Source organism: Scyliorhinus torazame, chromosome 3 (genome assembly GCF_047496885.1).
Source record: "Scyliorhinus torazame isolate Kashiwa2021f chromosome 3, sScyTor2.1, whole genome shotgun sequence".
NCBI classification, from domain to species: Eukaryota; Metazoa; Chordata; class Chondrichthyes; order Carcharhiniformes; family Scyliorhinidae; genus Scyliorhinus; species Scyliorhinus torazame.
The window spans coordinates 77,598,530-77,886,887 of record NC_092709.1 but is presented as its reverse complement, the minus strand read 5'-3'; the positions used below and the strand labels follow the sequence as shown (position 1 = coordinate 77,886,887).

At 48.6% G+C, this 288,358-nt stretch overlaps 2 long non-coding RNA genes across 5 annotated transcripts; one reads left to right on the top strand and one right to left on the bottom strand.

The window, feature by feature from the left end:
• Window positions 1–93,917: 93,917 nt before the first annotated feature.
• Window positions 93,918–112,122, bottom strand: LOC140409506 (uncharacterized). Its single transcript, XR_011940362.1, has 4 exons — window positions 111,951–112,122; window positions 98,946–98,999; window positions 96,274–96,391; window positions 93,918–94,249 (listed from the first exon to the last, which is right to left on the bottom strand). It is a non-coding gene; the product is annotated as an uncharacterized lncRNA (long non-coding RNA).
• Window positions 112,123–143,049: 30,927 nt separating this feature from the next.
• Window positions 143,050–252,869, top strand: LOC140408530 (uncharacterized). Of its 4 annotated transcripts, XR_011940127.1 has the most exons (7): window positions 143,050–143,257; window positions 186,458–186,739; window positions 221,311–221,411; window positions 234,738–234,788; window positions 237,292–237,482; window positions 245,852–246,026; window positions 249,371–252,869. It is a non-coding gene; the product is annotated as an uncharacterized lncRNA (long non-coding RNA). The 4 variants fall into 4 exon arrangements; XR_011940125.1 differs by lacking the exons at window positions 186,458–186,739; window positions 237,292–237,482 and adding an exon at window positions 243,076–243,332; XR_011940124.1 differs by lacking the exon at window positions 186,458–186,739.
• Window positions 252,870–288,358: the final 35,489 nt, after the last annotated feature.

Sequence of the window (288,358 nt, the reverse complement as noted above, 5' to 3'; positions counted from 1 at the left end):
TGATGAGCTTCTACCTCTGGCTCTCTTAGCCGGTCAACACTGCAACCACCAACCTGTGACTCCCAGCCAGCAGCCAAAGCCACAAAAGATGCTGCGACCTGGTAGCAGCCATCCATTGTTGACAGCAAAACACAGAGTGAATTTACCGCGAAACCTCATTCTAGTCATAGAAATGCTCATCCTCCGCCACAGAGGACATTAAGATGGCCCACAGCGAAAGAAATGACAAGGAGACGAGCAAAATGCTCGTCCACTCCAAAGGAAATGAGTTAGGATAGCAAGCATCAATCAGAGCAACAGCTGATCCAATGAAATGCACTTCAGCTCGAAAGAATGGAGCAAAAGGATGAAAGCATGTGCAGGTGCTCGATCAACCGCGAAACCTACGGGAAGAATGAGCAGCAACAGCACCTGCCACACCCGCGACAGTACTGCAGACCAGATATGGAAGGGTTATAAGGTGACCAGACTGCCTGAATCTTTAAATTCAAGGACTTGAAGGAGAAAGATGGGATAGTGATAATGCTGTATTGACAATGTAAATGTCTGATAGTAGTAACAATGTAAGACATAAGTGGCACGATTTAATGGGAAAAAATAATTTCCATTTTGGTGCATTGAGCAGGGTGTTTCACGGCGGCCGTAGCATCAAAAACAACCCCGCTATTAAACGGGACTCTTTTATTTTGGGCCTCGGCGTTAAAAGCCCCACTGAAGTGGCACGGCCCGGATCTCTCAGCTCCCCCCCACTCCCCCCCGCCCACCGTGGCCTCCTGACCCACCCCCCCCCCCCCCCCCCCCCCACCCCCCCCCCACCAAAGTCCCAACTTACCGATTAGGGGTCCCCGAACCCCACCTCATAAGGGCAGGGCACCCCCGGGCCCGATCCCCGACACGGGAAAACTGACACCTGGGCACCTTGCCGCTGCCAGCCTGATACACTGTTAGTGCATCTGCCAGACAGACAGTGACAACTGGCCACCCTGGCAGAGTCGGGTGGCACTGCCATGGTGCCCAGATGACATCGGGGGGTGCCAGGGTACCACCCTGCCCAGAGCCCAGCCAACTGGGGGCCTCCAATCGCCAAGTTCCATTACGCCTAGTCCATGTTTGTGGAAGCTATTGCTAAATGGCGCCACGGCAAGGACTCCGAGGCATTCGATCCCAAGCCTTGGGATACTCTGGGTGGGATTCGCCGACGCGACGCCGGCTGGCGTGAATCCCGCCCCCGCCGTGTTCCGAAGTCTCCCCCACCAGAGATTCGGCGGGGGCGGGAATCGCGCCGCGCCGGTCGGTGGGCCCACCCTCGGCGATTCTCCGGCCCGCGATGGGCCGAAGTCCTGCTGCTGGAATGCCTGTCCCGCCAGCGTGGCTTAAACCACCTTTTGAACGGCAGGACAAGGCGGCGCGGGCAAGCTCCGGGGTCCTGGGGAGGGCGCGGGACGATCTGGCCCTGGGGGGGGGGGGGCGGGCCTGTGCCATGGGGGCACTCTTTTTCTTACGCCTTCGCCATGGTCTTCACTATGGCAGAGGCGGAAGAGACCCCCTCCCTTGCGCATGCATGGGGATGATGTCCAGCCACTGACGCTCCCGCGCATGAGCGACCCGCGTCGCCCGGCGTAGACCTTTCGGCCCCAGCTGGCGTGGCGCCAAAGGCCTTTCCCACCAGCCAGTGGAGCGCAAACCACTCCGGCGCGGGCCTAGCCCCTCAAGGTGAGGGCTTGGTCCCTAAAGGTGCGGAGACTTCCGCACCTTTGGGGCGGCCCGACGCCGGAATGGTTCCCGCCATTCCATTACGCCGGAACCCCCCGCCCCACCGGTAGGGGAGAATCCCGCCCTCTATCGCAGACATATTCATGTGAGCCTAACTGCTAACTTGAATATGCAAATCTGGATCCCGCCCAGTGTGGGCGAGGTCCAGATCGCAACATTTCTGATGAATCTCACTAGAGGTTTAACGACTTTGTCACATCACCGAGTTGGGCGCAAAGAGGCCATTCGATCACGCCCAAGGTGAACTATAATCAACTAAAATGCATTGAATAAAAGCTTGGGAAAAGTGTCTTGCACAAACAGGGTTAATATGGGACTGAGTATGGTGCTGCCCACACAGCGATGTAAGAGAACACATGACCTGCACCCAGGGTCAGTCTAGTGTTGGATAAAGCCATGTGCTCCAGAAAGCAGAGAGACAGCTCCAAGCTTGCATCATTTACTTTATGTTTGTAAAAGTGCTTTTTTTAACTATAAATTTAGGGTAACCAATTCATTTTTTCCAATTAAGAGGCAATTTACCGTGGCCAATCCACCTAGCCTGCACATCTTTGGGTTGTGGGGGCAAAACCCATGCAAACACAGAGAGAATGTGCAAACTCCACACGGACAGTGACCCAAGGCCGGACCGAACCTGGGACCTCGGTGCCATGAGGCAGCAGGGTTAACCCACTGGTAAATAGTTTTTAAGAGTCAATAAAGACTTGGTTAATCTATATATGACTGTAAAGACTTTTCCGGACTCACCTAATTGTATTCAACACCCTCTGACAGTAAAGCACCCTTTGGGTGAGGTAAGGCACTCTTTAGGATTGCTAAAAGTAAACAGGATTGTGCATAAACAGTGCATCAACTAATTGAAACTGCCAAAGCTGTCAAATGATACTAGGTGAGTTGGCATAGAGGGGGTAAGGGCAAGAGGCACCATGGATTGACATGAGTTGCATTAAGTTGACGGAGGGGCTATGAGAGGATAGTGGAGGGACATGGGTTGGCATAGGGGGTATGACGAACCATCGAGTTGGGTGGCATGATGCAGCATAGGTTGGCATGAATGGAGTCTGAGAAGTGTGAGGTAGGTGAGGGCTGGAATGCTGTTTCTTATTTTACGTTGCCTTAATCTCAGCCTACGCCCCCAACAGCCTTGCCTGGGGCGGCGGGCCTGACTTCAAATGAAGCCCATCACCCTGCCCCCAGCCCCACCGTCGGGAATTCACCTGTCTCTTCGCACCAGACCTGAGAGCAGAAAAATTGCACCTGTCTGTTTCCTTTTACTGTTCATTCGTAGGCAATTTATTTATAATTAAATGCTTAGTGCTGTATCCTTGCCTGTGCAATTCAATAGAACATAGAACATACAGTGCAGAAGGAGGCCATTCGGCCCATCGAGTCTGCACCAACCCACTTAAGCCCTCACTTCCACCCTATCCCCGTAACACAATAACCCCTCCTAACCTTTTTTGGTCACTAAGGTCAATTTATCATGGCCAATCCACCAAACCTGCACGTCTGGGAGGAAACCGGTGCACCCGGAGGAAACCCACGCAGACACTGGGAGAACGTGCAGACTCCGCACAGACAGTGACCCAGCGGGGAATCGAACCTGGGGCCCTGGCGCTGTGAAGCCACAGTGCTAACCACTTGTGCTACCGTGCTGCCCACTGTGCTACCGTGCTGCCCACAGTTTGGTTTTATATATATTATAGTGGACTGACTCATAGTTTTTGAGTTATCCATCCAAGCCAGTACTTGTTTGGTGATATGGCCCAAACCTTTGTTGGTGCCATGGGAGCTCTATCAAATATTACTTTATTGTAATGTAGGAAATATTTTTCATAACTTCCAGTGAAAGAAAACTATATTTTGTTCAGCTCTAAAATGTCCTATATGAGTCATGCCTTCTGGTTTTACTAAGCCCATTATTTTTCAGTTCCAAATATATTTTCAATACTTTCCTCATGTAGTTTTCCGTTGATGGTTGTGCTGCAAACTCTCCATTAACAAGTCCTGTGGCCCTGAGCTTGTGAGCTTCTGGGTTTCCTTTTTCGGCACCATGTCGGGGATTCTGGGTATTCAGCTGGAGTCGTGCCCAGTGGTGGCTATTTTTGGTGTATCGGACTCGGCGGTGCTGCAGACAGCGGTGAAGGCGGATATCCTCACCTTCGCCTCGTTAATAGCCCAGAGGTGAGTTCTACTGGGGTCGAGATCCCCAGTACCACCCGGTGCCTCGGCCTGGTTAGTGATCTGATGGAATCTTTGTATCTTGAGAAGGTCACGTATACCTTGAGGGCGTCGGTGGATGGGTTTTACTCGAGGTGACAGCCTTTCATCTCCTTTTTGGGGGAATTGGTCACCATCAGTTGCTCAGGGGGGTTTTGTTTGTTTGTTTGTTATGGGGGGTGGGGTTGGGGGGTGTAGATGGCGGTGGGTTTATTTTGCAATGGTGTTTGCTATATGTTATTGTTTTTCTTTACCTTGTTTTAATGAAAAACCTTTCTGAACAAAATATTTTTTTTAAAAGAAGTCATGTGCTGGTCCAAACATTGCCCAAGTAAGTTTTCACCATTAACACAGATAGTTTGCCATTATTTACCATCAAATTATTGTTGATTGCCATCCAAAGGTGTATTTTATTTAAAATAATGTGAGACATCAGTATTGAGAGGGACAGAATTCTCACAAATTCATTCTATATCCTACAGATCTACACCAAAAGTTTGATTTATATAGCACCTTTTAATGTAGCAAAATGCCCCAAGTTTATTTGAGACAAAAGCAGACATACTCGGATGTTGCCTGGTATGGAGGGCATTAACTATGAGGAGAGGTAACGTATGAATGGTAGGTCTAACATATGATGAACGTCTGAGGATCCTGGGATTATATTCATTGGAGTTTAGGAGGTTGAGGGGAGATCTAATAGAAACTTACAAGATAATGAATGGCTTAGATAGGGTGGAAGTAGGGAAGTTGTTTCCATTAGCAGGGGAGACTAGGACCCAGGGGCACAGCCTTAGAATAAAAGGGAGTCACTTTAGAACAGAGATGAGGAGAAATTTCTTCAGCCAGAGAGTGGTGGGTCTGTGGAATTCATTGCCACAGAGGGCGGTGGAGGCCGGGACGTTGAGTGTCTTTAAGACAGAAGTTGATAAATTCTTGATTTCTCTTGGAATTAAGGGCTATGGAGAGAGAGTGGGTAAATGGAGTTGAAATCAGCCATGATTGAATGGTGGAATGGACTCGATGGGCCGAACGGCCTTACTTCCGCTCCTATGTCTTATGGTCTTATGGTCTTAAGGTTGGATAAACTCGGTCTGTTCTCACTGGAACGACGGGTTGCGAGGCGCCCTGATAGAGGTCTGCAAGATTATGAGTGGCATGGACAAGGGGACATAGGTTTAAAGTGCGTGGGGAAAAGTTTAGAACAGATGTGCGAGGCAAGTTTTTTACGCAGAGGGTGGTAAATATATGAAACACACTGCCTGGGGAGGTGTTGGGAGCAGGTACGATAGTGGCATTTAAGGAACATCTAGCCAAATATATGAATAGGGTGGGAATGGAAGGATACGGACTCCGTAAGTGTAGATGGTTTTAGTTTAGGCAGGTACCATGGTTGGCACAGGCTTGGAGGGCCGAAGGGCCTGTTCCTGTGCAGTTTTGTTCTTTATTCTCTGACTGCTTAGTCCTCTTGGTGGCATTGTTATCATACCCTTGGCGCGTGTGCGGTAAATTCCAGCCACACTTGACCCAGAGCCACAACACAATTGAAATTAACAGATAATTCTTTAAAAATACCTGAAGGTTTTGCTCTATGGCTGCCCAATAACTACAGTCACCAGTTTTCAATTTAAACACGATTAATTTTTGTTAATAACAAGAACTAATTAAATGCAACTGGTTAACTATTATCTAATTCCTAACTCCTCCCTATTCAACTCGTCCCCACCCTCTATACGCACACACAAGACAGACAAACAAACACAAAAAAGAAAGAGGGGATGTAAAAATAATAATGAAAATAAAAGGATAAGAGTCTTTGTTTCAGATGATTGTCTTCCAGTACACCTTTCTTCAGTCAAACCTTTCAGTTCGAGGTCTTTTCCTTTCAGTCTGTAATGGTTTTCACTGTAGATTCATCCAGGTTCTCTGCAGGTTCAGAAACCAGCAGATAGGCAGTGTTTCTGGAGAGAGAGCGAGAGAGACACACACACACAGCAGCTCTTCTCAGCATCCAGGTCCGACTGTCCCTTCCTTGATTCTCTAAAAACCATCCACATCGGTAGACCCAATCACCGCCTGTCGCCGGACTGAATACGGCCTTTTACCAATTCATTAGCCACCGGCCAACAATCGAACCAAATCCTTCTGATCTCTCGTGTGCCTAAAGGTCTGAGTTCTGCCATTCAAAAGTGATATTTCCAATTGCACGGCGTACTATTTTGCAACTCTTGAGATCCTCACTTCCTCTCCTCGACTTATATGTCCATTAAATGTCCATTAAACATCCATGAATAAAAATTATAACCACAAGTAAAAGAAATAGGAAATAAGAAAATCAACAGGAAGGGCCCTTTTCACATCACAAATGATGGATGCAAAAGATCTCTTCTAGCTGGCACCAAAATTAAATTAATGGTAGAAAATAAAGAACTCGCACAACAGAGTTCACTGGATCTTTGTGGTCAGCAACAAAAGGCATCAGTTTACCACAACCGCAAAATCCAGGCCATTGTCAGTCTCATTTAACACAGTCATCAACCCATTCAAACCATTTGAGTGAAGGACTGTTGTGGTAATGCAAACAGAAACTTAACCTAAATGGATTGACCATTGCACCAAAAGTGGCTTAAAAGTGTATATGGTTAATTTTACAAAATCACACGCCCAGCGGGAAGTCTCGGGCACCTGGTTTGCAGAGGAGTTATCTTAATGTGCTCTAAATCTCCTGCCTTCTAATCTGTGCGTCAGCAAACATGTGCGCTGGTACATTTCTCCCTAAGTTTTGCATCATTCAGGGCAGATAATTGCCCAGAAATGAAAATTTGATATGTCAGAAGTGGAGAAACAAAAGAAACCCATATTTCAGAACATCAAAATTAAGTGCAATGTTCAGGACACTTTTTCAAGGAAGGAAACACAAGATAAGTTACTCATACAGGTCTAAAATTTACTGCAAATCCTGCCTCATAAAGCACCGCTGCTTAACATTCACTCAATCCTACAACAAAGGAGACAGAACGCAACAACTTTGTTCAGGGTAGCTGTATCTTGTTGCCGTTTGAACTGTCCATAGAACCAGCACAATTTAACAACACAGGATCAAAAAGCATACACTGAAAGGGTACACAGACACCAATATCTGTTTAGACTGTCATTTGGATATTATATACTCCTGCAGACAAAAAAAATCACTAAGTAATGGATGTAAAGTTTCAAGTGAGCTCTGTTTCCGGGTTTAAAACCATGCAAACTGCCATCAGGACCTCTTCACTGTATAAATGTTTACCAGACTACAGGCCACAGGAGTAGATAGACATGCTTCACTTGTGACCTTTATGTAAACCTAAGTCGAAGATAGAGTGAAGAACAGAATGCTTGAATGTTTTTTGTGTCAAGAGACTGCTAGGCCCCCAGACATGAAAGGATATGACTTACTTAAAGGAATATTTATGGAAAGCAAACAGTAAAACAAAATTTATAATCATTACCATCTTCAGTATCAACACACCTGCTCTGGTCACTTGTGTGACGATTAGTTTAGTGCAGATTTCCATGGCAATGCTTTGGCATTTGCCATAATGCTTCAGTTCAAATAACACCACTTGCTGTGCTGAACTGCAAACACCACACCATTCAGGTCAGTAGACTCTGTGGCCCCAGTTCCATTGGGCTGACATAATTAATTTTCGGCACATCAGAATATGTATTGTTGACTAATACTACAGTCTTTTTTTAATTCTGATTTTTAAAAATTCATTTTTTGCAAAGTTCACACATAAAAGAATGTGCTTTAGGAGTGCAGCAATGCAATTTGAATGGTAACCACCTTATCTTTTCATGATCGACAGCATTTTTCAATATACATGCAACTGTTTTATTGTTTATTTTTCCAGCATATATCTTGCATCACATGAATGGTTTGTGACAACTCAAATGTTTGGAGCCTCCCTGTCCACAATGTATTTACTATGCTTCAGCACTTGACTGAATCCTCGCCCGTATATTCCACGGACTGCAAGTTTCCACTGTAGTGCAAATAGTATGTTCACAAATGTCATAATTATGTACTTCAGCTCATAAGTCACTGCAATGTGAAAGGCACTTAGTTTGTGTATTGGGGAGTAAAATGGTTTCTATTGAGACCTGATTCATGAATTCATTTCCTAATTTTTAAAAATATTTTTTTATTGGAGTTTTTCCATTTTTACAAGTAATGCAACAAACCCTCAAAACTGGCACAATGCAGCATAAATGCTTCTGCGCCCATGAGTACAGAAAACTACTGGGGAACACCAACACATTTGGTTCACCTTAATCATTAATACTTGATGCCTCAGATTATACAATGAGAAATGGCCAGGTAAGCTAGAGCAGTGTTTTACAAACATTTTTTTCCCGCGACCCACTTTTGCCGATCTTCGGGACCCACGCCACATTTGCTTACCCAGTCTATCCTGAGGCAAGGCAGTCTTTGTAACACTAAAGTTTTCTTGCCCAGGTAAGGGAGAGAAAGAAAATTATTTTGTTTCCCTGTGCTGGCTGGCGTCTCTCGCCCTGTGCTGACAAAGGATCGGCGTGTGACGTTGAAGGAAAAAGGTAAACTAAGTAACTATTCTGGTACTCCACCGCTAAAGAAACTTCCACCTGTGTCTCAGGCTGATTCAGTTATTCTCATCTCCCAAGTGTGCTGGTCTAACAACCAATGCTCAGCTCCATGATGGCCTTTTGAAAAAGGGACCTAGTCATTTACCAGTTGGGGTTTTCTCAGGTTAACAGGATCTGCAAGGAAGATCTACACTCCCTTACCATCCTTTCTCCTATTACAAACCAAACTCCCAGAAAGACATTTTTCCATTCCTTGTTGCGATCCATTTTGGGGAAAAAGCCCATTGCAAAACTCTAAGGATGAAAAACAAAACATGAATCAGAAATGTTGGAATTGCACGAGGCAGCTGAACCTGAAACTAGCGAGGAGCAGCACCTGGATTCACCCGCATATTCACCATTTCTCCACCTTAAGGCAGCACAAGACAGTGGAAGCTTCTCATTTGAATTAACACAGTCAGTGTTCACCTCTGGGAATTATAAAGCAGTGATGTGTCCAGCATCAGAGAAAACAAATCATTTTTACTAAACACACAGGGACAGCAGGAGGTGAAGGTGCCTCTCACTTTTAAACTTACTCCCCCAGAAGTGTGAGAAAGAACAAGCTTTTATCTGTGTCAAAGAAAGTCTTGGTCCCGCATAGCTAACTGAATCTCTGACACAATCAAATTGCCTCTCGCAAGGGCAGCACGGTGGCACATTTTTTAAATTTAAATTGCCTCTCGCCTCTCTGGAGGCGAACTTCTAAAAGCAGGCTAAAACCCAGGTTTTGCAGATGTGTTTTCCGGATCGGCTTACCCCCGCGGGATGGGACTTGAATTTTTTTCAGCTTTGTCTCTAACACAGTTTCAGTGATGTTAGCAAAAGTAAAGGATTACCACTGATGCATGACCCCATAAATGTTGCTCGTTAAAAAAATCCTTGAAATACACAAAAAAATGCAAGTGCCTGGCAGCTGCTCTCCTTCCAGTCCCTGCTTTCCTGCTCTCCGCTGCCAGGCCTGCACTCACCGAAATATTCTAGTAGCAGACTGGGGATGTCATAATATACACCAGTATATCATGGTGCAGACACACACTGATGGACACACTGTGGGACTAATCAACACACACAACACCGCAGCCAATCAACAGTGAGAGCACACGTCCACATCCATCTTCCGGATGGTAGCTGGTCTGCAACCGCTGTGGTTCTTCGGCAGGTTTCTCCCCGCTCGTTCCTTGTTCGTCTACCGGATGGCTCCATTCTGCGCCGCAATCAACGTGCCCTTCATCTAGTTCCGTGCTCGCTATGTGATCTCCACCATTTCCACGCCCTCATGTTGACCCTGACCTGGACTATGAAGAGATTCCGGTCACTCTGCATCCTCCTCATTCTGGCGCAGTCCAGCCCGCTCCTCAGCCGGCGGCTCCCGACCCACCCTTGATGCGGTCAACCAGAATTGGTTGCCCACCTCAGAGACTTAATTTGTGAATTTTGTGGACTTATGAACTTTCTGATTTGTTCTGTTCTTCCGTTTAATCGTTCAAGTGGTTTGTATATAGTGTTGATCTCGTTATTCTTGTGACACACTGTTTTTCTGCACCAGGCACCTTCCCATGTAAATAGCTTAGTTTTAATGTACATAGTCCTGTAAATATTTTGCTCACATGTAGTCAGGAACATTCACCATACACTATTTGTTGCCATGCAGGTACATTTTTTATAAAAAGGGGGATGTCATAATATACACCAGTATATCATGGTGCAGACACACACTGATGGACACACAATGAGACCAATCAACACACACAACACCACAGCCAATCACCAGTGAGAGCACACGCACTATAAAGACAGGGGGCATCAAGAGTTCCCGCTCACTCGAGTTGCAGCTAGCTAGGAGGACAGAGCTCACAGCCTGTAACACAGACATTCACCATGTGCTGAGTGCATCGACTGGTTAGGACAAGGCAAAGGTCTTTAGTTAAAGCTAGTATCATATTAACCCACAGTCTGAGTATGTTTAAACAGTTAATGATTCAATAAAATAGTGTTGCACTATTTCAAGTGTTGGTGACCTGTGATCCAGAACACCCAACACATCAGGGGACACTTTCAAACTTCCCACGGTTGGGAACCACTGCAACAGGACATCGACATTTAAGGCAGGATTTACCCTGCACACTTCTGAATGCTGCCATTGGGAAACTGCATTATAGGCTGATGTGCGCAGAACACCGCAACCTTTTTGACACCCCCCCACGGGTCGCGACCTGCACTTTGAAAAACCCTGAGCTAGAGGATGGGGGAGAAGAAGATAAAGCCATGAAAGCATGATAATATGATGCATCACGTGTAGCAGTTCAAGGTGGTGCTATATGACTTATGGGGAACCTTAATCTTTATTGTCACAAGTAGGCTTACATTAAGACGGAAATGAAGTTAGAGTGAAAAGCCCCTAGTCGCCACATTCGGCACCTGTTCGAGTACACAGAGGGAGAATTCAGAATGTCCAATTCACCTAACAGCACATCTTTCGGGACTTGTGGGAGGAAACCGGAGCACCCGGGGGAAACCCACACAGACACGGTGAGAACGTGCAGACTCCGCACAGGCAGTGACACAAGCCGGGAATCGAACCTGGGACCCTGCTGCTGTGAAGCAACAGTGCTAACCTCTGTGCTACCATGCAGCCTGGAGAAAGTCAGATGTAACAGAAACTATAAATTTGGGATAGGGGTCCCGTACTTTTCGAAATGCATCCGATTGAGAACAAAGTATGCAAGTTCGGAACTCCATAGGGATACATTCCATTACAATTTTGAATTGAAGGATATTTATCATTAATCCAGGAGCAAGGAATGTTCTCCCATGCTGCAAAAGTTAGGATATTATACAGCAATTTTTTGTTCTCGTTAACAATTCTTCAGACTGGTCGACTTTGATTCACCAAGGCATTGCCCTGGGGAATGAACCATGAGGGAATGACTGGTCCCTAAACCTTTGTTTCGATGAAAAAGGCGCAAAGTGTGGACATGTTCCTTCCATCTGCAAAGGGCAGGAGTATGAATACATGTGGCTTCTCGTTGATTTAAATGAGCCATACTGCAAGCCCGACTGATAATCTTAAAATGGTTTTCAGTGTAACTTTTAGCACAATTAGGATTGTTTAGCAAGTGCTGTCCAATTGCAGCAAATTGCAATAAATTATTGTTCCCCCGTTACAGTTTGGTCATTTCTTGTCAGCTATCCTGCTGACTGCAAGAACACAAGTTTAGATAGCATGTCTTTTTTTCCAGCATGTTCTGTACTACCAAATAATAATACTAATCTTTATTATTGTCACAAGTGTCTCTTTTTTCATTCATGGTAACAGGGAACAAAGACATCTATGAAACATTTTCACAAGAATAATACTCAATGTAACGTCTAGCTCTCGACATTTTGGTTTATTTCTGAGCCAGATTTCCAAGCTTAGAGACTGGGCATCATGACCCAATTCCATCTCCATGTTACTCCTAAACCAGCCACTGTAAGTGGTTCTAGACAGTGTTGTGAAATCACTTACTCACTGACATTCCATCTCGCCACATTCCAAATTTTTCAGATGATATATTCAACCGAGGCCCAGCCTAGCCCTTCAGTGGACATAAAAAATGCCTTGGCATCATTTTGCAATAAGCAGGGGAGTTCCCCTTGGTTTCCTGGCCAATTTATTCCTCAGCCAACGACACCATGACAAAAACTATCTGGTCGTTTAATCATTGCTGTTTGCAAGAACTTTCTTTGCATAGATTGCCCTTCATGTTCTTAAAATGATAGAAATTAGGAGCAGGAGGAGGCCTTCCGTCCCCTCGTGCCTGCTGTGCCATTTGATAACATCATGGCTGGTCTGATTGCGGTCTCTACTTTCCGATCTACTCCCTGTGCCCTTTGAGTCCCTTGCCAGTCAAGAATTTATTTAACTCAACCTTAAAAATATTCAATGACCCTGCCTCCACTCCTCCCTGTGGAAGAGAATTCCACAGACTAACGACCCACTGAGTGAAACAAATTCTACTCATCTCTGTCTTAAATATGAGTCTTATTTTTAAACTGTCTCCTCGTTCCAGTCTCTCCCATAAAGGAAAACACCCTTTCAGCATCCACCCTCTCTATTCCCCTGAGGATCTTGCATGTTTCAAACGTGCTGCTGTTGTGGGCAGTGCTATATAAATACAAGTCTTTTTTTACGTTCTGGTCACATCATTGGTGTTAATAAAGGTGAGAATTTGATGGCAATAATGTAGCAATAAATTCTCTGATGACAATCCAGAAGCACTGCTCAGCTATATATACGTTGTTCCGTTCTCCAAAAATATTTTGCAAAATCAACAGGCCAATAAAAGCAATAACACAAATGCTGGCAGCTGTGCGAAGGGAAACATTCAAAAAAACAAAGATAAAAGCAAACTATGCAGATGCTGGAATCTAAAACAAAAACAGAAAATGCTGGACAATCTCAGCAGGTCTGACAGCATCTGTGGAGAGAATACGGAGCTAATGGGTACGATGTCCCATTCTGGGCACATAACCCACTATGACCCCGTGACCAAACAAGATTCTGGTGTTGTTTTCTGGCCTCAGCCTGGAATCCCCCCCCCCCCCCCCCCCCCCCCGAGACCTCACTTTCCTCATTTCCTGACAAGCTCAAAATGAGGCATTTAAATCGTGCACAAAAGCTTTATTCAAGGCAAGAAAGAAATCTCATGGAAAAAAGAGGCGGTACAGTCCAGTTCATACCATGAAAAGATTGTAGAGTACTTACCCCCAAACAGTGAAAAGGAGAAAATAGCGCAGTGGACGTCATTGTTCAGTATTCTCGTTGTGGCAGGAAATGGCTACATTGGTGCGAAGAATGCTGGGCAAAAAACTGGATTCTTCGTGGCCCTCACAAAACTGGTGACGAGGGTTAAAGTGAATAGCTGTCGACACTGTTGAAACCATCTCCCTAGATTTTTGTTGGATACAGGTTGGAAGTTGTTTACTATTACACCATGCCTCTGTATGGATGTTTGGACGTTTTTGACGCTGCGCTGGAAAGCTGGAACCAGTACGCAGAAGGGGTGCGTTACTATTTCCGGGCAAACAGCATCACCGAAAACGAGTGCCTGGTGGTCATATTGCTCACCACCTGCGGCCCGCATACGTTTGGGGTGTTTAGGAGCCTTACGTACCCAGCTGCGCGGGACACCAAAACGTTTGATGAACTTGTGAATTTATTGTGGCAACATTTTGACGCAACCCCATCCATGATAATCCAGCGTTACCAGTTTAATACTGCTGAGAGGACCACAGGAGAATCCCTTGCCAATTTTCTATCCAGGCTACGCAGGATTGTGGAGTGCTGTGACTATGGTGAGATCTTGTCAGAAATGTGACTCGACCGTTTGGTTTGCGGTATTAACAATGCAGCCACCCAGCGAAAGATGTTAGCTGAACCAACATTGACTTTTCAGCAGACCATTCAAATAGTATTGTCCTTAGAGAGCGCAGAATGGGGAGTGCAGGAGCTACAGGGAATGGAGGTGCATGCCTTGGGGCACAACCCCTTCCGTCCGAAAACGTCCCCCCGCACTCCTGCGGTACCATGGGCGAGGCGACGTCCGGATCGATGCCAGTTGCCATCGGACATTCCTCCCCGAAGGGAGCCTTCTCCAGAACCAATGGATGAGGAGCCATGTCCGTGTCAGACTTGTGGGCGTCGACCCCATCGCGGACACCGGTCCTGGGGGCGCGAGAGGCGCCGTCGTTCCGACAGAAACTGGGGCCAGCCCAGGGGCAGTGCCTTCAATTTGGATGAACCTGCGGCGACTACAACCGAGGACGTGGAGACGGAGGCCAACTGCCTGCAGCTGCATTGTGTGGCAGCTCCCCATGTGGCCCCCATTAAGGTGACAGTACGGGTCAATGGTCACCTGCTTGAGATGGAGTTGGACACTGGCGCAGCGGTCTCCGTGATCGGCCAGTGGACATTCGACCACATCAAGCAGGGTATACAGACCCTTACAATAACCAACACACAGGCCAGGTTGACCACCTATATGGGGGAACCATTGGACATTACAGGAACTACGATGACCACTGTTTTTATGGAAGCCAGGAGGGGCTTATCGTGGTGCGCAGCCACGGGCCCAGCCTGTTGAATTGGGACTGGTTGCACCATTTGCGGCTGCAGTGACAGCACATCCTCCAAACAGTTTCTGGAGGATTGACTGATGTGCTAGGACGGTACCCAGATGTGTTCCAGCCCGGTTTGGGGAAACTAAAAGGGGCCGTAGCCCGTATCCAAATCGAACCAGGAGCCACGCCGCGCTATTTCCGGGCACGCCCGGTGCCTAACGCTTTGCTCGAGAAGGTAGAAGGGAAGCTCATTCGTTTGGAGACTTTGGGTATTATCAGGCCTGTCCGTTTCGCTGACTGGGCAACACCAATTGTACCTGTAATGAAGCCAGATGCCACAGTTCGCTTGTGCGGCGACTATAAACTTACAGTGAATATGGCTTCCCAACTTGACCGATATCCAATGCCTCGCATAGAGGATCTCTACGCGAAGCTTGCAGGCGGACTCTCACTTACGAAATTAGATATGAGTCACGCCTACCGACAGTTGGAGCTGGACCCTGCCTCCCATCCATATGTAACGATTAATACACACCGGGGCCTGTATGAATATACATGGTTGCCCTTTGGGGTATCCTCTGCCTGCACTATTTTTCAATGCATCATGGAGGGCATTTTGAGAGGTTTACCGCGTGTTGCTGTCTACTTAGACGACGTTTTGATTACAGGGACGTCAGAGCAGGAACATTTGGAAAATTTGGAGGCTGTCCTTAGACGCTTTTCTGAGGCTGGAGTCCGTTTACGTTGCACAATGTGCGTCTTTCATGCGAAGGAAGTAGTCTACCTGGGTTATCGGGCGGACCGCGAAGGTTTGTACCCCGTCGCAGACAAGGTGCGCGCAATTCAACATGCCCCCGCCCCGATTGACTCTTCACATCTTCGTTCTTTTCTCAGCCACGTAAGCTATTACGGGAAGTTCCTCCCCAATCTGGCAACTACACTGGCCCCGTTGCACCTTCTGCTAAAGAAGAATCACACCTAGGTTTGGGGTCAGCCGCAAGAAACCGCTTTCTGGCAGGTAAAACAACAATTGTCATCGTCTGGGTTACTAACCCACTATGATCCTGGAAAGCTTTTGCTCATCTCATGTGATGCATCCCCCCTGTGGTATTGGGGCCGTCCTGTCCCACAAGATGGAGAATGGGGCGGAGCGGCCGATAGCTTTCGCCTCCCGCTCATTGACTGCAGCGGAAAAGAAATACGCGCAGATCGAGTAGGAGGGCCTGGTGGTGGTCTTTGCGGTGAAATGCTTCCACCAGTACGTGTATGGCCGCCACTTCACTATTGTGACTGATCATGAGCCTCTGCTGGGACTTTTCCGAGAGGATAAGCCAATACCGCCCATTGCTTCCGCACGGTTCCAGCGCTGGGCTTTGTTGCTCGCTGCCTACGAGTATTCTCTGGAGCACAAACCAGGAACCAGATAGCGAATGCCGACGCACTGAGCTGATTGCCTTTGTCGGCCGGCCCCGTGTCGACCCCCACAACCGGTGAGGTGGTTGCAACCCTAAATTTTATGGACTCCTTGCCTGTCACGGCATCACAGATCCGTGAGTGGACCCAGATGGAGCCAGTACTGTCAAAGATTCAGCACATAGTCCTGTATGGTGGGCAGTATAGACAGCTCCCAGGTGAGTTGAAATGAAATGAAATGAAATGAAAATCGCTTATTGTCACATGTAGGCTTCAAATGAAGTTACTGTGAAAAGCCCCTAGTCGCCACATTCCGGCGCCTGATCGGGGAGATTGGTACGGGAATTGAACCGTGCTGCTGGCCTGCCTTGGTCTGCTTTCAAAGCCAGCGATGTAGCCCAGTGCTAAACCAGCCCCAATTGCGGGTATTGCAGGTATTTTCCTCCAAGCTGTCAGAATTTAGCGTGGAAGACAGTATCCTCTTGTGGGGAACGCGTGTGATTGTCCCGGAAAAAGGACAGGAGCTCATACTAAGAGACTTGCACAATGGGCATCCGGGTGTGACCAAAATGAAAATGTTGGCCCGGAGTTATGTCTGGTGACCAGGCCTCGACACCGACATTGAGAAGGTGGCCCAAAACTGCTCCATTTGCCAGGAGCATCAGAAGCTTCCAGGGGCAGCACGGTAGCATTGTGGATAGCACAATTGCTTCACAGCTCCAGGGTCCCAGGTTCGATTCCGGCTTGGGTCACTATCTGTGCGGAGTCTGCACATTCTCCCCATGTGTGCGTGGGTTTCCTCCGGGTGCTCCGGTTTCCTCCCACAGACCAAAGATGTGCAGGTTAGGTGGATTGGCCATGATAAATTGCCCTTAGTGTCCAAAGTTGCCCTTAGTGTTGGGTGGGGTTACTGGGTTATGGGGATAGGGTGGAGGTGTTGACCTTGGGTAGGGTGCTCTTTCCAAGAGCCAGTGCAGACTCGATGGGCCGAATGGCCTCCTTCTGCACTGTAAATTCTATGAAATTCCGCCGACCGTGCCCCTTCATCACTGGGAATGGCCAGGGCGGCCTTGGGCGCGCTTGCATGTGGATTTTGCCGGCCCTTTTCAAGGATCCATGTTCCTTCTATTAATCGTGCCCAGTCTTTATGGTTAGAGGTGCATAAGATGGTAGGCACAACGTCCTGCGCAACAATCGAGAAGATGCGTTTGTCTTTCAGTACGCATGGCCTCCCTGATGTGCTGGTCAAGGACAACGGCACTCCGTTCACAAGTGAGAAGTTTGCGAGGTTCATGAAGGTGAAGGGCATATCCGCACCGCTCCATATCACCCAGCTTCCAATGGGTTGGCGGAGCGCGCAGTGCTGACATTCAAATGAGGCCTAAAGAAGCAGTCTTCCGGGTCGATGGACACGAGATTGGCTTGTTTTTTGTTTTCGTATAGGACCACCCCACATGCAGTGACTGGGGTAGCACCCGCGGAACTCCTAATGGGCCGGAGACTTCGCACCCGCCTTAGCATGGTTTTCCCAGACATTGCCGCAAAAGTACACTGCACTCAAGAACGGCAGGGACATGGTTTTTCTCAGCATCGGCCGATTCGGCAGTTTGCGCCCGGTGACCCAGTGCTCGTTCGGAATTTTGCTGGTGGTGCCAAGTGGTCCCTGGCGTAATCTTTCGCAAAACGGGCCCAATCGCTTACCAGGTGCAAGCCCAGGGTCGTCTCCAGCGCAGGCATGTAGACCACGTTCGGTCCAGAAGACCATCCCTTCCAAAGATTCCCCGCCCCCGGAGCTCATTTCTACAGCCACAGAGACCAGACACAATGGAAGGTATTCCTTACAATCTACCTCTGGTGCCGCACTCAAAGCCTGCGTAGGTTGCTGCAGAACCGCGTGGAGATATAGACGCCGAGACGACGGAGGCAGCGGACTCCGACTCCGAGATGGAAACACAAGACGCCTCAGAGGGGGAATCCTCGGGCCGACGGGCCGTGGATGTACAACCGTTACACCGTTCATCACGAAAGTGCCGTTCTCCGTCTCGTTACACGCCGCCCGATCCAGCGCTTCGTGCAAATGGTGTCCGGCCTACGTCAAAACGAGTCCGACGCCCTCCTTCGCCAGGGTATTCGGTGGATTCCTTGGACTTTGGGGAGGAGGGATGTTATAACCTGCCTGCTTACCACTGGCTGGGGACTAATGGCAATCCCACAATCCTTTGGGAGTATGGGCTTCCCCAATGAGGGGGGCGGAGAAATCATTTGCAGATTACCTGCATAAATAAAGCTGGCCAGTTTGGAACCGGCTAGTGGAGTGTGAGCAGCAAGGAGTTGCTGCTGCTGTTGTGTATATATATGTTATTGTAAATAAATGTTATTTCTTTCTATCCTTCAACCCGTGCTGGATTCTTCGTGGCCCTCACAAAAGGCCCCCAAAAAAACAGAGTGCCGCTAGATAGCGATGTAATTCCAGACGGTGCTGCAAGCGTCTGGAACAACCCCGCTAAACACGCCCAGAACAGACTCTGGGTTTTATTTTGGTTAGATCTTGCTCCTAAATAATAAATTGTAGAAGTAAATTCAACAAGGACAAATCATCAATTAAAAGCTAATGTACTTCGTGCATGAGCAGTATTTACTAAGTACTGTGTAAAATACAGGAAAAGGAATTCCTGATGGATCAGAGCAGTTAGTTGTATATCAAATTAAATACCAAGACCGATGAACAACTGGAAGTTTGAAGTGAAAAGAGCAATGTAATTTGAAGAACAAAAAGGAAGGGGTATCATGAAAATCAGACAAAGAATTACAGCCAAGAGCAAATACCATTTTGACCCAGGGAACATCATAGAATGGGATGAAGACAGAGAATGCAGGAGGAGATGTAGGATCATGTAAATAGTAATTATTGAGTCAGAGACTTGGGAAGAAACGTGGTATAAAGTGTTCATATTGAATATGCAAATATTAGGTTTAATTCGTCAGTGAAGTAACATCACATATTGGAGCATGGAGAAAAAGCTCCATATAGGAATAATGTAGAGACTACCATTATAATAGTTAGCATCATGGTAAGTAAAAGATAGTCTGCTCATAATATTGCCTCCAGCTTTATCTGCAAGTCTAGAACCATGGGCGGGATTCTCCAATCCCGCGGCAGAGTGTCCACGCCATCTTAACCTCCGACGCGTTTTACGACGGCGTAAACAGGCCGCTCCCATGACTAATTCTGGCCCCTTCAGGGGGCCAGAACGACGCTGGAGCGGTTCGCGCCGCTCCAGCTGCAGATCCCAGCGTGAATTGTGCGCCGCGGGATCCGCGCAATGGCAGTTGCGCCGGCGCCAACGTGGACATGCGCAGTGGCACCGACGCCAATGTGCGCATGCACAGTGGCCTCCTTCAACGCGCCGGCCCCGACGCAACATAGCGCAGGACTACAGGGGCCGCCCCATAGGAAAGGAGGCCCCCAGCCATAGAGGCCTCCCTCCCGCCCCCCCAGAGGCCGCCACCCGACCCTTACACACCGAGGTCTCACCGGCCCAGAGCAGGTTAGAACGGCGCCAGTGGGACTCGGCTCTTTTCTTATGGCCGCGCGGCCCATCCGGGCCGGAGAATCGGTGGGTCAGCCGCGTAGAGCGGCCCGCGTCCGGCGGCGGGGCAACCACGCTGACGCCAATGGCGCAGCGGAGAATCGGGTGCCGGCATCGGGCGGCGTGGCGCGATTCGCGTGGCCCGCCGGCGATTCTCCGACCCGGCGCGGGGTCGGAGAATCCCGCCCCATGACTACCACATACCAGCAACCATCACCACCAGATTATGCAAATTACCTATCAACCGCTGATGTCATCGCTTTATTTTAAGAAAGTACACCAAGCCAGCAATATTTGATCCCAAAGCAAGCTTCTGGATAGCTTCTGGACAATCAGTGGTGCCCCTCTATGACCAGGTCTCGTGATATCTTTGGTTTGATACCACCATGATACCAAGGGCTCCAGCTGAAAATTGATATTGTGAGGTGCATACATCTACTAAACTGGAGTACACCTTTGGTGTTTTGAAGCACTGTTGGATATTTGAATAGGTCAAGGGTCAGCATGCAATACGAGCCTGCCACATTGTCATGGATTATGGTATTTGTAGTGCATGCTATATAACCAACTGGCAAAGAAGCATCCTTCTGGTCTACCTTTTGCTTTTCTCCTTCAGCAGTTTCCTTTGGGGTTCTGGGATGATCTCTTATAGAGATGGCTTCCTTCTATAGTGTGGTTTCCACCTGAAAAATTTGAAATGGTCTCATATGACCCTGGAATTGAACCCCGCCCTGCAGTGGGTGTGAGCTCCCAGCCAAATGCAGGTACCACATTGGCCACCATAGAAACAGATTGTGGGGTATCCATTGCTTGAGTTCTCACTCTGATGAAGACATGGTGAGCAGAACATTCTACCCTCAGGGTTAGCATACGAAAGATCAGACAAATGTTCCTTCCACACAATGCTTTAGGATGCCTACTCTATTGCACTATTGGGTAAAGCACTTCCAGTTATTCATTTTCACTCATTGTGATTTTAGTTTTAGTGATTGTTTGATCTCATCCAGTGCCTTGGTGCACAAAAACATGCATCTGTTACAGCGCTGCAATTAGCATCAGACTTGCGGCAAAGCAAGGTCAGCTCTGCCGCAAGTCTGATGCTAATTGCAGCCAGACTGGAAGCAGTGTGCTACAATTGACCTCAGTATCTTTGGTTAAGGAAGGAAATACAGGGGCATGTTCTTATCATCCTTCTACAGAATCTCCATTGGAAAGCATTCATGTTGAATGGCGACGGGATTGAGCTTCATTGTGATGCTTGTACAGTTTAACAGCCTGCAAAATCCCACCGCACAGGTCTGTATGTGACAGCGGCCACCATTGTATTTTATTGTAAGGTGCTGTGCTCCAGCATACTATTAACAGGTTCTGGACACTGTCAGGAAACAAGAGGAGAGTGCTGGATGGAATGAGAGAGAAAATTAGAGGTGACAGCCAAAGCCTGATGGAGCTGATATAGCAAATATTCTCAATTCAGTTAACCCGAGTAGCTGGCATGTGAGTTTGTTTAAACAGAGCAAGTCGGAAAATTTTACAATGAGAAAGGAACATTTGATTAAAAAACGGTGGTCAGTTTTATAAGTTGACTGTTTAACAACCATCCTTTTGAAGAAAACAAAATCTTTACGATTGCTGCTCCTAGCTTGTGGAGAAGTCTACACAGTGACTGAATCCAAAACTACACCTTACCAATTCCTTAACATCCCTCCAAATTCGCTGAAGTAACTTATGGCAGAAATCACACTTTTACAAACTGTGAAGAAATTTTACTTCAGCAAATGATTAATTTAATCCAATACGGCAATCTTGTAATAGGTTCGCAACTCTGTTCACATTTGGTTTAAGACTTGCTTTTTTGAATTGCTTTGACAAAGAGTCATCCAGAGATCAAATGGCCTCGTCGTGCCTGACTCGGTGACGTGACAAGGCCATTAAATCTCGCGAGAGACCACTTGCAAGATTTGTAACGCTCGGAACGCCTCATTAGATCTAACGAGATCTTGCAAGACAGCGCAATCTGAATCTCGCCCTTGCTGAGTGAGATCCAAATTTACATATTTAGGTGAGCCATTAGGCTAATTTAAATATGTCAACACCCAATTCTCCCGGAGCATGAGAACGAGCGCCCGCACCAGGGAGACCAAACGTAGACCAGGCATACGGCACCTGGGCGGTCTCCCAGGCCATTGGAGGCCCCTGGGTGGTTGGACTCTTAGCAACATGGCACCCTGGCACTCCCACTGCCACACGGTCACTTTGGCACTGCCACCCCAGCATCTTGGCACTGCCCTGGCACCTTGGCACCACCAGCCAGTCACCCTGGCAGTGCAAGTTGCCCAGGTGGCACTTCCAGGCTGGCAGGGGCAATGCCAGGGTGCCAGACTGGCAGTGCCATGGTGCCCAGGTGCCAGGTTGCCTGTGCCAGGGATCAAGACTGGGGTGCCCTGCCCTTAAAAGGTGGGGTGAGGGGGAGCTTGAGTACCCCTGAAAAGTAAGTTGGGGCAGTGGAGGGGTATGAGAAACCGTGGTGGGATCAAGAGATTGGGTGGCATTTAAGAATGGTGCCCTGATCCACAAGTACTCTTCCTACACCGGTCAGCTGAGCTCGTCAGTTCAGGAAATGAGGTAAGTGCAGCCTCGGCGGGGCGTTCCTTGCCGAGGCCAAAAGAAAACCCGGCAGAGTCCCATTAGATGGCAGGGTTGTTCTCAGTGCTACAGGCACCAGGAAATGCCCCATTAAAAACGCCAAAAATGGGACTCCGTTTTTTCATGTTAAATCGCGCCCTCTGTTTTGCTTTCCCTCTTCTGTTTGTCTCACTAGCTATACTGCTTTTGATGGAGCCAAGTCTTCCCATGACTCAAAATTTTGGAGAATGTCTCTTTTAAGGCTCCCACAACAATGTGATCTCTAAATTAGCTCACTATATTCACATATTTCTGCTAATCAATATAGCTTATTAATAAAGAAATCTATGCTCTCTCCGGGTCTTTGGGTGCCCTGTGAAGTTTCGCCCACTCAATAGCGGTGTTTTTAATGACTTCTTCATATAATGCCGTGTATTTGTTTATACCCTGTCTGAGCAAAAGGTTGTCTGCACGACAGCGAATGACATATAGTAAGGTACTGCCCTGTTCTTTGCTAGTCTTTTCTGCCAGTCCTGATACTGTTTTGTCGCTTGTGAACCTGCCAGTTCTGCCACTCTTAGGCTTGATCTGGAACTTCCATGTAGTCAAAGCACTGTGCAGAGTTGGGACATTTTCCATCTCTTCTTTTTACTGTTACTTTCCCGGGAGAATGGTTGAGGATTTTGCCACACTGTTCTTTTCCTGCAATTGCTTCTCTCACTGCTCCTTCCAGTCTCTGGGCTCTTTACTTGTTGTTCCTTGCGTCAGGTTCAACCTTTGCCATCGTTTGTTATTATTGTTTTTGGTCTGGTATGTGGTAGTCATGATCCTCAACTTATTGATAAAGATGGAGGTGATACTATTAGCAAACTCTATCTTTTGGTTAACATTTTGCTAACTATTTAGAAGGCAGTCTATACATAATGCTCTACATGGAACTATCACTCTCTGCCTTCTGTTATCATGTGTTGTTGTGTCATTGATTAAGTAGATTATGGGCGCGATTCTCTGACCCTCAACCGGGTCGGAGAATCGCCGGGGGCCGGCGTGAATCCCCCCCCCCCGCCGTGTCGCGAATTCTCCGCCACCGGAGATTCGGCGGGGGTGGGAATCGTGCCCGCCGGTCGGCGGAAATCCCCCGGCGATTCTCCGGCCCGCGATGGGCCAAAGTCCCGCCGCTGTAAACCCACGCCAGCCTGCATGGATGGAACCACCTTTCGAACGGCGGGACAAGGCGGCGCGGGTGGGCTCTGGGGTCCTGGGGGGGGGGGCGCGGGGTGATCTGGCCCTGGGGGGTGCCCCCACGGTGGCCTGGTCCACGATCGGGGCCCACCGATCCGCGGGCGTGCCTGTGCCGTGGGGGCACTCTTTTCCTTCCGCCTTCGCCATGATCTCCACTGCGCATGCGCGGGGATGCCGTGAGCGGCCGCTGACCCTCCCGCGCATGCGCTGCACGGCAAAGTAATTTCCGCGCCAGCTAACGGGACACCAAAGGCCTTTCCCGCCAGCTGGCGGGGCGGAAATCAGTCCGGCGCGGGCCTAACCCCTCAAGGTTAGGGCTCGGCCCCTCAAGATGCGGAGAATTCTGCACCTTTGGGGCGGCACGATGCCGGACTGATTCGCACCGTTTTTGGCGCCGGTCAGCGGATATCGCGCCGGTTGCGGAGAGTCCCGCCCTATATAATTATGTTCTTTTCTTCCCTTTTAAGAAAAATAAATTTAGAGGTCCCAATTATTTTTTTTTCCAATTAAAGGACAATTTAGTGTGGCCAGTCCACCTAACCTGCACATCTTTGGGTTGTGGGGGTGAAACCGGCGCAGACACGCGGAAAATGTGCAAACTCCACACAGACAGTGACCCAGGGCCGGGATCGAACCCAGGTCCTCAGCGCCGTATTTACGCATTCAATATTAAGCCTTTACCCTAGGTACAGAACTATTGGGATCTTTTAGGAATCCTATCATTCTGCAATCTCATGCTGCTGACAGTTCTCCATAGCAAAGGAGAAGGAATTGCTTATTCACAGAAACATGACATTTGTCAATCTATGTACAGTTGATATCCCCAGTGGGAATATAAAACTGTCTCTGATGCAGCCTAACATTCCAGCTATCCCTCCATTGGTTCTCCTACTACTTCCTTCAAAAACAAATAACAAATAAAAACAAATTCCTGTGCAAATATATTGTTCCTATTGGGCATGAATAGCAGTTCCTCAACAATTGTTGCAGCTAAATAGGTAGAGTGGAACAAACAAAATAAATCCCACAAAATTATTCTATCGATGTTCAACTAGTGATGTTTAACTTGAGGGTAGATGGGAAATGGGGAACACAACACAAACGGATCAGCCATGATATAATATTAATAATCGCTTATTGTCACAAGTAGGGGCTAGTTTAGCACAGTGGGCTAAACAGCTGGCTTGTATTGCAGAACACTGTCAGCAGCGTGGGTTCAATTCCCGTACGAGCCTCCCCGAACAGGCACCAGAATGTGGCGACTAAGGGCTTTTCACAGTAACTTCATTGAAGCCTACTTATGACAATAAGTGATTATTATTATTAAGTAGGCTTCAATGAAGTTACTGTGAAAAGTCCCTAGTCGCCACATTCTGCCACCTTTTCGGGAAGGCCGGTACGGGAGTTGAACCCACGCTGCTGGCATTGTTCTGCATTACAAGCCAGCTGCTTAACGATCTTAACGAATGGCAGAGCAGGCTCGAGGGGCCAAATGTCCTACACCTGTTCCTATTTTGCATGTTCCTTAAAACCACTCCCATTCATTAAGCACCAAAAACCCTGAACGTGTATTGAATAGGGAAGCATTGGTGAATCAGCTATGTTGCTACAGCAACACATGGTTAGTTAAATGGGAATACTGTTTGATTACTTGGTAATTAAGGTAAAATTTAGTGTCAAAACAATATACCTTGTTTGAATGACTTTTTCTTTCTTATACAGCTTCTATAAACACACAAAGATTCAGGTTACATTCAGCTGATGATGACAAAGATTAATATCTCTGTGATAGCTGCTGACTGTATCAAAAATCTTCCTGATTAATGAGCTGGTCAAGCACTAATGCTGGAAGACATTTTTAAAAATGGAGTATTTACATTTATGTTGCATTACGTGAGTAGCTCTGTCTCTGTAAATGTCAGCAGCTGGGGGGAAAAAACACTGGGATTGAATTTCCATTATGTTCCTGTGATTGTAAGCAGTGCGTCAGTGGAAGATCAGTGGAAACCCTAGAGGGACAACAGAAATGCCATTTAATTTATTTCAGTTGGGGATTTTTAACCTGTTTATAAATATATTGTAGACTACTAATGATTATTGGTGATCTTAACAGACAGGAATCCACATACAGCATCACCTTGCCAAGTACTTTAATGGAGGCTTGAGCACATTTAAAAAGAAGTAGGCCTGCATTAATAGAAGGTAAAGGAATGTCACATGAATATTAATAATAATGATCGCTTATTGTCACAAGTAGGCTTCAATGAAGTTATTGTGAAAAGCCCCGAGTCACCACATTCCGGCGCCTGTTTGGGGAGGCTGGTACGGGAATTGAACCCACGCTGCTGCCTTGTTCTACATTACAAGCCAGCTATTTAGCCCACTGTGCCAAACCACAGTCAATTGCTAGCATCATTTACATGATAATAACCTTAAAAAAGAAATTGGATATAGACTTGAAAAGGAAACATTTGCAGAGATATTGGATTGGATTTGTTTATTGTCACGTGTACCGAGGTACAGTGAAAAGTATTTTTCTGCGAGCAGCTCAACAGATCATTAAGTACATGAAAAGAAAAGGAAATAAAAGAAAATACGTAAAAGAAAACACACAATAGGGCAATACAAGGTACACAATGTAACTACGTAAGCACCGGCATCGGATGAAGCATAGAGGGGTGCAGTGTTAATGAGGTCAGTCCATAAGAGGGTCGTTTAGGAGTCTGGTAACAGCGCCGGGGAAGAAGCTGTTTTTGAGATATGGGAAAGATGGGGACTGAGACTAATAGGATAACTCCAGCCAGCACAGGCAGAATAGGACAAATGGGCCTACTTCTGTGCTGTAAAATATCATTGTATAATAATACATGTGCGGGACAAGAAAGTGTGCAATATAGATTTACCAGAGTGAAAGTAGTGAACAGAATCTATTGTTGTGGCAAGAGGTTTCAGAAAGAGGGAATATTTTCCCTGGATCAAACAAAACTAGTAGATTTTACTGAGATTTTGAATACCGTGAAGACTTCTGATAGGGTGACTATGAAAAACTATTTTCCCTGGCATGGTAAAGGGTCCCAAAAGTAAAATCGTCACACAGACTGAGAAGATAGGAAGTATGCTTTTATTCAACAATTTGCATTTATGGAGCATTTTTAACACATTAAAATGCCCCACAGCACTACACAGAGGCCTCACCAAATGAAATTTTACACCAAGCCATATCAGGAGGTATAGATAGCAAAAGCTTGGTCAAAGTGATAACGTTTTACAGCAGGAATTCCAAAGCTTCGAATCAAAGCAGCTGAAGGCACGGCCACAAATTAAAATACAGGCTTCACAATAAGTGAGGAGCGCAAAGAACTGAGATGGCTATAGGGCTGGAGGAGGTTTAATAAATTGGGAGAGGCAGGCCATGGAGAGATTTGAAAACAAGGATGACATTTTCAAATAATCAGAGAGTTGTTGGAGCATTGAATGCAATTTGCATAGGAAGTGGATTTGGAGGTGGGGGAGGGGGCCAATTAGCTCAGTTGGTTAAATGGCTAATTTGTTGTCCAGAGTATAATAATAATCTTTATTGTCACAAGTAGGCTTACATTAGCACTGCAATGAAGTTACTGTGAAAAGCCCCTAGTCGCCACATTCCGGTGCCTGTTCCGGTACACGGAGAAGGGAATTCAGAATGTCCAAATTACCTTAACAGCACGTCTTTCGGGATTCGTGGGAGGAGGGCACAGGGTTCAATTCCCACTCTGGCTGAGGTCAACTTGAGGCCTGCCTCCTCACACCTGGGAAATCATTTATCACTCAAATGTTCACTGTATTTTTCTCTTATCAAAGCTTTTTTTTTGTATTTTCTGCTTTATTTCAGATTTTCAGTACTTCTCTGTCCTTTTCTAATCTTTGTGTAATGGTAGGAATGTGGTTTAATAAAGGCCTCCACGCATGAAATGCCCACAAACACATCTAACTTTAATGGCTGTGAAATACTTGGTTGACCGCACTGCTGGTGGGTGTGTCAGAACAGAATGCTGTTATTTACAAATCCTCTGACTGTTTATGCTTGGATCTCATTTATAGGCTTATTTTCTGGTGTGACAATTTTGTTACAATTTTCAATTTTTGAAACTTGATTAAACAATTCAATATTGCTGTGCCTATTTTTTTGACTGTTAAGTCAACAAGGGTTAGGGGAGGAGCAAATTTGTGATCATATCCTGTGCGTGATCACCCCAGAAGTGTATCAAACTGGAAACTGAGGACTATAAGTTGGGCACACTTCCCAGCCTAAATAAGCATTGGCTGCTTTGCAGATGAAAATCATCTTCTCAAAACCTCTTAGAGTTCCCCTGCAATGGGATGTCCACGACAGAGTGATACAGGCTTGCACAACCTAAGGTCCAGGACGACATACTGAGGGATGCCCTAAAGCAGTCATTTTCAAACCCAGGGTGGCGACTCATAGGTGCGTCACGGCGTTCCCAACCACGGGAAGTAGTGCCCAACTTTTAAAAATGCTGGCTGCGACTGCCTTTCAGAATGCTTGTCGTTCCGCGCATGCGTGCCCCTTCAGCGGTGCACAGGCCCGGAGTCCAGCCGGGCTGAACGCCTCCTCCTGACGTCAGCGCGCTGACCCAGGAACAGATTTTATTTGTTTAATTGTTGGAGTCTTCCTGCCTGGAACGGTGGCAGAGAGCAGGTCACATGCCCCGTATGCTGACGTCATGTGTTCTGGGCGCAGGAGCGATTCTTCCGCTTGTGAAGTGCTGGTGCAAACTCCAGGGCCTCTGGTGAACAACCCATGAAGAAGAAGCTAAAAACAGGAACAAAGCAGCAGAAAGATGATTACTTGAGGTATGAGTTTATTAATTGCGCCATTGCAAATCAGGATTCAAAGTTCATGTGTGTTATGTGCAGGCAAGCACTGGCAAATGATAGATTAAAACCCTCAAAACTTCAAAAACATTTGAAGACTAAACATAGCGAGTTCGAGGACAAACACCTTGATTTTTGTCAATGGATTCAGTGAGATCTTAAATCATCAGCTGAAGTCATTATCAGAAATGTAACATTGAATAACAAAGCAAGTGAGATCGTGAGGAACAAGCAGGCTCACCTGGCACATTAAAGTGGGTCGTGACGGTTGGCCGTCGTGGGTCCCAAAGGATGGCCAGTTGGTAAAAATGGGTTCCAGGCAAAAAAGTTTGAAAAACACTGCCTCAAAAGCTCAATGAGGAAAAGTCACCAAGGCCCTCCTGCATACAGTACACCAAGGGGTTGGAATCTATGCAAATCCCCTTAGGCTATATGCCTGACATGAAACGTATCTTGTAAATATAACTTCCTCCCACTACTTTTACAGCATGCCACATGCTTCAATGATAGAAATTAAACAATACTTCTTTTCATACAGTGTCAAATTTGAACTGTTATGTAATATACTTTTACAAATTTTATAACTTACATATATTTAACGTAGTTTCATTTCTACAAAACCAGGAGGAGTGCCTTTCCAGACTCCACATTGATGCCATGAACAGTGCTATAAAAATGCAAGCCTCTCTTTTTCACATAATGAACAGTTCTTCATTATGTAGTCTGTTGGGTAGTGAGGCAGTGTTCCATGGACCCAACTGTAATGATATTCAAGTGAACATCACAGCACATACACACATACATAGTGATGGACAGATCAACGGACCAATTAGCACACACAACACGACAGCCAATCACAGACAAGAGCATACACAGTACAAAACAAGGAACATGACACTTCCTGGACAGTCCAGCAGGAGACGGCTCAGGGCAAGGCCCTCCAAACCAGACACTCAGACAGTCACCATGTGCTGAGTACCAGAGTTTGTTATATAAATAGTTAAAAGAAATAAAACTGCGTTGTACCAATCGCAACCGTGTTGGTTCGTCTATGTCTCAGAGTACCCAACACTTCATGGTACCAGAAGTGATTTAAAACCTACCCACAAATCTGCCATCCTGCGCCATGGACACCGTCAACACACCCCAGCCGTTGCAAGTCGCTGGGAACCTTGGCGTAAATTGGACGCTGTTCAAACAGCGCTTCAAACTCTTTTTGGAAGCCAACGAAAAACTGAGCGCCTCAGACAAAAGAAAGATCGCCATCCTCCTCACCACCGCAGGTCAGCACGCCATCCATGTCTACAACTCCCTGGTGTTCGGGAAGGCGAGGACAAATCTAAATACGACACGGTCCTCCTCAAGCTCGACCAACACTTCAACGTTGAGGTCACCGAGAGCTTTGAGAGGTATGTCTTCCAGCAGAGCCTGCAAGGTAAGGATGAGCTCATTCAGTCATTCCTGACGCATCTCCGCATACTCGCGCAGTCCTGCGGTTACGACACCACCTCAGAGTCCATGATCCGGGACCAGATCGTTTTTGGGGTTGCCACGGGCAGCCTACGCCAGCAGCTTTTAAAAGTAAAAGGCCTGACCTTAGCATCTGCAGTTGAAGCCTGTGTCCTGCACGAGAACGCGACTAGCCGCTATGCCCAATTTCAGGCGACCGAATCGGCGCGGAAGGTGTCCTACGCGACCGGATTGGCGAGCCAGGTGCCCCACGAGGCCGAACGGGTCCAGGCGATCGAGTTTCTCCCGGCCCGCGGCCCGGACAAGGGCGGCCCTTTCACGCGCTTTTCGAGGCCTCCCGCGCGTGTGCGCGCCAAAACCTACGGCAACACTGAGGGACATGATGCGCAGGTGCGCTCGGCGCAAGACTGAACTGCGCATGCGCAGTGGTGCAACGAACGCCATGACATCACGACGTGCGGCAACTGTGGAGCTGCACATTTAAAAGGGCAATATCCCGCAAAAACCCGACAATGCCTACGCTGTGGCAAGGTGGGCCACTATGCTGCTTACTGGCGAGCAGCTCAACCTGTCGATCTTCCACATCTCCGACAACCTCGCAGGAATGTGCGGACCATTCAGCCTCCACATTACGACATCCAGACCGATGACACAGATGACCGAGACGCCTTCCGGGTTGCGGTCATTGATGGGAACCGGATCAACACAATCAATCCGTGTGATGAATGGTGTGCCACCCTGACGGTCAACCCGAATTCGTCACCCACCTACTAGACTGGACTTATGAGACTGTTTACACGTTGAACTCATGCAACCACTGTTTTAACATGTTTATGTTCTTATCGTTACAGGAATTTGTTTTATCGTTCCACATTTCCACGTTCTTTGTTATGGTACAACCTCGTTATTATGTCACACCCGACATCACCCCTTGTATATAGTTAAGCCCCATGTACATGCTGTAAATATTACACACACACACATTTAGCTGCACTCAGTACACATCTCTATTTATAACCACGTAGGCACATAATATTGTAAAAAAAGGGGGGATGTCATGATATTCAAGTGAACATCACAGCACATACATACATACATAGTGATGGACAGATCAACGGACCAATTAGCACACACAACACGACAGCCAATCACAGACAAGAGCATACACAGTACAAAACAAGGAACACGACACTTCCTGGGCAGTCCAGCAGGAGACGGCTCAGGGCAAGGTCCTCCAAGCCAAACACTCAGACATTCACCATGTGCTGAGTACCAGAGTTTGTTCTATAAATAGTTAAAAGAAATAAAACTGCGTTGTACCAATCGCAACCGTGTTGGTTCATCTGTGTCTCAGAGTACCCAACACTTCACCAACAAAATGTTTTAAGAAGCAGCATAACTTTTAACATCAAAAAAAAAACTAGTGATTTGGAATAGTGAGCTCAACTTCGCATTGCACCCACAGTCAAGACGCACAAACATCTTTTGAAATAATTAGGCACTCGATGCACCACTTTAAAAGGAACCAGTTTTAACTTTGAATGAGAAAGAGAACAGATTACCCTGTCAGCACTTTACAAAAATTGAAATTTCACCAGTGGCCAGCGGCAGTATAAATTCAGTTGACCACTCTCGATTCACTGGGAACGCTTCCGAGATTGAACACTTGCAGCATAATAGAGCACTTAACATAGTAACTTCAGATAAACAATAATTGTGTGCCTTCCAAGTCTTGCGTGCGAGCACGTGTTCTGTGCAAACTTGCAAATGCTGCCTTTTGAAGTTTGCTGTCGTTTCGCCGTGCTTACTGTGTTAAATCAATTGCATGAGAAACATTTTTGCTCAGAAATTTTATTCATAAATTCCTGTCTCTCCAGAGGTCTGCACTAACATCTCCATAGGCTTATTACTCATTCAGACAGATAGGAGGCACTTTAACTGATGACAGAAGCAAAGGTTTTTCTGGCAATCGGACTAGCTCTGACAGACATTTCCCAGAGCAGGCTGATAGCACTTATATTTTCAAGTAACTTTGGAGTTTGAATCCAAGTTTCCCCTCCCCGTGTACTTCCCCAGCCCCAGTGAAAAAAACAGACTGCAGCAGCGTCCTTTATCTATGGCTTTCCCGCAATATGTTAGGATTACTGTTTACATTAGGGGCTGAAGAGCCCAGAAGCAGCCTGGCAGGGGAGAGCTCTTCTGGTATAACTGGAAGATCTCATGGGGTCACCCGGGTGTGAAGGCAACATTACGGTGTGCCAGGAATACACATTATTATCAGAGAGACAGACGGAGTCTGTGGAAGACTGTAGAGTCGACCATTTGTACAGTGTCTGGTCACACCTTGGTGCTTTAGTTATAACAAGCTACAGACAATCTTTTTTTCAGATAATGTTCAAAGTACAACTAACTTTAGCGAAATCTGTTATTGTTTATTACATTTGCAGTCCCTCCTCTAATTTTGTCCCTTTCCACGAATCAGGAATTCTCAAACGCAAGTAAACAGTTTAAGGTGAGAAAATAAGCAATCGTTCTGTCAACTTAAAGAACTTTGGGTTCAATACACATTTTAGCTGATACATATGCCCTTCTACTCTATATGGTGTAGCCCACGCTAGGCGTTAACACCATTAGTAGCTGTAGTGGCAGCAACTCTGAAGGCTGTGAAATGGAAGACTGATGTTTTGCACTGAAGAACCACAGAGAATCATCATCATAGAATTTACAATGCAGAGGAGGCCATTCGACCCATCAGGTCCGCACCGGCCCTTGGAAAGAGCACCCAACTTAAGCCCACACCTCCACCCTATCCCCATAACCCACTAACCCCATCTCACCATTTGGGACACTAAGGGCAATTTATCATGGCCAATTCACCTACCCTGCACATCTTTGGACTGTGGGAGGAAACTGGAGCACCCGGAAGAAACCCATGCAGACACGGGGAGAACGTGCAGGTTCCGCACAGACAGTGACCCAAGCCGGGAATCGAATCTGGGACCCTGGTGCTGTGAAGCAACAGTGCGAACCACTGTGCCAAAGTGCCGCCCACAATCCTACTGCAAGTAACTCGCCTCCTGAGCCCCCAAAACTGTCCACCATCTACAAGGCACAAGTCAGGGGTGTAATGGAATACTCTCCACTTGCCTGGATCAGTGCAGCTTTTAAAACACTCAAGAAGCTCGACACCATCCAGGACAAAGTAGCCCGCTTGATTGCTCCCCCTTCCACAAACAGTCAAACCCTCCACCACCGATGAATAGAGTCAGCCGTGCGTACCACCTACGAGATGCACTGCAGTAACACACCAAGGTTCCTTAGAGAGCACCTTCCAAACCCACGACCAGCACCATCTAGAAGAACAAGAGCAGCGGATAACTAAAACCCCACCACCTGGAGGTTCCCCTCGAAGTCACTCACCACCCTGACTTGGAAATATATCGCCATTCCGTCACTGTCGCTGGGGCAACATCCTGGAACTCCCTCCCTAACAGCACAGTGGGCGTACCTACACCTCAAGGATTGCAGCGGTTCAAGAAGGCAACTCACCACCACCTTCTGAAGGGCAACTAGGCATGCTGGTCTAACCAGCGACACCCATATCCCATAAATGAATTTTTAAAAGCCCACATGCCACGGCCTGACCAACAAGGTAGCGGCACAGGCTTTTGCAGTGCGTGCAACAGAAGCATGTAGTGTGAGTGAATCAAGGATCTGCCATTTTGGACTGTGTATTCAGCTGCACAAAGAGCCCCCCACCTCCTTCCCCACGAGCATAATTTAAAGAGCTAACTATCTAACTTCCAGGTGAGGTGCTTTTGACTTTCTATCGTTGGCTTAGTGTTTGAGGAAGCACTGAGTTGAGTTTTTAAAGGGAGTGGTACTGGATCTTGACAGGAAAATTGGAGAAGTTGGCTGGCCTGTCTGGAGAAAGCCTGCCTTCCAAATGGGGCCTATTGTTGCAGTCCTCTTGAGGTTGCACATAACTAGGAAATTAAGCATAAGCAGCAGATGAAGGCTCTCAGTAGAATTTGCCTTACCATAGGTTCTTAGGGAGGACTTTTGCTACCTTCACCTCAGCCAGAAGCAGTGTCTTAAGTGCCTGTACTTCAGAAAGGTCACCTCCTGCAATCAGACTTGTAGCTTCACAGGAGGATGGTGGTGATGATGCCAGTAACCATCCAGGCTCCCATTGCACCAACATTCTACACCTCTGGATGCATCCAGGTGTCCGCCCACATGATATCAGCAGCATCTCACAGTTCCCTGCCCATTGTTCTATAAGGAGAGGTGACAAGAACTCCTACAGAAGCAATTGCTTTTCTATTGTCTTTACCATGGCCAGAGGGAAACATGAGGAGAGAACATGAGAATTTGCCAGGCTAGTGGGATTCCCAGTGGCGCATAGTGCAAATGGCTGCATGCATGTAGCTCTCTAAGCTCCCCACGTTAATAGAGAGATCTCTCCTAACAGCAAGTGCTGGTACTCTGTCAATGTCCAATTGATATGCAACCTTGATCAGAAGATTCTATCAGTCAATGCCTGTGATGCACGATCAATAACTCCAGAAGCGAGATTGGAGACAATTGAAGGCTTTAATACGCTAGATGTTTCCCCCAGCAGCGCAGGTACAGAAGAAAGCTGCTGGGGCGGCATGGGCTCTTATACCCCTCCTTGCAGGGCGGAGCTAACATACAGGCTTAACCAATGGGAACAAGTACATTCTCCACCAATGGTATTCCGGCATTACCAGGTACCGTAATCCTTCTAACACAGACTACCACAGCCTGCTATCCTGGCAGCAGTCAAGATGCCTTTGTTCTTCCCCAGTCAGCCATGCCCATGGGCTTTGGTCCAGGCTGAGTTTTTCCAGTATTTTCTGTTTTTATTTCAGATTTCCAGCATCCACAGTATTTTACCTAATCTTTTAAACTAATGGTGTGACCTGTGGAGTAATGGGACTAGATAAAATGCACATTCCTCCCATCTTGGTCGTTACACCATTATCCTGAATATTCTTTGCAATGCTCCATGCAACGGCCTCAGTAACCAGCAGCTTTATTATGAGGAGAACCGTCTCCTCCAGAGGGCTCGGGAGACGCAGGCATGCCTATATCCCTCCTGTCTTGTGCCACCTTGTCCTGTCAGGGAGAAGGAAGTACATCACTGTGCGTAGGTGACGCACCTTCTGTAATTGAATAGCTGGAGGTATGTGGAAACAGTCAAGGTGGGTGTGAGAATGATGGCTTTGGTAAGTGTGACAGAGTGAGGTGGAGGCTCTGGATGTTATGCCAAAGTCCTGTGTGCCAGTTAGGTGAATGATGGGGGTATGGTGCATTGAGCAGGCTGGGAGCTTTTTCATCTAGTGGGTAACAGATGTCATGTGAAGACGCATTCACTGATCTTAACCATCCTGTGAGGTCATTGACTTTCTTTCAGAACAGTTGTAAGATCCTCGGGGACTTGACGATCCTAGCAATCTGCCCTAATTTTCTTCTCAGATTTTACATTGGGGGGCCTCCTGGCTTGCTAACCTTACATCTCTCCTCTTTTCTACCATCTGCACTAATTCATCTAACACCACATCAGTAATCGTGGGAGCCCTGCCTTTTGCCTGTTGCCCCATGATCTATATTTCTGCTTCTATCCAAGTCTTCCAAAGACGATTTACAATATTTTCTTAAGAGGTATAGGCTGTCTTTATGCAGCCCCAGTTAGCCATGCATGGTGCAAACCACGGACACTGCTGGATACCACAGCAATCATGCAGCCCGTTCTGCATTGGCCTATATTATTGAAATGAATGAGATGAGACGACAGCATATCATGGCCTCCGTGCCAAATAATAGACATTGACAAATTTGACTCCAAAGGCTATTGGGTAGAAATCACACCTGTTCTGCAGGTATAAAATGGATGTGAAGCATACCGCATTAACAATGTGATGGCCTGTAACCAATCTATACAGTAATGCAGCTTGCTTTCAAATTTGTGTGAACATTTTTTAGACGTCACATGTGGATGCCTAAAACAGGCATAAAAGTTCCTTGAATATTTAAATTGGGGAATGACCCCTTTAAGGGACTCCTTTGGCGTATCGGTCACTTCAAGAGATTCTTCAGTAAATCCTACAGCCACCAAAACCAAAGGTTTTGAATGCTTTATCAGAAAGACTGTCTTTTGGAACCAAGGAGGAACAGAAGTGCTCTCCCCCAATTCCATATGACAAATGACCTGCTCAAATCCATTGATGGGCCGAATGGCCTCCTTCTGCGCTTTAAATTCTAGAATTCTAGAATGGTCTCCAGGGGCTAAGCAGAGAATCACTGTAAATGAGGCAGGTGACCCAAAATTGATTTCTCCTGTTGGTCAAGTTGGAGACATGACCAGTGGCAACAGTTCATCCTATGTATACAGATGGGAAGCAAGGACCAACTCTTATTGATCCTCAGCCCTCTTTCTTCAGGCAAACTTCCTCCACAGTGCCAAACCTGGGTCCAAAAATAGGCCCGGACCAATTTAGGTCTGATCCTATCTGTTTTTGATGCTGATCCTGGGTGTGAGGGTTTCTATATCATATGATATTCAGCCTGTCAGTAATTGGATAATTTGACCATCAGACAGAGTGGAAAATGGTTGTTCATCCAAGCTGACGACAAAAGATATATAATTTGAGGTATCAACTGGCAGGCCCCTACCCAAGGATTCATCAGATCAAGGATTTCCTCTGTAGTGCAACAACACATCTGGGGCGAAATTCTCCGACCTCCCCGCCGGGTCGGAGAATCGCCTGGGGCTGGCGTGAATCCCGCCCCCGCCGGTTGCCGAAGTCTCCGGCACCGGATATTTGGCGGGGGCGGGAATCGCGCCGCGCCGGTTGGCGGGCCCCCCCGCTCGATTCTCCGGCCCGGATGGGCCGAAGTCCTGCCGCTAAAATACCTGTCCCGCCGGCGTAAATTAAACTACCTAACTTACCGGCGGGACAAGGCGGCGCGGGCGGGCTCCGGGGTCCTGGGGGGGGGGGCGCGGGGCGATCTGGCCCTGGGGGGTGCCCCCACGGTGGCCTGGCACGCGATCGAGGCCCACCGATCCGCGGGCGGGCCTGTGCCGTGGGGGCACTCTTTCCCTTCCGCCTCCGCCACGGTCTCCACCATGGCAGAGGCAGAAGAGACTCCCTCCACTGCGCATGCGCGGGAATGCCGTCAGCGGCCGCTGCCGCGCATGCGCCGCCCGGAGATGTCATTTCCACGGCAGCTGGCGAGGCACCAAAGGCCTTTTCCGCCAGCTGGCGGGGCGGAAATTCGTCCGGCGCTGACCTAGCCCCTCAATGTTGGTGCTCGGCCCCCAAACATGCGGAGCATTCCGCACCTTTGGGGCGGCGTGATGCCCGTCTGATTTGCGCCGTTTTGGGCGCCAGTCGGCGGACATCGCGCCATTTCCGGAGAATTTCACCCTTGGAACCATACAGTCTCTCTAACTGAGCTATTCTTGACCATCTGCCCAGTTCTAGGAGCTCATCAGCACCAAACTATTCAACAGTTATCTCAACATTCTCCCTTGTGCCAATGGGATCAAAGCCAACTCAATCGTTCCTTGTAGTGTCTGCATCAAGTCTAGCAGTTTCTGTGTCAAAACGTGACTAGTTGATTGAAACCTTTGCTGCTATAATCCTCAATGCTATGGATGTCATTGCCAAGAACTATGCTATTAATGGTATTAAACAATTCAACAGGAACAAGTCTCCTCAACACATCCATTTATTCCCTCTCAACTCCCTGTCATTGATCATGACACAGAAGGAAGAGGCAGACCAAATTAAACACAGATAAAACACTCTGTGCAATTGATGCCTGCTTTATGTAAGTCAGTGACTTAGGGCACGATTTAACTCCCGTTTTCGGTGTGTATAGCCTGCAGCTCTGAGAACATCGAACATACAGTGCAGAGGGAGGCCATTTGGCGCATCGAGTCTGCACCAATCCACTTAAGCCCTCACCTCCACCCTATCCCCGTAACCCAATAACCCCTCAAAGAACAGAGAAGAAAGAACAAAGAAATGTACAGCACAGGAACAGGCCCTTCGGCCCTCCAAGCCCGTGCCGACCATGCTGCCCGACTAAACTACAATCTTCTACACTTCCTGGGTCCATATCCCTCTATTCCCATCCTATTCATGTATTTGTCAAGATGCCCCTTAAATGTCCCTATCGTCCCTGCTTCCACCACCTCCTCCGGTAGCGAGTTCCAGGCACCCACTACCCTCTGTGTAAAAAACTTGCCTCGTACATCTACTCTAAACCTTGCCCCTCTCACCTTAAACCTATGCCCCCTAGTAATTGACCCCTCTACCCCAGGGAAAAGCCTCTGACTATCCACTCTGTCTATGCCCCTCATAATTTTGTATGAGGGGTCGCCCCTCAACCTCCTTCGTTCCAGTGAGAACAAACCGAGTTTATTCAACCGCTCCTCATAGCTAATGCCCTCCATACCAGGCAACATTCTGGTAAATCTCTTCTGCACTCTCTCTAAAGCCTCCACATCCTTCTCGTACCTCCTAACCTTTTTGGTCACTAAGGGCAATTTATCATGGCCAATCCACCTAACCTGCACACCTTTGGACTGTGGGAGGAAACTGGAGCACCCAGAGGAAACCCACGCAGACACAGGGAGAACATGCAGACTCAGCACAGACAGTGACCCAGCGGGGAATCGAACCTGGGACCCTGGCACTGTGAAGCCACAGTGCTATCCACTTGTGCTACTGTGCTGCCCCCGGGAGAATGACCCCGCTATCTAACGGGACTGTACTATTTATTTTGGCCGAGGAGAGGAACGCCCAGCTGAAACCGCACTTACCTCACTTCCTGCATTGACGAGCTCAGCTTACCAGTGCAGGAAGAGATCGGGGAGTCATTTTTAAATGCTGCCCTGACCTTCGCATTTCTTGGAATCCCCACCACTGCCTCCGGACCCCTTCCCCCCACTGCCCCAACTTTCCTCTTAATGGGTCCTCCAGCACCCACCACGCATGCGCAGTTGGCGCAGCCCAATCCTGCGCATGCACAGTTGGGCCGCGCCATCCTGCGCATGCGTGGGGAACGTCTTACACACGCGGCCCCTCACCAACATGGAGCCGGAGTTCTGGTGCCGCGCGCGGAAGGAGGTAGCCCCGGGGGAGGGAGAGGCCGGCCCGCCGATCGGTGGGCCCCGATTGCGAGCCAGACCCAGTGGAGGCCACCCCGGTGAAGGAGCCCCCCTCCCCCTCCACAGGCTGCCCCCCCCCAACGTTCCCGCAGAGTTTCCGCCGGCAGCGACCAGGGATGGACGGCGCCGGCGGGAACCTTTAGTGTCGTAGCGGCCGCTCGGCCCATCCAGCCGGAGAATCGCCGCTCGTCGGTTCTCCGAGCGGCCCGGTGCGAATCACGCGCCACTGGTTTCCAGGGGGTGGGAGAATCGCGTGCGGGGGGTCTGGGCGGTGTGGCGCGATTCGCACGGTGCCCCGGCGATTCTCCCAACCGGCATGGGGGGGGGGAGAATAGCGCCCGGGGTTTCCCATTGTGGGTAGCTCCACGCAGTCAGGAAATTCCTGGGGTGCCGGCACAACGGAGAATCCCGGCAGTGGAGAATCCAGCCCAGAATTGTTTTGCGGCTGGAACAGACAGATATTAAGGCGCATGATATAGGGAGGGGCAGGAAAAAGTGTTAAAGACAAAGTTCAGCCATGATCATGTTAATGGTTGAGCAGGCCCAATGGGCTGTATGGTCTACTCCTACTTCTTGTCCTTTTGTGATGTTGTGTAATAATGTTTGCCCCAAAACTAATGGGGACAAATTTATCTTCCTTCACATTCGAATCACTGAACTACAGCCTTGTAATTCACTGCCAGTTGTCAATTATTGTATGAAATATTTGTGTTCATCAAGAAAGGTTAAATATATGCACATAAATGCCTCAATTAATGTAAAATGTGCAGAGGCAATAATACCAGACTAAACTATTATTAAGTATGTGCAAAGATATTAGTTCAGCTAAGTTGATAAATAAATGGACTTAACTCATAATAAATTCAAAGACAACTTGGAAATTACAGAAAGCCTGGGCTATTTCTACAGCAACCAAAAAAAGAACCACTCTTGGGAATTGCTAATACCCATGTAAGGTGAATGAATGAGGCTATAAGCTGGTGTATCAGCGAATTGCTATATCTCCGTTGGAAACCATGTTAAACCAGGCCTATTAATATATCAAGTTGTACCTCAGTGGGATGCCACCAAGATTGGATTAATCCTGCAGAAAACACCCACTGGGACACGCAGCAGGAAAACTGACCTTCCAAGAGGTTATGGCTGTCTCAGAAACTCTGAGTCATGAACCCAATAAAAAACCCCGAGGCACACAATGTTGCGAATAAACAAAAATATTGGATTTGTGGGACACTCAACCTGATTTTCAAGATTGTCAACATATGCGGCAACATTTCCCAAAACCTGACAAAGGCACTGCATTGTGGCCAAAGACAGCAATGGCATTGGTCTCTGGAAATGGTTTAATGAAGGATCCAATTCTCAGAGATCAGAGACTAGAGACAGCGGCTGCACTTATTTTTGGAAAAACGCTTCTTTTTCCTCCAGCTATGAATAAAAAAAAACCCACAAGTGAATGCTGCGGGTACAGTGTAAGGTTTATTTTAGGTCTGGAGAAATTTGGGAACATTTAACACAAGTTACACATGGAGACTCTTGAAATCTGTTTCTGTTTATATTCCGTATTAAAGCTTCAATATATTCCATTCTGCTCATGTTGGAAAATGCTCAGAAATTATACTGGACAGTAAGCGTGAAGGCAAAGGTCAGTAAATTAAGTTTCATTGTAGTTCAATACTCTTCATTCAGAAACACGTAATTGTAAAAAAACTGAGCATAATTATACATTCGATGTGAATTGGATATTAAACTGTGGGCTTCTGTCACAATATATGTGTCACTTGGCAGTTTTCCCGAGCTATGATTTTACCAAAAGGGTAAACTGAACAATACAGGGGAAATGTAAGTGACTTCAATTTCATGATAATATAAATCAGCATAATCTTAATTCCAGGTCGCATATCGTGCAAAACAAAACAAAATTAGATGGCAGCATTTTTTTAAAAATTGCAGCAAATAATTTTATATTCCTTTGATGAATTTTATTAAGCCGTGAGCGTGCTTTAAAAAAAATTTCCATGTTAAGCAATATAATCTAGATTGGCACCATATGACTCCTTTGTGGAGTTAGCAGCATTTTAATTTGCTGTATTGAACATGGATTTGACAATAGAAAACAGTGTTTAAAGTTTGGTTTGGGGCAGTGACTTGCAGTGGCCAGTTTGGATTGGTTTCAATTCCTATTTTTTCATTTATGTTTTTTTAACGTTTATAGGGACTACCACAAAAATTAAATGAAACATTGGGCTCGATTCAACAGAAACATTTTTTTTTTTTTAAATATTTTTTATTCTCCTCCTTTTTCACATTTTCTCCCAAATTTACACCCACCAACAATAAACAATAATCAGTAACAAATATGTCAATCCCCATATCAATAACAACGATCCCATCCTCCCACCAAACCCCAAACATTAGCCCGCATGTTCACACAAACAAATGACAAAAAGGAATTAGGGATCACCCATAGTCGCCATTAACACGCACAGCCCCCTCCCCCCCCAACCCTCCCACCCACACGCCCCAACTAATGTTCGATGTTATCCAGTTCTTGAAAGTGCATAATGAATAATGCCCATGAATTGTAGAACCCCTCCATCCTTCCCCTCAGTTCAAACTTAACCTTCTCAAGAGTCAAGAATTCCAACAGGTACCCCCGCCACGCCAGGGCACAGGGTGGAGAGGTTGCTCTCCAACCTATCAGGATCCGCTTTTGGGCGATCAACGAGGCGAAGGCTACAACATCTGCCTCCGCACCAGTTTCCAACCCTGGCTTGTCCGACACCCCGAATGTGGCCACCCGGGGGCCCGGGTCCAATTTCACGTGCACCACTTTAGAAATTACCCTAAAAACCTCCTTCCAGTAATCCTCTTGCTTTGGACAGGACCAAAACATATGAACGTGATTAGCCCCCCCCCCCCCCCCCGCAACGTTCACAAAGATCTTCTACTCCTTCAACAAATCAGCTCATCCTCGCCCTCGTGAGGTGTGCTCTGTATACCACCTTCAGCTGTATCAGCCCCAGCCTCGCGCACGAAGTGGAGGCATTCACTCTCTGGAGCACCCCACACCAGAACCTCTCCTCCATATCCTCTCCCAACTCTTCCTCCCATTTTGCTTTGATCCCTTCCAGTGGTGCCTTATCCTCTTCCAAAATAGCTCCGTAAACTGCCGACACTACCCCCTTCTCCAGTCCCCCTGTCGTCAGCACCTCCTCCAGCAATGTGGAGGCCAGCTCCACCGGGAAGCTCTGTATCTCCTTTCTGGCAAAATCTCGAACCTGCATGTATCTAAACATTTCCCCCTGCTCCAGCCCATACTTCGCTTCCAAATCCTTCAATCCTGCAAACCGACTCCGAAGAAACAAATCTTTTAGTGTCTTCATCCCCTTCTCCTCCCATTCTACAGAAACATTTTTAAGTGTCATTTTTGGTGCGTTTGGCGGGGTGTTTCTTGACTGCCGCGTTGGCGAGATCATGGTCTGTATTCAACGGCACTTACTGCTGAAAATGAGCCCCCATGAGATTCCCGTCATTGCTGTCTTCTCGCCGGTAACAAGAGGGAGCTGCTATTAAACGCTCCCTCACCAATCACTCCCAGTCAAAACACAAGCATGGCAGTGCCCAGAGCCGCTCCTCGCATTGGGGGTGCCAACCTGGCCAGGCTTCTCGACGCTTTGAATGAGAGGAGGGACATCCTGTTCCCCCGAGGGGGTCGGTGGACCAGCTGCAGGGTCAACAATGCCAGCTGGGAGGCAGTGGCATTGGTTGTCAGTGCGGGCAGCATGACCAGGACGACTGCCGTCAAATGTCGGAAGACCAACGACCTCCACTGAGCTGCAAGGGTAAGTTACCACCTCTCTCCTGCCATCAGTTCCGCCTGCCACCTTTCAAATTCCCAAACTTCCCCGCCGCCCCCCTCCTCCCACAGACCACTGGCTGACACATTGCAACCCCCCCCCCCCCCCACAGACGATCCTCATGCTGTTCCTCAGAATCCCTGGCACAACCCCTTCATGTCCAGGTCCAGTGTCCACACATGCCACCTGCTATAGAAACCCCTGACCCATCAAGCGTACGGCTTGCAATGCCCTCTCTTTGTCCCATAGGAGAATATAGCCCATAATAAGTGGGAAAGGGCCAGGACAGGGGGTGGTGGAGTCCCAGAGATGCGAGTCCTCACCCCCTATGAGGTAAGAACCCAGGAGACCACGGGGTGGACCAAGGAGAGAGCAGTCACCAGCAGCGAGGTTGGCATTTTAAAAAATTATTTCATGGGATGTGGGTGTCCCTGGCTGGGCCAGCCTTTGTTGTCCATTCCTGAGGGCATTTAAGAGTCAACCACATTGCTGTGGATCTGCAGTCACATGTAAGCCACGCCAGGTAAGTGAGGTACCCTCAATAATGATGCTTAGAGATTAAACTGTAAAGAAGGCTTTATTAGGCTAATAACTATGCTACAGATTTGGACGAGAGCTGACTGCTATACAGACCATGAGGCAGGCCTTTATGTATGGCTCCCAGATGGGCGGAGCCAGAGGCGGAGTCCCCAGGGTTCCAAGCCTGGTCTTAAAGGGGACATCACCTTACATGATGATAAGGCAGTAACCGTTCATCACAGTAAGGATGACAGATTCCCTTCCCTAAAGGATATTAGTGAACCAGATGAGCTTTTAGACAATCGGCAATGATTTCATGGTCATCATTCGACTTTTAATTTCAGATTTTAAAAAAAATAAAATTCAAATTTCATGATCTGTCCTGGCAGGGTTCGAACCCAGTCCCCCGAGCATTACCCTTGGTCTCTGGATTACTAATCCAACAACAGTACCACTATGCCACTGCCTCTGTGCCACAGAGTTGAGGATCCACTGCCCCTTCACCCAGATGACCTGCCGCAAGCCGCAAGTGAGTAGTTCATGTCAGACGAAAATATTCTTCCCTTTCACTGACCACGTGTACATTGTCTCGCAGGATCTCCATCTGATGGGGCCGGGCCACCGGAATTATCCCCCCCCCCCCACACCCCCTTCCGCCCCCACCACCACCCACGAGAACAGCTCAGAGGAGAGCTCTGAGGAGACCGCCAGCGAGGCGTCACAGCTATCACCCCCACCTTCCACCAGCACAGAAACACACACCTTGAAAACCTGGAGCACGACGTCCATATCTTGTGCACAGTGCCAAAACAGACCGATCACCCTGGGGTGATGTTACACAGACCGTTGGAGGGTGGAACAGTGTGGTTGGAGAGGGGGGCAGTGTAGTGGGGGGGATTGGGGGGAAGAAGGGAAATGGGGGGGGAAGGATGGGAATGAGGGAGGCAGGAATTGGGGAGAGGGAGGAAAATTGAGAGTGGGGGATTGAGCTGCTGAACATAGCCTCGTCCTATGAGAATCTGATGAGGATGTGGGTCTCCCTGGTCCTCCGGGCCTATCAGACACTAGCCACCACCTGTCCTCCATCCTCCGGCCCCTCCTCCCTGCTCCTGGCCGGGCTGGCCCTCCAACCCCTCCTGGTCTGCCTCCTCTTCTTCCTCAGATGAGGTTGCATGTCCCTCCTCCTCCTGCTCCAGCATGTTGCCTCGCTGCTGTGCCATGTTGTGACATATTGTGGCACAGCGAGAGACCAGCTGGAGGGCGTACTGTGGTGCGCTAGCAAAGAGCCAGGCATCCGAACCACAGTTTGAGCAGTCGGATGCACCGCTCAGTGACAGCACGGGTGGCAACATGGGCCTCATTATAACGGGTCTCAGCATCAGTCTCTGATCTCCGCAACGGTATCATCAGCCAGGACCTCAAGAGTATCCGTGTGCCCGAAGTGCCAACCCGTCACCCTGGGGTGGTTCTTGAAGATGCCAGGGATCTTCGAGTGCCCCAGGAAGTACCAGTCATGCACGCTCCCTGGGTAGCGGGCACACAGGTGCATGATACGGAGGTGGTCGTCACACATAATCTGAACATTCATGGAGTGGAATCCTTTCCTGTTAATAAACTTACTCACTGATGCCCCGGTGTGTGCAGGGTGAAATGCATTTCACCTATTGCCCCTGAATCTGGGCATCCCAGTGATGGTGGAGAATCTTGCAGCCCGGGCATCTTGTTGGGACTGGAAGGTGATAAAGTCTGATGCCTGGGTATGCAGAGCATCTGTGACATCCCGGATCCTCCTGAGGCCTGTAAATTGAGAAATGCCGCACAGGTCCCCGCTCGAGTCCTGGAATGAACCGGTGACATAAACGTTCAGGGCTGTGGTGACGTTTACGGCCACTGGGAGCGGGTGTCTTCCTCCTTCACAGGGCGCCATGTCCGTGAAGACGTGGCACAGGTGCCGCACTGTCTCACTCCCAAGATGACATCTTCGGCGACACATGTCTGTCATCTCATTGAAAGACCAGCGACGCCTGTACACCCTGAACCGTCGCTGGCCTTCCCCAATGGGTTCCTCCTCAGCCTGATGGGCGGCCGGGTCTTCAGGGTGTGCAGTGGCTCCCTGCACATGGGTCGTTGCTGCTGTCGCCTTCTCCGGCATCTGCCTGCTTCGGCTGCCACCCGCAACGCGAGGACAGCCGCTGTGGAACCGACACCATCAGCCATTTTGGTATGTGTAAGGAATTTGAGAAGTAGAGAGACCAGCAATCAATTTGAGCATCCACCCCAGATCCCTCAAACCCTACAAGCACCCCCGCCCGCCCACCCCCACCCCTCCCCCACCATTACCATGACTGTGCCGCCTTCTCTCATAGTGCCATCCAGCAAACCAGTTGTGCTGGCAAACCGTGCTCACCCACTGGCCACAGCAAGAGCTCCTAGACCCCAGACCACTGCCGGGAACATTAGGGAGACTATGCTCAGGTGCCCTCCCCTTAACCATACACGTGCCTTTTGGTCACAAGAGGATCCCCAATGCTGATGCCCTGCCCTTTAGAGTTTAATTGTTGGCAGCTGCCTCTATGGTGCTGACGTTCCTAGAGTTCAGGCCCACTGTTCAGGCTTCAAAATTTCCTTGAAATACTATATACTAATCATCCACCGAAGCATCGATCATGTACCCTGGAGGAGGCACTTGAGAGTTGAGAATATTTTGTTCATTAAATGGTTAACAGTAACAAAGATTTGAAAATCAACTACGTAACATTCCATACTAACCATTAAAAAACAAGGAAATGTCACCGTTCCACATTGGTACCAATACAAAGCTATATCAGCTCATTTTCACAGCAAAACCCAAACACACGGTATCACCCCTCGCAGGTTCCTCAACACTAATGGAGGAGAAGCCTGAGAATGTGTTATCATGTCCAGAACTTTGTCATAGAAATGATCTGTCCATCAATGCGTAACTTGTTACACATATCAGTGCCATTCTCCATCCAGGAGCCACAGCTGTGCAGGCCCTCCCACATGGCCCAATCTCACTGGAACCAAATCCTGGTATCCACATATTCCATTAGTTCTCAATGTGCAGTTAACTTCTGGTGTGATTAACCTTGGTGACATGCCAGTTACATGCAGAACTCACCACACCAGCAACAAAAGCATCAGCAATCTGCAAAAGCATTTCTTCAATGGCATTAGCACGTGGCCCATTTGGATTAATGTCACACACCAGGTCCCGCAGCATCTTCTTGCCCCAAACCGGAATGTCTACTGGACTCATACGTTCCCCTGAACCCGGTGTTCCAGGATGCAGGTATCTTAGCAAAAATTGTCCTTCTTTCCAGCTCCAGAAAAGGAAGGAGACAGCAGCAGCAGCCTCCAGGCATTTGCAGTCACCAGCAGGAGCAAGCAGCAAACACAACCGGCAAATATTTTAATGTATTGACAGCATCAAAAATACAAAAGACAATACAAAGAGGACACCAATCACTTGGCACCCAGCAAGCATAAAATACAAATGGGTCATCGTACAAAACCACAAAACAAAAAGAGAACGAGTAGTAAAAAAACGGTCGGAAGACAAACCTGCCACATCAACTGGCGAAAACATAAATTGCAATAACATGGTACCTATCATACAATCCCCCCACCCCCCACCCCCTTGCAAACATAGGCCAAACAGAGTACAGAAGGGAAATAATGAACACCAGCGACCTGTGCAGCTCCAAGAACGGGAGTAGCAGATGGCAACTGAACACAAAAAGTCACTGGTAGTCCATGAAATTGTCCCGATGCAACCTCCGGACTGTGCAGTCAAACCGGGCCGCCACTCCTCCTCTCCTGCAGTATCGGCATCAGATCTTCCGCTGCCACCCAGTCCTGGGACCGGGCTACAGGAACACAGGGGGTATTAATAGGTGACCCAGAGATTCAAATCAGAATATACAGTCAAAGGTCAATCCGTAAAACAGGCCTTCAAAGACATCTACAAACTGCTTGAGCAAGCCTTCCTTCATCCTCAGCCCAGTGGCAGGCCTTCCAATATCACCCCCCCCGCCTCATTCCAGGTAAAAGAGGATGAAAGGCAGTTGCCTTCTTCCTTCCTTCCTTTCATCTGGAAAGAAGCAGGCAAGCCCAAGGGGAAGAGACAGCAGGCAAACAGAAGAAAAGCAGCAAGTACACAGAAGAACAGCAACAGCAGCCTCCAGGCATCTGTAGCCACCAGCAGGAGCAGCAGCAAACACAACCTGCAGCTGTGAAGTGCTCTCACAATTAACTAGGCTAATTCTTGAGTAGCAACAGCCTTCAGCTGTGAACCTGTATTTGCCCATATTATGGTGTTATGGATATCCACAATGCCTTTGAGCTGCAAGCCGGAAAATGGAAACGGCTACTCACCTCCTCAGTTCCCCTCAGAAGCCATTGTGCCCAACTCCATGTTTTTAAAAAGGAGTATGAAACGATGCCCGTGTGATTTCTCACTGGTGAGCCAGATAATTCCCGGGAGGCTGCTGTATTCCACTTCAATCTCACCAGTGAGATTGAAATGAATGCAAATTAGAGTTAATGATATGATCACCATTTTGGGGCGAGATCCGGAACCCGCAATCGGGAGCGGGCCGGGTGACTTGCAAACCTGAATTGCGCACATTATCATTTAAAAATATCCCTAGAAAGAAGAATAAAACAAGTAAGTAAAAAAGATGATCGTGATACATTTATGAGAAAAAGCGTTCAAAAAGTTTACTGAGATAGAAAAAGTAGTCACACTCAATAAAAAATGGTAAAGGAAGAAAGAATCAAGACAAATGTGGTAAGCTGAGTGCTTGTTTTTTTAATTAATTATTTTATTTAAATGACATTTGAGTTTGCTTTGAGTTGATATGACTGTATTGTAGTGATCTGTATCTCTGAATGAATGTAAAGGGTTAACATCCATAAGCAAGTGCTAGATAACCACTAGATGGCAACACCAGATATAGGTATAAAAGGTAAACTCAGAGAGAGTTCCCGCCTCTTCGTGTTTGGAGTGACTAGTGAACAGAGTTAGAGAGAAATAGCTTAGTGTGCAGGTGTCGCTAATCATAGTTAACATATATTTAGTCTTGTTAATTTAATCTATAGTTTAGTTGTTGAAGAGAGAACAAACTCACAGTTAAATTGCTATGGTTACTCAATGTACAGTATTTGCTTTATTTGAAGACTTTGAGTGTTAATGAATATCGAGTGTATGACCATCTTGGCAGAAAGCAAATGAGTAATAAGATATTACACAACGTAATATAACATGCTATCAGGAGTAGCAATGTAATGCAACATGCTACCAGGAGTAGTAATGTAATAAAACATGCTACCAAGAGCAGTAATGTAATATAACATGCTACCAAGAGCAGTAATGTAATATAACATGTATAACTAAGTTATTTCAGTTTAACAGCAAAAGACACTGATGAGTCGAGAGAAACAACCATTCCGTTGGATGGATTTCTTTGGAGGAATGATTGACCACAAAACAGGTAAGGAGGCAGCCATTTACCCTCTCCTCACATGATTATGTTCAGGGCTTTACTACCCATGGATTGCATAAATTGATGGAATTCGTTTTTGCATTTACTTATTCTCCCTTTATTGTACTGATTATCGAGCCTTTGCACTTGGCAGTTTATAACTGTGAATTTGCATGTTTTCCATAGGTGAATGCAAAGTGAACATCCACTGAGACTATGCAGTGCTCTCGGGTTATGAGATCAATCAGCACGCACACTGATTTGGAGCCAGTTATGAAGCTCAGTTCTCCAGCTAACACTTCCTCTTTACCTTCGACACACATCGAGCAGCAAGAAGGACCAGCAAGTCAGCATTATTTAAAGGGATTATTGACTATTTACATGTTAACTGCTGGTTGAGTTCTTCTGGCTGTTGCAACAATTCTAAAATTTCCAGTGCTTTCTACGATTGTTTCCAGTTGCAAATGTCTCCAACGGGTGATGTGGCAGGTGCTCAAGGATTTTCTGTTGACTTTAAAGTGTCTGTGTCAAATAGTTGTTCCTGGACATGGGTGTAGTAGTAAGCATTCCCTATGGAATACACAATGATTTGATGAAGGAATAGAGGCTATGCACAACAGGAGGAGGAGGAGAAGGAGGGTCTCTCAATAGGAAACCATGGGCTGGATTCACCATTGGCCAACGCCAAAATCGCGAAACGCGATTCGGCGGTACATAGCCTCACATGCAAAGATTGCGGTAGGCGCTTGTTTGACGCAAATTCGATATCCTCCGGCACCCCGAAAATGGTGTAAATGCGTCGCCCGCCGAGCGGCATTTAAGTACCATTGGCATATCATTAGCGGGCATAACCCTCTATTTTCCGGGGCCTCTGCGATTCACTGCCGCCAATGGCCTGAGTTCCCGGTGGCGTGGTTCACTTGTGGTCTCAGCGGTTGAGAACCCGGCGTGAGGCTGCGGACTGTGTAGAGTGCCGCCACAGTTGGTGGGAGCCGTGCTGCTGTTGGGGGGGGGGGTTACGCGAGGGCTGGGGGGACTGGTGGGGGGTGGCCAGAGAGTGACCAGGTGGGCAGTATTTGTCAGGTTAGGTCTGCGCACGGTCGACGCCATGTTTTACAGCGCGAACACTGCAGGTCACTGCCATGCGTATGCACGGCCACGGACCCGGCCATTCTCCAGCCGTTTTTGTTGTGGGAGCCGGGCGTTTTACGCGGCACGGCTGCCAGCCCCTCACCGGTTGCAGGATGGGTGAGGGATCGGCGCTGAGTTTTCCGTCGTAAAACGCCACAGTTGCTCCGCTGGAGTCAACACTTAGCCTCAAAAATGGTGAACTAGCCCCATATCCCCACTGGCCATCCCGTCGATCACCCTCTGGACCTGGGGCATCCCGTCGTTGACGGCAAACCCGGGTATCCTGGTGGGCTCGGTCCACAGTGAAGTGAATGTATTGAGCTGCCAGGGCATGTAGGGCCTCCGTGACGGCACTGATGCACCTGTACACCAAGGTCTGTGAGATCCCGGACAGGTACCTACACGGTGCCTGGAAGGACCCCGTGGCGTAGAAGTTCAGGGTGACCGTCACTTTGATGGCCACAGGGAGCGGGTGTCCTCCCCCACACCCCTGTGATTCCAGGTGTGCTAGCATCTGGCAGATATGTCGCACTCTCTCTCTCCTCATCCGGAGCCTCCGATGGCATGCCCGGTCCAGCACCTCCTCGGATGACAGGCGGAGCAGGTACACATAAGACCTCATGCGGCACCTCCTTGGCACCTCCTCCTCCTCAGCCGATTGGGCGGCTCACTCTCCATACTGGGTGGCTGCCTCCTGTCCTTCTGGGGCACGCGCCAATGCTGCCCACTCCGTTGATGCACGCTCTGTGGCTGCAGCTTCCTCCTCCCCCTTGAGCAGCGCCCACTCGTACAGCCTCAGGGCATCCCCAGGCTACGGCGACGAGCAGAGAGGCCACCATTGCTCATTGAATTCCAATATCCTATGTCTTCAGGGTGTTAAAGGCCGACATGTTAGCATGGTGCATACCCCCGTGCCCAATCATGTTCATCGGGCTGCATGGTGGCTACGGTTGGCACTGTGGGTCCTGCCCCGACATGTCCCTCCCCGAATCCCTGGCCCGTTGGTACCAGCACCATGGGGGCATCTGGCCCTGGCGTCCGTCCCTGATGCCAGGGGTACCTTTGGCTGGAGCTGCCCTCACCAGGGATATGGACCACGGCCGCTGTAGGAGCTACTGTGAGTGAGGCCCTGGGTGGGCCGCCGCTGAGTGGGGTATGGGGTCGGGTTGGGGGGTTTGTGTGTGGAAGAGCTGCGTGGATGGGGATGTGGGGTGGTGGAGGTGGGGCACAGGGGTGGGGGCACCCACCCATCTGGTGTCACTCTGCAGAACCAGGGGCCGTGGTGGGTGGTCAGTGGGGTGCCCAGCAAGATGGCCACGGTAATGGCGGTCCATGCCCGGGGACCGCCCCAGTTTAGTGGGGGTCACCTCGGCCGCCCGATCTGTGCGACCGTCACCTTCCCCTCCCCTGACCCTGGCAGTACCACCCCACGCGGCCAGCCCGGCCAGTGTCCGGCCTCGCAGCCCACAGTCACTTCTCTCTGTGTCCTACCTCCTCTCTCTCCCTCATCAGCCACAATGCTGGTTTCACGATTTTTAAAACCACAAGTCGGGAACTCGGCCCATCGGAGGAGGAGAATCACAAAGGCCCTGGAGAATACAGGGTCAGGGCCGCGAATGACATGAAACAATGTTTACTGTACGTGCGTTCCATATGCATTGACGCTGCTGTCAAGGTGACAGAGAATCACGATTAGGCGTCAAATCGGCATCAGCCGCCATTTTGGCATTGGAACCTATTCTCCAAGTCCTCAACAATCCGCAGATTAAAGCAAGAAATGACATGACAGTTGTGAAATGCTGTATTTTTGGACCTTCAAAAATTTAACATCAGCAAACTGGGCTGACAAACATGTGGCTAAGCAGCGAAAACTTGTCACCAGAATAAAATGAAGCTGGATTTTCACCAGCCACGTCCTTGTTTGTTCTGCCTATGCTGATTCACAGACATTGCAGGTACATGCACATGATGGATAACCAAACCCTATTAATTTTAACCTAAATGTATGCGTCCTCTGTCGATTGGTTTGAACTCGCTATGTGGTCTGAACTGAGCCAAAGAATATCTGAGCGCCTCATTGCGTCGATACTTCTTCAGAGACTGGTTGAAACCATGCATTTCAAAGAGTATCAGTATCTTAGTGGTGTTATATAAACAAGTTAAACTTGCACGAGTTGCTTGAATTATTCTGCTGAGCACCACAAGCCAGAGCACAGCTTGCGTGCACAGCGGAGAAAAGGTGAGAGACACAGTGGGCTGGATTCTCCGATTTGAAGACTATGGGCTGGATTCTACAATTTGGAGTATGTACCCACGCTGGCGTGGGAACGGTGGCGTTTTACACCAGAAAAACTGGTGCAAAACGGATACTGGTTCCCTGTTTTGCTGGGGGCTAGCAGGACGGCAGCGTAGAGTACCTGGCTCTAGCTGCTGATATGCCCCGGAGAATTGCCGGATCCATGCACACAGCAGCGGCCTGCAGCGGCTGAGTCGTGGTCCATGGCGGATGCCGCCCACGAAATAGTCCCCTCCTTCGGCTGGCTTGTGCGCTCACTTTGATTTTAAAACTCTAATTCATGTTCTCACATCCCCTAATGGTCTCAGCCATCCCTATTTCTGTAACTTCCTCCAGCTTTGCAAGCCTTCTAGATCTCTCCAGTCCTCTGGCCTCTGGCATAGCTGTGATTTTATTCCCCCGCACCATTGATAACTGTGCTTTCCGCTGTTAAGGCCGGTTAATTAAAATTGCTATCCAAACCTACTCCTCCTCACTATCTCTCCCTCTTCCTTTACGTTACTCTTTAAAGCCTATCTCTCACCTGTCCTACAATCTCTCTTGGCTTGCTGTCAAATGTTCTTTGATAATGTTGCTGTGAAGCATATTAGGACATTTTACCATGATAAGCCAATGGGAGTCGAGGGAAAAGTCTCCGCCTATTGGAGTCATACCTGGCTCAAAGGAAGATGGTTGGGGTGGTTGGAGGTCAGTCATCTCAACTCCAGGACATCAATGCAGGAGTTCCTCAGGATTGTGTCCTAGGCCCACCCATCTTCAGCTGCTTCATCAATGACCTGCCTTCCATCATAAGGTTAGAAGTGGGGATGTTTGCAGATGACTGCACAATGTTCAGCACCATTTGCGACTCCTCAGATAATGAAGCAGTCAATGTCCAAATGCAGCAAGACCTGGACAATATCAGGCTTGGGCTTACAAGTGGCAAGTTACATTCGCGCCACACAAATACCAGGCAATGACCATCTTCTACAAGGTAGAATGTAATCATTCTTGACATTCAATGGCATTATTATCGCTGAATCCCACAATTAACAATCTAGGGGTTACCATTGGTCAGAAACTGAACTGGACTTGCCACATTAATACTGTGGTTACCAGGGAAGGTCAAAGGCTAGGAATCCTATGGCAAGTAAATCCTCCAGACGCCCCAAAGCCTGTCCACCATCTGCAAGACACAAGCAAGGAGTGTAATGGAACACTCTCCACTTCCCTTGTTGAGTGCAGCTCCAACAATACTCAAGAAGCTCAACACCATCCAGGACAAAGCAGCCCACTTGATTGCTCCCCCTTCCACAAACATTCAAACCCTCCACCACTGACAAACAGCGGCAGCCGTGTGTACCATCTAGAAGATGCACTGCAGTAACTCACCAAGGTTCCTTAGACAGCACCTTCTAAATCCACGCCCACTACCATCTAGAAGGACAAGAGCAGCAGGTACCTGGGAACCCCACCACCTGGAGGTTCCCCTCCAAGTCACTCAACACCATGACTTGGAAATATATCGCCGTTCCTTCACTGTTGCTGGGTCAAAATCCTGGAACTCCCTCCCTAACAGCACTGTGGGTGGACCTACACCTCAGGGACTGCAGCGGTTCAAGAAGGCAGCTCACCGCCACCTTCTGAAGGGCAACTAGGGATGGGCAATGTGGTAAACCACTGTTAGTGTATTATATGTATTGTGGTAAACTGTTACTGTACTACATATATTGTGGTAAACCACTGCCTGATGGCTCCGCCTCCCCTCGGGCCCTGTATAAAGGTGGCTGACCTCCGACCCTGCCCCAGTTCGGGATCAGTGGCCAGGAGGCTTTCTGTTTAGCTTATCAAAGCCGAAGTTTCGTTCACTACTCATCTTGTGTTAATTGATGGCACATCAATTTAATAAGCTAAACCTTTAAGATGAATTCATCACTCAAGCCTGATCGCCTGGAGCTGGACCCACAAGCAGCTGACGCCACTGTGACATTCAAGCACTGGCTAAGCTGCTTCGAAGCTTACCTTGGATCCTCCAGCGATGACTTCACCGACCTCCAAAAGCTTCAAATACTCAATGCACGGGCGAGCCCGCAAGTTTTCCTTCTTATCAGAGACGCCCCCTTGTATACGGAGGTGATAATGCTGCTGAAGGGACAGTGCATAAAGACAGTAAACAAATTACCTCCTTGCCAGGAGGGGACAACGCCCCGGAGAATCACAAGCCAAATTCCTGCATGCCTTGCGGGTACTCGACCGGAACTGTGCTTGCCAGGCGGTATCGGCTGTCCAACACACGGAGCTGCTGATCAGGGACGCCTATGTCGCGGGCATGAAATCCAATTACATCCGCCAGCGCTTGCGAGAAGGGGGTACACTCAGCCTCCCAGAGACAGTGCAGCTCTCAAACTCGCTGGAAGTAGCTTTCCAGAGCATGGAGGCCTACACCTCCGACCACGCGGCACCCTCGTGTTCGTCGTGGGCGCCGCCATCACCCGACTCGAGTGTGGCGCAAGCCTGTGCTGCGCAGCAGCCCGCCAACGCCGGAAGCCCAAAATGCTACTTTTGCGGCCAGGGTAAGCACCCCAGACAACACTGCCCTGCACGGAACGCGATTTGCAACGGGTGTGGGAGGAAGGGCCGCTTCGCCAAAGTCTGCCAGGCCCGACCTGTCCCTAAATATCCGAGGCCCAGCAGCGCTGCCTGTTGTCTGTCGGGACCGCCCCCATCTGCCGCGCCACCCGCCATGTGCGACCCGTGGGTGCCGACACCTTCAATGCCACCCACCACGCGTGACCCATGGGGGCCACCATTTTGGAACCACTCCGCCGCCTGCCGGGACGCCTGCTCATCCAGTCATATGCTGGCCACTGCTACCTCCGACCGGCCCACCCACCACCTTCCAAAGCTCACCTCCATCACACTTGACCAGTCTCAAACTCATCATCTCATGAAATCTACGATGACCGTCCAGATCAATGGGCACGAGACGGCCTGCCTCTTCGACTCCGGGAGCACAGACAGCTTTATCCGCCCAGATATGGTAAGGCGCTGCTCCCTCCCAATTTTACCCGCGACCCAGAAAATCTCCCTGGCTTCCGGATCACATTCCATAGAAATCCGGGGGTACAGTGTCGCAACCCTTTCGGTACAAGGCGTAGGATACACTAACTTGAAGCTCTACATCCTCCCCCATCTCTGCGCTGCCCTATTACTGGGGCTCGACATTCAGTGCCACCTCCAAAGCCTTACCTTAAAGTTTGGTGGACCCCTGCCCCCTCTCACCGTCTGTAGCTTCGCGACCCTTAAGGTCGCCCTACCCTCGCTCTTCGCTAACCTCACCCTGGACTGTAAGCCCGTCGCCACTAGGAGCAGACGATACAGTGCCCGGGACAGGGCCTTTATCAGGTCGGAGGTCCAGCGACTCCTACGAGAGGGGATTATTGAGGCTAGTACCAGCCCCAGGAGGGCCGAAGTGGTGGTCGTCAAGACTGGGGAAAAGCACCGGATGGTCATCAACTACAGTCAGACGATCAACCGGTACACGCAGCTCGATGCGTACCTCCTCCCCTGCATATCTGACATGGTCAATCAGATTGCGCAGTATTGAGTCTTCTCCACAGTTGACTTGAAGTCCGCATACCACCAGCTCCCAATCCGCCCGGAAGACCGCCAATACACTGCCTTCGAGGCAGATGGCCGCCTCTACCACTTCCTCAGGGGGGCAATAAATACGGGCCTCGCCAGCGATGCCGACATCCCGTAAATGTATTTTAAAAATGTACTGCATTGATTCAAGTTGTTGTTGTTGTTTTAAATGTAATTAGATGTAAAAAATACCGTGAGAGACAAATTACTTTAGAGAGAAATAAGAGCAAATACGTGAGACTTCACTTCCAATAGAAAATCTCAGATAGATTGCAAAATGCCCATAAACTCTAAGTGCGGAGAATTGATCGGAGCTCCGCTGGAAGCAGTGTTTTACAGCATTTCGCCAATATAGTCACAGATACAAACTGGCTGTGTAACTCCAGTATTTTATATAAAGTAGAGCATTGATAGTAAACCTGATCACTTGTTTGACAGAAATCATATTGGAAGCTAAAGCAGGATGAAGCTGGGGGATCATTTAGCATTACAACAGCAGGAGTATTGGGCGAAATTCTCCCGAAACGGCGTGATGTCCGCCGACTGGCGCCCAAAACGGCGGCAATCAGATGGGCATCACGCCGCCCCAAAGGTGTGGAATGCTCCGCATCTTTGGGGGCCGAGCCCCAACATTGAGGGGCTAGGCCGACGCCGGAGGAATTTCCGCCCCGCCAGCTGGCGGAAACGGCCTTTGTTGCCCCGCCAGCTGGCGCGGAAATGACATCCCTGGGCGGCACATGCGCGGGAGCGTCAGCAGCCGCTGACAGCTTCCCATGCATGCGCAGTGGAGGGAGTCTCTTCCGCCTCCGCCATGGTGGAGACCGTGGTGGAGGCGGAAGGGAAAGAGTGCCCCCACGGCACAGGCCCGCCCGCGGATCGGTGGGCCACGATCGTGGGCCAGGCCACCGTGGGGGCACCCCCCGGGGCCAGATCGCCCCGCGCCCCCCCCCAGGACCCCGGAGCCCGCCCACGCCGCCTTGTCCCGCCGTTCAAAAGGTGGTTTAATCCACGCCGGCGGGACAGGCAATTTATCGGCGGGACTTCGGCCCATCCGGTCCGGAGAATCGAGCGGGGGGGCCCGCCAACCGGCGTGGCCCGATTCCCGCCCCCGCCGAATATCCGGTGCCGGAGACTTCAGCAACCGGCGGGGGCGGGATTCACGGCAGCCCCCGGCGAGTCTCCAACCCGGCGGGGGGTCGGAGACTGACGCCCAGAATGTGTACCTACCAAATATATTGGTTGAAAGTAGCTGAATAGATATTATGCGTGTCCACACAAAGAAATATGATCCTAAGACAAAGGAGACGGACCATTTCAATAGTTCACACAGTGTTTTTAATAGTAATCTCATAATTCCTCTGTACTAACATTGAAATTCTTAAGTATGATCTCCAAGTCCTCAATAATCCACAGATTAAAGAAAGAAATAACATGACAGTTGTGAAATGCTGTATTTTTGGACCTTCAAAAATTTACCATCAACAAACTGGGCTGACAAACATGTGGCTATGCAGCGAAAACTTGTCACCAGAATAAAATGAAGCTGGATTTTCTCCAGCCACGTCCTTGTTTGTTCAGCCGATGCTGATTCACAGACATTGCAGGTACATGCACATGATGGATAAGCAAACCCTATTAATTTTAACCTGAATGTATGAGTCCTCTGTAGATTGGTTTGAACTCGCTATGTGGACTGACCTGAGCCAAAGAATATCTGAGCGCCTCATTGCGCCGATACTTCTTCAGAGACTGGTTGAAACCATGCATTTCAAAGAGTATCAATATCTTAGTAGTGTTATATAAACAAGTTAAACTTGCACGAGTTGCTGGAATTATTCTGCTGAGCACCACAAGCCAGAGCACAGCTTGCGTGCACAGCGGAGAAAAGGTGAGATACACAGCGGGCTGGATTCTCCGAAAATGGGGCTAAGTGTTGACGCCGTTTTGAAACCGGGAGTTTCACAACACCGTTCTCGGGTGGAGCTGTTCAACGGCCCACAAGGGGCTAGCACGGGCGGAACGTGAAGCGCCCAAGGGAGCGGCCGCCGATACGCAGGTTGTATCATTGACATAACGCCGCGGCTCCTCATAAACATCCCCCCCCCACCCCCCACCCCCCACACACACTCAGCATCACAGGCAAGATGGCTACCAGACGAACAGCCCCGCGATTTAGGGACAGCGAGTTGGACACCCTCCTGGACATCGTGGAGAAGAGGAGGCTGGTGTTGTACCCCGGACCGGGACACAGGACATCTGGCATCATTGTTCGCCGTGCTTGGGCGGAGGTGGCCGAGTCCATCAGTGCCGTCACGCCGATGGCTAGGTCCGCATACCATTGCAGAAAAAAGCTGCACGACCTCCTCAGGGCAGCCAGGGTGAGTACCCAGCACTGTGCCCCTCACCCCACCCTCCCTCACCCCATCCCCCTCACCCCACCCCCTCACCACATCATGCCTCGCCCCCGTCTGTCTGTCTAACCATACATGCTGTCTTGTGTCTTGCAGGACCAGCCGGCGATGGTCCCGGCCCATCCGGCATCCCCGCCCCCAGCTAGTGCCAGGGCCGGTGCTCCCCAGGGACTAAAGCACCGACTGGGCAGGCAGCTGCAACAACAGCCCTCCAGGTGAGACAGGGGACGGACATCCAGCACACCACGACCCAGGGGACGGAAACACAGTGGACAGACACACAGCACACCGCGACCCGGGGGTCCAACACACAGGGGACAGACATACAGCACACCACGACCCAGGGGACGGAAACACAGTGGACAGACACACAGCACACCGCGACCCGGGGGTCCAACACATAGGGGACGGACATACAGCACACCACGACCCAGGGGTCGGAAACACAGTGGACAGACAGACAGCACACCTCGACCCTGGGGACCTACACACAGGGGACCGACGCATAGGAAACCAACACACAGGGGACAGACACACAGCACAACACGACACAGGATGCCCCGCACTTCGGGTCCGATGAGGACATAGATTTTCCATCACTGCTGTCTCCTACACCCTCCACCATCTCAGAGACTATCACCTTGGCTGGGCACTTTAGTGAGGAGGTTTCTGGGACACTTACTGGTGCACCCCACACAGCCGCTCTGGTACAGCAGGTGGAGGTAGGAGTAGACAAGGGGCCAGATGGTCAGAGGGCAGCCCCGCCCCAGCAACCAGCTGCCGCTCAGACGAGTCCCGGGTGTCATAATATACACCAGTATATCATGGTGCAGGCACACACACTGATGGACACACAGCAAGACCAATCAACACACACAACACTGCAGCCAATCACCAGTTAGAGCACACTCACTATAAAGACAGAGGGCATCAGTTTTCCCGCTCATTCGGGATGCAGCCTCTTAGAAGGACAGAGCTTACAGCTTACAGCACAGATCTTCACCATGTGCTGAGTGCATAGACTGGTTCGGACAGGCATAGGTCTTTAGTTTAATCTAACATCGTGTTAACCCACAGTGAAAGTATGTTCAACAGTTTCTAACTTAATAAAATAGTGTTGTACTATTTTAAGTGTTGGTGGCCTGTATGTGTTCTACGGATCCAGAGCACCCAACACATCATGATACCAGTAGTTGAGGGATGTTAGAACTTCTTAGACCTACCTGCAAGTGATCTGCCTTCCACCAGCATACAGCCATCATGCAAAATGGACAGCGTCTGCCTGCCGCCGCTGCTCCGTATCACCGGTAACCTAGGGGCCAACTGGAAGATATTCCAGCTCTACCTTGAAGCCACAGACCAGGAAGCTGCCTCAGACACCAGGAAGATCGCTCTCTTCCTATCCACGGCCGGGGAACATGCCATTCACATTTTCAATTCTCTCACCTTTGCTGATGGTGAAGATAAATCAAAATTCAAGACGGTCCTCCTTAAGTTTGACGGTCACTGCAACATCGAGGTGAATGAAAGTTTCGAGCGCTATGTATTCCAACAGCGTTTGCAGGGTAAGGATGAACCTTTCCAGTCCTTTCTCACCCACCTCCGCATCCTTGCGCAGTCCTGTAATTACGGGCCCACATCCGACTCCATGATACGCAACCAGATCATTTTACGTGTTCAGTCGGACCCCCTACGTCAGTAGCTCCTCAAGGTAAAGCAGCTCACCCTAGCGATTGCCATTGAGACCTGCGTGCTACAGGAACACGCCACTAGTCGGTATTCCCACATCCAAGCGGCTGAAACGGCACGGCAAGGTCCCCATGAGGCAGAACGGGTCCAAGCAATCGAGCAACTCCAGGGCCTCAGCCAGGATGAGGGCGGCCATTTTGCGCGCTTTTCGCGGACTCCCGCGCTTGTGTGCACCGAACGAGGGGACGGCGACAGCGACGTCGACAAACGTACTGCGCAGGCGCGCACCACGTATGACCGCACCGCGCATGCGCAGTGGCGCAGCAAACGTACTGATGTTACAACGTGCGGCAACTGTGGCTCTGCCCACTTAAGGCGGCAATGCCGTGCCAAATCCCGACGGTGCCTGAGATGTGGCAAACTTGGCCACTATGCTGCTTTATGCAGATCAGCCCAGCCTGCCAACTCTTGTCGCTCCAGTCAGTCTCGCAGGAATATCCGGGCCATTCAACCCACGGTCACCGAGTCCGATTCGGACCTGCTACCCGATATTGACACCGAGGACCCAAAGGCGCCTTTTCGAGTTGGTATCGTTACAAAAAACAGGGTGTCCCTGAAGCAAAGAATCCAGCCTCTATCGGTATACAGCATCGATCCATACGATGAGTGGTGTGCCACCCTTATGGTCAACCAGTCCCAAATACGATTCCGCCTGGACACTGATACCGCCGCCAATCTCATTGCGCGGTCTGACCTCCAAAGTCTTTGTGTCAAACCAGCCATCCTCCCATCAGCCTGCCAGCTATTAGATTATAATGGCAATGCCATTGCTGCCAGCGGCTCATGCCAACATGAAGTGATGCACCGGTCACGCAAAGCCACCCTTCCCTTTGAAATCGTGGGCTCCTCGAAAGCCTCCCTGCTCGGTGCGCAGGCATGCAAGCTGTTTCATAGAATTTACAGTGCAGCAGGAGGCCATTCGGCCCATCGAGTCTGCAACGGCTCTTGGAGAGAGCACCCTACCCAAGGTCAACACCTTCACCCTATCCCCATAACCCAGTAACCCCACCCAACACTAAGGGCAATTTTGGACACGAAGGGCAATTTTGGACACTAAGGGCAATTTTGGACACTAAGGGCAATTTATCATGGCCAATCCACCTAACCCGCACATCTTTGGACTGTGGGAGGAAATCGGAGCACCCGGAGGAAACCCACGTACGCACGGGGAGGATGTGCAGACTCCGCACAGACAGCGACCCAAGCCGGAATCGAACCTGGGACCCTGGAGCTGTGAAGCAATTGTGCTATCCACAATGCTACCATGCTGCCCTAGTTCAGAACCTAGTTCAGAGAGTTCACTCTCTCTCTCCTGCTGATGCGTCCGCCTTTCAGGACACCGACTTCAGGGCGCAGCTCGATGCCATTATCAACCAGTACCACGACGTCTTCGAGGGCATGGGCACGCTCCTGTACACCTACAAGATTTTATTAAAACCGAATGCCACGCCTGTGGTGCACGCACCTCGCAGGGTCCCAGCTCCCCTTAAGGACCGCCTCAAGCAGCAGCTGCAGGACCTCCAGAACCAAGGAGTGATTTCCAAAGTCACGGAACCGACCGACTGGGTCAGTACCATGGTATGTGTAATAAAGCCTTCCGGCGAATTGAGAATTTGCATTGATCCCAAGGATCTAATTCGCAATATTATGAGGGAGCACTATCCAATTCCCAAGCACGAAGAGCTCACATGTGAGATGGCTGGCGCTAAGCTCTTCACCAAACTCGACACCTCATTAGGATTCTGGCAAATCCAGCTCAATAAATCCAGCAGGAAACTCTGCACATTTAACACCCCCTTTGGCGGATATTGTTACAACAGGATGCCGTTTGGGATCATATCTGCACCAGACGTGTTCCATAGGATTATGGAACAAATGATTGAAGACATTGAAGGTGATCGCGTCTATGTCAATGACATAATCATTTGGACCACCACCCCGCAGGAGCATGTTAGTCGCCTCCAGCGCGTATTCAGACATTTACATGAGCATGGCCTCCGCCTCAACAGTGCCAAATGCTCTTTTGGTCAGACGGAACTCAAGTTACTCGGAGACCACATCTCCCAATTGGGTGTGCAGCCGGATGCGGACAAGGTAGCTGCCATTCAATCCGGCATTGGGGCAGTGCTCCTTCAACGTGATGAGGCCTCATCATGGGCCCCCGTTGCATATGTGTCACGTGCGATGACCCCCACGGAGCAGCGCTACGCGCAGATAGAAAAGGAGTGCCTGGGCCTTCTGACCAGTGTGGTTAAGTTTCCCGAGTATGTCTACGGATTTCCTCAATTCACCGTCGAGACCGACCTTCGCCCGCTGGTCAATACAATACAGAAAGACTTGAATGATATGACGCCTCGCCTCCAGCGTATTCTTCTCAAGCTCCAGCGATACGACTTCCAGCTGGTATACACCCCAGGCAAAGACCTCATCATTGCTGACGCTCTCTCCAGGGCAGTCAACAGTCCATGTGACCCAGCGGGATTTGCCTGCCAGGTTGACGCCCATGTGGCATTCGCGGCCTCCAATCTACCTGCCACGGATGAACTCCTCGTCCAAATTTGCCGCGAGGCGGCGGCTGACCCCTTGCAACAGCGTGTCATGCGCCACCTAACGGACGGGTGGCTCAAGGGCCAATGCCCTCAATTCTATAATGTCAGAGATGATCAGGCGGTAGTAGACGGGGTTCTTCTAAAACTGGACCACATTGTCATCCCGCATAGCATGCGCCAGCTTGTCCTGGAACAACTTCACGTGGGCCACCTTGGTGTGGAAAAGTGCCGCCGACGGGCCCGAGAGGCAGTGTACCGGCCCGGCATTAATGAGGACATAGCCAACATAGTGCTCATCTGTTCCACTTGTCAGCGCTTCCAGCTGGCCCAACAACGTGAGACCCTGCAGCCCCATGAGTTGGTCACGTCACCATGGACCAAGGTGGGCATCGACCTGTTCCACGCGATGGGTAGAGACTATGTCCTGATCGTGGACTACTTTTTGAATTACCCGGAGATGATACGGTTGCACAACCTCACCTCGTCTGCAGTCATTCGTGCATGTAAAGAAACCTTTGCTCGACACGGCATCCCGCTCACGGTTATGTCGGACAATGGCCCCTGCTTCGCCAGCCAAGAATGGTCCAACTTTGCCAGGTGGTACAATTTTGCCCATGTGACGTCCAGTCCTCTGTACCCCCAATCCAACGGCAAAGCGGAGAAGGGAGTACATATAGTCAAACGGCTCCTATGCAAGGCTGCCGATGCTGGGTCCGATTTCTACCTTGCCTTGCTGACCTATCGCTCCGCCCCGCTGTCCACTGGCCTGTCGCCAGCCCAGTTACTCATGGGTCGCAACCTGAGGACGGCGGTGCTGTCCATTTATGTCCCAGACCTCGACCACGTTCCGGTCCTTCGCCGGATGCAGCTGTCTCGTGCACAGCACAAGGCGGCTCATGACTCCCATGCAACTGATCTCCCTGCTCTGGCTCCAGATGACAACGTCTGCATCCATCGGATGGTGTCTGGTCTGCAACCGCTGTTGTCCTTCGGCAGGTGGCCCCCCGCTCGTTCCTGGTTCGTCTACCGAATGGCTCTATTTTGCGCCGCAAACGACGCGCCCTTCGTCTCGTTCCACACTCGCCACGTGATCCTCCAGTGTTGCCTCGCCCTCCTGCTGACCCTGCCACGGACTATGCAGAGCTCCCTGTCACTCTGCATCCCCCTGACTTTGACGCAGTCCAGCCCAATCCTGAACTGACGGCTCTCGACCCACCCTTGAAGCGGTCAACCAGAATTCGTCGCCCATCTCAGAGACTAAATTTATGAACTTTGTGAACTTATGGACTCTCTGAATTGTTCCGTTGCTTTGTTTGATCATTTCCCTGGTTCGTATATAGTGTTACTTTTCGTTACTTTTGTTGCATACTGCTTCTCTGCACCAGGCACCTTCCCATGTAAATAGCTTAGTTCTCATGTACGTAGTCCAGTAAATATGTCTTCGCACCCCACACGTCGTTCGGAACATTCTCACCATACACTATTTATTGCCACACACATACATTTTTTTATAAAAGGGAGGGATGTCATAATATACAGTATATCATGGTGCAGACACACACACTGATGGACACATAGCAAGACCAATCAACACACACAACACCGCAGCCAATCACCAGTTAGAGCACACTCACTATAAAGACAGGGGGCATCAGAGTTCCCGCTCATTCGGGATGCAGCCTCTCAGAAGGACAGAGCTTACAGCTTACAGCACAGATCCTCACCATGTGCTGAGTGCATAGACTGGTTAGGACAGGCATAGGTCTTTAGTTTAATCTAACATCGTGTTTACCCACAGTGAAAGTCTGTTCAACAGTTTCTAACTTAATAAAATAGTGTTGCACTATTTTAAGTGTTGGTGGCCTGTATGTCTTCCATGGATCCAGAGCACCCAACACATCACCGGGTTCCTGGGATATTCACTCCCACCCATAGTTCATGCACAGTCAGAGGCCCAGGGACCAGAGAAGGGGATGACGGCAGCTTCCAGCACCTGCAGACGCAGGTGGAGGAGTTCAACCGCCTGCAGGAGCATGGAATGGTGCTGGTCATGTGAGCCACCCAGGCCAAAACCGCACGGGTGGCATCCGCGATGGAGGCACTGGGGGTGAAGTTGTCGAACATGAGTCAGGTTATGCAAGGCCTGGGGCTATCTGTGCAGGTGTGGGCCATGGCCCAGGACATGGCTGCCCACCCAGAGGCAGCCACGTTCCAGAGCCAGCTGCAGATTTCAGCGGCGCTCCTCAGTGTGGCCCAGTCTCAGCAGGCCATGGCTGAGAGCATCTGCGCCATTACCCAGGTGCTGCCGGCGTTGCCCAGAGACAGACAGTGATGGCCAACTCCCTGAGCTCCATGGCCGCTAATGTTCAGACCATGGTCGATATCAGAGAGGGCCTCCAGGACTGGCAACGCCAGGTGGCCGGGGGGCCTCGGGGGATGGCTCCACTCGCACCCCGTCCCATGGAGAAGCCCGGGGGCCATCGGGCAGCCTGAGGGTGGGGGAAGTGCTGGGGCCTGTGCCGGTGACTTCTGCAGGGGAGGTGCCGGAACAGCGCCGCACCTTGGTCTCCCCCCCCCCCCCCCCCTCCTGTCCCTGGTGCATCTGGTGGACAGCGGGTAGGACAGGGTTGCACCACACCAGCTGGGACGCCCGAGGAACAGCCTGGCCCATACAGGCCGGGCCGCCCCAGGAAACATGCGCCAACAGGGACCTTCGTCGTGGGGCAGGAGTGACCTCCTGCTGTACCGTCTGGGGAACCACCCAGGCGTAATGATAGGGCCCGTAAGGCCAGAAAGATAGACACCAGTTATGTTTGCACGAGTGCAGTGCACAGTTTAGTTATAGGGGCTAGGGCACAGACTGTGTATAACTCTTCACATTAAACACATGTTATCACCGATGAAAGCTGCCTCTGTGCTCTGACTAATGGGTGCAAAGGTGGGGCGGTTAGTGCTGGCCACTGTGAGTGAGGGGAGGTGGAAGAGTGAGGCCCAGTGGGTGCGCCGTGCAGCCCCCACCCCCCGGACGTCCCCATCACCCAGTCCCCAGCGATACGACAGGGCCATGTGATGGACTGGCCAGCTTGCATGCAGGGATCACCCAGGTGGATCACCAGGCTACTGTGGGCATGAGTCAGACATTGTCTAACGATGTGGAGTTCGGAGATCATCGCAGAGCGGGCTGTCACCATCCTCCATCCCATGGACGGAACCCGCTGTCACTGCCAACCCAGTGCCCCCAGCACGTTGTGCCACAGTTGTACATATAATGGAGGGGTGGTGTGAATGTGGGTGGGTGGTTCGGTGGTGGGGGAGGTGAGTGTGTTCAGTGGTGGGGTAGGTGAGTTTGTCCGGTGGTGTGGGAGGTGAGGGTGGTCATTGGTGCGGGGGGGTGGTATTGTGGTGTCCGTGCCCCTCCCAACAACCCCCCCCCCCCTAGTTGGTGAAATGTGCGCGACCAAGGCGTCCCGCGCTCGCTGGCCCTGCCAGTGGAGTGGTGCAGTGTGCCGTGCCTGGCCAGGCTCCATGTCCCACCCATTGACCCCCTCCCCCTCATCCTCCTCATCTGATGAGTCTTGCCTTGTTCCACATCCTCCTCCAGCACATCGCCCCTCTGCTGCGATGTTGTGAAGGACGCAGCAGACCAATTGCGTCAATTGAGGACAATTGCGCCAAGATAAACGAGTCATGCACAATGCCGAGGTATCGGGCGCAGTCGTGCAGGATCCTCATCTGTGGTCACAGACCACCTGTACGCTCATGGAATGGTAATCCTTCCTGTTCGTGAACATCGGCCTCTCATCCACCGGTGACCGTAGGGCGACGTGCACCCCTTCAATGACCCCCTGGACCAGGGGCATCCTGGCGATGGCAGCAAACCCCACTGCCCGGGCATCCTGGTGGGCGCGGTCCACAGGGACCTGAATGTACCAGTCCATAAGGGCATAGAGAGCATCCGTTATGGCGCGGATGCACCTGTGCACCGATGCCAGTGAGATGCCGTAAAGGTCCCCACTCGGCGACTGGAACAACCCCTGGTGTAGAAGTTAGGGAAGACCATCACCTTGACGGCCACCGGTAGCTGGTGTCCTCCCCCACTCCCACGCGGTGCCAGGTGTGCCATCATGTGGCAGATATGAGTCACGGTTTCCCGGCTCATCCGCAGTTTCCTCCTGCATGCCCAGTCCGGGAGGTCCTCAAGGACAAGTGGCAGCGGTACACGCGGAGCCTCAACAGGCGCCTCCTTGGCACCACCACCACCTCCTCCCTCTCCTCCTCATCCTCTTCCTCCTCCTCCTTCTCCTGCTCCTCCTCCTTGGCCTGTCGGACGTGCGGCCTTCCAGTCTGGGCTGCTGGCACCTGCCCCCCTGCAGCCCGCTCCTCTGCTGCGGCCTCCGCCTCTTTTCTGAGCTGCATGCACTCACGCTGCCACAGGGCTGCATACAGGGCAGTGGCCCCCGCCACGGCGGCCAACATCACTGGATGGTTCCCAAACATTATGATCTGCAGGTGGTGAGGGGACACAATGTTACCATGGCGCATTGACCCGTGCACAACCAGGTACCATGGGCTACATGGTGGCCCCGGTTGACACCGCGCGCCACGGCCACACATGTATCCCACCCCTGCCCCTTTGGTGCCCCTGTCCCTGCTCCCAGGGCCACTGTTTGATGGCACTGCCCTCATTGGGGGCTGTGTGGCCCTGGGTGGTCTCCCAGTCGGTGTCGCCAGTTTGGTGGGGTGGCCGGGGAGGGGGTCAGCACCCACCCACACACCCGTTAATCCTGCGTAAGCACAGCGCCCGGCGCAGTGGCCAACTAGATGGCCGCCGTAATAGCGCCCGTTCTGTGACCACCGCCCTTTCATGCCGGGGGCTCCCCGACTGCTCGGCCTGTCCCTCCCCCGACCTTGTCAGCCTCCTCCCCCCCCCCCCCCGCAGACAGCACGGCCATTTTAAGGCGGCAGACCCCCACGCCAACCCCTACCACCTCCTGCAGCTGCCTCAGCCAGCACGCCAGTATCACGATTTTGATATCGGCGGGTGGAACCACACCGTCGGGACTTCGTCCCATCCGGGCCTCAGAATCGCTCAGGCCCGGAGAATCAGTCGTCAGGGCACCTGATGCGATTCTCCGGGCCGTGCGCCGCAATTCTGTCGTGTTGGGGGGACCAGAGAATCGGAAAACGACACGAAACCGGCAGCAAAGCCGATTTCGGCATCGGAACCGATTTTCCGGCCGATCTCGTTTCCTGATTGTGCCGCAGAGCTGCGGAGAACACAGCCCAGTGAGTCTACCAGGCCGAGTCTCTTCAGCTGGAAGAGTTGGTCGAAGGGGGGACTATTTCACGGGCAGGGTCCGCGAGCGGCGTCCACCATGAAGCACGGCGCAGCCGCTGCAGGCCACGGCCGTGCGCATGTGCGCCCACGGACCCAGCCATTCTCTGGGGCTGGTCGGGAGATAGAGCCGGATGCTCTATGCTGCCATCCTGCTAGCCCCCAGCAAAACAGGGAATCGGTGGCCGTTTTGCACCAGTTTTCCTGGTGTAAAACGCCACTCTTCCCGCGCTAGCGTGAGGACATGTTCCAAAGCGGCGTATCCAGCCCATAGTCTCCAAATCGGAGAATCCAGCCCACTGTGTCCCTCACTGTTTCTCCGCTGTGCACGCAAGCTGTGCTCTGGCTTGTGGTGCTCAGCAGAATAATTCAAGCAACTCGTGAAGGTTTAACTTGTTTATATAACACCACTAAGGTACTGATACTCTTTGAAATGCATGGTTTCAACCAGTCTCTGAAGAAGTATCGGCGCAATGAGGCTCTCAGATATTCTTTGGCTCAGTTCAATCCACATTGCGAGTTCAAACCAATCGACAGAGGACTCATACATTTAGGTTACAATTAATAGGGTTTGGTTATCCATCATGTGCATGTACCTGCAATGTCTGTGAATCAGCACTGCATCATCGGCTGAGCAAACAAGGACGTGGCGAGAGAAAATCCAGCTTCATTTTATTCTGGTGACAAGTTTTCGCTGCATAGCCACATGTTTGTCAGCCCAGTTTGCTGATGTCAAATTTTTGAAGGTCCAAAAATACAGCATTTCACAACTGTCATGTCATTTCTTGCTTTAATCTGTGGATTATTGAGGACTTGGAGATCATACTTAAGAATTTCAATGTTAGTACAGAAGAATTATGAGATTACTATTAAAAACACTGTGTGAACTATTGAAATGGTCCGTCTCCTTTGTCTTTGGATCAATCATATTTCTTTGTGTGGACACGCATAATATCTATTCAGCTACTTTCAACCAATATATTTGGTAGGTACACATAATACTCCTGCTGTTGTAATGTTAAATGATCCCCCAACTTCATCCTGCTTTTGCTTCCAATATGCTTTCTGTCAAACAAGTGATCAGGTTTACTATCAATGCTCTACTTTATATAAAATACTGGAGTTACACAGCCAGTTTGTATCTGTGACTATATTGGCGAAATGCTGTAAAACACTGCTTCCAGCGGAGCTCCGATCAATTCTCCGCACTGAGAGTTTTTGGTCATTTTGCAATCTATCTGAGATTTTCTATTGGAAGTGAAGTCTCACGTATTTGCCCTTATTTCTCTCTAATGCAAGTTGTCTCTCACGGTATTTTACATCTAATTTAAAATAACAACAACAACTTGAATCAATACATTCCTTTTTTAAAATTAATTTCCGGGATGTGGGCGTCGCTGGTTAGGCCCATCCCTAATTGCCCTTTAGAAGATGGCGGTGAGCTGCTTTCTTGAACCGCTGAAGTGCCTAAGGTGTAGGTACACCCACAGTGCTGTAGGGAGGGAGTTCCAGGATTTTGACCCAGCAACAGTGAAGGAACGGCGATATATTTCCAAGTCATGGTGTTGAGTGACTTGGAGGGGAACCTCCAGGTGGTGGGGTTCCCAGGTATCTGCTGCTCTTGTCCTTCTAGTTGGTAGTGGTCGTGGATTTGAAAGGTGTTGTCTGAGGAACCTTGGTGAGTTCCTGCAGTGCATCTTGTACATGGTACACACGGCTGCCGCTGTTTGTCGGTGGTGGAGGGATTGAATGTTTGTGGAAGGGGGAACAATCAAGCGGGCTGCTTTGTCCTAGATGTTGTCGAGCTTCTTGAGTGTTGTTGGAGCTGCACTCATCCAGGCAAGTGGAGAGTATTCCATTACACACCTGACTTGTGTCTTGTAGATGGTGGACAGGCTTTGGGGCGTCTGGAGGAGTTACTTGACGTAGGATTCCTAGCCTTTGACCTGCCCTGGTAACCACAGTATTAATGTGGCTAGTCCAGTTCAGTTTCTGACCAATGGTAACCCCTAGAGTATTAATTGTGGGATTCAGCGATAATAATGCCATTGAATGTCAAGAATGATTACATTCTACCTTGTAAAAGATGGTCATTGCCTGGTACTTGTGTGGCGCGAATGTAACTTGCCACTTGTCAGCCCAAGCCTGATATTGTCCAGGTCTTGCTGCATTTGGACATTGACTGCTTCATTATCTGAGGAGTCACAAATGGTGCTGAACATTGTGCAGTCATCTGCAAACATCCCCACTTCTAACCTTATGATGGAAGGTAGGTCATTGATGAAGCAGCTGAAGATGGGTGGGCCTAGGACACTATCCTGAGGAACTCCTGCAATGATGTCCTGGAGTTGAGATGACTGACCTCCAACCACCCCAACCATCTTCCTTTGAGCCAGGTATGACTCCAATAGGCGGAGACTTTTCCCTCGACTCCCATTGACTTATCATGGTAAAATGTCCTAATGTGCTTCACAGCAACATTATCAAAGAACATTTGACAGCAAGCCAAGAGAGATTGTAGGACAGGTGAGAGATAAGTTTTAAAGAGTAACGTAAAGGAAGAGGGAGAGATAGTGAGGAGTAGGTTAGGATAGCAATTTCAGGTTTCCTGGCCTGAACAGCTGAAGGCACAGTTATCAATGGTGCGGGGGAATAAAATCACAGCTATGCCAGAGGCCAGAGGACTGGAGAGATCTAGAAGGCTTGCAAAGCTGGAGGAAGTTACAGAAATAGGGATGGGTGAGACCATGAGGGGATGTGAGAACATGAATGAGAATTTTAAATTCAAAGGAAGCGCAGGGTCAAACTCAGTGGTAGTGTCTACCATTGACAAATTGTCTGCTGATATTCATTGTTTTGGCTTCCATGTGAAGGGAGAGCCAATATGGGAGAGTGATAAGAAGCAGGAACGCTAGTTGATTTCTACCTTTCTTAGCGAGGCAAGTGTTACATAAGAATATAAGGACTAGGAATATGAGTAGCGAATTCAGCCCCTCAAGCCTGTTCCACCATTCAATATGATAATTTTGGCCTCAACTCCACTTTCCTGCCTGTTCTCCATAACCCTTCAACCCATTACTAATTAGAAACCTGTTTATCGCCTCCTTAAATTTACTCAATCTCCCGGCATCCACTGCACTCACGGGTAGCGAATTCTACAGATTCACGACACTTTAAGAGAAATGACTTCACTTCATCTCTGTTATAAATCTGCTACCCCTTCGAGCGCGATTCTCCGTTTGCCAACGCTGAAATCGTGAAACGAGATTGGGCGGAGAATAGGTTCTGACAGTAAAATCGCGCCGGAGGCCGATTTGTCGCCAAATCGTGATTCTCCATCACCTCAACAGCAGCGTCAATGCGTACCGGAAGGCACATACAGTAAGCACTGTTTCCATATCAATTTTTAAAAATAAATTTAGTGTACCCAATTCATTTTTTCCAATTAAGGGGCAATTTAGTGTGGCCAATCCGCCTAACCTGCACATCTTTGGGTTGTGGGGGCGAAACCCATGCAAACATGGGGAGAATGCGCAAACCCCACACGGATACTGACCCAGAGCCGGGATCGAACCTGGGACCTCGATGCCATGAGGCTGCAGGACTAACCCACTGCGCCACCGTGCTACCCCTGCATATCATGAATGGGCCTGACCCTGTAGTCTCCGGGGTCTCTGTGATTCTCCTGCTCCAATGGGCCGAGTTCCTGACTTGGTGCTTTTAAAAATCATGAAACCGGCATCGTGGCGGTTGGGGGATAGAGAGGAGGTAGGACACAGAGAGAAGTGACTGTGAGCTGCCAGGCCGGACACTGGCCGGGTTAGCCTGCGTGGGGGTGGGGGGGGGGGGGGCACTGCCAGGGCCAGGGGAGGGGGAGGTGACGGTCGCCCAGATCGAGTGACGAGACCCTGTACACAGGGTGCAGGCATTTAATGGACTTTCTCTCCAACCAGAGAGAGGTAGAAGGATTAGGCATCTGGCTTTGCCAGGCTAGTGGCATTCTCGATGGTTCAGGGAGCAACCACCTGCGAACATGAGTGTCTGCGAGCTCCAGTGGTAAAAACGGGAAAGCTGCATCGGAAGCTCAAATGTTGCCACTCCCTCAACATGCAGAGCATCATATTGGTGAATTCCTGCTTTCCTGGAGGCAGCCATGATGCTTTTATCCTGCACCGTCAGTCCGCCGTTCTTGTAATATCGGAACCACCATGACAAATCAGAGGGGGGCCGGTTGATGACAAGGGCTGTCGTACCACAGACAGCCCATGGTTCCCCTTCGCCAGCCTACCACGTCAGAACATCAGGCCTTGAACAAGAACCATGTTGCCACTGGGGTCAGGGGGACTCACTGGGCTGGATTCCCCGGTCGCCGATGCCAAAGCCGCGTTCAGTGATGTGCCGGAGAATGCAAATTCCCGACAGAATCGGGGGCGGCGCCCCTTTCGCGATGCTCCGTCCCCTCCAAAGCGGCGTACCCTCTGAATACGCCACGCCACGTATCCGCGGCCTCAGGTCATTGCTGACGCCCGCCCCCGATGCTCCACCCCCGACCGGCCGAGTTCCCGACGGCGTGGGTCTCTCATGGTCTCATCCATCGGGAACTCAACGCGGCGGCTGCGGACTCAGTCCAGCGCCACCACAGTCAGGAGAGGCCGAGGGGGGAGGACATTATTCGGTGCTGATTGGCCAAATTGCCACCTGTAAGGATGCGGGTGTTGGAAATTGAGAGCCGCAGTGAGCATGATAATTATTAGCAGCCATGTCCTCATCCTGCGTTGCAGCTGCAGATCCAGTTGGAGGATGTGGAAGTGTTCACTCACCACCTCCTTGGCAAATCATAGCTGAGCAAGCTTTCTGCTCAGAGGACTTCAAACTCCACGGAATTGCATGAAACCTTGAGGACCACTTCCTTATAACTCTAACAATTACTGACAACACGATCGGCAACATGGCACACAATACTTCCACAAACTTTGTCGCAGCACCAAAAAGTCCCATGTTGATGCCCTTACATAAAGTGAGGAGTGTGGGGCAGGGCGGTGCTTCATTCAGCTCAAAATATGTTCAGCTCAGAGTGTTTAAGAGAGAATTAATCGGATCAAAATGGCAGGTGCCAAATACCAGATTGTGGTACCCTCAATAACGAGTGTCAACGGTAAAGAAGGCTTTAATAAACTAAGAACAAGACTAGAGCTGAGACGTGTGCTAACTGCTGCACTGCCCACAAGGCGACTCCTTATATATGGCTCCCAGATGGGCGGAGCCGGAGGCGGAGTTCCCCAGGGTTCCAAGCCCGGTCTTAAAGGGGACATCACCTCACATGATGACAAGGGTACAGTGTAACAGTAACCGTTCATCACACAGATCATGTGCCAAATCGCTATTAGGCACTGTCTGTTGCCACAATCTACCCATTCTGGAAATTTCTGGAACACACACAGCACACCTTTGCTATCACCATTCCAAAAATGATGCAGTGTGCATGCCACACTAAAAGTGATTGGGCACTATCTTTGAGTCCCCCAATGGCGACCTCAGCAGCATTATAGGGTCCACCTTTCTGGCCTCTATATCACTCTTAAATTAACATTCAACCAATTTGAACCCGTGCCCCCTTGTTTGCCCTTGCATTTAAATAAAAAGTAATATTCTGAATATTCCTTTCCCATACCTCTTGTTTGTCTTGTATACCACTAGCTGATCAGCTTTCCTTCCAAGGCTGAATACTCACAGGATTAAATTCAACTTCAATTGGGGCACACAGCAGAACTGAACATTCAAGCCAATGAAGTGGAAAATTCAGCAGGATGTACCAGTTGTTACATCCTGCTGAATGTTAGCTATCCCTTGATGATGGGATGCCCTGTACTCAGGATTATGTTATTCTCTAAGTCTGAATAAAGATTGTAGACTTCCAGTTAACACAAATACTTTATTTGGTGGGTTCATTCTGTTTCCAGAGCTTAACTAGATATAATCCAGTCAAGAGGTATGACCAGTGAAGTTAAGGTAAACTGCCTATGCTGAGCTGTCTCTGTCTGCTGCTGCTCACTAGCCCTGTGCTTTTGAAAGAGGCGGATCCTCCCTTGGACTGGACCCTTTATACCCGTCTCTGATGCTGCCTTCTGCTGATGCTGTGGCAGTTACATCTGTGCTGTAGTGCCTGGTGTATGTGCAGATGTATGTACAGATGTACAGATCACTACAAGGATCATGATGTTCTGCCAATGGACTTCAATGGGACTGCAGCAGGCTGATTCTCGACCCACAGATCTTTGGTCAAACGGGGCAGGATGTTGCACCAGCGAATAGGATCTGAAGTGCAATACTTGCTTCCTTTTCGTGCCTTGTCAGCTACTGCTCTACCTCGCCATTAAGACGTCGTGACTCAAAGCACGACGTTGCTTGACAGGTAAATTTTGAACATTTGGCAACAAGCTCCTCCAATGAGTCATTCATGCCAATTCTACTCCACTTCAAAGAGAGCTTCTGAATGTTTTTGAAGCATTTTCTTTCTCTTTCGCTGGAACGCTGATCATTTGAGTGTTGAGAGAAAAGGACTTGGCTGGGGAGGCAGTTTCCAGAATCTGGACACAATGTCTAGTCCGTCAAAATTGATTTTGCAGGACTTCTGAATTCTTGTTGAGCTGGTATCGAAAAGGACACTATCGTTTGTTTGGCAGTCTTCCCATTGAATCCAGAGGAATTTATCTTGTGCTCTTATGTGTCGCTGATGCACAGTCCAGGGTCGAAATTCTCCCCCAACGGCGCGATGTCCGCCGACTGGCGCCAAAAACGGAATACTCCGCATCTTTGGGGGCCGAGCCCCAACATTGAGGGGCTAGGCCGGCGCCGGAGGGATTTCCGCCCCGCCAGCTGGCGGAAATGGCATTTGTTGCCCCGCCAGCTGGCGGAAATGGCGTTTGGTGCCCCGCCAGCTGGCGCGGAAATGCGGTGCATGCGCGGGAGCGTCAGCGGCCGCCGATAGTTTCCCGCGCATGCGCAGTGGGGAGAGTCTCTTCCGCCTCCGCCATGGTGGAGGCTGTGGCGGAGGCGGAAGGGAAAGAGTGCCCCCACGGCACAGGCCCGCCCGCGGATCGCTGGGCCCCGATCGTGGGCCAGGCCACCGTGGGGGCACCCCCCGGGGTCAGATCGCCCGCGCCCCCCCTCAGGACCCCGGAGCCCGCCCACGCCGCCTGGTCCCGCCGGTAAATACCAGCTTTGATTTACGCCGGCGGGACAGGCAATTTCTGGGCGGGACTTCGGCCCATCCGGGCCGGAGAATTGAGCAGGGGGTCCCGCCAACCGGCGCGGCCCGATTCCCGCCTCCGCCCAATCTCCGGTACCGGAGACTTCGGCGGGGGCGGGGGCGGGATTCACGGCGGCCAACGGCCATTCTCCGACCCGGCGGGGGGTCGGAGAATGACGCCCCAGGTCTCACTGCAGTACAGCAGTGTGCTGATGACAACTGTTCTGTATAACATGACTTTTGTCAACTTGCAGAAGGTTTTGTTGTCAAGAAGGCTGGGCTGACAAAGCTCGTTATGGGAGAGGTGGTTGCCAAGATATGGGTATTGCTCAACATATTCCAGAGTTTGTCCTTCAACATATATGGAAGATGGAATATTTGGCTAACCAGTCTGGGTTGACATGGGTTTTGTTTTGGCAATTTCAAGGACAGGCTGAGTTTCTTGCTTGCAAAATCAAAGAGGCAAAAAATGGCTTAAATATCTGGTGCAGAGTGGGCAAAACTGCCGTCATTAACAAACTGTAGATCAAGTATGTTTTTTTTTAATTTAGAGTACCGCATTGTTTTTTTTATCCAATTAAGGGGCAATTTAGCCTGGCCAGTTCGCCTACCCTACACACCTTTTGGGTTGTGGGTGTGAGACCCACTCAGACACGGGGAGAATGTGCAAACTCCACACGGACAGTGACCCGGGACCGGGATTGAACCCTGGTCCTCGGCACCTTGAGGCAGCGGTGCTGACCACTACGCCACTGTGATGCCCTGGAGTATGTATCTACTCACACCAGCAGCCAGTTGATCTTTTTTATAAATGTTTTTTATTGGGTTTTTGAACAAGGTATATTTACCGTTATGTACACAGAATAAAATATATATATATATATATACACATATAGAAGAGAAGGGAACATGCACAAAATACAAAACAAAACAAAAAAAAAATTAGAATAAAATAACTGGTCGGGTATTATGCGTTAGCTCAACAACAGCAACTCTGTACAATTGGGAATATTATTTTTAGCACATAAGTAGGCATCTGTTTGTGGGGGAGGGGGGAACTGGGGGGGGTACATATACATTTGGGTGCCGGAGAAACAATTACAGAACAATTACAGAGGGCAATACGCGAATGGATCTGGTGTTTTGAGTTGTCGCTTGCTTCTCCCGGACGGGTTTCGCTGCCGTTGTCGTCTCGCGGTCCCCTCCGCTTCCGCCGTTCATCTCGTCTTTCGCCCGTATTTTCCATGTTCTCTGCTCCTGTAGATGCCAAGTTTGTTATCATTTCTTGTGCCCTCCTTCCGGCTGTCATTCCTAGCCTCCCCCCACCTCTCTGGTTCCCCTCTATTGTTCCCTGTCTCCTCCCTCTTCCCCCCCCCTCCCCCCCTTCTGCCCCCTTCCCTCCCCCTCCCCTTCTCCTGTGGTTTGCCTTTCTTTTCCCTTAGGTTTATCTGTTCCCCCCACCCCGGTCTTTCCCTCCCTCCCCCGCCTCAGCTACTTTCCCCTGATTCTTGGCTACCTGGCTATTCTTCTGCTTGTTCTTTGGCCACAATCAGGTCCCTGGACAATTGGGTGAATGGCTCCCATGTTCTGTGGAGGCCGTCGTCTGACCCTCGGATGGCAAACTTGATTTTCTCCAATTGGAGAGATTCCGAGAGGTCAGACAGCCAGTCTGCAGCTTTGGGTGGTGCTGCTGACTGCCAGCCGAACAGGATTCTACGGCGGGCGATCAGGGAGGCAAAGGAAAGGGCGTTCGCCCTCCTCCCCAGGAATAGATCTGGCTGGTCTGATACCCCGAAGACCGCCACTTTCGGGCATGGCTCCACCCTCACCCCCACCACTTTGGATGTTGCCTCGAAGAAGGCTGTCCAGTACCCCGCAAGTCTGGGGCAAGACCAGAATATGTGGGCGTGGTTGGCCGGGCTCCTTGGCACCGTTCGCATCAATCCTCCACCTCCGGGAAGAACCTACTCATACGGGTTCTTGTTAAGTGGGCTGTATGTACCACTTTTAGTTGCGCACGTGGAGGTGGAATTGACCCTATGCAGTGCTTCTCTCCAGAGTCCCCACCCTATTTCAATCCCCAGGTCTTTCTCCCATTTCTTTCTTGTTGCATCCAGTACGGTGTTGGCCCTTTCTACCAGTCGGTCATACATGTCGCTACAGTTCTCTTTATCTAGAATGCTTGTGTCCCATAACTCTTCCAGTAATGTCTGTCGTGGCGGTTGCGGGTACGTCCTTGTCTCCTTTCGTAGGAAGTTTTTGAGTTGCAGGTACCTTAGCTCGTTCCCCCTGGCTAACTGGAATTTCTCTGTCAGTTCGTCCAGTGTTGCGATCCTGCCGTCCGTGTATAGGTCCCTGACTGTCAGTGTCCCTCCGTCCTGTCCCCACTTTTTAAAGGTGATGTCAGTCAGCGCTGGTGGAACCTATGGTTGTTGCAGATTGGGAGCTTTGTCCGACATTTTGGTCAGGCCAAATTGCTGCCGTAGTTGGTTCCAGGACTAGAGGATGACTATCACCACCGGACTGCTGGAGTGTTTTTTGGGTGGGAATGGGAGTGGGACCGTGGTGGGGGCCCGGAGGGAGGTCCCCTTGCAGGAGGCCTCTTCAGCACGCACCCATTCGGCTTCTGGCTCCTTGATCCATCCCCTTATTCGCTCAGCCGTCGCCATCCAGTGGTAGAATTATAGGTTTGGGAGGGATAGCACCCCCTGGATTTTGTTTTTTGGAGGACATTCTTTGGGATCCTAGCATTCTTCCTCCCCCCCCCCCCCAATACGAACGCCATGATTAGTTTGTCTAGTGCTTTGAAAAAGGCCTTGGGAATGTAGATCGGGATAGATCTAAGTAGGAAGAGGTACCTGGACAGCACGTTCATTTTGATCGTCTGGACTCTCCTCGCGAGGGAGAGTGGGAGTGTGTTCAATCTGTGTAGGTCCTCTTTTACTTCCTCTGTCAGACTGGTGAGGTTCCATTTGTGGATCTCTTTCCAGTCATGGGCTATTTGGATCCCCAGGTAGCGGAATTTGTGTCGGGCTTGTTTAAACGGCAGTCCCGTTAGTGCTGCCCCACCTACTTGTGGGTGTACTGGGAAGATCTCGTTTTGCTCATGGTGAGTTTGTAGCCCAAGAAGGCGCCAACCTCTTTCAGGAGCGCGATGATTACGTCCATGCTGCTTTGTGGGTCCGAAATGTAGAGGAGCAGGTCATCTTCATTGAGATGAGACTCTGTGCTCTCTGCCGCCCCTTCGGATCCCCCTCCAGCTTTTTGCTGCTCTGAGAGCAACTGCTAATGGCTCGATCGCTAGAGCGAACAGCAGCGGGGACAGTGGGCATCCTTGTCTGGTGCCCCTGTGCAGCTGGAAGTATCGGGAGTTGGTGTTGTTGGTCTGTAATTTTGCCATAGCAGCATTGTATATTTTACCCAGGAGATGAACCCTGTTCCAAACCCGAACCACTCCAGTACCTCTATGAGGTATTTCCATTCGGCCCTGTCGAAGGCCTTTTCTGCGTCTAGGGAGACGATCATCTCTGGTACTCTTTCCCCAGAGGGAGCCATTATCACGTTCAGCAGGCGCCTGATGTTCGAGGTTAGCTGCCTACCTTTGACAAAACCTGTCTGGTCCTCTGCGGCCACCTCTGGCACGCAGTCTTCTGGCCTTTTGGCTAGGACTTTGGCCAGTATTTTGGCATCTGCGTTCAGCAGTGAGATGGGTCTATATGAGGCAGTTGATCTTTGATAAGATTAATAGCCACTGTTGGGTAGATAGTGAATAGTATGGGGTTTATCACACAGCCTTGCTTGACAACAGTCTAGATTTTGAAGGGATCTGTTCCTGATCTCCCACTCAAGACAGTTGCAGCCATATCATCATGAAGCGCTTGCAGGAATTCTCATGAATTTTCTTGGACATCCAAATATTTGGAGGACAATCCACAGAGCCTCATGATTTACTGAGTCAAACGCTTTGGTCAGGTGAATGAATGCAATGAAGAATTTCTGGTGTTGTTCTCAACATTTCTCTTGGATTTGTCTGGCAACAAAGACCATGGGTGGGATGCTCCGCCCCGCCCGCACCTCATTTCTGCCTCACCATGCTGGCGGGATGCTCCGTTACACCGGCCGGTTAATGGGGTTTCCCATTGTGGGGCAGCCCCACGCCGTCGGGAAACCCCTGGGCATTGGAAAAATGGAGCATCCTGCCGGAGGAGAATCCCGCCCCATGTCAGAGGCTCCTCTTGAAGATCTAAATCAACACGATGTCTCTGAGAGGATTTCCACAGCCGTAGGAAGTAGGCAATTCAGGAGAATACAGGTCAGGATTTTCACAGCTATGGACAAGGGGGATAATATCTCAAAGTTCCCACAGCATTATTTATATCCCTTCTTGAAGATATTTACTTGAAGATCTCAACTGGAATACCATCAGGGCCGCAGGCGTTGTTATGTCTCATAGATTGATTGCTTGTTGCAGCTCTCCTATCGATGATGATTCACCCATGGATTCTACCACAGGGCACTGGGGGATAGCCTGGATATCATAAGCTACCACAGAGGATTCATGGTTGAAGAGTTGTTCAAAATTATCTTTCCAACATGGGTAGCACTGTCACCCTTACGAAGAGAAACATCATCCTGTGAGTGAAGGAGATTTTTCCCATTTGCCCTTCTTCTATATCTGGCCGGGGGCATTCAAAAAAGCTTTGCATGCCATGATGGTCAGTATATTATTGGAACTTTCAGGCTTTCTCTTCCACCACTTATCCTTTATCTTCTCAATTTGACCTTGGCTGTCAATCTTGAGCTGTTGGGATGCTTCCATCTTGACTCACAACCTTGGATTGTTTTGCCAGACAATGAAGGCTGCTGTTTTTTTGTTCTAGGAGGTCACATATTTTAGTTTTCATCAAACGGGTTGTGAGCACAATGCTCAAACCAAATGGTCTGGTCGCAGGAGTCTAGTGGACCTGACATCTGAACCCACTGTTCTGCAACTGAGTCGGATGTGTGAAAGTTTTCGAGATTGATCATGAGCTGCACTTGGAATTCCTCTCTTCAGTGGGCTGCTTTCTGGCTGAGACACTGATCTTCTTCCTCTTAGGCCTTTGGCCCTTTTATTTTATATTATATTTGGCATCACTGATTGAACAAGTCTATGATCTGTCCAGCAGACATCAGTCCCCTGCGATCGAGTGATACAGAAATCACTGAAAATAGATCTTTGATCCAAACAATGACAGAATCTAGGAGGCACTAGTGCTTTGATCTAGGATTCCATGACGTGGTTTTGTTTTTCTTTCATCTGGTGAAAGAGGGTGTTTGTTATAATGAGGCCATGCCGAGCACACTCTATCAGGAGGAGGACACTGTTTGTGTTGACATTTCCAATCCTGTTTTTCCCAATGGTTCCACTCCAAAACAAGTCACAGCCAACCCTGGCATTAAAGTCCCCCAGGAGGATTATATTTTCTTTTTTTGGGGATGGCAGTGAAGGCTTCATTAATTCTGGAATAGAACCTTTCCTCAATATCTTCATCAGAGTCAAGGGTCGGGTCATAAGCCCTGATGGTGATAGGCTATTGGTTATGATTGAGCTAAAGGTGAAGTGTGATGAGCCTTTCATTCATACAATCGGGAAGTTCTAGCAATACATCCAAGATGTTATTCCAGAGGCAAAACTGAATCTATGGACACAGGGATCACTATCAGCCTTCCCTATCCAGTAGCAAGTGTATCCCCCCCGCTTGTTCCCTCAGCTGCCCCTCCCAGGAGTGTGGACCTCACTGAGGCTAGCGATGTCAATTGGAGTTTTGATGGTTTGCATGATATGATTACAGTTCTTTCAGGATAGGTCACTCTTGAGTGTCCATGAGTGTTCTAATATTCCAAGTTGCAAAATGCAAAGTTTTCTTTCTTTGACCACAAAGTTGATGATGCTGCATGGTGGTGTTCCCCTGCCAGGACAAAGTGGGGCTGTCTATTTTTAGAACACCTTCTGCCCCCCTCCCCTTTGGTGTGAGCAGAGGTTATTCTGAAGAGGACTGCTCAGTCACAGACAAGGCTGCTCAAAGATACCTCTGTCCCAGCACAAATGTCCAATGACTTCCATGCATCTGTCAACTGTTTGTAGATTCTTGACGAGGGCTTCCCAGGTTCACAGCCCTGTTCCCGTTACCAATTCCCCATAACCACAGGACTTGGAAAATAGACCCTGAAGAAGCCCATGAGGGACTTTGTTTAGTGTGGGAACCTTGGGCCATCATCATTGCCCACATGATTTTGACGGGTTGGTATTCCGATTTTGGTGACATATCAAGCAACTGTAACCGGAGCCATCTTGCTGCTGCAACATTCTTCTGCCTTCACCGCAGGCGTAACGCACGGTTTTCCTTCTCGCCATTGTGGACTTTTTGGACCACACTTTGCCTGACCTTGCCACCATGGGCAGCTATACTTGGAGCAAGGAACTCCCAAAAGCAGCACTCAATGGAACACACAAGCCTAAACACCACATCAAGGTGGCCATCGAGAATGAAGTACAGCATGCACAACAGGCAGCTGATAAAATATTTGCAATACACGCAACCATTAAGGATGAACTTTCCTCAAGTCAAAAGCAAAATAATGCAGGTGCTGGAAATGTGAAATAACGCAGGACAAGCAGGTTAACATTTTGAGTTGATGATCTTGCATCAGAACTGAAGTCTGTTTCTCTTTCCACAGATCTTGCCTGACCTGCTGAATGTTTTCCAGCTGTTCCTGTTTTGATTTTATGGATGTTATCCCCACAATTTCGCCAGTTTTTCTTCATAAATCTGACCTTTTACCACGAGAGATCAATACTGAAGCTGCTATTTGCACTGTATCTACCAATTGACTGCCTAATTTGCTCGAGGAAGTAATGGTCAAACTGTCCTGCTCACAACGTCCTGTTGTCTCTGTTGAGTACTGTGCTGCAATGGTTGGACATGTTTAGCACTGAATTTACGAAGGCTCCTTTCAAATTCATCATTAGCTATTGCACACTCTTCCTGGAATGCGTAGCTCACTTATTTTGCTTTCATATGTAAAATAAAATGGGTGGGATTCTCCGTCCCGCCAGCCCCAAATTTCCGACGTGGCACATCCCCGCCGGCAGCGGGATTCTCCGTTCCCAGAGTTGGCCAAAAGGTTTCCCATTGTGGCCATCCCATGCCATCGGGAAACCCGCGGGTGTGCCTGCGCTGCCGGCGAAGCGGACGATCCCGCTGACGGAGAATCCCGCAGATTGTATTTGTATTGTATTGGGGGCCGGTTTAGATCAATTGGCTGGACAGCTGGTTCATGATGCCGAGCAAAGTCAACAGCAGGGGTTCAATTCCTGTACTAGCTGAGGTTATTCATGAAGGCTCTGCCTTCTCAACCTCGCCCCTCACTCGTGGTGTGGTGATCCTCAGGTTAAACCAACACCAGTCAACTCAAAGGGAAAAACAGCCGATGGTCATCTAGGACAAATACGACTTTACTTTTATTTTATATTATATTTGACAACTTTAAGTTTCAACTGTATTATTGTGCTGATATATTTGTCCAACTTATTCTTTTTTGTGTTTTTTTAATCAGTTTTACTTTCCTAGTTGCTCCCTCACCTCCATAAATTCTCTAATTATTTATTATTATGAATAATTATGAATAATTATTCATTATTCACACATATTCACTGGGCCGCAACCTCCTCACACATCAGGGGCGAAATTCTCCGTTATCGGCGGAACGTCCGCCGATCGGCGCAAAAAACGGCGCAAATCCGACTTGCGTCACGTCGGAAAAATGGGTCTATAGTCTCCGGCCCGAAATGGGCTAGCAGCGACGTAACGGGATCCGCGCTTGCGCAGTGGTTCACGCCGTGCAGCGTCATACGCGCTGCACGGCGTGACGGCTCATAAGGCCGCGCTGCTCCCCCCCACCCGACCGGAACACCCGGCCGCAACACCCGACTGGATGGCTGGCCGTCGCTCAGCCCCGAGGTTCGAGTCACGCGATGTGGAGGCGCTCCTGGATGCGGTGGAGCAGAGGAGGGACGCCCTGTATCCCGGGCACGGCCGCAGAGTTTCCCCACGCCACAGCCGGCGTCTGTGGAGGGAAGTGGCAGAGGCCGTCACCGCTGTGGCCCTGACACCACGGACAGGCACCCAGTGCCACAAGAAGGTGAACGACCTCGTCAGAGCAGGCAGGGTGAGCCTCCCCCATATCCCCCCCTCCCCATATCCCCCCTCCCCCATATATCCCCTCCCCCATATCCCCCCTCCCCCATATCCCCCAATTCCCCCCTCCCCATATCCCCCCTCCCCATATCCCCCATATCCCCCCTCCCCCATATCCCCCCCTCCCCATATCCCCCCTCCCCCATATCCCCCTGCCCCATATCCCCCCTCCCCATATCCCCCCCCCATATCCCCCCTCCCCCATATCCCCCCTCCCCCATATCCCCCATATCCCCCCCCCTCCCCCATATCCCCCCCTCCCCCATATCCCCAAGTGAATCCAGCCCTAACCTTAACCTCTGCAATGCACGCGCAACCGATGGCGTGCATTCATATACCTGCCTAACACTGTTGCCTTTTACCCCTGCCCCCCACCCCCCCACAGGAGAAGCGCGCACACAACAATAGGGAGCATGTGAGGACTGGAGGAGGGCCCGCTGATGAGAGGCCACTGACCGTACACGAGGAAAGGGCCCTGGAACTGGCTGGCGGACCTGAGGACCGGGAGGTTGCTGATGCAGAGGTCAGGGGTGTACTAGCGAGTGAGCCACCGACAGCCCGTCCCCATATCCCCCCTCCCCTATATCCCCCTCCCCGTATCACCTGATCACTGCCTGATGTCTAACCATGCATGCTTCATTGTGTATCGCAGGACCAAACGTCCAGGCACCCATCCCCGCAGATGCAGACCGCCCGCAGGATGCCCCTCGGAGACCACAGGAGACGGAGAGACCCGCACCCTCCAGCATGCGACGCCCGCAGGATGCCCCTCGGAGACCACGGGAGACGGAGAGACCCGCATCCTCCAGCATGCGACGCCCGCAGGATGCCCCTCAGAGACCACAGGAGATGGAGAGACCCGCACCCTACAGCATGCGACGCCCGCAGGATGCCCCTCGGAGACCACAGGAGACGGAGAGACCCGCACCCTCCAGCATGCGACGCCCGCAGGATGCCCCTCGCACACCACGGGAGACGGAGAGACCTGGAGCAACAGGGAGACGACACCCCCGTCACGTGCCGGAGCGACCACCCAGCGATGAGGGGGGCAGACACAGGCCCCCGTCACATCTGAGCCAGGACACCACTACCCAGGACACCACTACCCAGGACACCACTACCCAGGACACCACTACCCAGGACACCACTACCCAGGACAGCACTACCCAGGAAGACGAAATACCGGACAGTGACTCAGAGTGGATGGGTGGAGACGAACCCCCACCCCAAAGTGCCATGGACTCAGAGTGGGACGAAGAGCACGACACAACGCCACTGCTGTCACCAACACCCTCCACCATCGCAGAAACACTCACCACGGTTGGGCACTTTAGTGATGAGGCGTCTGGTACACTCACTGGTGCGCACAACACAGCCGTCCCGGTACAGCAGGTGGAGGTAGGAGCAGCAGAGGGACCGGGCGGTCGGAGGGCAGCCCAGCCCAAGCGAACATCTGCCGCCCAGATGGATCCCGGGTTCCTGCAGTTACCACACCCACACACAGATCCGATGCAACCACCGACCCGGAGACGAGCGAAGAGGGTGACGGGCGGCTTGCGGCGGCTGCGGTCGCAGGTGGAGGAGTCCACCCGCGTCCAGGAGCTGGGAGTGGTGCCGGTCATGCGTGCCACCCAGGCTGACACCGCACGGGTGGCGTCCGCGGTGGAGGCAATGGGTGCGACGGTGTCAGACATGGGGAACGGTTTGCGAGGCCTGGGGCCTTCCGTGCAGGCGGCGTCTGTGGCCCAGGAAATGGCTGCCCTCTCACAGGAGGCCATGAGCCAGTGCCAGCGCCAGATGGCAGAGGCGCTCAACGCCATAGCCCAGTCTCTGCAGGCCATGGCCCAGTCTCAGCAGGCCATGGCCCAGTCTCTGCAGGCCATCGCTGAGGGCATCGGCGCCAGTGGCCATGTGCGAGCCGGCGTCGCACTGTCACAGACAGGGTTTGCAACACCCTGGGCTCCATGGCTGCAAACCTGCAGACCCCTGTCGATACCAGCACGGGCCTCCAGGACTGGCAGCGCCAGATGTCGGGGGGGCGTCGGATGGCCAGTCCGTTCGCATCCCCCACCCATGTAGAGGCCTGGGGGACATCGGGCACCCCGAGGGAGGAGGAGGTGGTGTGGTCCGTCCCGGCTCCCTCTGTAGGGGAGGTCACGGTACACCGCGACACCTCGGACTCCACCCCTTCCGTCCCAGGTGCATCGGGTGGGCAACGGGCAGGACAGGCTGGCAGCTCGCCATCCCAGTCGCCCGGGCCGCAGCCTGGCCCATCTAGGCCAGGACGCCCCAGGAAACGGCCGCCAAAGGGATCCAATGACAGAGGGCAGGAATCACAGGAGTCCACCTCCAGTTCTGCTGTACCGTCTGGGGAACCACGTAGACGTAGTCAAAGGGCCCGTAAGGCCAAACAATTAGACACTGAGTAAGTTGGCACGGGTGCAGGGCACAGATGAGTTTTAGGGGCTAGGGCACGTGCATGAACTCCTTTGGTTATTAAAGTCAATGTTACACCTACTGAAGCTGCCTTTGTGCTCTGTCCAAAGTGTGCGGGGGTGTCATGTACGTTGAGCGCAAGTGTGTGTGTGAGGGGTGGTCTTACCTCAGCCCCAGGTCAGTCTGCCCCCTTCCCCCTGGGCCGCCATCAACATCCCCCGGGCAGAGGACGGGACCGTGCGCTGCAGTGTCACAGCCGCATGCAGGGATGGTCCGGGTGGATGGTGGTACTGTGGCCATGGGTCAGACATAGTCCAACGATGTAGAGCCAGGAGCTCATCGCAGGGCGGGTTGTCATCATCCTCCATGGCCTGCGAATGACACGCGTCCACCCGCAACTGTGTGAGCCCGGCCCGTTGTGCCGCAGGTGGATCGGCAATGGGGGGGGGGGGTGGGGGGGGGGGGTGTGCATGCGGATGGGGTGGGTGGGGTTGGGGAGGGTGGTGAGGGTGCTGGGTGGGTGGATGGGTGGGGGGTGTGGGTGGTCGGCTGTTGCCATGGTGTGCGGTCTGTGGCCATACTACCCGATTCCCACGCCCATCTAGTCAGTGAAGCGGGCGTCAATCAGTCTGTCCCGTGCCCGCTGGGCCAGCCGGTAACGGTGGACAGCCACCCGCCTGTGTCTACCCCGTCTGCCCTGACCATTGCCCCCATCCCCCTCATCTGGGGAGGACTGGGCCTCTTCCTGCTGCTCCTCCACTCCGCCCTCCTCTGCCTGCGGCACATCGCCCCTCTGCTGGGCTATGTTGTGCAGGACGCAGCACACCACAATGATGCGGCCGACCCTATCTGACCGATACTGGAGGGCGCCCCCAGAGAGGTCCAGGCACCTGAAACGCATCTTCAGCACGCCAAAGCACCTCTCGATCACTCCCCTTGTCGCTACATGGGCATCATTGTAGCGGTTCTCCGCCTCATTGCATGGCCTCCGTATAGGCGTCATCAGCCACGATCGCAATGGGTAGCCCCTGTCGCCCAGCAACCAGCCCCTCAGCCGGGGATGGCGTCGCTCGTACATGCCGGGGATGGATGACCGCGACAACACGAATGAGTCGTGTACACTGCCTGGGTGACGGGCGCAGACGTGCAGGATCATCATGCGGTGGTCGCAAACCACCTGTACGTTCATCGAATAGGTCCCCTTCCTATTAGTGAACACGGCCCTGCTATCTGCAGGTGGCCGCACGGCGACGTGCATCCCATCGATCGCGCCCTGGACCATGGGGAACCCGGCAACGGCAGAGAAGCACACGGCCCGGGCATCTTGGCTGGCCCGGTCCACGGGGAAGCGGATGTAGCGGTGCGCCATGGCATATAGGGCATCTGTCACTGCCCGGATGCACCGATGCACCGATGTCTGAGATATGCCGGACAGGTCCCCACTCGGTGCCTGGAATGACCCCGTTGCATAAAAGTTCAGGGCCACCGTAGCCTTGACGGACACGGGGAGAGGGTGTCCCCCGCCAGTGCCACGCGGTGACAGGTGTGCCAGCAGGTGGCAGATGTGTGCCATGGTTTCCCGGCTCATCCGGAGTCTCCTCCTGCATTCCCGGTCCGTGAGGTCCTGGTATGACTGCCGGGGCCGGTACACACGGGGCGCCCTCGGGTGCCTCCGTTGCCGTGGGGCCGCGACGTCCTCCTCCCCCTCCTCGGCCTGTCGGTCAGGTGTCCCTCCAGCCTGGGCGGCTGCCGCCTCCCCTCTGCAGCAGCCTGCGCCGCCTCTCTGGCACGCTCCTCCTCCTCCTCCTCCTCATCCAGGGCAACATAGACATGAGCTGCTGCCGCCACGGCGGCCAACATCGCTGGATGGTCTGAAAACATGACGGCCTGGTGGGGGGGAGGGGAACGGCGACATGTCATCATTGCCCATATTCCCTCCTCCCCCCAGCCAGGTGGCATGGACCGCATGGGTCCAACTGTTGGAGGCTGGCACCTGGCCAGGTGGACCAACTCACTTGCCCTCCCATCCCCCTCCTCGGCACGGACCCCCCCCCCCAACCCCCAACCTCCACCCCGGCACAGACCCCCCCACAACCCCCAACCTCCACCCCAGCACGGACCCCCCCCCAACCTCCACCCCAGCACGGACCCCCCCCCAACCTCCACCCCGGCACGGCACGGACCCCCCCCCAACCTCCACCCCAGCACGGACCCCCCCCCAACCTCCACCCCAGCACGGACCCCCCCCCCAACTTCCACCCCGGCACGGACCCCCCCCAACCTCCACCCCAGCACGAACCCCCCCCCCCCAACCGCCACCCCAGCACGGACCCCCCCCAACCCACAACCTCCACCCCGGCACGGACCCCCCCCAACCCCCAACCTCCACCCCAGCACGGATCCCCCCCAACCTCCACCCCGGCACAGCACGGACCCCCCCAACCTCCACCCCAGCACGGACCCCCCCCCCAACCTCCACCCCAGCACGGACCCCCCCCAACCCCCAACCTCCACCCCAGCACGGACCCCCCCCCAACCTCCACCCCAGCACGGACCCCCCCCAACCCCCAACCTCCACCCCGGCATGGACCCCCCCCCAACCCCCAACCTCCACCCCAGCACGGACGCCCCCCAACCTCCACCCCGGCACGGCATGGACCACCCCCAACCTCCACCCCAGCACGGACCCCCCCCCCCAACCTCCACCCCAGCACGGACCCCCCCCCCAACCCCCAACCTCCACCCCAGCACGGACACCCCCCCAACCTCCACCCCAGCACGGACCCCCCCCCCAACCCCCAGCCTCCACCCCGGCACGGCACGGACCCCCCCCCCAACCTCCACCCCAGCACGGACCCCCCCGCAACCTCCACCCCGGCACGGACCCCCTCCCGGCACTCCCCCGGAGCCCAGCCTACTCTAACCCCCCCCCCCCGTCGCACACACACACACACACAACCCGAGACACACCTCTCCTCACGCAATCAGACTGCGGCCACGCCATTGCCTGCCCAGAGCCAACCCCCCAGGCCGTCACTCACCTCCACGCTGGTCGGCGTGAGCCTGGAGCACCGGGTCACGCTGATGAAAAGGAGGTTTGATTCACGCGACGTGAACGGTCATCACGTCGACGGGACTTCGGCCCATCCGGAAGGGAGAATATCGGCAGGCCGAAAATCGGCTGCCTTGCGCAGACCCGTGACATTCTCCGCGGCAGCGGCGCCATTAACGCCCCGCCGACTTTTCTCCCTTCGGAGACTTCGGCGGGGGCGGGATTCACGGCGGCCAACGGCCATTCTCCGCCCCTCTGGAGGGGCGGAGAATGATGCCCCATATCCGCCGTCCCAGGAATCAGTCTGGCAAACCTTCTCTGCGTTCCCTCTATGGCAATAACGTCCTTCCTCAGATAAGGAGACCAAAACTGCACACAATATTCCAGGTGTGGCCTCACCAAGGGCCTGTATAATTGCAGCAAGACACCTTGCTCCTGTACTCGAATCCTCTCGCTATGAAGGCCCACATATCATTTGCCTTCCTTACTGCCTGCTGCATCTGCATTCTTACCTTCAGTGACTGGTGTACGAGGACACCCAGGCCTCGTTGCACATTCCCCTCTCCTAATTTATGGGCATTCAGATAATAATCTGCCTTCCCGTTTTTACTACCAAAGTGTATAATCTCACATGTGTCTAAATTATACTTCATCTGCCATTCATTTGCCCACTCACTCAGCTTGTCAAACTCACAGTGAAGCATCTCTGCATTTAACTCACAAATCACTCTCCCACCCAGCTTTTGACATCTACAAATTTGGAAATATTACATTTAGTTCCCTCATCTAAATCATTAATATATATACGTGAATAGCTGGGGTCCCAGCACCGATCCTTGTGGTATCCCATTAGTCACTGCCTGGCATTTGGGGAAAAACCTGTTTATTACTACTCTTGTTTCCTGTCTGCCAACCAGTATCCATCTCAATACACTACCCTTAATCCCATGCACTTTAATTTTACACGCTAATCTCTTATGCGGGACTTTGTCAAAAGCTTTCCGACAGTCCAAATTTAATTAAGTATTTGCTTGAGATTTAGGATTATCTGAAGCTCAAAATGCCCAAAGTTCACATGATTTGCATGAGGGGAGGCAGTGGCATAATTGTCTTGTCACTGGACTGGTGATCTGGAGACCCAGCGTAATTTCTGGGGACACAGGTTTGAATCCCACCACAGTGGAAACTGATTCCAATACAAATTTGGAATGAAAAGTCTAACGATCCATTGGCGATCGTCATAAAAAACACAGCTGGTTTAGGGAAAGAAATCTATACTCCTCACCTGGTCTGGCTTACATGTGACTCCAGATCCGCAGGTACAACAATTTCAAACCACTCAGGTATATCAAACCATTACAAAGTCAATAAAAAGGAACGAAACCAAACAACCACCCGGCCAATTACCACCCTATCAGTCTTTAGTGCTATCAAGAGGCTCATACTTAGCAATAACCGGCTCAAAGAGACTCATTTTGGGTTCCGCCCAGGTCACTCAGCTCCTGACTTTGTCTTGGTTCAAACATTAGAGTGACTGCCCTTGACATCAAGGTAGTGTTTGATCGAGGAGCCCTAGCAAAACTGGAGTCAATGGGAATCAAGGGGAAAACTCTCCACTGGTTGGAGTCATACCAAACACAAAGGAAGATGGTGGTTGGAGGTCAGTCATCTCAGTCCCAGGACATCACTGCAGGAGTTCCTCAGGGTCATGTCCCAGGCCCAATCATCTTCACCTGCTTCATCAATGACCTCCCTTCCACCATAAGGTCAGATGTGGTAATATTCACTGATGATTGCACGATGATCAGCACCATTCATGGCAATGGCCGTCTCCAATAAAAGAGAATCAAGCCATCTTGACATTCAATGGCATTACCATCACTGAATCCCGCATTATCAGCATCATGGGGATTACCATTGACCACAAACTGAACTGGACTAGCCATATAAATACTGTGGTAAGCATTCAGTCTGTCAACTATTGGTGCACTGTGGCAGCTCTGTGTGCCATCTACAAGATGCAATATAAGAACTCACCAAGGCTCCTTAGGCAGCACCTTCCAAACCCATGACCACTACCAGCTAGAAGGACAAGGGCAGCAGACACATGGGAACACCACCACCTGGAAGTTCCCCTCCAAGTCATTCACCATCCTGTATTGGAAATATATTGCCGTTCCGTCGCTGTCACTGCGTCAAAATCCTGGACCACCTTCTCTAGCAGCACAGTGGGTGTACCTACACCACATGGACTGTAAAGTTTCAAGAATGCTGCTCACCATCACCTTCTCAAGGGCAATTAGGGATGAGCAACAAATGCTGGCCTAACGAGCGAAGCCTATATCTGACAAATATTTAATTTAAAAAAAACTATTTTCATAGTCTGCGCGTATAAAATATATTGATAGAAAGTTCATGATACATTGGGGCATGACAAATGTGATCTCATTAACAACATCGATACTGTGTAGGCTAAGTGCAAAATCAGTATCTGCCAAGAGTGACATCAAAGTGTGTTGGATGTAGAGCTGATTAGGCTTTAAAATGTATAAATTAACCAGGCAGACTTTGACGATGAGTCAAATAATGATCCTGATCCTGAAATTATGATGTGGGATAATGGTGTGTTACCCTACATATGCTTAATATATTTATCTTACATTCCCTGTCCCATTATATTTAGCAGAAGAATTCAGCCATTTGAAAGTCATGAGTTAGATAGTAAATGTAGGAATTTTAAATAAAATTACACACTGGTACCTCAAAGTAAAATTAAAGGGCCCATGTTTTGACACATACATCATTCATAATGAGTTCACTGTAAATAGTTAATATGCTTGTTATGTGCTGGAATTTGCAGAGGACTGCTCAGTCATAGATATTGCTGCTCAAAGATACTTCTGTCCCAACACAAGTCTTGGAGAGGGCAATGTATTTCACTATAGCAGGCTCCCCACATGTAGTGGGAAACTGATTTAAAATTAACAGTTGCTATGGCTCAGGAAATCAGACACTAGCTGGAGACAGGAGCAGTTGCTTGCAGAAAGTGAAGCGCTAATTACAACACTCTGGGGTGGCAAGAACAGCAAGAGTACCCAGATGATTTCCGCCTGGCTCCTTAAGCAAACCTTCTGCTGAATGTGGCTTTTCCCTCATGGCCATGGCCAACTGATGTTGTCTTCCTCCATCCTGGCTACAGCCCCTGATCTCGGGCCTCCTGCCTCTTGATCTGGATATGGAAGGAGAGATCAGCCATTGGGGTTGAAGGGAGAGAGGGGCCACAATCAGCAGGCTGAGACCAAAGACTTTCTTGAGTAACCTGAGGAGAACATTGCTGTTCCATTGCCAGGGCTTTCAAACCAATCGTCCTTCCCCACCCCGCACAGCTACAGTAGTAGTAAGTTTTAACTCAGGCTCCTAATTGGACTGCAGGAACCTGATTTCATTATGGTAGCACGCACCTGCCTTTCCACAATGAGACACTCGAATACCAGAACATCCATTGCTATGAAGTTACTGGTGGTCACATGCACACCATGTTGAAAGCACATCTCCCATATTTAAATCTTTAAGCTCCACCAACCCTTCCCCACCAACTATCATGATACTCTACCTCTGCATTATGGGAGGGTGGGGAAGGAGGGCAAAATGTCAAAGTCAAAGGGAAGAATTGTAACTTCCAAGGTGGAAGGAAGGTAGTTTTAGTCCAGAGTTCTGGCTTTTCCTAAGTTGTGTGAGACTTGCTGGGTATAACCAGGAGGGTTCACTGTGCTTAAGTGAAACTGATAGGTTGGGAAACCTTTAAACAGTGAAACTGAAGAGCTGTAGCCACTCTTAGGTGAGAGGATTCTGCTCTCACTACTTCGTCTGAGAGAGAGTGCTTTCACTTTTAAGACAGGTAATTTCCAACTCCTTGGAAGACAGTTCACCTGTCTTGTACTTCACTGACTTTGATCTGCTCTTCCCCGCTGTCAGTCTTCACCATGGTATGGGAGCAGCATATTCAGTTATGCTTTCAACCTCTGCTGAAGAAAAAGAGGAACAGCATTACCTAAAGCAGCAGCAGGACCAACACGAACAAGAGTAGCAGCTGCCTTCTCTGGCAACTGCAGTCTCTGCCAAAATTCCATTCCGTTTTCAGTATCAATGTTCTGGGCACATTTCAGCCTGAGCACTCACCTACATACCTACCAGAGCTTACCAAATGCCCTAGGTGATGAGCATGGTCATCTTCACCTCAAAGGATGGATAAGATTAGGATTAGGCTTTTGGTCATCACTTAGTATTTAAAGCTGAGGAATGGTGAAACAAGCTATTAATATTGCTTCATGACACTGGAACACGAGCAATAACCCAAGATTGTGCATGGGATCTTCATGTTATTTTATGATGGTAAATTGCAGAAATATTGAATAATGCATGTGTTGCATAGAAAAATTAGAAAAGAAATGCAATAATAGAACATATATTTTGACTTTGTGGAAACCTGGGACACTATTGTTTCAAATGTCATAATTAGGAATTCTATTTAAGTCGCCAAAGAATTTGTATCTTATTACAATGTCTTTGACCGAAGACTTGACTTATGTGCAATGTTTTTTTATATGAAAGTCTTCACACAAATACTGAAATTAACCAATTACAGATGGTATATCTGCTATTCACTCGATGCTGAAATATGTGTTGCATTGATATTACAATGGGTTTCAAGAACTCCACTTTGCCTTGCTCAATCAGAATGAAAATAGATTATTCATGACAAACATCTTGAATTGATTATTACATAACTTTCTTTTTAATCGAACCAGATTTACTGCTACAGTACCATAAAATATAGTATTTGTAGACTCTTTTCAAATGGAGGTCAAACACAAAGCAAAATGCCAGAGTTGGAATGTACCGCTAGAAACTGGTAGAAATAAAAACATCTGTACACTTTAATAGCTTCCAAATACTTGTCGATTAATCATTTATTTTATTTACAGAAGCTGTAAGAAACAAGCAAAGGTTATGACTGATGCAGGAAAGCTTGATGTGTTCCACTGCACTGGCCTTTGAAGAGCATGTTCTTGTTGGCTCTGCATATCTTCCGATGAATTGATTACCAAACTGAAAAATACACAAGTTGCCTGAAGCAGAGAAAATGCAGCAGACACATAATATAGCAAGCTGTTAGATGTTTGGTCTGCTCAGAGTACTGTCTTTCAGATTTATACAATAGATTATGCTAATGTGATGAAATTACTTGGCTTTGCCCTCCTGTCCTTCAACCTAGTTCTTGTCACAAATTGCAATAAACATGTAACAATGCATACTGTACCCCATTTATGAAGTGGCACTCGCGATTCTCAAAAGAAAAATCAGCAACCAAATTATCCTGCCCTCCATACTACCTGAGGAGAAATTGTTGGATTGGAAAGTCCACAGGAGACAGAAAGGGGGAAGGGATGGGAGTGGATAAAAAGAGATGGATTATTTAGCTCCATCAAGTGTTCATTAGTGTGTTCAGCAATGCAATAGATAAAGATCAGCCAACAGTTTACGGGCAGCACGGTAGCATTGTGGATAGCACAATTGCTTCACAGCTCCAGGGTCCCAGGTTCGATTCCGGCCTGGGTTACTGTCTGTGCGGAGTCTGCACATCCTCCCTGTGTGTGCGTGGGTTTCCTCCGGGTGCTCCGGTTTCCTCCCACAGTCCAAAGATGTGCAGGTTAGGTGGATTGGCCATGATAAATTGCCCTTAAGTGTCCAAAATTGCCCTTAGTGTTGGGTGGGGTTACTGGGTTATGGGGATAGGGTGGAGGTGTTGACCTTGGGTAGGGTGCTCTTTCCAAGAGCCGGTGCAGACTCGATGGGCCAAATGGCCTCCTTCTGCACTGTAAATTCTATGAGATCATCAAACTAAATTTTAACTCAGACATAATGAGCTTGACTTTTGTTCATGCATCGGGATCCTGATGTCAGGACCAAATGGCCATTTGTGCAATCTTCTGGTAGCCGATTTCCCAATTGACCTCTTCTACACTCACTGTCGTATTAAGGATGGTGGGAAGAGTCCGATGCTGCTAGCCCAATTAGAGAGCCAGCATCTCTAAAGCCTTGGCAGCCTCCACTTTGAGAGCTGCGGGTCGGGAACTGCCAGGGCACTTTAACATGAAACTGCCCTTGGAGACATGGATCCACGTCAGGCATTATGAGGGGCAGAGCTGGCAGGCCACTCGGAGTGGAGAGAAAACCCCTCTGGGTGAATCATTGGGACATGCAACCTCTGAATCCAGTGGACCCCTGGCTGCAGGATAGAGGTTCCTCCATTGAGCTGGCCACCTCGCATGCAGTTAAAATGCGAGTGATGCTGCAAAATGGCCCCTAATTGGGGCCTTAAACAGCACAATTGACTGCCCAGCTTCCATGGAGTGGGCAGCCAATCTAATCGCAGCCTTCCCTGGGAAATCTGCCCAATGGTGGCAGTGTATTAGCAGTCATCCAAACGTATCTAATCTTATTTTCCCCACTGCCTCCCTCCCATCCCCCCATCCCCACCCCTACCCACTCCAATCCCGTCACCAAGGAGTTGGAAAAATTCCACCCAATGCAACTGACAGTTCTCAGCATTTTCCAGACAGGCATACCAGAAGTGGAAAGATTGCTCACTCTTGCATAAATCCCTCAAGTCACTAGCAGAAATGAAGCAGTTTTAGAAAAGTACAGTGGTGTCCAACTGGATTGTTACATTCAAACAAAATGAAGAGAATGAAAGGGTTTCTGTCAAAACCGTGGGGTTAACATCAGCCTTCTGCGGTTTATGTTTAGTTAATGCAGAAATGGGGAATGTCTGGAATCTTTTAACTCTACACTGCTAATGATTCACTTAATAGCTGATACGGCGACCTTCACGTGGCACTGATGAATCACACCTTCCCGCCTGGACCAAACTTTATATAAACAGATCAATTAGAACAACCCCTGCATGAGATTATCACTATGGCTTTTATATTGTTAAGGGATTAGTACTTTTCAGACTCTTGCCAAATGCATCCATACACATAGCTGTTAGCATGTTCGATAGTTTGTTATTGTAGTATAAATGGTATTTCATTCATGCTCATATCACAAAATCAGATTACTTTAGTTGACTTTAAGATTAGAGGCTTACTTGCAGATCTCTGTTTATAGCCGCTGTTAGTAGCTGGCGATTGGAGGCTGAAGTAGGAGTAAACACTCTGTAATCATCAAGCTAATATTGGGCCTCTTATTCAGTCACTCCTCACCTACTGATGTCAAGATAAGAAATGCTAACATTGTTATAATTCATTCTTAAAGCAGCCAACATGATGGAGGATGGAAAGGCGTGTGATAAATGAAACATAAAAATGTTTGCAAAGTGCAGAGGAGTTGCCACTCTGCTAATCAGCGTGTCAGTCACACAGTGACTCACCCAGTGATAGCAGGCGCTAGTGATTTGTTACAAGTGATTTGTTATCACTGAGGAACTGCCATTTTCACTACCTCTGGGACATTTTGTATAAAATTGCAGTGGTGGGGCAGGAAAATGTAGAAGCTCTCACAGAATTTGTTTTGGGATATTGCGCAACCCAAATCACTTACCTTTAAGGTACCGTGACTTTTTAATAAATTGACAAAACATTAGACAGGCTCCTTTCCAGACATGGCATCCTCCAAGCAGAATTTCCTGTATGCACAAAACCCAGAACTAAACCATATTTTCCATTACTTAATGCTGCACAATAGTGATGTAATGCATGTGTATATAAAAATGCAAAAAACGTACCTCATTAGTGGTGTTCTCAAAGCGAGCTAAAAAAAATTCCTCCGTCAAAAAATCCAAAATTTGTGGGTTTTTTTGAAGGGATAAAGGTGAAACATGACAAATCCTTATATCTCTGGGCATTAATGGTGTTGTTAAATATTAAATACAATTTCAAGACAAATACTTGCTTTAGGTTTACTTATACTACAGAAACAGGTCTCAGACTGGTAAATAAGGGGCGTCATTCACCGACACCCGCCGGGTCGGAGAATCGCCGGGGGCTGGCGTGAATCCCGCCCCCGCCGGTTGCCGAAGTCTCCGGCACCGGATATTCGGCGGGGGCGGGAATTGGGCCGCGCCGGTTGGCGGGCCCCCCCACTCGATTCTCCGGCCCGGATGGGCCGAAGTCCCGCCGATAAATTGCCTGTCCCGCCGGCGTGGATTAAACCACATTTTGAACGGCGGGACAAGGCGGCGTGGGCGGGCTCCGGGGTCCTGGGGGGGGGGGCGATCTGGCCCCGGGGGGTGCCCCCACGGTGGTCTGGCCCGCGATCGGGGCCCACCGATCCACGGGCGGGCCTGTGCCGTGGGGGCACTCTTTCCCTTCCGCCTCCGCCACGGTCTCCACCATGGCGGAGGCGGAAGAGACTCCCTCCACTGCGCATGCGTGGGAAACTGTCAGCGGCCGCTGACGCTCCCACGCATGCGCCGCCCGGAGATGTCATTTCCGCGCCAGCTGGCGGTGCAACAAAGGCCATTTCCGCCAGCTGGCGGGGCGGAAATTCCTCCGGCACCGGCCTAGCCCCTCAATATTGGGGCTCGGCCCCCAAATATGCGGAGCATTCCGCACCTATGTGCGGCGCGATGCCCGTCTGATTGGCGCCATTTTGGGCGCCAGTCGGCGGACATCGTGCCGTTTCGGGAGAATTTCCACTGCCAGCAGCATGCTGTTGCTGCTTATGAACAAAAGATACAAGAATACATTTCCACTCACCAGCACCTAAACATAAGGTAAGGAGAAGGGAGCGATAGGACCACCTCCTCTAACATTAAAAACATCCAAGTTCAACTTTTGAAGACTAGAATCAAAGTTAAGCCTCAGATTTAAAAAAAAATGTTTTCTGCTGGTCACTAATTTTGCAGGTTCTGTGTTCCAGTGGTATGTCATAATCTTTATTGTCACAAGTAGGCTTACATTAACACTGCAATTAAGTTACTGTGAAAAGCCCCTAGTCGCCGCATTCCGGCTCCTGTTCGGGTACACAGAGGGAGAATTCAAAATGTTCAAATTACCTAACAGCACGTCTTTCGGAACTTGTGGGAGGAAACCAGAGCACCTGGAGAAAACCCACACAGACACAGGGAGAACGTGTAGACTCCACACAGAGAGTGACCCAAGCCAGGAATCGAACCTGGGATCCTGGCGCTGTGAAGCCATAGTGCTAACCACTTTGCTACCGTGCTGCCCATCACTATGTGTGGGTGCGAGAGAGACTACCTAGTGGTTTCAGGAGCTGCTTTACCAACTTAACCCCTGAGCGATACAAAGCCAGAAGTGTTAATTACGTTTCCACATCAGTATTACGCTCTTGCCCATGGTAAAGATAATATGAAGCTACATCTAAGAGGGTGCTTAATATTTCAGCCACTTACTGGAAACTTTTTAAAGTTGCTACGCACTAGATGAAGTTAAACTTCAGCTAGTGTGAAGCTGAAACAACATGAGTCTTCAGCCTGGTTTTGAGGCGATTCACCATTATGGGGCAAGTAGGGTGAGAAACAAGCGGAAGGTGAAGCTCGGATATGTATTTTAACTTCTAACAATCCTCAAGAAAGACTGGGATCAACTCCCACTTCAGCTCAACAGACAGGGGAGGTGCGAAAATAGCAGAGGCCTGCGGCAGGGACCGATAGGAATAGCTGCTGGCAATTAAGTAAATAATTGGTGACGTGGGGGGAAACTTGGTCAAGGAAGGCTGGGGGAGGGGCGTTGGTTGGTGGTCCAAAGAGTAGGAAAGATTCACATTTAAAACAGCAAGGAGAATTGGAAGTCTTACCTTTCTGGAACTCTTCTGTGCTTTTTGTGACTGGTATTCCTGGTGAGGCTGACACTGGGTACCAAAAGTGCAACAATAAGTTAAAATAATGTTGGGGTCTAAATGGTCTCATCGGGCAATGGTTTTGGAATCTGAGAGGCTCTTGCCAACAGGAGGCTCACACCCTGCCCAAAATGCACTTGTTAAAATGTTATTTGGTCGACAAACAAGAAGGTCAGGAGAGGTGTATAATGAGAGAACGAGCCAATACCACACATTTTATATTATACCTAAAGGTTATAGTCACCCATGGAATTATATAGAGGAGTGCAGAACCTGAGTATTGCTGAAAAAAAGCGATATGCTGTTGAAGCTTTTCATTTTCTACTCAACGGGACAAACACAAAGGAAGATCAATTTATACTGCATTAAAAAAGGGTGCTGATTGAATGGAAAGTCGGCTCTGACTGGTCAACACATTGCCATGGCAAATGCACCAGGGAGCTATTTTCCTCATGCTTTTGTTCGTTCAGAAAAGCTGTAATGTCTGGACGTATTCCTTTTGCCTGCAGACGACAGGTCCCTGTGTATGAATACATGTAGCTTCAGCAAGCGTAAAGCCCGTTCGCCACTGAAAATTGACATTCTTGCATCTATCCGGGCGACTGAAGTGAGAAAAGCTTTGATAGTGTGCCTCTTTTCTCGGCAAGACACAGTTCAAATTGTTCATGAGGTATTATAGGCCCTTGAAAAATTGTTAAGCAGGGTCTGGGGTAAATTACTTGCCTGCTGCACCATAGCTTGTTTTTGCATTATGTTCATTCACATATTTGATCGTAGTGTTGATGTTTCACATTATTGGATTTAAATAGTGGATGTCTGCATTGTCTACTTTCCTTTCCCCAAAAGATCCCATTTCCAACATTTTAAGTGCCGAGTTGAAGCTATAAAATATCACCAACCATCCACTTTCTAATAGTCGGCTTCATAGGTTACATCTCTGTGATTGGGATAGTTCTCTATTCTTGATAGAATGTACATGATCACACCTCAAATTTATTCAAATAATCAGCTTAATTAATTGGTGGAAAGGGAGTAACTAATCTCTAATTGATTTCTAATTGCATATTATTCATCAGATTTCAATGACTAATGCAATTAGGATTCAATTACTCTGGTGTTGCATGAAATGATGGAAATGCAATAGAGCAGAACCTCCATAAGCTTCTGTGCCCTTCAACAATGAAGCAGATTGAAAGAAAGTTAATTCAATTCATGCCGAATAAAGTCAGTGGGCGCAATCTAACCAAATTCATTCTAAGTGTGGTAGGGAATCGAATCGCCAGGTGTCTCCCGACGCCTGACCCGGTATCTAATGTTAATTAGGGCACTTAAGGAAGCCCCATGGGCTTCAAACCGCAAATGACTGTCCCGCTGGCTGATTTTCCGGGACCGTGCCCGGCAGCTTCCCGCTAACGAGGGGGCGTAGCACTTAAACCAATCCCACAAAGCAAACCCCAGACAGCACGCAGCCTTGCCACCACGCAGACCAGTTCCACGATTTGGGATGCTGACCAGGCCAGACTGATGGATGTACTTGGGATATCCTGGGCGGGATTCTCCGACCACCCGCCGGGTCGGAGAATCGGCGGGGGCTGGCATGAATCCCGCCCCCGCCGGTTGCCGAATTCTCCAGCACCAGATATTCGGCGGGGGCGGGAATCGCGCCGGTTGGCGGGCCGAATGGGCCGAAGACCCGCTGCTGGAATGCCTGTCCCGCCGGCGTGGATTAAACCATCTCTCTTACCGGCGGGACAAGGCGGTGCGGGCGGGCTCCGGGGTGCTAGGGGGGGGCGCGGGGCGATCTGGCCCCAGGGGTGCCCCCACGGTGGCCTGGCCCGCGATCGGGGCCCACCGATCCGCGGGCGGCCTGTGCCGTGGGGGCACTCTTTTCCTTCCGCCTTCGCCATGGTCTCCACTATGGCGGAGGCGGAAGAGACCCCCTCCACTGTGCATGCGTGGGGATGCCGTGAGCGGCCAGTTTCGCGCCAGCTGGCGGGGCACCAAAGGCTTTTCCCGCCAGCTGGCGGGACGGAAATCAGTCCGGCGCGGGCCTAGCCCCTCAAGGTTATGGCTCGGCTGCTCAAGATACGGAGGATTGCGCACCTTTGGGGCGGCGCGATGCTGGACTGATTCGCGCCATTTTTGGCGCCGGTCTGCGGACATCGCGCCGATTGCGGAGAATTCCGCCCCCTGTTCCTCCGTGTCAGCGGCTGTCAGCTCGGGGAGTGTCACCAGGCTCCAGGCGTCTTTCCTCTCTGAGACCACATGTCCATTCTCTCGCAGGATCGTCATCTGATCGCGACGGCCTATCCAGGGTGGCTCCCACCCCTTGCTGTCCAAGAGAACACCTCGGAGGAGAGCTCCGAGAATGCCACCATCGATGCGCTACAGCTCTCATCCCCACTCTCCACCAGCACAGAGACACACACCTCGGTGAGCAAAAGCAGTGCATAGGCTTCTGGGACACATTCTGGTGAGCACCACACAGTTGCAGATGAACATCAGGTAGAGGCAGGAACAGGGGAGACAGTAGTCGGAGGTCTGTTGGATCTCAGGACCTAGCTGGGGCCCAGTCAGCTGAGCCCGATACAGTCGTTAGGTGCGGCCAGTAGGTGCGGCCGTGAGATTCAGAGGGGGATGTCAGAGACACTCCAGTGGGTCCATAGCCGATTAGAGAATCCCAAAGGCTACAGGCACAGGACACTGCGCCAGCAATGCGTGGCACCGAGGGCAACACTGCTAGGGTGGTGAGCACAGTGGAGAGCCTGGAGCATTATGTCAGTAACACAAGGTTCCTGGCATTAAATGATGGGATGGAGAAGATCGCGTCCTATATTTACATCAACCTGAAATGTGACTAAGGCCTTCTTGCAATATATTCCGCTCCTGTTGCCAAACCCGCCCGACACAAATTGGAGCAGAAAATCCCAGCCAATGTTTCCGGTCTGTGACCTTTTTGTCTGACCACCCTACTTCACCTAACCTTATCAACACGTCCTATGTCTCTCTCCCTCACGTACTTTTTGAGCTTCCCTTTAAATACATCAACACCATTTATCTCAACTACTCCATCTAGTAGAAATCTCCACATTCTAACCATACTCCATGTAAAGCATATTCCCCTGAATTATATAAATGACTATTTTATTTATGTCCCCTAGTTTGGGGGCCCCTTGCAAATGGAAGCATCTTCACAATGTATACTTTACCAAACCACTTTGAAACTTTAAAGACAATTATTAGGCCACATCCTAGCATCCCCTATTCTATAGAGAGGAGATCCAGCCTGTTGGGAGTATCTTGGAGAAGGTTACAGAGACAGCGAGGAGTGAAACCCTGGAGTGAGGATTTGAATACAAAGATGAGAATTTTCAATTCAAGTTGTTGTTTAATCGGAAACCAATGTAGGTCAGGCTTCATTGAGGTTGTGGATGAAGTTATCTTGGTGCAAGTTAAGAAATAGGCAGCTAATGGCTGATCTCTTGTTTACACTGAATGGAGGTTTCGAGGCCACACAGCAGGAAATCAGAAGAAATGTCTGACCACTCCAATGTGCCACTTGCCGGACTTCTTGGGTTGAGCAGAAACCCAGTGGATCCAAGTTCTCCTCCCCACCCCACAACCACCACAATTATGCCCATAATGCACCTCTCCATTAAACAGTTTTTGTGGGTTGATGTATCTTACACTGCTTTAAACAAAGATTTTGCCAAGTGCTTTTTTCATGACGACTACCTCTTCAAAAGGAGTCCAAAACCTTCAATTTGTACAGCAGCTTATCGCGTCTCAGATATTTTTCACATAGAATTATTTCAAAATATAGTACCGCAAGCCAACAGCCCCCAGAATCAAACACCTTGGGCGAAATTCTCTGAAAATGGGGCTATGTCCCCATGCCCACGAGAAAACAGGCGCAAATCACTCTGGACTTTCCTGGAGAAAGTGATTCTCTGTTTTGAAGGAGGCTAGCAGGATCCCGGAGTAGTCCACGCAGCTCCGGCTGCCAATACGGGGCCCTGCACTTTTAGTCGCGGGTCCACGCAACATGGCAGATCCACACAGGGGGCAGTCCCCGTAAATATAGGTCCCCCCAGATCGCGCGCTCCAGCCGATCGGTGGCCCCTGATCGCGAGCCTGGCCGTACTGGAGCCCCCGCTGTGTGACGGATAACCCCCACCAGGGCGGCCACGGACTGGGTCCGCAGCCGCCATTCTGAGCTCCCGCTGGATGGAAGCATGAGTGAACCACGCCAGTGGGAACTCGGCCATCTGCCGGCGGAGAATCGCCGTGCGGGCCTCTTTCAATGGCCTCCGACCGGTGCCGCGTCGACCGAGCACACGCGCACGACTGGCGCGATTCTCCGGTCCGCAGAGAATCGCGGGATGCATTGGACCCGATCGCGGGTCTGACAACCCATTCTACACCCCCGCACCGAGTGCAATTTTGGCACGGAGGCTCGGAGAATCCCGTCCCTATTTTTCCACCTACAATACTTTACTGATAAACTGTTCAAAGAAAATGAAAGGAAAACATTTATTTTATCATCTCTGATATTTCTCCAATTTCTCCCAATCTTAAATTTGTTGAGATCCCTGGACAATACTTGAAGAGACAGTAGCTATTTTGAGCTAGCATGATCCCACAAACTGTATTTTGGGCTTTTAATATAGAGTTATAGAGGTTTACAGCATGTAAACAGGCCCTTCGGCCCAACTTGTTCATGCCGCCCAGTTTTTACCTCTAAGCTAGTCCCAACTGGCCCATAATCCTCCATACCCAGCTTTCCCATACAACTGCCCAAATGCTTTTTAAAAGACAAAATTGTACCCGCCTTTACTACTACTAATAATAATAATCGCTTATTGTCACAAGTAGGCGTCAATGAAGTTACTGTGAAAAGCCCCTAGTCGCCACATTCCACTGCCTGTTTGGGGAGGCCGGTACGGGAATTAAACCCGTGCTGCTGGCCTTGTTCTGCATTACAAGCCAACTGTTTAGCCCACTGTGCTGAACCAGCCCCTACTACCTCTGGCAGCATGTACCAGACACTCACCACCCTCTGTGTGAAAGAATTGCCTTTCCGGACTCTTTTGTATCGCTCCCCTCTCACGTTAAACCTGTGCCCTCTAGTTTTAGATTCCCCTACCTTTGGGTAAAGATGTTGACCATCTACCGCACCTATGCCCTTCATTATTTTACAGACCTCTATAACATCACCCCTAAGCCTCCTACGCTCCAGGGAAAAATGTCCCAGTCTATCCAACCTCTTCATCTAACTCAAACCAACAAGTCCCAGTAGCATCCTCGTAAATCTTTTCTGCATTCTTTCTAGTATAATTATATCCTTTCTATAATAGAGTGACCAGAATTGTACACAGTATGCCAAGTGTGGCCTTGCTAATGTCTTGTACAACTTCAGCAAGATGTCCCAACTCAAGTATTCAATGCTCTGCCCAATCAAACCAAGCATGCCGAATGCCTTCTTCAGCACCCTGTCCACCTGTGATTCCACATTCAAGGAGCTATGAATCTGTACTCCTAGATCTCATTGTTCTATAGCTCTCCCCAACTCCCTACCATTAACTGAATAGGTCCTGCCTCGATTCGATCTGCTAAAATGCATCACCTCACATTTATCTAAATCAAACTCCATCTGCCATTCATCGGCCCTCTGGTCCAATTGATCAAGATCCCATTGCAATCCCAGATAACCTTCTTCACTGTCCACTAAGCCACCAATCTTGGTGTCATCTGCAAACTTACTCACGATGCCTCCTAAATTCTCATCCAAATCATTAAAATGCATAACAAATAACAGTGGACCCAGCACTGATCCTTGAGGCACATCACTGGTCACAGGCCTCCAGTTTGAAAAACAACCCTGTACAACCACCCTTTTTTTCTGTTGTCAAGCCAATTTTGTATCCAATTGGCTACCTCACCCTAGATCTAGTGAGATTTAACCTTATGCAACAACCTACCATGAGGTACCTTGGTAAAGGCCTTGCTAAAGTCCATGTAGACAATGGCGACTGCACTGCCCTCATCTACCTTCTTGGTTACCTCTTCAAAATCTCAATCAAATTCGTGAGACATGATTTTCCACTCACAAAGCCATTCTGGCTGTCCCTAATCAGTCCTTGCCTCTCTAAATGTCTGCAGATCCTGCCTCTCAGAATACTTCGAACAACTTACTCACCACAGACGTTAGGTTCACCGGTCTTTAGTTCCCAGGCCTTTCCTTACGGCCCTTCTTAAACAAAGGCACAACATTTGCTATCCTCCAATCTTCAGGCACCTTACCTGTGGCTGTCAACGATTCAAATGTCTCCGCTAGGAGACCCGCAATTTCCTCCCTTGCCCCCCACAACATCCTTGGATACCTTTCATCATGGCCCAGGGACTTATCCATTTTGATGCGCTTTAAGACTTCCAGCACCTCCTTCTCTGTAATATGTACACTACAAGCCATCACTATTTATTTCCCCAAGTTCCCTAACATCTAAGCCTTTCTCAATAGTAAATACCGATGAGAAATATGAAGCACTTCCCAGTACTATTTAGATTATTGGCTGAAGACCTGGAGTTGCACATAGAATCCCTAGTGCAGTAGGAGGTCATTCGGCCCATTGATTCTGCACCAACCCTCTGAAAGAGCCCACTCTGCCTAAGCCCACTTCCCTGCCCTATCCCAATAGCCCCTTGACCTAACCTACACATCCCTGAACACAAAAGGGGCAATTTAGCATGGCCAATCCACCTTACCTGCCATCTTTGGACTGTGGGAGGTAACCGGACAACCGGAGGACACAAGCTAACCTGGGGAGAAAGTGCAAACTCCACACAGACAGTCACCCAAAGCCGGAATTGAACCCGAGTCTCTGGCGCTGTGAGGCCACTGCTAACCACTGTGCTACCACAGCTACAGATTTTCAGTTCAGAGGTAAGAAGTCTATCAACTGAATCAAACAAATTCCTACATCAACTCAAACTCTTTATTTGATATAAATGTTCTCCTTAATACTTGAATCACAGACAGCAAATTTAAGTTTGGTGTTAAAAGTACAATACTGCAATGTTGTTTTTATTTGTGAGGCAGTAACCATCCCTAACTTTATGCTGGGAATTGAGGTAGGGGTGTGTGAAGTTACAGGGATGCTGCTGTATGTTTGAAACAATGTCTGATTTCCTAGCATTAGATTTTATACATAGCATTTTGCAACATTACCCTTGCAAAGGTTGCAAAGGAAAGAAAAGGGTCTGTTCTGATAGCACAGAGGTTGTTTTACGCCTTCGCCCCCCCACCCCCGCCCCCATTCCCCGCCCCCCCACCCCCGCCCCCATTCCCCCCCCCCCCACCCCCCGCCGTGTTTCATTCTTCCTTGCTTCTCTGATGCTTTTGATCTTTGGTGACTTTTTGCAACTCTAATCCTTCCCAAACCGCTGTTGATAGCAATTCTATTGTGTTTTTAGAAGTAATTGCCTGTTGTTAGACTCTAAATCACGACTTGGTAAATAAAAAAACAATTTAGAAGGTTATATTATTTTGAAAGTCCTATTTGCCAAGTGAAGGAGTTAAGAATAAAGGAAAAGGTAAATGTTCCAGCACTGATTTAAATGTTATTGATGTTTAGGTTTTCATGATTCCCAAAGAATATTTTGCTTCCAAGGACTAAGTGGCAGCAAGCTTGTCCACAGTCCAACAAAGGTTCAATATTGCACTGTGAGTCAGTGACCATATTTAAGCATAGCCTTGCTAATCTGCTTTTGTGAATTGCACATAGATCTTATAATGTTGTATCTTGCCTCTGACCTAGGAGTTATTCCAGGGTACAATAGATGCATAAATTCATGCAGGACTCTGCAAACTAATGCATGTTAATATTTGTTTCAGCAGGAAACACAAATTGAATTAGTTTTAATTAAAGATACTGAATCTCATCACTTACGATTTAGTTTGCACTAGACAAGGTGGGGCGGTATTCTCTGATCCTGGGGCTAAGTGTTGACGACGTCGTAAACGCCGGAGGGGTTTGCGGCGGCGCAACAGGCCTCTAGGATCAGCGATCCTGTGCCGCACAGGGGGCCAGCAGGGCACTGGAAAGCCTCACGCTGCTCCAGCTGCCGATCCAGGGCATCAGAACGGGTGCCGCGGGTCCACGCTTGCGTGCTACGGCCGGCGCGAGCTCACGCATGCGCGCTACGTCAGCTCAGGTTCGCGCTTGCGCAAGGTTGCCTTCTCCGCACCGGTCCCGAGGCAACATGGCGGAGAGCTACAGGGGCCCGGCGCGGTGGAACATAGGCCCCCACCAGGATAGGTCAGGAGGCCCTCCCCCCCCCGGTGTCGGATCCCCCCTCCCCCCACCAGGCCGCCTCCTGCAACATGAACGCCAAGGTCCTGCCGGGACGACGCTGGCGGGTCTTGGCCTAACCCGGCGGGCACTCAGCCCATCACGTGCAGAGAATCACCGGGGGGGGGGGGCGCGTAGAGCAGCCCCCGACCGGTGCCGAACCCGCCGACGCCAATGGCGGCGATTCTCCGGTCACCTTCGTGGGGTCGGAGAATCCTGCCCGTGGAATTAAAACTAGCTCCCAAATCTAAAATTGAAGGTTTGTGCACAAGTTGATGTGGGAAATTTGATGCGGGAAACTATACTTTCAAGGGTAGTTTTCCGGCATAAAATGTAGCATTGGTGGAAAATTAGTCCTGGTCCCAAAATCATAGTGGCGTAGCTGTGTAAATACTGAAGGTATGCAGCATTGTCAGAGATGCCACCTTTCAGATTGTCACAACCCCCTGGGCTGGTGTGCGATCAATTCCAGCCCCACTTGACCCAGAGTGCCACCCAAGTGAAATTAGATATTATTTTAAAATATGTGAGGACCTTGGCTGAGTCCAATAAACTGTGATCACCAGGTTTGTAAATTGAACACAAGTAACCTTTTTATTCTGTACAGTATTATAATTAAACTGACAAAAACGTAACTGACAAGTTTTCTCAACCCTCCCCTTTCTAAGTATCCCAGCGATCTACACACACACACACACACACACACACACACAACACAGAGGGAAAAGGGTGGTTGAGAGTTAATGAAAATATCAATAAAAATAAAAGCATAAAGGATCCTTGATGCACTAGGACGGCTTCCAGTTATTGTCTTTCTGGAGTTCAAGCTTTCGTTTCGGTACTTCTTCCTTCAAGGATTGAGATGGTTTTCTCTGGCAAGCTTGTCTATTTTCCCTACAGATTCAAGATCATTTCAATTTTATAGTAAAGATGTGCTAGGCACTCACTGGTTTTAGAACAATAGAGCAGTTCTTTACTTCAGCAGCGAGAGAAAGAGAGTCGCTTTCACTTTCAAGGTCGGAATACTTCTGCAGGAGTAGATCGCAAAAAGCATCACGCAGGAAGCAATTAGCGACTGTTGTCGGCAGAACACTGTCCTGTGGCCAACCCACAGGTTGCCTGCCAGCCAGCCAGCCCATTGAACCAACTTCCTCCACAACCAGTTCCTAATATTCACGCAGCGCCAAAGAGTCTGTTTCCTCCTCCGCAAAAATCTAAATCTGGAACGCACTGTCCTGACTAGCAGGCTGCTTCAACTTGAGTCGCCTGCTTAAAGGCACATTCCGATTATGGGTCCATGGACCAAAAATAATAAAATAAAGAAAATAAATGGGAACAAAGGAAATAACAGGAAGAGGCAGCTCACCAATGGCAGCTGGCGGGATCTTCTGGTCCTGCCAAAGTCAATGGTCATTTGCGTTGCTCGCCAGCCGTGCTGCCGGAGAACTCACGCCAGGGGGTCACCTTCGACCAGACCGGAAGATCCCGTTGGCTGGATGGGCTGGAAAATCCTGCCCCAGGAATGGAAGCGGGAGTAGACCTGTCGAGCCTGCTCCATCATTCAATACAATCATGGCTGATATTATTAGGCCTCAACTCCACTTCCCTACCCATTCCCCAAATCATTTGATTCGTTAAGAGACCAAAAGTCTATCAAATATATTCGATGATGGCGCATCCTTGGCCATTTCAGGCAGAGAATTCCAAAGGTTCACAGCCCTTTGAATGAATTAATTTCCCTTGATCTCAGTGCTAAATGATTGGCTCTTATCCTGAAATTGTGCCCCTGTATTTTAGATTCCCTGACCAACGGAACCAATCTCTCAGCATCTACCCGATCAAACCCCTTCAAAATCCAGGAGGTTACAGTAAAATCGCCACTCATTCTACTAAACTCCACAGAAAATAGACCCAATTTGCTCAGCCTTTCATCATAGAACAATCCCCTCATCCCAGGTACCATTCTAGTGAACCTTCGCTGTACCGCCTCCAATGCATATATAATTCTCTTAAATTTCGAGACCAACACAGCACACAGTACTTAATCATATTGCTGTTTGTGGGAGTTTGCTTTGTGCAGCTTACTGTGTGAAAAGTAGCTGTCATATTTCCTACCTTGCAACAGTGACAACCATTCAAAGGCACTTCATTGGCTGTGAAGTGCTTTGAGATAGCCGCTGACTGTGAAAAGCACAATGTGAATACAAGTCTTTCTTTACCCTGTTGAGGGGAGATCAATCCGGCTTTGGGTGATGAGGTGTGATCAAAGAGGAGAATCCAGACTAAAACATTATAGGACAAAAGATTGTGATTCAGACTGACCCCATCTCATCCACTGGATTCTCGCTCAGGCTGAACAATATTGTGTCATCCTTTTTCAAACTATACACATCACCACAGAACAGCATTGTCCACCTCCAAACCTACTTCAGACCCTCCATCACTGAAACCCTTATCAACTGCCTTTGTTACCTCAAAGGAGCATGGGCAGGGAAGAGCTTCACTGCAGGACTCTCCCAAGAGCAATCATACATTGTCATTAGTCTTACACTGTATTGTGAGTTAAATAATGGTCGGAATTCTGCGGCCATTGCGATTCATTTTTCCCACTAACAGCACATCCCCGCCCTCGGGTTTCCCGACTGCATGGAAATGCAACAGGGAAATCCCATTAACAAGCGGCGGGAGTCTAGCCGCCAAGAAACACGTGGCTGGGATAACGGGCGTATCCAGCCCAATATTTCAGCTTTGGCATCATCTGGGGCTCCTGTGAGAAAACTTCAATTACCCTACAATCAAGAATACACCCATACTGTCTAATAATTAATTAAACAGTTACATGGCCAGAGATTATCATAGAATTTACAGAGCAGAAGGAGGCCTTTCTGCCCATCGAGTCTGCACCGGCTCTTGAAAAGAGCACCCTACCCAAGGTCAACACATCCACACCCTATCCCCATAACCCAGTAACTCCATCCAACACTAAGGGCAATTTTGGACACTAAGGGCAATTTATCATGGCCAATCCACCTAACCTGCACATCTTTGGACTGTGGGAGGAAACCGGAGCACCCGGAGGAAACCCACGCACACATGGGGAGGGTGTGCAGACTCCGCACAGACAGTGACCCAAGCCGGAATCGAACCTGGGAGCCTGGAGCTGTGAAGCAATTGTGCTTTCCACAATGCTACTGTGCTGCCCAGATGGTAACATACAACACTCACTTGTGTAATGGCTATCGTGATCAAACACGTGTCGCCATATATTTTCTCTAGGCTTTATAGAAGGCAGACAGAGTACAGTTTTCACAGTGCAACCCAACAGTTTATCATTATTCCTTGCTCCACAGGCAACTCTGCAATATTCCTGACACAAAACGCACTTGTTTCAAGTTCGTTCCGTGTATTCTGGCTACAAGCAGCTGAAATTTGTTTCAGCATGCGCATATCCATGACAGAGAAAGATCTCAACGGCCTAAAGTCTGTGTCTGTCCTTTGGGTAGTTTATAATTGAAATAATCTACAATGTGTGTCTTATAAACATTGATTGAAAACAAAGGAAGTTTATTTTATTAATGGTTCCAAGTGCTCCAAGAGGCCACTCGATCATACAGTCTCAGCTGACCCATGGTGATATTAATTTCCAGGTTACTACCTCTGTATAAATAGCAAAGAGGAATTTGATATGAGCCTGTAGTTATATAGCAACATCGCTTACAATGTTTTATTCACTTAAAGAGGATGAAGAAAGTTTTTTAAAAAGCTTTTAGTGTAACACTTTTTTAATAGCACAATAATTATATTCTCACCACTCACTGCTTCAACATTTTCCTAAAAGTATCTATTTTTTTGTGACTTTTGAAACCCCTGCCAAGCCACTCCAGTGACATTTGTTACATGGTGTAAAATTTACATTCCCAACTATTGCTGTAGTTCCCGAGGATAGCTCAAGAATGTCTAGAAGGGTATTAAAGTTGGACCTTGTGTGTTCTCCAGTAGGAGATGCTTCAGACCCTCCCTATAATTTGTGAAACATCAGAGTGGTCTTGGAGGGGGAGACCATGGGTGGAATTTTACACCAGTGAGATTTTACGTTCCCACCAAAGACTTTTCAATAGTTGCCCCCATTTTACAGCCCAATGCCCACCACCATAAAACTCTGCCTCATATTCTAGGATTCCCATAATGATGATGAGATTGGATTTTGTTTAAAATGACGCATCAATTGCTGAGAGTTTAAGTTTCTTCTGTAAAAAGAAAGATTATTTTAAGCACCACAAACTCCCCTTGTACTTTTATTTCCATTCCGTCTATTGGCCAGTTTAAAGCTTAGTTCAAATATGACTAATACACATATGCCTTGTTGGCTTTGTAACACCAGAAGACGCAGCATTATCTGTTGTTCATTGGATTTGTCCCCAATAATTAGCTCAATGCCAGTCCTTAGTTACCTGATGGTTAATGATTATCACAAAATTGCACCCGTGCTGACAAATCACCATCTGCATGAGTAATTAATGGGAAGTCTATATTATTTTCCATTTGATAGCAAGTCAATGTAAAATCATTGTTAAAAAAAAAGCCCTCATACAATCTGAATATAATCACCTACCTTATTCTGCTTTTTTGCTAAATTGTTGAGTGGAATCTTTAGACTGTAATCCCAAAATTGTCAGCAAGAAATTTGTCTCCCTCACACATTATCTTCTTCGGTGCCACTTAGCACCCGAACAAGACTAGCTCATGAATGGCAGGTGAATGAGTTGTAGCTGTTAAAGCTTAGCCTACAGTCTGTGCACTTAAGAAGGTTTATGAAGCATTTGCTAAAGGAATCAGGAGAGCTGTTTATCTGTCTAAGTACAGTGAACAGTTCTAAGGTTAAAGTGCATCAGGGTAAGAAGTTCACAAATACAATACCAGACATATTTTCAAAGGGTGACGAAGGTGATTGTAGATTTGTTTTAAATATATGGCATATATGCATCAATATCGGCAAATCCCATTGTTTTCAAACAAGTAATATTAATAACGTAGTGGATCATGCTTCCTGCATTCCTGGAACAAATCACGAGGAATGCATTAGCTTTCAAATCTTGTTCATGTTACCTCTTGAGTACTCACTATCATAGAGTCGAATTCCAACCCTCAAATATATATATGCACAAGCCATTATTTTAAAATATAAGATTAATTCATCATATTCTGAATAAAAGAGCACAGGCTGGCATTTAGAGATATGACTAAAATATTTTTTTTACATGCTCTCCATGTTTAGCCACAATGCGAACAGATTTTGTGTTCCTGCTTAAAATAATTCTAATTTAAAATAATGTTACTGTTATATTTTCTAAACGTTGTGTGTGGTCAGGAGTTTAGCGTTCTCAACTCATTGATGTCAAATAATATGGGCATCAATTGTAAAGTCATTGAAAAGACACATGGACCAAGATTGTCCTCAGCGATAATCCTGCTCTGTACTGTAGCTTCCACAGAATTACAGCGGAAACTCCATTTTGCACATCCAGCCAGCTTTCTGTCACATTTTCAATGAGGTAATGATGATGGGGCAGGGACGTGTCTGAGGCAGATCTCGTCATCAGCTCAATGGGAGTAACTTTGACTTTGGGGAACAGTGTAAAATGGACAATATTAATTCAACCGCCCATTATACTTTTCTCCCACTTGCTCATGGAAATTGGAAGAGATCTATGATAGAAAGCTGAATCGACAGGCAAAATTCTCCGCCTCGATATGACACAAACAGTGATCAGGTGGAGAATTGGGCGTCCATTGGGCGCCATGCTGCGGTCCCTCGCTGGTGACAATAAGAAGGTTTGCACCCCGCACCAGCCGTGGCATGCAAAACCGTCAATTTCATGCCTTTAAATGTGATTAGCGGTTGGACACAGTATGCTCCGCCCTTCTGCAATGCTCCATTCCTCTCAGGCAGACGTCTCGCGGGCGTGAATTACTGCAAGTATTTACATATGGGGACTGGGTGCCATGACTGCTGAGGGGGAGCGGGAGGCTCCAAAAACACTGAAAAACCCATTGAAAACTATTGAGCTTGCTGGGGGTGGCTTCGCGGGCCGAGGGCAGTATCAGGTAGTGACTTACTGCCAAGTCCGTGGACTTAGGATGTTGCCATCAGGGTGGCCAGGCTCAGACCACCCCATTGCTGCAGTCTGTCTTTAAAACACACCCCTATAATGCTCCTTACAGGCTCCTGGCTGCTCACACTGCCGCACACCCTGACGTCCCGGCCCCTGCACCGGGTGGCCATGAACGTCACCGCACTCCAGGGCACGAGCGGGGACTTGTATGATATTTCCCAAGCTAAAGCCCGCAAATGGATCCATGAGGTCATGGATGCCCTGTATGCCCGCGCATCAGGCTTTATCAAATTGGAGCTGGACCAAGCCCACCAAGATACATGGACTGCAGGATTCACCACCAGTGCCAGGATGCCCGCAGCCCAGGGAGTAATTGATGGCATGCATGTCAGCTTGTGCACACCGGGGCTTCAAGTAGTGCCCTTCATTAACAGGTAGGGGTTCCACTCGCTGCATGTTCAACTCATGTGCGACGACCACCTCCGGATCATGCATGTGTGAGCATGCTTCCCAGCGAGTGTGCATGACAGCTACATCCTGGGACATTCGGAGATCCCCTGCGTCTTCTCGGACCACCCCAGGATGACGGGTTGACTCTTGGGGGATAAGGTTCAGATTGATGCTGCCAGTGCGGAGACCCAATGCAATGAGGCTCATGTTGCCAACCGTGCTGTAATTGGACTGCTCAAAATACCCAATGCCTGGGTCTCTCTGATGGTGCAACCCTCCCTCCCCCTAGATGGTCTCCTGCTTTGTGGGGATCCACTGCCCTTCACATCCTGGCACAGCAGTGGGGCGAAATACTGGATGAGGAGGAGGAACATGTGTCCTTGTCTGAGGAGGAGGAGGCAGACCAGGAGGGGATGGAGGATGAGCCCGGGGAGGACCAGGGAGAAGCCCGAGGATGGAAGACAGCATGCCAGGAGGATCAGGGCGGCCCTCATCCTCACCCGATTCTCAAAGGACAAGGCTTCGTTCATCAGCTCCACCCCTCCGCCCCATTCTGTCCTCCCCCCCCCATACATCTCCTACCTCCCCCCATAACCCTCCTTCCTCCACCCCTATTCGCTGACCCTCCCAGCATTCCCCCATTTCGTGAAACCAATCCCCCTCCTCCCCTGCCCCGACTACCCTGTTCCACCTTCCCAGGGTCTGTGTATCATCAATCCAGTGTGATGGACCTCTGTTAGCTCTGTCAAGGGGTCAATATACAAGGCAAGAGAGTGATGGTATCTCGCTGTGAGGTAAACTCTGGTGTTCCTCAGTTTATGCCAAAGTCTGACTGCTGTCTTCCTGCTGCCAGCGCACTCATACCCATCACCTGAAAGAGGTCTGGACCACTGTGCTTGGAGGAGGCGGGGGGTGGGGGGAGGGGAGGTCAACAGTAGCTGAGGGTGCAGGCAGGCTCGCTGTGGAGTCTTCACATGTATCAGGTGTAACATGTTTTAATTGTGAACATTTGACATTTCAATTCCCCCTAGCTACAGCTAGTGATCCCTCTCCCCACACCCTCGCATTGTCCAGTGAGCCTCACTCTTCTTGATCTACTGTTACATTTCGGTATGCCCCCAGGATGCACACCAGGGTTGGAGGCAGCCTTCTGCTTTTAATACCCTGTGGCCTTTGATGCCCTTGTGGACGTCCTCTGCAGGGCCTGCAGCTGGTGGGCCCCACCTGACTTACCGTTGTCACTGGCTTCGCTGTGCTACTCTGTTCTGCCCACTGCCCTTGAAATGTGCGATGTCAGAAGGGGGGATTCAGAAGGACTAGGGACCGCCGTTGTCTCCTTGGTGGCAGCCCCGGGTTAGCCTCCAGTGTTTCCTCCTCCCTGATGGTGCCCATATGGCTCGCGGGGTTCCCATGGGATGGAGGGACAGCTGGAGTGATCTCCGGAGGCCTCTGTGTCATCCGGCTCTTCCAGTCCCGGAGGTTCCCCATTGTCTGGGCCATGCTGTCAACGCCCTCAGTGATGCTCCTCAGTGACTGGGCCACACTCTGCAGTGCCTCGGCAATGTCCACCTGCGTCTGGGACACGTCCCCAGAAACTGGGACGTGCTCTGGAGTGCCGCAACAATGTCTACCTGCACATGGGACATGTCCCTTATGTGATGATATGCATAAGCAATCATGAAAATAGTGATGTAAATGGCCTCCAACCAGCAGGTGGCAATGTAAATCTACCACACGACTCTGTACCTCGAGGAGTCTGGAGATAGTCGTATAAGTGGATAGTCATACTTGCAGTAGCTCTAGGATAATTTATCATAATTGGTAGTTTGTTATTTCTCATAGTTATCTGAACCACACATTAATTTTATAATAAAACATTTTAACTAGGCAAGAGCTAGACATTCTATTGTGCATAATTCCTACCTGGCCAAGTGCCAGAACTTAACACCTCTGTGTTTGGCACATGAAGTCGAGGCCCTCAGCCATGGTCGTCACAGACTGAACCATGCTTTGGACACCACCACCTCGTGCTGCGGGCTTTCCACTGCGGTTTCCACCTTGGCAGTGTTATCCTCGCATTGTCAGCATCACCTCGTGACCCATAGCCTTTGGATTCCTCCAATCAGCTATAGGGTCACTGGAATGTCGCTGACATCCCTTCCTGAATCTCACAGCCATGTCCTAGCATCTGCATCAGCTCTGGGATAACCTTGTCCAGAGCCTCGGCATCTGACTGGGACTCAGCTGAGGCCTGGGATCCAGTAAACCTCCGACTGCTGACTTCCTTGGATGTTCCTGCCTTCACCTGAAGTACATCAGCAACTGTGCGGTGCTCACCAGATTGTGCCCCAGAAGCTTGTCTACTAATGTTGCCCACCGAGGTGTGTGTCTCAGTGCTGGTGGAAGGTGGGGATGACAGTTGTGATGCCTCAATTATGTTTCCTGGGGTGTTTATTTGCTGTAACCTGTTTTGATACGTATTTGTAATAAAATACATTTTTTTTAAAACTGTGATGCCTCGATGGTTTTCTACTTGGGGCTCGCCTCCGAGCTGGTCTCTTGGGTGGCGGGGGGGGGGGGGGGGGGGGGGGGGGGGGGGGGCGGGGGGGGGGGGGGGGGCGGGGGGACGACTCCAGATAGCCCGGCCCCATCAGATGGACATCCTGCGAGATAATGGATATGTGGCCAGTGAGAGGGAAGGATCATTTTGTCTGACATGGACAAATCACTTGAGACGGGCCATCTGGGTGAAGGGGCAGTGGATCCTCACCTCGCTATTGGTGACCGCTCTCTCCTTGGACAATCCCATGATTTCCAGCGCCCATTCCTCATAGGGGATGAGGACGCAGATCGCTGGGACTCCGCATCCCGTCTTGGCCCTTTCCCGCTTATTATGGTCTATCTTCTCCTGCGGGGACCGAGGGAGAGAGTGCATTGTGAGCCGCTCACTTGATGGTTCAGGGGGATCTATTGCAGTTGGCATGTGTGGGCACTGCAATTGGACATGAAGTTGGTTGCTGGGGGTGCAGAGGAACAAGTGCAAAGATCGGATGTCAGGAGGGTGCGAGGTATCAGCCAATAATTTGAGTGGGGGTGGGGTTGGGAATTCGAAGGGTAGCAGGCAGAACTGACGCCAGGAAAGAGGTGGTAATTTACCCTTGCAGCTCAATGGAGATCGTTGGTCTTCTTCCGACATTCGATGCTAGTCCACCTGGTAATGCTGCCCGCAGTGACAGCTGCTGCCACTGCATCTCAGGTGGTATTGGTGGCCCTGCTGCTGGCCCTACGACCCCCTCGGGGAAACAGGATGTCCCTTTTCTCATTCACAGCATCGAGAAGCCCAGCTAGGTCAGCATCCCCAAAGCGAGGAGCAGGTCTGTGCGCTGCCATGCTTGTGTGTTGACTGGGAGTGAGTGGAGTGGTATGGGAGTGTTTAAAAGCAGCGTGCCTTGTGAATCAGACGGCAAGACAGCCAATAATGGCGAGAAGAGCGTGAGGGCTCATTTTCGGCACTAAGTGCCATTAAATCCAGGCCGCATTCTCGCCAACGCGACCATAGAGAAACTCCGCCAATAGCTCAGAAAATGATGCTTAGCTGCTGCCTCATGGCGCCGAGGGCCAGGGTTCGACCCCGGGTTACTGTCCGTGTGGAGTTTGCCATTCTCCCCGTGTCTGTATGGGTCTTAACCCCACAAACAAAAGGTGTGCAGGGTAGCGGATTAAAATGTTTTTGGAAAACAAAATGACGCTTAGGGCGAGATTTCACGGAAACATTTCTATGTTTGCCAAATGGAGAATTTTGCCCAATATCACGCATTTTACTCAATCATCAGATTTAGCCCAGTCAATTTTAGATTGTAATAATAAATTTATAATTTCTCAGTGGTTCTTTCATACTCTAGTCGCAATCACTTTCTTCCATTCTGAGCAAAGTTGGTGGTACCAGAAAGTTATTAATACTTTATAGTATTACAAATAAAAAATAAATATATATAATTAATAGGATAAAATAACATGACAGATAAGCAAGACTTATATTTCAGAATCACCGTCAAAAAGGCCAGGCCAACATTTTGCTCTTAAATTTCCTGCTGGCTTTCCCTAATTGTGTTCCTCTCAGTTTTACCTTTGACTACATGTTATGCTTTTATAACAAAATTATTTGTTTTCAAAATAAAGCAATGTATGACAGTCATGTAAAAATGCCAAGTGTCATTACAGTACAAATTACAGAGATAAAAGTCACACTCATGCAATTCGGTATAAATGCTAACTGGACATTTTACTTTAAAGCAAAATGGAGTTGAGAGGCCAGGTAGCTTTTCCTTTCCAGACAGTGCACATGGAATGACAAGACCTTCAGGATAATCTTCATGATTGGACAAGTCATTAAAATGCAAAAGATATTTTGGGACATTCATTTGTGAAGTAATTGAAATGCAAAAGTCCTTTCGTGTGGTTAATGTCTGCCCTGCTCAAATAATTAAAGAGATTTCACGGTACTGCTTTCAGACTCTTTGGGCTGAATTTCCGCCGTCGGAATTCTCCGTTTTGCCGGCAGCTCCGGGGTTTCCCGACGGCATGGGGCTGCCTCACAATGGCAAACGCCCTTTGACCAGCCAGCGGAATGGAGAATCTTGATGGCGTGCCGCACCAGAAATCTGGGGAATGGTGTGTAGGAGTGGTGGTGGTGGTAGAGCGGGGGCGTGGGGGTGGTGTGGGGTTTGTGGGTGGTGTGGGGGTGGTGGTGAATGTGCGGGTGGTATGGGTGTGGTGGTGGTGGAGGGGGGGGTCAGAGACACGCGTGCCACGGGGAACTGCAACTCAGCAGTGTCTTACTTCCTCGCCGGATGATGACCTCCACCCCAGCGACTGCCCTTTCCTTGGGCCCGCCCACCACATCCAGTGCCCTCTGCTCTGCTCTTCTGTGGTTTGGGACTGCAGTTCTAGCGGTTGCCTTCCAGTCTTCTCCTGGCGGTTATGAGCGGCCTTCTCCTGCGGGTGAGGGGGATTAGCAGAAAACGCACAGTGTTAGACTGTCCGATGCATGGTGCACAGGGGGTGGGTAGCTGGTGGCTTCAGTGGCCATGCCACCTAGCCATGGCAACCAGTATGGGTGCCGGCATGCAATGCAAGATAGGGGTTCGGCTGCCGCTCCGGTGGAGTGGGTAAGGTAATGGGTATGTGGGATGGGGGTTGGTCCAGGGGCACAGTGCTGCCTACTCACCCTGGCCACCCTAAGGAGGCCGCGCCATTTCTTCCAGTACTTCAGGCCTGACTGGATGGTGTTGCCCACGGCGCCGACCACCTCTGCCAGCTGACAGCTTCCTTCCAGCCCCAGGTACAGGGTTGCTCGCTTCTCCCCCACAGTGTGTAGAAAGGTACCAGTTCTGTGTTGGTGAATCACGGGGCTGTGCGTCCTGCTGCCATCTTGTTGGCTGGGATGGTGTGTGTGGGGAGTGCAGTGTGCATATGCAGCTTCAGCTTGTTAGCCTCCTGAGTGCCAATCCCAGACCCGGGAAATCTAGCACCATTTCCCATTGGAATCAAATGTGTTCCATATGGCGCCGATGCTAGCCCCTCAACAGTCGTTGAATCGGTCAGGTACGGTGCCAGTTTTGCTGTGGAAGTCCACGAGTCCTGCTCCGGCGTCATCACTTAGTCTCAGGAACAGAGAATCTGGCCACATGTATCTTTCTTGTGGGAACGCCGATCAGGTATCTGGGGCCGGATTCTCCCCTAACCGGCGGGGCGGGCCGTACCGACGCCAAGGAGTGTCGTGAACCACTCTGGCGTCGGGCCGCCCGGAAGGTGTGGAATCCGCCGCACCTTCAGGGGCAAGGCTGGCGCTGGGCGCCACGCCAATTGGCGCCGAAGGGCCTCCGCCGGCCGACACGAGTTGGCGCATGTGCGGGAGCGCCAGCATGTGCTGCCGTGATCCCAGCGCATTCGCAGGGGGTTTCATCTCCGCACCGGCCATGGCGGACCGTTACAGCAGCTGGCGCGGAGAGAAAGAGTGCCCCACGGCACAGGCCCGACCGCGGATCGGTGGGCCCCGATCGCGGGCCAGGCCACCATGGGGGCAGCCCCCCGGGGCCAGGTCCTCTGCCCCCCCCCCCGCCCCCCCCACCCCCCCCCCCCCCCCCACCCCCCCCCCCAGGACTCAGCAGTCTATTCGCAGAGCCAGGTCCGGTCGGTACAGACCTTGTCTGATTTACGCCGGCGGGACTGGCCGAAGACGGGCAGCCGCTCGGCCCATTGAGGGCCGGAGAACCGCCGGGGGGGGGGGGTGGGGCGCTGCCAGCGGCCACCGACCGGCGCGGCGCAATTCCCGCCCCGCCAAAACCTTGGCGCCGGAGACGTCGGCAGCCGGCGTCGTGGCGGTATTCACCCCGCCCCCTGCAATTCTCCGACCCGACGGGGGGTCGGAGAATCCCGCCCCTGATCTTGACAGTTACAGCACTCAGGGAATGAAAACACGTTTCCTTTAAAACACTTGTGTCTTCAGTCAGTCGTAGGGTAGGAAAGAACAACAAAGAACAGTACAGCACAGGAACAGGCCCTGCGGCCCTTCGTGCCTGCACTGATCATGATGCCTGTCTAAACTAAAACCTTCTGCAGTTCCGGGGTCCGTATCCCTCTATTCCAGTCCTTTTCATGTATTTGTCAAGATGCCTCTTAAACATTGCTATCGTATCTGCTTCCACCACCTCACCCATCAGCAAGTTCCAGGCACTCACCATCCAAGTGTGGCCCAACTAAGGTTCTGTACAGCTGCAGAATGGCTTGCCAATTTTCATATTCAATGCCCCGACCGATGAAGGCAAGCATGCCGTATGCCTACTTGACTACCTTCTCCACCTGCTTTGCCACTTTCAATGATCCATGGACCTATATGCCCAGATCTCTCTGTCTGTCAATAATCCCAAGGAGTCTGCCATTTACTGTATACTTCTCACCCTATTAGGCCTTCCAAAATGTATTACCTCACATTTGTCCAGATTAAACTCCATCTGCCATTTCTCTACCATAGTCTCCAACTGATCTATATCCTGCTTGTATCCTGACAATCCTCTACACTATCCGCAATTCTACCAAGTGTTGTGTTGTTCTCAAAATTACTAATCAGACCAGTTACATTTTCTTCCAAATTATTTATATATACTACAAACAGCAAAGGTCCGAGCACTGATCCCTATGGAACATTACTAGTCACAGCCCTCCATTCAGAAAAGCACCCTTCCACTGCCACCCTCTGTCGTCTATGAGCCAGCCAGTTCTGTATCCATCTTGCTGGGTCACCTCTGATCCCGTGTGACCTCACCTTTTGTACCAGTCCGCCATGAGGGACCTAGTCAAAAGCCTTACTGAAGTCCATGTAGACAACATCCACTGCCCTGCCTTCATCAATCATCTTCGTCACTTCCTTAAAAAACCTGATCAAGTCTGTGAGATGTGACCACCAAACCATGTTGCCTATCGCTAAAAAGTCCACTTGTTTCCAAATGGGAGTAAATCCTGTCCCGAAGAATCCTCTCCAATAATTTTCCTACCACTGATGTAAGGCTCACCGGCCTGTCATTTCCTGGATTATCCTTGCTACCCTTCTTAAAAGAGGAACAACATTAGCTATTCTCCAGTCCTGTAGCTCACCTGTACCTAATGAGGATTTCTGTCAAGGCCCATGAAATTTCTTCCCTTGCCTCCCTCAATGTTCTGGTGTAGATCCCATCAGGCCCTGGGGTCTTATCTACCTTAATGTTACATGACCCATAATATCTACACACCCTTCCTAGACTCATCAGCCACCAAGTCCTTCTCTTTGATGAATATTGATGCTAAGTACTCATTTAATACCTCACCCATTTCCTCTTGCTCCACACAAAAATTCCGTCCTCTGTCCTTGAGAGGGCCAACCCTTTCCCTGGCTACCCTCTTTCTCTTTATACTTGTATAAAAAGCCTTGGGATTCTCCTTGATGCGCGATCAATTACACTCAAGACAAAGTGATTTCATAACTGAAGGGTTTAATCTACTAGAACTTGTTCCCCAGCAGCTTCGGTACAGAAAGTGAAGGCTGCTGGGTCGGCACCGTTTCTTATACTCCTCCGCCTGTCAGGACGGAGCTACGTAACAACAGCCAATGGTAGGCTCCTGGGTCTAACCAATGGTCATCAGCCTCTTAGGTACCGCAATACCTGGTACTACCACATTCACCCCCTGTTAAAAAAGAGTCCGGCGGGGGTGGTGGCCAGTGGTAACAGTCGCCTTTAGCATGGTATGATCAGGTATGGAGGTACCGTGCAGTCGAGGATATTTACAAAGTGTTCGTTCACAGTTAAAGTCACAGCGAAGCAATCAGTCGATCGGGTGGCCTGGTCGTCCTTCTGGAGCGCCTGGGCTTCGGTGGTGATTCTGGTGGGGGTCCTGTTGGTTGCGACTCCGGGAACGTGGTTTCGGCCTCCCTGGCAGCTTCGTCACCCCTAGGCGGCGCTGTTGGGGCAAACGGTTGACACGGGGGGGGGGGCTCCTGTAGGGGGCGTCGGTGTGTGGGCGGGCCTAGGGAGGAGTGGCGGGAGTACTGACCCCACCCACTGCTGTGGGGGGGGGTGGTTGTGGGGGTAATGGTTCGGCAGTGTGTGGGGTTCCGGCGGGCACCAGGTCCCGAAGAGAGTCTGTATCTTGCCGGCCATCAGGGAACGCCACTGTGGTGATACACCACTGTACTTCCCTAGCATTGTACATAGATATATAATAGTTGTGTGTAACGTGGCCTTGTAATCCTGTGTATTGTACTGTGTATTGTACTTTAGCTCTGTAGAGGTCCGGTCACCTGTATGTATCCTGACCTGGCCACGGAGAACTCCGCCTTGGCCACTCCCCTGGGAATTAGGTCTTTGACCCAGCTTCTGAGACCTGACCCATTTTGTCTGGGGTGGTCTGTGTCGGGTAAGCTTCCTATGTAGTGTATTAAAGCCTTGGTTAAAGTCTCACATGTCTTTGTGGTTCTTGACGCTTAGTGCATCAATTTAATACACTACAGTTATAATGGAGGCTGCTCTGAAACCCGACAAGCTCTCGCTCGACCTCCACGCGCGGATCACCTTTTCAACTGCTGGCTCCGGTGTTTCGAGGCCTACCTGGAAGCATCCTCCGCCTTCGCCAAAACGGACGCTGACCGACTCAACCTCCTGTGCTCACGGCTCGACTACGGGCTTTTCGACCTCATCACGGGAACAACGACCTACGCCGATGCCATCGTGAAGCTCAAAAGCCGGTATGCACGAACTGTTAATTCTATTTACGCCCGCCACCGCCTCGCCTCCCGGCACCAGCTGCCGGGTGAACCCCTATCCGTGTTCGTTCGGGACCTCCGTGCCCTCGCGCTCACCTGCAACGCGCCAGCAGTCTCCGCTGAGCAGAACACTGAGGCCCTGGCGCTCGATGCTTTGGTAGCCGGCATCGCTTCCGTCCCAATTCGCCAACTCCTACTGGCACAAACTTCCCTGACTCTGGGCACGACAGTCACTATGGCAGAGGCCCAACAGGCAGCCTATGACAATAATGCGTCCTACACGCCTGCCCAAACTTCCTATGCGCCTGCCCACGTTCCCTACGTGGCCGCTACCTCCCTGCCGCCCGCCCAGCAACAACCCCTGCAAGTCACGGCCCACCCAGACACACCGGCAGTAAAAATAAGGCCTGGGCTCCAGTGTTACTTTTGTGGCCAGGCAAAACACTCCAGGAAACGCTGCCCTACTAGAGATGCTACCTGTTCAGCCTGTGGCAAGAAAGGCCATTTTGCAAACGTCTGCCGCTCCACCGCTGCCTCGGGGTCCAACACCGCGGCCTGCTACTCCTGGGTGCCGCCATCCTCCGTTCCCGGCTCGCTATTCGACACGTGCGACGCATGGGCGCCGCCATCTTTGATTATCCCCGGCCCAGCTTCCTTCACTTCCGGTCCACCGCATGTCACTTCCGGTCCGCCGCCGATCGTCGCTTCCGGGTCCGCCCCGGCGCCGCCCGGAACCCCGACTTACGTCACTTCTGGCCCACCGCCGATCGTCACTTCCAGTCCTGCGCACTCGACCGAAATGCTGCAAACAACTGAGATGCAGCCAACGACAGCAACCTGGCCTCCAACAGCAGCCTACGACGCCTGGGCGCCGCCACCTTCTTCCGCAGGCCGCTCCCCGGATCCGGCACCCTTCTCCAACAGCTCCACCATCGCATCCATCGTCCTCGACCAGGACCGACCGCATCAGCTCGCCAGATCCACCATGGAGGTTCAGGTAAATTGTTTCACTGTTACCTGCCTCTTCGACAGCAGCAGCACGGAGAGCTTCCTCCACCCGGACACCGTGCGCCGCTGCTCCCTCAAGGTACTACCCACGCGCAGGCATATTTCCATGGCCTCCAACTCCCAGTCGGCCGAGGTTTCGGGCTACTGTGTCGTCACCCTCTCAGTGAACGGTGCGGTGTTCCAGGATTTCAAATTCATGGTCCTCCCTCACCTCTGCGCCGCCGCGATCCTCGGCCTAGACTTACAATGCCACCTGCGCAGCCTCACCTTGCATTTTAACGGCCCCCTCCCCCCCCTCATGGTCTCCAACCCCCAGTTCTTCCCTGATCCCCCCCCCCCGGGTCCCACATGTAGTCTCTCCACGCTCAGGATCCCCCCCCCTTCACTGTTTGCTAATCTCACCCCCGACTGCAAGCCCGTGGCTACCAAAAGTCGGCGTTACAGTTTCGGGGACCGCCAAGTCATTCGAGCGGAGATTAAGCGCCTTCTCTCGGAAAAGATCATTGCTCACAGCACCAGCCCCTGGCGAGCCCAAGTGGTGGTAGTCAAGTCTAGCGAGAAACACCGCATGGTCATTGACTACAGGCAGACCATCAACCGTACACGCTGCTTGATGCGTTTCCCCTCCCCCGCATATCTGACATGGTCAACCGGATTGCACAGTACCGGGTGTTCTCCACCATAGACTTGAAATCTGCCGACCACCAGCTCCCTATCCGCCCGGAGGACCGTAACTTCACGGCCTTCGAGGCGGACGGCCGCCTCTACCGCTTTCTTAGGGTACCCTTTGGCATCACCAATGGAGTCTCGGTCTTCCAGCGGGAGATGGACCGAATGGTGGACCAGAACAGACTGCGGGCTACCTTCCCGTATTTGGACAACGTCACCATCTGCGGCCACAACCAGCAGGACCATGACATCAACCTCACTAAATTCCTCCAAACTGCCAAACGCCTCAATCTCACGTACAACGAGGCAAAATGTGTTTTCGGCACCACCCGCCTCGCCATACTCGGCTACGTGGTGGAGAACGGTGTCCTCGATCCCGACCGTCTGCACCCCCTTCTCGAACTCCCCATTCCCACCTGCCCCAAAGAAGTGAGGCGATGCCTCGGGTTCTTTGCCTACTATGCCCAGTGGGTGCCCAAGTACGCTGACAAGGCCCGACCCCTCCTCCGTTCCCCCTCATTCCCCCTCCCGCCCGAGGCCTTCCACCTCCTAAAAACCGCTATCGCCAAAGCCGCCATGCATGCGGTAGACGAGTCTGCACCATTCCAAGTCGAGAGCAATGCCTCCGACTTTGCCCTGGGTGCCACCCTCAACCAGGCGGGCAGGCCCAGCGCCTTCTTTTCCCGCACACTCCAAGGCCCCGAGATCCGCCACTCCTCTGTTGAGAAGGAGGCACAGGCCATAGTGGAAGCCGTCCGGCACTGGAGGCACTACCTGGCCGGAAAACCATTTACCCCCGTTACTGACCAACGATCAGTTGCGTTCATGTTCGACAACAAACAACGAGGTAAAATCAAAAATGATAAGATATTACGGTGGAGGATCGAACTCTCCATCTACAATTATAGTATCTTATACCGGCCAGGTAAGCTCAATGATCCTCCTGATGCCCTGTCCCGTAGTACTTGTGCCAACGCACAGGATGACCGACTGCGGGCACTACATAATGACCTCTGTCACCCGGGCGTCAGGCGGTTCTACCACTACACCAAGGGCCACAACCTGCCCTTCTCAGTCGAGGAGGTCAAGGCCATGACTAGGGACTGCCAAGTCTGTGCGGAGTGCAAGCCGCAATTCTACAAGCCAGACAAGGCGCACCTAATCAAGGCTACCCGCCCCTTTGAACGTCTCAGCATTGACTTCAAAGGGCCCCTCCCCACCCACAACCGCAACACGTACTTCCTCAATGTCATCGACGAGTACTCGCGGTTCCCCTTCGCCATTCCCTGCCCCGACACGACCACCGCCACTGTCATCAAAGCGTTGCACGACCTCTTCATGCTGTTCGGTTATCCCAATTACATTCACAGTGACCGGGGCTCCTCCTTCATGAGTGAGGAGCTGCGTCGGTACCTGCTCGCCAGGGGCGTTGCCTCGAGCAGGATGACCAGTTACAACCCCCGGGGGAACGGGCAGGTGGAGAGGGAGAACGCGACAGTTTGGAAGGCCGTGCTGCTAGCCCTCAAGTCCAAAGGCCTACCAGTCTCCCGTTGGCAGGAGGCCCTCCTTGCCGCACTCCACTCCATCCGGTCCCTTTTGTGTACTGCAACGAATGCTACCCCTCATGAGCGGATGTTTCTCTTCTCCAGGAGATCGGCATCTGTGACATCGCTTCCGTCCTGGCTCCTGTCCCCGGGAGACGTCCTGCTCCGCAAGCACGTGCGGACCTCTAAGGCGGAGCCCCTGGTGGAGAGAGTCCGTCTCCTCCACGCCAACCCACAGTACGCGTACATAGCGTACCCCGACGGGCGTGAGGAGACCATCTCCATCAAGGACCTGGCCCCCTCTGGGGCCCCTGCCGCCCCCCCCCCCCCCCCCGCCCCCCGCAACCTCCACCCCGCTCCCTCTCTGTTCCCGTCGATCCCTCGGCCTGTTACTACTCCGTGCCAGCTGCTGTCATCCCACAGTTTCGCCTCGAGCCAGCCGAAGTGGTGGGGGACGTCATGCCGCCTCGCGACCCAGCACCACCAACCGCACGGATACCGCCGGACACTACCACAGCGCCGCAGCTCCGACGTTCAAAGAGATCGACCAAACCCATCGTTCGTCTCGACCTCTGATGACACGGAAACTCCTGATGGACTCTGTTTGTTACTCCCTGTTTGTTCACTGTGTTTGCTATTCCATATTTTCACCCCGTACTTCCTTCTAAACAAGGGGTGAATGTGGTGATACACCACTGTACTTCCCTAGCATTGTACATAGTTATATAATAGTTGTGTGTAACATGGCCCTGTAATCCTGTGTATTGTACTGTGTATTGTACTGTAGCTCTGTAGAGGTCCAGTCACCTGTATATAACCTGACCTGGCCACGGAGAGCTCCGCCTTGGCCACTCCCCCGGGAATTAGGTATAAGACCCAGCTTCTGAGGCCTGACCCATTTTGCCTGGGGTCGTCTGTGTCGGGTAAGCTTCCTATGTTGTGTATTAAAGCCTTGGTTAAAGTCTCACATGTCTTTGTGGTTCTTGACGCTTAGTGCATCAGCCACGTCGGCGTACTGGGGGTTAGCGTGCAGCAGGTGGACCCTCTCGAGCAACGGGTCCGACTTGTGCGCCCGCACGTGCTTCCGAAGCAGGATGGGTCCGGGTGTCACTAGCCAGGTGTGGAGCCAGGTCCCGAAGGAGGACTTCCTGGGGAAAACAAGGAGACGTTCATGGGGTGTCTGATTTGTGTTTGTACAGAGCAGCGACCAGATGGCGTGGAGGGCCACCGAGAGGACTTCTTGCCAGCGGGAGACTGGGAGATTCCTAGACCGTAGGGCCAGTAGAACAGTCTTCCAGACCGTTCCGTTCTCCCTCTCCACCGGTCCGTTTCCCCGGGGGTTGTAACTGGTTTTCCTGCTCGAGGCGATGCCCTTGCTGAGCAGGAATTGACGCAGTTCGTCGTTCATAAAGGAGGACCCCCAATCACTGTGTATGTACGTGGGGAAACCGAACAGTGTAAAGATACCCTGGAGGGCCTTGATGACGGTGGTTGTGGTCATGTCTGGGCAGGGGATGGCGAATGGGAACCGAGAGTACTCGTCAATCACGTTCAGGAAATACGTGTTGCGGTTGGTGGAGGGGAGGGGGCCTTTGAAATCCATGCTGAGGCGCTGAAAGGGACGGGAAGCCTTTATCAGGTGCGCCCGCTCTGGCCGGTAGAAGTGCGGTTTGCACTCCGCGCAGATTTGGCAGTCCCTGGTGACTGTCTTGACCTCCTCGATGGAGTAGGGCAGGTTGCGGGTCTTGATGAAGTGGAAGAAACGAGTGACCCCCAGGTGGCAGAGGTCCTCGTGGAGGGCACGGAGGCAGTCCACTTGTGCAGTGGCACAAGTGCCGCGTGACAGGGCATCAGCAGGCTCATTTAGCTTCCCCGGATGATACAAGATCTCGTAGTTGAAGGTGGAGAGTTCTATCCTCCACCGCAAGATCTTGTCGTTTTTAATCTTGCCCCACTGTGCATTATCGAACATGAAGGCAACCGACCGTTGGTCCGTGAGGAGAGTGAATCTCCTGCCTGTCAGGTAATGCCTCCAATGTCTCACAGCTTCTACTATGGCTTGTGCCTCTTTTTCGACCGAGGAATGGCGAATTTCGGATGCATGGAGGGTACGGGAGAAGAAAGCCACGCTTGGTCGAGGGTGGCCGCCAGAGCTACGTCGGACGCATCGCTCTCGACCTGGAAAGAGAGGGACTCGTTGATGTCGCGCATCGTGGCCTTTGCAATCTCTGCTTTGATGCGGCTGAAGGCCTGGTGGGCCTCCGTCGACAGGGGGAAGGTTGTGGACTGGATTAGGGGTCGGGCTTTGTCTGCGTAGTTGGGGACCCAGTGTGCGTAATAGCTGACAAACCCGAGGCAGCGCTTCAGGGCCTTGGGGAAGTGAGGGAGGGGGAACTCCATAAGGGGGCGCATGCGTTCAGGGTCGGGGCCTATTACTCCATTTCGCACTACGTAGCCTAGAATGGCTAGACGATCGGTGCTAAACACGCATTTATCCTTACTGTCATGATATTCAAACACACACATCATGATGGACACACTAACAGGCAAATCAGAGTACACAACACCACAACCAATCACAGACAAGAACACCAACCACATAAAAAGCACGAGCACGACACCTGGAGGTCAGTAGGTCTGGGGAGAAGGAAGCATGAAAGAGCTGTTGAAACACCACAAGCAGGGAGCCCCCCACGTGCAGAGTGCAAAGACCAAGTTGTAAATAGTGAGTTTAAATAAACAAGTGTTGTACCATATGCAACTGTGTTGGCTCTTCTGTGTGTTAGAACACCCAACACCACATGGTACAGGAGTGGATCGATACCTGCCTACCAACCTGCCATTCTGGACATGGACCACACCGGCAAACCGCAGCCGATGCAAGTCACGGGGAACCTAGGCACCAACTGGAAGCTCTACAGGCAGCGATTTGACCTGTACATCCGTGCCACCGAAAAACAGAATGTCTCGGATGATTCGAAGATTGCAATGCTCCTCTTCTACGCAGGCCCCCACCCAAATGATGTCTTTAATTCACTGGTGTTCGAGGAAGGCGAAAACCAGGCCAAATATGACACGGTCATCCTCAAAATGGACCAGCACTTTCAAACTGAAGTAAACGAAACTTTCGAAAGATACATCTTTCAGCAACGCCTGCAAGGTAAGGAGGAGCTTTTTCAACCCTTTTTGACGCACCTCCGGATTCTAGCGCAGTCCTGCGGTTACGGCACCACCACAGAGTCCATGATCAGGGACCAGATTGTTTTTGGCGTTGCCTCCAGTGGCCTACGCCAGCAGCTTCTTAAAATAAAGAGCCTCACCTTAGCGTCTGCTGTGGAAGCCTGTGTCCTCCATGAAAATGCGACCTGCCGTTTTGCCCGATTTCAGGCGTCCGAGTTGGCACGGAGGGGGTCCCCAGCCGTCGAATCGGCAAGCCAGGCCGCCCACGACGTCGAACGCATCCAGGCCGTCGATTTCTTCCCGCCCCACGGCCCGGACGACAGCGGCCGCTTCCCGCGCTTTTCGCGGTCTCCCGCGCAGGTGCGCGCCAAGAATAACGGCCACAACGAGGGACGCACTGCGCAGGCGCGCCCACCGCAAGATCGCACTGCGCATGCGCAGTGGCGCAACGAACGCCGTGACGTCATGACGTGCAGCAAGTGTGGAGGTCTACACTTAAAAGGGCAATGTCCTGCAAAATACCAACAGTGCAACAGATGTGCCATGATAGGCCACTACGCAGCCCGCTGTCGTGCGGCTCAACCCATGGATCCGGCGCATCCTCGACAACCTCGCACACGAGTCAGGACCGTCCAGCCCACGCATCAAGACTTCCAGTTAAGTGATGCAGATGACCAGGATGACTTCAGAGTTGCCGTCATTGATGTCAACAAGGTCAATGCCATCAATCCAGACGATGAGTGGTGTGCCACCCTGACGGTCAACCGATCGCGCGTCGCCTTCCGTCTGGACACCGGCGCATCCGCCAACCTGATTGCTTACTCTGCAGTCCAGGCCATGAAGGTCAAACCACTCATCACACCATCCCGGCTTAAGATGGTTGACTATAACGGGAACGTTATCCCGTCCGTAGGATCTTGCCAGCTACAGGTGACTCACAAGAGGTACACGGCCACACTCCCCTTCGAAGTTGTGGGCTCATCAAAGGACTCGTTACTGGGCGCACAAGCGTGTAAGGTCCTTCACCTGGTACAGCGCATCATGTCTCTCTCTCCAGATGAGATATCCGACTTCCCGGATGCTGAGTTCCACGCGAATCTCCATTCCCTCCTCGCTCACAACCAGGAGGTTTTTGAAGGCATGGGGACATTGCCACACACGTACAAGATTCGACTCAGACCGGACGCCATCCCTGTCGTTCACGCACCTCGCAGGGTTCCTGCGCCTCTCAAAGACCGCCTCAAGGCACAACTGCAGATTCTTCAGGACCAAGGGGTCCTATCCAAGGTCACGGAGCCCACGCCATGGGTCAGCTCCATGGTCTGTGTAAAGAAGCCCTCTGGCGAGCTCCGTATATGTATAGATCCAAAAGATCTGAACAACAACATCATGCGGGAACACTATCCCATCCCAAAACGAGAAGACCTCACCAGCGAGATGGCGCGAGCCAACATATTCACTAAATTGGATGCGTCCAAAGGATTCTGGCAGATCCAACTGGACCCGGCCAGCCGAAGACTATGCACATTCAACACCCCTTTTGGCAGATTCTGCTACAACCGGATGCCATTCGGCATCATTTCGGCATCTGAAGTATTCCACCGCATTATGGAGCAGATGATGGAAGGCATCGAAGGGGTACGTGTATATGTGGACGATATCATCATTTGGTCCACCACTCCGCAGGAACACATGCATCGTCTTCGACGTGTCTTCACCCGCATACGGCAAAATGGCCTGCGTCTCAACCGTGCGAAGTGTGCTTTCGGCCAGACGGAGCTGAAATTCCTCGGGGACCACATCTCAAGGTCCGGGGTCCGTCCCGATGCAGACAAGGTTAGCGCCATCACAGCCATGCCACGACCGGCTGACAAGAAGGCTGTCTTAAGATTCCTGGGCATGGTCAACTTCCTTGGGAAGTTCATTCCCAACCTGGCTTCTCATACAACAAACATGCGCCATCTCGTAAAAAAATCGACGGAATTCAACTGGCACCAGTCGCATCAGCAGGAATGGGAGGAGCTCAAGCACAAACTGGTCACGGCACCAGTGCTGGCCTTCTTTGACGCGACTCGCCCTACAAAGATCTCAACAGACGCCAGCCAATCTGGTATTGGAGCGGTACTCCTGCAAAAAGACAGCACGTCATCATGGGCCCCGGTTGCGTATGCCTCACGAGCCATGACCCCTACCGAACAGCGCTACGCGCAAATCGAAAAAGAATGCCTGGGCTTGTTAACTGGACTGGACAAGTTCCACGACTATGTGTATGGCCTGCCACGATTCACGGTCGAAACTGACCACCGCCCCCTGGTCAACATCATTAACAAAGACCTGAACGACATGACTCCTCGCCTCCAGCGCATCTTACTCAAACTCAGGAGGTACGATTTTGAACTGATCTACACTCCGGGGAAGGAACTCATAGTGGCGGACACTCTTTCCCGAGCAGTGAGCACACCACCAGATGCGGAGGGGTTCGTGCGTCAAATTGAGGCACACGTGACTCTGACAGCAGCAAATATGCCAGCTGATGATCCTTGTCTGGCCCACATACGCGCAGAGACGGCGACTGACCCTCTGCTGCAGCGAGTGATGCGCCACATGACGGAAGGGTGGCTAAAAGGGCAGTGCCCCCAGTTTTACAATGTGCGAGATGATCTCACCAATATAGACGGGGTCCTTATGAAATCGCATAGGATCGTCATTCCACACAGTGTGCGCCAGATGATTCTTCGTCAACTACACGAAGGCCACTTGGGTGTCGAAAAATGCAGACGAAGGGCCCGGGCGGCGGTATATTGGCCGGGTATTAATGAAGACATAGCCAACATGGTGCTCAACTGCACAACCTGTCAGAGGTTTCAGCCGGCGCAACCTCCGGAAACACTTCTACCACACGAGATGGTGACGTCCCCCTGGGCGAAGGTGGGTGTTGACCTATTTCACGCGCTCGGCAGAGATTACATTGTTATTATAGACTACTTCTCAAACTACCCGGAAGTCATGCCTCTCCATGATCTGACGTCGTCCGCAGTCATTGGGGCCTGCAAGGAAACGTTTGCTCGCCATGGCATTCCAAGGACTGTCATGTCAGACAATGGACCTTGTTTTGCCAGCCGTGAATGGTCGTCCTTTGCCGCAGCATATGGTTTCACTCATGTGACATCCAGCCCTCTGCATCCACAATCGAACGGGAAGGCTGAAAAGGGTGTCCACATCGCAAAGCGGCTCCTGTGCAAGGCGGCTGATGCCGGATCGGACTTTAACCTTGCCTTGCTGGCCTATCGATCGGCCCCGTTATCCACGGGCCTCTCGCCAGCGCAGCTACTAATGGGTCGCTCCCTCAGGACGACGGTACCTTCCGTCCTGGCACCGACAACAGACCATGAGGCGGTTCTTCGGGACATGCAACTGCAGCGTGATCGCCAGAAAGGTCGGTACGACACACGAGCGACGGACCTGCCCCCCCTGTCCTCCGGAGACAAAGTACGCGTCCATCAACCGTATGGTGGCTGGTCAGCACCGGCCGAAGTCCTCCGACAAGTGGCTCCCCGCTCGTTCCTGGTTCGCATGCCGGATGGTTCCGTGCGTCGCCGCAATCGGCGCGCCCTTCGCCGACTTCCACGTTCACAGCCACACAACACGCCAGATCCTCAACAGGCTTCCGAGGATGACTTTGTGGAGCTGCCGCACATCACGCCCTTTCCATCGCCACCCATGGCCATGCCTGCACAGCAGCCGGTGGTTCTTGATCCACCCTTAAGGCGGTCAACCCGAATTCGTCGCAAACCCATTAGAATGGACTTATAATACAGTTCATATGTTTAATAAGTTGGACAATTTTACATGATAACCTGTTGTTGTTTATCGTTCCAGATGTCGTCTGACTGGACAACTGTTCAAAATTTTTTTTCTTCTTCTCTCGTTCGCATTTCTGTTATGTTATGGTACAACTGGATTCATGTGACGCACTCGACATCGCCCCATGTACATAGTTCCGTCATAGACACATGCTGCACACGACACACACACACTCTTAGATGCACTCACGTCACGATCATATTTATTACCACGTAGGCACATATCTTTGTAAAAAGGGGGGATGTCATGATATTCAAACACACACATCATGATGGACACACTAACAGGCAAATCAGAGTACACAACACCACAACCAATCACAGACAAGAACACCAACCACATAAAAAGCACGAGCACGACACCTGGAGGTCAGTAGGTCTGGGGAGAAGGAAGCATGAAAGAGCTGTTGAAACACCACAAGCAGGGAGCCCCCCACGTGCAGAGTGCAAAGACCAAGTTGTAAATAGTGAGTTTAAATAAACAAGTGTTGTACCATATGCAACTGTGTTGGCTCTTCTGTGTGTTAGAACACCCAACACCACACTTACTGTGTTCAGGTTAAGGATTTTTGCGGTCTGGAGGAATTTGCGGAGGTTGGTGTCATGGTCCTGCTGGTCATGGCCGCAGATGGTGCCGTTATCCAGATATGGGAACGTTGTGCGTAAGCCGTACCGGTCAACCATTCGGTCATCTCTCGCTGGAAGACCGAGACCCCATTAGTGACACCAAAGGGAACCCTTATAAATTGATAGAGCCGCCCATATGCTTCGAAGGCAGTGTACTTGCGGTCACTATTACGGAGGGGTAGCTGGTGGTAGGCAGACTTGAGATCCACCGTGGAGAAGACCTTGTATTGTGCGATCCTGTTTACCAGGTCGGCTATACGGGGGAGAGGGTACACGTCCAGCTGCGTAAACCTGTTGATGGTCTAGCTGTAGTCAATGACCATCCTATGCTTCTCCCCGGTCTTTACTACCACTACTTGAGCTCTCCAGGGACTGTTGCTCGCTTCGATGACCCCTTCCCCCAGCAGCCTCTGGACCTCTGACCTGATGAAGGTCCGGTCCTGGGCACTGTACCGCCTGCTCCTGGTGGTGACAGGTTTGCAATCCGGGGTGAGGTTCGTAAACAGGGAAGGCGGGTCGACCTTAAGGGTCGCGAGGCCGCAGACACGAGGGGAGGTATAGGGCCGCCGAATTTAAATGTCAGGCTTTGCAAGTGGCATTGGAAGTCCAGCCCCAGGAGGGTAGCCACGCAGCGGTGCGGCAGGACATACAGGCAGAAATTGTTGAATTTCCTGCCTTGGACAGTGAGGTTCGCTGGGCAGAACCCCTTTATCTCCACCGAGTGTGACCCGGAGGCCAGGGAGATCCTTTGGTTTACAGGGTGGGTTACAAGTGAACAGCGCCTTACCGTGTCGGGGTGAACAAAGCTTTCCGTGCTCGCAGAGTCAATCAGGCAAGACATCTCGTGGCCGTTGATGAAGACCGTCATTGTAGCTGTTGCGAGTGTCCGGGGTCGACTTTGGTCCAGTGTCACCGAGGCCAGATGAAGCAGTTGCGAGTTCTGATCGGGCAGCGTGTAGTCGGCCGTGCTGGGGGCCTGGGGCCCCATCCAAGATGGCGTCACCCATGGGTCGCACATGGTGTCCGGGAATGAACAAGATGGCGGCGGCAATGGACAAAATGGCGACACCCACCCGTCCAGCGTGGTGTCCGGGGGGCAAGATGGCCGCGCCCATGGGTCGCACGTGGCCCTTGGATAGGGGGGTGGCGGTGAGCGCTGGCAGGTCGGGGCCTGAAGGGGGGGTTGCCGCGGCGGTCCGGAGTTGCTGGAAACTGCAGCCACGGCGCGGGCCTGGCAGACCCCCACAAAGTGGCCCTTCTTGCCGCACCCTTTGCAGGTGGCGGTGCGGGCTGGGCCGCGCGGGCGGGGATGATTCACCTGCCCGCAGAAGAAACAGCGGGGCCCGGCGGCGTTAGCGGGTCGTCTCGTAGCGCAGGCCTGCGGGGTCAGGGGGAAGGTCTGTAGGGCTGCCGCTGCGGGGTGCCACTGCGCAGTCGGGCAAATAGGACTGCGCGTTTTTGTAGGCAATGTCCATGGACTCTGCCAGGGCCCGTGCCTTCTAAGTCCCAGGGTGTCCCTTTCTAGGAGTCTTCGGCGGATATCTGAGGAGTTCATACCTGCTACGAAAGCATCCCTGATTAAAAGTTCCATGTGCTCGCTCCCCAAAACGTGTGGGCAGCCATAGTTTCGGCCCAGCACCAGTAGCGCCCGGTAGAAATCTTCCAACGATACCCCGGGGCTTTGCCGTCTAGTAGCAAGCAGGTGACATGCGTAGACCTGATTTACAGGGCGGATATAATGTCCTTCCAACAGTTCGATCGCGGCATCATAGTTCTCCGCCTCCTCGATAAGGGTGTAGATCCCAGGGCTGACACTTGAGCACAGGAGATGCATTTTTTGTCCTTCTGAGGGGGTGCCTCCTGCCGTCTCGAGGTAGCCTTTAAAGCACGCCAGCCAGTGTTTAAATATTGCAGCTGAGTTCTCCGCGTAGGGGCTGAGTTGAAGGCACTCCGGTTTGATTCGGAGATCTATCCCTCCAGCTTAATTCTAGTAGATTGAATTGATGCACGATCAATTACACTCAAGACAAAGTGATTTCATAACTGAAGGCTTTAATCTACTAGAACTTGTTCCCCAGCAGCTTCGGTGCAGAAAGTGAAGGCTGCTGGGACGGCACCATCTCTTATACTCCGCCTGTCAGGGCGGAGCTACGTAACAACAGCCAATGGTAGACTCCTGGGTCTAACCAATGGTCATCAGCCTCTTAGGTACCGCAATACCTGGTACTACCACACTCCTTAACCCTGTTTGCCAATGACTTTTCATGACCCATTTTAGCCCTCCTGACTCTTTGCTTAAGTTCCTTCCTACTTTCTTTATATTCCTCTCGGGCTTCGTCTGCTCACAGCCCTCAAGTGGAACCATCCTTATCTTACCATTTATATCTTGTAGGTAACAGGTTAGAGGCTCAGGTCTAGGATTTAACACATTTGATCAAACATGTCAATTGGGAATGGGAGGTAAATCAGTTGTTGATATTGTTTTTGAAAATCAGGTAATTTTACCATGATATGCACTTAAGACATGGCTACATTCGACACAAAAGCATTTGCAGAACAGAAAGGGTTGTCTTGGGCTACTTTGAATGCATTAACGTTTGTGGAATGGAAAACTGCAGCTAACCAGGTGGGAGTAACTTTAAAGCCAGAAGCAACAAAACCCAAGATCCTTAAAACTTTAGCTCATCGATTTGACATTGAGCCAGTAGCAGAATAAAGAGGCATGGAACCAGATTGACAAAGCTGCTTTAGCTGGAATTCAAACAGGCAGAGACATTGCCGTGCGATAGATGGCTCAGGAAGCTCCACTGGAGAAAGCCCAACCAATAATTCAGACAGATGATCCAGATTTCTGGCTGGCCAAAACCTTTTTTGGTGAATCTAAATGAGAAGGAGGTGTCCAGCAGATCTTACTTTATTGAGGCTCAATGGGCAGGACCTGACCTAAAAAGAATAGCCTTGATTATCTTGATCTCGGGCAGAAGCAAAAGAGGTCCTCAAAAGCTATTGCTTTAAAAATGGGGCAGTGAGGAAGTGGAGACCTCCTCGGTGACCTGCAGAAGAGGAGTGGACAGTAGTCCATGAAGTTGGAGTTCCTCCCAGCTATCAAAGGGAAAGATTGAGGATTGACCATGAAATGCCAATGGCTGGGGAAGTGGGTATCCTAAAAGCCCAGGATGGGTAAGCCACCATTAGCCTCATCTCCAAAAAGATGCGGTTGAATTTTGAGGGACCTACGATACTTGTCAGGCTGTTGTGAAAGCACAACCTGGAATCAAGCCTGCCCCACTAATATCTAGACCTGCTTTTAAAGAACCCTTTAGCAGATTTCTTATAGATTGTATGGAACATTTTCCCAGAACTAGGATGGGCTTTTAAAACCTTGCAAATATCATGGACAAGGCTGCCCTATCCCCATATGCCATATCCCTATGAAGAATCACAGCAAAAGCCTTGGTTAAGGAACTGATCCAGTTTTGCACCTGCTACGAACTGCCTAAAGAGATCCAAATGGATTAGGGATCAAATTTCCTGTGTATTCCAGGAGGTTTTTCACAGCCTCAGCAGCAAACAGGTAAAATCCTTGAAATACCACCCACAGTCAAAGGGGTCTCTGGAACAGAATCACTGAACCTGAAAACCAGAATCAGAAACTATTCCTGTGGCAGCCATGGAGTGAGTGGTCGCACATTTGGTGGCTCCCATTTGGGGTGAAATTGTTTGGTCCTTTTCACCCGATATAGTGGGTGTTTGCTGGTACAAAGTGAATGAACAGTGAGGTGGTGCCGGTTTATGGCTTGTCAGACGAGGAGTGTAATGAGCAGTCTGGCCGGGAGAACTTTTGAAGTGCATCAGAGGGAAAGATGGCAGATGGCTCTGGGGTGTTGTTGGCTGCCCAGTGGTCTACCGAGCAATTGGTGGATTGTTTGAATGGCAGGTTCCATCAGCAGAGGCAAGAGGCCTCGGAGGATCTGGCTACGGTGGCAGAGATGATCAAGGTGGCTATTGAGAGAGTGGAGCAGTGGCTGGAGGTGCAGAGTTCGGCCCTCCAGAAGGTGGAGGAGCAAGTGGTGGATCATGAGGACCGATTGGCTTCATTGGAGGCAAAGATGGTGCTTGGGGCAGAGGGACAGAAGCGGTTGTGGGAGAAGGTGGAGGACCTGGAGAATCACTCCAGGAGGCAGAATCTCCAGATTGTGGGGCTGCCTGAGGGGATTGAAAGAATGCAGGCCACAAAGTAGAGGTGAAGATGATTGAGAAGCTGATGGGGGAGGGAGGCTTTGACAACCTCCCGAGTGGATTGAGGGCGATGGTGGTGTGGTTAATTGTTTTCTGGACAAAGAGAAAATTCTGCGGCGGGCGAGGGAGATGGGAGAACATACCGGGGAAAGAAACGTGGTGTGTATTTACCAGGACTTGCATATGGAGTTGGCCAATAATAATAATAATCTTTTATTGTCACAGGTATGAAGTTACTGTGAAAAGCCCCCGCTAGTCGCCACATTCCGGCACCTGTTCGGGTATGCTGGTACGGAAATTGAATCCACGCTGCTAGCCTTGTTCTGCACTACAAACCAGCTGTATAGCCCACTGAGCTTTCAACAGGATACAAGAAAGGAGTGAAGTTTGGAGTGCTGTATCCTGCTCATCTCTGGGTCACGTACCAGAATCATGAATTTATTTCGATATGCCAGAGGAGCCGAGTAATTTTATGAGAGACCATGGACTGGGAGGCTTGTGAGGGCTCTGAACTTTAGAGATGCCAGTATGGGGAATGCGGGTGGGTATGCCGGGCGGATTGTTGTATTTACTATGTGGGGGTACGGATTAGGTAAGTGTGTTCAACTGTTTTTTGTGGAATTGCGGGTGAGCATTGTTGATGGGATGACCGTTAATTCTCTTTTGGTCTTTTAGTTTTGTTGTATTTGGAATGTATGGGTGATGTTTGCGTTTGTATGTTGAAGGGGATGCTGTTTGGGGGACTGATATTGTATTTGTTAATGTTGGTTATCTTTCGTGGAAAATGAGAATAAACTAAAGATTAGAAAATGAATTGTGGGTGAATAGTGGTAGAGGAAGGCGTGGTAGACGGTTTCCTCAAGTGGGGGCCACCATGCTAGCAGGCAGGTTAGTTAACAGGAAAGCTGTGGGGGGACGATCCATGGAGGATGTGAGGGAGGGGGGGTGGCGTGTTTTTTTTTTTGTTTCATTGTTTATGGGGGGAGGGAGTTAGGAGAGGCGGGGATGCAGATGTGGGCGGAGTTGGTGTGACGCAGTTGGTTAAGGAGAGACAGCGGACGTCTTGGGGAGGCCCAGAGGGTGAGCGAGGCATGGACTTGAGGGAGTTGGGTAAAGAGAGGCTATGGCTGATCGGGGAGAGGGGAGTGAGAAGCCCCCACCTGACCCAGTTGATCACGTCGAACGTTTGGGGGTGGAATGGGCCGGTTAATAGGTCTCATGTTTTTGCTAATTTAAGGGGTTTGAAGGCTGACGTGGTGTTCCTTCAGGAGACGTATTTGAAGGTAGGGGGCCAGGTGAGGTTGAGAAAGGGTTGGGTGGGGCAGGTATTCCATTCGAGTTTAGCACTGTTGCTTCACAGCGTCAGGGACCTGGGTTCGATTCCCGGCTTGGATCACTGTCAGTGTGGAGTCTGCACGTTTTCTCCGTGTCTGCGTGGGTTTCCTCCGGGTGCTCCGGTTTCCTCCCACAAGTCCCGAAAGACGTGCTGTTCGGTAAATTGACATTCTGAATTCTCCCTCCGTGTACCCAAACAGGTGCCGGAATGTGGCAACTAGGGGATTTTCACAGTAACTTTGTTGCAGTGTTAATGTAAGCCTACTTGTGACAATAAAGATTATTATTATGGGCATTCTGCATGGCATTAACAATTCACATGTGACAGGTCATCTGGGTGGGGGCCGGTGGACCTTTACCTCTGCGCTGTACGACGGCCGCTACGTTGGTGATAGATATGTACTTGGCCACCCCCGCGACCTCCAGTGCCTATTCCTCGTAGGAGATGAGATCTCTGATGTCTGGTGCCCCGCCGCACATTTGGGCTCTATCCCGTCTGTTGTGGGCCAATTTCTGCAGGGACACAGAAGGGACATTATAGCCGCAAGTGTTATTCACCGCAGGTGTGAGGGGGCACGGGGGTGGGGGTAGTTTCAGCGGGCCGGGGTTTGGGAGATGGGTGGCATAGCAGAGGGGGTTGGGGAATATGGGAGATGAAATGGGGAGTGTGGGAGGGAGAATGGGGGGGGAGGAAGGGGAGTATGGGGGGGAAATGCAGATTATGAGAAGTAGTGGGGAGTATTGGGTGGGGTCGGCATGGGCAGCACTGCTGCCCATGGGTGGGCCAGGGCATTGAATGGTGCCTGGTTGGGTGTTGAGGGGGAGGGATGGCAGGCGCATTCCCATCTGGGGTGGGGGTTCAGGGGTGCGGTGTCAACCCACCCATGCGGCCCTGTGTCGAGGTTGTTTATCTTCTAACACCACTGGGTGCCGGTCTTCCTGGTCACGCTCCCCTAGCTGACGGCCGCTGGCACTTCCTCCCAGGCAGCACTGACTGTCCTATGGCTGGCTCTCCGAGACACTCGGGAGAACAGGTCATCCCGTCTGGCCTCGACCACATCAAGTAGTCTGCCCAGGTTGGCATACCCGAATCATGGGGCTGGTCTTCTCGGGGGCAGGGCTGTGAACTGAGTGGGGTTGGCTGTGCTGGAGCAGTTTAATTGCTGCTCTCCCTTGTTAACAGGTGGCTTACGAGCGCGGTCCCGGTGAATCAGCCGGCGGCGGAACCATCATTTGTGACGTGAAGCCCGTGGATCCCCATTAAGTGTGCCAATTAATGTTTTATCATGGTGATGGCCTCACCGGGCCAACCATCGGGATGCTCTTGGCAGTTCCCTCTCGCTACCACACGAAGAAACCTTTCCGTTAGATCGTGCCCAAGGCCACCCATTTAAAGGTGTGCCACAACAGCCCCCTCGTAAAGAAAGGTCACTGCCTCTATAATGTTGTTTGCGTTCTTTGGGGGTTCAGATCAGTACTAAAGTATGGATCCATCACAGGGCACCACCTCTAGTATATATCCTTTCACCTAACCTCTTGACTGCCAAATAGATCTCAGGCCAGGCAGAGCAAAGTCCAAGCCTACGAGTTCTGCTCCCCTGAGCCACACCTTCCCTAATTCAAAGAGACCATGTTTAGGTCCAACAAAGTTCCTGCCATATGGAAATAAACAGCAGGGTCTGGTGTGTTGGCTTCCAGCCTCATTTTTGCATTTCCCACCTTACTCCCATCCAATTTGTGGAGGGAACACAACAAAAGGGGCCAATGTGTTTTTGACAGACGCACACCAATAAGTCTAAAAGATTGTTGTTTTTTACGGGATGGGCAGAAAATGCTGTTCTAGCTAGTGACACCCCACCCCATGAATGAATGAATAAAAAGAAACATTTAGCCTATACCATTTGGAATATTTCTTTTTCAGATGTTTCTTTGGCACATGTTTGAAACATTCTATTAGAATATGTCAATCGGTTGGCGATTTAGTTGAAAAAAACCTTATTCATTGAAGTTTAGAGCTTGAATAGTAAAGACAGATAATTACCCTCTCACCCCCACAGTGCCACTAATATAGCTTTAATGGCTGATTAAAGGGGAATTCTGCCCTCTTGTTAGCTTCAAGGACCTGAATAATAAATTAAAATGTTGGGAGGCTCCCAGTGTAATTGCTCCTGCCTGATTTATATTGGAGAAGATGGGAGCATGTGTTTTCTTTATGAGCTTGTTAAAAATTTGCTTGGATGTGTGGTTCGATGTTGTAAAATTAGTTTCACTCTTGATATTTTGGTTTTTGGAAAATGGTTTTGTCCTTGACTTGCTTTTAATCTTCAGCAAAGTTTTATCTTCTCATCTGTTAAAGAAATTGCTATCCATTGTTGTAAGTGTGCTCACATATAAAATCTATTTAATTCGCCTGACCCAATGTCCATATTTACAAAATTGTTGATCCTGTAGAACTTTATTTTTGCTGTGCTCAATTTAGAAAGGCATTATAAAATATTTGCTTCTTGCAGTAACATTATAATTTGCATACTTACAAATTTCCAAAGCCAAATGTGCACTATGTTAAAATACTATCAAGCAATTAGACAGTGCAGCAACCGGCTGACATATAATGTCATTTAAATGAGCAGCATCAACACAATTGTGGCTCATTATTGCCAAACAGAATATAATGTAAAATTGTGCACCCTCTCAATATTATGAAGGGGCATGAAGTTAAAAATTGGAAAGAGTGCAGTCAATCTTACTATTAATTAAAATTAATATTTGATCTTTTTAACACAATAAGAAGATTAACTGGAATCATTCTCCAGTAAATAAAATGCATATGTTTATGCAGCTAAATTATTGCAAGGAGCAAATCTTTCCTATCCCCTATTTGAAATCAGAACACAAAAAGCTGAAGTTCTATGGTGATAATAATTTTGAAATCATTCACACTAAGTTGGAGTTGTTAGATTTCATATGTGGTGGTATTTTATATTTCTGCTATGACTAGGTAAACTCAATTTATGTAACAACTTATATCAGCTCATTTTGAAAAAACTTAACGGTGAAATTGAGATAAATACCCAAACCCATTTGAAATTTATTCGCAAAATTCACGGAAAATCCAGAAGACAAAATTCTAATCTCCTCAACAATTATCCAGATTTCAAAGAGTTTGAAGAAGCTAAACTGCTTACCAAGCTCTCAACAAAATGAAAAGAGGAAAAGTATTTTTTTTAATAAGGACTACAATAAATTATCTTATCAGGACTACATTATAGACCATCCCATTGTGTTCTGACAGTCTTCAATTCCTCCCTATGGGTTCCTTTTTTACATGCCCCTGCCCTCCCCCCAACCACCCACCCTCCAACAGCAGATACTAAATTGGACACGATGCCTTCTAACTTTAAAATAAAGAGAGTTAGAAGAGGAGCAGGCTTTTTATTACATTACTCATGTGGAGGGCTCAACTGGGTTTAAAGCATATCCAAGCATGTCGTGCTCATGCAAGTTATCATTTTCCTTGGCAGCTTTTTAAGCTGTTAAATCAGATTGGATGATGTGCCTAGAATCACAACAAAGTGGACTTGCACGCCGACTGAAAAGTGAGTATTTTTGTGGCATTGAATATACCTTTAACAAGGACTCTACAATAAATTCTAAATTCACACTTTTCAGCAGGAATGTATTTTCCACGTCATTGAATCAAGTTAAAAGTTTTTTCCAGTGATTGTTTGAAAGGGATTAAGCTCTGTCTGTGTGACTAGTTTATTTGCCAGTTCTGATGTGCTTATCATTTGCTGTTGTGCCTATCAGTCAGTAGCTGCGAGGTACAAATCTCTAGTTCTTAAGATGGTGTATGAAGCAGATTTTACAGCTCTTGTCCTGATTAGTGCAGTTAGCCTATAAAGACCAGGGATGTTTACAGGGGATGTTTTAAGGGAAGTAGGGGTTAATTCCCCAGGTCTCTCTCTCTTTCCCAAGGGGCTAGCCTGGCAGCCTGCTTTGCACACACAGGAGGTCTGACAGGTAGCTGGATTTGTGTAAGCAGTTTGCATGAGAGCCAACAAGAAAACTGAACGTTGTGGATTAGTTTTGGATTATCCTGTCAAAGTGAAGCCTGACGGACAAACTGCAGGAGAAATAATGCAATCTGTTAAGGGAGAATGCTGCCGCGCATCCCCGGAACAGAAAGCTGTCATTTTGCAGAAAATTGACAAGTAAAGTCATTAATAATTTATGAGCATTTTTATTCATTAAACTTTCACTTTTGTTCTTTGGAACAATAAAATACCTCCAATGCTTTATACCTCTTCGCTTGAGAGTTTATGTCTTCTTGTTGATTGCATTGGTAGGTTTGAAAAAGATTGACAAATTTAAAATTGAAGTATTATACTTCAGCTAGAAAAACAGCAAGCATTTTATTAATCTCATTTGTCACTAGGGTGGTATTTAAGCATGTAATTAAGTGATCGGCAATTGGAGAATAATTGCATCCATTGTCCAAAAATAGAGCACATTTGCTTTTGTTTACCCTAGTGGTATTCAAATTAGGATTTTCTATTTGAAATTTCGTGTGGCAAAAATAGACCTGATTGAACATTGTTTGGACACTCGTAATACTGTGCATCAAATATATAGACCGCTGTTAGCTTAAAATTAACTTTAACTGCATGAAATTACTCAATTCTATTTTATAACATTCACAGGCAGTCCTGTTTGAAATACCTTGAAATCAATTTAGGAACAGCTCTAAAATAGTCAGAAGTTTCAGGTCCATAATAGAAAATCTACAATAAATTAGAGGTGAAAATAAGTGACACTGAAGCAATTTAATAATGAAAAAAATAGAACTATTGAAATTAAGCTAAATGACAAGTTCTGCAAGTTCCACGTTAAATATTTATTGTTGCAACTTCACCATCTCGGGTTAAATAATGCCAATTGCTACTTTTGTACTAAGCTGTTTGGCAAAAAAATGAAAGGATACCACAGTTACATGCAGACCTGCATACTATTGCCTGATCCAAGAGCTCAATCCAGTAATGATAAGTCGAGAGGGGGATGAGACACCCGAGTATCAACCACGTCTTTGTGCTTCTGAAGTCAGAGGGAGGCACTAAGTTGCATTGCATTGCAAGGGAGAAGGAGAGGCTTCTTTCCACATGTAGGAGTCCCCTCCGGATGCTCCGAGTGTGAACAGCAGCTCCTCAGACCATCTGCATTATCACCTTGAGTAGCTGCATTGGCAGAGGAGGGTCCTGCACTTGTGCAGCAGCCCCTCAGCATGATAGGCCCTCCAGGCTTGAGGCAACCAGATGATGGTTGCCTAGGTCATCCCAGGCCATGGGGCAGGAAGGTCAGCCGCCTGCAAGCTCAGAGGAAGCACCTCATAAAAGCACGTGTAAGAAATTAAGAAGCCCATCTAGTTTCAATTGGCATTCACACTCTGAAGTGCACCCCCCCCCTCCCCCCCTCCGCTCCCCCCGCCCCACCCCTGTGCCCGTGCGCCATCAGTAAAACCGTCAATGTGCAAAGCCCATTCTCCATATCGGCTGCCATAAGTAAAATGCAGAAACGTCGGACTTCCGGTTCAACGTGTTTTTTTTGGATTTTATAGGAACCTCACTGTCCACTTCTAACGCATTCCAAGCAGCCCTGTAAAATTCAGCGCAGTATTTTAGCTAAACTGAAATACAACTGCAAAGTCGTACCTTGGCTGTCAGTTTTGAATCTGTATTTGAATCCAGGATCCACCTAGACTAAAGGGCAATTCAGGGAAAAGCTTAGAAATGTAACTTTAAAAAAAAGATGATTGTCAATTTGGGGAAGTACAGTGAAGGCTCATGGGTAATTTCACATCACTTTGTTTTGTTGACATTTCATAATGCAATTATGTTTTCAATGTAAATTATATCATTGTTTTTCATGTTTGCAAAACAGTTCAAAAAGCTTTTTGAGCTTCTTTTGTGGGCAACGATATATATTAGCCACGAGCCACATGTGTCTAATTTGAATCAAGGTACGACTGATCAGTAAATAAAAATAAAATGTGTAATAGGCACTTTTGTTGGGTGTGTGAGCTCTTTACTCACACATGCAGAGTTTACGCATGTATACTTTGACCTTTTTGTGCGTTTGTTGGTAAAATAGCAAGATGAAAAGCAGATTATGCAAGTGTTTTTTGATCATTGTGAGTGCTTTATTTCCTTGGTTAATGAATGGTGCTATATGTTTGTTAAGTAAATATGTACATGTGAATTACACTTACCTGCATTGTGAGAGTATCTCCAAGGCGTTTTCCACTAAAATTAATGCATGCAGCTAAAATTGTGTTGCCACAGCTACACCTGTGGCTGGTCAGCAGTTTGGATTAGACAACACAAGACTGGAACATTGGCATTTTAAACAATCTCAAAGATGATTTTTTGTTGTGTTAAATGAGTTTTAATGCAACACTTCTTTTCTTGTACCGGTTCTCAATTTTATAGAATTACATGCTGTCTGGCCAAGTGAAATGAAAAGTAACAACTCACATTTCCTGCTGTCTATTGTATTTGTACGTATATGATTAATTCATGTTTTAAATTTGACTGCATATTTGTTTACTTTTGACTGCAATATTGGTGCATATTCCATAAAGTATTTTCTGTAAGAATAACGGGAAGTAATTTAATCAGAATATTTTAGTGAAATCCATATTGCTACGGACGGGAGATTAATTTAAACAGCCTGGATTTCTTCTCTCACTACCCATCCATAAGCAGAAAGGTGATTATTGATTTTCAATTTCCCCCTTTTATAAATGATGGTTTATTTTGCCCAGCTGTTAAATTTGGGGTTTTCCAATATTCTATGAATAACTTGCACAGGTAAGGAGCTCATTCACGGGTGGCGGGATTCTATCTTCCCACTGCTTGTCAATGGGATTTCCCATTGAAACCACCTCATGCCACACCGTACCATAGTGGTTAGCACAGTTGCTTCACAGCTCCATGGTCCCAGGTTCGATTCCCGGCTTGGGTCACTGTCTGTGTGGAGTCTGCACGTTCTCCCCGTGTGTGTGTGGGTTTCCTCCAGGTGCTCCGGTTTCCTCCCACAGTCCATAGATGTGCAGATTAGGTGGATTGGCCATTCTAAATTACCCTTAGTCCAAAAAGGTTGGTTGGGTTACGGGGATAAAGGGGATAGGGTGGAGGCGTGGGACTTAAATAGGGTGCTCTTTCCAAGGCCCGATGCAGACTCGATGGGCTGAATGGCCTCCTTCTGCACTGTAAATTCTATGCCACCATGAAACCTGCTGGCAGGGGTGCGCTGCCAGTGGGAAAAGTGAATTCTGACAACCAGAGAATTCCAGCCAAGATAAAATAAAGGGGGTGCTTTATTTCACACACACAAAATGCAGAGAGGGGTGTGGCAATGTATGCCCCTTTTGCACTCGTACAATACAAAAAGTATCAGGGAAAGGAAGATGGCTCAGGGCCAATGCCCTCGACACCCTCAGATCCATTGTAACTGGGCCAGCACTGCTGCAAAGTCCTTGTTGCTCTGGTATATGGCTGCCTTTGACATGGCCGCCCTGTCCTGTGCCTTGGCCACTGCCTGCACAGAATGTCCCAGGCGGTAGATATCCTGAACCATGGCCGATTCTTTCACACCCAAGGCCTCCACCGTGGATGACACCCATGCGGTGTTGGCCTGGGTGGCAGGCATGGTCGGCACAGCCTCCTGCACCTGCAGGCCCTGGATGATTGCTGACACCCCGTTGTGTAGTCACCGGCTCTGCATCTGCATCGCCAACATTGATGGGACCGTCCTTTCCAGAAGCACAAGACCGTCTAGATGGCAGCTAGTCCCTGGGGTTGGGCCGCCATCCAACCACCTCGGGGGTTCCTACCTCCACCTGATGCACCACTGCATGTGTGTGGTGCACACCAGATAGTGCCCCAAGAACCTCTTCACTAAAGTGCCCAGCTGAGGTGAGTGTATCTGGAATGGTAGAGGGTGCTGGTGACAGCAGTGCCAAAAAGTCAGTGTCGTCCCCGGACTCCGGGGTGTCGCAGGGTTGCAGCGGGAGATGAGGGACCCCAGATGGACCCGTCTCATTGCCAGGTGATTCTGCAAGACATAAGACACGACGCATGGTTCAGTCCCTGAAATGGCGAATGCAGCCCATTGTATGTTTTAGAAGAATTTAGATACAGCTCTTTGGCTCATGGGAACAAAGGATATGGGGGGAAAGTGGGAACAGGTTACTGAGTTGGATGATCACACATGATCGTAATGAATGGCGGAGCAGGCTCGAAGAGCTGAATGGCGTACTTCTGCTCCGATTTTCTATGTTTCTAGTACAAGGGCCAATTTACTTTGGGCTCAAATGACAATCTGAACACAAATTATGCTCAAAATTGCAAAAGTTTTGCAAAGTGAATTTTTTCCTCCAAACTTAGTTGTTTCCTCCAAACTTAATTGCATATTGCCAAACAAAATTTTTCCATGAATAGTTACAAGTGCAGTATGTCCGCATTTCAGAATATAATTTAAGAATACAATAATTTTTTAATACAAATATTCCCTGATCTATTTTGAGAGAGGTAACTTGGTGCAGTTTTATTCATGTAAATGGATTTAGCACAAAAAAGTAGCTTTTCAAAATTAGTGCTCAGTCCATCACCTATGGGCAGCAAGATTTTTTTTAAAATATCATTAAGGAACTATCGAGAACCATTTACTAGTTTAATTGTTGTAGAGTAGTCAAATTATTATTAAATTAAAATATGTAAAAGCCTTTAGAGAGAAGATGTTGAGGCGTGGCGGTAGCATCCTTAACTCTGGATCAGAAACTCCAAGGTCAAGTCTCGCTTCAGGTCTTTTTTAAAAATCAATTTAAAGTACCCAATTATTTTTTTTCCTATGAAGGGGCAATTTAGCTTGGCCAATCCACCTACCCGGTACATCTTTGGGTTGTGGGGCTGAGACCCACGCAGACACGGGGAGAATGTGCAAGCTCCACACGGACAGTGACCCGGAGCCAGGATCAAAATCGGGTCCTCGGTGCCATGAGGCAGCAGTACTAACCACTTTGCCACCCTTTCGCTTCAGGACTTGGTGGCCATGGAAGATGTGTGCATACCATGGCCAAACAGGCTATTTATCAGACTGTAAGTCCTTACTATACACCTGATGGCAGGTAAATGCAGGTGGGTATCCTGGTCAGCCATGCTGTAGAAGGCTATGCTCAACCACTGCAGTACTTGGCCAAGCATGATCATGGACAAATCTAATGGAAATCCTGGTCACCAATGTCCTTTTGGGGCATGGTACCTGAAGGAGGAGGAGGAGGAGGAAAAGTCTTTGAAACGTACCATGTACCTAATAAACAAGTTAACCACCTGAACCCCTTTGAAGGCCTGCAACTAGAGATTAATTTGATCGGAGAGCGTGGCAAGGTTTGTGGGTGAACAGATGTTTTTAAAGTAGCACAAGAGATTGTTGGAAGAAATTTTTACTTGAAATTACTTAATTCTCTGCAGTGTTTCAGTTGATTATGGGTGAATTCCACTGTAATTCGCAGCACGGTAGCACAGTGGTTAGCACTGTTGCTTCACAGCATCGGGTCCTAGGTTCGATTCCTGGCTTGGGACACTGTCTGCGCAGAGTCTGCACGTTCTCCCTGTGTCTGCATGGGTTTCCTCCGGGTGCTCCGATTTCCTGCCACAAGTCCCAAAAGACGTGCTGTTAAGTAATTTGGACATTCTGAATTCTCCCTCTTGTGTAATATTTTGATTTATTAACAACTCAACAGTTACATATCAAAAAAAGTCTCAAGGCACAAAGCCCCAACACACTTCAACAGTTACACCCCGAACAGGCGCCAGAATGTGGCAACTAGGGGCTGTTCCCAGTAACTTCATTGCAGTATTAATGTAAGCCTACTTGTGACAATACTAAAGATTATTATTATATTATAATCCAGTGCAGCTAACCAGAAATTCCAGGTCAGTATATTTTTAAGGAAAATTAAACCGATCCATTAAATATAATTCATCATTAACTTAAAAATCATGGAGTCTCTTTTGATGCAGAGCAGATTAGAGGAAAAGAACACCCATTCACGTTTGCTTTTATAGACTTAGGTGACTTCATAGATTTCTGTGTGTATTTTTCCCATTCATTAAACATCTTACGAGTAAATTAGAAACCATTTGGTTGCAGCAGACCTAAATAATTTATGATGACCTTGGATCTTTAGTAAGGCCAATTAATAAAGTTTTAACAGCAAGTAATAGAATATGTATTTTCTCTTGTGGATAAACAGTGGTCGATCATTTTGTCACATTGGGGTATGAGTGCCTGAGAACTTACTGGTCCCATGCAGTGCAATCTCTCCTGTGCAGTTTTATGAGTTTGCTGGACTTTAGTGGCTTTACACAAGCCACTAAAAATGTAAAAGAAGCAGAATCTGTAAATGTTGAAGAATTCCTCAAAAGCTCACCAGATAAGTACACGGGAATGTAATACTGAGCCAGAAAACTCCCACACGCTCAGCGAACAATATTTACATTTATCCCATCAGAATGTGCTGCGATTGGTCTCATTGTTCTTGGATCGTGACATAAAATAATCAGCCGTGAATCTAGCTCCTGATTGCAATCTAGTTCCCATTGCTACAAAGTGGACTTTTGTGACAACTCAGGTACAGTTGTGGTCAACTAGCTTGCTGGCTCTATCCTGGGTGGGTAACAACATTTGCATTTATATAACATTTGCATTTATATAATGCTGACAATGTAGAAAACGTTTCCAATGAATAATTGAGACAAAAAGATAAAATGGATGCTGAGTCAAAACAGAGTTAGTCAAAAATGGTGAGTTTTAAGGAGCATCCCAGGAAAGGGAGATGGCAAATCAGAGAAATTTAGGTCGAGAATTCCAGAGCATGGGATCTAGCTAGCTGACTATAGGCACTGGCGCCAACTCGGAATGGGTGATTGGTAAGCATGATTTGGTTTTCCCAGGATATGGGTAGCAGAGTTTTGAATATGATATAAAAATAAGAACAGGGAAGTTACATTTCAATTGAAAGAAGGTGGCTGTGGTTGTTGGCAGCCAAACATCTCAGCCCTAGGACATTGCTGCAGGATTTCCTCCGGGTAGCTTTCCTCTTCACAGTTGTTGGCTGGAGAAAAACTTGTGGCTTATGAAACATATTGGACTTTGCTCACTTTGTCGGAGTTTGGAGGCCTGCAGTTTGATTTTAGAGTTCACCTATGTAAACAGAAGAGGATGTTATATGAACCCTATTAACCAGAAATCAGCAGAGCAAATAAATTTTAATGTGGTGCTATTCTGGAGCAAATATGATGACATGAATAACTGATAGAAAGATAAAAGATTGTTAAGTGCTCGTTGTTGTAATTAAATCCATTTATTTTGCTTTCCTCCCTATACCTGTAACTTCCTCTGGCTTGCCATCCAATCTCTGAACTCTCATTCTTCACCATTGATGGCCATACTTTCAATAACCTAGTCCTTGTAATTTGGGGCTGTGTTAAGCCCCCTCTCCCATCCTGTACTAAACTCCACCATATCTAGCCATACCTTCAGCTGTTGAAGCACAAATCTCTGGGGTGCGATTCACCGATCGCGGGACGAAGTGTCCTCGCCGTCGTGAACGGCGTCACGATTCACGACGGCGCGAAGCGGGCACGGGCAGTAGGGATTATGGCCCCCATAGGGGGCCAGCATGGCACTGGAGCGGTTCACGCCACTCCAGCCTTACATCCTGGCACGGACTGGGGGCAGCGCCAACCCGCACATGCGCAGTGACGAAGCGCAAACCGACGCATGCGCGGTAGACTCATGGAACGCTGCGGCCCCGACGCAACATGGCGCGGGGGTTCTGGGGCCGGATGCGCAACAAAGTAGGCCCGGGGGGGGGAAGAGGCCGGCCCGCCGATCGGTGAGCCCCCCCCCATGAAGGAGCGCTTTTCCCCACCCCACAGGCCGCCCCCGACCCTTGGCGCAGCGTTCCTGCCGGCAGCGACCAGGGGTGAATGGTGCCGGCGGGACTCTGCCATTCCCACGCCGCCGCTCAGCCCTTCCGGGCCAGAGAATCGGCGGCCCGGCCGCAGACAGCGGCCTGCGACCGGCGCCGTGCCAAACGGCCGGCGCAAATGGCGACAATTCTCCACACCTCAGAGAATCTCACGCCAGCGTCGGGGCGCGTGGCGCAGTTGCGGTGATTCTCCGTCCCGGCGCGGGACTGGGTGAATCACACCCCTGGTCTTCCCACATAAACATATCTACCTTTCTTCTTCTCTCTGTCTCTTTAAGATGCTTCTTAAAACCTACCCAACTCCTGTCCTAATATCTCCTTCTCTATCTTGGTGTCACTTCTGTAATGATATTAACTAAAGGGTTAATTATAACATCTAGCTGAAACACTACCATTAGAGGGCACCACTAGATCCCACTATAAGTATCAGCTCCCAGAGGATCTTGGGTCTCTTTCAGCCCAGGAGTGATGCAGTAGTGTATGATAGATAGATCACAGCATAGTTAGCACGTGTAGTTTTGAATCAGTTAATACATTAATATTTAATTACTTGATTTCTGGTGATAGTTCTATAGACTGTCGAACTCAAATATAATTGATCGTTACTTGAATAAATTAGTTTTCTTTAAGTTGAAGACACGTAGTTTCTTTAAGATCACACCATTAGACTTTCTGGAAATACATCAACTAGTAACGATACATATTACTGAACCCAGTAATATAACAACTTCTTGTTTATAGCTCCTGTGAAGTACCTTGGGACATTTTACTACATTAATGGTGCGATATAGAATGAAACTTGTTGCGGAAACCATCCTATAAAACACAAGCTCCTGATCACCCACTTAGTTTTTTCTTCTGTGTGACTTCCAGGCATCCCATTTTTCCTAATATATCTATAAAGCACCTTTGGACATTTTGTCTATGTTAAAGGATCTGGATCAATGCAATGTGTTGCTGTGTCAACCGTTGAGCTCAGCAAAGTCTCCATCACTTCTCTGGCCCACCCGTTCTGCAGCCTCAAGCCCTAGGATGTCACACTTGGAAATTTTAAACTGTGTTCTTGGCCCACCATTTCATCAACCAGGGTCAGAATATTGGTTCCGTTCTATTTGTTCATGATTTACAGTATTACCTGGTTAATGAAGACTCATATCTACCAGTTATATGGGAGTGCACTTCAATTCAATTTGTGCTCATAGTGGCTGTGTAAAATTATGTTGAAAAGTTCTCAGTCCAACATCATGGGTGAAATTCTCCCCCAACGGCGCGATGTCCGCCCACTGGCGCCAAAGACGGCGCCAATCAGACAGGCATCGCGCCGGCCCAAAGGTGCGGAATGCTCCGCATCTTTGGCGGCCTAGCCCCAACATTGAGGGGCTAGGCCAACGCCGGAGGGATTTCCGCCCCGCCAGCTGGCGGAAATGGCGTTTGTTTCCCCGCCAGCTGGCACGGAAATGCGGCGCATGCGCGGGAGCGTCAGCGGCCGCTGACAGTTTCCCGGCGCATGCGCGGGAGCGTCAGCGGCCGCTGAAAGTTTCCCGCGCATGCGCAGTGGGGAGAGTCTCTTCCGCCTCCGCCATGGTGGAGGCCGTAGCGGAGGCGGAAGGGAAAGAGTGCCCCCACGGCACAGGCCCGCCCGCGGATCGGTGGGCCCCGATCATGGGCCAGGCCACCGTGGGGGCACCCCCCGGGGTCAGATCGCCCCGCGCCCCCCCCCAGGACCCCGGAGCCTGCCCACGCCGCCTGGTCCCGCCGGTAAATACCAGGTTTGATTTACGCCGGCGGGACAGGCAATTTCTGGGCGGGACTTCGGCCCATCCGGGCCGGAGAATTGAACGGGGGGTCCCGCCAACCGGCGCGGCCCGATTCCCGCCCCCGCCCAATCTCCGGTACCGGAGACTTCGGCGGGGACGGGATTCACGGCGGCCAACGGCCATTCTCCGATCCGGCGGGGGGTCGGAGAATGACGCCCCATGAAACGAAAGTAATGAATTGTCCAAATTGAACTTGATGATTCAATCAGTGAAAGAAGCAGATTAATCTAAATTTAAAGCAAAAACACCTATGGAGGAAAAGAAAATACTTGCAGGATCAAAATTAGTGACCTTATTTCAGCAAAACTTCTAACTTGCTCAAAAATACAGATTAGCACCTTCATTAAAATCACAAAATAAGTGCGCTCAAACAAACATATTGGGCACGATTCTCCCAAAAGACAACAAAGTCCCCTAGCGAGCGCGTGTAGCCGCGTGCTTCCTGTGCTCACTGTACAGAGAAACACAGGGCTATTCAACGCGACTCACATTGTATAAGGGGCCTGAACAGGGAATGCACAGCCGAGGCCGCACATAGGCCCGTTTTGTACAGTGGGGAGCTCGGCTTGCCGGAACTCTCCATTGAAGTGAGAGATCAGGCCGCCATTTTTAACTGATCTCTCATCCTGTTCTTCGAGGCTGCACCCCCCCCCCCCCCCCCCCCAAGCTGGAAAGCACTACAAGAAGGTCTCGTCCCCTATACCACCCCACAACACCCACTCCGGGCACCCCAGTTCCAGTCGTGCATGTGAAAAAAATGCCAGTGTGGCACCTTAGCAGTCCCAACATGGCCACCCTGGCAGTACCCATGACAGCTGGCAGTGCCACCTGGGCACATTGGCAGTTCCAGTTTGGCACCCAGGCAGCACTGCAGGGTGCCAAGCAGGCACTGCCAGATTGCCCAGGTGGCACCAGCTATGCCAGGCACCACTCTGCCCAAAAGGCATGCAGCTGGGGGCCTCCAATCCCGTGGAACACCCCAACGAGTGCCATTCCATCTGGTCCCCATTTGAGGGCACCAGTGCTGGACGGCGCTCACCGGAAGTCTCTGATGCAAAGGGGTGAGTCCCAAATCCTCAGGTACCTCGGAAATCTGCAATTAGAATGAGGCTAAATGCCTCACTCTCATATGCATATTTGGCAAAAAATGATCCCGCCCACAATGGGCAGGATTTACATCGCAATATCTCACGAGATCAGGTTGGATCTCGTGGGGCACGCTGAGCCGGTAGATCCCAGGAGCGGGGTCTCCCAGTCATCATAAGACATAGGAGTGGAAGTAAGACCATTCGGCCCATCGAGTCCACTCCACCATTCAATCATGGCTGATTTCAACTCCATTTACCTACTCTCTCTCCATAGCCCTTAATTCCTCGAGAAATCAAGAATTTATCAACTTCTGTCTTAAAGACACACAACGATCCGGCCTCCACCGCCCTCTGTGGCAATGAATTCCACAGACCCACCACTCTCTGGCTGAAGAAATTTAACCTCAGCTCTGTTCTAAAGTGACTCCCTTTTATTCTAAGGCTGTGCCCCTGGGTCCTAGTCTCCCCTGCTAATGGAAATAACTTCCCTACGTCCACCCTATCTAAGCCATTCATTATCTTGTAAGTTTCTATTAGATCTCCCCTCAACTTCCTAAACTCCAATGAATATAATCCTAGGATCCTCAGGCGTTCATCGTATGTTAGGCCTACCATTCCTGGGATCATCCGTGTGAATCTCCGCTGGACCCGCTCCAGTGCCAGTATGTCCTTCCTGAGGTGTGGGGCCCAAAACTGCTCACAGTATTCTAAATGGGGCCTAACTAGTGCTTTATAAAGCTTCAGAAGTACATCCTTGCTTTTATATTCCAAGCATCTTGAGATAAATAACAACATTGCATTTGCTTTCTTAATTGCGGACTCAACCTGCAAGTTTACCTTTAGAGAATCCTGGACTAGGACTCCCAAGTCCCTTTGCACTTCAGCATTATGAATTTTGTCTCCGTTTAGAAAATAGTCCATGCCTCTATTCTTTATTCCAAAGTGCAAGATCTCGCACTTGCCCACGTTGAATTTCATCAGCCATTTCTTGGACCACTCTCCTAAACTGTCTAAATCTTTCTGCAGCCTCCCCACCTCCTCAATACTACCTGCCCCTCCACCTATCTTTGTATCATCGGAAAATTTAGTCAGAATGCCCCCAGTCCCGTCATCTAGATCGTTAATATATAAAGAGAACAGCTGTGGTCCCAACACTGAACCTTGCGGGACACCACGCGTCACTGGTTGCCATTCCGAAAAAGAACCTTTTATCCCAACTCTCTGCCTTCTGCCTGACAGCCAATCGTCAATCCATGTTAGTACCTTGCCTTGAATACCATGGGCCCTTATTTTACTCAGCAGTCTCCCGTGAGGCACCTTATCAAAGGCCTTTTGGAAGTCAAGATAGATAACATCCATTGGCTCTCCTTGGTCTAACCTATTTGTTATCTCTTCAAAGAACTCTAACCGGTTTGTCAGGCCGACCTCCCCTTACTAAATCCATGCTGACTTGTCCTAATCTGACCCTGCACTTCCAAGAATTTAGAAATCTCATCCTTAATGATGGATTCTAGAATCTTGCCAACAACTGAGGTTAGGCTAAATGGCCTATAATTTTCCATCTTTTTTCTTGTTCTCTTCTTGAACAGGGGGGTTACAACAGCGATTTTCCAATCCTCTGGGACTTTCCCTGAATCCAGTGACTTTTGAAAGATCATAACTAACTATTTCCTCCACTATTTCTTCAGCTATCTCCTTTAGAACTCTAGGATGTAGCCCATCTGGGCCCGGAGATTTATCAATTTTTAGACCTCTTAGTTTCTCGAGCACTTTCTCCTTTGTGATGGCTACCATATTCAACTCTGCCCCCTGACTCTCCTGAATTGTTGGGATATTACTCATGTTTTCTACTGTGAAGACTGACGCAAAGTACTTATTTAGTTCCTCAGCTTTTTCCTTGTCTCCCATCACTAGATTACCAGCGTCATTTTGGAGCGGTCCAATGTGAACTTTTGCCTCCCGTTTGTTTTTAATGTATTGAAAGAAACTTTTACTATCATTCCTAATGTTACTGGCTAGCCTACCTTCATATTTGATCCTCGCTTTCCTTATTTCTCTCTTTGTTATCCTCTGTTTGTTTTTGTAGCCTTCCCAATCTTCTGACTTCCCACTACACTTTGCCACATTATAGGTTTTCTCTTTTGCTTTGATGCATTCCCTGGCTTCCTTTGTCAGCCATGGCTGCCTAATACCCCTCTGGTAACCTTTCTTTTCTTTGGGATGAACCTCTGTACTGTGTCCTCAATTACTCCCAGAAACTCCTGCCATTGCTGTTCTACTGTCTTTCCCACTAGGCTCTGCTCCCAGTCGATTTTCGTCAGTTCCTCCCTCATGCCCCTGTAGTTACCTTTATTTAACTGTAACACCTTTACATCTGATTCTACCTTCTTTCTTTCAAATTGCAGACTGAATTCTATCATATTATGATCACTGCCTCCTAAGTGTTCCCTTACTTTAAGATCATTTATCAAGTCTGGCTCATTACATAACACTAAGTCCAGAATGGCCTGTTCCCTCGTGGGCTCCATCACAAGCTGTTCCAAAAAGCCCTCCTGTAAACATTCAATGAATTCCCTTTCTTTGGGTCCACTGGCAACATTATTTACCCAGTCCACCTGCATATTGAAGTCCCCCATGATCACTGTGACCTTGCCTTTCTGACATGCCCTTTCTATTTCGTGGTGCATTTTGTGCCCCCGGTCCTGACACTGTTAGGAGGCCTGTACATAACTCCCATTGTGGTTTTTTTGCCTTTGTGGTTCCTCAACTCTACCCACACAGGCTCCACATCATCTGACCCTATGTCGTTTAGTGCTATTGATTTAATTTCATTCCTAATTAACAAGGCAACCCCACCCCCTCTGCCCACCTCTCTGTCTTTTCGATAGGTTGTGAATCCCTGGACGTTTAAATGCCAGTCCTGAACCCCCTGCAACCACGTCTCTGTGATGCCTACCACATCATACCTGCCAGTCACAATCTGGGCCACAAGCTCATCTACCTTGTTCCGTACACTGCGCGCATTTAAATATAGCACCTTTAATTCTCTATTGACCGTCCCTTTTTGTTTTCTTAGTTTGGTGGACCTTGGTTTACTGAGCCTTTCCATACACTGTGTCATATTTTGTGAGATGGGGACTATCGTAACCTCTCCTGAGTTCTGTCTTTTTGTGCTTTTTTGTATTCCTAAGCAGCTACGCTTCCCCCTGATTACTTCACCTCTTGGTTCCCTGACTTTCCCTTCCCCCCCCCCCCAATCTCTATTTTAAAGTCCTATTGACCACCCTATTTACTCTTTTCGCCAGAACACTGGTCCCAGCTTGGTTCAGGTGGACACCATCCCAACGGTATAGGTCCCCCCTGTCCCAAAACTGATGCCAGTGTCCCATGAAAAGGAACCCCTCTTTCCCACACCACTCTTTCAGCCACATGTTAACTTCCCTTATTCTTGCCTCCCTATGCCAATTTGCACGTGGCAGTAATCCGGAGATTATGACCCTCGAGGACCTGTTTTTTATTTGAATCCTAGCTCTTTATAATCTCTAAACAGGCCCTCTTTCCTAGACTTGCCTATGTTATTGGTACCGACATGGACCACAACAACTAGATCCTCCCCCTCCCTCTCCAGTATCCTTTCAAGCCGGTCAGAGATGTCCCGCACCCTAGCACCGGGCAGGCAACATACCATGCGGGACTCTTTATCCTGCTCACAAAGGATACTATCTATCCCCCTGATAATAGAATCCCCTACAACTACAACTTGCCTATTTACTCCCTCCCCTTGAATGGCCTGCTGAACCATGGTGCCTTGGTCAGCTGACTCATCCTTCCTGCAGCCCTGTTCGCCATCCACACAGGGAGCAAGTGCCTCATACCTGTCGGACAGGGTCAAGGGCTGAGGCTCCTGAGTTCCTGACTGCTGGTTCCCTTTACCTGCCTGATTTGCAGTCACACCCTGCTGTCCCTGGCCACTGGCAGGATTTAAACTACTTACTCTGACAGGTGTGACTGCCTCCTGAAACACAGTGTCCAGGTAAGTCTCCCCCTCCCGGATGTGCCTCAGTGTTTGAAGCTCAGACTCCAGCTCATCAAATCTGAGCCGGAGCTCTTCGAGCAGCCAACAATTACTGCAGATGTGGTCGCTGCAGCTCGCAATGGGATCTGCCAGCTCCCACATCAAGCAGCTCAAGCACAACACCTGACCAGCCATCTCTAATTAATTAATTAGTTTAATTTAAGTTTCTGAGTTTAGCTGTGTTTTTTTTTAATTTGTTGCAGATTTGCTATCAACCAATCAGATCACAGCTTCCCTCTGACGTCACTTTTGGGGAAAAAAAGTGGAAAACAGGAAGTTACCGTTAGGTTTTTATACTCACAGAGACTGCTCCTCCTCCTCCGAACGGCTCCCGAAATTAGGCCCGAAGAAAGAGAGAGAACAAAACAGTAGGGAAAAGCACCTTCTCCCACTCTGCACCGAATTACCTCACTGCACCAAATTACCAAGTTTCAAATTCCCCACTCTGGATGTGTCTCACTCACTCAGCTGTGTCTCTTTGACCTGCGCAACGCTTACTGAGTGCGCTTTCTGTCTGTCTTTTATACAGACTTCAGGATGACTCACACTAAAACTTCAAAGAGAAGAATACAATGTGTACCTTTGTGCCCCTAAACAGGCCTCAGGTGACTGCCAGATAACTGCCTCTCAGCAATTAGGGTGGGGGCAGCTTCAGCCAATCAGATACTAATCTACACTGCACTTTTAACTGAAAAACAGCACAATTAGATTAACCACTTACCTTTCCTTGTTACCTCACTGCACCAAATTATCAAGTTTCAAATGCCCCACTCTGGATGTGTCTCACTCAGGCTGTGTCTCCTTGACCTGCGCCATGCTTTTCCACGGCGAGCTGCTTTTCAGGCGCAGCATGGCCGTTGGATTGCGCCCATTGTATTTATTGACTAACCTTGCCACAAGTAAAATACAATTAGTCTTATGATCCCGGTGCGGAAATTGTAAACCAAAAAGAACCCAATTTACGAATGACCCTCAAATTAAGAAATTACCAACCAGATTCCACATTGTATAGCTTTCACTTTAACGTGAATCAGAACCAATTGCAGATTAATTAACGGGCAAAATATGCTTAATTATTTTACTTCAAATTTTTGATACAACAAAGTTATCTTTTGCACAACTACAAGCATTTGCATCACTCCCCACACAAATATGGCACTACATAGCTGCACAGTTCCACAATTTCTTTACCCATACAGGATAGGTTAGAAATCCGATCTGACAACAGTCCTCACCTTCAGGTTTCACTGGCATGATTATTATCAGCAAGGTACACTCTGTTAAACCAACAATCCCTTAGATCACAGCTTTCCAGAGTTCCTTTAAAACTGGCCAATCAATAACACCCCACTTCATGGGTTGGCCACTTCAAGGAAACAATAATTCTTTATCATCTCTCAACTATTCACACAGATTTCCAGGTTTTAGAATTTGTAGTGACTGTGCTCAGCTCCTGTCTCCTTTTCTAACAAATAGCAAAAATGCCCACTTTCTGAGTGTCATTTATTTCTTCTCCTCATAATGAATTCTCTGTGTTCCTCTTTCTGTCTCATGTTGCTTTCTCTTTGGTCTGTACTGCGTGTTGATCACCTTCATCCTCCAGCTCCTCTGCTTGCGGTTCTCCTTTGTATTTGCAGCTCTCTTTTATGTCTGTCAGCTACACAGCTTCTTTCTTAATCTTCTTCGTTTGCTACTATTTCCAGGTCCAGGGTTGCCAGTTCACATGGACCAGTATTTCTTATTATCCAAGAAAGTGCAATTGATCCCTTTATAATTGATTCAAACTTTAAAAGTCCATTTCAAACATGCTTATAAACAACTAGAGGTTCCTCAAATCTATTAAGGAAACTACACATTTTTCTTATGGTACTTCTTCCAGCTCAACTGGTGTCACATTAGTCTAATTTTAATTCTGAAATCTACATTGCAACATCCACAAGGATGCACAGCTTGTTCTTGGTAGCGACTGTCATTTGACAGCTGGATCCTGATGATTAGTGCTGAGGTGTGTACTGAAGAATTTCTCACTGATGTTTTTTCATAGTTGGGGCTAAAATCAGATGGGTGAGTTAATCACCACTAATTAATCAGCACACTAGATTAACTCGACAAAGGTGTTGAACTGCATTGGGATTAAAAGATTACCACTAACATTTTAGCTGATAGCTCAAACAGGCTTCACAATTGACAAGGACCACAATAGACACAAACAACTGTGCCACTGATTTAGTGATACCATCATTACCTATTCATGTTCCAGTGTTTTTCTTTTGGCCCAATGCAACTCCTGCAGGGTTTACTTGTCCATTCTTTAGCCTCCCACTTAATTTTTTTCCCCAATTAAAACTAATGTGGCAGTATTTATTGTGTATCTGTGTCACACTTGTCACATAACTTGAATGGGTTTGAATTCATATTCTCACGAAACATAAATGCCCAATGCCATCAAAAAGTTAGTATTGTTTATTTTAACAGCATATTTGCATGAAATAAGATCAAAGGTGGTAAGTTTATTGATGAATAATTACTTTTGAAATGCCATGGGGGCTCTTCATAAAACCGCAGTTGTATCTATAGAGATTATGGGCGTTGGGGGATGAAGAGCGTGATCTAACGGGAGAAGCACCAAGTGAAGTTGCGAGCGAGAATTACTGGGTGCATTCCGATGGCCGCGAGACACCGACCGGAATCTCATGCCAATCTTACCCCACGGGCTTCACAGCAGAAATGGAATACCCGCCAGCTGATTTTCCTGGGCTGTTCCCAGCAGCTCCCAGCTAACGAAGGGGAGCAGCTCTTAAACCGCTCCCTCCGAGCAAACCCCGGACAGCTCGCAGCTATGCCACCGCCCAGACCAGCTCCATGATTCGGAGATGCTGACGTGGCCTGGCAGTTGGACACGGTGGAGGCGCGACGAGGCACCCTGCTCCCCAGGGGGTCGGAGAGTCTGCCATAGGTCAGCCAGTGTCACCTGAGAGGTAGTGGCAGCGGCCGTCAGTGTGGGGAGTATCACAAGGAGGACCGCCAACCAGTGGCATAGGTAGCTCAACGACCTCCATCAGGGCGCATGGGTGAGTTGGCATTGGTCCCCGGCACCAGTCCGGCCTGCCACCCCAAAGACCCAGCAGTTGGCACCATGCCCTCCCTTCCCCTCCAGCACGATACTGCACCTGTGCCCAAACACACCCTGGCACCCTCCAGCACAACCCACCTATGCCCAACAGCGGTGCCCACACCTGTCCACCGCTAGAGCCCTCCCCGTGATGCATGAGTGTGTGGCTCGCAATGCCCTCTCTCTGGCGGTCACCAGCTCTCCCCAAGTCCCCCCTCCTGACAACGGTGCCTCTCGGGGTCAGTGGGCGGAACCGGGTGTCACGTTGAGACATGTGCCACCGGCAAGGAGGCCGGGGCCCTCCGGCCCCAGGGCCCCAGACAGTACGCTGCAGGGAAATCGAAGGCAACAAGGCGCGGTAACCCAGCACGCTGCTGCCACCTCAGATGTGCATCCCGGGGCACACCTAGACATAGCAGCAGAGCACGGAGGCTAAGCAGTTCAAGGATCAGTGAGAGGGTGCTGGGAGGGAGAGGGTGCAGTATCATCGGTAGCTAGGGACAGTGAGGGTCACGACTGTACACTATTAAAACACATTACACCCAAGATAAGTGAAACCTCTATCAAGTTATTCTACACTATTGGCCAGCCTGCACCCGCAACCCCTCCGTGCACCCCCGGCCCCAACCCCCCCTGGCTCAGTGGTCCTAGATATTCCCCCAGCCCCCTCCCCGAGGCAAGAAGGGAGTTGGGTGGTCAGGAGGGGATGTTAGGGGGGTTCAAGGGGGAGTCTGGCGATAAAGGGGCAGTGGTTGTTGGGTGGCCAAGGGGGAGACAAGTGTCACTGTGCGTGATTAGGGGTCAATTGTGTTGGGATGGGGATTAATCTGTCTAACATCTGGAAAGAAATCCAGGTAAGTTCAACTCCGAGTTGGAGAATTTTTCGGAGGGTTGCATCAAATCAATGAATTCCGCATCGGAGGTTGAAACTTTCCAGGCAATTCCAACAGATGTCAATGCGTCAGGATGTCTGTGGGATCCCGATATCCATCTTGGATTAAATATTCAGTATCTGGCGATTCACAGACCAGAAGATTTGAGCTTATGCTTAGACTGTAAATTACTAATCATTCCAAATCAGTACTACCACCTCTTTCCATCCAATTTTTCCACCCAGTTCTTATCCTGATGGTTCAAGTGAAGGGTTAAATGAATAGGAAGAACCTTATGCCTAACCGTGTTAACCATAATTGGCCTCAGCACCAATCTCAAATATATGTTCCTTCTCAGATTGTGGGCATTGATGACAAGACTGGCATTTATTGCTTATTCTCCATTGCTCCAAGAAGATGGTGTAAGGCCTTCTCTTTGAAGTGTCAATATCAGTTTGATACAACTGAATGGCTTACTATGCCATCTCATGGGGTAGTTGAGAGCCAGTCACTTTACTGTGGGGCTGAAGTCATGTTTAGGCCAGACAAGGAAAGCATGTTTCCTTCCCGAAAGGAAATTTGTTATTTTATTCAACAACAATCTGGACGGTGGCACTGTGATTAGCACTGCTGCCTCACAGTGCCAGGGATCCGGGTTCAATTCTGGCCTTGGGTGTCTGTCTGTGTGGAGTTTGTACTTTCTCTCCATGTCTGCGTGGGTTTCCTCCCACAGACCAAAGATGTGCGGGTCAGGTGGATTGGCCATGCTAAGTTGCCCCTTAGTGTCCAAAAGGGTAGGTAGGGTTACTGGGCTATGGCCTGACCCGAGGTAGTGTGCTTTTTCAGAGGTCGGTGCAGACCTCAAATGAGCTGAATGGCCTCCTTCTGCACTGTAGGGCTTCTATGATCTAATGTTCTATGGCCGATCTGTTGCTTTGGGGTGGTATGGTGGCACAGTTGTTAGCACTGCTGCATCTCGGCGCCAGGGACCCGGGTTCAATTCTGGTCTTGGATGACTGTCTGTGTGGAATTTGCACTATCTCCCCGTGTTTACGTGGGTTTGCTCCGAGTGCTCCAGGTGGATCGGTCATGCTAAAAGTGCCCCTTAGTGTTCAGAGATGTGCAGGTTCGGTGGGATTATGGGAATATGGTGGCGGGGTGAGCCTAGGTCGGGTGCCCTTTCAGAGGTCCAGTGCAGACTCTATGGGCCGAATGGCTTCCTTCTGCCATTTAGGAATTCTATAGTTCATGAGCACTTTCACTGATATTAGTGTCATATTTCCAGATTGTTCGTTTCAACTGAATTCAATTTCTCAATCTGTCACGTGGCAGGATTGGAGCTCACATTCGCAGGGTCATTATTCACTTTGGTGGGGGAACAAGTCATTAAGGGGGGGATGAGAAAATGATCAACATTCAGCTATAAAGTTTCCAGGGATTAAGATGACACAAAAAAACAGCAGCTTGAGCAGGGGATTTGAAACAAAATCAGTGGAAATTAAAATTGGACTGTTTGTGTAGTGAGTACCCACCCTGAGCTCTCACTTTTGGGTTGAAATAGTGGGTTGAAATTCTAGCTCTGAAAGGCCACTACTAGTTTTGTTTTGTGATCAGCACGGGCTCTTAAAGCTCAATTTTGAACAATTCAAAGCTCACCCGCTGGCACAGTTAAAATTGGGCCCTTGCTTTCAGTTGTTAAAGGAACTTCACTGAATTAAACACAATAAATGCAATTTTCAGCCCTCTCAGAACAGCTAGAAAGATGTTGACACAAACATTTGACATTAATTTCCTTCTGTCTTTTCTTGTGTTTGGCTAGTTAAAAAGTTCAAACTTATGTGGATTAAAGCCAAGAATAACTGGATAAATGTTCGGAGTGATACTCCAAACCAGCGGTTTCCACCGGGTGCTCTGGTTTCCTCCCACAGTCCAAAGATGTGTAGGTTAGGTGGATTGGCCATGCTAAATTGCCCCTTAGTTTCAGAAGGTTAGGTGGAGTTACTGGGCTACAGCGATGGGTGGAGGCATGGGCTTAGGTGGGGTGCTCTTTCCAAGGGCAGGTGCAGACTCAATGGGCTGAATGGCCTCCTTCTGCACTGTAAATCCTATGATTGTCGCCAGTATGAGTGATGTAGCGCACAGACCCGATCTAATATTGTCAATTAACACTGATGCCGATCATAATATGTAGTGATTCGAAATAAAAGTAAGTGTTGGCTCCTGTGATAGGGACACTGTAGGTTTCTTCTGGATGGATGAGCTAAGACAGGAAATTCCCCTTCTTTACTATCTATTTGGTGATTACATAGTTGCCTCTTGTAACAAGCGACACAGGTATAAGCTCGAGTCCTGCAGTGATGTTATAGCAGAATGGCAGCATGTTATAGGAGAAGGCTTTACACCAAGCAAATGTGAGCTCGAGTTCCCACCTCATCTGAACCTTGAACCCAGCTGTTCATCTCGGCTAAATTTGGGGACTATCTGTGCAGTTGGGCTAAGTGGAGGCCGTTTTACAGAAGAGGTCCACTTTCCTGACGAAAGGAGGAAATGCGGTTATTAATTACAACAGTGAGACAAAAGACAAAAAAAGTGAACCCTAGACACCAGAAGTCACCACCCAGCTGACTTTGCAGTATTTATTTTTAAGTGGGTGAAAGACCATTGTTAGGAGTGCTGATTATGCAAAGATGGAAAACAAAAGGGTTGAAAGTTTATTTAATTTTGACAAAAGACACCAGAAATATTTTCAACAACGGATAATAAAACTGACTGATGGGGTCGCTGATAAACTAGAAATTATGGTAACTGCATGGAATAAAGAGCACATGAAAAGCCCATGGATGATCATCAGCATTGATCCGGCTGATGTACTTGCTACATCAGTTTCCAGCCATCTGCTTTCCAGTTTCACACCAGTCCCTTATGTTTCGAGTCAACCAACTGAAAATCTTTGGGTCCTGCTGTTCACTCAGAGTATGGGCTCTTAAAATAATAGACCAAATAGCTGCAGGAAATCAGAAAAAAGACGGAACATGATTTTTGCATCTTCACATTTTGGATAGAGGTCCAACCAAAGGAGATGCTGCAATTTATTTTCCACTCAATTATTTTTCTTTTGCTTTCCTGAAAGCGTTGGCTTGTCCAGAAGTCTTCTACCACATGCGCCATCAGCTCTCTAGATTTTACCATTGAATCAATAGACAGTGAGTCTCTATCAGCTTTTCAACTCTGGAGAGCATTACAGCTAAGCCTAATCTAGCCATTACCCAATGCCCACATACCTGTTTCTATGAAGGGCTACTGGATAATAATTACGGGTGGAAACCCTTAATGACGTTTTCTTTCCTAATCCAGACATTTTGTGGGAATTTGTACCACCCTGTAGTACTACCTAACAGTCAGTTAGCTCAGCGGCTGTTGCAGAAAATACAGAGGCTGGGGATTGAGGGTGATTTAGAGATGTGGATCAGAAATTGGCTGGCTGAAAGAAGACAGAGGGTGGTGGTTGATGGGAAATGTTCAGAATGGAGTTCAGTTACAAGTGGAGTACCACAAGGATCTGTTCTGGGGCCGTTGCTGTTTGTCATTTGTATCAATGACCTAGAGGAAGGCGCAGAAGGGTGGGTGAGTAAATTTGCAGACGATACTAAAGTCGGTGGTGTTGTCGATAGTGTGGAAGGATGTAGCAGGTTACAGAGGGATATAGATAAGCTGCAGAGCTGGGCTGAGAGGTGGCAAATGGAGTTTAATGTAGAGAACTGTGAGGTGATTCACTTTGGAAGGAATAACAGGAATGCGGAATATTTGGCTAATGGTAAAGTTCTTGGAAGTGTGGATGAGCAGAGGGATCTAGGTGTCCATGTACATAGATCCCTGAAAGTTGCCACCCAGGTTGATAGGGTTGTGAAGAAGGCCTATAGAGTGTTGGCCTTTATTGGTAGAGGGATTGAGTTCCGGAGTCAGAAGGTCATGTTGCAGCTGTACAGAACTCTGGTACGGCCGCATTTGGAGTATTGCGTACAGTTCTGGTCACCGCATTATAGGAAGGACGTGGAGGCTTTGGAGCGGGTGCAGAGGAGATTTACCAGGATGTTGCCTGGTATGGAGGGAAAATCTTATGAGGAAAGGCTGATGGACTTGAGGTTGTTTTCGTTGGAGAGAAGAAGGTTAAGAGGAGACTTAATAGAGGCATACAAAATGATCAGGGGGTTAGATAGGGTGGACAGTGAGAGCCTTCTCCCGCGGATGGAAATGGCTGGCACGAGGGGACATAGCTTTAAACTGAAGGGTAATAGATATAGGACAGAGGTCAGAGGTAGGTTCTTTATGCAAAGAGTAGTGAGGCCGTGGAATGCCCTACCTGCTACAGTAGTGAACTCACCAACATTGAGGGCATTTAAAAGTTTATTGGATAAACATATGGATGATAATGGCATAGTGTAGGTTAGATGGCTTTTGTTTCGGTGCAACATCGTGGGCCGAAGGGCCTGTACTGCGCTGTATCGTTCTATGTTCTATGTTCAACACAGACTGGGAATCAAAACTTCAGAAATACTGCGCACCTTACAAGAATCTGAAATAGTTCTACTTGTGAGGTTACGCGGGGCTATATTCCCTTTGAGGCAACAAATTGTGCACTGTGAGAAATGATACACAGATTGTCCATGCTTGTGCTATTTACCACTTTAATTTGTTTTCACAAATGCAAACAATTTTCTCCCTGGTACACAAGCCTTGAATAGGCCAGTCCTTAGCTGTCAAAGCAGAGAACCTGCTAAGTAAAGGCAAGCTGACAGGCCATTTGTGTCCTGTCACTGCAGCTTGACATCCAGCACAAGGTTTTACTGACTGTTTTCTGACATTTGCATTCTGTCAATGGAGAAGAAATGCACAAGCCCTTGTCATTACTTTTATTCTATGATGTTCCATTGGATAAATGCAGTTTAGAATTATACACAAAATATATGAGCATGTTGAAAACTATGGTCGGAATGTTTTCCCGTCCTTCTACAGCAGGGGCCGGTGAGTCACTGGAATCTCCCTTCACATCGGCGTGACCGGAAGACATACGGGCTTGAAGGGCTGGAAAATCCCCATCAATAAATAAACCCCATTCCATGGGCATCCTGTCATTATTTCAATTCAGTCAGATATGCTGCTTATAAGACAAGATAAGGTACCTCATATTGTAATTACGCAGACAAAGGTATTTTGTGTGCTATATTCTAGAATATGATGGTACAGTATTTGTTGTTTCTATTCTTATGGATTTTGTATTTATAAAGTGCAAGAATTCTATTTTATCCAGATTTCAGTTTCTTGAACATCCACTGTACCACAGTTTTCTTTTCATTACAGGCAGGTGGTATGTTGCTTCTTGGGCAAAGATTGTTGTATATTGGCAATGTGAGCGAATTGTACGCACAATTTTCCAACATGTCCCACTTTCCTTAATCACACACAGTCCTAACAATAACAAGCTGACCAAACTTTCTACATGTCTTTAGCAGCACAGAACACTGAAGTTATAGCTTCTCAACATGTGCGAAGCAGTGTTCTGAGCTACACCACATGACTGACTGTGCCGATTGTATACTTTTTTATGTAAAGTGAAATATCCTTTTCTCTAAAGGAAGACATTTCGGGGTATATCTTATGAAATAATGCCATCAGCTTGGAGTTTCAGCAGCTGGGAGCCACAAATGGGAAAATGATGGGAATTGTGCCCACAATTTCCCTGAAACACAGAACTTCCCACTTGAGATTGCATTCATAAAAATATCCCTAGAAGGTTGTTATGTCGGTTGAAGGAATGTTCTATTCATAACTTCAAACACAGACTCGATTCATGTGAAAGCTTCCAGAACTGTCTTTAATTTTTTTCAAATGAACACTAACAAGGTGGCTTAGTTGGCTCCCAAGGGTCAAATGACTTTTGAAAATACAGTCTCGGATCATGTCGGGATCCTTAAGGGGGAAGGGGAGCAGCCCCAAGTCGTGGTCCACATAGGCACCAATGACATAGGTAGGAAAAGGGATGGTGATGTAAGGCAGGTATTCAGGGAGCTAGGGTGGAATCTTAGAGCTAGGACAAATAGAGTTATCATCTCTGGGTTGTTACCCATGCCACGTGCTAGCGAGACAAGGAATAGGGAGAGAGAGCAGTTGAACACGTGGCTACAGGGATGTTGCAGGAGGGAGGGATTCAGATACCTGGATAATTGGGGCTCATTCTGGGGTAGGTGGGACCTCTACAAACGGGATGGTCTACACCTGAACTAGAGGGGTACCAATATCCTGGGGGGGAAATTTGCGACTGCTCTTTGTGAGAGTTTAAACTAATTCAGCAGGGGGATGGGAACCTGAATTGTAGCTCCAGTGTACAGGAGGTTGAGAGTAGTGAGTTCATGAGTACGGTTTCAAGGTCGCGGGAGTGTACCGGCAGGCAGGAAGGTGGTTTGAAGTGTGTCTACTTCAACGCCAGGAGCATCCGGAATAAGGTGGGCGAACCTGCAGCATGGGTTGGTACCTGGGACTTCGATGTTATGGCCATTTCGGAGACATGGATAGAGCAGGGACAGGAATGGTTGTTGCAGGTTCCGGGGTTTAGATGTTTCAGTAAGCTCAGGGAAGGTGGTAAAAGAGGGGGAGGTGTGGCATTGTTAGTCAAGGACAGTATTACGGTGGCAGAAAGGACATTTGATGAGGAATTGTCTACTGAGGTAGTTTGGGCTCAGGTTAGATACAGGAAAGGAGAGGTCACCCTGTTGGGAGTTTTCTATAGGCCTCTGAAAAGTTCCAGAGATGTAGAGGAAAGGATTGCAAAGATGATTCTGGATAGGAGTGAAAGTAACAGGGTAGTTGTTATGGGGGACTTTAACTTTCCAAATATTGACTGGAAACGCAATAGTTCGAGTACTTTAGGTGGGTCAGTTTTTGTCCAATGTGTGCAGGAGGGTTTCCTGACACAGGATGTAGATAGGCCAACGAGAGGCGAGGCCACATTGGATTTGGTACTGGGTAATGAACCAGGCCAGGTGTTAGCTTTTGAGGTAGGTGAGCACTTTGGTGATAGTGACCACAATTCGGTTACGTTTACTTTAGCAATGGAAAAGGATAGGTATATATCGCAGGGCAAGAGTTATTGCTGGGGGAAAGGCAATTATGATGCGATTAGGCAGGACTTAGGATGCATAGGATGGGGAAGGAAACTGCAGGGGATGGGCACAATTGAAATGTGGAGCTTGTTCAAGGAACAGCTACTGCGTGTCCTTGATAAGTATGTACCTGTCAGGCAGGGAGGAAGTGGTCGAGCGAGGGAACCGTGGTTTACTAAAGTAGTTGAATCACTTGTCAAGAGGAAGAAGAAGGCTTATGTAAAGATGAGACATGAAGGTTCAGTTAGGGCGCTTGAGAGTTACAAGTTAGCCAGGAAAGACCTAAAGAGAGAGCTAAGAAGAGCCAGGAGGGAACATGAGAAGTCCTTGGCAGGTAGGATCAAGGAAAACCCTAAAGCTTTCTATAGGGATGTCAGGAAAAAAAGAATGACTAGGGTAAGAGTAGTGCCATTCAAGGACAGTAGTGGGAAGTTGTGCGTGGAGTCCGAGGAGATAGGAGAGGCGCTAAATGAATATTTTTCATCAGTATTCACACAGGAAAAAGAAAATGTTGTCGAGGAGAATACTGAGATACAGGCTACTAGACTAGACGGGATTGAGGTTCATAAGGAGGAGGTGTTAGCAATTCTGGAAAGTGTGAAAATAGATAAGTCCCCTGGGCCATATGGGATTTATCCTAGGATTCTCTGGGAAGCTAGGGAGGAGATTGCAGAGCTTTTGGCTTTGATCTTTATGGCATCATTGTCTGCAGGAATAGTGCCAGAAGACTGGAGGATAGCAAATGTTGTCCCCTTGTTCATGAAGGGGAGTAGAGACAACCCCGGTAACTATAGACCAGTGAGCCTTACTTCTGTTGTGGGCAAAGTCTTGGAAAGGATTATAAGAGATAGGATTTATAATCATCTAGAAAGGAATAATTTGATTAGGGATAGTCAACACGGTTTTGTGAAGGGTAGGTCGTGCCTCACAAACCTTATTGAGTTCTTTGAGAAGATGACCAAACAGGTAGATGAGGGTAAAGCAGTTGATGTGGTGTATATGGATTTCAATGAAGCGTTTGATAAGGTTCCCTGCGGTAGGCTATTGCAGAAAATACTGAGGCATGGGATTCAGGGTGATTTAGCAGTTTGGATCAGAAATTGGCTAGCTGGAAGAAGACAAAGGGTGGTGGTTGATGGGAAATGTTCAGCCTGGCAATTACTAGTGGTGTACCGCAAGGATCTGTTTTGGGGCCACTGCTGTTTGTCATTTTTATAAATGACCTGGAGGAGGACGTAGAAGGATGGGTGAGTAAATTTGCAGATGACACTAAAGTCGGTGGAGTTGTGGACAGTGCGGAAGGATGTTACAAGTTACAGAGGGACATAGATAAGCTGCAGCGCTGGGCTGAGAGGTGGCAAATGGAGTTTAATGCAGAAAAGTGTGAGGTGATTCATTTAGGAAGGAATAACAGGAAGACAGAGTACTGGGCTAATGGTAAGATTCTTGGTAGTGTGGATGAGCAGAGAGATCTTGGTGTCCATGTACATAGATCCCTGAAAGGTCCCACCCAGGTTGATAGGGTTGTTAAGAAGGCATACAGTGTGTTAGCTTTTATTGGTAGAGGGATTGAGTTTCGGAGCCATGAGGTCATGTTGCATAAAACTCTGGTGCGGCCGAATTTGGAGTATTGCGTGCAGTTCTGGTCGCCGCATTATAGGAAGGATGTGGAAACATTGGAAAGGGTGCAGAGGATATTTACCAGGATGTTGCCTGGTATGGAGGGAGGATCTTATGAGGAAAGGCTGAGGGACTTGAGGCTGTTTTCATTAGAGGGAAGAAGGTTAAGACGTGTCTCAACAGAGGCATACAAGATGATCAGAGGATTAGATAGGGTGGACAGTGAGACCCTTTTTCCTCGGATGGTGATGGCTAGCACGAGGCAACATAGCTTCAAATTGAGGGGAGATAGATATAGGACAGATGTCCGAGGTAGGTTCTTTACTCAGAGAGTAGTAAGGGCGTGGAATGCCCTGCCTGCAACAGTAGTGGACTCGCCAACATTAAGGGCATTTAAATGGTCATTGGGTAAACATATGGATGATAATGGAATAGTGTAGATGGGCTCTAGATTGGTTTCACAGGTCGGCGCAACATTGAGGGCCGAAGGGCCTGTACTGCGCTGTAATGTACTATGTTCTATAGCACAGACGATCTCCAGCTTCCAGAAAGTTTCTAATTGAATCACCCTGGTTGGGGAATTGACATACCCAGGCAGAGCCCCTTGGTGTAATTTATGCCTGCCATTACTGATGGGTTACTTCAAACTCAAAATCAATGGACTTAAAGACTTTTTTGGAGTGAAAAGCCTCTTTACCAGGCCTTCAATGACTATCTGCTTTAATGGGCCAAAAACATGGGGCTGGATTCTCCGATTCTGGGACTGTGTCCCCATGCCAGCGTAGGAATGGTGTGGCGTGGGGACACAAAATGGTGATTCCTCATTTTGCTGGGGGCTAGCAGGAAGGCAATGAACAGCACCCGGCTCTAGCTACTGATATGGCCCGGAGAATTGCCAGGTCCGTGGCTGCGCACGCGCACAGCGGCGGCCTGCAACGGTCGCGCTGTGCAACATGGCGGTGCCACCCGCGGACCCGGTCCGTGAAATAGTCCCCCCCCTTCAACCGGCTCGCGTGCCCCGATCTACCCCCCACTGTGCCGCCAGCCCCTGATAAAGTCCCCCCTGCCCGCTGGTCGGCCCACCCCGACTGTGGCGGCGCTGGACTAAGTCCGCAGTTCCCGAAGGATGAGTCGGGGGCGAAGAATCGGGGCCTGAGGCCATCGATACGTGGCATGGCGTACTCTGCAAGCTCGCTTCTTTGGAGGGGGCAAAGCATCGTGAAAGTGACGCTGTCCCCGATTTGGTCGGGAACCTTTATTCTCCGGCCGATCACCGAACGCGATTTTGGCGTCGGCAACCGGAGAATCCAGCTCATGCACTATGAACTATTCTTTTGTTCATGGCTTATAAAAGACTGCTACTTTCTTTCACTTAATCTTGCTCAAGTGTATGAGTGATGTAGGAATTTAACTCTCTGGCTGAATGTGTGAGTAAGTAACTCTCCTTATTTAAACTGACGAAAACCTGCTGCCGTTATCCAAATTGACTACACACCCCAGAGCTAAGATACACCCATACATCCTCCTTTCCTAAAAGCACACTGATCATGGACAGTAAGGTAAAGGGTTCTCTCCTGGCCCTGTTCATAACAAACGTAAGCTTGGGCCAGCCCCTGACATTCAAAACGTTGGCAGGGGACACATCCACACCGACGCTAACAGGCACAATGCCATTTCACACTCTAATCAGCATAACTGGCATAAGGCGAGACTTCCACTTGTTACCGGGAGAAAGTCCCACATTGGATGGGCCAGCATCTCTCCAGTCCCCCCAGGAACAGTGCTGCAGTGGTTGGATGAAGCACCGCAGGTAGTTGCCTGGAACGAAGTCCTGAGAACTTGAGGAGAGGTAATTGGCAGGGGCCACAGGGCAGGGAGATCCAGAGGTTGCCCAGCCTTAAGTGAAGGGTACCCCAGTCAGAAGGGGCTTCTGATGGGGGCGACCCCACCACCCCTTGACTTCCCACCCAAGATCGAATTCTGTTCATTTTCAAGTTTGCCGCCCAATCTGCATCCGCCTGCCAGCCTAAAAGAACAAAGAAAAGTACAGCACAGGATCAGGCCCTTCGGCCCTCCAAGCCTGCGCCGACCAAACTAAAATCTTGTACACTTCCAGGGTCCGTATCCCTCTATTCCCATCCTATTCATGTATTTGTCAAGATGCCCCTTAAACTTCACTGTCGTCCCTGCTTCCACCACTTCCTCCGGCAGCGAGTTCCAGGCACCCACTACCCTCTGTGTAAAAATCTTGCCTCGTACATCTCTAAACCTTGCCCCTCGCGCCTTAAACCTATGCCCCCTAGTAATTGACCCCTCTACCCTGGGGAAAAGTCCCTGACTATCCACTCTGCCTATGCCCCTCATAATTTTGTTGACCTCTACCAGGTAGTCCCTCAACCTCCTTTATTCCAGTGAGAACAAACTAAGTTTATTCAACCTCTCCTCATAGCTAATGCCCTCCATACCAGGCAACATCCTGGTAAATCTCTTCTGCACCCTCTCTAATGCCTCCATATCATTCTGGTAGTGCGACGACCTGAACACCTATACTCTAAGTGTGGCCTAACTAAGGTTCTATACAGCTGCAACATGACTTGCCAATTTTTATACTCAATGCCCCGACCAATGAAGGCAAGCATGCCGAATGCCTTCTCGATTACCTTCTCCACCTGTGTTGCCCCTTTCAGTGACCTGTGGACCTGTACACCTAGATCTCTCTAACTTTCAATACTCTTGAGGGTTCTACCATGCACTGTATATTCCCTACCTGTATTAGACCTTCCAAAATGCATTACCTCACATTTGTCCGGATTAAACTCCATCTGCCATCTCTCCGCCCAAGTCTCCAAACGATCTAAATCCTGCTGTATCCTCTGACAGTCTCTCATCGCTATCCGCAATTCCACCAACCTTTGTGTCGTCCGCAAACTTACTAATCAGGCCAGTTACATTTTCCTCCAAATCATTTATATATACTACAAACAGCAAAGGTCCCAGCACTGAATCCCACTAGTCACAGTCCTTCAATCAGAAAAGCACCCTTCCATTGCTACTCTCTGCCTTCTATGACCTAGCCAGTTGTGTATCCATCTTGCCAGCTCACCTCTGATCCTGTGTAACTTCACCTTTTGTACCAGTCTGCCATGAGGGACCTTGTCAAAGGCCTTACTGAAGTCCATATAGACAACATCCATTGCCCTACCTGCATCAATCATCTTTGTGACCTCCTCGAAAAACTCTATCAAGTTAGTGAGACACAACCTCCCCTTTACAAAACCGTGCTGCCTCTCGCTAATACGTCCACTTGCTTCCAAATGGGAGTAGATCCTGTCTCGAAGAATTCTCTCCAGTAATTTCCCTACCACTTGCGTAAGGTTCACCCTTCTTAAACAGAGGAACAACATTGGCTATTCGCCAGTCCTCCGGAACATCATCTGAAGACAGTGAGGATCCAAAGATTTCTGTCAAGGCCTCAGCAATTTCCTCTCTTGCCTCCTTCAGTATTCTGTGGTAGATCCCATCAGGCCCTGGGGACTTATCCACCTTAATATTTTTCAAGACGCCCAACACCTCATCTTTTGGGATCTCAATGTGACCCAGGCTATCTACACACCCTTCTCCAGACACAACATCCACCAATTCCTTCTCTTTGGTGAATACTGATGCAAAGTATTTATTTCGTACCTCGCCCATTTCCTCTGGCGCCACACATAGATTCCCTCCCCTGTCTTTCAGTGGTCCACCCCTTTCCCTGGCTACCCTCTTGCTTTTTATGTACTTGTAAAAAGCCTTGGGATTTTCCTTAACCCTATTTGGTAATGACTTTTCGAGTTGAGATTGGATGGTAAACGGCGCTTAAGTGATCATTAAGTCGCCACTAAGGGCCTTAATTGGGATATGGGGGGCTTCCTGTCTGAGGCCCTGCCTGCCCCAGGGTAAAATCGCAGCAGGTCAGGGCGAGTGTGATCCCAGAGGGAATCCCGATCATGTAATTCCACATCCCCACTCCCTGTCGCCACACCTATCTCAGAACCTGCCTGCGGGGAAGCTTAACACTCTGGCCTTGGAATCTTAACTTTATTGTGTTAAGATTAAAGGCTAAAAAGAAGAGTGGCACAGTGTCGCAATGGTTGGCACTGCTGCCTCACAGCGCTGAGGACCCGAGTTCGATCCCAGCCCCGGGTCACTATCCATGTGGAGTTTACACATTCAAAGAACAAAGAACAATACAGCATAGGAACAGGCCCTTCGGCCCTCCAAGCCTGTGCCGCCCACGGTACCTGCCTAAACTAAAACCATATGCACTTACGGAGTCGTAGCCTTCCATTCCCACCCTATTCATATATTGGTCTAGATGTCCCTTAAATGCCACTATTGTACCTGTTCCCACCACCTCCCCGGGCAGCACGTTCCATATATTTGCCACCCTCTGTGTAAAAAACATGCCTCGCACATCTGTTCTAAACTTTTCCCCATGCATTTTAAAACTATGTCCCCCTAGTACTTTACTTTCCTACCCTAAATCTATGTCCCCGAGTACTTTACTTTCCTACCCCAGGAAAGAGTATCTGGCTATCTACTCTGTTCATACCATTCATAATTTTATAGACCTCTATCAGGTCGCCTCTCAACCTCTGTCGTTCCAGTGAGAACAGACCAAGTTTATCTAACCTCTCCTCATAGCTAATGCCCTCCATACCAGGCAACATCCGAGTAAACCTCTCCAAAGCATCCACATACTTCTGGTGGTGTGGCGACCAGAATTGTACGCCTAATGAAGCCTAACTAAAGTCCTGTAGAGCTGGAACATGACTTGCCAATTATTATATTCAATACCCTGACCGATGAAGGCCAGAATGCCGTATGCCTTCTTGACCACCTTATCCACATGCGCTGCCACTTTCAGTGATCGGTGGACATGCACACCCAGATCTCTCTGCCTGTCAATACTCGCAAGAGTTCTAACATTTATTGTGTAATTCCTACATGCATTGGACCTTCCAAAGTGCATTACCTCACACTTGTCCAGATTAAACTCTATCTGCCATTTCTCCATCCAAGACTCCAACCAGTTTATATCTTGCTGTATCCTCTGACAATCCTCTTCACTATCCACAACTCCACCAATTTTTGTGTCGTCTGTGAATGTACTAATCAGACCAGCTACATTTACTTCCAAATCATTTATATACACTACGAATAACAAAGGTCTCGGGCGCGATTCTCCGCACCCGCGACTAAGTGCCCACGCCGTCGTGAACACCGTCGAGGTTCACAACGGCGCAAAACGGCCCCGTTCTCAACCGATTCAGGGCCCGAAAATGGATTAGGATCGGGGCCGCGAGAAACCCGGGGGGGGCGTGTCGCGAAAGCAGCATCGTCAGCGTGCGCTGGGCATTGGCGCCGCATAAAAGCGGCGCCACGTCACCCGCGCATGCGCGGGTTGGCCGGCGCCAGCTGGCGCCAACCCGCGCATGCGTGGTTGCCATCCTCCCCGAGGCCGCCCCGCAAGAAGATGTCGGATGGATCTTGCGGGGTGCGGAGGAAAGGAGGTCCTCCTTCAGAGAGGCCGGCCCGCCGATCGGTGGGCACCGATCGCGGGCCAGACCCCTTTTGAGTCCTACCTCGGTGAAAGAACCCCCCTCGACCCCCACAGGCCGCCCCCCCAGCGTTCCCGCGCTGTTCCCGCCGGCAGCGACCAGGTGTGGATGGCGCTGGCGGGAAGCCGTCGTTTTGGGCAGGCTTCTTGGCCCATCCGGGCCGGAGAATAGCGGGTGTAGCGGAGAATCGCTATTTTGGGTGGACGGGCGATTCTCCAGCCTGCGCCGCGCAGAACTCGACGGGGCCGTTCTCGCCGCTTGGGTGAATCGCGGGAGGGCGTCAGACTGGCATCGCGGGGAAAAATGGCGCGCCAGCCGATTCTCCCAACCGGCGCGGGAGTGGAGAATCGCGCCCTCCATGTCCGCGTGGGTCTCACCCCACAACCCAAAAGATGTGCATGGCAGGTGGAATAGTCATGCTAAATTGTCCCTTAATTGGAAAAAAAAATAATTGGGTACTCTAAATTTACATTAAAAAACGATTTAAAAGAAAGTAATTTTAGCTTATAAACACTACATGCATTGCAACAATGTCACTCTATCATTGTTTTAACTGAGGCATTGGTGTTACCTGTACAGCTGCAAGGGACTGGATTTTATTGCACCCCTGAGAGCAGATTTGGCAGGCTAGGATGGGGGTAAAATTGGGTGCCATGTCATTGGTGCCATTCCCAGAATCTACCAGCCCTCCCTTGCCCCACCCTACCTCACTGCAGTTTTGCCAGCGGCAGTGGAGCATTGGGAAACCTGCCCACCTGTGGGCAAAGTGAGGCCCTTAAGTAATGGCTGGGATTTTACCCTGGAAGGAGAAGCCTGCATGGAGTGTGCATCCCTGCAGATTTTACTGGTCAGGCTGGTGGCCAATCAAGGGGCGAGGGATGAATCCTTTACTGCCCTCCTGTGCCCAAAAGCTCTTCCAAACCCTGTGTTTCTCCTCCGCACCATCCCCTCAACCGCCCCCTCACCTTCTCCTACTCAGTCCACCTTTGTCCTCCTTCCTGGTCACCCATCACCCCCCTCTCATACTGGGGCTTGCCAGTCTGGCCCTGGTGTAGACCCCAGACTTACTCGCCCTCTTCAGGACTGGTTGCAGTTCCAGCAGAGATCAACACTCCTGATGACACTGCTTGGACTTGAGAGCTGCCAGCCCGTTGACTGGCTAGCAGCCATCAGGAGGTGGGATTGCTCCCCTTATAGGGCTGGCTAAGCATGGGCGTGCTGCCCCCTGACTTTTGCTTTGACCCCCACCTTCCCCCATAAAATCCAGCAGCGTGAGTAACATTAAGGCTGGAGAGCAACTTAAAGACATTGGACAGGTTTCTCCATCCCGCCGCGCCAGGTTTCTGGTTCAGCACACCGTCGGGCTTCTCCGTTTCGCCGGCTGGTCAATGGGGTATCCCATTGTGGGGCAGCCCCACTCTGTCAGCAAACCCCCTGGATGCCGGCAAAACGGAGCATCCTGACAGCAGAGAATTCAGCCCACTGTTGGCTAAGGAGACAAAATGTCAGTCAAGGTTTCTCTCCTAATTGGTTTCCAATACGTTTACTGGAACAGCGAAAGTATATGCCAAGTTGCACATATGAATGAAAATCTAACTCCATTTAAAAATGCAGAGTACTGTATCTTTCACAACACCACTTCTGGCAGTTTTGTGGTGAAGAATGGTGTGAAACAGGCTATGTCCTTGTCCCCAATTCATTTGCTAACTTCTTCTCCATTACTTTTACCTTCCCTGCAGACATGGAAGAAGTTTACCTATATACCAGAAACGCTCTACAATCTATTCAGATTGGAAGTGAATATAAAAATACAACACATCTTGATCATAGAACTCCTCTACACTGATGATGCCATGCTTGTTTCTCACCCAGAAACTCAGCTACAAAGTCTCATGGATTGTCTCATAGAATCATAGAATTTACAATGCAGAAGGAGGCCATTCGGCCCATCGAGTCTGCACCGGCTCTTGGAAAGAGCACCCTTCTTCAGCCCACGCTTCCACCCTATCCCCGTAACCCAGTAACCCCACCTAACCTTTTTGGACTCTAAGGGCAATGTATCATGACCAATCCACCTACCCTGCACATCTTTGGACTGTGGGAAGTGTTATGGGCCAGGGTTTAGAGAACCCCAAAGTATATCACGGAGTTCACCTGACCCACAACTTTTAATAGATTGTGGTATGGAAAGCAAACGGCCCACTACAGGTGTAGTACAGCAGAAATGGAAAAGTATTTTTTAAAGCAAAACAATGTTTATTCTATGAACTCAAGTTAACCTTTTTAAAACAAATAGTGAACATCTTAGCAACCATTAATTCAAATACAACCCCCAATGAGTACAACACTAAGTAACGCTTACGCTGTCCTTTTAACATCCAGAAGACTTACAAAAAAACATAACCTTTAACAGAAGCACATCAGGTTAAAGTCACTACTGAAAACATTTATAATTCTGAATTCACCAAATGATCAAGAGATAGTCTTTTCATTGCAGAGAGAACAGCAGTACAGCTGCTGTGTCTGACTTCAGCTCCAACACTGAAAATGAAACTAAAACACACCCTGCAGCCTGCTCAAAAATGAAAGTAAAAAGCGGAGAGTCAGCCCAGCTCCACCCACTCTGTGACATCACTGCAGTAGTAAACACCCATTTCTTATGGTACTCTCACTACAGATATTTAGATACACATCCATTTATAAACACCCATTTCGTAAAGGCACTCTCACATGACAGAGGAAACCGGAGCACCCGGAGGAAACCCACGCAGACACGGGGAGAGTGTGCAGACTCCGCACAGACAGTGACCCAAGCCGGAATTGAAGCTGGGACCCTGGAGCTGTGAAGCAACTGTGCTAACCATTGTGCTACCATGTCTCTCCCATACCTTTAACTAGTTCTCACTGTATGCATCAGTAAAACCATGACCATGGACAGATGTCACGGGTGAAATGCTCCCCCAACGGTGCGATGTCCGCTGACTGGCGCCAAAAAGGGCGCCAATCAGACGGGCATCGCGCCGGCCCAAAGGTGCGGAATGCTCCGCATCTTTGGGGGCCGAGCCCCAACATTGAGGGGCTAGGCCGGCGCCGGAGGGATTTCCGCCCCGCCAGCTGGCGGAAATGGCGTTTGTTGCCCTGCCAGCCGGCGGAAATGGCGTTTGTTGCCCAGCCAGCTGGCGCGGAAATGCGGCGCATGCGCGGGAGCGTCAGCGGCCGCCGACAGTTTCCCGCGCATGCGCAGCGGGGAGAGTCTCTTCCGCCTCCGCCATGGTGGCGGCCGTGGCGGAGGCGGAAGAGAAAGAGTGCCCCACGGCACAGGCCCGCCCGTGGATCGGTGGGCCCCGATCGCGGGCCAGGCCACCGTGGGGCACCCCCCGGGTCAGATCGCCCCGCGCCCCCCCAGGACCCCGGAGCCCGCCCACGCCGCCTGGTCCCGCCGGTAAATACCAGCTTTGATTTACGCCGGTGGGACAGGCAATTTCTGAGCGGGAAATCGGCCCATCCGGGCCGGAGAATTGAGCGGGGGTCCCGCCAACCAGCGCAGCCCGATTCCCGCCCCCGCCCAATCTCCGGTACCGGAGACTTCGGCGGGGGCGGGATTCACGGCGGCCAACGGCCATTCTCCGACCCGGCGGGGGGTCGGAGAATGACGCCCCTCATCTCCACTCTTGATTCCGCTAAATTCACAACACTCCACTGGAAATAATTAGGAAACTCTAATGTCTTGCATCCGCAGATGATCTGATTATGGATGCAGAACCTGGCACATGCATATGGACAGCAGCTTTTGGCTGATTCACAAAATGTGTATGGGAAAAACAACATGTTGACATAGGACTAAGGTGCTGGTTTATGAGGTATGAAAGATGGTTAACTTAAGAATGTTCAACGATTTTCAACTTTTGCACAATTTAGGCATCTCAGTGAAGGACAAAATTATGAATACGACAGTCCTTTCCAAGGTGGATCTTCGAATTATGCTCGCACTCATCAAGCATAGATAACTGCTGGCTTGGGAACATTAGCAGGATGGAAAATGGACACATTCCTAAGGTTAATGAGGGAGGTAACCCGAATCTGGAGACAAGTAGGGTGCCCAAAGATCCATTTCTGCAAGTGTAACATGAAGGCCCTCAACATCAACTTTCACATGTGGGAGAATTAATCCAACAATAATGTGGCAACATTACCGGCACGATCTAATGGTCTGGTCGCGCCCGCCTCGGTGATGCAACGAGGCCATTAAATCTCGCGAGATTTACGATGCTCGGAACGCCTCGCGAGATCTAATGAGACATTGCAATTCGGATATCCCCCTCACTGGGTATTATCCAGATTAACATATATAAATGAGCCATTCAGCAGTCCCAAGCTACCCAGGTGCCAGGTTGCCCATGCCAGAGATCGGGTTTGGGGGTGCCTTTCCCTTAAGAGGTGGGGCTCGAGGACCCCCTAAGAGGTAAGTTCGGTAGTAGGGGGGTCTGGAGGCCGCAGGAGTGAAACAGAGGAAGGTCGTAAAATTGGGGCAGCATTTATAAATGGCACCCCGATCCGTAAATCATCGTCCTGCACAGGAAATGAGGTAAGTGCGGCCTTGGCTGGGCATTCTTGACCGAAGCCAAAAAAATCGGTAGAGTCCCATTAGATCGGGGCTGGTTTAGCACAGGGCTAAATCGCTGGCTTTGAAAGCAGACCAAGGCAGGTCAGTAGCACGGTTCAATTCCCGTACCAGCCTCCCCGAACAGGCGCCGGAATGTGCCGATTAGGGACTTTTCACAGTAACTTCATTTGAAGCCCTAGGGGCTTTTCACAGTAACTTCACTTGAAGCCTACTTGTGACAATAAGCGATTTTCATTTCATTTTTCATTTTTCAGATAGCGGGATCATTCTCGGCACTGCAGAAAAAATAAATCTTATTTTTAGGATGTTCATTTTGAATTTTTACTAGCATGGAAGTAAGAAGAACATATTGGGCATGATTCTCCCAAAAGGAGCAAAGTCCCCTAGTGAGCACGTTTAGCCACATGTTCCCTGGCGCTTGCAATGCCGAGAAACAAATGGCTATCCAACGCGAGTCGTGTTGTATAAGGGGCCTGAACGGGAATGCATGGGCGAGGCCGCACATAGCCCCGTTTTGTATAATGGCGAGCTCCATTCGCCGGAACTCCCAGTGTAGCGAGAGATCGGGATGCCATTTTTGAATGGTGTCCCGATCTCCAAGGCCCTGAAGGTGGCAATGTCAGGGTGTCAGGCTGGCACTGCCAACATGTCCAGGTGGCACCAGCAGTGCCAGCGTGCCATAGTTCCCAAACGGCATGCAGCTGTAGGCCTCTGATTCCCTGGGAGACCCCCTATATGTGCCATTCTGTCTGGTCCCCAAGGTCTCTGAGGCAAAGGGGATAAATCCCAAAGCCTCGGGTATCTCGGGAATCAGCATATTAGAGTGAGGCTTACTGCTTCGCTCTAATATGTAGATTTGCCAAAAAGTGATCAGGTCCACAATGGGTGGGATTTACATCGCAACGTCTCACGAGGTCCCGTTAGATCTCACAAGTTGTGGCGAGCCGGGTAGATCTCGGGAGCGGGGTCTCCTGGCTTTCATCGGCCACAATGCGCCGTGGCAAGCTGCTTTTCTGGTGCAGCGTGGCTATTGGATCGCGCCCCGAATGTGATACAATGGCCATGCAAAAGTAAATCTCATTTGCTTAATTGAAAAAGTTGAACAAGATAAAATGACAATAGCCAAATCAAAAATTCCACATGAAGTAATTAGCACATTTGAGAAGAAGATAGGGGGCGAAATTTTCCGGAAACGGCGCGATGTCCGCCGACTGGCGCCCAAAATGGCACAAATCAGACGGGCATCGCGCCGCCCCAAAGGTGCGGAATATTCCGCCCCACCAGCTGGCGGAAAAGGCCTTTGGTGCCCCGCCAGCTGGCGCGGAAATGACATCTCCGGGCGGCGCATGCGCGGGAGCGTCAGCGGCCGCTGACAGCATTCCCGCGCATGCGCCGTGGAGGGAGTCTCTTCCACCTCCGCCATGGTGGAGACCGTGGTGAAGGCGGAAGGGAAAGAGGGCCCCCACGGCACAGGCCCGCCCGCGGATCGGTGGGCCCCGATCGCGGGCCAGGCCACCGTGGGGGCACCCCCCGGGGCCAGATCGCCCCGCGCCCCCCCCCAGTACCCCGGAGCCTGCCCGCACCGCCTTGTCCTGCCGGTAAGGTAGGTGATTTAATTTACGCCGGCGGGACAGGCATTTTAGCGGCGGGACTTCGGCCCATCCGGGCCGGAGAATCGAGCAGGGGGGCCTGCCAATCGGCGCGATTCCCGCCCCCGCCAAATAGGCTGGGGCGGGATTCATGCCAGCCCCCAGCGATTCTCCGACCTGCATATCTCCATATTAAAACACACAGAGGAACCCATCACCATTCATAAAAATCTCCAACACAAACTGCTGAGAAATCCACATAGTTCACGTGTTAATATGAAGCGCATTGTATCTCCCTGTAGAGACTTACTCAAGTCCAAATGCCTTGGCCTATAGGCAAAGGCCGAACAAGACTAGTTATGCACAGGGTTAAATCAGAAATGCTCTGCAGCTGACCAGCAAACAATACTTTCCAGTGTATGTCCAGTCAAGGTTATTTAGAGGCAAGAAAGAATCTCAACTTCCATTGATAAGTCTATCTCTCCAGGTTTGATAAGTCTACCTCTCCAGGTTTTGTTAACAGGCCAGATCATCATGTAAATTATCAACAGCACTCAAGGGTACAGCAGGCCTTCCCTGTCTCACGTACAAGGTTATTGTTATATTTTAAATAATAATTTATCTAAAATCTATATATTACTCTTGAATCCACCAGGATATAAAATGACCAATAGTCAATAGATGAAAAGAAACAGAAAGAATAGATGATCTCTTTCTAATGTTCTATGTGCTCACTATTAGTCCCATTAAACACAACAGAGCAGCAGTCACGGATGTCCGTGAGGGGAGAAAAAGAAAAATAGCTCTTCCATAAGTTCCGGGTTGTGGATTGGTGGGGACAATTTTCAGCTTTATTTATCGAATTGCATTGAGAAATATGTCAGGAAAAGACTGGCATCCCAAGACCCAGGGGGTTTGTGCAGTTCGAAAAACACCCCTTAAAATTATTAAGTAGTTCCAAGTGGACGACGTAGTCTTTGTTTCGAGTATTTCATACTGGAATTCCACTCTATATCTCAGTAATTTTAAATGGTCAGATTAATTTTAGCTGCTGGACCTGTAGACTAGGAATTTGCTTTGCCATTTGCCTTCCAAAAGGACCCCGTGGGACTTTGCATAACTTTGCTTGATTCTCTAATGGCAGTGGGATAAAGAAGTAGAATTGGAAGCTAAGGTTAAAGAAAAAGAAGTCACCTTCCCCTATGTAGTGCCTTTGTTGTTCAAGGGTTACTAATTATGGCTCAATGATGCCATGATATCATAATGGGAAATGGAGAAGAAGTAAGCTCCAAAAAACCACCTCAGCCGATACAAGGATTGAGCTATTGACATTTCACATTCTAACCATCTGAGCTAACTGGCCCTACTCAAAAGAGTCATCAGAAATTATTAAGATTATGAGAGGCATATGAAATTATTTAAATTCCTCCATTGAATTTCTGACGTGTAATTCATTCTTACGTCCTTATTTTACTATTTTAAATATATCAATCCATTTGTTTAATTTTTAGATGTATCATGTGACACTTTGCTTCATTATCTGCTGGTACATCATCTTGAGCTGCTTGCTATTACTTTTCACTTTCATGGACAGGGAGAGGTGCCAGTTTCCAAATCTGCGTCAGCTGGAACAAGTCTCAAATCCACACTGTTGACACAATACTAAACCACACGCTAGCCTGCTAGCCCGCTAGTCAACTGAGCTAACTGGCATCCATTAAATAGTGTGCATGTAGAATCTCAGTCTGATGTACACATTTCACTTTCTGGTCTCCTCAATCCACTGTGAATTGCGGTTGGTTAATAATATTGTGTATCTGTTCTGTTCATATATATGTACATATAATGGGCTAGATTCTCCAAAAATGGGGCGGGCTATGTCCCCTTGCCGGCGTAAAAACGCTTGCATTTCACTCCCCAGTTTCCTGGAAGAAATAAAGAGCTATTCACTTACCTGCAGAGGGCTAGCAAGGACCCGTTGTGAAGCTCGAAGCTTTGGCTGCGGATACGGGCCCCCGCACTTCCGGTTGCAAGTCCACGCATGCGCACTGCAGCGGACTCCCGCGGCCGCGCCAAGCGCCACGGCGGACTCGGACTGCGGACCATCATCAAGAAAGAAGGTCCCCCCGATCGGCCCCGTGCCCCTCCATCGGACTGGCTCAATCGCTGACCCGACCGCCCATACATAGTGAACAATGTTGGGACTGAGGAAATACTCACAAGGGAAAAAGGCCAGTTAGTTCATAACTGATGTGAGTGGATTATCTTCAGCTCATGATATTAATTATAGTACTACTAGCTATGATCTACCCCTTACTTCTATTATTTATTTTAATTAAAATTTTTATTGGTTTTTTAAGTTAATGACAGGTAGATCTTTTGAAAACTACATTCAGCATAAGAGTTAGAACATGCATTCAGTGTTGAAATAGAATCTTATATTACACTTTAATTAACCTAGTGTATTATTTATTAAGACAGACTGTTAAAGTGAATTCTATTCTCTGTTGACCAGATCTCTAACTATCCTTAAAACATATATGAACCCCTCAGAATTGCAGCCATTGGCACATTATTTAACCATACACTAAACCAAGTGCTCGCTGTATCCTTCCTTCCTGACCCGATAGCACCAGTCTTGTCCACTCCAGCTAAATGAAGGATTTCTTTTATAAATGTTTGCACAATCTTCACAGAAGATGAAGGATCCTCACCTCATAGCCACAGCATGTACATAGGGATAAACAAACCATTGAGCATAAGATAAACCCTATTCTATGTTATCAGCTGCGAAAGGGGTAGCCTGGCATTATACATCGCTTCTAGAAGCGACCCAATTAAATGCTTCCACCTATCAGAATTATCCTCACGTACAAAGGTCATTGATCTGGCTTTCATTGACATGCCATTCATTTGGCTAACTATAACAATACATTTTCCTGCGAATTTGAGATCCTCTTTCCTTAGCTCACAAAATTCCTCGCACTTTGTTTTTACTTCAGATTTTCAATATTTTAAAATTTTATTTAAAAACATGTATTTTCGTAGATTGCGAACCAGAGCCTTCCCAATGTGTGATTTCATGTGGAACTATTTTATTATAATTACTTACCTTTGGCACTGCCCCTTACTGATAGAAGTTTCCTGTTGGGATGCAAATGTCCAATATTAAACATGGATTTTTCTCCTTCAGTCCAAGAGAGCCAAAGTCCAACTTTATACAGTACTGTGAATCAAACAGGGTTCTGTGTTGGCACAGCTTGGTTACGGGGACACTTTGTGCTTCCATAAATAACTGGAGAAGACGATAAGAATTGAAAATCTCAAGTAAAAGCAGAAATTGTTGGAGACAGGCAACAGATTATCAGCATCTAAGAAAGAAAACTGCTAACATTTCCAATGGAGAATCATCATCAGCCCTCATCACCAGAGCCACAGCAGTTTTTAATCGTGCAACTTTCCAGCTATTTCTAAAGTGAGTATTTCTATTTCTGAATAGGGAATCATCTGAAATTGCTCTGAATTGTGGAAGTATGATTTGTAATTTCCCATGGATATTTTTCAAAAAAAAAAGCAAAAGTTTTGTTTCATCTGGTGTAGCTTATATAATGCAATGACAATACTATCACCTGATTAAATTGCATCATGATGTTGCAATGTAAAATCAGCATCAGGTTCTGAGATACTATCATCCGATATGTTCCAATTGCTAAAAAAGACAATTCAGTAAAGAGGTGTCAGAATGCTATGGATTGAAATTAGACATTGATTTTTCCATTTCTTGGTACGAAATTGAAGCAAAAAGGTACATTTTTTTCAATAGCCTGGGTAAACGGTGTCTGAAATGCATCTGACGTCATATTATCTTGAACTATTCGGGGGTTCCAGGCACCACCTTTCGCAGACATAAGGCCACTTGCATATGCTCATTAAGGACCGAAGGGATGTCTGAGACCCAGCTCATAAATTGGTCAAAAACTAATCCAACTAGTTTGTCAGGCTATACTGCAGCCTAACCAACAATTATTAAAGAAACCTCTGGATCTGGCGAAGACACAATATGTAAATTTTTATCACTTACCTTCATGTGGGGGAGGCATGTTCCTCTTGGTTCCACAACAATACCATTGTATTGACAATGCTAGCACGCCATCCCTGTTTCTCCCCCGCTGCCCACCTCCCCCCACCAATATCCCTCCACCCCTACCACAACACTCTCACTGCTCTTATTGCCATCATCCAACCTCCACAGGATTTAGCTGAGGGCCAATTGCCAATTTCCAACCTGGTCAATTATGCTCTGGACCTGATGGCAAGCTACAGTGGGACATGTGATTGGTCCCCGCAGCTCACCAATTTCATGGCAATGAAGTCCAAGGAACAAATTTGGCTGATTCTTGGACCAACCTCTTCAGGCATGCCTGGCAACCTCCTACTACTTTCCTCAAGTCAGGTGTTCCCCTCCATGGAATCAAGCCACCGCATATAATACTTAATCATTCAGTGTTTCATCTGTGAAGCTGACAGTGGTACAGTTAGTCTCACAGTACCAGGAACCAGGGTTCAATTCCGACCTTGAGTGACTGTCTCTGCGGTGTGTACACTTTCTCCCTGTGTCTGTGTGGATTTCCTCAAGGTGATCCTGTGTCCTCCAACAGGCCAGAGATGTGCCGGTAAGGTGGGGCTGTGAAGATAGGGCAGTGATGTAGACCAAGGTAGGGTGCTCTTTCAGAGGGTCAGTGCCGACGTGATGGGCCGAATGGCCTCCTTCTGCACTGTCGCGTTTCTATGTTTCTGTGTTTGTTCTCAAAATTTCAATATGTGACTTGGTGCTGGCTTAATGGTAGTGCATTGTCCCTTGGGGTACTGGGCATCGTAGTCCTAATCTTTGCGAAGTGGATGATCTGAGGCTGGATATTAGGAATACTGCAAGTCTCAGTGTCCATTAGCTATGGGGGGGCAGTAGCAAGTCTGGCTTTGTTGCACCTGCTGTCATTTAATCTGCCCATGATTACCATTTAGACTTAAACATTAAAAATGATTTTAGGAGGGTCGCCCCTTCCTGCAGAATCACACGGAAGTCACAAATATAGTTCTACAAGAAAAGAGATCAGTGAAAAATAATGAAAAGGGGATAATCTCAATTTTGGAATATTCCCTGGAAAAGATTATCCTTCATTTAGAAAGTGAACATGGTAAATATCCACTGCTAAACAGATGCCTGCTGTACCGCATAGCTGGCATCCTGCATTCAGTTTGTCATTGAAATCCAGGTATGTTAAAGCAGACATTATGGTGTGGTATGTTTGACATTGTTTTGACAGACAATTTAGGCAGGCATTCAGGCCTGTTTAACATTAGCAGATGTGGACTGCAGCAACATTTTGAGTGCATTCCAATTGAAATCCAGCCTTCCCTTGTTCTAGCTCACCCATAATGCCCAACCCTTGCCGGTTGTCAAAAAAAAATGGATTTCCTAGACATTTTATTTATTTCATAACAATTCCACCCTTGCTAAGCAGCTATCTGACAACAGATGGGCAAAGCTAATAGTAATTTCTCCATTTGTTTTGCTCTCGTTTTGATCTTGCTGGATGCCACTGAACTCTGGTACTATGACGATAATAAATTACTGCAGTCCACCGATTTTATTTAAGCCTTGCTGTTCAAAATACAAAACTGAAAAAAAAACAATAATTGATATTTATGTAGAGCTTGTACTGTGGTAACATATTCAAAGGCATTTCACAGATGTGTTAACAAGCAAAACTTTGACACCGAGCTATATAAAAAGATATAAAATGCAAAACATGCTGAAAAATCAATAGACATTCAGAACTTGATCTCATCTCTGCATGGGTCCTGAGGTCTGCCCGAGGTGAATACTGGGTGAATTGACATGATAGGTGTGAGGGAAAAGCGCGGTGGGTGGGAGATATGTGTTGGCATGAGTTGGCAGTAAATTGATACAGAGCTATAAAAGGCCATTGGAAGCGGGTATACATGGGCATAGGTTAGCTTGTAGAGAATAAGGGGTCATAGGGGTGACTTCAGAGCATATGTTGGCAAGTAGGGCATGAGGGGTTATGCAGAGTGGGCACAAAGCATGAGATGGCTGGTTTTGGTTGCATGGATACAGCATGGGAAGTGAGTGAGGGAATAAGGGGATGGAGGGATGTTTTATTCTTTTCTTAACGTTTAGATAAAGTGTCAGAGTCCTGAGGCAAGTGTACCGCCCAGCCCAGCTCTACTCCTGGTATCCTCCTCACTACTTCTGGTGTCGGCCCCTCTGGGCAGAGGTAATGGTATGAGAGTGAAGAGAGTAGCTGTTGCAGGCTGTTCTCTGGCTACAACTGAACAGATAAAAATGGAACCAGAAGAGAGGCATTGTGGTCAACCATGTCAAAAGCTGTGGAGAGGTAAAGAAGAATGAGGAGGGATAGTTTACCTTTGTCACAGAGGGGTGAGAGGGGTTTAATAAGGTGGTTTGCAGTACATAAAATAAACTGGACATTATCTGTACAATCCAGGATGCTCCTAGAATTTTGACAGATGAGTAGGGCCTATTGATGCTTTACCTTATCCACCCAGATCTGGTGGTGAATTGCTACACCAGGGGCGGGATTCTCCGACCCCCCACCGGGTCGGAGAATCGCCGGGGGCTTGCGTGAATCCCGCCCCCGCCAGTTGCCGAATTCTCCGGCACCGGATATTCGGCGGGGGTGGGAATCGCGCCGCGCCGGTTGGCGGGCCCCCCCGCCCGGCGATTCTCCGGCCCGCGATGGGCCGAAGTCCCGCTGCTGGAATGCCTGTCCCGCCGGCGAGAATCAAACCACCTTTTGAACGGCGGGACAAGGCGGCGCGGGCGGGCTCCGGGGTCCTGGGGGGGGCGCGGGGCGATCTGGCCCTGGGGGGTGCCCCCACGGTGGCCTGGCCCGCGATCGGGCCCACCGATCCGCGGGCGGGCCTGTGCCGTGGGGGCACTCTTTTCCTTCCGCCTTCGCCATGGTCTCCACTATGGCAGAGGCGGAAGAGACCCCCTCCACTGCGCATGCGCGGGGATGCTGTGAGCGGCCGCTCCCGCGCATGCGCCGCACGGCAAAGTCATTTCCGCGCCAGCTGGCGGGGCACCAGGCCTTTCCCGCCAGCTGACGGGGCAGAAGTCAGTCCGGCGGGGGCCTAGCCCCTCAAGGTGAGGGCTCGGCTCCTCAAGGTGCGGAGAATTCTGCACCTTTGGGGCGGCGCGATGCCGGACTGATTCGCGCCGTTTTTGGCGCCGGTCGGCAGACGTCGTGCCGATATCGGAGAATCCCGCCCCAGTTGTCCACCACATCTGCTCAAGCTTGGGCGGGATGGGGGTCATAGAAACATAGAAAATAGGAGCCGGCGGAGACCATTCTGCTCTTCGAGCCTGCTCTGTCATTCATTATGATCATGGTTGATCATCCAACTCAATAGCCTAATCCCGCTTTCCCCTCCCCCATATCCTTTGATCCCCTTTGCCTTAAGTGCTATATCTAATTGCTTCTTTATATGTTTTGGCCTCAACTATTTACTGTGGTAACAAATTCCACAGGCTCACTACTCTCTGGGTGAAGAAATTTCTCCTCATCTGTGTTCTAAATGGCCGACCTCGTATCCTCAGATTGTGACCCCTGGTTATTGTCATACCCACCATCAATGCTTCTTGCATTCACCCAGCTAACCCTGTTAGAATTTTATAGGTTTCTGTGAGATTCCCCCTCATTCTTCTGAACTCCAGAGAATACAATCCTAACCGAATCAATTTCTCCTCACACGTCAGTCCTGCAATCTCAGGAATCAGTCTGGTAACGCGCTGCATTCCCTCTAGAGCAAGAACATCCTTTCTCAGATAAGGAGACCAAAACTGAACACAATATTCCAGGTGTGGCCTCACCAAGTCCCTATATAACTGCAGCAAGACATCCCTACTCCTGTACTCCTGTACTCATCCCTTAGAGAAGTTTATGTCAAGGTCATGATATCAATGCATTCTTCCACAGTAAGTTTGCGATTGACAAGGACCTTGTTTATGGGCGAACAGTCATTTTGGAGGGAGATGCAAAGAGTGGCAGTGAGAGCTGATCAAAATGGCAATGTTATTTCCACTGCATTCTGCCACCTGACCACTGCCTGCTGACTCCTGATGCAACCCTCCATTGCTGTGCCCTCTCATTTCACCAATGAATCTACTCCTTTCTATGGTTGAGAATCAATGTAATTCAATTTAATTCTCATTAGACACTCTTCTTAAGTGATTATTAAGGACAACTGAGGAGCCTCCATGTTGTGTTAAATTTGGGTATAGCACAAAATCATTTCATTTCCGCATTTCTTTGCTTGAACCAGTTGCAGAATGCAATGTGTTGTTCATTTTGAAAGACTATGAAGTTGTTTTTTAAAAGAAGTATTTTACTTAAAGTTTTCATTTTATAAAACACAAAATAAACAGATCCATACAAACAAAATACCATTTACAAACCCCTACCCTTGAAGAGAAAATTTAAAAACACCAACCAAACCACCCCCCCCCCACCACTCCGATTCTCTGACTGTGACCAATTCTAAAAATAAAAGACAAAGGTCGCCACCTCCGGCAGGCTTGGGCCCAGGACCCACCCAAGACAGCCACCAACCCCGCCCGAGGACGAGACACTTAAAAGCCCTTAGTCCCAGTCAGATCGCCACCCCCCCCCCAGTCCCCCCACCCCCTTCTCACCCCCCACCCCGCCATAACCCTGAAAAAAGCTTTCCAGAAAAACAACTAACTGTGAAGTTGTTTTATTGAAGTCTATGTTCCTCCTCTTGTGGGGAAAGCCAGGGCCCTTACTTTGGGATTTCAGGAGGCTGAAAGAAGAGAGAAAAGGTATATCAGTTCATGGTTAGATGATACGAAGCTTTGTGTTCAAAAAGCCTGTACTCTGCATGTTTAGTAAATCACCCATTAAAAAAATTAATAGCGATGTTCAAATTATTGTTGTCTACAGAGGAGTTATTTCATAATATCACAGTTCCAATAGTAACCACACCTGCTGGGAATATAAAATGGAATGGAAACTTCAGGCATGGGCTGTGCATGGCTCTCTGACTATTAATCTAAATAGTTGGAAAACAATATACAACACATAGAATATTTCTCACTGATAGTGCAACATCATAAAATTAACCTTTAAAAGAATAGTGTTCTCCAATATTCTCAGGCCGTTCTCAAAATACAGATCATTTAAGGTCCTTCAGTCCTCAAAGAGTTAAAAATCTTTAAGCTTTTTTTGTGTGGGTGTTGTCTTGTAACACTGGCTATCATCTGCTGCTCCTGGAGAGCTTAAGTTTGGGAGAGGCCATGGCCTCTAAGTGTTCCATGCCAACTTCATTTATATTCTGACAATATATTATTAGTCCTCTGATTGCTCCGCACACATTCTGTTTATACACTGCAACAAAATGAATAAATAAGTGCTGGCCATGTAGTCTATAGTCCTTCCTTTTGTGATTTAAGTCAATATTTGTTTACCCACATATGTCTACTTTGATTTAATTCCTGAAAGTATTGAAAGCTCTTAGGTTTGAAGCAAAGACCACTGACTTCCTGTTATTGTAATATTATAGCATTCACATAATGGCAAGTTATAACTATATGGCATACAACTAGCAATAGTAACTGCACACCGAGTGTTGAATGGACCACACTTATTGGATGCCATGTCCTTGCTTGTCGTTCAGTTCAGAAGCCTGAGATTACACAGCTGCAGTATGGACGAGTATATGATACTCCTGATTGCCAACTACCTCGATACTGTTTGTGCACAGCCCATACAACAGATTCACAATTTTACATTACACATTCGTTCCTCGTTCAGATCAATAGAAATCGGCTTTCCTATGCAAACTGGAACTGAATGGCGTTGCATCCTTTAGCAGTTGGGCTTTTCATGATTTAATTTGAATTAGTTCTTCAGTCCACAAGCACGGAGATAGGTGTATTATGAGTCAATCGCTTCCAAACTGATTGGACACAGTATTTATTTTGAGAGCTGAACGAGTGTGACTGTGGTTGTTAAAGATAATTATCAGGCTTGCATTTAAATTTGCCTGTCCTATAATTCAATATCATTTCTTTGAGCTTTAATTAAATTTAATCAGTGACGGTAACTGTGCTGCTGAAACATGGGGGCGACAAACTTATGGCAGCTGTTTGATGACTGAAGGGCGCCAGGCACTCAATCCCCATATTCCTAGTTGCAGGAAGCCAAAAACGTGGCTCAGATATTCAGTGCACACAGATGCAAAGTGGACTGGGAGGCCACAATTAGGTTGTGCAGTCATTGGGTTCTCAGAAAGATTACTATTAGGAGACCTTTCACTAATGTGGGTGAATTGAAGCCGCACAGTGCTAATTTGGAAACAAGCATTGCAAGGGAAGCCACTTTTTAGTTCCCCATGCTCAATGTCCAAGTCCATTGTCACCCACCCACCTCTCCTTCCCCCAGGCCCTAGCGGAAAAACAGTCAATCCAGCGAACACCATCGCTGACTATTGGCTTTCTTAAGTACTGTCGTTGATGCTACTAGCATGTCATAAGGAATCCACTGGTTGGCCCAGAATATGAAGTACGGGAGCAAAGTAAAATCAACTTTCTTGTTCACAGGTGCACACAATGCCTGAGCTGGGACTGAATGGGTTCACATTGCAAGCTCCTCACTGGCTGCATTCCTTATCCTTAAAATGTGACTTTCCAATGTATGAATATTTCTTCTAGGAATGACAGCTTACTTTCTCTGCATCGGAATCACTATAAGAATGCTAAGTTAATGTTAACTTTACACTGGCTCTCATTCCATATTGTTATATTTTTATGTTGTGCAGCACATATTCTCAGTCACACAGGCACATGTATATCCTTTCACAGACAATCTGGTGCTGCTTCTAAATGGCACTAATACCATGTTAGTGGTTTGGCTTCCAAACATCAGGCTCACATGTAGCCAGCTGCAAACAGAAAGTAGATTTACTAAGATTCATTCAGACCAGCAGCAAGGAAGGTTACTTTGGCAGGGTCTTCCTGATCACTTACCTGATTTTAAACTCTGGTTAATAATAATAAAAATAATAATAATCTTTATTATTGTCACAAGTAGGCTTACGTTAACACTGCAATGAAGTTACTGTGAAAATCCCCTAGTCGCCACACTCCGGCACTTGTTCAGGTACAGAGGGAGAATTCAGAATGCCCAAATTACCTAACACCATGGGCGGGATTCTCCAGGAATTGGCGGGGCGGGCAGAAACGGCGCAGTGGGAGTGGCGGGAACCACTCCGGCATCGGGCCGCCCCAAAGGTGCGGAATCCTCCACATCTTCATGGGCTAGGATGGCGCCAGTGTGGTTTGCGCCCCGCCGGCTGGCGTGGAAGGCATTTGGCGCCGTGCCAGCCGGGGCCGAAAGGACTCCGCCGGCCGGAGCGGGTCCGCGCATGCGCGGGAGCGTCAGCCTCTGCTGATGTCATCCCCGCGCATGCAAAGGGGGGTTCAACTTCGCGCCGGCCATTGTGGAGGCTTACACAGCCGGCGCGTAGGAATAGAGTGCCCCCACGGCACAGACCTGCCAGCGGACCGGTGGGCCCAGCCACGTGCCAGGCCACCGTGGGGACACCCCCCTTGGGCCAGATCGCCCCATCGAGGACCCCGGAGGCCGGCCACAGAGCTGGGTCCTGCCGGTAGGGACCTACCTTGATTTACGCCGGCGGGACCCGACATGAACAGGCAGCAACCCGGCCCATCGTGGGCCGGAGAATCGCCGGGGGGAGGCCACTGACCGGCGCGGCGTGATTCCTGGCCCCGCCAAATCTCCGGTGCCGGAGAATTCGGCAGCTGGCGGGGGCGGGATTCACGCCGCCCACCAGCGATTCTCCAACCCGGCGGGGGTTCGGAGAATCCCGCCCCAAGTATTTCGAGACTTGTGGGAGGAAACCAGAGCCCCCAGAGGAAACCCATGCAGACACGGAGAACATGCAGACTCTGCACAACGTCTGATGAGGTCTGCATGTGAGAAGGGAATGCCTCTAGCACAGATCTTGAACAATATGAAAGCACTTTGAACAAATGTGCTAACATGCGGAATTCTCTCATTCTTGTACAAATCATCCATCAGACATGCTTTATCAATATATACACATGTCCACCTATGTTTACATACATAGTTATCTCCTAGACTCCCAAACGCACACGGTATGGAATTTCTACAGTAAATCTGAGAATGTTTTATTGAATTAGCAAAACAGCAGGTTTTAATGATAATTCTGATGGTAAATGAATTATAATCACATCGCATTATTGTGCTGCATATGAACTGCTGTTGTTATCAATTAATTTCATTCAGTATTCCATCAATGAAAGAATTCTCTTTTTTGGGGTTTGCAACAAGAGAAGAAAAATGTAAATGTCGCCACAGCCCCAGAGGACCATAGGCTGCTCTCCCCTTTTTAAAAATAAATTTAGAGTGCCCAATTCATTTTTTCCAATTAAGGGGCAATTTAGCGAGGCCAATCCACCTACCCTGCACATCTTTGGGTTGTAGAGGCGAAACCCACACAAACGCGAGGAAAATGTGCAAACTCCACACGGACAGTAACCCAGGGCCGGGATCGAACCTCGAACCTCGGTGCCGTGAGGCAGCAGTGCTAACCACTGTGCCACTGTGCTGCCATTCTCTCCCCTTTGAGAGCTGACTGGTGGTAATTTAACCTGAGGGTCATCCCACCTCAACCGGTTGAAGAATTGAACGTGCGCTGTTGGCGTTGGTCCACATCCCGAACCAATCACCCAGTCAACTAAACTAACCAACTCACAAAGATATATATATATATATATATATATTATATATACACACAAAGTATACAAAGAGATTTTGTACTTTATTGGATAATAGCACATTACAGGATACATGCTACACTGCAAATTGCACAATACTTATCTGGCTTGACACAGATTAGTTCTTTGCCCCTTTGATCCAGCTTTGCGTTACACAGCCCAATCTGTACCATATACCATGAACCAATTAAGATAAATTATTGTTAACAAGAGTGACAGGTTGTTGCTCTCAGGAACAATGACTAGAACCAGAACATGGTTCTGCATTTTAAATTCAAATGAAAGCCTCAGCAGGCACTAGTGGGAACATTGTGACGATATTCAAGAAACACAAACAGGATCCCTTCAGAGTATACAGAAATGTGTGATGCATTTTCAAAGTTTATTGTTAGTTCCCAATATTAACTACATTCTGCACAAACATGAGTTGCTTTTTACTGCCCACATGTTATCTCTGTGATCAAATATGACTTGTGTCCCAGATATCATACTTATAATGGGGTAAGCTTAACGTGGATGACGGCATCAAACAGGCAATATCAGATCAGCCACTGTTATACACTTCCATGAATTGAGAGATGTAAAACTTGTGGCTGAACTGATTACGCCTGTTTAATATTATCATCCAAAGTCAAAATTAACCCCTAAAATGCGCACATATGAACTCACTTCCTTTCTCCACTTTTTTTCTAGTGGAAAGTTTGAAGCATTTAAATTTAACCCAATAAATGTTCATCAAACTAAAGTTTTGGGGCAAAGAATTTCACGAGCCTTCATTCTACATTTATATCGCTGTACATGTCGTACAGCATAAGTGAGTCATGTCTGATGCCTCCAACACCTGTTCATTTGAAATTGTCCACCATCCTGGATCAATCAGTATGTTTCTAACTTCCACAGATAAATGGAGAAAGCATCCAACACCGTACTTTACATCTAGAGAGTAAATTATTTATCAGCTAGAATTTGTGGTGTAGGACCTCACTCAATGGATAGGGCGAATTGGACCATCAGTTACAGAGGGCAGTAAACCCAACTGGTGGCTCTCCCAATTTTCCAGTTATTCGTTTTAATGACTATAAAATCTGGAAGGCTGCAAATTGGGCCTACTGACCACTCTGTGCCTGGTCGTCTCATCTACCCTCTAACTCATAAGCTGCATGAATACTAACCAGTCAAATGTTTTTCCATCAATCTTACATATAATTGAATGCAAAGGTATGATAAATTGATAACAGAAATATTAATTGCCTGGATTTTCACTCCTGAGGCGAGTGGCTTGAGACATGTAGCGGGATTCGTTCTCCCTTCTGGAGAATAAGTCCACACGCCGGCGGGAGAAGCGGCGCCAACCACTCCGGCGTCAACAGTCCCCGAAAATGCGGAATTCTCTGCACTTTCGGGGGCTAGGTGGATGGCGGAGGGGTTGGCACCGCTCCAGCCTGCGGCGAAGGGACTGCGCGAGTTTGCGCATGCACCGAAGGGCCGACGTGATCTCGCGCATGCGCAGAAACGCCGGCGTGGTTCCGAGCATGCGCAAACCGGCCGGTGTATTTTGGCGCATGCGTGGAGGGTTCTCTTCTCCGCGCCGGCCATGGTGGAGGCCTACAGGGGCCGGCGTGGGAGGAAGAAGTGCCCACATGGCACAAGCCTGCCCGCAGATCGGTGGGCCCCGATCGCGGGCAAGGCCACCATGGGAGACCCGATCGCGGGCCAGGCCACCGTGAGGGCCCCCCCCCGGGGCTGGATTCCCCCCGTGCCCCTGCCGAGGACCTACCCACCGACTTACCTGCCAGGTCCTGCCGTGTGGGACCATGCGTAACCCACGCCGATGGGACAACCAAAAACGGACAGCCGCTCGGCACCTCGTGGCCTGGAGAATTGCCGGGAGGGCACTGCCAACGGCCCCCGACCGGCGTGGCGTGAATCCCGCGCCTACCTGAAAAGCGCAACGGAGAATACGGCAGCCGGCGTCGGGGCGGCAGGGCGGGACCGGCGCCCCCCCCCCCCCCCCCCCCCCCCCAGGGATTCTCCAGCCCGGCGAAGGGGTCGGAGAATCTCGCCCATGAACTCTCCTGCCTCACCTTGGTAAAATGTGCCCTGCATGATGCCACTTTCGCTCTATGAGAGTGGGGTGTGGGCTTGTTGGGGGGTGCGGGATGAAGTCAGGCTTCAGTTCACTGGGACTTTGCCCCACTTGTTTTCTTAAACAAGGAAAAAAACTGAAAATACTATATAGTTGATTGCTGGGAAGGATGTTTCCAGGGTGTTTATTTGCTGTAATCTGTTTTGTTGCATGTTTGTAATAAAATACATATTTTTAAAAAGTGAATGGGCGGGATTCTCCCCTACCCGGCGGGGCGGGCTAGACCGGCACCGAGGAGTGGCGTGAACCACTCCGGCATCGGGCCACCCGGAAGGTGCGGAATCCTCCGCACCTTCTGGGGCTAGGCCGGAGCCGGTGGGACTGGCGGCGCGCCAGCCGGCGGCGAAGGGCTTGCCGCCACGCCAGCCGGCGCCAAAGGGCCTCCGCCGGCTAGCTAGTTGGCACATGCGCAGGAGCGCCAGCATGTGCTGGCGTCATCCCAGCGTATGCGCAGTGGGGTTCTTCTCCGCGCCGGCCATGGCGGACTCTTACACCGGCCAGCGCAGAGGGAAAGAGTGCCCCCGTGGCATAGGCCCTCCAGTGGATCGGTGGGCCCCGATTGCGGGCAAGGCCACTGTGGGGGGCCCCCCCGGAGCCAGATCTCCCCGCGGTCTCCCGAGGACCCCGCAGGCCGCCCTCAGAGCCACGTCCCACCGGTCAGGACCTGGTGTATTTTACGCCGGCGGGAGACGCCGAAAACGGGCGGCCGCTCGGCCCATCGCGGGCCGGAGAATCACCGGGGGGGGGTTGCTGCCAACGGCCCCCAACCGGCCGGCGCGATTCCCTCCCCCACCGAAAAACCTGCGCCGAAGAATCCGGCAGCCGCTGTCGGGGCGGTGGGGCGTGATTCACGCCACCCCCACCCCCCCACCCCCCACCGATTCTCCGGCCCGGCTTGGGGGGTCAGAGAACCCCGCCCAATGTTCTCACTGATGAAACATTCTGCGCCGTCCAAGGTTTCTCGCCATGAAAGAGCTGAACAACAAGTCCACCATAGTAGAACCTAACTAACCCATTGACCATCTCCCCACATGTAAAGCCCTCGGAAATGATGGCCTGAAATCATCAAAAGTAGAAAACCAGCATTGATGCAGTATTGCTGTGAACTTTTGTGTCCCTGCTGGAAAGGAAGAGATGCATGAAGACCTCATGAGATGCATGTTTCAAAAGTAGTCACCTTGTACAAAAACAAAAGGAATCTCAATGACTCTAATAATTACCGAGGCATCTCCTTATTACGTCTTTGCTCTCATTGCTCTGACCAGATTGCAGATCCCAGCATCACACATCTACACTGAGTCTCAGGGTGGCTTCAGAGCTGGCAGATCGATGATTGACATGGTCTTCTCACTTTGGCAGTCACAGGACAAGTGTTACGGACAGCGCAGACCAATTTCTTTCATGTTTCCCGCCAAGGCCTTTGACCTTGTTAGCAGAGTTGGTCTTTTCAAACTGTTGCGGAGAATATCCTGCCCGCCTGGAATCCTGGGTGTCATTTCATCTTTCCACGAGAACATAAACAGTCTCATCAGTTACAATGGAACAACATCCAGAAACTTTCAAGATTAGCGCTCGGATAAAGCAGGATTGTGACTTGGTGCCAACTCTCTTTGGTGTATCTTTCTCCTTGCTGCTCTCGTGTGCTTTCCCGACTGAAATGGGGCTGTTGACTGCATGCCAGGGATTCTTCATCTTGGTAAGACTGCGCACCAAGACCAAGGTGTGTAATATCCCAATTGTGAGTTGCTGTTTTCTGATAACCGCACGCTGGCAATTCACAGTGATGTTCACTTGCAACAGCTTGTAGATCAGGGGCGGGATTCTCCAACCCCCCGCCAGGCCGGAGAATCGGCGGGGGGGGGTGGGGGGGTGGGGGGGGGGCGTGAATCCCGCACCGCAGCCGTGACGCTGGCTGCCAGATTCTACAGAGCCAGTTTTTCGGCGGGGGCGGGAATCGCGCCATGCCGGTCGGGGGCCGTTGGCAGCGCCCCCCCCCCCCCCGGCAATTCTCCGCCCCGCGATGGGCCGAGTGGCTTCCCGTTTTCGGCCAGTCCCGCCGGCGTAAATTACACCAGGTCTGTACCGGTGGGACCTGGCTCTGCGGGTGGCCTGCGGGGTCCTCGGGGGGGGGGGGGGGATCTTCCCCACAGTGGCCTGGCCCGCAATTAGGGCCCACAGATCCGTGGGCGGGCCTGTGCCATGGGGGCACTCTTTCCCTCCACGCCGGCCGGTGTAACGGTTCGCCATGGCCGGCACGGAGAAGAACGCCCCTGCACATGCGCTGGGATGGTGCCATTACACACTGGCACTCCCGCGCCTGTGCCAACTCGCCCCGGCCGACAGAGGCCCTTCAGCGCCGGTTGGCGCGGCGCCAACCACGCTGCCACCGGCCTAGCCCCTGAAGGTGCGGAGGATTCCGCACCTTCCGGGCGGCCCGACGCCGGAGTGGTTCACACCACTCCTCGGCGCCATTACGGCCCGTCCCACCGGATAGTGGAGAATACCGCCCCATTTCTCTGGAACCTGCAGGTAATTTATACTGACAATCAGCATCAGGAAAACAAAAGGTATGGGTAACGATCTTCCGGCAACATTGACAATTTACTCTGGGGGTTATTGACAGCTCCGCATACCTCGGATCAACAATTACCAGCAATCTGTCCCTCGCTGCCGAAATCAGCAGCAGGATTTCCAAGGCCGCAGCTGTCATGTTAAAGTTAAGAAGTCGAATGTGGTTGAACAGCAAACAAACTGAAAATTCAAACCTCCATGGGTGCGAAACTTGTGCTCTCAGCACTCTACACTAGCAAGGCATTGACAACTTATGCAAGCTGAGAAATGTAGTTGAACAGTTGCCACCAGATGAATATTGAACATCTCCTTGTAGGATAGAGTGCTGGATATTGAAGTACACTAGCATGCTGGATTCCCTCCGTGGTGACTCAGTTGGCTGGGTCATGTGAATCGAATGGAGGATGGCCGCATTCACAAACATATGGGGCCGGATTCTCTGTTTCTGAGACCTTGGGCGAAATTCTCCATTTCCAATGCCGACTTCGTAATCTGCGATCGGACGGAGGATCCATTTTTACAATGGAATCGAGGGCTGCACCTATTTTACGCAGGTTTTGTATGCTCTACCCCTTCCAAGACGGCCTCATCGCAGCGCACGCCGCACGGTGTTGGGATGGCCTCAGGACGTTACCTGAAGGCCCTACACCGATGTTCCGCCCCCACCGGGCCATGTTCACAATGGCGCAGGGGATGTGTAGGCCCAGCCGTGCGGGAACCCGGCGAGGTGGCTGCGGACTGTGTCCAGTGCCGCCACAGTCGGGCGGGAGCCATGCTGCTGGCCGGGGAGGCTTCGGCGAGGGTTGGGGGGACCCACGGACCCGGCAATCCTCCAGCCATTTATTTTGTGAAGGCCGGGCATTTTATGTGGCACAGCTGCTAGCCCCTCATCGGTCGCAGCATCGGTGAGGGGGCAGCGCCGATTTTTCCCATGTAAAATACCACGGTTCCTCCGCAGTTAGCCTCAGAATCGGAGAATCTGGCCCCATGTGTTGATACCAACACAGAATTCGTGGACTTTCATGAAAGCAAAGCTGGCGCCGCATCTGGACCGATTCTGCTACCGTTGAGGTGCTAGCACCGGCGCCACGTGGAACACAATCGATTCCAATAAGAAATGGTGCCAGATTCGCCAGTTCCATGATTGATACTCAGGAGGCTGACAAGCTGCAGCTGCATAACACACTTCACTCCCCACGTACACCATCCCAGCCAACAAGATGACAGCAAGATGTGCGGCCGCACGTTTCGTGGACGCAGAGCTTGAGCTCCTCCTGGATGCCGTGGAGGAGAGGAAGATGATCCTGTACCCTGACCCGGGAAGGAGGGTAATAGCTGCCGCCATTCGCTGGGCGCAGGTGACAGAGGCGGTCAGCGCTTGGACAACGTAGTCCGGACCGGCCAACATTGACTTAAAAACCTGAACCACCTCCTCAGGGCGACCAGGGTGAGTAGGCAGCACTGTACCCCTGGCACTAACCCCCCTCCCACACACCCGTAACCCTACCCACCACACCCATACCCCAACCCTGAGGGCAGCCGAACCCCCACCCTGCACCACATGCCGACATCCATTCTGGCTGCCATGGCCGGGTGCCCTGGCCACTGAGGCCACCAGCTACCCACTCCCTGGGCTGCATGCGTTGAACTGTCTAACACTGTTGTTCTCTGTTTCCACCCCCCAGCCCAGAAAAGAGGTCTCACTGGAAAGAAAAAACATCAGTTGACCTCAGACCAACAATCTGTGCTGGCTGTGGAATGATCTGACCTAGGGAATTTGCTTCTACAGCCACAACAGACAATGTTCAACACAGGGGTGACATACACACTGGATGCAGTCTATCATTGGTTGAGGCAGACAGATGCCAATGGAATGATAGCACCTAGGGTTATGCCACCAAACAGCTATTGAAACTGCTCCAGCATAGGTTTTCCAACTCTCAGACACAGGCAAGCAGGGATTTTCAAATTTGAAGGAGATGGGGATTCAAATACTTCATCTGCCCTTGACCCACATTTAGGTCTCCACCATAAAGTCATAGAACACACACTGAGGATTGAGGTCATTCTTGGAACAAAATTAGGTGTGCTTGGCTTGTGCACTGAGCTTAAATAGCCCAGCCAATTCATAATTTGCACTTCCACACTTCACACCCTATCCCCTTTCCTCTCCCAGCAAAAGAGATGGAGATGGACTTCAGATCTACGTCCTGTTCACCATTTAAACGGTTCAGAGAGTCTTCAGAGAAACTCCGCAAAAGTCCGGCCCATTAATCTTAAAAGCATTCTGATAAAGATGAGAAAAGTTGATCTGTTTTGTTTTGTTAACAATACAATCATTATGTTAAAAGTCTAGGCCTCAATTCAAAGTTGCTGGTTGCTGTGATTATCCAGTCGGGTTAGTCTTCAGATTGCCTACCTGAGTGGGTAGGCAGTTAAAAATAAGAGGATGAGGGCAGCATGGTGGCACAGTGGGTTAGCCCTGCTGCCTCACGGTGCTGAGGTCCCAGGTTCGATCCCAGTTCTGGGTCACTGTGTGTGTGGAGTTTGCACATTCTCCCCGTGTTTGCGTGGGTTTCGCCCCCACAATCCAAAGATGTGCAGGGTGGGTGGATTGGCCACGCTAAATTGCCCCTTAATTGGAAAAAATGAATTGGGTACTCTAAATTTATTGAATAAAAAAAATAAAAAAAGAGAGGGTGTTTCTTATCCATTTCATAGCTAAATAAACAGGTGGTGATGGATGGAAGAGGTGAATCTGCAGTATTTTCAAAAGATGTTTTGGATTCCATTCTAATCGAGAAGTTAAAATGTTTTCAGGGAGAAAGATCTTTTTCTATTCCATTTTTAAAAAATCTTTGTCAGCTTTCACAAGGCTTGTTCCTATTTAGATATGCTGTTTCTAGGATTGTCAACTCAAGTCAAACATATTCCTTTAAGTGGCCTCAAAGACTCTCCTGCCCTCTAACCATCTTGCCCCACATTCTGCCCATGAACTGCCCAACATGTCCATACTCACAATGCACCGCTTTAATTACTGCAAGTACTCTTCATTATCTGGATGATTCATTGATTATCAGTCAAACTGTCTTTTTCTCCCATGTCCAATAAAATTAATACTAGTAAGCAAAAGTATTCAGTTTAAACCAAAACATTTTTTCATGTTCCTCTGATTTTTCTCCAAGGGTTGGCCCATGTTAGCATTGTCCTGCAGATTAGTCTTGAATTCCTGGAGATGCCTGGGCCACCCTGGAAGCTTCACAACCCTAGCCACCCTCCAGTCATTATTATAGTTCAGGTTGGCTGTGTTTGACAAAGCAGTTTGTTTCTGTGAATATACAACACACACATATACATGGACGATATTTTAACTCATTCAAAACCCATCCATTCACGCAGAGTTAGCTTCAGGCTTACAGTATAAGTAGGTGTTGGTGCCAAATGGACATCTGTGGGGAGTGAGTGATGTATTATTATGTCAACAAAATCTGTATATCACTGGGTATTATTTGTTACCTTATTGGACTGCACATCTTGTCCATGAGAAAGAAAAATAAAGGCTTTTCAAAATTGATATCAGGACATGACTGAGTAACGCTAACTTTTAAAATATTTTAATAAATTTAGATACCCAATTAATTTTTTCCAATTAAGGGGCAATTTAGCATCGCCAATGTGGGAGCGAAACCCACGCAAACACGGGGAGAATGTACAAACTCCACCTGGTGAATGACCCAGAGCTGGGATCGAACCTGGGACCTTGGCACAGTGAGGCTGCAATGCTAACCACTGTGCCACCGTGCTGCCCGTAACTTTTAAAATATATCCAGTGGAGGCTTTATTAAACATCTAACCAATATTTGGAATCAAAAGACCATATTGATGCATCTCTACAAGAGAATTGGGAAAAAAGTTAAAGACTGCCATCTAGAGAGGAAGTCCTGTACTTTGTTCCAGTTACTGGAATGTGCTTGCAATCTGGTTTGAATCTGTAAAGTTAAAACTTTCTGGGTAAAGGTAATTTGCCCTGCAGTTGAACTTTGAGTCATCAGAATAACTGACAAGCCTTTCTAGATGACCTTGTACTGTATATATTTACATTATATAACCAGAGCATTATGTAGTCATTCAGAGACATCACATCATGCACTGAAACTCAGCAATGCTTTCATAGACTATGAGGTTTCCCGAAATATTTTAATTACTCTAGTTCTAGTATTAACTACTGTGGTTTCTATTTTTTCATAGTTTTAATTGCATCTATAATTAATTCAGACAATTTTTTGAAAACAACATCTATCAAATCAGATAGAAACATTTGCCTTCTTTTTTTCATTTTCAAAAACTGTTCAGTTTACATTGCAACAATTTTTTAAAATATTGGCCAGTAGAAAAATAAACACTGCCTGTGTTTTATTACAATGGGCGCGATTAACGCACAAAAAAGAGTCCCGTTTTGGACGCGTTCAACGGGGTGTTTCTCAGTGCCCAGCCAGGATTGCTCAGCTGAGGCCTCACTTACCTTATTTCCGATGTCAATGCATGGAGAGATCGGGGCGGTAGTTTTAAATGCCGTCCCGATCTCTTTAGCCCTCTTTGGCATCCCCATCGCGATCTAATGAGATCTCGCAAGGCATTCCGAGCATCACAAATCTTGCGAGAGGACTCTCGCGAGATTTAACAATCTCATCGCATCACCAAGACAGGCGCGACGAGGTCATTCGATTGCGCCCAACATCTGTGTTTAGCCCGTCTCTCAAGCCCTGATGTTGAAAATCTTCACAAATGACATTCTGGTCCATATAAACAGTAAATGCACTTGTTTAAGTGCAGGCCATCAATTTTACATGCTTAAATGAAGTTGACATTCATTATAATTACTTTAGCCAGTATTTAGATACCGTTTACATGCCAATTTGGCTAACTTCCTGTAGAAGTGCAGAGACCATTGAAAGAAAATGTCCACCTTTCTCAGTAAATGGTATTTTTCTTTATGAAGGTGTTATGTCCTTCCTGAGGTTCCGTTCATTGGTCAACAGTCATCCTCCAGTATAGTGTATTCCATTTCATGTGTCAGTTTAGATAGTGAATGGCAACAAGCTCTTGAACTGCAAGGTGATAGATTGGATGAAGCTTCCCTCATCTGACATCTGCATAAGTACTTTCAGCAGACGGGAACTATTCCTATACAACGTTCTCCTTCCTCACCCAGAGATACAAGGGTCAGTTGTGGTGGTTTTACTGCCATGGCTGAAATCAGCTAACAGAATACAGGGGATCAAATTTGAGTCTTTCTGATACTTGTGGCTCAAGTACTCATTGCAGTATTAAGCCATTGAAGGATTATCGTAGGAGAGACATGGGCAACAGAGTCAGACTGATTAGGGTAATTCTAAAGAAATTCTAAAGAAAGATCTGCCTCTGTATGTTCTTTTCCTCTGTTCTTTGGTTTCAGTTTTGCTTTGGTATCTTTCATCCGTGTTTCTCACTCTCTCAGCAATCTGTTACTCTGTCATATAATCCATCATTTCTACTCCCTCACATTTATTGCTTCTCTCTTTAATTCAAAATGACTGACAGTTTTTTCCCCTCATCTCAGTGCATTTGCCTTCTTCTGTGTCCCTTCACTGGCCTCCTGTTCTTCACAAAATAGCGAACTACTTATCCCACATGGTAATTGATGGCCAGCAACTCTTTTATCTCAGTGACTGTAACTAGATGTTCCCCTGACCCTGACATTACTTAACGTGGAGTCGATCTTTCAAAGATTGTCAAGAACTAAGAGTTGCCAAAATAAAGCCAACTTCAGGCAGAGTAAATGCGCCGCTCATGGTGAGTTTGATGATGGGGGAGAGGCCATTTCATCAGTTGGAAGAGAAGCAGGTCGAAAAGCCTCTGCCTTCCGAGCTCCACCCTGTTTAGATTCATGGTGGGACAACCCGTGGACGGCCTTCTGACAATTGAAGCCCTCTGTGGGTTTTAATGTCCACATAAGGACCACTTCAGGACCTCATCCCGCCATCGTTGGTATTAACCCATAACAGTGGGCTCATCATGCAGGGTTGCTTTGCAGGCTCCCACAGGGATCCCTCATTCAAAGGCACTCAATGCCTGATTGTAGAACCAGGCATCAGTATGGGGGCAGGCTGCTGAGAGCCACCCCCCCCCCCCACCCCCTTGCTGCCAAACCCCCCTTCCCCATGACCCCCACCCACAACCTCCCCCTTCCACAATCACTCACCTGTGGCCTGGGCAATGATCCTGATGGTGCTGCCATTCAATAGAGCTGCCAGCCTCAGATTGGTTGGCAGTACTCCAGGGGCGGCACTTCCACCCCAGGAGCCATTGAATCCAGGGAAAGTCCTGACCGCTCCCACTTTAGTGCCTGAGAGACACTTAATTTAGCAGGCCTTTCTGAAAAGAGACTGCGTAAAGTTTTGGCAGCTCTCCAGCAGGCAGGCCACACGCCTGTCACTTTATTTTCATTATGATCATTGAGGTTAATTTTCACATTATTCCATAATTTAAATTAATTACTGAGAAGGTCTGATGCCCTTTGGAATTGTTAAAGTTAAGCATGAATAACTGTCAAGGTCATCGGAACTGTCAAAAGTCCTGTCAAAATCAACTATCAAAACTGTGACTGAATGGTCTCACTTCTGTTCCTGTGTTCAGAAACTCCTTGCCTGACTTTCTGATCATAACATTTTTTTTACCTGTTGTCGTTAAAGTAGTGAGGTATTCAGTCCTCGACCAGACCCAAGCGCACTGCTTTTTATAAGCCTTCTTCATAAAGTGAGTTCCACCCACTCTTGCAGTGCACTTCTAAATTATTAAAATTCCAATGGATTAGTGAGTTTAGGAATTGCAGAAGTGTGAATTTTCTCTTCTATATTATTTTGAATAAGGATTTATTCGGTGAGTGAATGTTAACATTTCAGTTTCCTCACAGTATGTATCCAGATCCAGATAATAAAATGGTCCAGAGGAGGTTCACAAGAATGATCCCTGGAATGAAGAGCTTGTCATATGAGGAACAATTGATGACTCTGGGTCTGTACTCGTTGGAGTTCAGAAGGATGAGGGGGGATCTTATTGAAACTTACAGGATACTGAGAGGCCCAAATAGAATGGATGTGGAGAGGATGTTTCCACTGGTAGGAAAAACTAGAACCTGAGGGCACAGCCTCAGACTGAAGGGAAAATCCTTTAAAACAGAGATGAGGAGGATATTCTTCAGCCAGAGGGTGGTGAATCTGTGGAACTCTTTGCCACAGAAGGCTGTGGAGGCCAAATCACTGAGTGTCTTTAAGACAGAGATAGATAGGCTCTTGCTTAAAAAGGGGATCAGGGGTTATGGGGAGAAGGCAGGAGAATGGGGATGAGAAACATACCTGCCATGATTGAAGGCGGAGCAGACTCGATGGGCCGAATGGCTTAATTCTGCTCCTATGTCTTATGGTCTTATGGAATCTTGAAAAGCACTACAATCAATTTAGTGTCCAGCAAGGCAGCATAAATGCAAGAAAAATAAAAGCTTTGTGTTGATGGATTGCCTCGTTTTACCTGTGAAAATCTCAAAGGCTTTTCATGACATATCTGTTTTATCGGAGTGTCAGTCATGATGTCGGCAATGATTCAACCAGCTGGATGCATTTTCAGGAGTGATTTTTGCTGGAAACATATGATCGCTATTGCAAGATATCAAAGTTCTAAGAGGTGAGAATCCACTCATAGAAACCCAGAGCGGTGTTTTTATTTTGCAGGTTCGGAGGCAGGAGAGCATTTAATTAAGTGGGGTGGTAGATTTAGCATGGCAAACAAATTACATTTGTTATATTTATGGTTAATATTTGGATAGGTTCTATGCAAGCATGCACTTTTCAATAACAAAACTGTATTCTAAGAGTAAAAAATATAAACTCCGACAACCTTAAAAGGTTCAGTTGAAGTGATTCTAGTAGCTTAACAGAATGAGGGAAAGTAGCTGACACAGGAAATGTTTGATGTCTAGTGTATGCTGAATTAGCTGATTTCCAGGGTGTTGATTGTGGAAATAGTATTGGCTCGAAGTAATGGAAGGGAGAAAAGAGTCAGCAGTCTTGCTCCCAATTTTTATATATCAATTCTTGCTGATGGTATGGATGCTCATGTTATGGTTCTGGTTTCCTTCCAGTATTTCCATCCTGTGTTCATGATGAAAATTCAATTCCTCAAGCAGTCTGGGTATTTGATTTTCCAAAAGTCTTTGAGCTTTGAGTAGGAGCGGCATGTCCAGGATTAATAATTGCCTGTTAATCAAAGCATATAAAATAGTATAGGAACAAATATAGTACAGGAACGGAGAGTCAGCCACAGGGCAACCAGTGCCGCCTGGGAGAAGTGGCAGCGACTGTCAGCTCAGGGATGTGACGAGGAGTACTGGTACCCAGTGCTGCAAGAAGGTCAATGACCTCCACCTGGCCACTCGGGTAAGTTTGCACTGGACCCCTGGCCACCACCCCAAATACTGCCATCCAGTATACTCCCCATATGTGGCGAGGACAGGCAGGGACCACCGTAGAGGTTGGAGCACGGCACAGAGGTGAGGATCCATCGGCCTCCACACGGACAACCTGTCAAACATAAGTTGTTAATGCCATACAGACTGACCCATACCTCCCATTGACCACCTGTCCATTCTCCCGCAGGACCTGCAGCTGATGGTGCGGCCGTGACATTCACAGACGGATGTCAGCGACACTCCAGCAGTTCCATAGCCAATTGGAGGAGTCCCAGAGGCTACAGGCGCAGGAGATGGCGCCGCGGCAATGCGTCGCACCAAGGCCGACACAGTTACGGTGGAGACCACAGACGGGATCCTGGACGGGATGGCTGGGCATGTCCTAAGCGGTCATTGACCTGTTGTTGATGCTTCCTGAGTACAGGGAGTGGTGCCGAAATGTCTGGGATTGTATTGGTTACTCAAGTATCAGTCTTTTGCCTTATGGAGATATAACAAAGAACATAGAACATAGAACATTACAGCGCAGTACAGGCCCTTCGGCCCTCAATGTTGCGCCGACCTGTGAAACCACTCTAGAGCCCATCTACACCATTCCCTTATCGTCCATATGTCTATCCAATAACCATTTGAATACCCTTAGTGTTGGAGAGTCCACTACTGTTGCAGGCAGGGCATTCCACACCCTTACTACTCTCTGAGTAAAGAACCTACCTCTGACATCTGTCCTATATCTATCTCCCCTCAATTTAAAGCTATGTCCCCTCATGCTGGACATCACCATCCAAGGAAAAAGGCTCTCACTGTCCACCCTATCCAATCCTCTGATCACCTTGTATGTCTCAATTAAGTCAATATTTGGAAAGTTAAAGTCCCCCATAACAACTACCCTGTTGCTTTTGCTCCTATCCAGAATCAGCTTTGCAATCCTTTCCTCTACATCTCTGGAACTTATTGGAGGCCTATAGAAAACCCCTAACAGGGTGACCTCTCCTTTCCTGTTTCTAACCTCAGCCCATACTACCTCAATCGATGAGTCCTCATCAAATGTCCTTTCTGCCACCGGAATACTGTCCGTAATACGGTGTGTTGGGGGTTTCGATGCTGTCTGGATTATTTTGCTCACAAATATACATTCAGGCTCTGAGCCTGCCTGAATCTTACTTTGCCCACATTTCCCTTTATGCTTTGCGACCGTCCATGTTTCTTATTGTAAGTGGCCATCCCAAATGGCTACAGGGGTTGTGGAGGAAAGGTGGGGGGAGGGTCTGGGAAGAGTGGGGAGAATGGGGCGGCACCATCAAAGAGTGGAGTCGTTAGGGACATTTATATATATCATTAAAATCTGTTGGCCTCGATCAATATGACACGTATGGCGCTTTCTTCCACAATGCGAGCTGAGCACCAATCCCATGCCCCGTCTTCCCAGATATGGAGTCCTGGCCTCGTCCCTCTCCAGCCCCCACATCCAACACACCAAGCTCATGCACTGCGGCCACAGCGGGGGCCCCTGCTCACCGGACTCCAGACACCTGCATGTAACATTACCTGGACCGGCCACTGGTTCCCTCCCATTGATGTGTCCCCAGTGCGAGGGCCCTGCCCCTGGGTGTTCAGATGTTGGCCGCTGATTCCTAGGTGTTGCCTACCGCAGTGTCAGGCACAGTGTCCAGGCATCACAGTCTGATTGATTTGCTAGGCAATAACACATGCTACATGACATGGCTACCCACGGGTATCCTCTTGAGAAGTGTGACGTACTCGCTTAACTACGATTGCCAATTCCCAATTAGCTATAGTCTTGAGCCACGCGGCCAGTGGGACTTATGGGTGGAAGATGGGGCAGGCAGTGGCTAGGGTTGCCCACAGAAGACGACCACAGGGTCCAAGGGTTGGCATGGTAGACCCCACGGATGCTAGGTCACTTGTCTCTCTCCCCACCCCCCCCCCCACCCCCCTCCCCAGCCATGGGTGGCAAACCCCTCAGTCCAGAACTAGGGGTCACTGTTTTCAAATTAGGGGTTTAGGGGTTGCCCATTTAGGACAGAGATGAGGAGAGTATTTTTTTCTCTTAAAGTCTGATCAAACTTTGGAACTCTCTGCCTCAGGAACAGATAATTTTATGACTGGGGTAAAGAGCTTCATGTTAGGCAAGGGAATCAAAGGTTATCGTGAGTAGATGGGAATGTGCAACTCGAAACACAAACAGATCAGCTATGATCTTATTGAATGCGGTGCAGGCTTGAGGGGGCGAATGGCCCACTTGTGCTCCTATTTTGTATGTTCGCACGTAAAACATTTCACACCCCCACAGAGGTATTTCAAGTACTTTCCATTTTTAATTCAGATTTCACCATCGGCAGTATTTTGCATTTATTTCAGTGTAAAATATCTTTCAAAGGATCAATACTTTTATTAGATTTGGTTCAGAGGTTACTGGGGCTTTGACCCATGAACTTTCAGGATTAAATTTGGTGTGGGAAAATAATTTAATTTGAACAATTTTAAAAATTATCTGAAGCAAAGGCATAATTTGACGCAGGATGAAAATTTGCTTTCAAAATTTGGTCAAGGGCTCAATCAGGATCATGTAGCACCCTGCAAGCACCCATTGTTAAGGCTCACATTAACTTAATGGCCACTTGGATGAGGTAGTAGAGGGTGACAGTTTAGCTGTGGAACAACATTCCAGCAAGGTGTCAATGTCCTAATGACAGGAAAAGAAGACAAAAACAATCTGTTTTTGGAGGCTGTGTCAACTGTAATCTGGTCTTTCTCCATTAACAGTGGCAAGTACTTGCTGTTCGATAATCTAAAATTAAAACAATCTAATGGAGAACTTGAAAAAAATCAGGGAATTACTCAGCATTTGTAGACAACGGCTCTCTGCTTTATGTTTAATGGTTTTTGAAAATTAGTCTTCGGATCCTCTCACAAGACACTGCAGCTGTTCCTTTGGGAGTTTGTGAGAAATCCTCCAGACATAAATTCTTTGAGTGTTTGAAAATGGAGCCTGGATAGCAGGTTTGTGACTTTCAGCAGCAGAATTGAAAGTTTGTCCAGTACATCAAAAACAAATTTTAAACATGTAATTCCACCCAGGGATTAAACTGTTAGCTTTACTTCCACTGGCTGAGTGATGGAGAATGTTAACAGTCTAAAGACTTTAAGCCTCAGTGCAAGACTTTACATCAGACCCTTAACATATGGAAAGTCTTTTAATCCTCTCGGACTATATGGTAGCTGTTCAGCTTTATCAGTAGACATGATAAAGGATGTTACGCTATACTATGGGGGATAAATTGAATAGCCCTCTCAAAATTGGTGTGGGATTGCTCTACACAGTTAACCTAGGCCCGTAGATTGCAATGCAGGCAACGGCAAAAGAATCTGACCTGGGAATGATTGAGGAATGGCACAAAAGGGGAGAGAATGTGGGCTTGAAGGATTATGGACACTTTGCTGAGGGTCTTGGAAAATGAAATGGTGGAGATATGTCCTGTGTGGGACAAACAGTCAAGAGGCAGCGGGACCAGATAGCAAAGTGGTTGATGCCAGAAGTGAAGCCCCAAAGGTCTCACACGAGTGGTCAAGGTCAGTGAATGCATCTTCAAGTGCCATATCCTATCAATGGAATATCTCACCTCAGCCACTGATCAAATTATCAAACCCAATTACTCACCTCCCCAAAATCTTGATCCATCAGGACTCACACCAGATATTCATATGGTTCAACTCACCCTCACAAAATTAGCACTGTTACAAGCCTCAGCGCCAATCCTCACAGCTTGTACATATCAGTCAAGCATGACAGGCACATCAGCTAAACAGATTGCATGACATTCACTGATACAATTGCTTTTTTCTTGCTGGACAGGGTGTCGCATGACAGGAAGGAGCAGCAGCTAACCAGATGGGGCCATACATGTCATCATGTCCTAATTTTTGTTCTGTTCATTCATAGGATGTGGGCATCGCTGGCTAGGTCAGCACATATTGCCCATCCCTAATTGTCCTTGAGAAGGCGGTGGTGATCATGAGTTTGAGTCGGGGGGGGATGGATAGTTTGTACAGGAGGTGGAGAGAAGTGGGGCTGGTCAAGGTGAGGGATCTGTATTTGGAGGAAGGGTTCGCCAGTCTAGAGGAGCTAAGGGAGAGGGTAGAGCTGCCGAGGGTGAGTGAGTTCAGGTATCTGCAGGTTAGGGACTTTGCGCGAAAGGTATGGAATGTGTTCCCTAGGTTGCCAGGATACACCCTGCTGGAGCGACTGCTGCTCCCGGATGTGGAAGGGGAGGGAAGAATTGGGGATATGTACAAGTGACTGGGGGAGCAGGGAGGCGAGCAGGTGGTGAAGATCAAGGAGAAATGGGAAGCGGAGTTGGGAATGGAGATCAATTGGGGAGCATGGAGTGAAGCGCTGTGTACGGTAAACGGGACCTCCTCATGCGCAAGGATGAGCGTGATACAGTTTAAAGTGGTGCACAGAGTGTATATGACTCGGGCGAGAATGAGTGGGTTCTTTCAGGGGGTAGCAGATGAGTGTGAGAGGTGTGGGCTGGGGCCAGCGGGGACCAGCAAATCATGCGCACATGTTTTGGGGTTGTGAAAAATTGGGAAGATTCTGGACAGCAGTGTTCGCAGTCTTAGCCAGGATAGTGGAGGAGGAGGTGGACCCGGACCCTTTAGTGGCGATATTTGGAGTCTCAGAGAAGCCGGACCTCATGGAGAGGAGGAAGGCCGATGTCTTGGCCTTCGCCTCTCTGATTGCACAGCAGCGAATAGTGCTGGAGTGGCGGTCGGCATCGCCACCGGGGGTAGTGGCTTGGTTGGGTTACCTGTACGACTTTTTGCGATTAGAGAAGATAAAGTATGAGTTCAGGGGGGCTTAAGGAACGGTGGGGGATGTTTGTGACCGTGTTTGAGGGACTGTTCATCGCGGGGGCGGGATGTGGAAAAGAGGAAAAATCTGTGCAGACTGTATTGTTGATTGTTGGGAAGTATGTTGAAAATGAAATTAAAATCGCTTATTGTCACAAGTAGGCTTCAAATTAAGTTACTGTGAAAAGCCCCTGTAGTGTTGGGTGTTCTGATGTACAGATGAACCAACACGGTTGTATTTGGTACAACGCTGTTTTATTTCAACTTGTTATTTACAGTTCTGTCTTGATACTCTGCACGTGGTGACTCCCTGTGTATCATGTTAATCAGGTCCTGTCCTTGTCCTGGTCTCCAGATCTACTGGCCACCAGGTGTCGTGTTTCTTCTCTTATACTGTCTCTGTCCTTGTCTATGATTGGTTGTCGTGTTGTGTGTGCTGATTTGTCTGTTGGTGTGTCTATCATGATGTGCGTGTTTGAATATCATGACATCCCCCCTTTTTTACAAAATTATGTGCGTACGTGGTTATAAATACGAATGTGTCGTGAGTGCATCTAAAGGTGTGTGTGCGTGATATTTACAGCAGGTGCATGTGGCGTAACTATATACATGGGGCGATGTCGGGTGTGTCATGCTAACGAGGTTGTACCATAACAAAACAGGAAGACGAAAAACTTTGAAGTGTGGTCCGGTCAAACGATATCTGGAATGATAAAACAGTAACATGTTTACAATACAATAGTGTTTCAACTTTAACGTGTGAACAGTCTCAGAAGTCCAATCTAGTAGGTGTGCGACGAGTTTGGGTTGACCGTCTCAAGGGTGGGTCGAGAACCACCGGCTGAGGTGCGAGCCTGGCCACGGGTGGCGATGGAAGGGGCATGATCTGTGGCAGCTCCACAAAGTCATCCTCGGGAACCAGTGGAGGACCCGGCGTGTGTGCACTGTTCGGTTGCGAGCGTGGAAGGCGGCGAAGGGCTCGCCGATTGCGGCGACGCACTGATCCATCCGGCATGCGTACCAGGAACGAGCGGGGAGCCACACGTCGGAGAACTTCGGCAGGTGCTGACCAGCCACCATTTGGCAGATGAATGCGGACTTTATCCCCGGAGGACAGGGGGGGGAAGATCAGTCGCCCTTGTATCGTACAGACTCTTCTGACGATCACGCTGCAGTTGCATCTTGTGCAGTACCTTAGCATGGTCCGTTGTTGGTGTCAGGATGGAAGGCACAGTTGTCCTGAGGGTGCGACCCATCAGTAGCTGTGCTGACGAGAGACCCGTGGCTAGCAGGGCCGATCGATAGGCCAGCAGGGCGAGGTGAAAGTCCGATCCGGCAGCAGCAGCCTTGCAGAGGAGCCGCTTGGCAATGTGAACTCCCTTTTTCGCCTTTCCATTTGACTGTGAATGTAGAGGGCTGGATGTTACGTGTGTGAAACCATATGATGCGGCAAAGGACGACCATTCACGGCTGGCGAAACAGGGCCCATTGTCCGACATGACAGTCATCGGAATGCCGTGGCGAGCAAAGGTGTCTTTGCAGGCCCTGATGACTGCAGACGACGTCAGATCGTGTAGGGGTATGACTTCTGGGTAATTGGAGAAGTAGTCTATGATGATAATATAGTCCATGCCAAGCGTGTGAAATAGGTCGACACCCACCTTCGCCCAGGGGGACGTCACCAGCTCATGGGGCAGAAGCGTCTCAGGAGGTTGCGCCGGCTGAAACCTCTGGCAGGTTGTGCAATTGAGTACCATGTTGGCAATATCGTCACTGATGCCCGGCCAATATACCGCCTCTCGGGCCCTCTGTCTGCACTTCTCGACTCCCAAGTGGCCTTTGTGTATTTGATTGAGAATCATCTGGCGCATACTGTGCGGAATGACGATCCTGTCTAGCTTCAGAAGGATCCCATCAATGGTGGTTAGGTCATCTCGCACATTATAGAACTGCGGGCACTGCCCTTTGAGCCAACCTTCCGTCATGTGGCGCATCACTCGCTGTAGAAGGGGGTCGGCCGCTGTCTCTGCGCGTATGCGGGCCAGACTGGGGTCGTTAGCCAGCAGATTTGCCGCTGTCAAAGCCACGTGTGCCTCAACTTGACATACGAACCCCTCCGCATCTGGTGGTGTACTCACTGCTCGGGATAGGGTATCCGCCACAATGAGGTCCTTCCCTGGAGTGTAGATCAGTTGGAAATCATACCTCCTGAGTTTAAGTAAGATGCGCTGGAGGCGAGGGGTCATGTCGTTCAGGTCCTTGTTTATTATGTTGACCAGGGGGCGGTGGTCAGTTTCGACCGTGAATCGTGGAAGACCATACACATAATCGTGGAACTTGTCCAAACCAGTTAGCAAGCCCAGGCATTCTTTTTCAATTTGCGCGTAGCGCTGTTCCGTCGGGGTCATGGCCCGTGATGCATAGGCAACCGGGGCCCATGACGACGTGTTATCTTTCTGCAGGAGCACTGCTCCAATACCAGATTGGCTGGCATCAGTTGAGATTTTGGTGGGACGAGACGTGTCGAAGAACGCCAACACTGGTGCCGTGGCCAGATTGTGTTTGAGCTTCTCCCATTCTAGCTGGTGTGTATGTTGCCACTGGAACTCTGTAGATTTCTTTACGAGATGGCGCAGAGCCGTTGTGTGGGAAGCAAGGTTGGGAATGAATTTCCCGAGAAAGTTGACCATGCCCAGGAATCGTAGTACAGCTTTCTTGTCGGCCGGCCGCGGCATGGCTGTGATGGCGCTTACCTTGTCCGCATCAGGACGGACCCCTGATTGGGAGATGTGGTCCCCCAGGAACTTCAATTCGGTCTGGCCAAAGGCACACTTGGTGTGGTTGAGGCGCAGGCCATTGTTTTGTATGCAGGCGAAAACGCGTTGGAGACGATGTATGTGCTCCTGCGGAGTGGTGGACCAGATGATGATATCGTCTACATATACGCGTACCCCTTCGATGCCTTCCATCATCTGCTCCATTATTCTGTGGAAGACCTCGGATGCCGAGATGATGCCAAATGGCATCCGGTTGTAGCAGAATCTGCCGAAAGGGGTGTTAAAAGTACATAGCTTTTGGCTGGACGGGTCCAGTTGGATCTGCCAAAATCCTTTAGAGGCATCCAGTTTGGTGAATATTTTGGCTTGGGCCATCTCACTGGTGATTTCCTCTCGTTTAGGTATGGGATAGTGTTCCCGCATAATGTTATTATTTGGGTCTTTAGGGTCTATACAGATGCGGAGCTCGCCAGAGGCTACTTGACACACACCATGGAGCTGACCCATGGCGTGGGCTCCGTGACCCTGAATAGGACCTATTGCGAGGTGCGTGAACGACCGGGATGGCGTCCGGTTTGAGGCGAATTTTGTATGTGTATGGCAGTGTCCCCATGCCTTCAAATACCTCCTGGTTGTGAGCAAGGAGGGATTGGAGATTTGCGTTGAAGTCAGCATCCAGGAAGTCGGATGTGTCGTCTGGAGAGAGAGACATAATTCGCAGTACAAGGTGAAGAGCCTTGCATGCCTGTGTGCCCAGCAAGGAATCTTTCGATGAGCCAACAATTTCAAAGGGGAGTGTGGCCATGTGCGTTTTGTGTGTCACCTGGAGCTGGCAAGATCCCATGGCCGAGATGACGTTCCCGTTATAGTCAACCATCTTGCACCGGGATGGCTGGATAGGTGGTTTGACCTTCATGACATGGAATGCTGAATATGCTATGAGGTTGGCGGATGCGCCAGTGTCCAGGCGGAAAGTGATCTGCGATCGGTTGACCGTCAGGGTGGCACTCCATTCATCGGCCGGATTGATGGTGTTGACCCGGTTCACATCAATGACTGAAACCCGGAAGGCATCTTGGTCATCTGTCTCATTTGGCTGGATGTCCTGATGTACGGGCTGGACGGTCCTGACGTGTCTGCGAGGTTGTCGGAGATGTGTAGGAGCCATCGGTTGAACCGCTCAACAGTAGGCAGCGTAGTGGCCCATCTTGCCACATCGTAGGCATTGTCGGTTTTTAGCAGGTCATTGCCCTTTTAAATGTACAGCTCCACAGTTGCCGCACATCATGATGTCACGGCGTTCGTTACGCCACTGCGCATGCGCAGTTCGGTCTTGCATCGGGCGTGCCTGCGCAGTGCGCCCCTCGATGTTGCCGTTGGTTTTGGCGCGCACAAGCGCGAGAGACCGCGAAAAGCGCGGGAAACGGCCGCCCTCGTCCGGGCCGCGGGCCGGGAGATAATCAATTGCCTGGATGCGTTCGGCCTCGTGGGCGGCCTGGCTTGCCGATTCGACGGCTAGGGACCCCTTCCGTGCCGACTCGGTCGCCTGAAATTGGGCAAAACGGCTGGTTGCATTTTCATGGAGGACACAAGCTTCCACCGCAGACGCTAAGGTCAGGCCTTTAATTTTAAGAAGCTGCTGGCATAGGCCACTGGGGGCAATGCCAAAAACAATCTGGTCCCGGATCATGGACTCTGAGGTGTTGCCGTAACCGCAGGACTGCGCGAGTATGCGGAGGTGCGTCAGAAAGGGTTGAAAGAGCTCATCCTTACCTTGCAGGCGTTGCTGAAGGACATACCTCTCAAAGCTTTCATTTACCTCAACGTTAAAGTGCTGGTCTAGCTTGAGGAGGACCGTGTCATACTTGGATTGGTTCTCGCCTTCCGCGAACACCAGTGAGTTGAATACATCGATGGTGTGCTGACCTGCGGTGGTGAGGAGCATCGCAATCTTTGTTTCGTCCGAGGCACTCTGTTTCTCGTTGGCTCGCATGTACAGTTCAAATCGCTGCTTGACAAGCTTCCAATTGGTGCCAAGGTTCCCAGCGACTTGCAACGGCTGCGGTTTGTTGGTGATGTCCATATCTCAGGATGGCAGGTTTGCCAGCAGGTATCGATCCACTCCTGTACCATGTAGTGTTGGGTGTTCTGATGTACAGATGAACCAACACGGTTGTATTTGGTACAACGCTGTTTTATTTCAACTTGTTATTTACAGTTCTGTCTTGATACACTGCACGTGGTGACTCCCTGTGTGTCATGTTAATCAGGTCCTGTCCTTGTCCTGGTCTCCAGATCTCCTGGCCACCAGGTGTCGTGTTTCTTCTCTTATACTGTCTCTGTCCTTGTCTATGATTGGTTGTCGTGTTGTGTGTGCTGATTTTTCTGTTGGTGTGTCTATCATGAGGTGTGTGTTTGAATATCATGACAGCCCCTAGTCGCCACATTCCGGCGCCTGTTCGGGGAGGGGAACTGAACCGTGCTGCTGGCCTGCCTTGGTCTGCTTTAAAAGCCGGCGATTTAGCCCAGTGTGCTAAACCAGCCCCTATGTTTCCCGGGGTGTTTGTTCGCTGTAACCTGTTTTGATACATGTTTGTAATAAAATACTTTTTTTTTTAAAAAGAGAAGGCGGTAGTGAGTGCCTTCTTGAACGATTGCAATTCATGTGGTGGAAGTACACCCCCCCCCCCCCCCCCCCCCGGCGCTTTAGGGAGGGAGTTCCAGGATTTTGAAGCAGGGACAGGAACAGCGATATATTTCCTAGTCAGGATGTTCCGTGCCTTGCAGGTGGTGATGTTCCCATGCATCTACTTCCTTTGTCCTTCTCGGTGGTAGAGGTCATGAGTTTGGAAGGTTGGTAGTCAGCTTGGATTGGATTGTGGGTAATCGGGGAGGGGAGGGGTCAAGGAGGTATTCTGGTGGTCAAGAGGGGATGTTGTCTGCAAATTCTCAAACACTTCGACCAGTTTATTACTCAATCAGATGCCCTTACCGGTGAGGTGGACAAAGGACAAGCACAAGTTTACAATTCAACCAAGTTTATTATCAAACACAGTAAAAACAGGTACCCTCCTTAAATTATCCCAACTACAATAATCGCAAGATTTTTAATACTAACTGTGCTGATGAACTCAATCAAGCTGCAGGTCCAATTCACCGAGTCTCAGGGACTCCATCCACGAAGGCGGGTATCGTTCGCCTCTCCTATGTCTCCTCTGGTCCGCCATCGAACCTTCTCTGTTGCCTCTGCATCGAGTCTTCGCTGGGGAAGGTCCTGGAGGTCGATTCATATTTCCCTTTTCACCCCTTTGCAGAAAGTTCTCTGGTCCTCAGTCAATGAGGTCTCGCGGTTGTGTCGCAACACCCAGTGGAGTTGCTGATTGCAAGTCTGCAGGGCACCAGGCACCCACACCCATGGGTTCATTTCCAGGTGTATTGTCTGAATGTAACCTTACTCCATATCTGGTCATGGCGGGAAATCTGGGTGTCAGAAAGTCTGGCTTCATCTGGGCAATCCACAACAATCGATCCATTTGAATGGTACCGATTATCTCCTGATGGCTTATTTACATGGCAGGCCCAGATTTGTCCCGACTGTCTCTCTCTGCTGAGTGTATTCGAACTTAGCTGTTCAAATTCCCATTTGGCCTGCCTGTGGCCTGACTGTGGTTTTGATTTGAAATGTCCAATTCTTAATTTAAAGTGACCAATTGTATATCAGGCCTAAAATGCAGGCCGTTGGCCATTTTACCACACAGGAAATTAGTTACTCCCGACACAATTTCCGGGGGGGGGGGGTCTCGGTCCTGCCAGCCCCGTTTTCCGGCGCGGCGCACCCCCACCGGCAGCGGGATTCCCCATTCCCGCAGCCGACCAATGGGGCTTTGTGAAACCCGCGGGCATGGGTGCTTTGCCGGCGAAGTGGAGGATCCCGCCGATGGAGAATCCCATAGCAAGTCTCTTTCTCCTCTTGTAGTTACATTAATAAAATGGGTGGTCCAGTTCAGTTTTTGGTCAATGGTAATCCCCAGGATGTTGATAGTACTTGTGGTGGAGACAATCGTGGCCTTTATTGAAATGTTAATTGCTGAGGCCATGACCAACAGTAGGGTTGAAACCATTAGATGTGAGGATAACCTCAGACCTAATCCTCCTCCTCACATCCTCCTACCCTCTTATCCCATATCTTCTTCTGATTACAAGCTGCAGTTGGTGCAAGCACATATCTCTTACTGCCCTCTCCTCCCTGCATCACAGTCTTATCCTTGTGCCTTTTTACTTTCAGGTACACCAGAGATGCAAGCTGGCCAGGCAGTGGAGGAAGACCAAGCAGATAGTGATGAGGAAGGCACAGCACAGTCGTAGCCACCAACTCAGATACCGATGGTATGTTTATTTTAAAGAATCGATTGAAGGCGAGATTTAACAAGTGGCCAGACATCATTGAGCACCAGTGCACTGCATTCTGCTCGGGGGCAAGGATAGCACAGTGCTACAGGGTGAAGTCATAGTTTCCCACTTCAGAGGATACAAATGAAGACTTTGATGGGGCAACCGACACACAACAAAGTATTAGTTGCAAAGAAAACCTGTCAATAGTTCTGCTGTCAATGTTTGGGTGTGTGGAAGTGTCCAGAAGCAACTTGGCACAGGGCCTTGAACAAAGCTTGGGGCTCATCCTTTCCAGCATTAAAGTGGTAGCCGACAATGTTTCAACACTTGTGGACTGAACTATTATTCAACGTCTGATGGCTGATGTTGCAGTTTCTGTTGTGGTACAAACAGCAGAAAACTAACGCATGTCTAAATGCTGCAGTAGAAGCTTGGATTAATGTCAAATAGGGTCAGCTTGCTGTCATCATGGCTCTGGATGCCAGTGTTCAAAGGGACTTCTAGGCTCTCACTGCAGTCTAGCAATCTGTCTTCTGACAGATGATTCGGATTGTTGAGGCAGTGGCCAGAGGGAGTGACAGTCCTCTGTGGTGCACGAGTCTCCTGCCCTCTCTCCGAAGGACGACATTGAAACCCCCACTCCTGCCACTCCACCCATTGTGTTGTCTGGGATAGTGTAGTCGACAACCAGGTCCTCAAGGTCCAGTACTCCTCAGGGCCATCCTGCAAGACCATCTACAGTCTCCTCTGAAGAAAGTCAGCAGCCTTCTACCAGCCATGCTGTAGCTATTGGGGTGTCAGGAGCATCAGGACAAGCAAAGGCACACACAAGATGGGCACTAAGGCAACTTGCAATGGTAATTAGTTGACTTATGTAAGCAATATGGCATGATTTCAATTAGAGTCATAGTGTCACAGTCATAGAGTTTACAGTACAGAAGAGGCTCATCGATCAAGACGTTCAAGATGGAATTGGATTGTTACCTGAAAAGAAAGAATGTGAAGGGCTCTGGAGAGAAGGGAGAAGACAATGAATTGCTCCTAAAGAGAGCCAACACAGATTTATGTGTTGTAATGATTCTGTGATTCTGTATCACACTCTCATTAGTTCTACACAGACAGGTCAGGCAGAAAGGCTGTCTCGCCTGTCTCCTTCGTTCCTCTATTTATTCTTCCTTCTCCTTCTCCACCTCATCATACTCCTTATATAATAGAATCATAGAATCTCTACAACACAGACCATTGGTCCATCGAGTCTGCACCGACCTCCGAAAGAGCACCCTCCCTAGGCTCACTCTCCTGTCCTGTCCCCGTAACCCACCTAACCTGCATATCTTTGGACACTAAGGGGCAATTTAGCATGATCAATCCATCTAACCTGCGCATCTTTGGACTGTGGGAGGAAACCGGAGCACCCGAAGGAAACCTATGCAGACAGGGGGAGAATGTGCAAACTCCACACAGACAGTGACCTAAGACTGGAATTGAACCCGGACCCCTGGCATTGTAAGGAGGCAGTGCTAACCACTGTGCCACCATGCAAGGGCTGTCTACTCATGATGGTGAGATTGTCCAGTATGCAACTGATTGCCATACTTAGTGACTGACACTTGCGCTGCCAAGTACCACCACAAGGCTCCTCCAGCGTATTTCAGACAGTAGAAATGTTTTAGCACACCAGTGTCCTTCCTGTTCTATCATATGCTGCATGTTGGCATAGCTCTCTTTGAATGCATGCTTTGCACCTATGTGTGTATGGACTCACTGGAGTCGCCAGCCATGTTGTGGGCAGATAGCTCTTGTCACCCAGTAACCACCCTTTGGTTTGCTGTTTGCTTAAATGCAACTGCTACCGCTTGATGTGTTATGTACTCTGGGATAACACAGGCTGCAATTGGATGCAGCTTTAACCAAAAGATACTCCAGACCTTGAAGTTAGTTCAATCTGATTTATTGAACCAGTAGCACAGTTCTCACAGTTCTCTATGTGTTCGACTCTCTGCTAACCTAAGTGTGGTTACTCTGTCTGACTGAACCAGACTAGCTCTTAGCCACGTGCTGGAGGTGTGATACTGTACATACACCCTGACTCACTCTGTAGATGTTCATCAGTGGAAAGAGGTAGAGTGTGAGTGCCTTGTGCCTTTTATAGTGAGATACCACCCCTGAGTGTCCTGTCTTCTCATTGGTCATGTCCTGTTCTCTGTGTTCATTAGCTGCCTATCTGTGCCTGTCTGTACATCATTATCTGCATGTCTGCATATCATGACACCGCTGACCGCCAGAGAATAAAGGCATCATAATTTCTGTCAGTTATTAAACTGCATGATTCATTGCTTATCGTCATGCACCAAATAGGTGTTGACAGAGGAGAATCTCTTCGGATTCACATACAGGACAGAGTTGACATGCGGTGCTCACAAAGTGATACATGCAGTCATGTCAGCCAGCACCAGAAGGAAGACTATAATCCAGGCAAAGCTGTATGCTGTCTCTGCCTACTTGTCTCTAGCAAGAGAGAATGACATGTAATTAGAGCTCTTTGAAGAGATAGCCGCAGCGACCTCACTTATGCAACAGCATGTGGAAAATTGTAAGATATTGCAAATATCTCCTGCTTCAGTTTGGAAGGAGCAAGATGCAGAAAAGCTCACTGCCACAATCACCTTCACAACCACTGCCAAAGCTGTTCTTCACCTGCTCTGGGGTTACAGCTGTAGCCTCAATAGGTGGCAGATTTCAAGGAGATCGTCCTGACTTCCCCACACCAAATAAAAATGAAACCAGTGATAGAAAGATCTTTCAGAATGCAGGTACCCCATTAATATTCATTAATATTTAATATTCTCAAGAATAAGACTAGAGGCATGATTCAGTGGCCTTGACGCACCAGCCTTGGCCCGACAAGGCAATGGAATCTCATGAGAGGCCTCTTGTGAGATTCGCGACGCTCGAGATGTCTTATGAGATTCAAAGGAGATCCAGATCTGTTTATTCAAATGAGCCATTAAGTTCTTTAAAATATATGTTTGCCGGATTCACCGGGCCAGGCATTCACCACCCACGCCTGGGAGACCTCACCAGGGCACCGTTAAACATGGACCAGTCGTAATGGCACTTTGGGAGTTCTCCCAGGACATTGGAGGCTCCTGGGTGGTTGGGAACAAGGCAGTATGGCACCCTGATACTGCTCAGTTGGCACTGCCAGAGTTCTTGGGTGGCACTACCAAGGTATCAAGGGCACTGCCAGGGGTCGGAGCTAGGGGAACCTTGCCAGATAGAGGGCAGGCTGAGGGGGGTGTGGGAAGGGTTCCTGGGCACCCCCCTCGCCCCAAGGTTAGGAGAGTCAAAACCACAAGTGGGAGCTGAAAGGGCGGAAGAGGAAAGGTCACAGAGCTGGTCAAAATGGTGCCCAGATCTGCGGGGAACTTGCTAGCAGGAAATCTCTCTAAGTGCGGCCTTGGTGGAGAGAATCTGAGGCCAAAAGTTGCGGCAAAGTGCCGTTGAATTGCAGGATATTTCTCAGCACTGCAGGCACCAAGAAACATCCCACTAACTGTGCTGTTAGCGGACTTTACCTTAAGCCCGCTAAAATGCACCGTAGGATTCATCTAGTTGTTGCGTGAAATATTGTAGTTTTTAAAAAGGTTAATTAACTTTGGGATCAATGGTATCACGCTTTTCTGTTTGCCCAAATGACATGAACAAAAACAAGATCTGCCGTTGGATTCTCTGGTCCCCTAGCCGCATGTTTCTCGGCAGCACGTCGCTTGCTTGTGACGGGATTCTCTATTCTCTATAGAGAATTGTCAATGGGATTTCTCATTGAAGTCACCCCATACCGCCAGGTGGGGATATGCTGCCAGCGGGAACAGAAAATCCCAACAGCTGGAGTATTCCAGCCGTGACATGGGGAAAAAATGACAATCGATCAACAGTATTAATGATTGAGCTTCTACTTTTGCCAAGCAATTGGACTAAGAATTCCCATGTGGAATATTTATCAGCCAACATTGGAAATAAGCCCATCTCACACAAACAGCTTTAACTTCTGAGCATATCAAGCAGAAATCATTTTTGCACATTGTGTTACAATGTGATTCTCAATTTTGTCTCGACTGGGTGAAGAGGAATAAGCTGGCTCCCTTTTTTCCAACCTCCTCAGTTGGTCGCAGCCAATGTTTGTTTAAATCCTTTCTCCATGGATACCTTTTCCTGATACAAATGTATTTACTTTGTGTAAGAAGCAATTTAACCAGGCTTTCGTGAGTCAAATAAAGAGTAAGTTTATTTGTTACTAAAACTCAAGGGAAGAAGATAAAGATGCCACGTGCACACACACACACAACTGAGGAGCCCAAATAAGAGTTTACAAAGGATATACAAATCAGTCCTTGACTTGTCCATACAGTGTGGATGATAGCTGTTAGGTTGGCAGATTTTGGTAGAGCTGACTGGCAGATTCGCATGCAGTTGGAGACACGTGTTGGCTTGTACCAGAGGGACAAATGACCTGCTTATCTCTGCAGGGTTAACTGAATGGACTGTCCTGTTCCCTTCTGCTTGTGCCTGCTGGACAACTTGCCTCCAGCAAAAGACAGTGCAAGAGAGAGCTTCTTCTTACTTCTTTGCCCTTCTGCTTCTCATTCGTCATCAGTCAGTTTTTAACCCATTTTCCCTGTGTATTCTGGGGTCTTGCATTCATCTCAGAACTGCATATACATTCTGAGAGATAAATCACCAGGTGATGGGTGTTTTTGGATGTCTGATGAGATGTATGAAGCAGTCCCCATTGTCCTCACAAATCCAGCAGATTAGTCCAGTTTTTGCACTTTCCATACCTGTCTTTCAAATGTTTGTGTTCAAAGATTATTATTATTATTAATAAGTTGGCCTTGGCACCTCTTCAGGTGTGAAATTCCAGGTTTTTCCAGGAAAGTCTGTCAGTGTAATCCAAATTGGAACGTTCCAGAAAGTAATCGCTTTGCAGTATCAGCCATCTTCTGGCCAGTGTCTTTACTTATTTCGTTTAAAAACACAGGTCTTCCATAAAAAGTTCAATATGCCCAGAGGTTCTTAGAGAAGCTATAGTGTAATTTCGTGACAAATGACAGAACTTTACACCTAATTTCAATTGTTTGTATTGCTCTATGGAAATACATTGAATTTCTAAATCAGGCCATGAATCTAGATAATTGACATCCGCTGGAAAATTTCACAAGCAAATACAATTATTATTGCTATTTGTATCAAAATTGGAAGTTTAAGGATAAGGAATATTGGGCGGGATTTTCTGGCCATTCACATTGGTGGGATCTTACTCGCCGCGTGTTTCGTGGCGGCGAGGGATGTGCCCAGCGGGAAACCCAGTTGATAACGGGGAGACCAGAAGATCCCACTACTGGCCACTGGTGAACCTCCCTCTGCCGCTGCAGAACATGCTGCGGAGGGGGAGGAAAATCCCATCCATTATCTCTTCAATTACCAAGCATCCTACAGCTCTTCTATGAATAACTCCAGAATTGGCACTGAATTAAAACTAATGTATCAATATACTGTAAGAAAATGTGTGTATACAGCTGCTTGCTTCTTTTCTAACCTCAGTACTTTGTATGTGGAACGATGGTAATATAATTCAGCTGTAAGTTTAGTTGACTCAGTATTTTTATGTAAGTAGTCTAAACGCTGCTTAATTATGTTCTAAAACCCCTAAAAAAGGCTGTGCATTTTTAAGATTCAAATGATTGACAGTTAGTGATACTCAATCCCAAGAAACTGAGGGCATCCATATTCTTCAGTGATATCTGAAAGGGATGTCAGTGAAATGAGTGCTGAGCGCTGAAGTGAAAAGGTCAGCAAAGCTAATGGATAGGCGCTTCAAATGACGAGTCTAGACTGCAGCAGGCTGATTGTAGAAAACATCCTATGCTTGTCAAGGGTTAACATTGTTCACTTTCATTAGATATGCTTTGTAAATCCCAGTTAACTTCGTTTTTCTTTGGGTGGTGCGTGCACAGAATTAATCATTTGGACTCAGCCATACCTTGCAGACTTTGCAGATGGGCACATATTGAGCTGTATGCAGATTCTCCTGTTGCTCTCGAGTTGATTGATATATCACTGCTGTAAGCAATACTCCTGTGAGGGAGCTCTCACTTACTGTTGAATTTAGTTCTTATTAAAAACAGGACATTCAATCCATTGAATAAATAATTTGGAGTCCATTCTTAAAGCTTTTGTTTGTTCATTTTCAGTGTTGTAAGGCCCACAGTTTAGCTCAGGATTTGTGGGTATCCAGTTGGAGTGGCTCAGAGATGTTCTGTGACAAGCTTAAACCTGCCACAGGATTAGTTGGCTTGACCAGGTGACCTTGGGGGCTCCCTGCGATTGGAAGGCTCAGCTGTGGCAGTGTTTTCGTTGCATGTTCCATGACTGAAGGTTTTATCAACACCACGAGATGAGCATTTTCTGAACCTGTACTGATGAGAAATCTACTAATCAGCCAGGGATTATCTTCAGCTCAAACCATACAGCTTCTAATTCCTCTTTCATGAATGGAGTTTAAGGATCCAAAACGGAACCACATGCGGTGCAGTGCAAACAAGGGCTGAGTGGCTTCAGCATCTCTTAATTAGCTTTGCTCTGTTCTTATGATGGAGCCATGAAATTAAAATTTATCATAGGACATGTGGGAAAGGTATAACGTTGAAAAGGAGCAAGTTTAAAGAATGATTTTGTAAGTGCGTGAAACTGTCTTTGTGTCTCGCAGCATGCAAATGTAAACTTTAAACAAAGAAACACAAATCCCAGTGAAATGTTAGGCACTAGATAGAACATGGAAGCAACTGCCTAGGCGGTGGACTTTGCCTTTAGTTTGGCTTAGTTTATGGTTGCAAAGAAATACATTTGTTCCACTGAACAGTAATAACGTCCTGAAATGGTGACATTTCAACCTATAACTTCAACGTGATCCATTGGTTGTAAAGCACTTTGGGATATTGTGAAGTAGTGAAAGGCATTAAATAAATGCAAGTTCTTTCTATTATTAATTTTGATACATGTAAAAACATTTGCTATTATTAGTGTATTTACATGGTGTGTGTGTGGAGGGAGGAGGGGTGGATCTTGTGTTTAAAGAGAATGGCTTCTTTGGCCTCTGGCATTAGCGTGGTGTGGCCTAGATTCCTGATTTACCAAAGCCTGGCCTGAAGGCAAGTTTATATTGTTCGAGGTAATCCTCAAACAGGCAATGTAGCCCACCCTCCTGTCTGGGGATTCGTCATGATGCTGAAAGGGGGAAGAAGAGAAGGATTACCGTCATGCCAATGAAAATGAGCAACTTTTCAACAGTAAGACCGAGTAGCCCTTTAACACTTTCTACCCTTGAATTATTTCAATTTTTTATCCCTGTGTGCTGTTCTGTCTTCTGCCAGAATATCAGTCAAACCATTTTTTATCCTGAAAACTTTAGCCTTACTAAGTCATAGATTTCATAGAATTTACAGTGCTGAAGGAGGGCATTCGGCCCATCAAGTCTGCACTGGCCCTTGGAAAGAGCACCCTACTTAAGCCCACCCTACCCCCATAACCCTACCTAACCTTTCCGGACACTAAGGGCAATTTAGCATGGCTAATCCACCTAACCTGCACACTAATCTGGACCGTGGGAGGAAGCCGGAGAACCCGGAGGAAACCCATGCAGCTACGGGGAGAACGTGCACACTCCGCACAGACAGTGACCCAAGCCGGGAATCGAACCTGGGACCCAGGAGCTGTGAAGCAACAGTGCTAACCACTGTGCTACCGTGCCGCCCATAACAGTGACCATTTGAACAACATTCAGAGAGGTTAGTTGTATCTGAGGGAGAAGTTACTTTGTTGCTGAAAGTGAATTTGGGGTAGGTTTGGCAAATTTATAGACTTTAATTTATGTGCTGTGAAATTATGCTCGAAAAATAAGAACATGTCTAAGTTTTACCTTTGCAGAGGATTGGTTAATTTTGATGTGTCTATCAAACTATCCACCTGATAGTACTTTCTACTGCACTGATAATAATTTAGAGATTAAACACATTATCATCTTTATTTTAATCAGAAGACAAGAGTTAAAAACTCATTTTACTTTGAGCTTTACTCTTCAATAACACACGCTCCCTGAGCCTGCGACTAAAAAAACACACATTACAATGGTTAATCACAACAATCAGAATTTTATAATTATATAAAGTTTTTTGAGCAATTAATAACTTGAAAAAATATAATAACTACATGTGGCAACTTCAACAAATCAAAAGAGTCCCTGAGCATTTCACAGAAGTGGCAGAACACATCCAGACTAGGAAATAGGAGAAGAGTTAGGGGAGGGGAGAGGTGTAATTAAGTGGAGGGCTTTGGAAAGAGAATTCCAGAGCAGTGGAATCATGGCAGCTGAATGCCCTTCATGATTGGCAGAATTAGCAGGATGCTATGTTGCTACTCCAGCTCTATCACTGTAATATTGACAGAATTATGACAGAAAACCTGTTTACGTGCACCTTAATCCCCCCAATGGTCTTATACGTTCAAAGGCAAAGCTGACACACAAGGGACACAGTTTAAGTCGTGTGATATAACGTTTGCTTCTGTGTTGGGAGTTGGTGCGCTTAACTCCCACTCCAGGCCTTGTGGACAGAAACTAGGCTAATAGCATACTGGGGGAGTGCTGCGTTGTTTGAGGTTTTGAGGTGAAACTATGTCCTATCATCATAATGGCAAGAATGTTGAAAAAGCACTTGACACTATTTTGAGGAACAGCTACAGCTTTCACTATTCCTCAAACATTCCTTCGTGAACAAACGCCAGCAAAATTGGTTGTTGAAATCATTTTCTATTTTGGGGTTCTTGGCAGTGTGCAGTTTGACTGCTGTGTTTGTCAATGGTGAGTGTACTTCATAAGCATCTCATTGGTTGGGAATGATTTTGGAATGCCCTGAGGTTCTGGTAAGCCAGTTAATAACAATATCAACAACTTGCATTTATAAAGCATAATTAGCATGGAACAAACATCCTCAGGGTGTGTGACACAGCTATCAGGAAAGAAATGGACATGGAGCCAAATAATTAAATGTTTAGAAACATTTGGCAAAAGAGATCATTTGAAAATTAAGAGAAAGAGGTAGAGAGACAGGCAACTTTCGGGGAGAATTCCAGACCTGGCCACCAATGGTATGGCAAAGGACGAGGGAGATGTACAGTAGGGTTACCAACTCTCCAAGATTGGCCTGGAGTCTCGAGGAATTGAACATCAATTTCCAGGACAATGCTGTGTGCAAACCTGCAAAGAAATCATCGCAACATGAAAAAAGATTGTTTTTTTGTTATTTTCTTCTACCATTTCTCTTTATCACATACAAAAACATTGATAAAGGGTGAGGTAGGCCATTTGACTGACAGTCAAACGTCACCCAATTGGGTAATGAGATATGTTGCTTTCCAATTGGCGCAGGAAGGCAGTCTGACAGATGTGTTGGCCAGCTAATGGCAAGAGCGTGGGGGCAAGTCATGCGATGAAACCTCCATTTAATCACAATTGGTAACCCCTTGTACAAGAGGCCAGTGTCAGAGGAATGGCGAGCAAGGGAAAATATTGCAACACTGGAGAAGGATATAGGAATAGGTGAGGTTTTGAAGGGATTTAAACACATGGATGAGAATGTTAAATTGAAGAAGTTGGGTAATGGGACTTGGTGCGGGATAGAACACAGGTAGCAGACACCAAACTATAAAGCGTGGGAGATGAGAAGTCAACTAGGAGTACAAGTTAAGTCTGGAGATGACAAAGACATGGATGAGGATTCAGTGACAGATAGGCTGAGGTAAGAGTAGGTGATGTTATGCTGCTCGAAGCAGTTATTCTTTGTGAAGGAGTGGATACAGGATGGGAAGTTCAGTTCCGGATCAAATAGAATGTCGAGGTTGCTGGCAGTCTGGGTTGGCCTGAGATGGTGGTTGGGAATGGGTACAGAGTTGGTGGTAAAAGTAAAGGTACAGAGACTATGATAGGGACTGAAGGAAATTAATTTGGTCTTCCCAGGTTATAGCTGGAAGATAATGTGGCTTATCCAAGGTTTGGTGCATGCATCGGGTTCATAGAATGGAGAATTTCCCAGTTCCATGGACCTGAATAATTTTTTTACATTATTTTGCGGTTGTCGCCAATCGTGTCACGATTGTCAAATATTGTTGTGAATCTGGATCTCCATTTATCTGGAGATAAGCTTGACTGAAAATCTGGCCCCCAGCTAACCCAGCAAATATTTTTTTGTTAAATTGATTTTGCAGGATGTGGGCTTTGCTGGCTAGGCTTGGGGGGGGGGGGGGGGGGGGGGTCGGGGATTGTTTCGGGGGCCTCAGATATCGGCGTTCTGATGGCGCCCGATCTCTCGCTACACAGCGGAGTTCCAGCGAGGGAAGCTCCCCATTGTACAAAATGGTGCAATGAGCACATCGGCCATGTGTTACCCATTCGGGCCTCTTATACAATGCGAGTCGCATTAAATAGCCATCTGTTTATCGGCACTGCAAGTGCTGGGAAACAGGCGGCTAAACAAGCTCGCTAGGGGACTTTGTTTCTTTCCCGAAGTGTCGTGCCCTTAGGACGGGACTCTCCGTTTCCTGACGGCAATTTCATACTCGGCGATCGGGTGGAGAATCCATTTTTATGACCGAACCGGGGGCACGCCGTTGCGATGGCCTCAGGACGTCACCTGAACACCCTCCCCCGATGCTCCGTCTCCGATGGTCCGAGTTCCCGACTGCGCTGTTGACGTGTGGTCTTAGTGGTCGGGAACCCGGCGTGGCAGCTGCGGACAGTGTCCAGAGCTGGCACAGTTGGGCGGGTGCCATGCTGCTGGCCGGGGAGGGCTTCAGCAAGGGCTGTGGGGTCTGGTGACAGGTGGCCAGGGGGTGGTGAGGGTGTGTCCAGGGGGCACCACCTGGCAGGTCGGGTCCGCGCACGGCCGGCGCTATGTTGTACGGCACGCTGCTGCAGGTTGTCGCCGTGCGTATGAGTGGTCACGGACCCGGCAATTCTCCGGCTGTTTATTTCGTGGGGGCCGGGCGTTTTACATGGCGTGGCTGCCATCCCTCACCGTTCGGAGGATCGGTGCTGGGGCGGTGCCGATTTTTCCCACGTAAGACGCCACGGTTACTCCGGACATAGCCTCAAAATCAGCGAATCCAGCCCTTAATCTCTGAAACAGAGAATCCCGCCCCATGTTCTTCCTTCAGGTATTCAATGGTTTACACTGTATGTTATATGCCAAAATGTCCATATTCAGTGTGCCAATTATTTATACATAATGAGAATATGAAACATAAAAACAAATAGAAAACTATGGCTAATGTAAATTTTAGATAATGCTCTTAAGCCATTATTAATTATTTTATCAGTTAAAGTATTTATCAATATAAAAAGAATGAGATAAACCCTCAAAGAATTATAGCAATCATTAAAAGATCAGAATGAAAGCATTTTAGATTCAACAGAAGCTTGGGCGGGATTCTCCGACCCCACGGCGGGTCGGAGAATCGCCGGGGGCTGGCGTGAATCCCGCCCCCGCCATGACCCGAAGTCTCCGCCACCAGAGATTCGACCGGGGCGGGAATCGCGCCGCGCCGGTCAGTGGGCCCACCCCCATGGATTCTCCGGCCCGCGATGGGCCGAAGTCCCGCTGCTGGAATGCCTGTCCCGCCAGCGTGGATTAAACCACCTTTGAACGGCGGGAGAAGGCGGCGCGGGCAAGCTCCGGGGTCCTGGGGGGGGGCGCGGGGCGATCTGGCCCCATTGGGGGGCCCCCACGGTGGCCTGGCCCGCGATCGGGGCCCACCGATCCGCGGGCGGGCCTGTGCCGTGGGGGCACTCTTTTTCTTCCGCCTTCGCCATGGTCTTCACTATGGCAGAGGCGGAAGAAACCCCCTTGCCTGCGCATACGCAGGGATGACATCAGCAGCCGCTGACGCTCACACGCATGCGTCGCCCGGCGAAGACGTTTCGGCCCCGGCTGGCGTGGCGCCAAAGGCCTTTCCTGGCAGCCGGCGGAGCGCAAACCACTCCGGCGCGGGCCTAGCCCCTCAAGGTGAGGGCTTGGCCCCTAAAGGTGCGGAGACTTCCGCACCTTTTGGGGCGGCCCGATGCCGGAGTGGTTCCCGCCACTCCATTACGGCGGAACCCCCCGCCCCGCCGGGTAGGGGAGAATCCCGCTCCTTGTGTTTATATGGTGCTTTTAATGTAGTTAAATGTCTCAAGGTACTTCACAGTAATATGAACCAAAAATTGACATAGACGGTCACAGAAGAAGATATTGTGATAGGTAACCAAACGCTTGTCAAAGGAATAGGCTTGAAGGATGAGAGAGAGACGGTGGCGCGGGATTCTCCACCGGCAGTGGGATTCTCCGTTCCCACAGCCGGCCAATGGGATTTCCCATTGTGGCCATCCCCACGTCGTGGGGAAACCCGCGGGCGTAAATGCGCTGCCGGCAAAACGGGGGATCCCGCCGATGGAGAATCCTGCAGGCTATCTTTTGAAGTCATGTGATGCATTTAATTAATTATTCACAGTAAATATCAACATAGCACGATGTTTTTAGACAGGTGAACTAAGAAGGGTTGAAGGAAAAGGGAATAAGGTGGGTAAATGTGATTAAAAGTATTGACAATGTGGACTGGTCAATTATCTGACTGTGTTGGGATCGCTATGCAGTAATTTGAGTTGATTTTTTGCTCAGTGAAAAAAAATCATTGGAATGGATAGTTTCCTTCAATATACAAGCTTAGTTCCTATAGTAGACATGCCCCTTTCCTGTAGGATCTGGATTAGGATTCTGAATATATCTACATGTGAAAAATTATTTTTAATTAGAAAAGCATTCTAAGTAAAATAAACTTAACAAAGGGAGAGTGTATGCAAGTCAGGAGCACAAAGCAAGCATTATATGGAAAGAAAGGCTTGGAAAATCTAATGGCCTTTTCTTGTTTAGGTTTATGGGTTTTAAAGAAGCTCGAGATTAGCTGCTCGGAAGAAAAGGGTACGACACATTGCTGCGAGGAGGCTCTCTGTCTTAGATTGGTCATTATTGCTTCAGCAGTGCCAAAGGAGCTTCATTTGTAGATAGCTGAGAAGTATCGTGTTGAAACAAAACTGCAAGAAGGTCATTATTTTATATTGAAAAATGTATATATATATATAACAGTGTCCTACTTCTGAGCACTAACATCCCTGGCTTTAAGAAGTGTAAAAGTTTATTTCTGATGGATATTGAATTTTTACTTTATTAACAGGCAGCTGTTTAAACTGGAACTTGTGGGAGAACTTATTGCAGTATGAAAATTGTAAGTATGGAGCCTCGATTATCAACAAATTGTGAGCTAAATATTTCATTTAGTGATGAGATACCTTTCAGCATGTCCTTTTCTGCAAAATGTTCTGAATAATGCCCTTCTAGGGAGTAGCACATGTATGACGTTTTGTGCTGTAAAAGAAACTTTTCTCACACTTTGTATAATTCTGAATCTGGTAGCTGTCTTAGCCTTTCCTTTCCCCCACAATAGGTTGCAGTGCTTGACATTATGACCTGGCAATTTTCTCAGTAACCTTCACTGCACAAAGTGACATAGAACAAGATATCGTTAATTCCCTGACACATGTCTTTAGAGCAGTGCATTGGATGGCCACCCACAGGGTGGTATTCTCCTTGCCCGGAGTTTTAACAGTTCCATTTGTTTCATTATCCTGAGTGAATTATTACACCACCAAATTATTGCGTTTGTTCTTTGAGTTTGAATTTCTTTATTATTTCATACGTTAAATTTTATGAGGCTGTCTGTGCTTTTCATTGATCTTGGAAGATATTTTAGTTAAAATATGGGTAGATGTGATGTCATGAACAGTGTGTGGTAATACTGCAAGATCACTGTGTCTCAATATATTTACTTTACAATAGGGATTAATCACATCAGGCAAAAATTACTTTTTAAAAGTCGGTTGGCATGCCAACTATGCTTACTTTGGGGCAGACTGTTCCAGGAACTTATCAACCAACAACAATGCTCCTTTTATAAAATAAGATGTTAAAACTTTTATTGACCCTTGTCCGGTCTTAATGAGTTTAATTCACAGGACACTGAACACACATGAACTGCAAAGGGTAAGAGCAGCTGTACAACCCCCATGCAGCTTTATATTTCCTTGAGAGGCCATTTGTTTAGAACTGAAAATTGGTTTATGATGGTGAAGGAGGTCTTAATCACTTTAATACTTGATTATTTCCACTTAAACTTTTAACTTTATGAGATTGTTTACCATGTTTATGAACTTAATTACTATAAATGAGACGATATACCTGCATGAAGGAAAAATGATTGTCAAATGGCCCAATTTTTGATCAAAGAAAACACCTAGGCCTCGTATCTAAATAATGGATTCTACTCCCTTTAACAAGTAACTTGCACCAATTTCAAAAGCTACTGTGACTATGTTAACCTTTGGTTTAAGTATGTGATCCCAGTAGTATTTAGCAGGAATTCATAATCATTTGTAAATAGATTTGCGTGGGCACAGAGAATGCAGAGCAAGACAAGTAAAGTCCTCATACTTGAGCATAAATTCTGGCTTGGTATTGTTAGGAACTGTTATCGGGATAAATCCCAAAGCATCAAGTTCATTTTACATTAGAGAAATGTGACAAAATAATGAGCAGCAGACAGAGGTCTTTATTTTCCTAATGAAAGGAGATGCTGGAAATCTGAAATAAAAACAGGAAATATAAGGATAGCTCAGCAGGTCTGGCAACATCTGTGGAGAGAGAGACAGATTTAACAGGCGTGACCAAAGTTAAATTCCGGATTTGGGCACTTTTCACTGGGCGTTTGTCGGCGGCTGTGTTGGCAAGACCGCAGCCCGTATTCAACAGTACTTAGTGTCAAAAATTAGCCCCAATGAGATTTTCAACATTAATGGCTCCCTCGCCATCTGATTCACCCGACTCGCCCCTCAGCTGCTCACTGCTAGCAAGGGGGAGCTGCTTTTAAACGCTTCCTCACTGCTCACGCCCAATCAACACACAAGCATGGCAGTGCGCAGACCTGCTCCTCGCTTTGGGGATGCTGACCTGGCCAGGCTTCTCGATGGTGTGAATGAGAGGCAGGGCACCCTGATCCCCCAAGGGAGACGGAGGACCAGCAGCAGGGTCAGCTATGCCGCCTGGGAGGCAGTGGCAGCAGCTGTCAGTGAGGGCAGCATGACCAGGAGGACCACCGTCCAATGTCAGAAGAAGACCAACGACCTCCACTGAGCTGCAAGGGTAAGTTACCACCTCTTTCCTGGCATCCGTTCTGCCTGCTACCCCTCAAATTCCCAGAGCCCCCCCAATCCACTGGCTGACACCTTGCACCCTCCCCACATCCAATCTTCAAACTTGTTTCTCAGAACCCCTGGGTACCCACCAACACATATCCGTCATGTCCAGATGTGATGCCCACACATGCCACCTACTATAGACCCCCCTGACCTATCATACATGCGGCTCACAATGCCCTCCTCTCTTTGTCCCCATAGGAGAAGATAGCCCATAATAGCCGAGACAGGGGGAGGAATCCCAGATATTTGAGCCCTCAACCTTTATGAGGAACGGGCCCTGGAAATCAATGGGTTGTCCGAGGAGAGAGCAGTCACTGACAGCGAGGTTGGAGAGCAGTCACCGACAGCGAGGTTGCCCTGCGCTAGAGAGGTGAGGATCCATTGCCTCTTCACCCAGATGACCCATCTCAAGTTAGTTGTGAATGTCAGACAAAATGATCCTTCCCTCTCACTGACCACATGTCCATTCTCTTGCAGGATCACCATCTGATAAGGCTGGGCCATCCAGAATCGTAACTCCGCCCCCTGCAACCCAACAAAAGACCTCGAGGAGACCTCCAAAGAGACCACCAGTGAGGCGTCACGGCTATCATCCGTTCCTTCCATCAGCGCAGAGACACACACATCAGTGAACGACATTAATGGACACGCTTCTGGGGCACAATCTGGTGAGTACCACACAGCAGCTGATGCACATTAGGTGGGGGCAGGAACATCCAAGGAAGTCAGCAGTCGGAGGTCTGTTGGATCCCAGGACACAGCTGTGTGCCAACCAGATGCCGAGCCTCTGGACAAGGTTATCCCAGAGGTGATGCAGATGCTAGGACGCAGCCATCTGATTCAGGAAGGGTGTCAGTGACATTCCAGTGACTTCAAGGCCAATTGGATGAGTCCCAAATGCTTCAGATGCAGGAGATGGAGCCAACAATGCGTGGCACCGAGGCCAACACTGCTAGCGTGGTGATCGCAGTGGGAAACCTGGAGCACAACATCCACGTCTTGAGTTGTTGCATCCAAGGCATGGATCAGTTTTTGACGACGATGGTTGAGGGCCTCAACATCAGTCCCAGTTGCTGGGGGACATGGCCCAGACACAGGTGGACATTGCCGAGACACTGCAGAGCATGGCTCAGTCACTGAGGAGCATCGCTGAGGGCGTTGACAGCATGGTGCAGACAATGGGAAGCCTCCAGAACTGGCAGCGCTAGATGACTCGGAGTCTCTAAGCTCACTCAACCTGCCCCTCCATCCCATGGATCCTCCACGGCCCTACGGGCACCGTCAGGGAGGCGGAAGAGCTGGAGGCCAACCTGAGGCCTGCCACCAAGGAATCATGGTGGTGTCTAGTTCGTCCGAACTGCCCCCCTTCTGAGACCGGCGCATCCCAAGGGCAGTGAGCAGAACTGGGTGGCACGACGACGCCAATGACACCAGTAAGTCGACCGGGGCCCTCTGACTCGGTCCTCCAGAAGACGCCCGTCAAGGGCATCAAAGGCCACAGGGTGCGGAAAGCAGCCGGCTGCCCCCACTAAATCACAGAAGATTTAGAAGAGTGAGGAGCACTGAGTTGGCACTGGTGGGGTCACTATCTGTAATCGGGGGAATGGAAATCTGTCATCGTAAAATGTTCACTATTAAAAAATGGCACACCTCATACACGTGAAGTCTCTGAAACGTTAATCTTCACTGCAGGCCTGGATACATCCCCACCCCCTGTTGTCCTCCGCTCCCCTCACCCCCACCCACCGGGCACAGTGGTCCAAGATCAAAAGCCCCCGATGCAGAACCCGTTCAGAGGATGGGTGTGGGTGCACTATCAACAGAAAGGAGCGGTAGAGCTTTCCTCACAGTGGGTTATCATCACTCTTTTGCCCTGTATAATGACCCGCTGACATTGCCAACACAGGCCCATCACTCTGGACTGATGTTGCACAGACCCTTGGAGGGGAGAATAGGGTTGTTGGGGAGGGGGTGGTATGATGGGTAGGGGGCGGTGAATGAGGGGGAGAATGAGGGAGGAGGGAAATGGGGAGGAAAAAGTGGGGGAATGAAGGCAAAGGCATAAATTTGGGGAGCGGAGTAGGGGAAGAGAAGGAAATGGGGGGGGTGAGAAATAGTGGCGTGTTGAACTGATGGATATAGCCTCGTCCAAGGGGAATCTGGAGAGGATGAAGGCATCGCTGGTCCTGCTGGCATGTCGGACCATTGCCACGGTGGTCCTTCATTCTCCTGCTCCTCCTCGGGCCAGTCCTCCAGCCTCTCCTGGTCTGCCTCATCCTCCACCTCAGATAAGGTCACATGTCCCACCACCTCCACCTGCTCTTCCTCCTCCTCATCCAGCATGTCACCCTGCTGCTGTGCCAGATTGTGGAGGGCACAGCAAGCCACCACAAAGTGGGAGACCCTCTGGGGATTGTATTGAATGACCAACAACCCCTGTACACCTTGGGCCATCGTTGGCCTTCCCTTCTGGGTCCCTCCTCTGCCTGATGGGCGCCGGGTCTTCAGGGTGTGCAGCGGCCCCCTGAACATGAGGTGCCGCCTCCAGCTTGAATTGGCGTTGCTGCCTTCTACAGCGTCAGCCCGCCTCGGCTGCCACAAGCAACACACGGGCAGCTTCCACAGGATCAACACCAACAAACATTATTATATCTGGAAGGAATTGGAGAAGACACACTGACAATCAATAAGGGGTTCCATCCCGGGACCCTCAAATCCCCCTTGCCTTCCCCACCCTTACTATGACTGTCCCGCCTTCTCTCAGAGTGCCACCCAGCGGGCTAGTTGTGCTGGTAAACTTTGCTCTGCATACTTACTCCTGGCAACATCAGGAGCCCCTAAACCCCAGGCCTCTTCCGGGAACATTAGGGAAGCCGAGCTCAGCTGCCTTCTGCTCATCCATACACTTACCCTATTGTCCCAAGAGGATCCGCAGTGCTGAAGTCCTGCTCTTCAGTGTTTATTGTTGGCAGCTGCCTCTAAGGTGCTGACACTCCTAGAGTTCAGGCTCATTGTTGAGGCATCAAAGCCTGCTGGGCATTTAGTGCTCTAATCATCCTCTGAGGCATGGCACATGTGCCCTTGAGGAGGCATTTCAGAGTTCTGGAGTGCAAAGTGCTCTCACTAATTCCTCATTTGAAACAGCCTTCAGCTGTGCAGCTCGAGGTTGCTCGCAGTCACAAGGAGTGAAACTGACTTTCAGGAGACTCGCTGCAGCAGGGCTCAGTCCTGGAAGTGTTTGGTAGGACAGACCGGCTGCGCTGTGGTTGCCCCTGTTATGGGTCTCCACAATATGTAAAGATTAGTTGAGGGTCTCACAGATGCAACCCCTCAGCTAGGGGCCCCACTTCCCAGCCCAGGAGTGACTTCTGATCTGGAACGTTTTCAGCCTCCCTGACCTCTCCCATGTCCTGGGGCAGCAGCTTTGGTGCCGTGGAGCGGCATGCCGGTAAATGGAAAGACCTACTCACTTCATCAGTTCCCCTCTGTAGCCATTGCGCCAGCTTCATGTTTTTTGTAAAGGAGTATTAAACAATGCCCCCGTGACTTCCCATTGGGGAGCCGGGTAATTCCTGGGAGGCTGCTGCATTCAATCTCGTTAATGAGATTGAAATGAATGCAAATTAGGGTTCATGATGTTCTCGCCATTTTGGGCGAGATCTGGAACTTGCCAGATGTATAGGTTAGGTGGATTGGCTATGCTAAATTACCCCTCGGTGGGGTTACAGGGAGAGGGAGATTGGACCTAGGTAGGACGCACTTTCAGAAGGCCGGTGTCAACTCGATGGGCCGAATAGTCTCCTTCTGCACTGTATGGATTGGGTGAGATGCAGGCATCCTTGCTACTGTTGGTTTTACCGCACCCACTCACACTGCATTGTATGTCAGGTGTATTGGAATTTGCCGCAGAAGGCTGTGGAGGCCAATTCACTGAGTGTCTTTAAGACAGAGATAGATAGGTTCTTGATTAATAAGGGGATCAGGAGTTATGGGGAGAAGGCAGGAGAATGAGGATGAGAAAATATCAGCCATGATTGAATGGCGGAGCAGGCTCGATGGGCCAAGTGGCCTAATTCAGCTCCTATGTCTTATGGTCTTATGGTCATCTCTTCCTTCACTTGAAAGAGTAGAATGTCAGTGATTGTGTATGACTGTGTTTGGATGATATGTCTGCCACACCTGAATAACTAAAGGCCTGTGGAGGCAGTGAGAGGTGGGTGTGAGGCAAAATTGATAGGTATGTGACAGTGTGGTGGAATATCAGGAAGTGTCCTTGAGTGTCAGGGAGTGCTACTGGGTGATTGATGGAGGTATGGTGCATTGAACAAAATGAGTGGTTGGTGGGCAGGAAATGTCGTGTGAAGATGCATTCACTCACATTCGCCACCTGAATCACAGAATCACAGAATACTACAATGCAGAAGAGGCCCTTCGGCCCATTGAGTCTGCACCGACGCATGAAAGGCCCTGACCTGCCCACCTAATCCCACTTGCCAGCACTTGGCCCAAATGTAGTGGTCTGCCAAGTACTCATCGAGGTACTTTTTAAAGGATGTGAGGCATCCCCCCTCTACCACCCTTCCAGGCAGTGCATTCCAGATCGTCAGCACTCTCTAGGTAAAAAAGGTTTTCCTCAAGTCCCCCCTAAACCTTCCACCCCTCACTTTGACTTGTGTCCCCTCGTAACTGAACCTTCAACAAATGGGGACAGCTGCTCCCTATCCACCCTGTCCATGTCCCTTGTAGTCTTGTACACCTGATTGAGGTCATTAAACCTCTGGTGGTACTGCTCACCTGTTCCCACTCCCACCTGAGGGTGGACCTTGAGGGATGCCTAGCCCTCGCAAAACCATGGCATCTCCTGTGACCTCCAGAACTTATAGGTCCAGCTGTGGATCCATCATATTGGAATCCTTTGGTGTTCTATTTTCCATCTTTTGAATTGCAGCAATATTATTCAGGACATCTTCCTTTTAAGAGGGACAGATTGCCATTAAGAACGCAATGCTGTTCAGCGCCTTGCTGAGCACAGAGGCACCCAGCAGCATGCTGGTTATCGGCTTGTTATGAGCATCTCCCAATGCTACAATCATGATAATGATATGGAAGCCCTAAACTTATGTGCTGTCCACCTTCAATGGGAACAGTATGGCCAGGTCATGAATCACAACCATCTGAACTGGAAAACCAGGGGAAGTCAACATTTAGCCCTCAGAATTCTAAGTTTGGGACAGTGTACGATTTGTGTAACCAAATGTTACAGGTTACTGGAACCAGAGATGCAGCAGTGCAGTGTGCCTTTTTGAAAAAATAATGTACATTCTAATTTTCATAATTGAGGGTCAATTGTCGGGGCCTAGTTCTCATGTCAGGTAAGGAATCATCTGACCCTAGTGGTCAATGTTGATAGGTACATATGCCATCATCTGTCTGGTGTTGAGGAGGAGGTGGTGCCTCAGTGATATTTTCACTGGACACGTATCCAGAGAGCACGATCTGGGGACGCGGGTTCAAATCCCACCATGGCAGATGGTGAAATTTGAATCCAATTAAAAAATCCGGAGACTAACCATGGGACTAATGCCCTTTAGAGAAAGAAATCTGCCATCCTAATCTGTTTAATTCTAACATGTGACTTCAGGTCCACAGCAATGTGGTTGACTCTCAAATGCCTTCTGAGATGTTAGGGATGGACAATAAATGCAGAGCCAACCAGCAATGCCCATGTCCCATCAATGAATACATTTTTAAAAAATGTTTCATTCCCTCATTCTCCATCTCCATCCAAAGTGCAGGGATAAAATATGGGGGAGTGTGCACAATCTGTCCAAACTATGGGAGTGAGAAGTCAGTGTACGTGCCTGTGGTGATTTGCAGTGTGGGAGGATTGTACTGACCTGTGTTATCGTGGCCTTTGGCTCTGTGAATGCCTTAAATTTAGAATCTCGTTAGCTGAAGCTACAAATAAAAAGCCAGAATGTTTATCTTTAATCTGTTTACAAATTTCCCTCAAGTCTCTCAAAGCAATCAATATTACAAAGTGCTTTTGTGAATCCCCAATGAAAGAAGACAATGATGTAGCTGGAATTCTCCCAACCTTTGGATTTGTCTGAACATCATCACAGCAATTTATCCAGTCTTTAAGTAAAAACCTTTTGCAGCCTTTAAGCATATGGTTATTTTTTTTTTAAATGTCACTGCCAATTCGTCAGGAAATTTTCCTTGCTTTGCACATAAAATACTATTTCTTTCAACTCCTAGAAAAATACTGTTTGTTCAATAGAACAGACAGTAACCTTCAATCAAATGAATGTTGGAAACAATATGAATGATATTGAGGCACACAAGTGCAATGTAGTGGGGCGGAAGATTTCCCATTACAATCAGACCTTCAAACCAAGAATTAATGCTGCTCATTCTTATACACCGTGTCTTCCATCCAGCCAAATATTGTGATGTCAGATCATTTGGACCATCTATCAAGCATTTCTGCTGCTTCCCCTACAGTGCGATTACAGGTAGACATCATACTCACAGTTTGTGTTAGCGCTTTCCAGAGCTCTCACTCCCTGAAGATAAATGAGGTTCTCATTATAAACAAACAAGCACTTCAGAGAGTAACATTTGACAGCTTTGGTAATCCCAAGAGCCACTTTTATCAGCTGATGAGTCTAGCTCAAGGCCTGCACAGTTTCCCAGCTGCTCTGTTACTGAATAAATTAATCTGTTTTCCACCATTAAACAGAAAACTCACGGGCGTAAGTATTTCAATTATCTTTGTACATCATATTTGGGGAACATGTGCCCAAACTAATTGCCATTCAGAAACTAACCTACATTTAAATTTGGTCAAAATTCAATAATATGAATGATTTGTTGGATGATGCAGTTTGCTAACCTACACATCAACCACAGCAAAGGTCCCGCTGTTGCTTCAGTTAATGCAAAACTGTAAGTGATACTAAAGTAGCCAGAGGATTAAACATTGCAAGTAAAAAGATTGCATGGAGAAGACAAATGAGCCTTTTTCATGCATTCACCAGTGAAGCAAGGGTGCTGTCCACAAAGGTCGAGCGTGTAGTGTAGTTTTCCCCTTTACTGACAGCTGTGTAAATCTGATGCCAAATCAATGGAATGCCTTGCCATGTAGCAGCAGTAATGTCAGTAATCAGGTAGACAACCAATCAAATTAAAGTAGTCACAGACAGCAAACAAGGAAGTTAAAAACACTTCAAATCCTTTACTTTTAATTTGGATTTTCAGATAGCAAGATGTATCGACCATAAGACAATAATATAAAGGAACAGAATTAGGCCTTTCGGCCCATTAGGTCTGTTCTGCCATTCAATCGTGGCTGATAAAACCTAATTACACCAAGTGTAGAAAGGCCACTGACTAAAGCCCTGCCACCATAGCATACTAATGGGCTGTAAACTATTTGGGTTTGACATGAAATTAACATTGTAAACATGATCTAAGTGTAGTGAGGCATCATGTGGGAGTGTCACATTCTGGTATTGAAAGAAACAGAACTGTATTGTACGTTATGTAATGTTAATTTTGAACTGTTATATAAAACAGGATTTTCCAGCCCCGCTCATGACCGGAAGTGTCCTGTCCCGCTGAAAGTCAATGACCCATCATTGCGCCACTGCATCTCCTGTGGCAGGCCTCACCACGATGGGGCTGGAATATCCCAGCCATAGTATACTCACAAAGTTTATCAATAAAATTTGGAAAACAACCCAAAAATATGTAACTTTTTCAAGGGTTGATTCAGTGAAGCTAAAGTGGAGGTTTCTGTGAAACCATGAGCGTAAAGATGGCACGGTGGCGCACTGCTGCCTCACGGACCCGAGTTCGATCCGGCCCTGGGTCACTGTCCGTGTGGGGTTTTCTCATTCTCCCTTGTCTGCGTAGGTCTCATCCCCATAACCCCAAAAATGTGCAGGGTAGGTGGATTGGCCATTCTAAATTGCCGCTTAATAGAAAGAAAATAATTGGGCACGTTAAATTTTTTTTAAATCATGACTTTAAAGGACCTTGCAGCCTTTGAGAATTTCTATAATGGATCCTCTGGATGGCAAATTTACTGAAAACATCTTCTGGACATCCATGTTATTCCGTGCATGCCCAAACTCACAGTTGGGCCTGAATTTTTGCAAAGATAGAAAGGCTCCACACCTTCAGAGCCTTGAATCTTGCCGTCACGCCTCGATATCCAGTGCCCATCATTCTTGCCAACGGGACACTGGGGTGGGGGCGAGTGGGCATGGAGGATTTATTTCACACAACTGTGATTCACAGAGTCAGGGAAATATTTAAAAATGCCTTTAGTCAGAAGAATTTTCATCCCCCAGGTTTCTGAAACATGGCTCGTGGACTTCACAAATTTGAAAAGAAAAACGGTCTAAACCTGTTGGAGTTGTTTGAAGAAGTAGCCTTTTGGAGAGCCCACTGCTTTGGGATTGTTAAGCCTAGTTGTTAGCAGGATGTGGTGGTGTGGTGGTAATGTCACTGGACTAGTAACCCAGAGGCCTAGGTGAGTGATCCAGAGAGGAGTTTAAATCCCACCTTGGCAGCTGGTGGAATATAAATTTAATAATAATAAAAAGTTGGAATTTAAAATAAAAAGTTAGTCTCGGTGCCCATGAAACTATCCATTAACAACTGCACTCGTGGCACTGAAATAGCCCACAAATCACCCAGAAGGGTTCATCAACTGTCAGGGCTTCCACTCCATCAATGCGAAGCTGGTGTCTAACCATGAGATGATTTTTATATTTGTGTGCACAAGATTCCCAGGGAGCTGCCATGATGTTTTCACCTGCGACAACCCCCGCACCCCCCCCCCCCCCCCCCCGCCCCTGCCCCCCCTCTGTCTGATCTTGTTGCATTTGGAAGGAGACCTACCAGCTGGCTGCTCGGAGACAAGGGCTGGATTTAATGTAGGCAAAGGGAGTCTCACTCGCTGGCTGGGGAGCTGGCCCTTGTCAACTCTTTTTTTAGGAATCCCATCTGCATTTTGCCCACACAGGCACGTAACTGGACAGCAAAGGGCCTTCTCAGGACCAGGGATTCTGGGGATGGAAGCCTTGGCCACTGAAAGCGATTGGCCCCTAATAAATGGAATCACCACTGGTGAGGCAGTAGCTGTTGGTGGTAGGACATCCAACAAAGGCACCGTATAATCATTGGATCCCAGGCTAGAGGTGAGTCTGTTCCTTGTTACATTCACCCTGACAATATTTTGACCAATAGGAGTTTACTTGCTAGCCAATCAGCACCCTTTTTCTCATACATATAAATTATTGTTCTCTTTGAAATTTGGTATTCTCGCGTCTGTCTTGATGCATACAAGATGAAAAGCTTCAATGACATGTCTCTCTTTTTCAACAATAATCAGTGTTGTTGTGCTTTTTATTGATAGCCTGCCCATCAGTTGTTAAGTATAGTCAATCATGAGATCAATAAATTTTCTGGACATTAAGGGTTATGTGGAATCATTCCCCCGCTACCGGTGGGCATTGTGTTAGCTGGGTTTGGCCAATCCTGTGGGAACCATAAAATTGTAAAACTCGGTTTGAATTGATGAGCATGTGACGAGCAGACGGTCAGCGTGCAGGGGAGATTTCTCACACATGGCTTGCAAGGCCCTGGCAAAGGTCCTTCCCTCTATTTGTGCAAATGATTCTGGGGACATGGACCCAGCATGGGGTGCCCTCCTGAAAAGATGGGGTAGGGGCTTGGGGAGGGGTGGGGGGGGGGTTGGTGGTGATGCACGGGCTTAACAACTAAGAATCATAATGAAAGGAGCAGCACAGTGGCACAGTGGTTAGCATTGCTGCCTCATGGCGCCGAGGTCCCAGGTTCGATCCCGGCTCTGGGTCACTGTCCGTGTAGAGTTAGAACATTCTCCCCGTGTTTGCGTGGGTTTCGCCCCCCACAAACCAAAAGATGTGCAGGATAGGCGGATTGGCCACTCTAGATTGCCCCTTAATTGGAAAAAATTAATTGGGTACTCTAAATTTTTTTTAAAAAGAATCACAATGAAACCACATCAGATCTCATTGCAGTGTAAGTCTATTAACAAAAATGTACCAACATTGAATAAAGTGCACGCATGCAGCCACATGAGAAATCAGAAATTCTTCATTTCTTGTTGCCTGCCACTGAATCCAAGTGCTACCCTGACATCCTGACAACAGAGGTTGCCGATCACTATTCCCAGTTGTCCTTGACGTCTTTGGCAGGCATCCTCTCTGTCTACAAGACCTGGAAGCTCCAGCTTACTTTTGGTCTCCTGCTCTGGTACAGCTGCACCCTCTGCGGTCACAGGGGCCAAATCTGATTTGGGGAGGGGTACATTCAAATGGGATTCCAAAGGGCAGCACGCCCTCTGCAAGTCCTGAGAGAAGGTCCTGGAGTGTTTGACTGTTGCCCCTCTTTCCATTGGGTGTCTGAGGGCCCCTACCTGACTCCTTGAGGAGAAGGGGCAGAAGTGAGAAGGAGTGGTTGAGGTGCCCGATTCCTTAGCCATTGTAAAAGGCCCGAAAACCACCATGCAGCTTATAGGCTGCACTGCTACCTTTTCTCTCCAGGTATTCTAGTACTTTGTGCAGAAAGAATCTGGAGGCCTGGACCACACTGTCATGCTGGCAGGTCTGGGCTGGAAAAAGCCAGTAGTCAGGAATCCCGAGATCGGGGCGCCCTCTAAAAAGGGTGCCCAATCTTTGATATAAAACACAGGAAAACCCTCTCCCACACACACACAAGGAGACGCCCTCCCTCACGGACACAAAAGATCCCCCAGGGACACTGGGAACCCCCCATGGTCATGGGCAACACAGCTACACTTATGCAGAGATTCTCCCACTCACACTCACAAGGGTGATCCCACGGACACGGATGACATCCCCCCCCCCCCCCCACCAATGTCCCCCCTTCCCCCTCCCACACGGACATGGGAGAGCCCTCACAGACATGGGACTCCACCCCCACAGGGTGAACCACCTCAACCAATAAGGGAAATCCCATCGGCACTGTTCCTGGCACCCTGGCATTGCCCCCTGGCACTACCCCTAGAATTGCCCCTGGGCACTGCACAGGCATCTGCCTCTCCCTCTGGGGGTTATACTTACCTGTGAGCTCAAGGCTGGTTCCCTTTGCCTGGTTCCCATTTCTGAAAAGCAGGTGTAAACCTCGGCAATGTGATATCACAATGGCAAGTGGGGACAATACGGCGGGGAAACGAGCTACTTACATTAAAATGTAATGAAATGAGGAACCCAACCTTCCTGGGAGAGAACCTCATTACATCACCAAGAGGGGCAGGGAAAATTGAAAAAATAAGGTCTCACTGGCGAGATTCCCGTTTTCCAAGTCTAACAAGATTTTCCACCCATGTCGTTTGGGCTCATGGCAAACATAGGCGTAAAAAGGGCAAAAGTCCCCAAGCCCTGTTAAGAATGGAACTGTGCCATTCTTTCATTCCCAGGTTCTTCCATTCACTAGTGTTAAATTCCTCACCCAATGCAAACTCTTCAAACTGCTGCCTTCCAAGAGTTTGTACCTGAGCTCAGGTTGGGATAGTGCAATACCATGACAGAGTTGCTGAGGTTGGAGGAAGAATTTTGAGCCAAAATATTCGACTAAGTTTTGAAAAAAATATTTGATAGTCATGATTGGTTTTGTTACAACTCAGGATGTCTACCACTTTTTAACTTTCCTATTGAATCTGAGAGGGTGAAGCAAAATAATTTTGACCATTGTATATGGATGTTAAAGATAGAGAAAATGTGTGATGCCCTTGGGGATGAGATTCTTTTAGAAGAATTTAAATATTCACTTCCTTTGTTATTAAGATGCATGTTGAGGAACAAAAGGTTAAAACTGCTAGAGAGGCAGCAGAGTTAGCATCCTTTTAAACATGAGAGGGATAGAAAGTGGGAAGGAGAAAAGAAAACACATAGTCAAGAAAGAGATGGAACAGTTGGGAATGGTCAGGACATTTCACCTCAGATCAAAAAGAAAAGTGCTGAGGGTGGAAGTGACATTCGGAGGCCTAAGTGTTTCCATTGTAACATAGTGGGACATTTTAGTGCAGATTGTTGGAAATTAAATGGGAGTCCAGTTTCAATAGTAGGAAAGGAATGATCCGAAAAGGAAATGGCTATTAAAACTGGTGAAGGAAGCCAGACTATTCGAGGTTATGGATGTTTTGTTTCAAAGGGGAAAGTGTGCCCTTATTTGCCCCTTAAATTAAGCAAACAAATTAAAAATGTAACAGATACAAGAGCAGATCAATCGTTGATGGTGACTAATGATATGATTTGTATTCCAGGACGTTTTTATGAAGGAAACCATATTAACAAGGGGTATTAATGGAATGGATTAATCTGTTTCTTTATGTAAAGTTAATTTTTGAAGTAATTTTGTGAATGGAATTGTTACAGTGGGAATTATTCCTAAACTACCTATTGGGGGAATAGATTTCTTCTTCGGTAATGATTTAGCTTGTGGAGACAGTAATGCGATGACCACTGTATTGCAACAGGCAGTTGTCGATGATCTTAACAAACATTTGAAAGCTATTGTGGAGAAAAATTAGACTACTTATCACAGATGACAAACAATTGAAGGAAAGCTTGTTTGTCACAGAAAATCTACTTTCATCTATGAAAGAGGAGTTTGCGAATGAAAAAAGAGAACTGATGAGAAAAATTGAGAATCAGGGAAAATGAAACATTTGATTGAGGATTTGAACTGTCTGAATGATAAACTTGAAAAAGCAAACTTGGGAAAGGTTTACCATTGGTTAAAACTTGGTGAACTTCAAGCATCAGAGGCACTTATGAAGTATCATAGAAAATGCCCTGAACAAGAAAAGAAGGTTCTGGTAAATCAAAATAATTGGTCCTCTGCAGAATTAAAACACAAAATTAACAAACTGTTAGAACTTTGTCATGAAAAGAACAAAAGATTTTTCAACTTCAAAGAAAAGTGGAGGAAATGTAGAAGAAGATGGATGGTATGGAGTGTTCCAATTTGAAAGTTGTTCCTGTGAATAAAAACTCAAAATACTGATACAGATGAGCAAATAACTGATCCCAGTAATATTACTGATGGATCAAAGTCAGTAATGGACAATAAGAAAACAATCAATGTACTTGTAAAATTGGAAAGGATGAATTGCCAACCAGAAATACTGAGATTGCAAAGTGATCTTTCTGAGTCAAATGACCAGAGACTCTGATTTAAAAATGCTGGTTGGTGATGCTGCACAAGATGTAGTAGTTGTAACAATGGCAAGTGCACAATTGCCAAAGACCACTCAAACTCTACTGAGAACTGGGCTGAGATAGTTCAGAACTTGTGCAAAAAAGTCGAAGGATTAGAACAACCTCTGAGAGAGGAAGTGATTGACATGACTCAAAGAGAATTGAAATGTGCTCACTTGAAATTGGGCTGGAGAAAATTAACAAGACCACAATAAGTTCAAAGAACAAGCAAAGCAAGACTATGATCCTATTTTGATTGAACATTTTATAAAGTCACGAAAAGTTCTCACCGAGTTGTATTAAAGAAACATAAGTTTATTTACAAGGCTATAATACACAGCCATCTGTAGTTCCCAACTGGGTGTAATGGCTGGTGTCGAACTGACTAACTTTATATACAACATAGATGGAGTTTCCCCACCCCCTTAACGAGGGAGCTTGTACTCCGAGAAAGACAATCATTCCCAACCCATAAGTCCTGTTTGGCGGGTTATGAGAGAATACAAGAAGCATCTTAATAAAATTTCTTGAAATATCTAAAAGAGATTTTGACAAGAGATGTTAACATACAAAAATGGCAATTTGACTGTGTTAAATCAAAATGCAAATTTACCAACTGTGAATTGGGAAAGTGGGCTTGAGAATGGATTAATGCGTGCAAGTGACGAAAAGGACAATTGCATTGTAGACTTAAATGAAAAATTATTTTCTGAGTTGAAAACTGGAAATCAGAAAAGAAAGAAATACAAGACTGGAATATGATAATATAATTATGATGTTGATAAACTTATTGTATTTATTTTGATTAAACTGTTTTAATTATATAATATATGTAAAAGTGTGAACTAAGAATCATATACTTGTATGATGTTACAAGTTATGTGGTTAGATATTTATCATGTTAAATTTGTATAAAGTGGAAATAACACCAGTGTAAAGTGATCGTCATAATTATGAAGATTTATTTCCTTCAAAGGAGGGGTGTTAGGAAAACAAATGGAGTTTGATAGTATTTATATTTGTATTGGTAAACATTAGAAATAAGGTATAATTAGAAGTGGGTTTGATTCAGTGCATTTGTGCCTGGAAAGGTAAAACCTATAATTATATTCAAGCTGGACAAAGGTGTTTGTATATGTCGGGGTTGGTTAAGTTCCAACATAGAGAGGTCTAGAGCATGAAAAATAAATAAACCAGCGGTAGTTTCTTAGCAGCTAAAAACGTAGAGAAGCTTTTAAGTTTTAGTTTGGCTAATTTGATTGCAGTTGAATACAGGTAGTGAGAGAGAAGGCAGCTCTCACAGCCCTGTTAGAAGCTGTCGGTTTAGACTAGAGAGGGAACACCTTCTCAGCTTTGCTAGAAGAAGAGCCATGTGGTTAAGAAAATAAGTGCAGTGATCTGAAGAGTTGCTAGTAAAGGAAACTAGAGAAATGAAGAGAAGTGTCCAAAAGGTCTGGAGTTAAGTGAACAGAGAGCAAGATATGGGGCGAAATTCTCTGGTATCGGCGCGATGTCCACCGACCGGCGCCCAAAACGGCGCAAATCAGTCGGCCATCGCGCCGCCCCAAAGGTGCAGAATGCTCCGCATCTTGGGGGGCCGAGCCCCAACCTTAAGGGGCTAGGCCCGCGCCGGACTAATTTCCGCCTCGCCAGCTGGCGGAAAAGGCCTTTGGTGCCCCGCCAGCTGGTGCGGAAATGACATCTCCGGGCAGCGCATGCGCGGGAGCGTTAGCGGCCGCTCACGGCATCCCCGCACAAGCGCTGTGGATGGGGTTTCTTCCGCCTCCGCCATGGTGGAGACCGTGGCGAAGGCGGAAGGAAAAGAGTGCTCCCACGGCACAGGCCCGCCCGCAGAACGGTGGGCCCCGATCGTGGGCCAGGCCACCGTGGGGGCACCCCCCGGGGCCAGATCGCCCCTGCCCCCCCAGGACCCCTGAGCCCGCCCGCGTCGCCTTGTCCCGCCGGTAAGGTAGGTGGTTTAATCTACGCCGGCGGGACAGGCATTCTAGCAGCGGGACTTCAGCCCATCCGGGCCGGAGAATCGCGGGGGGGGTGCCCGCCAACCCGCGCGATTCCCGCCCCCGCCGAATATCCGGTGCCGGATAATTCAGCAACCGGCGGGGGCGGGATTCACGCCAGCCCCGGGCGATTCTCCGACCCGGTGGGGGGTCGAAGATTCTCTCCCATGGTTCAGGAGAATTCAAGGAAGAGTAAACAAAGTGTTTTGAGTTAAAGAGACAATTGATGTAAAGTAGGACAGAAGATGTCTGAGGTAGATTAAATATTTGATGTCATTTTAATACAGTCTGGGAATCGAAAGAGAAGCAATTGTGAGCAGTTTGCACAGCAGTCAAGACAACAAAATCCTCACAGTGTTGGCATAAAATCATGGACTGGATTTGCTATTAAAAGTGGCTGGAAGCATTGTTTCAAAGTGTCAGTTGAAAAACCTGGTCTGGATTTCATATTTCAAATTGCTGAGCGAAAGCATAATTATGAGAGAAGACCTTAAAGCATGCTTTTTGGAATGAAATTTGGAAATTCTCTTGTGTTAATCATCTGGGGGGATTCTGAGGAGACATCCACAGACAGTCACTCGTGGTTCAGAGTGGAGAATGGAGCTTTGTGTGAATGAGATAATTGTAGATTAAGATGTACTTTGTAATCCATGGTAATCCTAAAACCTGTGAGTAATTTTTAAACTAAGGGTAAAGGCGTATTGTATCATCATCCAATTTTTCATGTTTAATAAATGTTTTTTCTTGTGAAAACTAATTAGCGGTCCGATGACTCTGTTCTTCAAAGTTTAACACAAAAAAGTGAAAGTTAGGTTCTTTGGAGCCAGAAATCCATTCTGGGATCTTCCCGAGCAGTTATCACATCAACTGGGATCGTAACAAATAGGAAAATTAATGCAATTCAAAAAGCCTCCCCTATCTAGCAGAATTGGTGGAATCTTTCAATTTCAACCTGAGTATGTGACCAGTTTTGTCGCGGAGCCTGATTTGGGTGAATTAAATCTTGAACCAGCAGAAATAATTGCAGGAAATCAAACGTGTATAACACCCACAACTTTAACATTTCTGATATTTTTTGCTGGTTTAGTCAATGCCACCTACTTACTCTTGTAGAATTTAGTGTAAATGAGTGGAAATTTGACTTTGCCATGTTTTTCCTTGGGTTTCCCCGGATGCTCCGGTTTCCTCCCTTAGTCCAAAGATGTGCAGGTTATGTGAGGTTACGGGGATAGGGCAGGGGAGTGGGCTTAGATAGGGTGCACTTTCAGAGGGTTGGTGCAGACTAGTTGGGGTAATTGGCATCCTTCTGCGCTGTAGGGATTCTATAGATGTTTAATATTCGTGATGAGAAGGTTAAGGTGTCAGTCCATTAGCACAATAAATTAAATGGATTAATGCCGTTTTTAAAACAACGGACCAATGGAATTTCACACAAAATGTGTCCATTACTGGTGTTACGAAGTGATTTCAGTGCCAGTATCTCACAGTAGTACATTTACAAAATAATTTGTGTGTTTCTGAGGCAAGTTGTTTGGTTTTATCATTGCTATTTGTTTGTTGCCACCTTCCTGGCTAACAAGCAATGTGAAAATGTGCCATTTGTGTGCTTTCTTACAGATCTGATGAAATTAGAAGTCAGGAAATTGATACAATTACGAGGTTAGTATTAGAACTAGCTTTGAGCCAGTTTCTGAAGGAGATCACAATGAGGGGAACATAAGTGTGCGGAACGTAGTGTAATTTCCGAAAGAAAGCAGACTTGTGTTACAAAGTGCCGTGCAGACACTCGTGGAATGTTACATGTCTTTTGGTGGTTTTTTTTGGCTGCACACTTAGATCACAGAACTGTAGCTTTTAATTCATTAATTTGATCACATAAACGATGTAATGATCTTTTACTAAATGCAAACTGCAAGATGATTATCAGCAAGCTATGTTACAATGCCGCAGCGAAAAAATAAAATAATTTTAAAAGGACTTAACATTTACTGTTTACAAATATGATGAAATGAAATGTCATTAAATTATCTGGTGCCAATTGCTAGTTTGCATAAAATGACTTTTGTTTAAATGAAGTAAATCTCCAATGACTTGCCTGGTAAAATCACTTTTCATTTGCTAATTGGAAATAATTAGGGCATTAATAAAACCTGACATCAGGTTCCGCCCTCTGCTTTCACAAACGGCCGGGAGAAGTTAGTTTTGGAAAGGCTCAAATGGATAAATTACAGCCTGATTCACTGACATCTGGATGGGAAGCAAATACTTGGATCCATTCGTGAGGGTACTGATTATTGTCGTTTATCAGTTCAACCCAAGACAACAAGAATATAAACCTTCAACCTAATTTCAACTCTGATCAGGTGGATAGGTTTGAAGGAGTTCAAATCTCACCTTTGTTAAAAAAAACTTGATTAAATAGCAGATTGTAAATAACCTGTTCCATTGCTGAAGAATATGCAAATAATGTTAAGTTTAAGAGTTGTATCTCAAATTTGGGTATTCTAAAAATAAGCATTCCCACTGAGAACATTTTCAGGACCTTTCACCATGTTATCCCTCATATGTCATGGCATATCTTGATGGCAGGGTATGAACAGTATGGCGCCACACATCTTTGTTATCCATTAGCTGTTCTGCTTTGTAATCATGTTCAACTTTCCCCATCCTATCTCTTACTGATTTCTAGACAGGAGAGAGGATAAGGGGGGAGGGAGAGAGGTGCTTGGTGTTCTGCAGACCAAGTCTGGTATGGATTACTTGATTTGTGCATTATGCATCTATGGTAAGAGTTTCAACATTCATGACTGTATATAATTCATCTCTAGCTCCTCAGAACTAAGAGAAGGGGATAGTGCATCTGTGAAATGATGTCCTGATATGAAAAATGTTGCATGAGAACACATGGATCTCATCAAACACAGCCTCATTCTCCACAGCCACTTCAGTGAATCTTCGTTACTGCTCAGAATACTGCATAACACTTCATAAACGGTTACGATCTATCCAATCTGATGATCCAAAGACAACCATGAAAATTAGCTTTGGTTACAACCTTGCCTCACTTTGGACTACTTTTTAAGGTATATCAAAGTTCGAATGAAATTCCATTTTAAATAATAGGAAAGCAAAGAAAGTTCTTTCTAAATTACCCACATTGACATTGCGAGAATAGGTTAATTCAGCAGGTGACAGCTACAGTGACTGTCTATTCTGCCTTTGGCACACTCACATAGGTGTCTATTGTAATTTACTCCTAACAACACTAACTCATATTTAAATAACGCCTTAAAGTATTAAAGCATTCACCAAGAGAGTTATTAAAGCATTAAGAGCAACAGTACTTAATACTTCACAGGGAAGAGGTGGATGATTACTTCCCTTACACAGCAAATGGTTAAAATGGGTCTGCAGAGTTACCCACTCTCAGCCAATGAGTTCGGACTGTTAACCAATCACTCGGAGAGTGTTTTATGGCAACAACAGCTGTGGTCAATGACACAACTGGTGCACAGCTGGGTGATATCCGAAGACATTTTTTTTCTCCCTTTTCCAAATCTTAATTTGTTTTTCACTTTAAAAAAGGGAGTCAAATTCGCAAGAAATTCTTTTTGAAAAATCTGCCTATTAAAGTCTTATTAACGAGTTTTCAGAGAAAAATAATCATACAAATTGTTCAAAGGTTGCCCCCAGGGCATTACCCAACAGTTTAATCATAAGATGTGTGAAGGAATCAAGGCAAGTACAAAGAAGGTCCGAAGCAACCCCAAAAAAATGGTTTTAATGTAATTTCCTAGATGAATTATACAAACTGACTTTGTGCATATTTTAAAAACTTTAATCATAACTGCTGAATCAGCGATGGTACAGCCACGGGTTCACTCAGGCATTTTGCAAGTGCACCAATGCTGAATCACATATGGTCTGTTGGCCACTCATCTAATGCAAATTCCCAAGAGAGTGCAGCAGCTCCGGCAACATTTGGGAACCTCATGAATACCGAATAGGCAATGTAAGTTTACTACTTACAGTAAATTGCGGCATGTAAGTCGACCTGACATATAAGACGACACCAGTTCCAAAAAAAAATGTTTTTGCATACAGTTGGTGTATAAGTCACCCTTTTCAGCCACAACAAGCTACGCTCGCATTAGTAATCAGCCTCAATTTGCACCCCACAAATGCACGTTTTGCCTGCATGGATCAAAGAGGCAATACAGGCTCTGCTGCGAAGAGGCACAGGAATTGAAGACATGTACACTCTTTGGGTGGAATCTTCCAGTTCCACCAACAGTGGGAAGCTAGGTCAGCAGGGGAGCTTAATTTGGTGAGAGGCCAAAAATCAGGGGTGGGACTTTCCGCCCCGCCGCACCTGTTTTCTTGTGGGGCGTGTCCCCGCCGGCAGCGGTATCCTCCATCCTGGTAGCCAGCCAATGGGGTTTCCCATTGTGGGCACCCCTAAGCGGTCGGGAAATCCGTAAGTGTGAGTGCGCCGCCGGCGAAACAGAGAATCCAGTCCCTGTTTCCGAACGGTAGGATGAACTTTTGAAATTATGTTCTTGGGACTTTAAAGGCAGTTTGAGCTTCCTGATGAACAATGTTGAGAAGCCATTTTGCATGCATTAGCATGTCATGCCCATTAAAAGGCAATCTTACCGGAAATAAGTTCCACTTCCAAATTAAATTCCCGATCAGCGAGATATTGGAATGTTCACTCTTACGACTGCACATAATGGCAGGCATTTGGCATGTTGCACTTCTTTCATGTGAGTTGTATTGTCCTCTTTGGAGGAGCCTCTGTAAATGCCAGCCTATGTGTGAGACTGGGTGGTGGCTGTACAAATTTCATTCACGATGGCCAAGGAAAAGAGAAAGGGTTAGCAGGGAAGGGTGGAGCAATGGCAAGGATAAGGTGAAAGGGATAGTGTCGGCTGCCTGGGTGCCCTTTAATCGTGGTTAGACATTTGACGCCACGAGGGAATAGTGGGGACTGCAACTTCCTGCCTGTCCCCACCTTTGGAGTCAGTGAGCTCCTTGCGAACGCATATTTGAACAGCTCAAGATCACGTGTGTTCAGCCATCCAGCTCTCCAGCGGAAATCACTCCCTCTCCCGGTCCCGCCACCAACCTTAGAGTCATGAGTGGAAGATTCCGACCCATGCATTAAATGCCCGTGACATACGCTGACTGTTCACTTTTTATACTTGTCATGTAAATTGACATCCATTTTTGGAGGCATTATTCATGACTTCAAAGGTCACCTTGCACACTGACATCAATGGGGTTTCTGGCTTCAAAGGGCAAAAACACATATAAAATAAATTACCTTGATTTATTAATTAATATTTGAAAATCTAGAAGTAACCATGTGGGTGATTTTGAGGCCATGCGCGGGATTGCCGACAAGGGCTGAAAATTTAGATAGAATCGAGAACATGATTCTCTCCAGTGGGATTATGTTCCTGATTTCCATGCCTCTCACTGCTAACATCAGGATGTTCATGCCTACAAAGAGCGAAAACCTCATTTTAATGTCTTTGAATACATGCCAATGTAATTACCCAGTCCCCTCACCCCCACCACATGATTCTCATTAAGTACTGAACCAGCAGCTATTTGAAGATGTGATCTGTCGAGGTGATCCCCCGAGGGAGCAAAGGTAAGTATAGTCTCCGGGGAGATGGACATACCTGGGTAGTGCCAGTTTGGTGCCAGGAAATGCCAGGGGCAAGCCCTCTGGGGAAGCACATGGGAGTGGGAGGGATTCCCATTGAATGTGGTAAGGCAGAGAGCACAGTGAGGCGGGGGGGGGGGGGGGGGGGGGGGGGGGGACCAGCAGATTCCGCGATGTAAGACTGGTGGCCTCTGATTTACCCGCCCCAGCAGAAACTTAGCCTATTGAAGGTTGGGGCACCATTTTCAAAGGCCTCCCCAGCACAAAAAGGTTCACCTGAAACCCTTCCGCAGACAACCCCCCAGCACTGCCCCTGGGCACTGCTCCCCCTGCATACTTGGGCAGTGCCAGGTGGCAATTACTGGTCGTGCCCAGGCTTGACCATCTCCTCCACTGCCTCCCCCCCTCACACCCACTCCCCTACTCGCCTGAGCCCCTCTAAGAGGTTTGCCCGCCAGATGCATGCCTTGGATTGAACGGACTTTCTTACAGAGGGGATGATTTAGGCGTAGATGCCTGATAATTATATGTTAATGTAATAAATGATGTTCCCATGTTGAATATCACTGACTGGGTGGAGGGACAATCACATCATGGTTTTATGTCAGTGTGAAACCCGAGTTGTGATTTCTCATGAGATTTTCCACTCACGTTGCCGAACCCACCAAACAAAAATGGGAGAGGAAATTCCAGCCTCTGATAAAATGGAAAATATTCCCACAGTACATTTGTCTCTGCACTAATTCCTTCAGACAGCAGAAATTATTTGGTTATTTATATTAACTTCCATCGCAATATGATTTCCCTGTTGGTTATCTTTTGAGGTACTTTGGATATATCTCAACGTTGGAGTTGAAGAAGCTATTGGATGATATGGAAGATTATTTTCATTGGGGATTGATTTTGGATGACCATTGAAGAAAACTCCCTCAGCACACCCAACCCAATGGTACAATTGGTGGAAACACTGCCAAGTTTTCTACTGAATCATTAAGATCAGAGAATTGACAGCCATGTTACAATTGGCCTTAGAATCCCCATATTAGCAAATGGAAAATACAGCTGGGGTTTCTCTCTTTGGTTTCTATCTAGTGATCCTTCCATTGGCCTGCTAGGACTTAGTATTGTTTTATATGGATATCATTTCTATTTTATATTTTGACTATTCTCCTTACCCTCCTTCTCTATACATTTTGACTTTTTGTCAAAGCCCATTGGATTTTTTAAAAAAAATCCTTGGATCAAAAGTAAGCTCTGATTGTATCCTTATATGAAATGGGATCACTTTATCTCCTCTTTTAAAAAGTACTGTCAAAATGTTTCCCACTTTTATGTTTTGCTTTTGCTAGAAAGATTTTTTATTCCCTTCCAAGTTGCTGAAACAAGAGTGTATGACAAAACTACAAATCCCAGAGGTTTAAAGCGACTTTTTAAACTAGATTAATGGAAGTTGGGTGCAAAATTTGGATTTGCAGTGCCGTTGGAAGGATGTCCATGTGCACGTTCCCTGTATGTGTTGGAAGCATCCCAATTAGCGTTGCCATGACATCACTGAGAGCCATCAGCTGATTCAATGTTCTAATTGTGAACTCAATGTTCTGCTCGTCGCTCGGCAAAGAACATGCATTAATCTGCAAGGGGGCCCAGCACTATCTTTATTTAAAGGGTCACCGAGAAGGTTGCAGGTTTAGTGTTATTGACTTACAATAAGGAGGTTTAGGGGCTGGTCTAGCACAGGGCTAAATCGCTGGCTTTGAAAGCAGACCAAGGCAGGCCAGCAGCACGGTTCAATTCCCGTACCAGGCTCCCCGAACAGGCGCCGGAATGTGGTGACTAGGGGCTTTTCACAGTAACTTCATTTGAAGCCTACTTGTGACAATAAGTGATTTTCATTTCATTTCATTACATCTGCTTAGTCTGAGTTTGTGGAAATACCATGTTTTGCTTTTGAAGGGGTATTTTATTTGCGAGCTGGTGGTGCTTACAATCAGCAAAGACACAGGAGTTTCTGGCTGAGGTATAGGAGCTGTACTAGCCGTGCCTCTTGGTCTGCAACATGACCGTGAGATGCAGCAGAGGCTGCAAGGAGAGGCGGGATCCATGAAGAGGGAGGGAGAGGATGGCTCTACGTACCAATGTTTTCTTGGGAGCACTTCACCTACCTCCACCTGACCCAGGTCTAGTGCCTGACGTGACTCAGGATCAATAAGAAGGGAGTCACTGAATTGTGCCACTTCCTCCAATATGAAATGGAACATCCAACAGGATGAGGACAGTGCTGCCAATATCCATGTATGTCACCATTGCCTTTATATTTATACACCCAGGTCCTTCAAAGTGGGAGAGGGAGACACCGTACACAATACAGTGTATGTAGTCCATCAGAGCACCTGGGATGTTGTGAAGGCCATTTACTCCAGTTGAGGACACTACATCCTCTTCTCACTTAGGAGGGGATGCAGGGTGGAAGCGAGTAGGACTTTGTTAGGTTAGCAAGCTTCCCACAGGGATAAGGTGCCATTGATTGCACGCATATTGCTTTTCAGCTCCTCCCCAACCGCCCCTCCATGACAATGGGGAGAAGTACAGAATCAGAAAGGGATTCCAATTCACAAACATGCAGTTGATGTATGACCATGCAGACACCATAAAATCGGTGAGTGCCCACTATCCTGGTAGCAGCCATGATGTACTCAGCCTATACCTGTCTGTGGTGATATGCCTGTGAATAATATTGCACATAGTTAGCAATGTGACCTCCAACCAGCTGGTGGCGGCATACACCGGTCATGTGACATCCGACTCTCACCAGTTGGTAGTAAGGTGTACAACACGGCAGTCGCACATTGGGTAGTTCCAGGAGAGTTCACAAAACTCAAATAGTAACCTAGTCTGTATAGCATTCTGTTTGTTATCTTTGCACGTGTTAATCAATAAATCATCATTCTAGTTAAGTCACCAGCAGTTCTGTGTGCATCATTGCAACGGCAAGGTCACAGAACACAACACTGTCCACCCACAATCTTCAGACTTTCCAGAGGAACCAGAGGCTGTTTACTCAGGGATAAAGGCTACTCCCTCTACACAAGGCTGATGACCCCTACCAGCACCTGACCACTCAAGGAGAGCATGCATGCAATGAAAACTACAGAGTCACGTGCAACATCACGGAGCAGGCAATTGGCCTATTGAAATACAGATTCTGCCTCAGAGATTTATACAAAATATGCTGGAGCTTGACAAAGTATGTGGTGGTTGGTTGTATCCGTGCTCAATATCATTATTATGAGGGCACTATAATTGTTTTCAAGAATCCAAAGGCTATCTCAGGAGGTGGAACAAGAGAAGGCCTGGTTTTGGGTGTGGGGGAGAGGTGGGCAACTATCCCGGACTCCTAACTAGACAGGCTGTCAGAGAAAGCAATTATCAGACTCCATTTTCAATTAAAATATTTCCCCTGACCTCCATGAATGCACCATTCCCCACCATCACATCCATCTGAGACATTACAGCTTTTTCTTGGCTGCCATCCAATAAAGAGGCCACTCACTAAAGCTACACTATTCACATCCAAGAACTCATTCAATTATACAACTAGAGGTGTATTCCACCTTTGTGCACTCCTCTAGTGCCTGCCTTATCGTTGCCTTTGCCTGGTCTAGTGCTCCCATGCAATACTATCCCAGTGGTAGCAGCATGGAAGGTGGAAGTCGGCTCACTTTAGCGGGAGAGAGGGCAGATGACCTTGCAAGGATTAACGTAAACAACTCCAGGCCTAGTTGGCGAAATTCAGTGAGGCTGCATTTCCAGTCTGGAGTCTCACAAATGCAGGAAGATGGACCAAAGAACTGGAGCTATAAGATGGTAACAAATTTCTAGCCAGCACTCCACTCTATCAAAGTTTTCTGAGGCGGGCAATCTAACTGAATCTAACAAAATACTACAAATTCAATCAAATAAATTTAAACTCTTTAAATTGACTAATAAGACCAATAATTAAATTTATTGCTGCATTTGTAGATGAAACTAAGTGACACATAGGGTGAGGTTCTCCGGCCTTCCCATGGCGTGTTTCTTGGAGGCAGGAGGCCTTGGCGTGCAGCGGGATCTGCTGGTCCCGCCGCTGTCAATGGGATTTCCCATTGAATCTACCCAACACGGCTGGGAAATCTGCGCCAAACCTGTCAGCGGGATCGGAAGATGTGAACAGCCGGAAGATCTCACCTGTAGAGTTATGATGCTGCCTTTTCATTCTGGACCAAATTTTGAACCCATAAGACCATAAGAATATAAGACATAGGAGCAGGATTAGGCCACTCGGCCAATTGAGTCTGCTCCGCCATTCAATCATGGCTGATATGCTTCTCATCCCCATTCTCCTGCCTTCTCCCCATAACCTCTGATCCCCACATTAATCAAACGCCTATCTATCTCTGTCTTAAAGACACTCAGTGATTTGGCCTCCACAGTCTTCTGCAGCAAAGAGGCCCATAGATTCACCACCCTCTTGCTGAAGAAATTCCTCCTCATCTCTGTTTTAAAGGATCGTCCATTAGTCTGAGATTGTGTCCTCTGCTTCTAGTTTTTCCTACCAGTGGAAACATCCTCTCCACGTCCACTCTATTTAGGCCTCGCAGTATCCTGTAAGTTTCAATAAGAATCCTCCTCATCTTTCTAAACTCCAACGAGTATAGACCCAGAGTCCTCAACTGTTCCTCATACGACAAGCTATTCATTCCAGGGATATTTCTTGTGAACCTCCTCTGGACCTATAATAATAATAATAGCTTATTGTCACAGGTAGGCTTCAATTAAGTTACTGTGAAAAGCCCCTAGTCGCCACATTCCGGTGGCTGTTCGGGAAGGCCAGTACGGGAATTGAACCCACACTGCTGGCATTGTTCTGCATTACAAGCCAGCTGTTTAGCCCACTGTGTTAAACCAGCCCCTTTCCAAGGCCAGCACATCTTTCCTTAGATACGGGGCCCAATAAAGCTCAGATTGATGGATTAATGTCTCTTTTCCAAACTAGTTGCAAGGAAAATGGCAACCTGCCAGCAATTCAGTATGGTTTGGCACCAAATTGTTTTTCACTTAGAGGCACAAATTCTATCTGGTTGGTTGGATGGGACATTATGAATGCACAATGGTGCAGTGTGAGGTGCACTTTTCAGGTGAAGATTGAGTATCGAAGAGCCTACAGAAGATTGAGTATAGAGATGATTTAATACCTTTATACCAACGGTGGATGACAACGTGTCTTGTAGTTTCCTTGATGCAGACAATCTTAACAATGAGTGACAAAGGTAGAAAAGTGTGAACCACATCATTTAAAGGAGAAGGAAAACACAGAGGCTGATTGCGGGATCTTGTATTTCCAGCACTCACAAGGGACACACTTCATGAAGTCTTAGTCCCAAAATTAATGGGCAAAAGTCACAGGCTGTGAATCTACAATTTCTTTCAAAGCATTCCCTCGGAGCACTGCTCGCCACTGGGAATGCTATATCCTGGAATCATGACAAAAGGTATTCTTGCCACTTAAGTAATTGTTGAAAGATAACTAAATTTCTTACCCCTTGTGGTAATACCAGGTATTGCGTTACCTGAGAGGTGGATGACCATTGGCTAGACCCAGGAGTCTACCATTGGCTGATGTACATAGCTCCGCCCTGAGAGGCAGAGTATAAGAACCAATGCCATCCCAGCAGCCTTCACTTTCTGTATCGAAGCTGCTGGGGAACAGTTCTAGCAGATTAAAGCCTCTTAGTTATGACTCACCTTGTCTCGAGAGTAATTGATTGCGCATCACCCCTCATGTACCTTTAGTTCTATTTCCATTACTAGGTCACATGGTGAAAATCCTTTTAAGACCGTTCTGTCCCTCACTGGGAACTTATGTTGGCTATGATAACACTAACAAGTGGCTCCGTATGGAAACCCGTGCATTTTATTTTGGATATCAACAATTGAGACGCAGGCAAACTGGCCAAAGTCAGTTCCAGCTGAGTACTGTATTGGATTCAGGATGTTAACATTGTTAAAATGTAAACAAGTTGAATCAAAGTGCTCAACAGTGCTGTATGTGAGTTTTCTGTCCTTTAGCCCAATTATAACAATAGTGATGATACTTATTTGATCCTATTTTGTTCTGTCATGTCGACAATTGTAAAATTCACACATACAGCAAGTGTTCATCTGGCAGAAAGTAAATCTCAACGCTCCCACTATAATGCTGCATATAAAAACCACTCTAAAATTATTTTCACCCGTGTGTAGAGATTAGAAATTTAATTCAACCCAAGTTAACATGTAGTGCTTTTTCCTGCTGTTATGGATATCTACAGTGTTCAGTATGAGAACAGCACTGCTCCTGACAGTTGCTGGGTTTGTGACTGTCATATATGAAGTAATCCATTTGTTGCCGACTGCACCTGCCATTTTCATCATTCACAGGCCACTTGAGTGTAGGCTATAAATCTGTCAGCCAGGGTAGCACTAACCGACACTAATGTAATACACAGACCTGCTCAGAACAAACCCTGTCATCCACTTTCAAATACAAAGATACATAAATTTTATACTTGGTGAAATATGCTTATAACCTACATTTTTAGAAAGCATGACAAATGAAGATGGCTTTATCTTTATGGTGGAAGTATGGTTTTGTTGGCTGGTCATAACTTATGTAACATTCCACAGAACTTGCACGCATACTTTATTATAACCGTCTTGTGTTTCCATACAAAAATGAATAGAATAGATAGTGCCTTTTTTGTTTGGGCTTTTTCATTTTTAAATTAAGATTCAAATCAGTTAACAATCATTTACAAAAAAAAAATTAAAGGTTGAATAATCATTAATTGGCATTAATTGATTTAATCCTGAAGATTTCCTGATATTCATAAGGTTGAGGCTTAGGACTTAACCAGGGTTTCTTTCAACCTCACCCTACGGTGTACAGCCAACATGCACCAGAACAAAGGGGCCAAAAGAATCAAAATGGGATCTCAGGCCTTATTGACATATCTGGTGTGAGTTACTTCCTCCACAAGCTGTCCACCTGAGTGAAGAAATCAATAGCAAGCAATAGCCTTCAGCAACTGTCTCAGGGGCTTTGGAGTAGCATAGAATAAGGGGAAGGGGTAGAGCAATCTAGCAGCTCCTGGCTCCACAAGATGGATTTTTGTCAATAAAAGTAATTGTTCAACTTAACCATCATTGACAACCTCTGGGGGTCCCTGAAGAATCCTGAGCATGGCAAGTCCATCCTCTGCCACTTAATTTCTTGATGATGTTCTTCAACAGGCCACTCGGGCCCCTCGAGCCTGCTCTGCCATTCAATAAGATCATTGCTGATCTGATATTGACTGCAACCCACATTCCTGCCTACCCGTGATATCCTTTCACCCCCTTACATTTCAGAGCTCTGAAAACACTCACCATTTAGATAATCTGCTTCGTCCTTATTCCTCCTGCCAAAATTGACAATTTCACATTTTCCCACATTATACTCTGTTTACCAGATCTTTTCCGACTTACTTAATGTATGTATTTCCCTTTGTAACTTCATTATGTCCACTCCACAACTTAATTTCCTACCTATCTTTGTGCCGTCAGCAAATTTAGCAACCATACCTTCACTCCCTTCATCCAAGTGACTGAATATATTTAATCCATAATGGACATGTGCGACGTCAACTCATTTGCAGGTGCACCTGGAACTTCACAGAATCACAGATTTGTTAGGACGCAGAAGGAGGCCATTTGGCCCATCGTGTCTGCACCAGCTCTCCAAATGGGCATCATGGCTTAGTGCCACTCTCCTGCCTTTTCCCCCATACCCCTGCACATTATTTCTATTCAAGTAATCATCTAAAGCCCTCTTGAGTGCATTGATTGAACCTGCTACCACCACACTTCCAGGCAGTGCCTTCTCGACCCCAACCGCTTGTGTGAAAAGGTTTTTTCTCACTTAAGGCTGAGCTTCAAGTGTTCGACTCATTATATGTAATGTTTAGATTAAATCTGTGTTAATATTGCTGCAATGCAACGTTACTTTAAAAAATTGGTAAATCCAAATTGTGTGAGGGCCATGAAGAATCCAGCATGAGTTTGTAGTGTCAAACAGAAAATAACTTTATTTACAACAACATGTACACAGTCCCAACAATTCACTTCCAGTTCCCTCTCTAGCCAGTACCACACTGGCCAGCTCTAAGTATACAGCCACACTGCTAATGATTGCAGCCCCCCCACCCACTCTGTCTCCCTCATTGGGGGAGCTCATATTCCTCAAGAATCATGGGTAACCAATTGTCCCCAGCCAATAGGATCCAGGCATGTTATAACACCAAACAAGTCAAGTTAGTACTATGGAAAGGAACATGTTCCACCTTGGCACACACCACTTGCAGCAAGGGGGTTAATAAAAGTGGCCACAAAGACTTTTTAATGATTTCCCCTCCAGCCCAATATACAAAACACCTAACTGGTGTACAGCCCCTCATGAGCTTGGTACAGTCATGATGAGTAATTCACTGAGGATATTTTGACTTTGAGCAGCACTGTAAAATGAGTAATATCAAATCAGTTACTGTTCTATATATAGCATCTCTTGATTTTCAAACAGAGATATGTAACATTGTTGTATTGCCTAAACCTGGTATCTTCCCCAATATTATCCATTTTAAACGATCATCGAAAGTCAAAATTACCCAAGTGATAAGGAAACGTGAATTAACTTACATTAATACACCCTGGTGTATTTCTTAGAATACCTACAGTGCAGAAGGAGGCCATTCAGCCCATTGATTCTGCACCGACCCGTTGAAAGACACCTGGGCCCAATTCACTGTCCTATTCCTGCAACCCCACCCTAAGGGGCAATTTATCATGACCAATCCACCCAACCTGCACATCTTTGGACTGTGGGAGGAAACCGGAGCACCTGGAAGAAGCCCATGCAGACACAAGGAGAAAATGCAAACACCACTCAGTCACCCGAAGTTGAAATTGAACCCGGGTCCCTGGCACTATGAGGCAGCTGTGCTAACTACTGTGTCACCATTCCGCCCTTGTAAGGCAATAGCCCATCCTACCTTGGAATGAGTCTGAGACACTTGCAAAATAAGGACAGTAATTTAGGACTGAGATGAGGAGAAATTTCTTCACTCAAATAGAGATGGATCTTTAGAATTCTCTCTATCAGACATTGAGCATTCAAGGCAAGGTGAATAGAATTTAGATACTGAGGGAATGAAGTGATATGAGGAATGCAGAAAGGTGGAATTTAGGTGGAAAATCAGCCATAATCATATTCAATGGTGGAGCAGGCTCAATGGGCCGAATGGCCTACTCATTGCTCCTATTTATTTTCTTACGGTCTACCTCAACTTAAGTGGCTCCAGCAGCTCCACTTCACTGAGCAGGATGTTAGACAACTATGTCACTGACTGTAGCCCAACACTAGGTCACTGCACTGCTTAATTTCTACATGTCCAGTACATCCTATTCTCCAGCTGACATAAACAACATCTGTTGATTATTAACTCTCATAACTCTCTGCTTTCTCTCGTGCGGGGAAAGTGAGTGTTTAATCTCAGGGAGTAACAAAGACCCATGGTGGCCGAGGGGAGAGGAGTGTGGTGTCCCTCCAGTGACAGGCACCTTGACAGCCTCTGGCAATGCATGTCCACTTTGTCCATTTGGACAATTCCAGGGGTCAGCATATGTCAGCAGGAAACTGCCATGCACACCTGAGCCTTCTGAGACACACATGTCGAGAGTGCTGATCCTCTACCTGAAGAGACTGATGGGGGTCTCACCTCTTGGATCTCTGTGTCCATCTCCTTTGTCTTATGATGTGGCACATGGCTGAGGAATCAGTTGTGTCTGCTGCTGGTGTTCCTGCTGCTGCTGTTGATATTAGCATTGCTGATCTTTTTGTTCCTCACAGAGGTAGAGCTGTATAAGTGGTGATACCTGGCAGCAGGGATGTGCAGCTGGAGGTGAAGTTGGCAATCATCTGGAAAGCATTGAAAACACTCTCTGGGAAGGGGTGGTATGGAGCTCTTCAGTTTCACCGATCAAAGCCAGATTTATTGTCAGGTTCACTGAGGAAGCTCTCTCTGCTGTGTACATGCCTGGTTGATCCTAGTTAGGTTCTGACAGCAGGGAAATAAGTGTACTGTCTTATAAATCTAGAATCCTTGGTAAAAGCCAAGCCAACAAACCGCTGGGTGGGAGATCCAGAAGAGTTTGACATCAAGATCCCGACTCAGCCTCACATTTAAGGGATTTAACTCCCTGCACATCCTGAACCCGCCACCTCCTTTTCCTGGGAAAACTGCCCCTATTGTTAAGTGGTTAGTTTGCCTTTATGCTCAATAATTTTACCCCATCTCTGGGTATTCAAGCTATCCTTATTCCCTCTTTTAGTATCTCTACTTTCTTTCCCTCATTCTTCTATCATAATTTTCAGCAGTTTTCTCCCTGTCTCGTTAATAGTTTAAGGCTATATTTTTCAGTCGGACATTGGCCCCAACTAAATTCTGGTTCAACCCATCGAAAAAGTACAGCTCCTTCCTGTCTCAGCATTGGTGCCAATGTTCCATGAAATAGAAGCCCTCTTTCTCACACCACTCCTTTAGCCACATGTTAACCTTCTAAGTATGTATGTCTTTTTGCCAATTTGCATGAGACTCAGGCTATAATCATGAGATTATGTTCTGTTTTCAATTTAGCTCCGAACCCCTGACCCTCCCTTTGTAGGACTTTTTCCCTACATAGAGCACAGCAATTAGATCCTGTCCCTCCCTTCCCAGATTCATTTACAGCAGTTCTGAGATGTCCCTTATCTGGCACAGACTGGGCAACACACCCTTTGGGACACTTCATGCCAAGAAATATGCCATCATTCATTGTGGCCTTTGCAAGTACAAGCTCATAGCTTGGTACCATGTGTACTTTGAAGTCTAGACTAGATAATGGGGCTCTGTGTCGTGAATCACTGAGTGCAAGTATGAAGGAACCAGGGCAAGAGGGTAGATACTACGATGCCAGCTCACCAGAGGGTGAGCTCATACCCTAGCTCTGCTGTAGAGAACACAGATGCTGACTTTAGAGCCTATAGTGGATGCAATGGGCAGTCAACACGTGCACAATCATTCAGAGCAGGAGGAGTAGGATCAAGGAAAACCCCAAGGCCTTTTACACATATGTGAGAAATATGAGAATGACTAGAGCGAGGGTGGGTCCGATCAAGGACAGGAGCGGGAGATTGTGTATTGAGTCTGAAGAGATAGGAGAGGTCTTGAACGAGTACTTTTCTTCTGTATTTACAAATGAGAAGGGCGATATTGTTGGAGAGGACAGTGTGAAACAGACTGGTAAGCTCGAGGAAATACTTGTTAGGAAGAAAGATGTGTTGGGCATTTCGAAACACTTGAGGATAGACAAGTCCCCCGGGCCTGACGGGATATATCCAAGGATTCTATGGGAAGCAAGAGATGAAATTGCAGAGCCGTTGGCAATGATCTTTTCATCCTCACTGTCAACAGGGGTGGTACCAGGGTATTGGAGAGTGGCGAATGTCGTGCCCCTGTTCAAAAAAGGGACGAGGGATAACCCTGGGAATTACAGGCCAGTTAGTCTTACTTCGGTGGTAGGCAAAGTAATGGAAAGGGTACTGAAGGATAGGATTTCTGAGCATCTGGAAAGACACTGCTTGATTAGGGATAGTCAGCACGGATTTGTGAGGGGTAGGTCTTGCCTTACAAATCTTATTGAATTCTTTGAGGAGGTGACCAAGCATGTGGATGAAGGTAAAGCAGTGGATGTAGTGTACATGGATTTTAGTAAGGTATTTGATAAGGTTCCCCATGGTAGGCTTCTGCAGAAAGTAAGGAGGCATGGGATAGTGGGAAATTTGGCCAGTTGGATAACGAACTGGCTAACCGATAGAAGTCAGAGAGTGGTGGTGGATGGCAAATATTCAGCCTGGATCCCAGTTACCAGTGGCGTACCGCAGGGATCAGTTCTGGGTCCTCTGCTGTTTGTGATTTTCATTAATGACTTGGATGAGGGAGTTGAAGGGTGGGTCAGTAAATTTGCAGACGATACGAAGATTGGTGGAGTTGTGGATAGTAAGGAGGGCTGTTGTCGGCTGCAAAAAGACATAGATAGGATGCAGAGCTGGGCTGAGAAGTGGCAGATGGAGTTTAACCCTGAAAAGTGTGAGGTTGTCCATTTTGGAAGGACAAATATGAATGCGGAATACAGGGTTAACGGTAGAGTTCTTGGCAATGTGGAGGAGCAGACAGATCTTGGGGTCTATGTTCATACATCTTTGAAAGTTGCCACTCAAGTGGATAGAGCTGTGAAGAAGGCCTATGGTGTGCTCGCGTTCATTAACAGAGGGATTGAATTTAAGAGCCGTGAGGTGATGATGCAGCTGTACAAAACTTTGGTAAGGCCACATTTGGAGTACTGTGTACAGTTCTGGTCACCTCATTTTAGAAAGGATGTGGAAGCTTTGGAAAAGGTGCAAAGAAGATTTACCAGGATGTTACCTGGAATGGAGAGTAGGTCTTACGAGGAAAGGTTGAGGGTGCTAGGCCTTTTCTCATTAGAACAGAGAAGGACGAGGGGCGACTTGATAGATGATCAGGGGAATAGATAGAGTAGACAGTCAGAGACTTTTTCCCCGGGTGGAACAAACCATTACAGGGGGACATAAATTTAAGGTGAATGGTGGAAGATATAGGAGGGATATCAGAGGTAAGTTCTTTACCCGGAGAGTAGTGGGGGCATGGAATGCACTGCCTGTGGAAGTAGTTGAATCGGAAACATTAGGGACCTTCAAGCAGCTATTGGATAGGTACATGGATTACGGTAAAATGATATAGTGTAGATTTATTTGTTTTTAAGGGCAGCACGGTAGCATTGTGGATAGCACAATTGCTTCACAGCTCCAGGGTCCCAGGTTCGATTCCGGCTTGGGTCACTGTCTGTGCGGAGTCTGCACGTCCTCCCCGTGTCTGCGTGGGTTTCCTCCGGGTGCTCCGGTTTCCTCCCACAGTCCAAAGATGTGCAGGGTAGGTGGATTGGCCATGATAAATTGCCCTTAGTGTCCAAAATTGCCCTTGGTGTTGGGTGGAGGTGTTGAGTTTGGGTGGGGTGCTCTTTCCAAGAGCCGGTGCAGACTCAGGGGGCCGAATGGCCTCCTTCTGCACTGTAAATTCAATGATAATCTATGATTAATCTAGGACAAAGGTTCGGCACAACATCGTGGGCCGAAGGGCCTGTTCTGTGCTGTATTTTCTATGTTCTATGTTCTATGAGTCCAGTTCCAGCACGACAACACTGCCATCGTGGCTTTGCGGGACAGTATTGACAAGGAATTCCAGAGTATTCTGCTGGATGAGCCTCCAAGTGTAGATTTCTCTTATTCACCATTTGGATGAAAGAGAGTGCCAGTTTCTCAATTGGCACCTGCAAGAGTGCAGTAAAATAACAGTGAGTGCACAGGATTGCTGGTCTCCTCTTTCTCTACTGCAGTTAGACCCCTACTGCACCAAGAAAGGGGACAAGAGTTAATATTTAGGGACGAGAATGAGCACAGACCGGCATCAGCTCAAAGCAGTGTCACTTTATCCATAATGTGTTTAGGAAGCAGGAAAGAAGATAAAGACAGCAAAACACCCGATGGAGTCTTTCCTCCAGCCTCTCCGGTCACAATGTTCCTGATGTATCACATGCTACAGTCTCCAATGCTACCTCCTCAAATGGAAAAAGAACGTGAATGGATGGTGATCCTCCTCATGACCCTCCATTAGTACTGTGTAACACAGTGAGACACTCATTCCTCACCATTCCTTCAGCAGCTTCCAGCAAACCCATTAAAGATCACTGATTAAACTACTAAAGAACATGTGAAGCTAGTTGGTGCTCACTCCAGTTTGCATTGTGCAGAAGATTCTGGAACAGTTACAGGATCATCCTTTGCACATTTAGAAAAATCCAGCTATGATTCCAGGGGCCTGACAGGGATGATTGAAAACAGTGAGGACCAAAACGGTGGAGGGTATGCCCCCAGCACTGGTTGGTATTTGTTGTAGTAGATTACATACAAAAAAGGCAAAAAGTGCATATTAGGTTCTACCCCAGTGTGACCAAATAACTTGCTAAATAAGCACATGTGGAATGCCGGAATGTGGAACCTGACCCACCATATAAAATGTGCTGGCATCCCTACCTGAAAATGTAGACAAGCGTTGAAAACAGCATTGCAAACACCACAATCCAATGTGTCTTTCATGCATTTCTGGAAGCAGCACAGTTCAATTTAATTGAGAAATGCTGGTTCACAATGAATCCTTTTCGCATGCATGTTCCAGGAGCAATTGCCTTAAGTTGGAGTGGCGTAAAGGGAGCGGGGGGGGGCGGGTAGTGGGATGCCAGCGATGAATGCTTGACGGGGAGGGAGTCCCCGATACCTCCATGGTGTGGCTGGGGGCCGTTAGGCTGCAGTGCTGATCGGGGCAGCGTTTAAAGATGCCGTCCTGATCTCTATGGAGCCAGGTGTCACTCCACGAGGCCCAACCCCACCAGAGTGACGCCACAAACCACGCCCACTCATTATTTTCTCTTTGTAAGAGGCTTAATATTTGGATTGAAAATGGGTCTGTGCAACTGGAGAGTCTGAGCATGACACTTTGCCAAATTCTGTTCAGATACCGCCCTACGTCTAACTCCAAACTGTTTGTATTGAAATGATTTAATATCATTTGTAACCAATCCTTAAAATAAACACGCACATAAAAGGATTCGCTTTGCAAAGTATTATGTATTATGAGAACATTTTATTCTGCTCTATACTGTGACAGGATAATTAAACACAATTCTAAATTAGTGCAATGACACAGGTCTGGTGTAAAAGGTGAAGGAATTTACCCTAAATGTACCATTAGCAATACTTCATCAGAAAAAAAATCCCATTCATGACTATTGGGCAGAATGTACTATTACTGCTCTGGATAAAGAACTTTGCCAATAGACACTCTGGTCTCACAATGCAGATCTGGAGATCAGTCTGCTTTGCATAGTTTTACACCTTGTGTCACGTGACGCTCTGTGCCAAGAATGCTAATTCATAAAATCTACCCCATATGTAGAAGATCCACCTTCACTCCTTAAACATGAAATTGTCATGTCGCAAAACATTTTCCTCATCTAGGTTTCTTGTTTTACTGACGGGCACTTTGAAATTAAGGTCAGCAGTATTAGTATCTCGGCACTTAACAGTATGGCATTCCTGTGCCTGCTATTTTAACTGAGATGTTAGTAATTTCAAATAAAAGTACTAAAGCCTCTATCAGCAGAATGCTGTTCAAAGTCATAATGTGTTTGTGCTCTCATCCCAGGTGGAAAACTGACAAAGTGTCATTTCCGACGTAAATATCCGTGCAAATCTGGTGGCACGATCCGGATTGTAATTTTTAGGCACTTTGAAAAAGGTTTTTCCACCACATGAAAAACGCCATGCCTAAGGTGAGAAGCATCTGATTAACTCCGTCTCAGGTGTCATCTGAGGACCTCAATCAATGGGGCGCTGCATAACAGCTCCGCAGCACTTGATCTCATTCATTCCAAGAAGATGGCAGCTAGAGGACCAGCTCTCCGATTTTCAGAGGGGACCCTCACTCGATTGCAGCATGCCGTGGAGGAGCGACGGGCCACAATTTATCCACGGGTTGGCAAGAGACTCTTCAGCAAGGTCACCAATCCTGCCTGGCAGAGATGAAGGCGGCACTGGTCAGTGCCTGCAGCCTGGCCAAGAGGACGGGGTTCAAAGTCGGAATAAAATGAGTGACGGTGCCCCCTGTCTCCCATTGGCACCCCACCCTTCTGCCAACCCCCGAAATGTCACCTTGAACCCACATACCACACCGCGCAGGTTCCCAGCACCTGACCTCCCAGCATCATCCTCAAACCAAGGTATGGATAAAGTAAACATGGAGCGGATGCTTCCTCTTGTGGGGCATTCCAGAACGAGAGGTCAGAGTCTTTGGATAAGCGGTAGCAAATTTAAAACGACTTCTCCCAAAGGATTGTGAATCTGTGGAATTCGCTACCCGAGTCCAGTGGATGGTGGGACCGTGAGTAAATTTAAGAAGGAGTTAGACAGATTTTTAAATGGTAATGGTGTGAGGGTTAGGGAAAATTTTCAGGACGGCGGAGTTAAGACCAGGATGAGATCAGCCATGATTGAATGGTAGAGCAGCCTCGATGGGCCAAATGGCCTAATTCTGTTCCTATATCTTATGAATTTATGAACTTATAACCAGTCTCAAGTGAGAATTTTGTTGTCAAATCCTTCACCGGGTCATGTACTAAAACCCTTGCCCTTGCAGCAAGATCAACCGATGAGCCTCGGCCATCAACCGGCAGTGTCCCAGCGGCCACCCTCGACAGCACTGAGGAGGAGATTTCCGAAGAGGACACAGTTGATCCGTTACAACTATCACCCGCACCATCCATCATTGCAGAGGCACACACCTCAGTGGGCATACACAGCTGGCAGCCTCCTGAGTCACTAGCTGGTGAGCACCCCACTGCTTCTGATACACATCAGGTGGAGACAGGAACTTCCCAGGCATCGGACAGTCAGAGGTTTGCTGGATCCTGGGACTTAGTTATGCCCCAGCCAGGTGCTGTGTGTCTGGACAGATTCATCCCTCAGCTGCTTGAGATGGAAAGGCAGAGCTGGGAATACCAGGAGGAGTTTGTCAGTGACATTCCTGCGACTGCAAGGCCACGTGGAGGAGTCCCAAAGCCTTCAGTCACATGTCATGATATCCAGATCAGCATATCATGGTGCAATCACACACACACTGATGGACAGGCAGTTGGACCAACCAGCACACACATAACATCGCAGCCAATCACCAGTGAGAGCACACACACTATAAAACAGGGAACACCACAGTTCCCGCTCATTCTACCAGGAGATAGCTCACAGCACAGAGCTCACAGCGCGCCACTCAGACATAGACCATGTGCTGAGTGCCTCACTAGATAGTGATAGGGCTGGGTCCACAGGTTAGCTGGTAAAGCACGTACCCAAGCCAGTAGTTAGTTGTTACCGTTGATTAGACAATAAAACATAGTTGTACCATCTACAGCCGTGTTGGATCATTTGTGCATCAGAACACCCAACATGACATGATACCAGTAGTGGATGTAAACCAGCGACTGGGAGACCTACCGGCACCCTTTCAGAAATCCGCCATCCTGCTCCATGGAAAACATCAGCCCGCCGCAGCCGCTCCGAATCATTGGCAATCTCGGCGCAAACTGGAAGCTGTTTAAACAGCGCTTCCAGCTCTTCCTTGAAGCCACAGACAGGGAGAATGCATCGGACACCAGGAAGATTGCCCTCCTCCTCTCCACGGCGGGGCAACAGGCCATCCACATCTTTAACTCCCTGGCATTCGCGGAAGGTGAGGACAAAACAAAATATAAGACGGTGCTTCTGAAGTTCGATGAATACTTCAGCGTGGAAGTCAATGAGAGCTTCGAGAGGTACCTGTTCCAGCAGTGCCTGCAGGGTAAGGATGAGCCTTTCCAATCTTAATTAACACACCTCCGAATCCTCGCGCAGTCCTGCGGCTATGGGGCCACCTCCGACTCCACGATATGGGATCAGATAGTTTTTGGGGTCATCTCGGGCACCCAACACCAGCAGCTCCTTAAAATAAAGCGACTCACCCTAGCGACTGCCATCGAGACCTGCGTCCTCCATGAGAACGCAACCAGCCGGTACTCCCAAATCCAGGCGGCCGAAACGGCAAGGCACGGGCCCCATGAGGCGGAGCGGGTCCAGTCGATCGAGCACCTCCCGGCCCGCGGCCCGGACGAGGGCTGCCATTTCGCGCGCTTTCCGAGGCCTCCCGTACTTGGACATGCCAAAAGAGGGGACATTGACGCAGACAAACGCGATGCGCAGGCGCGCTCTACGCAGGACCACACCGCGCATGCGCGGTGGCGCAATGAATGCAACGAACGCCATGACGTCACGACATGCGGCAATTGTGGCTCCGCCCACTTAAAGTGGCAATGTCCGGCCAAAGCGCGACAATGCCTACGATGTGGCAGGATGGGCCACTATACTGCCTGCTGTCGAGCAGCTCAACCTGCCAACTCCCAACAATTCCGCCAGCCTCACAGGGACGTGCGGGCGATTCAGCCCACCTTCACTGAGTCATATCCAGATAGTATGCAGACCAGCGATACCGAAGACAGGGAGCCCTTCCGCGTTGCGGTAATCCACAAGAACCGGATGTCCCCAAGTCAGAACTACCAGCCGCTGCCAGTGCACAGCATTGATCCGGCCGATGAGTGGTGTGCCACCTTGACGGTCAATCCAAATTCGTCGCCCACCTCAGAGACTTGACTTATGAGCCTGTTAGCACATTGGACTCACTGAATTGTTTTACAGTACTGTTAACGAGTTTTTTTTCTTGTCGTTCATTGTTCCAGAGTTTTCTCTCGTCGTTTGTTGATTGCATTTGTTCCGTTATTGGTACAACGTCGTTGTTCTGTTGCACCTGACACCTTCGTCTGTATATAGTTCAGCCTCATGTACATGTTGTAAATATTGCACACATGTACTCAGATGCACTCAGTACACATTTCTATTTGTTATCATGCAGGCACATATCCTTTGTGAAAGGGGGGGGATGTCATGATATCCAGATCAGCACATCATGGTGCAATCACACGCACACTGATGGACAGGCAGTTGGACCAATCAGCACACACATAACTTCGCAGCCAATCACCAGTGAGAGCACACGCACTATAAAACAGGGAACACCACAGTTCCTGCTCATTCTACCAGGAAATAGCTCAGAGCACAGAGCTCACAACGTGCCACTCAGACATAGACCATGTGCTGAGTGCCTCAATAAGATAGTGAGGTCCACAGGTTAGCTGGTAAAGCTCGTACCCAAGCCAGTAGTTAGTTGTTGCCGTTGATTAGACAATAAAACAGAGTTGTACCATCTACAGCCGTGTTGGATCATTTGTGCATCAGAACACCCAACACGACATCACAGGAGAGCTTGCCGGCATTGTGTGGCACCCAGGCCACACAGCAAGAGTGGCGTCCGCAGTAGAAAGCCTGGGGCAAGACGTCAGAGCCATGACTGGAGAACTCTGAAGCATGGTTCAGTCCCTGAGGACCATGGCTGAGGCATTCAACACCATGGTGCAGATCTTGGCAGGCCATCCCGGGTCCTCCTGCCCATGCAAAACCTCGCCCCACCTGGCCTCCAATGTCCAGCTCCTCTTCAGCCTCTCCCTCCACTCCCTCTGGACTTGCTCCTCATCGGAAGAGACGTTCCTCTCCTCCTGGTCATCATCAGTGACATCACCCCACTGCTGGGCGAAGTTATGTAGGGCACATCAGACCATGATAATGCGGGACACCCTCTGGGGGCTGTACTGCAGGGCCCCACCGGATCTGATGAGGCAGCCAAAGTGCATCGTAAGCAGCCCGATGCATCGCTCAATGACAGACTGGGTGGGCACTGTGAGCCTCATTGTAATGGGTCTCTGCACCGGTCTCATTACTGGCGTCATCAGCCAAGACCTCAGCAGGTAGACCTTGTCCTCAATGAACCATCCCTGCAGCCTGAGGTGACCTTTGAATATCCCAGGGATTTGAGATTGCCCAAGAATGAAGCTATCATGCACACTCCCTGGAAACCGTGCACTGAAGTGCATGATCCTCATCTGGTGTTCACAGACCATTTGGACATTAAGGGAGTGGAACCCCTTCTGGTTAATAAATGGACTCCCTCATGCCACGGGGCGCGTAGAGCCACATGAATGCCATCAATGGTCCTCTGCACCTCACAGCGAGTGGTGGCCTGGGTGGCCTATTGTGAAATGCTACATAGGTCACCCATTAAGCTCTGGAACAATTCCATGGCGTAAGAGTTAAGGGCTGCCATGATGTTCACGGCCACAAGGAGAGGGTGCCCTACATCTGCCTCAGCGATCTATGAGATTCAGCGTACAACTCAGGAGGGGTCGAAAAGACCTCCCTCCTGCACCAATTTTACAAACATCTTAGACATCTAATCCATGGAGTTGGAGCCCTCCTGGCTCTCTGGCAGCCGAACGATCCTCACGTTTTGCCACCTGGAATGGCTCTCCATTTCAATCTTGACCTTTAAAACCCTCCGCCTTCTCTACCTCCAAAGAGGCAATCGATCACCGTGATCAGAGAGTGCTGCCTCAACCTTGTGCATAGTCGCTCCATGTACCTCTATCTGCCGGTCCATCTTGTCTGTAGTCTCCCAAATTGGTACCAAAGCCCCTTCCATTGCCTTCTCCAAATCCTCAGTGGCTGCCTGTCGCTGCTTCCTGTATTTGTCTGTCAGGAAGCTAACCAACTTCTCCATCGTCCACCGAGGATCCACAAACACAGTAGAAGCCGCAGTCATGTTTCCCCTGCTGGGGATCTAGGAACATTTGATTCCCTCAATGCTCCTTCTGAAACCCCAATGTTTGTAAACATTGGCCACATTAAAGAGATGTAAGTGCATTCCAGCACTGGGTGTATTCCAATCACTCAAGCATGTTATTTCACTGCACTTACCTCTCTTTGATGTGGCCAATGTTTACAAACATTGGGGTTTCACCACTTAGGCCACTGAAGCCTGAAAGGATATTTCATAGATTTCATAGAATTTACAGTGCAGAAGGAGGCCATTCGGCCCATCGAGTCTGCACCGGCTCTTGGAAAGAGCACCCTACCCAAGGTCAACACCACCACCCTAGCCCCATAACCCAGTAACCCCACCCAACACTAAGGGCAATTTTGGACACTAAGGGCAATTTATCATGGCCAATCCACCTAACCTGCACATCTTTGGACTGTGGGAGGAAACCGGAGCACCCGGAGGAAACCCACGCAGACACGGGGAGGATGTGCAGACTCCGCACAGACAGTGACCCAAGCCGGAATCGAACCTGGGACCCTGGAGCTGTGAAGCAATTGTGCTATCCACAATGCTACCGTGCTGCCCCTTCTCCATTCTGATATGAATAGATCAAAGCAGCAGATGGTTTTTACAAGCTGTCAATCACAGACCACTACTGGAAAGCTATGAATGGCTTGCAGCTAATGGATCTGTGGAAACCAGAGGCAGGTCACAGCTGCTCTCCTTCCAGGAATGGACACATGGAGCTGCAAGGTAAAAATTACAGCTATAATACTTCCCACTAGCGCAGCCTGGACTGCTCTCTATCTTCCAGACAGGGAAGTGGGCCTGTTTGTGTGTGTGGGGAGGGGGGGCGGGTGCTATGTGGTGGGGGGGTGGGGGGGGGGGGGTCTGTGGAAGGGGTTCCTTTAGGCAAGGGTCCCTGTGGTGGTGCCACTATTACAGGGGTTCCTGTGGGTGGCCCCTATTACAATGGTCCCTGGGAGGGGACGGGTCGGGTCAGCCTCATATTTGGGGGGGTGGAGGGGGGCAGGAGGTGGGTGAGTGGCCTGCCACGGGTCTCTGCTATCGGATTTCCTGGTCAAGATGGTGGCCCGACAGTGGGATGCTCAGGGAATCCCTCATATTCCACACCATGCACAAATTTGAATGGCGTGGAACACTGAATTGCATCCCGTTTTACGACCGCAAGAGGATCGTAAAACCGGTGCAATTCAGCTCAGGCGGGAGAACATAGGGCTGGATTTTCCGATTTTGCAGCTAAGTGCCAACGGCAGCGTGTGAACAGTGCCGTTGGAAGGGATTCTCCGCCTGATCGCCGATTACGATATTGGCGTCGGGCAACGGAAAATCCCGCGCAAAGTCTCCCAAATGGAGAACCCCGCCCAGGTTGTGTTTCCAGCATCATCCACATCCCAAGTTGAATTTTTTTTGGACAATCGTTAGGTCTGTTTATTTACCTGTTCTACACCAAACATTAGAAAACTCCAGCATCAGTCAATCAAAAATGTTTTGAAAAACATTTACCACATGTGGATTTTCAATTTGCCATTTACGTTGAATCATACAAACAAAGATTTATTTGAAGGCTATGAGCAGTGAGCTGGTTTCCTCAGTATTGATCTCTTCATCAAGTGATTTGCCTGACAAGCGGCAGCACTTCTTGCCAAGTGCTCGAGGACCTATTTCATCACTCCTCAGGTACCTTGCTTCAGACGCTGGTTACACAGAAGCAAATTTCGGCCTGCAAATGTGTACAAACCATAATCTACCCCAGATAGTGTCAGTTTAATGTAAATGGTCATTTCCAGCGGAAGTCTAGCTGTGGCGATATGATGTCCTGTCAGGCTCCATCTTTCCCAGCCTATAATTCAGCAGCACAATGTGTCATAATTCAAGTTTACATTTATACGATTTCGGAGGTTAAATTTGTGCCCAAAAGCTGTTGAAGAATAAAAATAATTTCACATTGACATCTGCCATAATCCCCCTAATGCTGAAGCTCTCTGGCTCAGGGAATCTTGTCAAGTGCCAACCCATTAATTGAGTCACTGGATTTTAGAGGATATCAGCATAATTTCTCCTCCTGCAGTAATACACATTTACTGATGTTACTCCTGAAAGATTTTAGGAGTGTTTAGTTTAAAAGCAAATATTATTACAGCTAGCACTTTGAAAGGAGCCAAAGATAAAGCCTGCTTAGATTTGAAAGATTTCCTGACGTGCTGGTCGTCATTCTGGGATTTAAAAATAATCTGCTCATGTATTCCAGAGAGGCAGGTCTGAACATTCATTTAAATTTCAATCTCAAATTAATACCAGGACTCAGGTTCAGATATCCGCGGAGTGATGCAGACCCCGCGCTGTATTCAAAATGGTGCCGGGATCCTGGATATGCAGGACCCGCCCTAATTTCTGACAGAGTCTATTTTCACCAGTTGAAAAAATGGGTGGGATGTGATTCAAACATGAGGGGCAGGATTCTCCCTAACCCAACGCCGAAATCGAGAATGGTGATCGGGCGGAGAATGGCTCCCAACGCCGAAATCGGGGCAGCTGTCGGTTCGCGACGCTCCGACCCCTCCAAATCGGCATCATCGGGAGGCGTGCCACGTGCAGTCGCAACTCCGTTGGAGCGGCATCAGCTGGCCCACCCGCGATGCTCTGCCTCCGATAGGCCGCGTGTGGTCCCAGCGGTCAGGAGCCTGGTGGGCCATCTGTGGACAGTGTCCAGCGCCGCCACACTCGGCTGAGATCCGTGCCGCTTCTGCTCGACCTGGGAGGAGTGCTGGGGGTTGGCCAGGAGGCGGCGTGTGGAGTCGGGGGGGGCGGACACGTGATCCAGCACAGCAGGCACCATGTTTTCCAGTGCGACCGGTGCATATGTGGTGGGTGTCGATGTGCACGGCTGCAGCTTGTCAGCTTTGCGCATGTGTGATTCTCCGGTCGTTTTCCACACATTCCGCGGGTGCTAGGCCCTCACCCGTATCGGAATTGGTGACGATTTTGTGCCGATCTTCCCGTCATGGAATACCACAGATCCTTCATTGGCGTCGGCACTTAGCCTCAGGAATGGAGAAGGCAGCCCGAGGGATCCCAAGCCCAGCAGGGACATTTGGACTCAGTGCTGAGTTTAAACAGACCCCATTTTCACTGGAGCGAAATTTGTTTCCCACAGTTTGTGACTTTCGATTTTTATTTTTGAAAAATGTTTTTATTGAGTTATGATATTTTATATCCAGTAATTTATAAATTACAAAACCGCGAAAGAAACCAATACATATATTCAGAAGTGAGCAGCTTCACAACAATTGTGGCCATGACCCCCCCCTTGAGTCCGCATACATATTTTACATTCCCCAGTATGGCCAAAACACGTATTTACAGGCATTTATATACAATTTAGCTCAGCTTGCCCTCGGACCGGTCCCTTGCGGCTTTGTGCCCCCTGCTTGTCCTTCATTTTCCTGTTGCGTGTCTTCACCCCCCTTCCCCCTTCGTTCCCCTTCCCCGCCTTTCATTCTCCGCTCAGCCCAGCGGCTCGCCTGTGTCTCCCCCCAAACCTCCTCCCTCCCCCACTCCACTGGTTGCTGGCGATGGACAGGTCTTGAAACAAGTTGGTGAACTGCTCCCACGTCCTGTAGAAGTCCTCTATCGACCCACGGATGATGAATTTTATTCTGTCCAACCTGTGAAATTCTGCCAGGTCAGACAGCTAGTCTGCAGCCTTGGGTGGTGCTGCCGATCGCCAGCCGAGCAGGATTCTCCAATGGGCGATCAGGGAGTGAAAGGCTAGGGTGTCAGCCCCCCTCACCATGAAGAGTTCTGGCTGATTTGATATCATGAAATCTGCCACATTTGGGTCTGGCTCCACCCTCACTCTCACAACCCTGGACATGGCCTCAAAGCAGGTTGTCCAGTACCCGACAAGTCTGGGGCAGGCCCAGAACATGTGGGTGTGGTTGGCTGGGCCTCCCTGGCACCATTCGCATTTGTCCTCCACCTCAGGGAAGAACCCATTCATTCACGTTCTGGTTAGGTGCTCTCTGTGTACCACCTTTAGCTGCGTTAGGCACAGCCCTGTGCACGTGGAGGTGAAGTTCGCTCTGTGAAGTACTTCGATCCAGAGCCCTCCCCCTATCTCTATGTCTAGTTCCTCCTCCCATTTTTTCCTTGTCTCACCCAGGCGGGGAGCATACCTCCTCCAGCAGTCGCCTGTACATGTCCGCACAGTTCTCCTCCCCTAGGTTGCCCACGTCCAGCATTTCTTCTACTAACAAAAGTCCTGGTATCTGGGGGTTTGTCATTGTTTCTTTGGGGAGGATGTTTTTGACCTGAATGTATCTCAGGTCGTTTCCTTTTGGTAGCTGGAAGCTCTCCAAGGGTGATTTCCCCAGCGCCACTACTGTATCGTCCGCGTACATGTCCCTAACCGTAAGAGTCCCTTTGTCCTGTGTCCACCTTTTGGCATCCATTATTGTGGGAAAGAACCTGTGGTTTTTGCAGATGTTCGCCATGGTGGACATTTCAGTTAGGCCGAAGTGTTGCCCCATTTGGTACCATGTCCGGAGCTTGGCTACTACCACTGGGCTCCTCGAGTATTTGGTCGGGGGACGGGATTAGGAGGGCAGTTGTGACTAGGGCTTGGAGGGATATCCCTGTGCAGGAATTCTTTTCCATCTCACCCACTCTGCTCCTAGTTCCTTGACCCATCCCATTACTGCTGTGGCTGCCCAGTGATAGAGCTGTTTGTTTGGAGGGTGGAGGGGCCAGGTCTCCCACATTTCTCCTCCTTTGTAGGACCCTCTTTTGTATCCTCAGGCTCTTCCCTCTGCTCACCCCCCCCCCCCCCCCCCCCTCGACACACACCACACACACACACAAACCCACGATTAGCTTGTTGATTGTGTAGAAAAAGCCTTTGGGGATGTAAATCGGAAGGGATCTGAACAGGAAGAGGAACTTGGGCAGTACGTTTATCTTGATCATCTGTATTCTCCCCGCCAGAGAGAGTGGGAGTGAGCCCCATCTCTGCAGGTCGTTTTTGACTTCCTCCTTTCATTTGTGGATCCATGTCCAGTTGTGGGTTATTTGGATCCCCAGGTAGAGGAATTCGGTTTGGGCCTGCTTAATTGGCAGACCCTACAGCTCTGTCCCTCCCCCCTATGGGTTCACAAGGAAGATCTCGCTCTTGCTCAGGTTAAGCTTGTAACCTGAGAAGGCTCCAAACTCCTTTAGGAGTTTCATTATCCCTTCCATGCTGGTCCGGAGGTTTGAGATGTAGAGAAGCAGGTCATCCGCATAGAATGGGAGTCATTGCTCTCTGTCTCCCCTTTGGATACCTCTCCACCCCTTCACCGCTCTGAGAATGATCGCCAGTGGCCCGATTGCCAGGGCGAACTTCAGAGGTGACAATGGACATCATTGCCTCATGCCTCTGTGTAGCTTGAAGTATCGAGAGCTGGTGGTGCTTGTCCGTATGCTCACCTTGGAGCTTTGTGCAGTAGTTTCACCCAGGAAGTAAACCCTGGCCCAAACCTAAACCGTTCCAGTATTTCTAAGAGATACTTTTATTCGGCTCTGTCGAAGGCCTTTTCTGCATCCAGGGAGATGATCACTTCAGGTGTTCTCTCCCCGTAGGGCCATTATCATGTTCAGCAGCGCCGAATGTTTGATGTTAGCTGCCTGCCTTTGACAAAGCCCGTCTAGTCCTCTGTGACTACCACTGACATGCAGCTATCCAGCCACCTCAACAAGGCCTTCGCCAGGATATTTGCTTCTACGTTGAGTAGTGAGATGGGCCTGTAGGACCTGCACTCCGTTGGGTCTTTGTTCTTTTTGGGTATCAGCGATATTGAGGCTTGGGTCAGTGTTGGTGGCAGGGTGCCCCTTACTAGCGAGTCTGTGAACATCTCCCACAAGTGCAGGACCAGTGCTGGCATGAATTCTTTGTAGAAGTCTGCCGGGAATCCATCTGGCCCTGGTGCCTTGACCACCTGATTGAAGTTGATACTCTCCATGACTGGCCCAGTTCTAGTGGTGCTTCCAGGTCCTGTCTCCTATCATCCCTACAACCTGCATTTTCATTCTTTCGAGGAACTGCTTCATCTCCGCGTCCCCCTCCGGGGGCTCAGAGGTGTACAGTCCTTGGTAGAAAGCTGCGAAGGCTTTGTTGATCTTTTCTGGCACAGCAGCTAGCCTGCTGCTTCTGACTTTAAGCTGAGTTATTTCCCTTGTGGCTGCCTGCTTTCGCAGCTGGTGAGCTAGCAGGCGGCTGGCTTTCTCTCCATGCTCACAAAAGGACCCCCGTGTCTGGCGGAGCCGGTGTACTGCTTTCCCGGTAGAGTGTAGGTTGAAGACCATTTTCACTTTTTCCTCTCCACCAGCAGTTCCATAGTTAGGGCCGCGGAGTACCGCAAATCCACCTCCAGTATAGAGTCGACCAGCTGTTGCCTGGCCGCCCTCTCCTCACTGTCTTTGTGCACCTTGAATGCAATGATTACACCCCTGTGGAGGGTGAGACCGCCCCAATCTAGTTGTTGGTTACATACCCGTCTTTGGCCTGTGATACCCGATCGCAAAATGCCTTGTCGGCGAGGGGGGCCTTTTCCGGGATTCATGGGGGGGCGTTAGGCCCAGCCCATCTCCAGCCTCACATCCACGTAGTGTGGAGTGTGGTTGAAGATTATAATTGCGGAATATTCCATTACCCATGGAAGCACCAATTTCCCCACGACAAAGAAGTCGACACCTGAGCAGACCATGTGGACCTGGGAGAAGAAGGACGACTCTCTTTCCCCTGGGTGCGTGAACTTCCAAGTGTCCACGCCCACCATCTGCTCCTTGAAGGTGTTCAGCTGCTTTGCCATATTCATTAGTTTCCCTGATTTGAGGCTGGATTTGACCGTCCGTGGGCCCTATACGCAGTTCAAGTCCCCCCCCCCCCCATGTTGAGTCGGTGTGTGTCTATTTCGGGGCATTCTGCCATGGTTTTCTTTATGAAATCTGCGTCATCCCAGTTGTAAGCATACACATTTACCAGGACCACTGGTGCCCCTTCTAGGCACTGACTATGACAAACCGTCCCCCTGGGTTCATAACTGTCTTTGAGACCATGAATGCTGCCCTCTTGTTCAGTAGTATGGTCACTCCAATAGCCGTCGTCCCGTAACACAATTGGTACGTCTGACCCACCCAGCCCTTCCTTACCCGCAGTCGGTCCTTCTCCCTTAGGTGTGTCTCCTGGAGGAAGATAACATCGGCCCTCAGACTTTTCAGGTGGGCAAAGACTCTGGATCGATTCAATGGGCCATTCCAGGTGACTTTCCTGATGGGGGGCTTCTGCTCTCCCCCTTCCTGAAGGGTCAACCACACTTGCATCGTGGATGCGCCCCGCACTCTGGGGTTTCCCTTTGTATGGGGCAATTCAGGGTGGCTGCATTCACCATACTTTCCATGTGGCAGCGCCCCTGTGCTCCGGGGTTCCCCTTTGTCCAGGGGCCATCCAAGTTGGCCTTCTTTGTCATTCACTTCATGCAGCTGAGGCCCTTAACATGGGGTTTTCCTTTGCTTCGGGGTCCTCCAAGATGGCCGCTCTTGGTGCAGCTGTTTTCGCTGTCACCATGTGTGATCTGTCGTAGCCAGCATCCTACCCATCCCCCCTCCTCCCTCCACCAGTTCCCCTTCTTGAGTCTGTCCTCCACTCTTAATCCCCCTCGCCATGCCCTTGTGGGCCCCCTCCCCCTTTGCCACCTCCTGTCTTTCCTCCACTTCCTCCCATTTTCTAGCGCTATCCCACTCTTCTGCCAGGAATTCCCTCCCTGTTGGGAGCTGGGCCGTGGCCCCCACTTCACCCGTACGCCCCTGCACTGGCTTGCCCACTAGTGTGGTTCCCCCCCTCCCCCACAGCGATGCCTGTCTTCCACCATCCATTGTGTCCTTCCCCCCACTCCCCGCCCTCACCTGTTTCTGCACCTCTCCGCTCTCACCCGCTCCTTCCTGGGACTTAAAGTTAAGTCGAACATGAAGCAGTTCTGTCCCACGTAAATGTCTTTTGTTTAATAGCGAGTTTGCTTTCACTGTTGCTGCTGCGTCCCAGCCCATGGCCGGGCACAAATCCATCCACCTTGGCTGGTGCACTGGAGTAGAATTCCTTCCCCTGGAAGGTTACCCACTGTTTGGCCAGGTACAGCATACCAAACATCGCACCACTCTCGTAATAATAATAATAATGTTTATTGTCACAAGTAGGCTTACATTAACACTGCAATGAAGTTACTGTGAAAATCCCCTAGTCACCACATTCCGGCGCCTGCTCGGGTACACTGAGGGAGAATTCAGAATGTCCAATTCACCTAACAGCACGTCTTTCAGGAGGAAACCGGAGCCCTCGGAGGAAACCCACGCAGACACATGGAGAACGTGCAGTCTCTGCACAGACAGTGACCCAAGCCAGGTACAGGGCCACCATGGCTGTCTCAAATTCAGCGCGGCAATTGACCAGGTTTCCCCCAATGTCTTGGTAGATTCAGATTGAATAACCTTCCACTGGCACGACCGAGTGTGCCTTGCCCAGTTCAGGATCTTCTCCCGATACTGGTATCAGTGCAGCTTTGCTATTCATGCCCTTGGCTGTTCCTCTGCTTTAGGTTTTGTCTGGAATGATTTGTGGGCTCTGTCTATCTCCGGAAGTTTAGGAAAGCTCTCCCTTCTGACCAGGTTACCCAGCGTCTGGACCACATATTCCATGGAGTTCCTACCCTCCATGACCTCCGGTAGGCCCGCAATACGGAGGTTCTAGCGGCGCAACCTATTCTCCTGGTCCTCCACCTTCCCCTTCCGTGTCCCTTGCATCGCCAACAACCTTGCTATTTCTGTTTCCAGGGAAGCGATTTGGTCACTCTGGTCAGTTGCCACTTTCTCTGGATCCCTGATTGTTGCCACCTGTGCTTCCAGTAATAGAATCATAGAATTTACAGTGCAGAAGGAGGCCATTCGGCCCATCGTGTCTGCACCGGCCCTTGGAAAGAGCACCCTACCTAAGCCCACACATCCACCTATCCCCATAACCCAGTAACCCCACCTAACCTTTGGACACTAAGGAAGATTTAGCGTGGCCAATCCACCTAACCCGCACATCATCACTCTGTTTTCTCCAACACCATCTTAAAGGGGGCTGGGGGTCCGTGACCAACTCCTTCACTGCCATCATCATTTCCAGCTTGGCATCTCTGTGTTTCTGGAGCTCCTAAGTCAGGAGGCCCATGCACTCACTTATCGGTAGATAGTCTGAAGCGAGTCCCGGCAGCTCGGGTGTGGCTGACTCCAACTTGGTCCTCATGTTCGCCTTCGTCCCATTTCTCCTCGTCAGGCTTTTGCTGGCTCTGCCTTCCTTTAGGGTCCTGGAGTTATTACCGGGCATTTCTCGGTAGTTGCAGCTGCTTTGTGGGAGTAGGGAGGGAAGGGAAGTTCAACAACTTTGGCGGGATATTTTTGTTCATAAAATGTCAATTTTCTGAGTTCCCGGAGGAGAGCCACCTTCTCTGCATCCGCTCAGCACATCCCTCTCACTGGAAGTTCTTGACATACGATTTCTAAGGGTAGACATGAATGCTTGTAAAAGATGGATAGGGGTCTGGGGAACTTACAAACTGTCAAGTAACTCAAATCTACTGTTCTTTAAATTTTGAAACAACAGCCTGCTGTATCAGAGTTTGAAATGAGTGGTGCTTAAGTTTCAATAGCTGTTTGCTGACAAAGTAGTGACCACAGACGAGTCCGAGGCAAGAGGCTCGGAGAAACTAGCTTTATTACAATACAATAATATGTACAATATTCTTCGGATCCCAAGTATCTGAGGTGTCGGTTCCAACCCTGGCTGATTTTTATGGTACAGATTATTAGAGTATCCATGTGTTCCCCGCCCCTCAGCGGGAGGGCGCGTAGTCAATGAGGCTCTGGGGAGGCTAATTGGTTACACCCTGCAGGTCTCATATTGGTTATAATACCCCTCCCGCCAAAGTCCGAAGACTCTTCCGACGATGGTGGAGTTGGAGG